This window comes from Triticum urartu, chromosome 1A (genome assembly GCF_056163025.1).
Source record: "Triticum urartu cultivar PI428250 chromosome 1A, HENAU_Tu73, whole genome shotgun sequence".
Taxonomy (NCBI): Eukaryota; Viridiplantae; Streptophyta; class Magnoliopsida; order Poales; family Poaceae; genus Triticum; species Triticum urartu.
The window spans coordinates 7,530,707-7,819,064 of NC_141873.1; the positions used below are offsets into that span (position 1 = coordinate 7,530,707).

A 288,358-nucleotide genomic window follows, 5' to 3' on the forward strand; every position below is an offset into this window, starting at 1 on the left:
ATACCATAGGTCGACGTCAATGGCTTCAAGATGCATGCGCATCTTATTCTTCCAATAGGGATATTCAGTTCCATCAACGACGGGGCACGCAGCGGAGACTTTAATTATCCATGTAGTCAACATAACTAAAAATCCAGGTGGTTAAACCGAATCACACAGAACAAGGGAGCACCTTGCTCTGATACCAATTGAAAGTGCGTTATATCGACTAGAGGGGGGTGAATAGGCGATTTTTATGAAAGTCTTCAAAACGTGGAAGTTTCGAAGACAAACGATAGAAATAAACCTATTACCATGCAGCGGAAGGTAGAGTACACTAGGCAAACCTTAGTCAAGTATTCAATGGAGTGAGAGCACAATGACTAATAGCAGCAATGTAGTAAGGATCAGGTAGGAAGATATTTTGAAGCCAAATAGAACACGCAGTCACTCAGTGAAGACAAAAGATAGTGCAAACATACAATGACTTCACAAGGAGTAACAGTAAGTAAAGGGAGGGAAGGATGAAACCAGTGACTCGTTGAAGACAATGATTTGTTGGACCAGTTCCAGTTGCTGTGACAACTATACGTCTGGTTAGGGCGGCTAGGTATTTAAACCTGAGGACACACAGTCCCGGACACCCAGTCCTGAACACGCAGCTCAGGACACCCAGTCCTCACCGTATTCCCCTTGAGCTAAGGTCACACAGACCTCGCCCAATCACTCTGGTAAGTCTTCAAGGTAGACTCCCAAACCTTCACAGACTTCGTTCACCGGCGATCCACACTGTCTCTTGAATGCTCAGAACGCGATGCCTAACCGGCTGCAGGATTCACAGTCCTCAAGTGTAATAAGTCTTCAGATCACACAGACAAGAAGACTTAAGTGATGCCTAATTCTCTTTGGCTCTGGGTGGTTAGGGCTTTATCCTTGCAAGGAATTCTCTCTCAAAGGCTTCGAGGTGGGTTGCTCTCAAACGACAAAAGCCGTACTCTGAATCTGAGCAGCCAACCATTTATGGTTGTAGGGGGTGGGCTATTTATAGCCACTAGGCAACCCGACCTGATTTGTCCGAAATGACCCTGGGTCACTAAGGAACTGACACGTGTTCCAACGGTCAGATTTCAAACTCACACGGCAACTTTACTTGGGCTACAAGCAAAGCTGACTCGTCCGACTCTGGACAAGATTCGCTCTCATAGTCTTCACTCAAAAACATAGGTTTTGTTTAAGCATCACTTCAGTCATTCTGACTAGTTCTCTTGGACCCCACTTAACAGTACGGTGGTTCCTATGACTCGACAAAGAAGAAAAAGAACTACGAAAGATCTAAGTCTTCGAGCTCCATAGGCTTCATGCGATGTCTTCTCTTGTCATAGTCTTCAATGTGAATATCTTCATATACCACCTTTGACATCAATGTGTTCATACATTTTTAAGGGTCATCTCTGGTAGGAAAACCGAATCAATGAGGGACTTCTACCTGTGTTATCCTGCAATTCTCACAAACACATTAGTCCCTCAACTAGGTTTGTCGTCAATACTCCAAAACCAACTGGGGGTGGCACTAGATGCACTTACAGTTTTGACCAGATTATTCAGCTGGTCCTCAGTCACTCGAGAAGGAACCCAGTTGCACTCATACACTTGTTTGGCCATGGCAAGATCTACAATACAATAATTGACCGGTTCAATAATACGTTGGACAGTTATACGATGATGCATATTTGCTAAACCAGGGTCAGCTATCTATAACCCGGAGTTCAACAATGTAACAGTGCCCTAGAAAAGGGTTTGGCGGTTCAAAAAGGGGACTAATGGTGTATACCGAGTTGTCGTTTTTGGCAGATAGTTAAACCGCCTAGTCTAAACATCGAAGAGTCAAGACTGCAGATGTGTAAGTGAATGAAAATAGGTTTCACAAGTTGATGTTGCAGTTTTGGATCTAAGGCATATCAGAAAAGGGAAATATATTCAAAACCTAAGAAGCAATACTGGACCAATGAGTGAAGGTTCGGATGAGATCTACTGTTTTGAGATGCATAAGTGGAAATAGAGGCTAAAGGCTACCATTATACGGAGCAGATATTCAGGAGTTTCTCAAGAACCATTGTATGAACAAAGAACGACTGATGAACACCGAAGAACGTTGAAACCCTAGAACAGATCTATGGCGGAAAGGGCAGAGAACTTACCGGAGCTAAGGAAGAAGCGGAAGGGCGCCGCGGTATTCTGGTGCGTTCAGGGTGATGCAGTGGCCAAGGTCGGAGAAGAGACGATGGTCGACGGTGGCGGCGGAGCTCCAGAGGCTGAGCGGCGCAAGGAGGACGGCGCGAAGAGGCACGAGGGGGAAAAGAAAATGACCCCTCGGTCCTATTTATAAAGGCAGGGGATAAGTGTCAGGCGCGAAAATCAAGGGGGCGCAAATATGGAAGTGAGGCAGAGCTGTCGCCTCGATTGTCGGAGACCCATTAGTGAAGAGGTGTCATACACAGTTTTTAATAAATGACGTCACGACGGTTTACCACGATCTGAGAAGATGACATCATGGCGGTTTACCAAATTATGAGAAGATGTTGAAGACAAAGTTTTTATTAAGGATTGACATGAACCTGTTCAAATAAATATGGGGCCTAATGTTGGGGATATTACTACTGGGCGTAAACCGGCCAGGACAGGCCGGGTTAACTTCATCAGTAGTTGAGTATGCTTGAAGCCCATGAAAGCAGAAGAGGATGTTATGTAAGGGCCCAAGGCCCAGAACCGGTTTAAGGCCTGTAGCCGTGAACCGGCATTAGTATGTAACTTGTATTGTAAGATAGAAAGAGTGGAGACCGAACCGGACACATTTATGAGCCGGTCTCGTGACTCTATAAACCGACGGGTGTCACCCATGTATATAAGGGGACGACCCGGCGGTAGTTCAGGACAACAGACAACAACTTGAGAATTAGGCGAAGCATATTCGCTCCCTGGTCATCGAAACCCCATCAATTCCATCACAACTAGACGTAGGCTTTTACCTTCATCGAAGGGGCCGAACTAGTATAAACTCTCTTGCGTCCCTTGTCCTCTTTAACCCCTTCAAGTTAACCCGTAGCGATGGCTCCACGACTAAGTCCTTTCAAGAGGACATCTGCCGTGACAAAACCACGACACTGACCGAAGAAAAGTTCCAAGCTCAAGTGGATTGATTTGGTAATATTCTACTTCTTCTAGCGCTTTATATACATGTGCCCATTTCATGAGTTGATTGCCCAGCACTTTGTAAATACATGTAACCAAAAAGTGTGCAAATGATTAGTATTGCTCCCATACTTTGGTAATATTCTACTTCTTCTAGCGTTTTTTGAACTCGACCTTCGATATATTAGACTGGTTGCATCTTAAACATAGCCTCTAAGGTAGACTTGTACTACCTTTGCTATTTGGCATGCTTTCCGCATCATGTCTGCAAGACTGACAAAGCTCTATATGGCCTTAAGCACTCACCCCATTGCCCGGTATTCTCTTGCCTCAGCTCCCGGTTGCAAAACCTTGGTTTTGTTCCTTCTGGATCCGTTGAATGATGGAATGTCTCTTCCCATTGTTTTGGAATAATAGCGAGTGATAATGGGCTCTGTACTCAAAACGTCTGTGGTTAGCGTTGGTACTGCATCCTATTCTTAACATGTCTGTGGTTGCACTAGCTGAGTTGAATTTTGAGGTTTAATTGATATCTACTCTTGTGAATTGGCATTGATAGCTCTCCTATAATCTCATCTCATCCTTTGTTAAGTTTACATTAGGCATGAAGAAATAAGAAAGAAGTTGTATGTTTGTTCCATGTCTTAGAACAGATGACAAATTTCCATTGTTTGGTTACCTACACAAATTTATAAATTCAGTGTTCCATGCATTAGTTTTGTAACAAAGGTCTCTGATTATCCGGACTAATATGTTTGCTGCTAAATTTCCTGCATATATATATAGGCACCACCAGAAAGAAAACACTGAATTTTTCCAAGGCTTGTGGTTTCGGGCAGGACTGCAATGCCAATGCAAGCATGTGATACTTGATGGACTGCCTACAGTACATCACCTTACCAAGTTCAGTTTGCTTTGATTCCAGTCGTTGCGGATCTCTCAACTAGTAGTGGAATAATGTGCTGCACCTTGTTGTCTGACCTGATGCTTGTTTTTTTTCTGCTTGTGCAGGAGGCTGAACTGAGACCGCCTACAGCACAGCGCCTAACACATCGATTGGTAGCTGAATCTCGACGTCGATGGTCGACGCCTTCGTTTGTACATGGACAGATTCGGTCTTCGTATATCACCTCAATTTGTTGAACGATGGAATATTAGTGAGTGATACGGAGCTGCTCTTTGTACGGCTGTTAAACATCCTGTTGTTGAATGACTACACTAGCTAAGTCGAATTATGACGAATTTTCGAGGTTGAATTGGTAGCCGCTTCTCTTCCCTAAAACCGTGTTTATATTTTGTTTCTGCCACTTGGAGCTCATTTGTAGTTGTGCTACCCATTTTATTTTATTTTGTTTTATTTACCTTCTTTTCCTCCGTTGTCGCAGTACCCCTGTCCTTGACAGCCGAGCTGGTGAGCTTGTGCCATTTCACTGCTCGGCGTCGACGAAGGAAGCACAAAATGGAGTTTCTAGATGCCGCGAGAGGAGGGCGAGGCAGCGACGAGGGTGGACAAGGGACGACGACACGCCCAACCACGGCCGGACGAATGGTCGTGTCCTTGCCGGTTCGGCAGTGGTCATGTTGGCTGTGGTGAGCCTGTGCGACAGTGCGAGGCAGGCGACAAATGGTCCATGTTGGCTGATGACTTCAAAAAATAAAATTCTGAAGAAAAAAACCCGGCTCAAGACCGGTAATGGGCCAGCCCAAGAACGCTCAACTCGCGCGAGGTGGGCGATAAACAGTCCTCGGTGGTGCTCGGCGGGAGTTGGACGCCGACTTCAGAAAAAAAAATCTGAAAAAATGGCTCAAGATGGGTAATGGGCCGGCTTAGGAACACTCATCTGTGCGTTCGGCTTGGAATAGGTAGGAGAATTCTCCATCCACCGGACCAGAAGCGCGACCAAGGGAATCCTCCTCCCTGTAGGGGATACCAAAATGGGCCGGCCCAGAAGCTAGGGAGGCCACAACCTCCTTTTATCTTTTTTTTACAAAAAATTCTATAAAAAACTTTTAAAAAATGTTGACCAAGCATTTGGAAAACAGTTAAATGCGTATCGATAAATTTTTTCACATATAAAATAATTGATCATGTATCTAAAAAATGTTAATCAAACATTTGAATTTTTTAATAGGTATTTATAAAATGTTCATCAAACATTTTTAAAATGTTAAATTTGTATAGAAAATATGTTGACCATGCACTAAAAAATGATGAATTTTTTTATCATGTATAAATATATAATTCAAGCATTTGAAAAAAAGGTTGAATAACTATTTGAAAAATGTTAATCAAGCATTGGGAAATTTTTAAATGTGCAAAGATAAAACTATTAACCGTGTCTTCAGAAAATGATAATCGAGCATTTGAAAAAATGTTGAACAAGTACGTGAAAAAAGTTAATGAAGCATTTAAAAAATGTTAAATGTGTGTAGAAAAAATTCTGACCATGTATTATAAAATAATGAAATTTTTTGGTCACGTACATAAAAATGTTAATCAAGCATTTCAGAAAATGTTAAACAAGTATTGGAGTTTCCTTAATCAAGAATTTAGAAAACGTTAAATTTGTATATAAAATGTTAACATTGTATTAAAAAAAATCATAACTTGTATTTGAAGATTGTTAAACAAGCATCTCAAAAAACTGTTAAATGTGTATAGAGAAAATCTTGACCATTTAAAAAATGTTAATGTGGTATTTAAAAAATGTTTATCAAACATTTGAAAAATCTTAAAATCTATTAGAAAAATATATATGATATATATAAAAATACGTATAGGAAAACAATGAAACCCGAGAGAAAAGAAAAAAACAACAAAGTAGGAAACAAAACCGAAGAATAACGAAGAAAACATAAAGAAACGAAAATACACAGTGAAAGCGAGAAAAATAATAATGAAGAAACCCAAATAAAAAATACGAAAAATGAAAGCAAAGAAACGAAAACAATGAAAATAGTGGGTAAAGGAGAAAATCCGGTGGAAAATAAAAGTAAAAACAAAAAACAGAAAAAAAAACAAAACAAAACACCCTGCGAAAAGCAGCTCGTTTCACCTAAAGTACGCCGCACCCAACTAACTTATCACGAAACGAACGGCAAGCCGAGTGGCTACCAGTGCTCTCGATCAGCTGGGAGACCAGGGAGTGATCCCTCGGCGCCCCCATATTTCTTCCCCATATTTTAAGTCTTGTGCGCGCTAAACGGCTAGCCCGATACTGTTGTCGCTCGATGCGAGGGAACCTCTGGTCTCGCACAATGCGAGACATAGCTCTAACGCCTACGGGCTGACCCGCAGTGGCGGATCTAGCTTTGGGTCATGGGTGTGTACATCCAAAATTCCTTGGAGCAACTAACGAAAAAGTACTTCTTCTGGAGCCCTCGCAACGTCATTTGGGGTGGACAGAGAGTGAGCTACTTGACACGCTCTTAGCCTTCGTCACGTGTCATACTTTGGACGCTCCCTTCGATTTTTTATTTGCACGCTTTTTTGACTTTTAGATGATTTTTTTTCCTGATCTTTCTTAGCTTTTGGAAAATAAAAATTTGGCCGAAAAAACACGTTTTTTTGGTTTCGCGAGAGGCACGGCCATGCCTTTCAGAAACGAAAAATATGTTTCTTTTCTACGAGAGGCATGGGCATGCCTCTTGAAAATGAAAAAGAACGTGTTTTTTTTCTTCCGCAAGATGCATGGCCTTGCCTCTTGAAAATGGAAAAAATATGTTTTTTTCTTTCATGAGAGACACGCACAGCCGTGCCTCTTGAAAACAAAAAAGGAACATGCTTTTCTTTCCTTTCGCGAGAAGCACGGTTTTTCTTCCTTGACCGTGTGCCTCTTGAAAGCGAATAACGTTTTTCTTTTCTTCCGCAAAAGGTAGGGATTTGCTTTCGGAAGCGGCACGGCCGTTTCTGGGCCGTCAGATAGACTGGCCCGTCACGGGCACCAAATCACAGGAAGCCCGGCCCACACACAGTTTGGCCGGAGTTGCCTTCCTCCAGCGCATCGTCTTCCTCTCCGGCCACCCACCCACCCCACCCCGCACCGCACCGCACGCCACCACCACCTCACCGGCCGGACTCCTTCCCGCTGCGGTTGCTTACGGTGCCGCAGCTGAGACCCATCAGTTCCCCACCTTTGCTCCCCGGTCGGCAGCCTGGCCGTCCGCCCTTCCATGGCGGCAGTGGTCGCCGGCGGTATCTGCAGGCCCAGCGCGGCGGCAGCGGCCCTGCCTCAAGTCACCATCTCCCTGTCCTGCGACATCAGCCTCCCCCTCACCTTCCTCATCCTCCAGGCCCCCATCCCAGCTCCCCCGATCTCTCTCAGAGTCTGAGTAGTGTTCTCTTCTGAACCCCCATTGTTTCCCCTGCCTCCCTCGCTTGCAGATGCTCTCGACAAGAAGGAAGGTCGAGGGCGTCCAGTTCGGGTGGTGTATTTCTTTGCTGGGGACCGTTCGGGTGGTGAACGGTGTTTTTTCTGCCATTATTAATTATAAATCCTGAATCAATACACCTTTGGATTTCCCTTCTTCTTTACAGCACGTCATTCCTGTGTAGTTTCAAAACTTCCTGGTACTGGTAGGCAAAGAACTCGCTGATTTGGAAAGCTAGCAACTTCTTGACACGGATAAGGCAGAAGCAGAATGCTCTTGTTGCTCCGGTGATTATTCTGTACTAGCATTTAATCATTCCTTTTGTGGCAGTAGTAGCCTATTGGTGCTCTCTAATCTTTGTACTCCGTATGCTTTCCCTGCAGGCATGAAAGAACACATGACATGTTGCACAACAAAACATATAATCTTGACCAAGTTGCTTTTGCATCAGAGGGAATAACTGAAGATGCTCAACAGACTGTATCTTGCCTTCTTCCTATCAAGTTCGCTACTGATTCTGGGCTCCCGCCAAACTTATGTTGAATTGTTTTTCAATTATTAACAGATGATTGCAGTTAAGGCAGCCAATAAAGAGCTGAAAGGGATGATTATGACTGCCAGGATTGAAGATATAGATGTATGCGACATCCTGTTGTGTACCAGATTCTGCACTTGCTTGCTTATTTTTCCTGTCTAATTTTGTTTCAATTCCATGTGAATCTATACTTGCTTTCATAGTCCGCAGAGCATGCAAGACGAGATGATGGATCTTATGGACGTGAGCAATGAAATACGAGAAACTCTTGGTAGAAGCTACAATGTCCCATATGACATCGATGAGGAGGAACTTATGGGCGGTATGGCTCTTATTTGTACTCCTAGTTGCCTATTCTTAGATGACTCAAACACCAGATATTATCACCTTAAAGTTACTGAATCACCTAGTTTCCCTTACAGTGGTAAACCAGCCAGGAACCACTCATCAATTTAAATTCTGTAGTTGAATTCGATCCACCAAACTCTCAGTTTTTATCAGTTCTTAGGTCCAGGATTTTACCTGAAACGTTTCTTTGGCACTTTTGTTGTAAGCCCTGTACTATTAATTTACTGACAAGACAGTTCTCTGTTTACTGTGCTCATTTTGTATGTTGAAAAAATGCAGAGTTTGATGCTTTGGAAGCTGATGGACTTTAAATCAAAATCAGTCCCATCGTACCTCTAACCAAACAAGGAGACAGATCTCGATTTTGAGCTTAACTTACCTGCTGCACCAAGTGGTCATGCAGCAGTCACTGCAAACTGGCAGCAGGTAGCTAGGTATGCCAATTGCGAGACTTACTAGTTTCTGTGATGTTGATTATGGCGTTGATTTCCTGAGAAAGAAATCGATGGTTCATGTCATTTCCCATGCAATCACTGTGCGTGAAGTTGTAAAACGGCTTCTTTATCTCGTCACATGATCTAAACGACAGGCTAGATACGTGCGATCATTATGGAAGTATTTCCTAACCTAAAAATTGTGTATTTCGGGTTTAATTTCATGTCAAGTACCTATATTGTTGGTGTGAACAACTGAACTTATCCTAGCTTGATATTACCAGCAAAAACAACTCACGGGAGGACATGCAAACCACTTTAATGCCAAACATGTACCATATGATGGATTTGATCCTAAGCTTTTGGAACAATTACCGTTGTCTCGGTCCTATCATACCACATCACATACTTCGCTTCATTTCAGTTTCAGTGAACGTCTATGCTTGTGTCCCAACTAGTAAACTAATTTGTTGTGCTTGCTTTCCTCTGCTTGTGCAGGAAGATGAACTAGGACTGCCTGCAGTGCCACACACGTCAATTCGTATCTGAAATTAACAAAAACAAGCTATGGTGTAGGTTTGATCTTGCTGGAATTTAGTCTATTTTGGGCAGCCCAATAACTATTTCAGAAATTCCTAATAAATCCTAGAGGCCCACTTAGCCCATTTGTGCAAGGCAAGTGATACTACTAAAGTTTAATTCCACATTGCTAGTTTAGTGGGAGTTGGACCTCCTTATAAGGGAGTTTTTTTCCCCACTTGTACGAGCATGAGAATAAGAGGGATATCCACGCGCGCTCCTCCGCCGCCCGCCTCGTCACGACGCGCCGCGCCGCGCCGCGCCGCGGGTTGCGGGAATGAGCCGAGCCGATATCTAAATTTTTGCCACACACTCTTTGTTTCGCCTCCCGTCGTTGCCCTCTCGCCTCCTTCTCTTGCGCCTACAAAAGGGAGGTCGCTCCTCCCAGAGAGATGCACCAGAACCTCTTCCTCCTCTCGCCACAAGTTTCTGAGCACTGCGCTGCTGCTACAATCTTCCCCATCCCGGCTTGCGGCGTGCACCGCAGGTCGGGACAACAGGCCTCCGAAACCGCACCTTTTGAGTCCTGTACGGGAGAAGGGTGATAAGGTTTTTGGGGAGCGCTCAGTGCGACTACTGGCTGCTTCATCACGGGCGATCCGGTTGCCGACGACTACTTCCCCGACGACGACTTCTTCCCCGACGTCCACGATCTCCTCGACGACATGGCAGGCGAGGACACCGACCCCAAGTCCAGCACTTCCACTGCTGCTGTCCCGTACATGTTCTTGCTCTTTCTGTTAGATGTCATGACAGAGTTCTTTGCTCTACTTTCCGTCCTACATGTGTTAGGTTCTACTTCATATATGCAACTTCATCTAGTGTCTGTTCTAGATGTGTTTAGTTCAAGTTCATATATGCAAATGCTCTTTACCTTCTCTCTGTCCAAACGCATGACTTGTTTTATCTCTACTATATTAGTCATGCTTTATCTAGTATTTCTGTTAATAAAATCATTCAGTAAATTTCTAATATTTCCAACAATCCAAAAACCTTATTATAGGCAATTTACCCCGAGTGGTTTTGCTACTTCCATGAGACCTCCTATGTTTGAGGGTATCCACTATAAGAGGTGACGCGTGAGAGCAGTCTTATGGTTTCAAACCATGAGTTGCTATGACGCCACTCTCGGCAAATCTGAAGGAGAGCTTGATGCTCAACAGGCACAAGCTTTTCAGAAAATTGATACTCTGTTTAAGGCTGCTCTCTTGAGTGTTCTTGGTGAGAACATAGTTGATGCTTATGCGTCAATTGATAATGGAAAAGATATGTGGGATGCACTCGAGGCCAAGTTTGGGGTCTTGGATGCTGGCACTAAGCTGTACATCATGGATCAATTCTATGATTACAGGATGACTGAAGAGCGCTCCGTGGTTGAGCAAGCTCATGAGATACAGTCATTTGCTAGAGAACTTGAGCACTTCAGTTGTATGCTACCGGACAAGTTTGTTGCCGGAGGTATCATCAATAAGCTTCCTCCTTCATGGAGGAACTTTGCTACCTTGCTGAAGCATAAGAGGCAGGAGTTTTCCTTCCTGGATTTCATTGGCACTCTTGATGTGGAAGAAAAGGCGAGAGCAAAGGACACACGTGCTCGAGGTATTGAGAGAGGATCTAGTGCCATTAGTATATAGTAATGGCGCACCACATGGCGCACCTCTGGGTGGTGCGCCATTGCTATCAAAAAAAAGATTACTTATGGCGCACCGCTTTGGGGTGTGCCATTGCTAATTCGACTGATCCCTTCGTCCCTCCCTCGCCAGATCCACTTCGATCCCTCCCTCGCCACACCCTCACGCGCGCCCCCCCTTCCGCCGCCCGGCCGACGCCATAGCCGCGCAACCGTGCTCGCCCTCTCCCCCGCTCGCCTTCTCCGCCAGATCCCGAGCCTCGTCGCCGTGTTAGCTGCGGCCATCGCCGTCCTCGCACCTCGGCGGCAAGTCCACGAGCTCCGCTTCGTCCTCCCCGACTCCGGCCTCGAGCTCGTCTTCGCTGCATCACCCTCGTCTTCCCCCTCGGGCACCGCCACCCTCCGCTGCTACTAAGCTCTCGCCGGCCTCCTTATGCCACTCGGTGAGCTTCCCCTCTCCCCATGCTGCTCTCCTCTTCCACCTGGTGCACCGTCGAGGTTTCCAATTGAAACATGTTCAACAATTGAAACAAGTTCAGAAATGTACAGTCTTAGCTGAAGTAATTCAGATGTTTGGGCTTGAACTTGGAGTAGAAAATCTACTGTAAATTCAGATGGTTACTGGATTCAGTTTGAGTTTGCTACTGTACATTGTTATTCACAGTAATCTTCAGTTTTTCCTCTTCAGTTTGCTACTGCATTCGAGCAAGAACTATAGGCTTCCTTGCAGATTAACTGAAGCAAGATCTATAGACTTTTCTTAAACTTGTAAATGCATGCCTTATTACTGTCCTAGTAGATTGCATTGACTGTTCCAACCAAGGTAGTATGGGTGACATCTGTACCTAAGTCTGCTTTGAAATATTCAGCTAACAACTAAGTTTGATCATTGGTGGTGTCTGGCTAGCTAGTACCCCAAATAACTATTCTGCTCTTAGTTCCATGTTACTGAAGTTGCATTGTTTATTTAAATATAAACAACAGAAACCAACAGAATTTGAAATTCAAGTGCTCCTGAAGTGTTCCAGGATTCTGGTTTTTTGACTTGGGGATCTGTTGTTTCCAAATAAACCAGCAGAAATCAAATACCATTGTTATTCATTAAAAAAACTAATTATTACTGAACAAGAGGAAACAAAATTTTATGTTATGTTTCATGAACTAAATAGTCCTACCTTTGAAAATATTCAGCTCAGCTTGGAGTATTACATTGTAAATCACAGTGCTATTTTGTTGTAAGGGAAAAGTATACTTAGATCGCATCAATTTGTAGTTTGTGTTTTTATTTGTTCCTGATTTGAGGTTGTGGCTTTGGCATTGTTCTGCTCCTTACATCTATCACTATCGTATATGTCAAACTTGAGATCAAGCAAATAACTATTCTGAATACTCCTGTTTACTTCATGCTGAGAACTTCAGCTTTTTCAAGTTGCTGGACTATATGTTCATTGGTACTACTTGTGATGCTGCTCCTGTACTACTTGGGAATTTTGTCAACTTGTGATGCTGCTGCTGTACCCCGAGAGGCCCTTGAGTTTGCCGGAATGTCGATTAACTTCCGTTCCGGCAAATTCGGGTACTCCATATGTCCTATTTTCAGCAAAGGTCATGCCGAAATTTTCCGTGAATTTTAGCATGGCTTTGCTAAAAATAGGACATATGGGGTACTTGCGACTAATGCATGGGCCGGGGTATCTTAGTACTTAGTTAAGTAGGATCAACTGCCCCGCCATTCTTGCTGCATTAAACCATAGGTGGCAATAGAGCCAAGTGATTAGGCCCAACTTAGAATTCTCGTTAGCATCGATAAACCCTAGATGATAAACCCAACATAGGTGGCAATAGAGCCAAGTGATTAGTGCCAAGTGATTAGGCCCAACCTAGGGTGCCTCGGCATCGATAAACCCTAAATGATGAAAACTTAACTTGGCTTCTATAGGGTGCCTCGGTGTCGATGAGAACCTAAATGATGTACGCTTAGGCTTTTAGGGTGCCTCGGCATCGACAAAACCTAAATGATGAAAGCTTAGGCTTTTAGGGTGCCTCGGCGTCGACAAACCCTAAATGATAAAACCTTGGCTTTTAGGGTGCCTCGGTGTCGATAAGAACCTAAATGATGAAAGCTTAGGCTTTTAGGGTGCCTCAGCGTCGACAAACCCTAAATGATAAAAGCTTAGCTTTTAGGATGCCTCGGTGTCGACAAACCCTAAATGATGTAGTTTTGAATTATGAACGTAGGATATGTCATCATCATCATCGGACGAGGAAAGTCTCCCAGGGGAGTGCGACTGGTGCCACGATGATCGAGGTCTGTGCGACATGCCTCACCTGGACGATGATCGGCGTTTCAGCATTAAGCTCGAGGAGACCTTTGAAGTTGAAACGGTACACAATGACGACAAGTGTTATTTTCATAATTAAGCATGACTTCAACTATTTCAACGTGTAATTTTCATCTTTTACAATTCGAGTATAGCTTATCCAATGCCATGCAAGACGCTATGTCTTGGAGAGGATGGATTTTGAAGACCATGAAATTTCTGAAACAAAGAAAATTCACCTAAGGACTCATCACGATGTGGACTTTGAAGTAAATCTATATAATTCTGAGAGCGTAACCCATTTTAGTTGCAAAAATTGGGAAGCATTTTGCAAGATGTATGGTTTTGATGAGGGTATGCTTATCACCATGGATCTTGATAATCCTAACATCAACCAAGACAATATGGACATTTGGGTCCTTGTTGATACGCCTCCAGTTCTACCGCTATGTGAGTTTCTCTAACATAGTTATTAGCTAATTTATATTGTTTATTTCAAAATAGTTGACAGCTTATTTCCATTGACAGCTTATTTTTATTGTTCAAAGAATGTGCGGGAGATGGTAGACAAAACCCACTACACCGATGGCTCCGAATTAACAACTTACAAGGAGAAAAATCATCCGGTTGGATTTTGTACTGACATTGAGAATTACAATATCCACAATCAAACTCCTCAACATTATGGTAAATACGTGCCACTAGTGCATGTGTTCAACTACGGTAACTACCATGGAGATACCCTGGTAAGATTTTTACTATTACGACATCCGTGCATCTTTTGAATACTTCTAAAACTAGTACATCATTGCTAACTATGAAGTTATTACTATGTTTTTCAACAGATAATCCCAGAGAATTGTGTGCCTCATATGATGTATCAGAAAGGTAGTCTTAATGTTTTGAACATACAGCCAGGTCATCCTACGAATCTCAACTGTCCATACGAGATTTCTAAAAGAAGTGGAGACATGAAAATCAAAGGATGGAAAAAATGTATGGACAGTCGTAAGGAGCTTCTTGGAAGCAAAAGGAAGCGAAGCGCAAGAATTGGAGACAGGATGTTCTCCATTCTCCATAATGGAGAGTCAGGGTCTATATTGTTTTATGCTATTTTAGCTTAAATAGGGTATTTAGGTCCTGCCTAATACTGATGACCATGTGCTAAGAACAATTAAGTAGGGTTGGTTCGATGACTATCAAGATGATGATCGTATGACTTGTTATGAATAACGAGTAGAAGTTGTATGATGATGATTAGTAGGATTTGTTAGGATTAGTATTACTTCCGACAAACTCGATACTCGCGGTCTCGAGACTTGTAATGTTTTACCTTTGTTCGGTCTTTTGAATTCGGAGACTAATATGATGAATTGTATTCGGAGACTAATCTTCTATTGTATTCGATGAATCTGCTGTTGCTGTGTGCTACTGTCTATATTGTGTCAAATAAGATATTTTGTAACCTGTGCAAAAATCAGAAAAGTAAAAAAAATAAAACCTAATATTCATACTAATGGCGCATCACTACAGAGTGCGCCATTAGTATGCCAAGTATACTAATGGCGCATCCATCCGCAGTGCGCCATTAGTGTGCCAAAGCACATGGTTAAATATGGCCCCTGGGAGGCATACTAATGGCGCATGGTGTTATATACTAATGGCGCACTGGGTGGTGCGCCATTAGTATACCAGATACTAATGGCACACCAGTGGTGCGCCATTAGTAATAAATACTAGTGGCGTGATACTAATGGCGCACCAGTGATGCGCCATTAGTAGGCAAAACTGATGCGCCATTAGTAAGCCTTTTCCTAGTAGTGCCTAATCGCTATGACAAGCGTCATCCTGGGAAAGGCGGCAAGACCGCTAATGTTGTCATTGGAGACACTGACATGAAGGATGCTGGGTATGGTATATTTCCCACTATTCTTTCAGTATGTCATTCTCCTGACTGGTTGATTGACACGGGTGCTAATGTGCATGTATGCGGTGATATTTCCATGTTTTCATCTTATCAGACCGCAGGGACTTCAACCGTGCTGATGGGCAATGGTTCAAGTGCTTCTGTTCATGGTGTTGGCACGGTCGATCTGAAGTTTACTTCGGGGAAGATCGTGCGGCTGAAGAACGTGCATTATGTCCCCTCCGTCGATAAAAATCTTGTTAGCAGATCTCTTCTGTGTAGAGATGGCTACAAGCTTGTCTTCGAGTCGAATAAATTTGTAATATCCAAGTATGGAACCTTTGTTGATAAAGGCTATGAGTCAGGAGGCTTGTTTCGTTTATCCTTATCAGACGTTTGCAATAAAGTTGTTAATCATATTTGCAACAATAGTGAATCCAATGTGTGGCATTCACGTCTTTGTCATGTTAACTTTGGTTGCATGTCGCGACTAGCGAAGTTGAACTTAATCCCTAGTTTCACCACCGTCAAGGGATCTAAGTGTCAAGTGTGTGTGCAAGCTAAGCAACCTCGTAAGTCTCACATGGCTGCGGAAATAAGAAATCTTGCACCACTAGAGCTCATACATTCGGATCTATGTAAAATGAATGGTGTGTTGACAAAAGGTGGAAAGAAATATTTCATGACGTTAATTGATGACTCCACTAGATACTGCTGTGTGTATCTTCTGAAATCTAAGGATGAGGTTTTGAACTTTTTCAAGATCTATAAAGCTGAAGTGGAAAACCAACTTGATCGAAAAATCAAGAGGCTTAGGTCCGACCGTGGTGGAGAGTATTTTTCCAATGAATTTGATGCTTTTTGTGCGGAACATGGTATAATCCATGAGAGGACGCCTCCCTATTCACCTCAGTCAAATGGGGTGGCCGAAAGAAAGAACCGTACTCTAACAGATTTGGTTAACGCCATGTTAGACACTTCGGGTCTCTCCAAGGCATGGTGGGGGAGGCGATATTGACTTCATGTCATGTCCTAAACCGAGTTCCCACAAAGAACAAAGAGATAACTCAATTCGAGGAATGGGAGAAGAAAAGGCTAAAACTCTCTTATCTACGAACATGGGGTTGTTTGGCGAAAGTCAATGTTCCAATTCCAAAGAAGCGGAAACTTGGACCAAAGACTGTGGATTGTGTTTTCTTGGGATATGCTTTTCATAGCATTGGCTATAGATTCTTGGTTGTAAAATCTGAGGTACCTGACATACATGTCGGTACGATCATGGAGTCGAATGATGCGACTTTCTTTGAAGATATCTTTCCCATGAAGGATATGGCTACCTCATCTAATCAGGAGATGCCTAGTTCATCGAATCAGGAACCAGTTACAATTACCGAACCTGCCATTTCGATGGAACACTTTGAAAGTCCTGTGGAGGAGAACAATGAAGTTCCTACTAGGAGCAAGAGACAGAGGACTGCAAAGTCTTTTGGTGATGATTTTCTTGTGTATCTCATACATGACACTCCCAGTTATATTTCAGAGGCCTATGCATCTGAAGATGCTGACTACTGGAAGGAAGCGGTTTGTAGCGAGATGGATTCCATCTTGGCGAATGAAACCTGGGAGATAACTGATCGTCCTTATGGGTGCAAACCTATAGGATGCAAATCGGTATTCAAGAAGAAGCTTAGGCCTGATGGTACTATTGAAAAGTACAAGGCTCGGCTCGTGGCTAAGGGTTATACCCAAAAGGAAGATGAAGACTTCTTTGATACTTACTCACCTGTGGCTCGACTGACCACTATTCGAGTTCTACTTTCACTAGCTGCCTCGCATGGTCTTCTCGTTCATCAAATGGATGTTAAGACTGCTTTCCTAAATGGAGAGTTGGACGAGGAAATTTATATGGAACAACCAGATGGGTTTGTACTAGATGGTCAGGAAGGGAAAGTGTGCAAGTTGCTGAAGTCTTTGTATGGACTTAAGCAAGCACCCAAACAGTGGCATGAGAAGTTTGAAAGAACTTTAACAGCTGCAGGCTTTGTTGTGAACGAAGCTGACAAATGTGTGTACTATCGCCATGGTGGGGGTGAGGGAGTTATCCTGTGCTTGTATGTTGATGACATACTGATTTTCGGAACAAATCTGAATGTTATTAAGGAGGTCAAGGATTTCCTATCTCATTGTTTTGAGATGAAGGATTTAGGAGTGGTTGATGTCATTCTGAACATCAAGTTGTTGAGAGACGATGATGGTGGGATTACATTGCTTCAATCTCACTATGTGGAAAAGATCTCGAGTCGCTTTGGTTATAGTGACTGCAAACCCTCTCCAACACCATATGATGCGAGTGTGTTACTTCGAAAGAATCGAAGAATTGCTAGAGATCAATTGAAATATTCTCAGATTATTGGCTCGCTTATGTACTTAGCAAGTGCTACAAGACCTGATATCTCTTTTGCTGTTAGCAAACTGAGTCAGTTTGTCTCAAAACCAGGAGATGTGCATTGGAAAGCTCTAGAGAGAGTTTTGCGTTATTTGAAAGGCACTGCAAATAATGGAATTCACTACACCGGGCACCCAAAGGTGCTTGAAGGGTATAGTGACTCAAACTGGAGCTCAGATGCTGATGAGATAAAGGCCACGAGCGGTTATGTATTCACTCATGGAGGTGGCGCTGTTTCTTGGAAGTCTTGCAAGCAGACCATCTTAACGAGGTCAACAATGGAAGCAGAACTCACAGCACTAGATACAGCTATGGTTGAAGCAGATTGGCTTCGCCAGCTCTTGAATGACTTGCCGGTTGTTGAGAAACCTGTACCGGGTGTCCTTATGAACTGCGACAATCAAACTGTGATCACGAAAGTGAGCAGCTCAAAGGATAACATGAAGTTATCAAGACACGTTCAGAGAAGGTTAAAGTCTGTCAGGAAAATGAAAAACTCCAGAGTTATTACGTTGGACTATATCCAAACGTCTAAAAATCTAGCAGATCCTTTTACCAAGGGTCTATCACGTAATATGATAGATAATGCATCGAGGGAGATGGGTATGAGACCCACAATATGAGTTGTTCACAGTGGTAACCTATTCTTTGTGATCGGAGATCCCGTGAATTAGATGTGGAAGACAAGCTGTTGGTCAACTAAGAGGAGAGTATCCTTACTATTCACAATACCACTCCATGGAGATGCAATACTCTCCTAATCTACATGGCAGGTTGATGTATATCTTAATGTGTTCTAAGTGACTTATTTAAGCAGAGATGTTATCCTGCAGAATATCTTTTGAAGAACACACCTATATGAGTCTGATTGTCAAACGTCGCAATCTATGAGAGTAGGGTTTTCTCTAGTAAACTCATGAAAGGTCACGGAGTATGACGCATAAGCTCCACCCGCGGGGAAGACCCACGGTAGCCACGTATCGGTCAAGGCTTTATGTGAAGCTAGATTCGCAGAAAACTTGCAGTTCAAGGCCCAGTCCACTGTTCAAGTTGCTTACTAGTGTAGCATAGAGTTCTAGGTGGAAGTTCAACTTAACAGTCTCCACTGCAGTACCGGTATATAAAACAATGTTTTGGAACCAAAAGCAAATTTTTGTGTGCCTCTGGGATCTGGTGGGGGATTGCTGGAATTTAGTCTATTTTGGGCAGCCCAATAACTATTTCAGAAATTCCTAATAAATCCTAGAGGCCCACTTAGCCCATTTGTGCAAGGCAAGGGATACTATTAAAGTTTACTCCTACATTGCTAGTTTAGTGGGAGTTGGACCTCCTTATAAGGGATGTTCTTCCCCACTTGTACGAGCATGAGAACAAGAGGGATATCCACGCGCGCTCCTCCTCCGCCGCCCGCCGCGCCGCGCCGAGCCGCGGGTTGCGGGAATGAGCCGAGCCGATATCTATATTTTTTCCACGCACTACGGGTATACGAAAGGTCACACGGAAGCTGAAAAGATTTTTGCGAAAGTGGAGTTCGAATGCGAACGGCGCAGCCCTTCGGCTGCTAGCTGTTCGCTTCGTCTCTGTCTCTTCGTTTCGCCTCCCGTCATTGCCCTCTCGCCTCCTTCTCTTGCGCCTATAAAAGGGAGGTCGCTCCTCACAGAGAGATGCACCAGAACCTCTTCTTCCTCTCGCCACAAGTTCCTTAGCACTGCGCTGCTGCTACAATACTCCCCATCCCGGCTTGCGGCGTGCACCGCAGGTCGGGACAGTAGGCCTCCGAAACCGCACCTTTTGAGTCCTGTATGGGAGAAGGGTGATAAGGTTTTTGGGGAGCGCTCAACGCGACTATTGGCTGCTTCATCACGGGCGATCCGGTCGCCGACGACTACTTCCCCGACGACGACTTCTTCCCCGACGTCCACGATCTCCTCGATGACATGGCAGACGAGGACACCGACCCCAAGTCCAGCACTTCCACTACTGCTGTCCCGTACGTGTTCTTGCTCTTTCTGTTAGATGTCATGACAGAGTTCTTTGCTCTACTTTCCGTCCTACATGTGTTAGGTTCTACTTCATATATGCAACTTCATCTAGTGTCTGTTCTAGATGTGTTTAGTTCAAGTTCATATATGCAGATGCTCTTTACCTTCTCTCTGTCCGAACGCATGACTTGTTTTATCTCTACTATATTAGTCATGCTTTATCTAGTATTTCTGTTAATAAAATCATTCGGTAAATTGCTCATATTTCCAGCAGAACTTGATGTACATGGTTGGCGCTTTGTTTGTGCATGGACAAGTTCATTGTATCTTTCCTCATATACCACTGCAAGTCGTTGAACAATCGTAAATGGAGCTATTCTCTATACGATTGTACATCTTGTTCTTAGTATGTATGTGATTCAACTAGCTGAGTTGAATTTTTAGCTTGTATTAGGCATGAAGAAAAAGAAGGTTGTATCTTTGTTCCATGTCAATTTCGCCAACTAATGCTTGAATTTAAGTGTAGTAGTAAATTATTTGTTGTTCCATCCTAGGGACAAGGATTACATACTCCTGGATACAATGCTCCATCACAAGGACTAGGACTTCATACTCCTGCCCTACAATCCTCTGTAAGTCCTTTTACATAGTACTGTGGTAATTTTCCTTTTTTACGCACCCAACTCTGCGTGTTTACATTCATTTGTTCCTGTTTACGCATCGACCACTTGATCATTGTGATTTTTCCTGCTTGGTCCAAGGTATTTTACCTTGATTCCTAGAGAACAATAAAGCGTGACCGCTGATATCACGCCAGTTAGTAGATAAATGTAGAAACATTAATACATCGTATCAAGTACCCTTGTAGAATGTAGAGAATAGCATAAACAACGTGTCGTATGTGGGTATTATGTCTAAACAAATATAACATAGACACTGCATACATTTTACAAGCACCCCACAAAACAAATTATATTTGTGCATTGTCAGAAATCAGCAAGCGAGTAAATAAAGAAATATCAAGAACAGGGGACACCAATTTTTACGTGGAAAACCCTTGCGGGAAAAAACCACGGGCACATGATGGTATCTTTTACTATATCAGGAGAGTGGCTACAAATACATGGACATACAATGAGTCATCAACTCATCCTTACTTGATGTAATGTAAGTGCGCTGAAAGGCACAGAACATGAACTGGAGGAGGGTCGCTCGATGAGCAATTGGTATGCCTCCCGCATGCTTGGCCTTGCTTGTGGAGAAGATTCCAAGCAAGAAAAGGCCAGCTTGATGAGCAGAGATAACCTATTCTCTTCTGTTGTTGGTGTTGTCAGTTGTTGGTCCTGTATATCTTTCACCAGTATGACTTGTTCTCCGTTTGACAAAGTACCGTCTAATAGATCCCTTGGATGCTTCCCCATCACTAGCTCTAGCACAACCACTCCAAAGCTATAGACATCACATTTCTCTGTCACAACAGACGTGTACGACAATTCTGCACAAAATAAAAACATTAGAATTCCTTCAGATGAGTCCTTCTGACATGAGAAGAAAGATTATAGTAGTACTAGTACATACCAGGAGCTATGTAGCCATACGTTCCTGCAAGTGCACTCCAGTTTGATGAATCAGGCTTAAGAATCCTTGTTGTGCCGAAATCCGAGACAAAAGCCTTGAAGGTTGTATCAAGTAAGATGTTGTTGCTCGTGATATCTCGATGGATTATAGGTGGACTGCATTCATGGTGCAAATAAGATATTGCTTGAGCCACATCATTTGCAAGAGCAATTCTCTTGTGCCAATCTAGTTCCGTTGCTAGTTCCTCATTTTCCAATGTCCTGTGGAGGCTTCCCTGCTGAATGTAGTCATAGACAAGAAATTTATATGCTGGATGGGAGCAGAATCCATACATTTTGACAATACTTCGTTGTCGGATCTGTGATAAGATTTCCATTTCACTGTGAAACCTTCTCTGGTCATCCAACTCTTCTTCAGTCTGATAAAGCTTCTTTACAGCAACTAGCTGCCCGTCTTGGAGTCGTGCCTTATAGACTTTGTCGTATCCTCCTGTTCCAATGATGTACTTATCATCGAAGTCCTCTGTTGCCCTTACAATGTCGTCAAATGCTAATCTTCCATCAAAATTCCAAACAGAGAATAGGTCCCTTCCTTGAGAAGTAACATTTTCTTGAGGTTTTCTCTTGTTACGATTAAGCATTATTATGACAACAACTGCAGCAACAATGCTCAAACCCACAACAAGAAGAATTGGCAAAAGCAAACCAAGTATCTTCCGTTTATGGTGACCAGCTACTGGAGTTGAATAACAAGGAGGCAAGCCAGAGAGGTTACCGCATAGACCTTTATTGTGAAGAAACCAACTTGTTGAAGCATTTTGGAGTAGCCGTGTTGTTGGTACTGGTCCTTCCAAGTCATTGTACGACACATCGAGTGTTGAAAGGCTCAACATGCTTGCGAAGGAGGATGGAATGCTGCCACCAAACTGATTATGTGATAAATTCAGAAATTCTAGGATCTCCAACTTCCCAAGTTGTTGTGGCAACACACCACTGAAATTATTGTTGCTGACATCTAACATGGTCTGCAGGCCTGCTAAATTTCCAATTGCATCTGGCAAACTCCCACTGAAGTTGTTGTTGTTGATCTTCAAGGACTGTAGTTTCATGGTCCCTAGTTCCTCAGGTATTGATCCACTCAGTTTATTCATAGATATATCAAGGTATCCTAGATTGCCAAGCTTTTCTATCTGTGTAGGTGTGGATCCATATAATTGGTTTGATGTCAAGTTCAGTCCATATAGGTTTGCTAAAGTGTAGATTTCTGGTGGAATCTCACCACTGAGATGATTAGAGTCGAGTCTTAGTTCTTCTAGTCTGGACAATTTTGAAAGGATTGGAGGTATGGAACCAGTGATGTTATTTTTTTGGAGATGTAGTACCGTTAGTTGGGTACATGCACCTAAACTTTGTGGGATCTGCCCAGAGAGTCTAGTCGATGACAAGATCATCCATATGAGTTGTGGATACACACCGAAATCGTGAGATATATCTCCTGTTAGTTGGGTTTTCTAAAGGATAATTTTAACCAAACTCGTACATGTCTTTAAACTCCTTGGAATGGGTCCACTAAACATATTATAATGAACAGTGAGATGTTGAAGTCTCCCACCTGAACATATATTTGTGGGTAAAGGTCCTGAAAGTGAGTTGTTAGACACTGCAAGTTCAACAAGGTTGGTGAGATCTCCTAATTCTTTAGGAAGAGCACCTGATAATTTGTTATCAAAGAGTTTTATTGATTGGATACTTTGCAACTTCCCAAAAGTTTTTGGTATTGAACCTATAATTTGGTTCTGAGGCAAGGATAAATATTTTAGGTTCATCAGATTGCCAATTTCCTGGGGGATGGAACCGCTTATCTGATTTGTAGCGAGGGCAAGTCGTACTAGCTTGGTTATATTTCCTAAGCTGCCAGGAATAGAGCCAGATATTTGGTTCTCATCCAATTCTAAATCCTGGAGATTCAGCAAGTGGCCCAATTCTAAAGGTATTGGGCCTGTAATTTGATTTCTATATAGAACAAGTAGATTGAGCATAGTGAGATTCCCTAGTTCTGGGGGTATTGAACCTGTTATTTGATTTGTGCAGAGAGCAAGTTGGCTTAGCATGGCGAGGTTGCCTAGTTCTGGTGGTATTAGACCTATGATTTGATTTTCATGGAGAAAAAGTCGGTTCATCTTAGTGAGATTGCTTATGGAGATTGGAATTGGACCTGAAAAATCATTTGAACTAAGATCAAGACTTCGTAGATGGACTAGCGTGCCTAGTTCTTGGGGTATAGGCCCTGAAAGTTGATTACCATACAGGTCCAAAACATTCAGTTGGGTCATATTTCCAATGATTTTTGGTATCATGCCGCTTATGGTGTTGTTGCTTAGCTGCAGAAGTTGTAGGTTGACAAGCCTTCCAATGTCCTCGGGAATGGGACCTGATATCATGTTGTGGTGAATGACAAGTTCAGTTAACATTGTTAGGTTACCCAGAGACGCAGGGATATGTCCCGTGAGTCTGTTGAATGAGAGAGCAAGCAACATGATACTTTGCAGGTCACCAATCTCATGAGGAATTTTCCCTGTGAACTGGTTCTGCTGAAGGGTAAGTTTCGAAAGTGCAGACAGGGAGCTGATACTAGCGGGTAGTGCACCATGGAGACTATTGTTATGAAGGTCAATATATGTGAGGAATGGAAGAGCTGAGAAGTTGAGCTCACCAAGCTGGCCATGGATGCCAGCATCTGGCAGGGAGATGTTGGTCACCACCCAGGGCATGCGGCGGCCATGTGGAATAGCCGTGCACATGATTCCCGTCCAGTTGCAGGGGCTGGTGTTTTCCTGCCAAGAACTCATCTGCAGCGGTGGGCTTGCAAGTGTTCCTTTCCAGTGGAGGAGGGCCATGTGTTGAGACCTCAGAGAGATCCCTCCATGGCGCACGGCATGTGCTTCTTGCAGTGGAAGGAGGCATGGCAGCATGAGCACCATCCAGAGGTAGAACAAAGGTCCCATTTTGCTGCGTAGTGTTTGCATGCTGTGTTTGGTTGGGGGATGTGATTCACTAGACGTTGCAAACACTATTCATACATAAATAGTGTTATATGAGGTCCTGAGTGAACAGAACACACCTTTGGCAGCTCCTACTGGGCAACCTGTTTTTCTTCAAGTCTTGAGTGTCGCCATCTTTGCGTGCTGGATGCCAATTAGTTCTTTGTTTGGACCGCATGTCGTGCTGGAAGTCATGTATTTGAGGAAACACGCGACAATCGCTGCAGCTTTTGCGGAAATCAAGGCCTGTACAAACCAAGCAGCATCTTCACCACACAAGTTGAAGCAAGAAAAAAAATCCAAGCTCAGGTGGGTGCCAATTAATCCCGTAGAGGAACGTAGACAGGCACCTAACCTAGCTGAAACAAGTCTTGTTGGAAGTCCGCCGGAAAATGAGGCAGTGTCTGCAACTTGTGGAACTCAAAGCAATTGTACAAGCAAGCAGCATCTTGAGTTCTTGACCACACAAACTGAAGAAAAATTTCAAACTCAAGTGGGTACTCATCCGCCGAAATTCTGACTGACTGTTGTTTGCAGGCTATTTTCCATTGTCTATTATGACTGACTATTGTCTCAGTTGCTGAATTTGCTGCAGAGACACCTAACCTGCCAGTGTCGGCTGAGACAAGTCTTGCTGGAAATCCTGTACTTGTCGGGGGGAAAATTAGGCAGTGGCTGCAATTGTGGAATTCAAATCAATAGTACAAGAAGCAAGAAGCATCTTGACCACACAAACTCTAGAAAAATTCCAAGCTCAGGTGGGTACTCGATCCACCGATTCTACTACCATCGCTTTCTGTATGCCTGCCTGCCCATGGTGGGCTCCCATTGCATGGTTGGTTGGTACTGTTATGATATCTTGCTGTTCTCGAATATTGCTTTCTGCTTTTTGTTGCTTGGGTTTTTTGTTTGTTTCACACATTATCATTCTCCTCATTCCATCCTATTGAGAAGTAAGAATGTGGCTGCATTTAATGTTCCAGTGCTTCTACTCCCTCCGTTCCTAAATATAAGTCTTTGTAGAGATTCTACTGTGGACTACATACGAAGCAAAATGAGTGAATCTATACTCTAAAATGCATCTATATACATCCGTATGTGGTTCATAGTGGAATCTCATGAAAGACTTACATTTAGGAACGGAGGAAGTACTTGTACATGCCTAACCGAAGGTGCCAATGTTTGGACATTGCCTGAAACTGTACTAGTAGTAGTAGATTATTTGCTGTTCCATGTGAATCTCTTGTGAGTAGATACATACACACATGGATTTAAGCTTGCCTGTCGACAAGACTTTGTTGTTTTGGAACTCGACGATTGTCCAGACTATTATGTTAGCTGCTGAATTTGCTGCAGAGGCAGGTAGGTATTCCTAGCTGAGGGAAGCAAGCACTGGATTCCCAAGGATGGCGATTTAGTTTCAAGCACTGCAATTCCCAGGCCTGGGTTGAGACGAGAGATGTGCAAGCCAAGCCAAGCATACACATTGGTTGAAACCCTGACATGAACTCACCTGACCAGACGACTACCTGCGAGCTGCTTGGTAGGAGACCTGGAGCTTCCACCCATTATTGTTAGCATATTAATCCACTTCCTGTTCAGTGCCTATCGCCTTCTTTCTGTATCTTGTAGTATTATTTTACTTGCATTTCTCTGTTTCGCAGGCTAAAGTCACGAACCAAACAATCATGTCTCAAGCATGGCTGTCAGGCAAAAATCGCCGGAGACTCCGGCTACTCTCAGGCTGCCATATTTTTCAGCACACTACTCAGGTCAAGCAGCTCCTCGGTTCGACTAAAAAGTGCAAACCTTTAAGGCACCTCCTACCAAATCGGGCAAGATTCATGTGTGGGATCATGCTACTTGAGGATAAATGATTGGAAGTCTTGCTTCTATTTTTCTTCCTGCTCGCATTCTGACGAGGGGAGAGGGGCAAATGTTGGAGCACAGGGATGTGCAGTGGGTGGGATAATGAGGTTGCAAAAATGTTGCTTGAGAGCACATGATCTGTATCAGTCATCTGTCTGGCTGTAATTTTCTGGGATGTAGTTTTCTCTGGTTCACACAACATGTTTGTAATTGAGTTGGAAGCTTAAATTGCTGAACTGGATAATATTACATCGTGTTCAGGAAGACATCACAGAGGGATAATTCAGTTAATCGATAATAATAATAGATATTACAATTAAAACTGCCCCTCTAGATGGACATTGCAGTAAACCGAACAACTAAGGCTATACGTCGGGATAGCCTGGATTGCTTATTTCAAAATTGTTTCCCAACCTAAAACTTCGAACTGTTGTTCTGACCATCTTCATCTTGCATCATATACTCCTCGCTCTCTTGCCAATATGATCAAAGGTACCGCTGGTTAGGGAGCCCAATGTAGCATTCACTGAACGCCTACACATTAATGTCAAGCGTCAGCTTGATGGTTTGTCTGCAGCTAGCAGGCGTGTTCGGAGTTCGGACTGAAGTATATTGCAGTCTTTTCTCGATTAACACCCTGGACCGAGGCAGCCCCATATATCTGCAGAACTACAAAGAAATGAGAAAATAAGGCAGTTTTAGCTAACATGTAGAACCAAGGGTGACAGGAAATCGTTAAGTGACACACATCACAGATGGGCAATGCTCTAGGCGACTCTGTGCTTCAGATTTGAAAGGCCGTGTTTGAGAAAGAATCTCCAAGAGTTTGTGCTAGAATTAAAAGGCCGCGTACTCTTTTGAATGTAGTTGTCTGGAGACCAAGCATCTACAAGTCGTGGCGGGGCAGTCGCCATCTCCTTATCACATTGTCTGGACCAAGCAACATGTACAAGCATGGCCAGTAGCTGTTCCTGCTAGCAGACAGACGACGATGCTAGATTTCTGCTACCAGACATAAACTTCGCTGCAGTGGGACGTGGAGTTTCTACACCTGGGCACAAATGCTCCTGGTGTGAACAGTAAAATTTAAAAAACAGAAAAAATAAATAAAAAATTCTGTTTTTTTGTGGCATACTTTATGAAATGTTTGTTGTGCGTGGAAAATTTCAGTACGAAATCACATTGGTGTAAGGCATGGTAAAAAAATAAAATTGATGTTCTTGAAATGTTATTTCCAAATGCATTTTGAAGCTTTGATTTTTTTTTTGCCATGACTTCCATCAATTTGATTTCGTGATCAAATTTTGCATGCACAATAAACATTTCTTAAAGTATTCCACACAAAAATTTCAGAATTTTTTGATTTTTTTTCTATTTTTGGATTTTACTGTTTTCACCTGTAGCATTTGAGCTCGTGTGTACTTTTGCCTGCAGTGGCCTGTTATATTTCACGTACGTGCTTGGCGAGGAGCTGTCATGGTTGATTGGCCGGTCCTTTTCCAGAAACATCAATGGCAGAAACATGTATCATGACCAGACACTAACAATAAAAAGATGAGGGGGTCAAGGACCCCGTCCCTCCCGTCCCTCGCGTTGCCCCTAGGGCGACTCAGGGGAGTCTAGGTTTTTCCCCGCCACCTCCCCCACCTCCCCCACCCCCCTCGCCGTCACCGGAGACGAACGCCGGGAAAGCCCGCGCGGGCGTCGGGGAAGGTGGCGGTGGGGTCTTCGGCGCTTCTTCGCGGAGGCCATCGGATCCAGGGGAAGCGGCCCCTGCCGGCGTGGCGTGCGGCGTGCCTGAGGGTTCGGCCGTGAGGACGGCGAGCCGCAGGCGTGCCAGATCTGGAGGTATTGCCCCCTTCCCTTCCATGCATCCCTTCCCAGTCCCCAGTTCGGTTTGGATCTTGCCGGATCCAACTCCGGTGTGTTCTGGTGGAGCAGATCGGTGTTCGGGGGAAACCTTGGCAGCCTTGGCTGGCCGGCAGCGGCGACGTCGCTATTTGGCGCCGCTTTCCTCCTTGAGGGCGCTGCTGAGGGCACCATCTCTCCACTCCGACCCATGTCCTGGTGAAAGCCCAAGATCCGATGCGGATCGGGCGTCGGCGGCGCCCCGTGCACCGTAACCTTCCTGGAGGCGACGCCAAGGACATTGGGATCGGATGGAAGGGTCTGCAGGTGAGGGGTGGGGGTGTGCTGCCTCCCTTTCGGTGGAGCGGTGTTTCGTTCTACATATTCTTGGCGGCAGCTCTTGGCGGCATGGAGCAGCGGAGGCTTGGCGTCAGATGTGTGGTGATGGGCACGCGCAGGAGGCTGACGCTGTCTGGCGTCGTGGTGGCGTTGGCGGCAGCGAGACCGGGCAAGGCCGATGCAACAATACAGCTTTGAAGATGGATATGTGGCAGGGTGGCTGTGGCGGCCTCATACCCAGCAGGCGTCCTGGTTGAGGAGCACGCCGGACTGGTGGGTGTCCATACCCGACAGGTGTCCTGGTTGGGACCTCAAGTCTTAGATGTTAGGTTTGGCTGCGAGGTCTGTTTGGTATTAGGCCCAGACCATCAGCGCCCCTTCATCAGTTAGATAGGAGTAGCGACAGAGGTTGTGAAGATGGTGGCTTTGGTCTTACTGTTGTACGACTTTGTAAGGTCTTGTGTTAATAATTAATAAATTGGCCGTATGCATCGTCCAGATGCAGAGGCCGGGGGTATTCCTTCATTTCTAAAAAAACAATAAAAAGATGCATTACAGAGAGATAATTTAGTTAATCGATTATAATAGATACTGTAATTGAAATTGCCCCTGTAGATAGACATTGTGGTAAGCTGAACAATGAATACTGCAAATAATTAATCTGGCAACTAGCTTATGGTGACTAACACATGACACCGTACAAATGCTCATATCCCAAATGTATTTTTTTTAAAAGGGGTGATTCCCCGGCCTCTTCATCAGAAAGATGCATACGGCCCTCTTATTAATCAAATAAAGTAGTGTCAACATGATTCCAAAGGTCTCCGAATAATAAAAAAGCACAGACAGCTCACACAGAGCCAAAAAGGGGCTAGAAACACCAACTAGCCGAGAAAAGACGCCACAACCGGCTGGCTAAAAATAGATAGGAAATCTAAGTGTCTATCCTATTACATGACCGCCATCCAAACCGGTTGAAAATATCCCGAGCTACCATCTCCCATCGGAAAGACCCAGTAACCAAATGCTCCCTGGCCTCCGTCTGGGTGAGTAGCGACCACGAACGGATCAGTGCCGTAGTTCGGAATATGACCTGCAAAAAATGTATACATGATATTCTGTTAAAAACCAAATCATTTTTGCAAGTCCAGATAGTCCACAGCAAAGCACAAACTCCAACCCGAATGTGTCTCGCTAAGTTAGGCTCAATCCCATGAAGCCATGTCCCGAATAACGCATAAACAGAATTCGGTGGAGTGATACTAAAAGCAATGTGGATCGTCTGCCAAAGCACCTTGGCTAACGGGCAATCAAAAAAGAGATGTTTGATAGTCTCATCCCGATCACAGAAACTACACCTAGTAGGTCCTGTCCAATTACGCTTCATGAGGTTGTCCTTAGTTAAAATAACCTGTTTATGGACAAACCACATAAACACTTTTATTTTCAAAGGAACTTTGACATCCCAAACATGCTTGGACGTAGGGATGGAGTTTGAGTTAATAACATCAATATACATTGATTTAACCGTAAATACTCCAGATTTAGTCAGTTTCCAGCGTAATTCATCGGGTTGTGGTGAAAGCTGGACTTCCATCAGTCTCCTAACTAGATGGAGCCATTGTTCCCAACGATTGCCCACTAGCGTTCTGTTGGGGAACGTAGCAGAAATTCAAAATTTTCCTACGTGTCACCAAGATCTATCTATGGAGAAACTAGCAACGAGGGGAAGGAGAGTGCATCTACATACCCTTGTAGATCGCTAAGCGGAAGCGTTCAAGTGAATGGGGTTGATGGAGTCGTACTCGTCGTGATCCAAATCACCGATGACCAAGTGCCGAACGAACGGCACCTCCGCGTTCAACACACGTACAGCCCGGTGACGTCTCCCACGCCTTGATCCAGCAAGGAGAGAGGGAGAGGTTGAGGAAGACTCCATCCAGCAGCAGCACAACGGCGTGGTGGTGATGGAGGAGCGTGGCAATCCTGCAGGGCTTCGCCAAGCATCGCAGAAGAGGAGAAGGACTTGGGAGAGAGGGAGGGGCTGCACCAAAGGCAAAAGTTGTGTCTCAAGAGGCCCTCCTACTCTCACTATATATAGGGAGCCCAAGGGGGGGTGCGCCAGCCCTAGGAGATCCAATCTCCTAGGGGGCGGTGGCCAGGGGAGGTTTCCCTCCCCCCCAAGGCACCTAGGAGGTGCCTTCCCTCCTTGGGACTCTTCCTTAGGGTTCCCCCTTCACCCTAGGCGCATGGGCCCTAGGGGAAGTGGCGCCCCAACCCACTTTGGGCTGGATCCCTTCCCACTTCAGCCCATGGGACCCTCCGGGATAGGTGGCCCCACCCGGTGGGCCCCCGGGACCCTTCCGGTGGTCCCGGTACAATACCGATGACCCCGAAACTTGTCCCGATGGCCGAAATAGGACTTCCTATATATAAATCTTTACCTCCGGACCATTCCGGAACTCCTCGTGACGTCCGGGATCTCATCCGGGACTCCGAACAACATTCGGTAACCACATACAAGCTTCCTTTATAACCCTAGCGTCATCGAACCTTAAGTGTGTAGACCCTACGGGTTCGGGAGACATGCAGACATGACCGAGACGTTCTTCGGTCAATAACCAACAGCGGGATCTGGATACCCATGTTGGCTCCCACATGTTCCACGATGAACTCATTGGATGAACCACGATGTCAAGGACTCAATCAATCCCGTATACAATTCCCTTTGTCTAGCGGTATTGTACTTGCCCGAGATTCGATCGTCGGTATCCCGATACCTTGTTCAATCTCGTTACCGGCAAGTCTCTTTACTCGTTCCGTAACACATCATCCCGTGATCAACTCCTTGATCACATTGTGCACATTATGATGATGTCCTACCGAGTGGGCCCAGAGATACCTCTCCGCTTACACGGAGTGACAAATCCCAGTCTCGATTCGTGCCAACCCAACAGACACTTTCGGAGATACCTGTAGTGCACCTTTATAGTCACCCAGTTACGTTGTGACGTTTGGTACACCCAAAGCATTCCTACGGTATCCGGGAGTTGCACAATCTCATGGTCTAAGGAAGTGATACTTGACATTAGAAAAGCTTTAGCATATGAACTACACGATCTTGTGCTAGGCTTAGGATTGGGTCTTGTCCATCACATCATTCTCCTAATGATGTGATCCCGTTATCAATGACATCCAATGTCCATGGTCAGGAAACCGTAACCATCTATTGATCAACGAGCTAGTCAACTAGAGGCTTACTAGGGACATGGTGTTGTCTATGTATCCACACATGTATCTGAGTTTCCTGTCAATACAATTATAGCATGGATAATAAATGATTATCATGAATAAGGAAATATAATAATAATCAATTTATTATTGCCTCTAGGGCATATTTCCAACAGTCTCCCACTTGCACTAGAGTCAATAATCTAGTTCACATCGCCATGTGATTAACACTCACAGGTCACATCGCCATGTGACTAACACCCAAGAGTTTCAGGTTTGATCATGTTGCTTGTGAGAGAGGTTTTAGTCAACGGGTCTGAACCTTTCGGATCCGTGTGTGCTTTACAAATCTCTATGTCATCTCCTAGATGTAGCTACCACGTTCTATTTGGAGCTATTCCAAATAACTGTTCTACTTGGAGCTATTCTAAATTGTTGCTCCATTATACGTATCTGGTATCTCCACTCAGAGCTATCCGGATAGGTGTTAAGCTTGCATCGACGTAACCCTTTACGACGAACTCTTTTACCACCTCCATAATTGAGAAAATTCCTTAGTCCACTAGTTACTAAGGATAACTTTGACCGCTGTCCTGTGATCCATTCTTGGATCACTCTTGTACCCCTTGACTGACTCATGGCAAGGCACACTTCAGGTGCGGTACACAGCATAGCATACTGTAGAGCCTATGTCTTAAGCATAGGGGACGACCTTCGTCCTTTCTCTCTATTCTGCCGCGGTCGAGCTTTAAGTCTTAACTTCATACCTTACAACTCAGGCAAGAACTCCTTATTTGACTGATCCATCTTGAACACCTTCATGATCATGTCAAGGTATGTGCTCATTTGAAAGTACCATTAAGCGTTTTGATCTATCCTTATAGATCTTGATGCTCAATGCTCAAATAGCTTAATCCAGGCTTTCCATTGAAAAACACTTTTCAAATAACCCTATATGCTTTCCAGAAATTCTACATCATTTCCGATCAACAATATGTCAACAACATATACTAATCAGAAATTCTATAGTGCTCCCACTCACTTCTTTGGAAATACAAGTTTCTCATAAACTTTGTATACACCCAAAATCTTTGATCATCTCATCAAAGCATACATTCCGACTCCGAGATGCTTACTCCAGTCCTCAGAAGGATTGCTAGAGCTTTGCATACCTATTAGCATCTTTCAGGATTGACAAAACCTTCTGGTTGTATCACATACGACCTTTCCTCAAGAAAATCGTCGAGGAAACAATGTTTTGACATCCTATCTGCAAGATTTCATAAATAATGCAGTAATCGCTAATATAATTCCAACAGACTCTTAGCATCGCTACGAGTGAAAAATTCTCATCATAGTCAACTCCTTGAACTTGTCAGAAAACATCTTAACGACAAGTCGAGCTTTCTTAATGGTGATACTTACCATCATTGTCCGTCTTCCTTTTAAAATCCATCTGTACTCAACAGCCTCACAACCATCGAGCCGTTCTGCCAAAGTCTACACTTTGTTTTCATACATGGATCCTCTCTTGGATTTTATGGCCTCGAGCCATTTATCGGAATCCGGGCCCACCACCGCTTCTCCATAGCTCGTAGGTTCATCGTTGTCTAGCAACATGACTTCCAAGACAGGACTACGTACCACTCTGAAGTAGTACGCATCCTTGTCATCCTACGAGGTTTGGTAGTGACTTGATCTGAAGTTTCATGATCACTATCATAAGCTTCCACTTCAATTGGTGTAGGTGCCACAGGAACAACTCTTTGTGCCCTGCTATACACTAGTTGAAGTAACGGTTCAATAACCTCATCAAGTCTCCACCATCCTCCCACTCAATTCTTTCGAGAGAAACTTTTCCTCGTGAAAGGACCCGATTCTAGAAACAATCCCTTATTGCTTTCGAATCTGAGACAGGAGGTATACCCAACTGTTTTAGGTGTCCTATGAAGATGCATTTATCCGCTTTGGGTTTGATCTTATCAGCCTGAAACTTTTTCACATAAGCGTCGCAGCCCCAAACTTTTAAGTAATGATAGCTTAGGTTTCTTTAAACCATAGTTCATACGGTGTCATCTCATCGGAATTACGTGGTGCCCTATTTCAAGTGAATGTGGTTGTCTCTAATGCCTAACCCATAAACTATCGTGGTAATTCGATAAGAGACATCATGGTATGCATCATATCCAATAGGGTGCAGTTATGATGTTCGGACACACCATCACACTATGGTGTTCCAGGCTGCATTAGTTGTGAAACAATTTCCACAATGTTTTAATTCTGTGCCAAACTCGTAATTCAGATATTCATCTCTATGATCATATCATAGATCTTTTATCCTCTTGTCACGACGATCTTTCAACTTCACCCTGAAATTGCTTGAACCTTTCAATAATTCAGACTCATGATTCATCAAGTAAATATACTCAACATCTACTCAAATCATCTGTGAAGTAAGAACATAACGATATCCACTACATGCCTCAGCACTCATTGGACTGCACACATCAAAATGTATTACTTCCAACAAGTTGCTTTCTAGTTCCATTTTACTGAAAACGAAGCTTTCAGTCATCTTGCCCATGTGGTATGATTTGCATGTCTCAAGTGATTCAAAATCAAGTGCGTCCAAACGGTCCATTTGCATGGAGTTTCTTCATGCATATACACCAATAGACATGGTTCGCATGTCTCAAACTTTTCAAAAATGAGTGAGTCCAAAGATCCATCAACATGGAGCTTCTTCATGCGTTTTATACCGATATGACTTACATGGCAGTGCCACAAGTAGGCGGTACTATCAATACTATCTTATATCTTTTGGCATGAACATGTGTATCACTACGATCGAGATTCAATAAACCATTCATTCTAGGTGAAAGACCATTGAAGGTATTATTCAAATAAACAGAGTAACCATTATTCTCCTTAAATGAATAACCGTATTGCAATAGACATAATCCAATCATGTCTATGCTCAACGCAAGCACCAATCTCGATGGTAGAGGGAGCGTGCGATGTTTGATCATATCAACATTGGAAACACTTCCAACACATATCGTCAGCTCACCTTTAGCTAGTCTCCGTTTATTCCGTAGCTTTTATTTCGAGTTACTAACACTTAGCAACCGAACCGGTATCTAATACCCTGGTGCTACTAGGAGTACTAGTAAAGTACACATCAACACAATGTATATCCAATATACTTCTATCGACCTTGCCAGCCTTCTCATCTACCAAGTATCTTGGGTAATTCTGCTCCAGTGGTTGTTCCCCTTATTACAGAAGCACTTAGTCTCGGGTTTGGGTTCAACCTTGGGTCTCTTCACTAGAGCAGCAGCTGAATTGCCGTTTCATGAAGTATCCCTTCTTGCCCTTGCCATTCTTGAAACTAGTGGTTTCACCAACCATCAACAATTGATGCTCCTTCTTGATTTCTACTTTGGTGTCAAACATCGCGAATATCTCAAGGATCATCATATATGTCCCTGATATATTATAGTTCATCACGAAGCTCTAGCAGCTTGGTGGTAATGACTTCGGAGAAACATCACTATCTTATCTGGAAGATCAACTCCCACTCGATTCAAATGATTGTTGTACTCAGACAATCTGAGCACAAGCTCAACAATTGAGCTTTTCTCCCTTAGTTTGCAGGCTAAGAAAATCGTCAGAGGTCTTATACCTCTTGACGTGGGCACGAGCCTGAAATTCCAATTTCAGCTCTCGAAACACCTCATATGTTTCGTGACGTTTCAAAAACGTCTTCGGTGCCTCAACTCTAAACCGTTTAACTGAACTATCATGTAGTTATCAAAACGTGTATGTCAGATATTCGCAACATCCACAGACAACGTTCGAGGTTCAGCACACTAAGCGGTGCATTAAGGACATAAGCCTTCTAAGAAGCAATGAGGACAATCCTCAGTTTACGGACCTAGTCCACATAATTGCTACTATCAACTTTCAACTAATTTTTCTCTAGGAACATATCTAAACAGTAGAACTAAAGCGCGAGCTACGACATAATTTGCAAAATCCTTTTGACTATGTTCAGGATAAACAAGTTCATCTTATGAACTCCCACTCAGATAGACATCCCTCTAGTCATCTAAGTGATTACATGATCCGAGTCAACTAGGCCGTGTCCGATCATCACGTGAGACGGACTAGTCAACGTCGGTGAACATCTTCATGTTGATCGTATCTTCTATACGACTCATGCTCGACCTTTCGGTCTTCTGTGTTCCGAGGCCATGTCTGTACATGCTAGGCTCGTCAAGTTAACCCTAAGTGTTTTTGCATGTGTAAAACTGTCTTACACCCGTTGTATGTGAACGTAAGGATCTATCACACCCGATCATCACGTGGTGCTTCGAAATGACGAACTGTAGCAACGGTGCACAGTTAGGGGAGAACACTTCTTGAAATTGTTGTAAGGGATCATCTTATTTACTACCGTCGTTCTAAGCAAATAAGATGTATAAACATGATAAACATCACATGCAATCAAATAATAGTGACATGATATGGCCAATATCATATAGCTCCTTTGATCTCCATCTTGGGGCTCCATGATCATCTTGTCACCGGCATGACAACATGATCTCCATCATCGTGTCTTCTTGAAGTTGTCACGTCATCTATTACTTCTATTACTACAGCTAACGGTTAGCAATAAAGTAAAGTAATTACATGACGTTTATGTTGACACGCAGGTCATAAATAAATTAAGACAACTCCTATGGCTCCTGCCGGTTGTCATACTCATCGACATGCAAGTCGTGATTCCTATTACAAGAACATGATCAATCTCATACATCACATATATCATTCATCACATCCTTTGGCCATATCACATCACATAGCATACCCTGCAAAAACAAGTTAGACGTCCTCTAATTGTTGTTTGCATGTTTTACGTGGCTGCTATGGGTTTCTAGCAAGAACGTTTCTTACCTACGAAAAGACCACAACGTGATCTGCCAATTGCTATTTACCCTTCATAAGGACCCTTTTCATCGAATCCGATCCGACTAAAGTGGGAGAGACAGACACCCGCCAGCCACCTTATGCAACTAGTGCATGTTTGTCGGTGGAACCGGTCTCACGTAAGAGTACGTGTAAGGTTGGTCCGGGCCGCTTCATCCCACGATGCCGCCGAATCAAGATAAGACTAGTAACGGCAAGCATATTGTACAAAATCAATGCCCACAACTACTTTGTGTTCTACTCGTGCATAGAATCTATGCAATAGACCTGGCTCATGATGCCACTGTTGGGGAACGTAGCAGAAATTCAAAATTTTCCTACGTGTCACCAAGATCTATCTATGGAGAAACTAGCAACGAGGGGAAGCAGAGTGCATCTACATACCCTTGTAGATCGCTAAGAGGAAGCGTTCAAGTGAACGGGGTTGATGGAGTCGTACTCGTCGTGATCCAAATCACCGATGACCAAGTGCCGAACGGACGGCACCTCCGCGTTCAACACATGTACAGCCCGGTGACATCTCCCACGCCTTGATCCAGCAAGGAGAGAGGGAGAGGTTGAGGAAGACTCCATCCAGCAGCAGCACAACGGCGTGGTGGTGATGGAGGAGCGTGGCAATCCTGCAGGGCTTCGCCAAGCACCGCAGAAGAGGAGAAGGACTTGGGAGAGAGGGAGGGGCTGCACCAAAGGCAAAAGTTGTGTCTCAAGAGGCCCTCCTACCCTCACAATATATAGGGAGCCCAAGGGGGGGTGCGCCAGCCCTAGGAGATCCAATCTCCTAGGGGCCGGCGGCCAGGGGAGGTTTCCCTACCCCCCAAGGCACCTAGGAGGTGCCTTCCCTCCTTGGGACTCTTCCTTAGGGTTCCCCCTTCACCCTAGGCGCATGGGCCCTAGGGGAAGTGGCGCCCCAGCCCACTTTGGGCTGGATCCCTTCCCACTTCAGCCCATGGGACCCTCCGGGATAGGTGGCCCCACCCGGTGGGCCCCCGGGACCCTTCCGGTGGTCCCGGTACAATACCGATGACCCCGAAACTTGTCCCGATGGCCGAAATAGGACTTCCTATATATAAATCTTTACCTCCGGACCATTCCGGAACTCCTCGTGACGTCCAGGATCTCATCCGGGACTCCGAACAACATTCGGTAACCACATACAAGCTTCCTTTATAACCCTAGCGTCATCGAACCTTAAGTGTGTAGACCCTACGGGTTCGGGAGACATGCAGACATGACCGAGACGTTCTCCGGTTAATAACCAACAGCGGGATCTGGATACCCATGTTGGCTCCCACATGTTCCACGATGATCTCATCGGATGAACCACGATGTCAAGGACTCAGTCAATCCCGTATACAATTCCCTTTGTCTAGCGGTATTGTACTTGCCCGAGATTCGATCGTCGGTATCCCGATACCTTGTTCAATCTCGTTACCGGCAAGTCTCTTTACTCGTTCCGTAACACATCATCCCGTGATCAACTCCTTGATCACATTGTGCACATTATGATGATGTCCTACCGAGTGGGCCCAGAGATACCTCTCCGCTTACACGGAGTGACAAATCCCAGTCTCGATTCGTGCCAACCCAACAGACACTTTCGGAGATACCTGTAGTGCACCTTTATAGTCACCCAGTTACGTTGTGACGTTTGGTACACCCAAAGCATTCCTACGGTATCCGGGAGTTGCACAATCTCATGGTCTAAGGAAGTGATACTTGACATTAGAAAAGCTTTAGCATATGAACTACACAATCTTGTGCTAGGCTTAGGATTGGGTCTTGTCCATCACATCATTCTCCTAATGATGTGATCCCGTTATCAATGATATCCAATGTCCATGGTCAGGAAACCGTAACCATCTATTGATCAACGAGCTAGTCAACTAGAGGCTTACTAGGGACATGGTGTTGTCTATGTATCCACACATGTATCTGAGTTTCCTGTCAATACAATTATAACATGGATAATAAATGATTATCATGAACAAGGAAATATAATAATAATCAATTTATTATTGCCTCTAGGGCATATTTCCAACACGTTCGTCGGAACTGAATATTAAGGGGGATCGATTGAAAGACCGATGCAACGAACACCTCACATCGTTGCGCAATACGGTATAACGACGGATATTGGATGGCCAAGGGTGTCTCGCCGAGCCAAGTATCCTCCCAGAAACGTGTACTCGTGCCGTTTCCAATAACAAACTTCGTCCTATTAAACAACGACTGTTTGACTCTCATCAAGCCTTTCCAGAAAGGCGAATCGGTCGGCCTGACAGTGACCTGAGACAAAGTTTTTGTCTGGAGGTACTTGATGCGAAGGATTTGAGCCCACATAGCGTCATTCTCCAATGAGAGCTTCCACAGCCACTTGCTAAGAAGACATTTATTCTTAACTTCTAGATTCTCAATACCTAGACCCCCTTGGTCTTTCGGTCTATAGATGATGTCCCATTTAGCAAGCCGATATTTTCTTTTAAGCTCATCACCCTGCCAAAAGAAGCGCGATCGATAGAAGTCCAGTCTCTTCCTAACCCCAACTGGGACCTCAAAGAACGATAGGAGAAACATTGGCATACTCGTGAGCACCGAGTTAATCAGGATTAATCGGCCTCCGTATGACATGAGCTTACCCTTCCAACAACTCATTTTTTTCTCAAACCGATCCTCGATGCACTTCCACTCTCTGTTAGTCAGCCTATGATGGTGGATTGGAATCCCCAGGTAAGAGAAGGGTACCTCGCCCAACTCACACCCAAACAATTGCCTATAAGCCTCCTGTTCATCTTTGGCCCTACCAAAGCAGAACAGCTCGCTCTTATGAAAGTTAATCTTTAACCCGGTCAATTGTTCAAATAGGCATAGCACCAGCTTCATATTTCTCGCCTTGGCCAAGTCATGCTCCATAAAGATGATTGTATCATCAGCGTACTGAAGGATGGATACACCTCCATCAATTAGATGAGGTACCAATCCACCTACTTGACCATTTTCCTTAGCCCTTCCTATCAAAATTGCTAACATGTCCACCACAATGTTGAACAAGATAGGGGACATCGGATCTCCTTGTCTTAGGCCTTTATGTGTCTGGAAGTAATGCCTATGTCATCATTAACTTTAATTCCCACACTACCTTTTTGCGTAAATGATTCAACCTGTCGGCGCCAGGCTTCATCAAAACCTTTCATACGCAATGACTGTTGGAGGAATGGCCATTTGACCTTATCGTACGCTTTCTCGAAATCCACCTTAAAAATTACTCCATCTAATTTTTTGGAATGGATTTCATGGAGTGTTTCATGCAGGACGACCACCCCTTCAAGGATATTTCTGTCCGGCATGAAGGCAGTTTGAGACTGCTGCACCACAGAATGCGCAATCTGTGTGAGTCTGTTTGTCCCGACCTTGGTGAAAATTTTGAAACTGACATTGAGGAGACAGATCGGCCTGAATTGCTCAATCCTCACCGCGTCCGTCTTCTTGGGAAGCAGTGTGATAGTCCCAAAATTCAAGTGAAATAATTGAAGCTGGCCACAAAACAGATCATTGAACATAGGTATTAAATCCCCCTTAATAATGTGCCAGCACTTTTTGTAGAACTCTGCCGGGAATCCATCAGGTCCGGGAGCCTTATTGTTTTTCATCTGTGCAATAGCATCAAACACCTCCTTCTCCGAGAACGGGGCAACCAGAATATCATTATCGGCAGCCGATAGCTGAGGCACATCCTCAGTCCTGGACTCATCGAGGGACACACAATTATCCTTCGGAGGTCCAAACAACTGCTTATAATATTCGATAATATATGTTTTTAGGTTGTCCTGGCCTAAAATGGTACCCTCGTCTTGCTCAAGCTGAAAGATACGCTTCTTTCTGTGCTTGCCATTGGCTATCAAATGGAAGAACTGAGTATTCGCGTCCCCTTGGACTACTTTGCAGATTTTAGCACGCAAAGCCCACTTCAATTCTTCTTCGCGGAGCAGTTCTTTCAACCTCGTCTCCGCCTCATTTTTAGCCTAAATCCCAGTTGGCGTTAGGATATTGGATTCGGCCTGTATGTCCAGGGCCTGTATAAGAGCAAGGAGTCTATCCTTTTCCATCTTATACACACCACTGAGGTTCTTAGCCCAACCCCGTAAGAAACTCCTTAAATGCCTAATTTTATTCTGCCAACGCTCTAACGCAGTCTTGCCTCCAGGACCTCTATCCCACTCCCGGGCAATCAAATCCAAGAACCCCTCACGTTCAAACCATGACATCTCGAAGGATATGGTGTTCTTGTTACCCACATGGTTCTGCTCACCTGAGTCCACGAACAATGGGGTATGATCAGATATGCCCCTTGAAAGAGCTTGCACCGTCACCAGAGGGAACTTTTGTTCCCACTCCACGCTCGCAAGCACTCGATCAAGTTTTTCATAGGTTGGGTGTGGCAGAGCATTAGCCCAGGTGAACTTTCTACCCGAAAGCTCTATCTCTCTCAGATCCAAGCTTTCAATAATGGTATTGAACATGAACGACCATCTGCCGTCAAAATTATCATTGTTCTTCTCCTCTCTCCTCCTGATGATATTGAAATCACCTCCAACTAAAATTGGAAGCTGTTCTGACCCACAAATACGAACCAGGTCCGCCAGAAACTCCGCTTTAAGATCGGGGTGTGCGGCACCATACACCGCCACCAAAGCCCAGTTAAAACCATCTATCCTAGACCTGACTCGAAACTTCACCGCGAAGTCGCCCATCACTACACTTCGGACTTCAAGCGAATCGCATCTCACACCCAGTAAGATACCACCCGACCTTCCTCGCGGAGGGAGGCAATGCCAATCAAAATCAATACCACCCACCAAAGAAGAGAGAAACTGGGGTGCAAAGTTATCTCTACCCGTCTCCGATAGAGCAACAAAATCTAACCTCTGCTCTAAAGCTGCCTCAGCAAGCAATCTTCTTTTAGCCAAGTCCTTCAGACCTCTGCTATTCCAAAATATTCCTCTCATAATTCATCATGGAATTTTTTAGTGGTACGAATCCTAGCACTCCTACGAACTGCGGAATCGGGATAGATCTTCCGATTCCACTTACACTTAGGTTTACTAGGTTCTGTCGCCCGGTCCTCATAACCGGGTTCATAAATGTTACTATCATCAATCTCTAGGGGTATATCATCTTCGTCAGAGCCATGATTGGGTGGTGCTAAATCCGCACATAGAGAATCTAGCACTCTGACCCCTAACGCATCAATCTCATCATCCTTCATTGGTTTAACGGCTGCAAGGTTACGAATAGTCTCTAAGGCACGTTCCGCCTCCAAATCTAATAAATCATTCACCGAATTGGAAACCTCACTATCCGTAGCCCCTAGTGAAACTCCTAATTGGTTTGCATTATTTATAATCTCCTCATTAGAAAAATGCAACAAGGAATTAGATAGGTTGACGAACATACCGGAAGACAAAGCAGCCTCCTGAAGCTTGGCTGCCCTCATAGCGCACCGCTGCTGCATATCATCTACCTCGGGAATGTTGAGGATGCGAGCACTCATCCGTCGCCCCTCGGTGATAGGGTCCGGGATCCCGCCAAACGCGACAACCTCCTCCCTAGTAACACCAGGCATAGAGTCCCTCAAAGGCTCTACCGGGGTTACCAGAGAAGGCGTCTGCGGGCTCCCGATCCCCTTAGACGGGAGTCCCACACTAGGGACCCTGGTCATGGGTAGGAGCGAAGAAGAGATGACGGGGGCCGCCTGCCCGCGCCCTCCTCCGACCTCAGCCACCGGCTCAGACGTATGAGCCATTGGCGAGGGAGAGACGGTCCTCCTGATCGTTGAGGGCGAAGGAGGAGCCAAGGCCTCCTGCCCCAACACCCCCCAGCGCCGCTGCTGCCGTGGTGGTTACCGCCACTATCAGGGAAGCAGGAGCTGAGGCCGCCTGCCTCGGGCTCCCGCTCCTCGTACCGGCCGACCCACACGGGGCCGGCGTGACCGACGCCGCCAGGAGCGTGGTGGGGTGGGGAGAAGGCGAGGCCACCTGCCCCGAAGCTCCTCCCCCACGACCCACCTTGCCCGTAGATGCCGACACCGGAGTCGTGTCCACATGGGGCGCCAGGACAAGAGAAGCTCCCTCCGGACTCCTCTCCGTGGCGCTGACCATTGACCTGGCCGGCCGTCCAGCAAACAAACCAGCATCCCCCTCGAACTCCAACGGGGGGAGCGTGTGCTCAAGACAATCATCAGAGTCTACCCGGTCACTCCATAGTCGGGGAGGTGCCGAGGCTGGCTCAAAGGACCCAAAACGCAGAGTATTCATGGGCACCGCGGGGGAAGGTGCAGGCTCAACCCCGGTCCCATCCCCGGGCAATTGAGAAGAACCATTAGACCCCTCATGCGTGGGCTCATCTGACGGTGCCCCCTTTGCCCCGGCATTGCCATCACTGTCCTGCATGTCAACATCGTTACCATTAACCGCATCATCAAATAAATCCGTGTCCTCAAACTCGATGTCTAGCGGGAACACCACTCCCCTGTAAGTCCAGTTGACCTTATCGGGCACGAACTCAATATCTAGAACACTCACTAATATCCGGGCCACCCCATGGGCACGTGTGAAAGCCATATCCACTTTTTCTGTCTTCCCCACCATGATACCCATACTAGCCACCACTCGAGCGTCCTACAGAGGCTTAGAAGGAGCCCCTGTAAACCGCAACCAGACCTGCGTAAGCGGCTTCCCCTTAGGCTCAACCTGCTTCCACTCATGGAACTCCAGGATACACGTAGTACCGGGAACTCGACACAAGCCAAAGCTCAACAATCTCTGCAAATCATCCACAGTTGGGAACTCAACCTTAAAAGACCTGTCCTCGATAAGCACCAAATCCCATCGAAAATCCCCGGGAGCCAACTCCTGAAGCCTCCTCACAATCTGTGCCTCAGTCATGTCGCCCTGGGTTGCTTTCACAATCCCGGAAGTCAAGCTCAGGGTATCCTCCGGGACCTCTCTCGCCGCCGGGGACTCAAAAAACATGAGCTCAGCACAATAGACTCCATAAATATTCAGCGTCGGAGGCAGGTCACGCAACAACGGGCACTCCCCCGAGTCATGTACAGGCTTGCCACACGTCTCGCATAGCTGGGCCACACATTCAGCAATGAAGTGACCCTTCTCACCACAGCGGTAACAAAGCATCCTTTCCTTCTTTCGTGCATATTTGGACACCCTTTCAGTAGCCTCGTCCACCGTCCCAGCCTCAGGAACCTCGACACTGAACACGGCGTTCATCACCTCCATCTCCTGGGACTCGGTGGGAGTATGGTCATCTTCCGTTGTGGACGCCGCGGGATCAACAGCCCTGGGCGGGGGCGGTCGGCGGAATCTCCCACGGCCCCCACCCCGACCACCACGATGGCCACGAAAGCCTCCTCTCTGACGGTGATCCGGGACGGAAGCCCCCTCAACGAAACCACCTGCCGGGCCGAGAAACGGTCTCTCAGCAGACCCGTCACTCTGCCAGGCATAACCACGGCCGCCACCCGTGGATGAAGACCCACGATGCTGTCCATCTCCATACGCGTCAGAACCATCATCCCCCCACTGACCTCGGGGCGGATCATAGGACGCTGTAGTGTTGGAACTCTGTCTCGTTTGCGCCGATCCCGAACGATCCTGAGCGGGCCGCGCGACGTAGTGCGGCGGAGGCTTGGCACGAGGCTAGTTGCCGATAGTTGGCGTAGCTCCTGTGACCGCACCACCCAGACCCGGTGCCGCCGCGCCCGGCGCCGAGGGCCGAGCCCCGCCCCGACCCGCAGCCGTCTGCACGGCGGCCATGCCTGGTGCCGGAGGTTGCGGCCCGCCCCGACCGGCCGAAGGCAGCTGCTGCATATGCCCTGACCGCTGGGTACCCAGATTGCCAGCGCCGCGACCAGGGAAGCCGGGCACCGTGCCATCACCCGCCGGCTGCCTCTGGCCAGTTGGCACCGGTGCCCCACGTCCGGCAGCCGCAGCCGTCAGCGGAGCAGCCCCATCCCGACCTGAGGGAGCCGCCGCGGTGGTTTTTTTGGCCGGCGGCGCTGCCGCCCCGCGGCCAGCCATAACCTTGAGAGGTGAGATCCTCCTCGCCCGACCCGAACCGCACGCTGGGAAGCCCGGAGTCCCGCGCCTAGGAACCCTAGCGATAGTAGCCGACGGCGCGGTAGCAGAAGAAGGATAGATCGATGCGTACGTGCATGGGGGATCGCTACGTGAGGGACTCGGGTCCGGTCCAGCCTGGGCCACATACCCAGCCATCCCAGGCCCATCTCCTCGCATCCCCGACCGACACAAAGTCGGCCCATCGCAGCCCACCAAGTAATTCAAACGAGCCAATCGCATCTCAGCGATCTGGGAGGGCACTGCGGACGCCATGGCCGCCGCCGGCGCCGGACGCACGCCCCTCCGCTTCCCGTTCTTTCTTTTCTTAACAGTAATCCACGAATCCGGCCTAATCATGTCGAACAGAGTAAGATTTGGGAGGCCAACCTTAGGTAAAGGGCCCTTCCATGGCCTGACCGCCGATGCCGCATTTCTCCGATGAACGACACGTCGCACCAATTCCTTCCTCTCGTCCGGATGAAGCCCCACCCGCGCCGGATCCTCCACCGGCACCACCGTGTCTACGGTCTTGGCCACATCATCTTCATCATAACCTGCATGAAATAGATCGCATATCAAATCCGAAGGCGTAGGCGACTGCGGCGAACCTTCTGAGTCCTTGTTGTCTCCGGCGCCATCCTCGTCGTCCGTATCCAACAGAGCCCCAAAACGGCCGCCGATGCCCGCTCGAGCAGCCGCCGCGGGAAGGCACGGCGCGGTGCCGGCCTCCGCGGTCCCCCGGGGAATCGCCCTGGGAGTCGCCCGGGGTGTCGCCCCAGTCGCCTCAGCCATCTTTGCGCCACCAAGGGTCGGTAAGTAGACTGGATTTTTCATAGTTTGTATTTTATGCCTCTTGAAGAAGACTTGATTGGCTTATATGGAGGTTTGGAGCCTTTAGGATGTTGAATGGTAAAAGCTGGACACAAATTAATTTATACGGGGCTTGATCACTCTTCTGTTCCTCAATGTGACTACACATTATTGAATGTACTCCCTCCGTTCCAAATTACTTGTCGTGGTTTTAGTTTAAATTAACTAAAACCACGACAAGTAATTTGGAACGGAGGGAGTATTAGTTTGGAGGACGAAGCATGCCTGTACAAGTTGTGGCGGGCCAGTCGCTATCTCATCACTCAACAGGAATATACGTTCTTTAGCATTTCGAGGGAATGATCAATTCGTATATGCATGTAGGAGGAACCCGAGTCGATATGCATGATGAAAGATGCAAAACTTGCGGCAAGCAGACATTTATAACCACATGAACATAGTACAAATGTATATATTTGAGTTACACGAGACATAACACATACAACACGCATGCCATTTATTTAACCACCCAACATAGGTATTTCAACACCACCACGCTCTTATCCACATCTCCTGACTGCAGGCACGAGAGCCACACATACCATAGTTCACATTCGTGTATAGTGGTAGCTTGAGAAAGAAAGCATGCGACCACGGCGTACATATATAGTCGTTCCAACATTTTAGGGTTGATGCATGCATGGGAGGGCTTCAAGCAGGAGGCGTTGGGCGCTTCCAGCAGTAGGGGTACTGGCACCTGCAACCGCTGCGAAAGCATAGACCAGAGTAGCACATCTCACCCCCGCAGGCAGGTACTGTCTCCCACCGTTGTCTTCAGGATGAGACATATGAACTCATCCCGAGGTATATATTATTGGAGCAGAGAGGGGAAGGAGAAGAATCAGTGAACACTCAGGATATTTGCGTCGTGTAAAATGTTGCAACTTTTCTGCTTTGCTTTGTTCTCCTCTTTATTTAAATAGCTCATTAGCTCAATTAACTACATAAGGATCCTATTCGTGCACCATGATCAAGCTTCATGGACGTGCCATCCTACTTCCCTTGATCATGCCTCAAGTTCTAAGCCGCTACGGCCAGTACTCGTGCCATCCCATGAGCCGGTCGTAACAACATGCAGCTATTGATCCGGCCATGTCATGAACACGCTCACGCTGCATGGACCGGTTCTTATTTTTGCTAGAAATAAAATCTAGAGATGACACGACATGATTACATACTTCAACATATATAGGTGGCATATGAGTGACTCGAGGCAAAACAGAAACCTAAATTAGCTTCCGCTACGATAGAACCTGGCTTCTCACTAAAATTCAGATCATATATCAACAGGAACCCCTTACTTGTTATAGTGTAAGTGCACTGAAAGGCACACGACATGAGCTAGAAGAGGGTCGCTTGATGAGTGTTTGGTATGCCTCCCGCATGGTTGGCCTTGCTTGTGGAGAAGATTCCAAGCAAGAAAAGGCCAGCTTAATGAGAAGAGATAAGTTATTCTCTTCTGTTATTGTTGGGGTGGTCGGTCGTTGGTCCAGAATATCTTTCACCAACATAGCTTGTTTCTCGCTTGGCAAACTAATGTCTAATTTATCCCTTGGATGCTTTCCCATCACTAGCTCTAGCATAACCACGCCAAAGCTATATACATCACATTTCTCTGTCACAACAGATGTGTATGATAGTTCTGCACAAAATCAAAACATTAGAATGAGGAACAAATGAACTGAGATGAATTTTTATGATGTAAGAAGAAAGGTTATACTTGTACATACCAGGAGCTATGTAGCCATATGTTCCTGCTAGTGCACTCCAATTTGATGAATCGGGCTTGAGAATCCTTGCTGTGCCAAAATCCGAGACAAAAGCCCTGAAGGTTATATCAAGCAAGATGTTGTTACTCGTGATATCTCGATGGATTATGGGTGGACTGCATTCATGGTGCAAATAAGATATTGCCTGAGCCACATCAGTTGCAAGAGTTATTCTCTTCTGCCAATCTAGTTCCTTTGCTAGCTCCTCATTTTCCAATGTCCCGTGGAGGCTGCCCCTCTGAATGTACTCATAGACAAGAAATTTATACACTGGATGGGAGCAGAATCCATACGTTTTGACGATGCTTCGTTGTCGGATCTGTGATAAGATTTCCATTTCACTTTGAAATCTTCTTTCGTCATCCAACTCTTCTTCAGTCTGATGAAGCTTCTTCACAGCAACTATATGCCCGTCTTGGAGTTGTGCCTTATAGACTTTGCCATATCCTCCTGTTCCAATGATGTACTTCTCGTCGAAGTCTTCGGTTGCCCTTACAATATCATCAAATGCTAATCTTCCATCAAAATTCCAAACAGAGAATAGGTCCCTTCCTTCAGCAGTAACACTTTCTTGTTGTTTTCTATTATTACGACTAAGCATTATTATGACGGCAATTGCAGCAACAATGCTGAAACCCACAACAAGAACAATTGGCAAAAGCAAAGCAAGTGTCTTCCGTTTATGGTGACCTGCTACTGGAGTTGAATAACAAGGTGGCAGGCCAGAAAGGTTACCACACAGACCTTTATTGGGAAGAAACCAACTTGTTGAAGCATTTTGAAGTAGCCGTGCTGTTGGGACTGGTCCTTCCAAGTTGTTGTAGGACACATCAAGTGTTGACAGGCTCACCATGCTTGCAAAGGAGGGTGGGATGCTTCCGCTGAACTGATTATGTGATAAATTCAGAAATTCTAGCATCTCCAACTTCCCGAGTTGCTGCGGCAACAGACCACTGAGGTTATTGTTGCTCACATCTAACATGATTTGTAGGCCTGCTAAATTTCCAATCGCACCACGCAAACTCCCACTAAAGTTGTTGTTGTTGATCTTCAAGGACAATAGTTTCATGCAGGCCCCTAGTTCCCTAGGTATTAATCCACTCATCCTGTTCCCAGATATATCAAGGTATCCTAGATTGCTTAGCTTTTCTACCTGTGTAGGTATGGATCCAGATAATTGGTTTGATGATAAGTTAAGGTTATATAGATTTGCTAAAGTGCAGATTTCTGGTGGAATCTCACCGCTGAGATGGTTAGAATCGAGTCTTAGTTGTTCTAGGTTGGACAATTTAGAAATGACTGGAGGTATGGAACCCGTGATCATATTTTGTGCTAGACGTAGCACCATTAGTTGAGTACATGCACCTATATTTGGTGAGATGTGCCCAGAGAGTCTATTCGATTGCAAGATCATCTTTATGAGTTGTGGATACACACCAAAGTGTTGAGATATATCTCCTATTAGATGGTTCGATTGAAGGTCAATTTCAACCAAACTCGTAAATGTCTTTAAACTCCTTGGAATGGGGCCATTGAACATATTAGAGAAGGCAATGAGATTTTGAAGTTTGCCACCTGAACAAATATTTGAGGGTAAAGGTCCTGAAAATGAGTTGTTAGACAACTCAAGTGTAACAAGGCTGATGAGATCTTCAAATTCTTGAGGAAGAGAACCTGATAAGTTGTTATCAAAGACTAGCAGTTCTTGCATGCTTTGCAACTTCCCAAAAGTTCTAGGCATTGAGCCCGAAATTTGATTCTGAAACAAGTATAAATATTTGAGGTTTATCAGATTGCCAATCTCTTGGGGAATAGAGCCAGATATTTGGTTATCGGACAAGTCTAATTCTCTTAGATTCAATAACATGCCCAATTCTAAAGGTATTGCGCCTGTGATTTCATTTGTATAGAGATAAAGTACATTGAGCATAGTGAGGTTTCCTAGTTCTGGGGGTATTGGACCTGTGATTTGATTTGCATAGAGAGAAAGTTCATTGAGCACAGTGAGATTCTGTAGTTCTGGGAGTATTGAACCAGTTATTTGATTACTATAGAGTTCAAGTTGGTTTAGAATAGCGAGGTTCCCTAGTTCTGGGGGTATTGAACCTGTTATTTGATTTTTGTAGAGAACAAGTTGGTTTAGCTTAGTGAGTTTGCCTAGTTCTGGGGGTATTGAACCTGTGATTTGATTTTCAAAGAGAAAAAGTTGGTTCATCTTAGTGAGATTGGTTATGGAGATTGGAATTGGACCTGAAAAATTATTTGAACTAAGCTCAAGAATTTGCAAATGGACTAGCGTGCCTAGTTCTTGTGGTATAGGCCCTGAAAGTTGATTACCATACAGGTACAAAGTATTTAGCCGGCTCAGATTTCTAAGGGTTTTTGGTATTATGCCACTTAAGATGCTATTGCTTAGCTGTAGAATTTGCAGGTTGACAAGCCTTCCAATCTCCTCAGGAATGGGACCTGATACCATGGTTTGGTGAATGGCGAGATCAGTTAACATTGTTAGGTTGCCCAGAGACGCAGGAATATGTCCTGTGAGTCTGTTAAATGAGAGCTCAAGCACCCTCAGACTTTGCAGGCCACCAATCTCATCGGGAATTTTCCATGTGAGCTGGTTGTAGGGAAGGTAGAGTTCCAAAAGTGATGACAGGCAGCTGATACTAGCGGGTAGTGCACCATGGAGACTGTTGTTGCTGAGGTCAATATATGTGAGGAATGGAAGGGCTGAGAAGTTGAGCTCACCAAGCTGGCCACGGATGACAGCATCTGGCAGGGAGATGTTGGTGACCACCCAGGGCCTGCGGCGGCCATGGCGAACAGCTGCGCACATGATGCCCGTCCAGTTGCACAAGCTTGTGTTTTCCTGCCAAGAGCTCATCTGCAGCGGTGGGCTCGCAAGTGTAGCTTTCCAGCGGAGGAGGGCTATTCGTTGAGACCTCCGTGAGATCCCTCCATGGCGTGCCGCATGTGCTTCTTGCAAGAGAAGAAGGCATGGCACCAGCAGTAGGCAAAGGTACATCAATGGTGTCAAGGGAGCTCCCATTTTGCTCCCTGGTGTTTGCATGTTGTTTTTGGTTGGGGATTTGATTCAGCGCACACTTCAACTGTATTTATACTTAACTAGTGTTTTGAGGTCCTCTGTTCTTCAGTGTCTTTCTCCATCGTATCTATGCCAGCTGCTTGCCTATTAGCTCTTCGGATGCTAGCACGCCCCTTTGGCAGCTGCTGCTGGGCAACCTGTTTTTCTTCTTCAGTGTCGGCAGCCTATTTTTCTTTTTTCTTTTTCTCATGCCTGTTGAAAAATGATACAAGCAATTGAAGGCGTACCTATGGTGTACGCCTACTCGTATCTTTCGCAATTCCGCTCTGTCTACAACTTACTTACAGACTTGAGTTAACATCATAGTAGAGTTTTCATTTGATGGCATCTCCTGTATTTCTTGTTTATTTGATCATGCAACCTGTATTCAGTTGTGATATGTCTTAAACTATTCTCTAAAATGTCTCCCTATTTGCTTTTCAGCAGGCACAGAGAACAAACGAAATTGGACTCGTAACTGGAATTGTTGAAAAGACTCCATGTAGAAATTCTATATATGGTAGAAATAAAAGTATCAACATTAAATTATGGTCAATATAAATCCTGGACCGCAAATCTTTGCTGGAAGTCATGTGTGTGAGGAAAAAAGAGGCACTGGCTGCAGCTTTTGCTGAATTCAAAGACTGTACAACCAAGCAGCATCTTGACCACACAAGCTAAAGCAAAAAAAAAAAACCAAGCTCAAGTGGGTTACTGGCGCTTTTTGTACGCGTTGAGCATCTATATGGCCAATGTTCTTTTTTACATAATGGACTTGTTTGAAACTTCTGCTCAGCACCTAACGAAGTTCCATTTGCTTTGTTTCCGGTCACTGTGAATGCCTAAAGCTTGTCTCTCAAGCAGTAGAATAATTTGCTCAGCTTGCTTTTGTCTGATTTGGTGCTTGCTTTTTTCTGCTTGTGCAGGAGGATGAATTGGGGCTGCATGCCTACAGTACAGTGGCGCGTGCAGTAATTGAAACATGAATCTCGACGTAAATAGTAGACGCCTTCATTTCTGCATGGAAAGATTTGGTGTATGTTTCCTCGTATGCCACCACAATTTGTTGAAGGATGAAATGTCTCTTCGCAAATAGGGAGCTGTTGTTAGCTTGTCTGTGATGACACTAGCCGAGTTTAATATCGAAGAATTTTCGGGGTTGAATTAGTATCCACTTCTCTTATAGTCTTCATATCAGTATATACACGTACTGAATTGGAGAAAGCAAGCACATATGGCAACTTTGTCTGATCAACCTCCAGTAGAAAGTGATAAATCTTAACTCGACAATTGTCCAAAGACTATTATCTTAGCTGCTAATTTTCCTGTATAATAAGCAGGCACCTCACCCAGGTGAATGAAGTCATTACGAGAAAGAAAAACACAAGCCTGATGGTTTAGTTTCAGGAATCACTGAAATGCAAATGCCATTTTGTTGCCTATTGTTTGCATGTTGTGTTTTGCTGGGGTATGTGATTCAATACACACTGCAATTCTAGTGTTATGAGGTCCTCAGGGAACACACACCAGTTGAGTGGAAGATGTTGTTGGATGACTATTCTTCAGTGTCTGTCGCCATCTCTGCCCCTTTTTCTCTCCCTTTGACAGCTGCTGCTGGGCAGACAGTTTTTCTTCTTCACTGTCGCCATCTTAGCCTACTGGATGATTATTACCTCTTGTTTCGATGCTAGCACACCTCTTTGGCAGCTGCTGCCGGGCAGCCTCTTTTTCTTCTACAATGTCGGCAGTCTGTTTTTCTTTTTCTCATATCGACACAGGAATTATGGAAGCAATTGAAGGCAGGGCACCCACGGCTCCCCTCCACTACAACTTATTTACTGGATGGATTCGAGTTAACATTGCAGTAGAGTTTTCATTTGATGGTATCTTCTGTGATTGGTTTGATATTATTTCTTGTTTATTTGATGATGCAACTTGTAACTGTTTCAGTTATGGAATTTCCATAAAGAAATTGAACCAGTTTGTCTTAATCTATTCTCTAAAATGTTTCCCTTTTTGCTTTTCAGCTGGTACATAGAAGAAAAGATTTAGCTCAAGAAATTATGGGAAAAATTCGGTGCTGGAATTCCATCAATGGTGGGAATGAAGGTCTCGGTGTTGAATTGTGGTCAATACAAATCCAGGACCACAGGTCTTGCTCGAAGTCATGTGTCTGAGGACAAACGAGGCAGCAGCTGCAGCTTTTGTGGAATTCAAAGCATGTACAGCCAGGCAGCATCTTCAGCACACAAGTGGGTTATTGGCACTTTCTGTGGTAATCAAAAGGGTGCCAAATCAACTCACTTGTCGACCTCGGGTCATCTGTCAAACCGTCCCAATAAAAAATCTGAGAAGGCACTTAGCGAGGCAGAAGAAGACCTGTTTTGGAATAATGGCGAGTGGTAATAGCTCAAGGACTTGTGACTGGAATCGTGGGATGCTGGAATTCCTTCGATGGTGGAATTAAAGGTCTCAGTGTTGAATTGTGGTCAATGCAAATCCTGGACCGCAGATCTTGCTGGAAGTCAGTGGCTGGAGCTTTTGTGGAATTCAAAGCTGAAGTCGGTTACTAGCGCTTTTTGTAGCGATCAAAAGGGTGTCAAACATCTCAGAAGGCACTGAGCAAGGTAGAAGAAGACTTGTTTTTTGGAATAAAGGGAGGTGCTTTCTGCCTCTCTGTACGCTTATTAGCATGCCAGTCACTCAATGCACTACCCATGCAGCTCAGCTCCTCCTGCTGACCCCGCCCTTGCATTTGCAATTGCTTCACGACATCCTGTGAAAAGGGAATTAATTAAATTGCTTTATAGTTTCAATTTTCAGCAAAACAATAATATCCGAAAACAGCAGCTGCTGGATGACTGTTCTTCAGTGTCTGCTGGGCTGCCTGTTTTTCTTCAATGCCTGTGGAATTTTTTTGAAAGAAATTGAAGGCAGGGATGGAAGGTTATCGAGGAATACGCCTACTCGATCATACTTCCCGAATTCTTCCCCATCTACAACTATACTGCAGTGGATGGACTTTATTAGTTAACAATGCAGTAGAGTTTTCATAGCATTTCTTGTTTATCTGACCATGTAACTTGCAACTGCTTCAGTTACTGTAATTTGTAGTAATGCTTTCCTTATTCGCTTTTTCAGCTGGTACATATACATAGGCCAAGGGATCTTCCTAGCGCTAGAGTTCTATTGATTCTAAACAAATAAAGGTTCCTGTGTTGAATTTTAGTCAATACAGATCTTGGACCCAAAGTCTTTTTGGATGTCAAAGCCTGTACAACCAAGCAGCATCATTACCACACTGACTGAAGGAAAGCTTCTGTCTCAAGTGGGTTGGTTCGGTAAACTTCTACTACTTCCGCTTTCTGTATGTATTGATTGCCAAGATTCCCAGGTTTCAGGTATGCCCCTTCTGATAAGTGTGCAATTTTTATTTTTTTTTGAAAATAAGAAGGTGGCTCAGTGCCAACCTTATATTTCAAAACAGGCTAAAGCCAGACCTGTAGCCTTCAGAAGAAGAAAAGAGCTATAAAAGGGGGGGGGTGTTACATCTGGCGTTATACAAAAGATTAGCTATTGATTTTTTGGCTCCAGACCTGTAGATCACTCGATAAGTGTGCAAATTATTACTATTGCTTCCATACTTCTCTAGCTCATAGAGTGCATACAGATGTGCAGTACATGAGTACAAGGTAGCAGAACGACAGTAAACACTTGTACGCATGAGATGAAGATAACACGGCAAGTTTCAGCTGGACTCGAATTACTGGTACTATGTGCTTCATTACCACACTTCCAAAAAGAGAGTCTTTTTGGAAGTCAAAGCCTACAGAACGAAGCAGCATCATTACCACACTGACTGAAGGAAAGTTCCAATCTCAAGTGGGTTGATTCGGCAAACTTCTACTACTTGTGCTTTCTGTACGTATTGATTGCCAAGATTCCCAGGTATACCCCTTCTGATAAGTGTGCAAATTATTACTATTGTTTCCATACTTCTGTAGCTCATAGAGTCAGAGTGCATAGAGATGTACAGTACAAGGTAGCAGAACGGCAGTAAACACTTGTACGCATGAGACGAAGATAAAGCACGACAAGTTTCAGCTGGTACTATATGTGCTTCATGTGTTGGTACCAAAAAAAAAAGGATGACAAGGCATTAACTTCTTGCTTTCTCTCTTTCCACCTGCTCCTCGGCTCTTTTTTAGGGAATCTGTGGTAAGAGATAGGAAAGTAAGTAGTGCGTTTCCTTAATTAGCGTTGGCCATTAATTCAAAGAGGCATGCATGCAGTAATCCATTCTTGCATGCACGGGGACCGAATATTAGCAGCGTTGATTTCGGTTCAGATTCCATGCCACAGGGAGTAAAAAGGACCGAATATTTGTGACCTTTCGTCTAGCTTATTGATCTGATCAACGATATCCCGGGGGTTCTTCTCTGTGTGAAAATGTAGGGTGACTAATGTTTGTTGTTGTATTGATCTAACCCTCGTGGGGGATTATATAGAGTACATGGTGGGGTAGAGACTTGGAGTACAAGACAAGTTACATATGTGGTTTAAACTAATTCTATCTCTATCTCCTTATCTCTATATTTAAACCCAACTTATATTCTAACATCCCCCCTCAGTCGTAGCGGGAGTGAAGCGAATGATTACGACTGGATTTGAAGTATTGTGCTTCCGTCATCTTCTCCACTGCGCCATCATCGACTGCGTCTCTAATGAGTGATGGGTCAGCACCTAGGGCGGTGACCGCGTCCCCTTCTGGTGCCTCCCTGGACTCTCCCCTATTCCCTCCCGCAGTCACAGCGAGAGTGGCGTGGACGCTAGTGACGACGCGGACGCTGTTGACTGGAGTTGTTGCCGATGTGTTGTTGTAGACCAAGCCATTAATGTCGATGTCGAGGTAGCCGATCATGGTGATGTAGCCGTGGTCGATGGTGTAGTCGTCGTGGATGATGAAGCCGCACAAAGCCGTAGGCGCAAAAAAAATGCGCTATGACGGAGCTGCAGACGTGGACGATGCACCTTGCGGATGTCAGAGGGTGCCGTCGGCGATGAGTCCGCCGGTTTTGCCAAGACCGGAGGAGGCCCATCGAGCACACATCGGTTTTGCCAGAACCGTGTGGCCGTGTAGGGTCGTCACTGTAGTGACGCCGTGTCGATGCAGTCGTGCCGTCGTGGATGACACGGTCGTTGCCGTCGTCGAGGTCGCGTCTTGCAGAAAACTCTGTCAGAGGACGCTAGGTGTCCATCTTGTGGACAAGGCGGCGGTGTGTTAAGAAAGATGTTGGTGAAGACCATGCTGATGAAGACCTTGGCGATGAAGTGTCGGCAATGGCGTTGCAGCGGCGTGTCGATGATGATGTCGCTTGAAGGCATCCCTCGCGGCGACGATGTGTCAATGTCGTGCCGGAGAAGTCCATGAAGATTGCATCTTGTTCTCATAGGTGTGCTCGATGAAGTATGTTGGCTGGCAGCCGGGCTAGTCATACAGGTTGATGGAGTCGGCTTGGTGAAAATCGCGTTCGTGCGCGTGCCTCGGAAGTCAAAAACCTATGGGCCTTCCCGGTGTCCGGCGCCGCAGTGACATGCGGCTAGGTGTTGTGGTCGTCGGCCAGATCGGATCACGATGGTGATTGTTCCCACGTGCGGATCGCAGAGACCTGCGTGTCGTTTCCTTTCGACCCTTGCAGAAGGCGCGTGGCTGAAGTCCAAGGCTCCACGCCATGCGCGTACGCATGGACATCTTTCTGAGTTCGGCCATGCACGTATGCATGCGCACATGGCCGTGTTCCTTGCTGCTCCTTGCGTGAGTGTAGTCGACGCGGCTGTTGGCGCTTGGCGATGGGTAGCTCGGTGCTGAACCGCTGATTCGAAGGAATTGCTGGTTGCGCCGTCGGGAGATCCGTGTACTCGTACGCGATGGAAATCACCGCAGGATCTACGCCCTCCTGTGAACCGAGAACGACGCGTCGTGCAACGTAGCCTCTCGCTGCAGTCGGTGCTGACTCGGACTTGCTTGCGGCTGGCTCGTCGACGGTTCGATCGGATCGTAGCTGGTTGTTGCACAGACGTGCTCGCGCCGATCGATCAAGGCTGGACGGGCTTGATGTAGATTGATGCCGCGTGCTGCAGACGGAGGAGCGCCATGGCGCCGTTCCATCGCCGTCCGGCTGCTGGGTTGGAGATCGCCGAATTTTATTTGGCTAAAAAAGAAATATGAGAAGGAAAATCAAGATATTGATCTAAACTAATCTAATGAACCGAACTCATCTTTGATGGTCGGGTGCCGCGCCCCCGGGAAGAGGAGATTGATCTCCCCGGGGGCGGCGCGCTGCGGAGATGGAGGAAGCAGGTCTTAGGATCGGCGTCGTGAGACTAACCGCTCTAATATCATGTGGAAAATGTAGGGTGACTAATGTTTGTTGTTGTATTGATCTAACCCTCGTGGGGATTATATAGAGTACATGATGGGGTAGAGACTTGGAGTACAAGACAAGTTACATGTGGTTTAAACTAATTCTATCTCCATCTCCTTATCTCTATATTTAAACCCAACTTATATTCTAACATTCTGAACGATTAAATATCCACAGATTCCCTAAAAAAATTCCACCAATTCTTGTCATCTTTCCTATCTCTAACTCTCTCTCCATACTGCGCTGCCGCCGGCCAAGCCTTCACGGCATGTCGCCATCGAAGATCCGCTCACTGCTGCCGGCTCAAAGATCATTCCCTCTATCTCTACCTCTCTCTTGGAGCCCTGCGATCCCCGCCGTCGCTGGTTATGATGGCTCAAGACGTACTCCCAGGCCTGGACAAGACGAGCTGTACATGCCGCAGCTACTCTCCTTCTCCAACATTACTTGCGCCAGAGATGGGTGCTCTCCTTCCTCTCATTCTTCTCATATATGAACGTAATATTTTAGACGCTCTGATTTGTGTGTGGTCGGAAATTTCATAGCAGGGAGCTCTTTTCCATTCCCAGCGACCTCCTCTGCGGCAACAAGTCCGGTCAGTATCTCTCCCCCAAACTCCTTTCTTACTCAACTACTGTCGACAAACATATGTCGAGATGCGATGGATCATTGATCTTCCTTTTGTGTTAGGTTCTGGAAAGAACAAACAAATGAAGAAGCTACCATGTACTATTCCCCATCTGCAACTATATCTCTCTGTCTCCCTCTCACTCATGTTAATTTAGTACGAATTATTTACTTTTGTTGCTCTTCTCTGGTTGTTTTGTAGTATCACATTATCACAACATATGGCATATTGGGGTTCATTTTCAGGTAATTTGTTCCCTGTGAGTAGACATTGTGAATTTTATGGTATATTTCTATTACCTGAGTGATACAATTGTGTCATTGGCATTGTTGTCGTTCCCGTGCTGCAAGGTTCTACTATTGTCACAACAATCATCTACCTACAGAAATGAAAAAATATGACGCGACTCTTATGAACATACTTGCATTCTCTGTCAAATTTAAGATAACTATATGTGGTGCCCATAAACTTACTATACATCATTTTTTTATAGATAGAATATCTGTAATTGATTGTTATGCTACTAATAACAGTCCTAACCTCGAAGATTTTTTTGTCACTGAGAGCATCAGGTATGGGCTGTTCTCATTCTCCTTCAATTTAATTGCTCTTTGTTTGCTGGTAGTATTTTAAATAGTACTGTATGAAGTACTGTAAAATGGAGTGCACATGCTGACAAATTAGTATCAAATGTTTCTGTTTCTTGCTCCCATGCACTTCTAATAGACAACGACTAAATGATATTATCTTGAAATATTATGAGAAAAATCTCATTACAATATATGTTACTTCTCTTAATGTTGGTGATGTATTCTTCTAATTATGCAAATATGGAGATATCCCATATATTAAATAATACCATTCAAAGGTTCAAATAGACATGTATTTATACTATTGTTTCCATAAATTCCACTACTTCCCACTCTATAAAGCCTCCTATACACTACTAAAAATTCCCGCATCAACGCGTGGGGTATCATCTAGTTATATTTATGCATGTTAGAAATCGGCAAGTAAACAAATAGAGAAATATCAAGAAGACGATACATTAATATTTACTTGGAAAACCCTTGCGAGAAAAAACCACGGGCACAAGACGGTGATCTTTCATTGTGCCAGGAGAGCATCTACAAACACATAGACCTACAATGACTCAATGAGTCATCAACTCATCCCAAGGTAGAAGAATCAATGAACATTCAGCATATTTGCGTTGCGTAAAGCGCTGCAGCTTTTCCGCTTTGTTCTCCTCTTTATTTAAACAGCCCATTAGCTCAACTAACTAACAAAAAGATCCTAATCTTGCGTAGACGTGCCATCCCACGTCCCTTGACCATGTCTCAGGTTCTAAGTTGCTACAGTCGGTACCCATTTCATCCCACGAGGAGATCGTAACAGCATGCAACTACTGATCCGACCGTGCTGTGAACAGGATCACACTGCATGGACCGGTTTTTATTTTTGCTAGAAATAAAACCTATGATATGACACAACTGGATTATAGACTTCCAACATATATAGGTGCCATATGAGTGACTCGAGGCAAGACGGAAACCTAAATCGGCTTCGGCTATGATAGACTCTGGCTTCTCAGTAGAATTTGAATCATATATCAACATGCATCCCTTACTTGTTGTAATGTAAGTGTGCTGAAAGGCACGGGGCAGGCAATAGAAGAGGGTCGCTGGATGAGTGTTTGGTATGCCTCCCGCATGGCTGGCCTTGCTTGTGGAGCAGATTCCAAGCAAGAAAAGGCCAACTTGATGAGCAGAGTTAAGCGATTCTATTCTGTTGTTGTTGGTGTTGTTGGTCGTTGGTCTAGAATATCTTTCACCAGCATAGTTTGTTCTCCGCTTGACAAACTACGGTCTAATAAATCCCTTGGATGCTTGGCCATCACTAGCTCTAGCAGAACCACCCCAAAGCTATAGACATCACATTTCTCTGTCACAACAGATGTGTATGATAGTTCTGCACAAAATGAAAATATTAGAATCAAGAACAAATGGATAAGAGATGAATACTTCTGATATGAGAAGGAAGGCTATACTAGTACATACCGGGAGCTATGTAGCCATATGTTCCCGCTAGTGCACTCCAGTTTGAAGAATCGGGCTTAAGAATCCTTGCAGTGCCAAAATCCGAGACAAAAGCCTTGAAGATTGTATCAAGTAAGATGTTGTTGCTTGTGATATCTCTATGTATTATAGGTGGACTGCATTCGTGGTGCAAATAAGATATTGCTTGAGCCACATCAGTTGCCAGAGCAATTCTCTTCTGCCAATCTAATTCCTTTGCTAGCTCTTCATTTTCCAATGTCATGTGGAGGCTTCCCTGCTTAATGTAGTCATAGATGAGAAATTTATATGCTGGGTGGGAACATAATCCATACATTCTGACAATGCTTTGTTGTCTGATCTGTGATAAGATTTCCATTTCACGACGAAATCTTCTTTCATCATCCAACTCTTCTTGGGTCTGGTGAAGCTTCTTCACAGCAACTAGTTGCCCGTCTTCGAGTTGTGCCATATAGACTTTGCCATATCCTCCTGTTCCAACAATGTATTTATCGTCGAAGTCTTCTGTCGCCCTTACAATATCATCAAATGCCAGTCTTCCATCAAAATTCCAAACAGAGAACATGTCCCTTGCTTCAGCTCTTGCACCTTCTTGTGGTTTTCACTTGTTACGTCTAGTCATTATTATGACCGTAATTGCAGCAACAATGCTGAAACCCGCCACAACAACAATTGGCAAAAGCACACCAAGTATCTTCCGTTTGTGGCGACCAACTGCTGCTGGTGTTGAAAAACAAGGTGGCAGGCTAGAGAGGTTACCACACAGACCATTATTGGGAAGAAACCAACTTGCCGAAGCATTTTGGAGTAGCTGTATTGTTGGGACTGGCCCTTCCAAGTCGTTGTAGGACACATCGAGTGTTGAAAGGCTCACCATGCTTGCAAAGGAGGATGGGATGCTGCCAGTGAATTGATTATGTGATAAATTCAGAAATTCTAGCATCTCCAACTTCCCAAGTTGTTGCGGCAACAAACCATTGAGGTTATTGTTGCTCACATCTAACATGATCTGCAGGCTTGCTAACTTCCCAATCGCATCAGGCAAACTCCCACTGAAGTTGTTGTTGTTGATCTTCAAGGATTGTAGTTTTGTGCAGGCTCCTAGTTCCTCAGGTATTGATCCACTCAGTCTGTTTCCAGACATACCAAGGTATCCTAGATTGCTAAGCTTTTCTATCTGTGTAGGTATGGGTCCGGATAATTGGTTGAATGATAAACTCAGTCTATATAGATTAGTTAAACTGCAAATTTCTGGTGGAATCTCACCGCTGAGATAATTAGAATTGAGTCTTAGTTCTTCTAGGTTGGACAATTTATAAAGGATTGGAGGTATGGAACCCGTGATCATATTTTTTGCTAGATTTAGTATTGTTAGTTGGGTACTTGCACCTAGATTTGGTGACATCTGCCCGGAGAGTCTATTCGATGATAAGCCCATCTCTATGAGTTGTGGATACACACCTAAATGCTGGGATATATCTCCTGTTAGTTGGTTCGACTCCAGGTGAAGTCGAACCAAACTCGCGCATGTCTTTAAACTTCTTGGAATGGGGCCACTAAACATATTAGGAGCGACATGGAGAAATTGATGTCTGCCACCTGAACATATATTTTTGGGTAAAGGTCCTGAAAGTGAGTTGTTAGACAATGCAAGTACAACAAGGCTTATGAGTTTTCCAAATTCTTGAGGAAGAGAGCCTGATAATTTGTTATCATAGATTCTTAGGTCTCGGAGGCTTTGCAACTTCCCAAAAGTTTTTGGTATTGATCCTGAAATTTGGTTCTGAGACAGGTCTAAATGTTCGAGGTTCACCAGATTGCCAATCTCTTGGGGGATGGAACTGGTTATCAGATTTCCATAGAGGTTTAGTTCTACTAGCTGTATTATATTTCCTAAGCTGTCAGGAATAGAGCCTGATATTTGGTTGTTGTACAAGACTAAATTCTGGAGGTTCGGCAACATGCCCAATTCTGAAGGTATTGGGCCTGTTATCTGATTTTTAAAGAGTTGTATTACTACTAGCTTGGTTATGTTTCCTATGCTGTCAGGAATAGATCCAGATATTTGATTGTCGGACAAGTCTAACTCTTGGAGATTCAACAACCTGCCAAATTCTAAAGGTATTGGACCTGTAATTTTATTTGCATACAAAAAAAGTTTGTTCATCTTAGTAAGATTGGTTATGGATATTGGTATTGGACCTGAAAAATTATTTGAATTAAGTTGGAGAATTTGCAAATAGACTAACCTGCCTAGTTCTTGGGGTATAGGCCCTGAAAGTCGATTACCAAACAGATATAAAGCATTTTGTCGCGTCAGATTTCTAAGGGTGTTTGGTATCATGCCTCTTAAGGTGCTGTTGCTTAGCTGTAGAATTTGTAGGTTGACAAGCCTTCCAATCTCTTTAGGAATGGAACCTGATAACATGGTTTGGTGAATGGCAAGATCAGTTAACATTGTTAGGTTACACAGAGACACAGGGATATGTCCTATGAGTCCGTTGAATGAGAGATCAAGCACCTTGAGACTTCGCAGGTCACCAATCTCACGAGGAATTTTCCCTGTGAGCTGGTTGTAGGGAAGGTTAAGTATCGAAAGTGCTGACAAGGAGTTAATACTAGGGGGTAGTGCACCATGGAGAGTGTTGTTCTGAAGATCAATATATGTTAGGAATGGAAGAGCTGAGAAGTTGAGCTCACCAAGCTGGCCATGGATGCCAGCATCTGGTAGGGAGATGTTGGTCACCACCCAGGGCATGCGGCGGCCATGGCGAACAGCCACACACATGATGCCTGTCCAGTTGCATGGGCTGGTGTTTTCCTGCCAGGAGCTCATCTGCAGCGGCGGGCTTGCAAGTGTAGCTTTCCATTGGAGGAGGGCCGTGTGTTGAGACCTCAGTGAGATCCCTCCATGTCGTGCCGCATGTGCTTCTTCCAAGAGAAGAAGGAATGAGACCAGCAGTAGGCAGCAGAGGTAGAACAAAGGTGTTGAGCAAGATAGCATTTTGCTGCCTAGTGTTTGCATGGTGTGTATTGGTTGGGGATGTGATTCTATGCACAATGCAACCATTGATATTTAACGACTGTCGTCCATTGTTATGAGGGGCCCCTCAGTCAAGTCAACACACAACAATTGGGTGGAAACTGATGCAAGATGACTATTCTTCAGTCTGTCGCCATCTCTGCCCCTTTTTTCTTTCCTTTGGTAGCTGCTGCTGGGCATCTCTTCTTCAGTGTCGCAATATCTTCCTCCTTTTCTTTCCTCACGACTGGAAAAATGACACAATAATTATTCCTAGAAAGCAACTGAAGACAGGGATGGAAGGGTGCCCATGGCGTACGCCTACTCGTATCTTTCCCAGTTATCCTCTGTTTACAACTTATGCACTGAATAGACTCGACTTAACCTTGCAGTAGAGTTTTTTATTTGATGTTATCTCCCGTTTGATTATATTTCTTGTTTATTTCATCATGCATCATGTAACGGCAACTCGAAATGGAAGCAGCTTGTCTCAAGCTATTCTCTATAGTACTTATGTTTCCCTTCTTTGCTTTTCAGCTGCTGCAGAAGAGGCTGGTGGTGCAACACAATGATTAAATGTGGGAAAAATTCCCAAGTCTTGTTGAAATATTTACGGTTTCCGTGTTGAATTGTGGTCAATACAAATCCTGGACCCCAGGTCTTGTTGGAAGTCATGTTTCTGAGGAAAAATGAGGCAGTGGGTGCAGCTTGTGGAATTCAAATCATGTAGAACCAAGCAGCATCATGACCACACCGACCGAAGAAAAGTTCCAAGCCCATGTGGGTTGACTTTTCTACTACTAGCGCTTTCTGTACGTGTTGATTGCCGTGTAACATCCAACACGCCAGTATTCCCAGGTAGTCAAAAGTATGCAAATTATTGTTATTGTCCATGCAAAATAATAATAATAATATTGTTACTGCTTCCATACTCTGGTACTCCCTCCGATCCAGGGTAGGAATAGATCCAAACACCTGTTTGCTGTGAATTCATTATAGCCATGATCTGCGTCAATGCTATTTTTGTGTTCCACAGTTTATCTCTGAAGAAATACAACGTGGGCCTATGTTCCTTTTCCTGAAGGGCATAGAAAAATATATATGATATAGTAGCAAGCTTAAACATTTCCCAACATATTTGTTTTTATTGTTGGTTTTTATATCCTAAACCCCTTGCTTAACTTGTCACTTGTACAGTACTAACAGGGATGCTTGTACATGCAGGCAAATGCCGGATCTCTTTTCCTTCCAATTTTCAAAGCTCCCATACGGTGAAGCAATTGTTGACCTTTCATTGTAGTGACCGGATAAATTGCACATGTAGTCCAATGCAACGTCATTGGAGGAATTCAAGGTATAACATTGCTCGTTATTAGTAGAAGAAAGAATTCATGGTAATTAATGTGCATAGTTTTATACAAAAAAGGGTTTCCCCCGCTTTAGATTATAAAGCAACAGCCGAGCATACAACCACCGAAACCACAAAAAAAAAGAAGAAGGAAAAAGAAGGCGACAGAGGATACAAGATGGAACTGAACAACTACAGTCCTGACAGCTCGAACTAGGACGCCGAGGACCCCGGCAATTCCAGGACATGCCCACGAAACGCTCACGCTAAAGGAACAGCCCGCCGTCGGAGGAAGAGCACAACCATCAACTCCCATGCCGTTGCCCGGCCATCCGAGAGCTCGCCGTGAGCCCGGATGGACTAGGAGAGGATGGCAACACACCACCACGGCGGCAAAACCACTCCAACAACGCCACCACCTCGGGTCACATCTCGAAGAGCACCGACCGTTGTCGAGCAGGAACAACTGAAGAACGCCGGCAAACCGACCACGCCAAAGCCGCGACCACCACTCACCCGTCCCAAAAAGGCGTCTTCAGGAAGAACGCGACGCCAAGGCGCCGTCGCCGCCCAATCCGAGGGGATTTGGGCTTTCACCCGGGACAAGGGGAGGGGGGCATGGGCGAGGACTCGATGCCGACTCCAAGAAGTAGAGCGGCGACGGCATCGTGGCTGTCACAACACGTACGCCAAGGGTTTCCCCCATCCGTAGCCCACCCCGACCAACCACCAAACCAGCCACACAAGGTCGCCGGTCAATTGAGTTGGCGTGGGTGACCAGAGAACGTGGAGGTCGCCGTCTTCAAGTCGAGATCCGTGCTCATCGCCGACTCGCCGCCCGCACGGCCAAGCCCAGCGCTCGGAACCATCAGGACCACCTCCCCCTGTCGCCAGGGAGGGGTGCGCTCGCCGGAGGAGGCCGCCGCCACCGCACTTGTGCCACCAGAATAGGAGGCCCCGCCACCACGCCACCAACCCTGCCAGCCGCCGGCCACGGCAGGGGAGGCCGCCCGTGGTCCAGGCCGCACGCAGCCCCCGCCACCCGCCGGGCCGCCGGCGCCAGATCTGGTCGGATCCGACGGGTGCGGCACCACTAGAGACCCGCAGCCGCCGCGCCGCCAACGGAAGCCCAGGGCGCCACCCGCCAACGCGCGCCGCCGCCCAGAGCCACCGCCGCCGCACCGCTGCGCCCCGCGCCAGCGCAGCGCCTCCACGCGCCCGGGCTGTCCCGCGCCAGCCGGGGAAGGGCGAGGGGAGGGGAACGAGGCCCCGCCGCCGCCGAAGCCAGCCGGGCTTCGCCCGCTGGCCCATGCCGGCGGCGGCGAGGGGAGGAGGAGGGGGGAAGGAGGCAGAGGGCCGGCGGCTAGGGTTTCCCCCCGTCGCTCGCGGGAGCGACGCGGGGGGAGGATCTTTTTTCTCAGGTTATGTCCTTCCCTCAATTAATGTGCATAGTTGGAGCACATTATTGGTACTAGCAAAAGTGCTTTCTGTGTTGCTACGAAAAAACCAAAGATGAAAAGAATGATGTATAGTGTGGGATAAAAGGAGATGTTCTTGTACGTCATGTTGTTAGCATGTCTGTGATTGCACTAGCCGAGTTGAATCTTTGAGGTGGTATCTACTTCTCTGACAAATACAGTAAATCTTTAGTTACTCTTATCCTCACTCTTAAGTTTGTGTTAGGCAAACACCCTCATGTTCCCAACGGTGGAAATCGTGGCCCCATTCAATTTCCACTTTGAACGCTACTTTTTGGGCTGGGTCCGCCCCTTGCAGCCAGGCGCGTCCTAGGCGGCGTCCTAAGCCGCAGCGGCCGTCCCCTCCGGCGTCCCCACCACCGAGCGCCGGGCCAAGCTCCGGGCCATAAGTGCAGCGACCATTGTGTCTGTTCGTCAGCAACGCCACCGACCATGTCCGCGAGCTCTGCTAGCACAAGGTACTATTCCCACCTGCTGCTGCATCCATCGAGGTCGCCACGCCACTGCCAACTCCCTCGACTCCCGATGCTCACCATCCGCCTCAGGTCAGTACGCACTGCGTTGTTGCCACCGCCTCGTGATCTCCCTATCTAATGAATCCTACAACGTCTGCTGATCGATGCCACAGATGAAGAGAATTTGCTGTCTGCTGCTCATTTTGGTGGTTTCAGGGTCAATTTCAGGGAGAAGAGTCACAGATTTGGAGGAGTTAAGCCATGAAGATTAGTTCCCACACAGTAACTATTCGATGAAATGTACACAACACGCCACATCGACGTCTTCTTCTCCTCTCTTTGCAAGTGCTCACGGGTCCAAGCTGCCACCCATCGATGTTGACAGGCCACCATCTCAAAGTTTATCCGACAAGGTATAAGCTGAATCCTGATTCTTAAGGTATACACCTTCAGATTTTCTTTCTTTCTCTACAACAATATGCCATTTTTTGTGTAGTTTCTAAATTTCCTTATAGGTAAAAAGGTTGGGTTCTTATCTACTTAGGTTACTTGTTATACAAACTGCTGATTTCGAACGCTGGTAAGTTCTTGACATGACATGGCACAAGTGCGAGTGCTATTGTTGCTCCATGCATCTGGCCTTAGTTAAACATGGAGCTGATTACCCTGTAGCATTTGATCATCCTTTTTGTGGCATTAGCCTATTATTGGTCAGGTGCTCTAATCTTTGTACTCCATATGCTTTCCCTACAGGTAGGTATGAAGGTCAATGTGACATGCTGTGCAACCAAACTTATGTTGAAGTGTCTTTCATTTAACAGATGAGTGCAATGAAGGCTGCCAATAGAGAGCTGAAGGGATGATGAAGACTGTGAGGATTGAAGATATAGGTGTAAGCAACGTCCTGTTGTTTACCAGATTGTTCATGTTTTCAAAATCTTCAGCTTTTTTTGTTTGAATATACATCTGAATCCATACCTGCTTTGTTAATCCACAGAGCATGCAAGACGAGATGATGGATCTTATGGATTTGAGCAATGAAATACAAGAAAAAATCTTGGTAGAAGCTGCAATGTCCCAGATGACATCGGTGAGGAGGAACTTATGGGGGGTATGGCTCTTATTCAGTAGTTGGTTATTTTCAGATAATTGAAAAGCTTACTTGGCCAACTAGTTTTCCTTCAGTGGTTACCAGCTTTATACTTATATCAGTCTTAGGTCTAGGATTTTATTTGAAACGTTTCTTTGGCACTTTGGTTGTCATCCTGTACTGGTTTTGCATCATGCATGTGTTAGTTTACAGACAATTCTGTTTTCTGTTCTCATTTTATATATTGAAAAATGCAGACTTGATGCTTTGGAAGCCGATATGGACTTTGAATCGAATTCAGTCCCATCGTACCTCCAACCAGACAAGGAGACTGATCTTGATTCTGAGCTTAACTTACCTTCTGCACCAAGTGGTCATGCAGCAGTCCCGGCGAACCGGCAGCAGGTATGTCAATTGCAAGACTGACTAGTTCAGTTTCTGTTCACATTGATTCTGATGCTGATATCCGTAGGAAGAAATCGATGGTTCATGTCATTTCCCATGCAATCAGTGTTTCCTTTGTCTTGTGAGATGATGTAATTTGACAGGCTAGATGCTTGAGATCATTATGAATGTAGTGCTGAACTCATAACTCTTGTATTTTGGGCTCAACTTTATGTTTCATGCATATGTTGTTGGTATGAACAATTTGAGCTTATATTAGCTTGATCTTAGTAGTAAAAGAAACACACAGAAGGAGAACATGCAAAACATTTTCATGCCAAACATGTGGTATGCGAAGGATTTCATGCTGAACTTTGAAGTCTCCGTTGAAAATCTCAGACACCACATACTTTAATTTGCTTGATACCCCCTGATTGCAATGTCAACACTTGTCAACCAGTAGACTAATTTACTCTGCTACCGTTTCTATGTTGATGCAGGAGGATGAACTGGGACTGCCTACCGTGCCACACGCATCAATTCGTACCTGAAAGTAACAAAAAAGTTATGGTGTAGGTTTGATCTCATTGTAAATGGTCGAGACTTTGTTTATGCATGGACAAATTCATTGCATCTTTCCTCATACCACTGCAATTCGTTGAATGATGGAATGTCGCTTCCCCATTGTGTTGGAATAATGGTGAGTGATAAAGGGAGTGTTCTCTATACGGTTGTACATCCAGTTTTTAGTATGTCTGCTGAGTTGAATTGGTATCTGCTTTTCTGATAATGAAATTATGGGACAGTGCTAGCCCACGTGTTGTCTGTCATGGCTTTTCCTATCATCTCATCTTTGTTAAGTTTGTGAATGGTCGGCACTTTGTTTATGCATGGACAAATTCATTGTATCTTGCATCATATACCACTGCAATTCGTTGAACGATGGAATGTCTCTTTCCCTTTGTGTTGGAACAATAGTGTGTGATAAAGGGATTGTTCTCTGTACGGTTGTACATCCTGTTCTTAGTATGTCTCTGCTGAGTTGAATTTTGAGGATTGGTATCTGCTTTTCTGATAATGAAATTATGGGACATTGCTAGCTCTCGTGTTGTCTGTCACGGCTTCTCTTATCATCTCATCTCATCCTTTGTTAAGTTTGTATTAGGCATCAACAAAAAGAAGGTTGTATCTTTGTTCCATGAAAATCTCGTTACCAGTGCTTGAAATTAAGTGTAGTAGTAAATTATCTATTGCTCCATCCTAAGAACAAGGAACACATATGCTCCATCATGAGGACAAGGACTACGTATGCGTGCCCTTCAACCCTCCGTAAGCCCTTTTACTTAGTACCGGTGTACTTTTTGTTGTTTTATGCACCTATATCCGTGTGTTCACATTCATTTGGTCCGTTCGAACACTTGATCATTGTGATAGTTCCTGCTTGGTCCAAGGTATTTTACTTTGATACCCAGAGAACAATGAAGTGGGATGACATGATAACGTGTCAGTTTTGGATTCCAGTTTTTTCACCTTCAGGTTCATGGGAGCAATAATAAGGAAAAAGTACTACATACTCCTCCCCTACAACCCTCTGTAAGTGCTTTTACTTAGTATATTGTGGCACTTGCTCTTTTTTTATGCAGCTATCTCCAATGTGCTTACATTCATTTCGTTCCGTTTATGCATTGTGATTGTTCCTGCTTGGTCCAAGATATTTGATCTTGATTCCCATATGGAATAAATAAAGCAGGACAACATGGTACTGCGCCAGTTTTGGATTTTATTTTTTTCAATCTTTATTAGGTTATGCGAGCAATAGTAGATAAAAAGAGACAAATATTAGGACACATTTAAGTACCCTATAGACAACAGCCGAAAGAAATTGTCACATGTGGATACTATGTCGACACTATGGTCTTTAACAAATATAAGCAACCTGCAAACCAAATTATATTTATGCATTTGTTAGAAATCAGCAAGCAAACAGAGAAATATCAAGAACACGGGACTGGACACACATTTTTACATGGAAAACCCTTGCGGGAAAAACCACGGGCACACAACGGTGATCTTTTGCTGTATCAGGAGAATCTACAAATACATAAACTTGCAATGAGTCGTCAACTCATCCTGTGTGGCATGGCATGGCATACAAGAGGTATATATAGGTGGTGTATGAGTGACTTGAGTAAAAAAAATCAGAAATCTGACTCGGCCTCTGCTTAGGTAGACCCTGGTTTCTTCTCACTAGGATTCAGACCTTATGTCAACATGCATCCCTTGCTGTAATGTAAGTGCACTGAAAGGCATAGTAGTTGAACTAGAAGATGGCTGGATGAGTGTTTGGTATGCCTCCTGCATGGTTGGCCTTGCTTGGGGAGAAGATTCCAAACAAGATAAGGCCAGCTTGATGACCAGAGCTAAGCTATTCTCTTCAGTTGATATTGGTGTTGTCGGCCGTTGGTCCAGAATATCTTTCACCATCATCGATTGTTCGCCGTTAGAAAGACTACCATCTAATAGATTCCTTGGATGCTTGCCCATCACTAGCTCTAACACAACAATCCCAAAGCTATAGACATTACATTTCTCTGTCGCAACAGATGTGTACGACAGTTCTGCACAAAAGCGTCAAAAACATTAGAATTAGGGACAAATGGATAGAGACGAATGCTTCTTATGTGAAAAACAAGGTTATACTAGTACATACCAGGAGCTATGTAGCCAAACGTTCCTACTAGTGCACTCCAGTTTGACGAATCGGGCTTAAGAATCCTTGTCGTGCCGAAATCCGAGACAAAAGCCTTGAAGGATGTATCAAGTAAGATGTTGTTGCTTGTGATATCTCGATGGATTATAGGTGGACTGCATTCATGGTGCAAATAAGATATTGCTTGAGCCACATTAGTTGCAAGAGCAATTCTCTTCTTCCAATCTAATTCCTTTGCGAGCTCCTGATTTTCCAATATTCCGTGGAGGCTTCCCTGGTGAATGTAGTCGTAGACAAGAAATTTATATGCTGGATGGGAGCAGAATCCATACATTTTGACAATATTTCGTTGTCGGATCTGTGATAAGATTTCTATTTCACTACAAAACCTTCTTTCATCATCCAACTCTTCTTCAGTCTGATAAAGCTTCTTTACAACAACTAGCTGCCTGTCTTGGAGTTGTGCCTTATAGACTTTGCCGTATCCTCCTGTTCCAACGATGTACTTATCGTCAAAGTCCTCTGTTGCCCTTACAATGTCGTCAAATGCTAATCTTCCATCAAAATTCCAAACAAAGAATAGGTCCCTTCCTTGAGAAGTAACATTTTCTTGAGATTTTCTCTTGTTACGATTAAGCATTATTATGACAACAATTGCAGCAACAATGCTGAAACCCACCACAAGAAGAATTGGCAAAAGCAAAGCAAGTATCTTCCGTTTATGGTGACCAGCTACTAGAGTTGAATAACAAGGTCGCAGGCTAGAGAGGTTACCGCACAGACCTTTATTGTGAAGAAACCAACTTGTTGAAGCATTTTGGAGTAGCCGTGTTATTGGTACTGGTCCTTCCAAGTCATTGTAGGACACATCGAGTGTTGAAAGGCTCAACATGCTTGCGAAGGAGGATGGAATTCTGCCACCAAACTGATTATGTGATAAACTCGGAAATTCTAGCATCTTCAACTTCCCAAGTTGTTGCGGCAACACACCACTGAGATTATTGTTGCTGACATCTAACATGGTCTGTAGGCCTGCTAAATTTCCAATCGCATCTGGCAAACTCCCACTCAGTTTCATGGCCCCTAGTTCCTCAGGTATTGATCCACTCAGTTTATTCACAGATATATCAAGGTATCCTAGGTTGCCTAGCTTTTCTATCTGTGTAGGTATGGATCTAGATAATTGGTTTGCCATATAGGTTTGCTAACCTTGGGGTGCTGGAAGAACCGTTCACATGGGCGGAGATTGTTAGAGCCATCAAGAAAAGTCCGAACAATAGAAGCCCGGGACCTGATGGCTTCACAAATGAATTCTACAACTGCTTCAAAGAGGTTTTGAAGGAGGATCTGATGCGCTTCTTTCAGGAATTTTATGAACTGGGCAGCAGCTTGCACGGCATCAATGTCGCAAACATTGTGCTTATACCCAAGAAAGATGCACCAACGGATATCAGAGACTTCCGCCCCATCTCCTTGGTACACAGCTTGCCCAAGCTGATAACCAAAGTGCTTGCCGCACGACTGCAACGCCTCATCCCAGCCATGATTCATCCGCTGCAGTCAGGTTTTTTACCTGGGCGATGCATTATCGAGAATTTTATATTAGCAGCTGAATTGGTACAACAAGCAGCCAAGAGAAAGAAGCCTATGATTGTTCTGAAACTAGACTTTCGGAAGGCTTTTGACAGTGTCAGCTGGGATGCCCTTTTCCAAATTTTTCAAGCAAGGGGTTTTGGAAGCCGTTGGAAACACTGGATCTCTAACATCTTCAAGTCAAGCTCCTCTCAAGTCCTTCTTAATGGCCAGATTGGGGAGAAGATACAATCCAAATGTGGCCTCAGGCAGGGGGATGCACTGTCACCGTACCTTTTTATATTAATTGCTGATGTTCTACAAAGGTGTTGTGACAGAGAGTATCAAGCTGGTCTGCTCAAACATCCGCTAGGGGGGGAGGGACCTTTCCCTGTCCTACAGTACGCGGACGACACCCTCCTTTTGATACAAGGGGATCCACAGCAAGTTGGCATCATCAAGAGGGTCCTTGAATCTTTTTCAAGCTTCACTGGCCTATCAATTAATTTCTAGAAGAGCTCCTTCGTCCCTATTTGCGTTGATCCAGCAGTTTGTCAACAGATTGCTCAAATTCTGCAGTGTCAACCGTCTGCTTTCCCATGCACCTATCTTGGGCTGCCCCTCTCAACGCACAAGATCACTCACGGGCTGCTAATGCCTGTTATTCACAAAGTGGACAAACGACTCTCGGGTTGGCTGGCTGCTTTCCTTTCTTGGGGAGGAAGGCTAACATTGATTAATGCTGTTCTGGCAGCGATCCCCAGCTACTTCATGGGCTGCTTCGTCTGGCCGAAGCAATCCTTACAGCAGCTAGAGCAGATTATGAGGGGTTTTCTGTGGCAAGGAAAGAACCACGCTCAAGGTGGGCAGTGCCTGGTGGCATGGGATTATGTTACCTTGCCGCAGCAGAATGGAGGTTTGGGCGTACGAGACCTTGATGCACATAACTTGGCAATGATAAGCAAGATCATGACAAGGATCCTACAACCCAGTGATGTGCCATGTTACCAATGGTTTGCATCAACATATTGTCATAAAGAGATACCATTTACGGTGCGCACTACGGACACTGCCATCTGGCGCTGCATCAAATCTTCTATGCAGTTTGTCATATAGTCCACAAGGTGTGAACTTGGAGATGGCACCACTATATCATTCTGGTATGATCTTTGGACTGCGAGTGGCCGGCTATCCAACTCCTTTCCAACCCTTTTCACCTTTGCCCGATGCAAGTCTTGCACAGTTACCTCGCAGTACGTCTCTGGACACTGGATGATACAGCTTCATCCCAATTTATCCTACACAGCGATGCGGGAGCTTGAGAGACTAACTCAGGTACTAAGTTGCAACCCACCAACAACTGCTAGAGCAGACGTCAGGAGACCAATAGCGTTTGACAGCAAGATTTCTACGGCTTTTTTCTACAAGATGCTTACGTTCAGGGGCAGGGACTGCCCGCTGGCTCGTTATAATTGGGACCGAATCATACCCAAATGGCATCGCGTCTTTCTATGGCTGGCCCTCAAGGACAGGCACAACACCCGGAATAACATGATAAGGAAGCACTGGACGAGGCTAGTAACACATAACGGATGTGACTTATGCCCAGCAGCCGAGACTATGCATCATATTCTACTTAGATGCAAACTTGCACAAACTGTTTGGGCAAAGGCCGGCCTTCTGGACTTGGCAGTTTCATGTGAGTCTATAGCAGATTTCTTGGGCTCTGACATACCAAAGGAGGCATATGGCGCTCTCTGGAATGTTTTCTTTGCAGCTTCTGCTGTTGCGCTTTGGCATGCTCGGAATGAGCAAGTTTTCCACAACAAGTGCTGGACATCTGGAAGGGTCCTTTTTGAGGTGGCCGACCTGATCAAGTTATGGACTCTGCGAGCACCCACGGGAAATGTAAGGGAACGTTTATCTTCTTGGGCTGATGTAATGGTGCGAGAATAGCTGCAAAGCTTTTTCTGTGCACCCTATTCCTTTTTCTTCCCTTCCTTCCCACTTTCCCTTGTTCCTCTTCCCAGGCTTGGCGTTGGCCTGCTGCATGTTCTGTGCGGCGCTCATAACGCCTTCATGTAAAACGACTTTGGTCGCTCAGGCTACAGCCTGTTTTGAATGCATAAGGTAGAACATGCTCTACCTTTTCTTTCAAAAAAAATATAGGTTTGCTAAAGTGCAGATTTCTGGTGGAATCTCACCAGTGAGATGATTAGAGTCGAGTCTTAGTTCTTCTAGCCTGGACAGTTTTGAAAGGATTGGAGGTATGGAACCGGTGATCATATTTTTTTGGAGATGTAGTACTGTTAGCTGGGTACATGCACCTAGACTTTGTGAGATCTGCCCAGAGAGTCTATTCGGTGACAGGATCATCCATATGAGTTTTGGATACACACCAAAATCCTGAGAGATATCTCCTGTTAGTTGGTTTTTCTGAAGGACAATTTCAACCAAACTCGTACATGTCTTTAAACTCCTTGGAATGGGGCCATTGAATATAGTAGAAACGACACTGAGATATTGAAGCCTGCCACCTGAACATATATTTATGGGTAAAGGTCCTGAAAGTGAGTTGTGAGACAACTCAAGTTCAACAAGGTTTATGAGATCTCCAAATTCTTGAGGAAGAGAACCTGATAACTTGTTATCATAGATTTGCAGTGTTTGGATGCTGCACAACTTCCCAAAAGATTTTGGTATTGATCCTGAAATTTGGTTCTCAGACAAGTCTAAATATTCGAGGTTAATTAGATGCCAATCTCTTGGGGAATGGAACCGGTTATTTGGTTGTAGGACAAGTCTAAAGATTGGAGATTCAACAAGGTGCCCAATTCTAAAGGTATTGGACCTGTGATTTGATTTGTATAGAGAAAAAGTTCATTGAGCATAGTGACATTCCCTAGTTCTGCTGGTATCGAACCTGTTATTCGATTTTTGTGGAGATGAAGTTGGTTTAGCATAGTGAGCTTCCCTAGTTCTGGGGGTATCGAACCTGTGATTTGATTCTTAGTGAGAAAAAGTGTGTTCATCTTAGTGAGATTGGTTATGGAGATTGGAATTGGACCTAAAAAATCATTTGAACTAAGAGCAAGATCTTGCAAATGGACCAGCCTGCCTATCTCTTGGGGTATAGGGCCTGAAAGTTGATTACCAAACAGATACAAAGTATTTAGTTGGGTTAGATTTCCAAGGTTTTTTGGTATTATGCCGCTTAAGGTGCTGTTGCTTAGCTGTAGTAGTTGTAGGTTGACAAGCCTTCCAATCTCCTCGGGAATGATACCTGATACCATGTTTTGGTGAATGGCTAAATCAGTTAACATTGTTAGGTTTCCTAAAGACGCAGGGATATGTCCTGTGAGTCTGTTAAATGAGAGACCAAGCTGCCTGAGACTTTGCAGGTCACCAATCTCATTAGGAATTTTCCCTGAGAGCTGGTTCTGCTGAAGGTAAAGTTCCGAAAGTGCTGACAGGGAGTTGATACTAGCGGGCAGTGGACCATGGAGACTATTGTTGCTGAGGTCAATATATGCGAGGAATGAAAGAGCCGAGAAGTTGAGCTCACCAAGCTGGCCATGGATGCCAGCATCTGGCAGAGAGATGTTGGTCACCACCCAGTGCATGCGGCGGCCATGGCGAACAACAGTGCACATGATGCCTGTCCAGTTGCACGGGCTGGTCTTTTCTTGCGAAGAGCTCATGCGCAGCGGTGGGTTTGCAAGTGTAGCTTTCCAGTGGAGGAGGGCCATGCGTTGAGACCTCAGTGAGATCCCTCCATGGCGCGCTGCATGCGCTTCTTGCAAGAGAAGAAGGCACGACAGCAGCAGTAGGCGGAGGTACAGTAAAGGTCGCATTTTCCTTGCTAGTTTTTGCATCTGGAATTTTGGAAATGTGTTTGGTTGGGGGATGTGATTCAATACACAATGCAGCTCTATTGATGAGTATTTAACAGTGTGCCGGCCATTGTTATGGGGTCCTCATTCAACACACAACAGTTGAGTGGAAGCTTTTTTTCTTTTCAAAAAGGATTTGAGTGGAAGCTGCTGCTGGATGACTGTTCTTCAGTGCATGTCGCCATTTTTTTGTAGGTGCTGCTGGGCTGCCTTTTTTTCTTCTTCGGTGTCGCTATCTCTTCCTCCTCTTTTTCATGCCTGTGGAAAAAAAATGAAAGCAATTGACGGTAGGGATTTAAGGGTACCCATGGCACCTACTGATCACCATGCATGGCGCCTACTGATCATATCTTTCCAAGTTCTTCTCCGTCTACAACTTACGCGGGGATTCGTGCCAGAACGTCCACTCTCTGGACATGAGTTAACATTGCAGTAGAGTTTTCTCCTGTGATTGGTTTGACACTATTTCCTGTTCATTTGATCATGTAACTTGTAACTGCTTCCGTAAAGAAATTGAAGCAACTTGTCTTAAGCTATTCTTTAAAATGTTTCCCTTAAAGTCTTTTAGCTGGTACATAGAACAAAAGATTTAGCTCAAGTACTCAGTGACTGGTGCAGCACAACGATGGTAAAAATAAAGGCTTCTGTGCTGAATTTGGGTTAATATGAATCCTGGACCGCAAATCTTGTTGCAGGTCATGTGTCTCTGGGAAAACGAGACAGTGGCTGCAACTTGTGGAATTCAACGCATGTACTGCCAAGCAGCATCTTCACCACACAATCTCAAGAAAAGGTCCAAGCTCAAGTGGGTTGATTCGGTGAACTTCTACTATTAGCACTTTCTGTACGTCTTGGTGTAACATCCAACACGCCAATATTCCCAGCGGCTACACCATGGAAGAAATCGGCATAGTTGGAGCACATTATTGTGTTGAGTGGACGTTGCTGCTGGATGACTGTTCTTTAGTGTATGTCACCATCTCTTTATAGGTGCTGCTGCTGGGTTGCTTGTTTTTCTTCTCCAGTGTCTGTAGCCATCTATTTATAGATGCTGCTGGGCTGCCTGTTTTCCTTCTTGGGTGTCACCATCTTTTCTTCTCGGCAAACAAGACAAATTCGGGGTCTGTAAAAATGTTTATTGTTGACGCATTGTTCTGACCCGATTTGTCTTTTTCGCTGAGAGCTGCTCAGATGTCCAAATGATCTAGAAATTGGAGTGAACATCACGCATCAAATTATCTACCAAACAAATTTTTTTTTGGAATTTTTCTAGTATTTGTTTTGATTTTTTTTGACCGGGTGCAGATGAGCCTGGGCACCGAAATGCCGCACTCTGTAGATCATGCATGTTCTTCGCATGTCCATGGCTGCGTCGCTAGGAGGATATTTTTTTATCTGAACGCTCTTGTATTTCTTTATTTGTATTGTGTACGTACGTAGGAGTATTAGGTATGAAGAAACAAGAAGATTGTTGCATGCCAATCTCGCCAACCAATGCTGAAGGGAACTAAGTATGCCACCAGGAATGCCCCACTTATGCCTGCACCAACCCTGCACTGCACCCACATCTGTCACTGAGTATTTGAGAGATGCGCTAGGCTTTCAATGGATGGAGGCTTAGGCCACAAGAGCAGGTGTTCACATAAACTTCCTCCGTCCCACAGTATAACTCTTTGCTTGCAAAAGCGTCTTATATTGTTGGACGGAGACTTGCGCGAGCACACGCATACACTGCAAGCCAAGCATTCGGTTCAACTAAAAGTCTCAACAAACCCCTGTCCAGTAGTGGGATTATTCACATAAATTTATCTATTTTCTCCATTATTCTTGTCATGCTATATAAGCTATGGGGAAATCCATGGTGATCGACGGACCACCCTGTCCACTCCCTAGCTACGCCACCTGCTCACCTCCTGTCAAATCGGTCTCGATTCATGTCTGGAAGGTACCCGCACAACCAGCCTGCCCAGAGTTTTCTTTTCAACTCGCTGTTCGTTTTAAGCGAGCGAATTCTACCATTGATCGGATTTAGCCGTCTTTTTTACCGGCGTTTTATAGCAACGAGTGGCTGACCTTGCTTTCAAAAAAAAAACCGAGTGGCTGACCTTTGGGCCTAGCGGGTGTATGGCCTTTTACCGGCGTTTTATAGCAACGAACCGGCAACAAGCTCTGGTGCATTTTTACATGATGAACCCGACGACAAAACGCACAATGCACGCCTCCCCTGGCAAACCCCGACTCCATAACCCTAACTCGAAGCCCTAAGAGCAACTCTAATCGAAGCCCCAAAACGCGTCCAATCCAAAAAAAATCTGCTTTTTTGGGTTGTAACCTTGGGAATTCCCTATTTGCCGCTCGCGGCGTCGAACTGTCGACGCAACGCGCAGAGCTGGCGATCGAACCGCTGACCTGGGCCGGCCCGTTAACGTGTTGGAGCATTTTTCAGTTTTGGGAACCTTCTAGAGTTTTAAAAATTGTACATAAAGTCAAATAATGTTCGCATTTTCAAAAAATTGTTCGGCCATTTCAAAAAAATGTTCTCATTTTTCAGAAATTGTTCGGAATGTTTTTGTTCAAAATTTTCAGAACTTTTCAAATAATGACCGGGGTTTCAAAAAATGTTCTTGTTTTCAAAAATTGTTCACAAATTTCAAAAAATGTCCTCGTTTTCCAATTTTTGTTCACATATTAAAAAATTGTTCATGTTTCAAATTTGTTTGGGAGCTTTTCTCCATATCAAACTTTGGTCTAAAAATACAAAATATGTTCATGATTTTAAAAATTATTCCCATTTTGAATTTTTGTTCCCAAATTCTAAAAATGTTCATATTTACGAAAAAAGTTTGGACATTCAAAATGTGTTCGCCATTTAATAAAATTGATCGTCAGTTCACAAAATGACTCAAATTTTGGAATATTGTTCCACATTATTTCAGTTAAGTCTGCTACCGCTATTAGTTTTTAAATCTTTGCAATGCATATCTTGTTGAGTTGTAACATGACCAGTGATGTACATGTACATGTGTTGCCGTTGTACAGGGCCGGGTCCTTACTTAGGTTATTTAAAAAAACGAAATGCCTTTGTAACAGATGAGTTTTTGTCTGAAACTCCGATACTTCGAAAGAAATTGTCCAGTTTGCCATAACCCTCTCAATTTTTTTGCACATACTATGTGGGTGAAGCGATGATACCATGCCAACTTTCAACCTTTTCAGAGTTCATTTGTACTGCATTTCAATTTCAGGACCATTTAGCTAAAAAATCAGAAAATGCATGAAAAATAGCAAATGAAGTCAGAAAGGGTTGAAAGTTGATGATGTGGCTTTGAATGTTGCATACTGAACGCACAAAAATTCTGGAGTTGTAATAAGTTAAAAAATTAAATGTCTTTGTAACATATGAGTTTTCATCGGAAACGCTGATACTTTGAAACAGATTGTCCCTTTGTACACAAAGTGCATCCAATTTTTGTCGTAAATCTCTCAACTTTATTGCACATGCTATGTGGGTGAAATGATGATACCATACCAACTTTCAACCTTTTCAGAGTTCAGTTGAAGTGTTTTTTCAATTTCAGGGTCATTTAGCTAAAAAAATCAGTAAATTGATGAAAAATAGCAAATGGAGTCAGAAAACATTGAAAATTGATGACGTGGCTTTCAATGGTGCATACTGAATGCACAAAAAGTCTGGAGTTAAAATAAGTTTAAAAAATTGAAATGTCTTTGTAACAGATGAGTTTTCGTCTGAAACCCTGATAATTCGAAAGATATTGTCCATTTTGTACACGAAATGCATCTAATTTTTGCCGCAACACACTCAACTTTCTAGCACATGCTATGTGGGTGAAATTATGATACCATGCCAAGTTTCAATCTTTTCAGAGTTCATTTGTACTACTTTTTAATATCATGGTCATTTAGCTCAAAAAATCAGTATATGCATGAAAAATAGCAAATTAAGTCAGAAATAGTTGAAAATTGATGACGTGACTTTCAATGGTGCATACTGAACGTACAAAAAGTCTGGAGTTGAAATAAGTTTTAAAAAATGAATTGCCTTTGTAACAAATGAGTTTTCGTCTGAAACCCTAACACTTCGAAAGAGATTGTGCATTTTGTACACGAAATGCATATAGTTTTTGTTGTAACCCTCTTAAATTTTTAGCACATTCTTCTTGCAGCTTTTGTGTCAATAAAGTACCAAGTATAACCTTTGGGATAGTGTGGATGATAGTTGACTTGATTATGTGGAAAAACAGAAATTTTCGCTTGTAGTAAAAGAATTGTTAAAATTCACTGGAATGCGATAAAATTCTGATTTTTTACAGACGATTGACATACAAACTTTTTCTTCGCGTGTGCCCTTTGCGCCGTAACCATGGACAATCTTCATCATTTAACTAGATGCTCGGGTCAATATTCACTGTGAATGGAGCAATTTCATCAAACTTTTCATAATCTTCTGACATGTATGTCTTGTCATCCACTCCCACGATGTTTCTTTTGCCTGATAGAACTATGTGGTGCTTTGGCTGATCGTATGATGTATTCGCTTCCTTATCTTTTTTTTCTCGGCTTGGTAGACATGTCCTTCACATAGAAAACCCGCGCCACATCATTGGCTAGGATGAATGGTTAGTCTGCATACGCAAGATTGTTGAGATTCACTGCTGTCATTCCATACCGCGGGTCTTCCGTTACCCCGCCTCGTGTCATATTGACCCATTTGCACCGACACAAAGAGACATTCAAACCACGTCCATAGTCAAGTTCCCATATGTCCTCTATGTAACCATAATATGTATCCTTTCCCCCTCTTGGTTGCTGCATCAAAGCGGACACCGCTGTTTTGGTTAGTGCTCTTCTTATCTTGGGTGATCGTGTAAAATGTATTCTCATTTATCTCATACCCTTTGAAAGTCATTATACTCGAAGATGGTAACTGGGACAACAAGTACATGTCATCTTCAACAGCGGCATCATGCATGGCACGTGTCTGCAACCAACCGGCAAAAGTCCCTGTTTGTTCACGTGTAATCCAATCGTCGAACTGCTCCGGGTGTTTGGAGCGTAGAAAATTCTTGTGTTCCTCCATATACGAAGCCACCAAGGTGGAATTTTGTAGAACTGTGTAGTGTGCTTGAGTGAGAGAATGCCCGTCCATACATATTATTTGATCCGGTCCTAGCATGCCATTTCCACCCAGTCTGCCCTTATGCCGCGATTCAGGAACACCAATCGGCTTAAGGTCAGGAATAAAGTCAGTACAAAACTCAATGACCTCCTCATTTTCATGGCTGTTGGAGATGCTTCCTTCTGGCCTAGCATGATTATAAACATATTTCTTTAAAACTCAATGAGTGTTACTGTCTTGTGCATATTCGGTTTCCCTTATTACTCGAGGTTATAGTAATGTAATTGATGAGTTATGCATGCGTGCGCATCTTCCACTATATTCTTCTGGAGATTAAGCTTGAGCAGGGACTAGTAACCGTCTTAGACTCGAGACGAAACGATCCCGAGACCTATGCGGACATGACTAAAATGCTCGAGAAGTAAGTTCAATCGATCATTATCGCACCATATCGGCAACTTTTTGTTCATTTCCTGATATCAAGTAATTATTTTCTTTGTCTCGCAGGGTTTGGAAAGTATTCACCGCACAAGCTCCGGGACTGCCGTGGGAGCTGCGATGGACATACCCGAAAGTAAGTAGTACTAGCTAGCTAGTTCCGTGCATCTCGATCTCGTTGATTCTAGCTACTTTCATCAATACCATTTATAATGCTACATTATCAGTTTGATTGACCTCTATTTCTCGTAAAGTGCTTAATTGTGGCAGGAACCCGGGAATGATTACTGTGGATACTACGTTTGTGAGTTCATCTACAACGCGACTTGCAAAAAAAACCCGGGGCTACTATAAAAGACAATTTGATGTGCGTAAGCAATAATATTCACAATTTTATTATATTACCATCATTTGTGTTAAGTTTCATTCATATATATGTATTGACCCCCTTTTTTAAATTAGATGTGGCAGATGCGGGATGAACTCCTACCACAAGATCGCATCAAAGCAATTCAAGAAGAATTGGCGGGATTCTTTCTTGACCACGTCATCAATAAACCCGAAGAATACCATCTGGAAGCTGAGTTCATATATAATTAGGGGATTATATTGTAAGAGATCTTAATATTATATATATATGTAGCCAGTAGCGCTGGATAGATATACGAGAACTTATTGTTCGACCAATCTCTCGGAGAAGGAGAGGTCCATATCACTTCTCTCTGTATGCATATATTCATGACAAACTTTTGTACTTAATGGTTTCCTTCATTTGCTTACTAGCTAGCGTGTCGAGGGCCTCTCTATACATATAGTACGTAGCGTCGACTAAGTACGGAGATAAGAGAGGACACTTCTCTCTATTAATTAATTAGCTACCTAACACAATATATGAAACGCCCCAAAATTAACCATACAAAACCCCCCAAAACCACCAAACCCCTCCCCCTTTTAGAAAAAAAACAAAAACCCTAGCCCGTGAAATGCTGACGCGTGGTAGCTTATTAGTCCCGGTTGGTGCTACCAACCGGGACAAAAGGCCCCCCTGCCAGGGCAAGCCGCAGCGGCCACGTGGAGCCCCATCTGTCCCGATTGGTGTAAGAACCGGGACTAAAGGTGTAGGGTTTTAGTACCGACCCTTTAGTCCCGGTTCCCCAACCGGGACAAATGGGCCTTACGAACCGGGACAAATGGCTCTTTTTCTACTAGTGCACGGGGAGCAACGGCGCCGACGGGCAAGTAGCGACGGCAGGGAGTAGCGGCAGCGATGGGCAACAACAGCCGTAGTGGCGGCGGGGAGCAACGGCCGCGAGCAGCACATAGCGGCAGGGAGAAGCGGCGGGGAGCAGTGGCCCCGACGAGCAAGCAGAGCCGCAACCGCGGGGGCAGCGGCGGCGGCAGGTAGCAGCAGCCGCAACAGCCGCGAGCAGCAGCGGCAGGGAGAAGCTGGGGAAGTAACGGTGGCGGCGGCGGGGGAGCAGCACTGAGCTTCCGGCCATGGCGACGTGTGACGGGAGCGAGAAAGAGCACAGGGACCCTATTGCTTTTTTCCAAAATTAACAGGGATCCGATTGCCTTTTTTACAAAACTTACATGGACTATTTTGCACTTTTTCGTAGGAACTGACATGTGGGCTCCACATGTCATAACGGTCAACTAACGGTCCAATATAACAATGACCTGACGACTGGACCCCCTTTGTCATAAACGCGGTTAAAACTTAACGCTTCAGCAACTAGGGTTTTTTGGAACAACCCATCAATTTTGTGGTAGCTTTTTGAAAAATTAAAAAAATGATGGTTTTTCCGACAAAAGGCTGTAATGTGGTAGTTTTTTTGGCCATTTACTCGCTCCAAGCCTTGATCTACCGATGCCAAATCTGACCCACCAATCACCATTAGCATTGCTGCACAGATGACTGTACGGTAGGGTTCAAGAGTACATGTGTGATAAAAAAGGCTTTAAAAGCGTACTCCCTCCATCTGGTGAAGAATGTATACTTGGCTTTAAAATTTGTCCACAAAAGAGTGTATTTATATCTTCTCAATGCACTTTAAAGTAGAAAAAAATACTTCTCTCTCATCACACGGTAATCAAGACCAATAACAATCTATACATGCCGTTCTTTATTTCTACATGCACTTAGCTCATTGGGGGTTGGGTAATTAAAGAGGACAGAGATGGTGGCTTGCACCTTTCCAATTCATTTTTTAGTTCACTCCATAATTTGTCCTAAAAACTCTAGATGTACACTCTTCACCGGACGGAGGGAGTAGTTGTGAAGCAGAAGTCTTGGAAGAATGCAAAATCACTCTATAAAGAAAGGAGGCAATGCAACAAGTAGGAGTAATGAACTGCAACAGCACAAGAGGTTCATAATTTGTAAATTCCAGTTGCCGGGCGCAGACAAAATGAGAATGCAACTTTGCGAAGGGGATCTCAAATCAATCGATGCCATTTGAGGTGCAAGCCTTGATCCACTTTGTGTCTGTTTGCGCGCGCGCCTATACTTTACCTGTGCAAGCAATAGATTACTACTTTTTCCAGTGCCATCCACGTTGAACAGCCAACAAGAATTGACTGGACTCCACAGATGTCTTCTTATAGAAAGTTCAGACAACAAGAGCACACGGCATCCCAACTACTCTTGTGCTGTTGCTAGTGCTCTTTCTGCAAAACAAAGTTTGAATTAGTTTGGCCGGCAGATCTTGGCGTCAGTGAGACCTCCAAGCCAATTGTGTGCTGAGAATTTTGTATGTGCCCAAACTGCTTGAGTGCTAGTGCCAACCATGGCGGATATTCCAAGATGTGCATGCTCACAAGAAATTCTATCCAATCAATACACTATAAATTGAGGACAATCCTCCTCTTGGTTACAGGAGGATTAAGCTTGTCATCATAAGAATGTGGAAAACTACATCTCCCCATACCTTGAGGCAACCTTCCCTTGTCTGCAGGCCTGCTTCTCTCAGTCCAAGAGCTTCGTCGTCGTCGTCATCGTTTGGAACCTCAAATGCAAAGGTCTTTCCTTTCCCTCCTGTTTTGAAAATTTCCGGCCTCTGTGGGTGAAGTAATTGAACTGTTTCTTGCAAAAGAAATTAAGTTCCAGACAGGATGTATACTTAGTTTTATAACCCCCACCCCGTAATAAAAGAGCGCACATTAGTAGTTTTTTTCTTTTATACTTCGCATATTATAATGCGTATTGCAGTGAGCCGATGCATGCATAATCATCTATGACTAACAGCTCCATGACTCAATGCTAAACAACCCATTTAAACTTCTCTGTTGTATGCGAGCTCAAGCTTATATTCACTTCATGGTCACCCAAACCCAAAATTTGATTGGTGCTCTTAGAATAAATGCCTTAAAAACTACGACATCTTTTATCTAACCAGCACGGTGGTACACGCGTAAATGCACGTAGAATATCTTTATTTGCCTTTTAGTTCAACATAATAACAACATAGTTAATACGTTAATGTATAATTAATTTGATGTTAGCAATATATAACATTGTGGTGTAAAAACAATAGAACTATTTGCCAATGAAATTTCTGATCACATTATATCGTAATATGTATGGAAAGATAGATGTATATACTTCTTATATTAGATGGTAGTAAAATCGATACTGTTTTATTATCGTGATTACTTTGAACTAATAACTATCCACATTTAGTACAATGATTTTGGTAGCATGCACACCATCGAGATTTTCTATATTCGCTCGCCTTTTCATCTAGCTAGTACCTTTCATCTTCTCGTTCATTACTTGCTCTCTTCAATCATTGTGCACTCCATAAAAAAAAGTCATGATGTACTCTCCCTCGCCTTGTTGAGATGTTCTCCAAGACTATCTTGAGACCAAATCATATTGTGCAAACATTTGATTATGGATGAACAAAAAATGATGGTAGTTGGCAAGAGATCCTTTCAATGGTTTAATTATCTAACCCTCATTGCCTTTTGAAAGGGCCAACAGACCACAAACGTCTAGCATGTGTTTCTTTTCTGTAGTTAACCCATCATGTACTTCTAGTATATCTATACTTTTTTTTAGACTGAGTAGGCAGCCTACTCAAAAGGGGCAATACATTCAGAGAGTATAATGGGACGAAGGCTAATCGGTACGTCGGCGATCAGCACTTGCTCTCCTGAACTCCTGGTCAATGCAGCTAGGCCATGGGCCAAGAAATTCCTGTTTCTTTGTGCATACTGAATGCTGCAACCAGAGAACGAAGTCATAGCCCGTTTTATGTCCATGATTAGGCCATACTGAGGAGATCGCGTGGGATTTTGATCCATCAGTTCTTTGGTTAATCCTTGGTTATCTGTCTCAAGGATCACTTGACCATTAAACAGACCGGATATGGCATGCAAGCCGACCAGAATGGCTCGGGCTTCAGCCTCTTCCGCAGTGTGGCATTGAGGCAGCCGTTTGCAGACAGACATGAGGACAGAGCCTCGGTAGTCTCGGCCAACAGCTCCAGCAACGCTTTCCCCGGTATCGGCTCGAAAGGCAGCGTCGGTGTTCACTTTTACCACCCCTCTAATTGGTGGGATCATTTTCCATCGGCGCCTGCCGCAGCACTTCCAGGGAGTGCATCAACCCAGGTGCTAGTACCCTGAACTGATGCTGCATCTTTCCCACCTGTCCAAACAGCATTCATCTCTGCATTTTTCAATTCCTCCTCATACTGCTTCAGGAACTGTACTGAGCCACAGATTGATTCCCTGCCATTATTTCGGATACAGTCTTCTCTCATATGCCAGCACCTCCAAAATAACAGCAGGATTTTGGCGCGCATTTCCTCATTTTCTGTATCTAGTACAGTTTGTAGCCAATTCTCACCTGTGTACCAAAATCTGTTTTCATTAGGCAGGTTCCATACCTTTCTCATGGCTTCTCTCAATGCTCTGCTTTTTGTGCACATGACCACCGCGTGATGTTCAGTTTCAGTCCCATTTCCACAAATGTTGCAGGTAGCGTCTAGTTCAAGTGTTCTTTTCCACTTGTTTTCCTTAGTAGCAAGGGTCTTTGTAGCCACCCTCCACCCGAATATACGTACTTTACCTGGCACTTTTGCTTTCCAAATGAGATCCCATATGCTACGGTCGTTCGGGTCTGAGGATGAGCTTGAAGGGTTCTGAGCTAGTTGGGGAAGGCTCGCCGCTGCAAGTTTATAGGCACTTCTTACTGAAAATTCACCACTTTTCTCATAGTGCCAAGCAATCCGATCTTCCATGTCCGAGGACGGAATTCGGATTTGACAAATCTCATCTGCATCAAAAGGGTAGAAGATTTGTCTAACTAGCTCCTCGTTCCATTCCTTCCTGTCAGAGTGCATTAGTTGGTCAACCCATCGCATCCGAGACCTCCTAATGAAAGATGTTGTCATGAGGCCCTCCCTCCTTGGGATCCATTGGTCCCGTTGGATTTGGATGTTCTTTCCATTTCCACCCTCCAGATTACGCCCTTTTTGAGCAGCTCGAGCCCAAACTCTATTGCTCTCCAAACAGGAGACGCATCCTTCGCAAAGACCGTGTCTAGGAGCTTCCCTTGTGGGTAATATTTGCTTTTAAGAACTCTTGCACATAGGCTATCCGGATTTTGAATTAGTCGCCATCCCTGTTTGGCCAACAGTGCTTGATTAAATAGGTGCATATCTCTGAATCCGATGCCTCCTGCTCTTTTTGGCTTTGTCATCCGTTCCCATGACATCGAGTGGACCTTCCTGTGTCCCTCATCCTCTCCCCACCAGAACTTTCTGATCATTCTTTCATATTTTTCACAGAAGCCTTTTGAGAGCATAAAAACACTCATGGTGAATGTTGGAAGGGCCTGGACAACCGACTTAACATGAACCTCCTTGGCTGCATAGGACATAAATTTCTCACTCCAATCACTGCATCTTTTCCGAAATCTATCCATGATCGGTTGGAATTGTTCTTCCTTCATTCTTCCTTCCGGGGTGGGCAGACCCAGATACTTACTTTCGAAAGTTTCCGATTGCACTCTGAGGATGGTTTTTATTTCCTCTCTTGTTTGGGCCGGACATGCTTCACTAAATAGAATCGAGCACTTGCTAGCACTTAGAAGCTGCCCCGTACACTTTTGGAAGGAGGCAAGAACTCTCTTGATAGCTTCGGCTTGCTCCGGGATGGCCTTAAAGAAAATTAAACTGTCGTCAGTGAACAGGAGATTTGATATCCCCGGGCTATTTCTTGCAACCTTAATGGGCGTAATCTTGTTCTCTACCATTTCCTTTTTCAGCAAATGCACCAAGCCATCAGCCACAAAAAGGAAAATGTATGGACTTAGTGGATCCCCTTGCCTCAGGCCCCTAGATGGGCAGAATGGTTCTAGGAGCTCACCATTGCATCTCACCGAATATCTAACAGATCGAACATATTGCATCACCCAGTCAGTCCATATTTTGCAAAAACCTGATTTCCGCAGAACACCTTCCATAAAACTCCAGTCAACTCTGTCGTACGCCTTTGCAAGATCAAGTTTATATGCACAGTAATTGTCTCTCTCATTCCGACAGTGTTGGATCTTGTGGAAACACTCGAACGCAATGATGGCATTATCTGTTATTAGTCTGCCCGGAATGAAAGCGCTCTGGGTCTCTGAAATGATCTCATCCAAGATGGGCCGTAACCTGTTTACAAGGCACTTCGACACAACTTTATATATGACGTTACATAGGCTGATCGGTCTGTAGTTCTTCAAGGATTGTGGGTCATTACCTTTTGGTATTAATACTATCACTGTGTCGTTTATTCCTTTCGGGAGAATACTCTTCTCAAAGAAATCCAATACTCCTTTCACAACTTCCTCCTTAAGTTCCCCCCAATTTCTTTGGAAGAACCGCGCCAGAAAGCCATCCGGTCCGGGAGATTTTAAGGGACCAATTTGGAATAGGGCATCACTTATTTCTTCAGCAGAAAAAGGTTTAGTTAGTGCATCATTCATCTCCCTGCTAACTCGTTCAGGCACTAGCTCAAGAACCTCTGTTGGATCCACTCCTTCCTCCTTCTCATAAAGCTTTTTAAAGAAATCATTTGTCATCTCATGAATGCTTTTCACGTCCTCTACCCAGACTCCATTTTTATCCTTCAGTTTCACAATGGAGTTCTTATTTTTCCTCCAAGTTGCCTTTTGCTGAAACCATTTTGTATTTTTGTCACCTTCTCTAAGATAAGTGGCCCGCGATCTCTGTCTCCACATCACTTCCTCTCTCAGCAGCATTTCATCGAGCTCCTTTGTCAATTTGTTCTCTTGTAGTTGTCCAGCGGTAGTGCGTGGGGAACTCCAGATTCTGCTCAGTTTTTTCCTGATCTCCATTGTTCTCTTAATAACTGAACCAAAGTCCCGTTCTGCCCAGGCCCTTAACTGATTCTGCATTTGCTGAAGCTTCGCGCCCACCATCTGAAGGTTTTCTGCTAGCCCATCCTGTTTCCAAGTCGTCCCAATGGTGGTCTGCAATGACTCAACTCTTTCCCACATTTGCTCATATCTAAATATACTTTTCTTCCTCTCCTCCACCGGTCTCCATACAGTTTTATTCCTGACTCGGAGTAGGATCGGCAAGTGATCCGATCTTGACGAGCATATGTGCTCTACCGTGGCATTCTTGAAAAGTTCGGACCAATCCGGGGACGCCACACATCTGTCCAACCTGGCCCGTACATTATCCCGTCCCCTCTGCTTATTATCATACGTCCATCCCGGACCCTTGAAGCCCAGGTCGAAGAGGTTACAGTCTGAAAGAGCATCACGGAAATTTTCCATATACCTTTCAGACCTTTTTGACGCTGAGTAATGTTCTGACTGCCACATAGTTTCGTTAAAATCCCCCATAACCATCCATGGGAGGTTACTTGTATTCTTGATTCTTCTCAACAAGGTCCATATAAGATGGCGCTCATGAGCTTTTGGTTCCCCATAGACAAAGGTGCCACGCCATTGGAGGCCATTAGGACTGAGACGAATCAACACATCAATGTATCTCGCCCCAACGGCAATCTTCTTTATTTCAACATTCTCGTCATAAAAAAGCGCAATGCCAGCGAAAGTGTTATTGTGATCCCGAGCAGCAGTGATCTCGTTATCAGTACCGCCAAGTTCGCTCGTGATGCGCACCTCCGGTCGTATAGGCCCAGCTGAAATTTACGTATCTCTTATTTTATTATGGCCCGTGGCCCACAAGTCAGATGCAGCTCCCGCTACGTCGTCAGGCATCCCCGATGCGGATCAGAAGGAGTCAAACGATATAGGCCGTCTCGACGCAGATTCTGTACTAACGCCGGCGCCGATCTCATTTAATGTGTCCTGCCGTTGGAGCTATTAATCTTCTCCAACACGCTCAGTCGTCTTCATAATCCAGTGGATCCACTCGAACCCCGCACAGATTTGCCGTTGCTTTCTATGCCACCGGAGCCACTGCCATCAGCCCCATCCCTTCTCCACCATGTTTGCTTCATCCTCCACCGCCGGCCAGGAGGAGATTTTGCTGCTCATTCCATATCCGACTGTGGTGTGTTGATCAACACTTGGATTGTTCGCGGTGGAGTGAACGCTGAACCGCCGCACCGAGATGATTGCTGATCTGAGACCGGTTCAGCGGTTGCTAGCTGCCACCTCCTCCAGGCATGTATCTGAACATCTCATCAGGCACCACCTCCAGGCATCAAATCTAGGCATGTATATTTAGATTCATGCAGACAGATAATTCACAGAAAGTTCTTAATCAGTCAAGCAGGAAACATACGTAAACAACACATACTATGTGCCAAACAGTTCAGTAAGGAACCACGATCAAATAATATCAGCAACACAGGAAGATCAAATAATAATATAATATCAGTAAGGAACACAAAGCACAGCCATTTTACAATGCAGACTTTGTACAGACAAGTTCTAATTATTCAGAAAGAACACAACTTAGTACTCAGGTACAAGGCAGCTTAAAATTTGGCAAGCAAAGTGCTGCAGCTAAACAAAACAAGATCAGATCAGCTCTTCAGCCTGAGCTCAGCCACTTTAGGTAGTTGTATCGACGATGGCCTTCAACGCCACAATTCTTGCATCTTCCTGGCTTCCAAGGCTGTTTTTGTACATCCCCACGATCAGGGCAGGGTATCCGTTTGTGTGCTTGTCGCTGAAAATCATGCATAATCTTGTCATCTTACTCAGTCCATCATACAGTGCTTTCTCTCTGCTTGTCGTAGGCTTTCCCACATCCTTCCTCTTAGCTGGAGGCAATAAGCCTGTCAGCATATCACCCGACTGATTGGCTGAAGTGTTATCATCGGTCCTCATTTCCTCATAACAGTAGGCATTCTGCCTCCCTGTCCCATCTCAGCGCCTTCTGGGTGAACCTGGTTCACAACATCCCCATTCTCGCTAAGTTGTCATTGTTTTGCCACAGCTGCTTCACGAGACCTCTGATGTACACGTCGATATGCTTGTGTGATGGCCAGTGTATTGTTTGTCCGTACGTGGGAGACAATGAATGTATGTGCTCATATCGATGCTCCCGTTGTCCTTTAACCGCAACAATCTTATGAGAGTAGGGCATTAACAGCGGCAAGACCGAGTATTTTCAACTATTTGCTTCCCCTGTTAAAATTTTGATAAGTCAAATTCAGTTAACTTCATCACAACTTCCACATGGTGAACTAGAAAATTATAGAACATTGCAAACACAATGGCATACCGCGCAACCATAGACTATCTCTTTCATGCATTTGTCCAGTTTACGTTTACCCTGCTCTTTTCGTATCTAATGCCGAATCCTTTCTCCCACGAACATAAATTGTAAAAATCATAGGCCTCACCAAGTGTGTCAAAACGTGTTCCTATCTTCGGCACAATCACCTGGTTCTTCTGCAAATTGCCGGATTGATTTCCCCAGTGCTGTAATCCTATCAGGGCATGGAGCTCTGCCTAGCGTGGCAGCACCAACCCGCACTCTGGAAGCCCAAGCAAATATGTAAACATATTCAGTAACCTTTCACAGTTAAATCAATTAAATTAATGTAGCTCACACCCAGCTCTAGGTATAGCTCCATATGACATAACTACCCTCCAGTAAATCTCTATTACGCATCATGTTTGCAATAGAATTCAGTCAAGTCTATCATTCTCACTAGTCATGGCACAAATAATATTGTACATACTTAATTCTTTCTACACAAGCTCAATTCTGGACATACATCTGCTTGTGGAACAATAACAAAAAATCCGTGCAGACTTAATTCTGTTTACACAATCTCTATTCTGGACGTACACCATCTGCTTGTGAACCGATAACAATCCAGCGTAAATGAATCTAATAACTACTGTTTTATACTGCAGCTTAAATCGTAGGGACACCTCAGTGCTTAAATGCAAATGAAGTTTCTTCCAATCATAATCTGCATACCTTTGCTTCCACCCTGGAGTTTTCGGATCCACCTGCTCCATGGAGTGCTCTGAACCTTGAGCCTTGTCTGCACTGCCTGCCTCTGGAGCAGCACCCTCAGCAGTCAGCACAGATTTGGCCGTCTGCACTTGAGGTCGTCGTGGCCAGCAGCTCAACCACCGGGGGTGTCCTCACAGGGTAGTGAACAGGCTCCATGGCGATGTTGTTTAGCTCCTCTAGCAGTATTCTGCTGCTTACACAAATAGCCGGCAGAGAAATCAAATCATCCTGAAAACCTAAATAAAAACGGTGGCGAATGGAGCAAGAGCGAGCAGATCAGTACCTATTTATTGGCTGCATCAAGAACTCCATGCTCAACGAAGCACCCAGTCCCCCGCAGGAGGTTCCTCTACGGCTTCGCCATCTTCAAGAATGATAGATCCAACTTCGCGAGGTAGGAGACAGCTGCTCTCAGCGCCCAACTTCCGCATTTACTGTGTGCACTATCGCCGCTACGGGAAAGCACTGGATCTAATGCCGAATCCTTTCTCCCATGAATACAGATTGTAAAAATCGTAGGCTTCTTCAAGCGTATCGAAGTTGATGCCTAACTTTGGCATAATCACATTGTCACTGGGGGACTCGGCAAACACGCACACTGATTTCTCCAATGTTGCCATCCTACCCGGGCAGGGGGCACGGCCTGGTGCTGCAGTACCAACCCTGACCCTGATTTTTTATCAAAAAAATGTGCATGCACAATTAGTTACTCAAAATAAAAAACAGAGCATTCCAGATTACAACATGCCTGCAATGAATTTGCATGCATTTTTCAAATGATGTCCCAGAACACAATATGTCACCTTTTATCCATTATGTGTTTTCAGCGACTGATTTTCTACCATGCCTACTTGTAATGTCAAATACATCTCCCATCCCCATTCCCATTAATCTATAATCAATTTCCCTGTAATGCATTCTGCATGGATTCCACGGACATTAAACTATTCTGTACCAGAACCACCGGTATCCGCCTGCTGAATGGACTCCCAAATCTTAGTAGTACTCGAACAACTTAGCCAGAATTTTGTACCAACGGGGTGTGCCAGGGAAGCATACCTCCGTGTCCAGCCGGGCGTCTGTGGATCAATTTGCTCTATCGAGTGTTCAGATACTTGCGAGTTGCGACCTATCTGCACTCCCTCCTGGTGCTACAGCCGCCGCCGCAGAGATCCGCGCCTCCACACTGGAAGCACTCGTCGCCGGCAGCTCGCCAGCCGCCGCTGACAAAACAGGATAATGCAAAGGCTCCAGGGGTAGTTGGGTACGTCGCTGTCATCCACTTCCTCTATGAGGGTTCTACTGCAGAAACACATCGAAGGTAAGAAAAAGTTAGATCTTGCAGAAGCTCCAAACTCAAATCCAAATCGCGTCCGACCAAGCACACAAACGAGCAGATTCGCACCTGTTGCACGGCTGCATCAAGAACTCCATGAGCGCTGGAGCAGAGACACCGTAACCTAAGGAGATGGTGGTTGCGCCGCCGAGCCACTCTCAGTTCACCCAGACCGGCATCCGCAGGAGGTAGGAGGCAGCTCGCCCCACCTACCCATATCTCCATTTACTCCACAGCAATGACGTCGTTACTGGAAACTGATCCACGGATCAGCAATTCACTGACGTCTCTCGAGCCACGGCTCTGAGGCGAACTCGCGACGGCGTCCACAAATCTCGCCGTCCTGGCCCACCATCCAGGAAGATATTACCTTTAAAATTCTTTTTCCACGTTGGCCAGTGGGGCATGCAGCAGTCACGTGCGCTCAGGAAAACGAATCACGACGGGCATAGCGTACGGGAGAGATTCCGAGACCCTGTGTGCTCGTGATCACATACTCCGCGTCCCAATGCCAACACTTTTTCCGATGCCAGGTTGCGTGATACAATGACGGAGGCCTAGTCTCCACTTGAGGTTACTGACGTACTTATTGTTTTGCCGTGTTTCAGTGAGGAAGACGAGCTTGGGCTTATAGGTATACACAAGGCACACGAGTTCTTGAACTGTACGAGGCTGCCCGAGACCTCGACAGTTCCAGCTCAGGATCGTCATGGCTCCTGGCGGGCGCCCTCCTCGGCACCCGCCAGTTTACCGGTAGCCCCAGAACTGGTTGCTTCCTTTCCATCCTCATCGCCCGGCTCCTTCCTTTCCTCATCATCATCAGTGCCCTTTATCTTTTTTTTTGTTCCTTTCCTTCTTCCTTACTATCGGTTTCTGCCGGATCAATCTCCTCCTACTCTCTGCCTTCCCTCTTGCCTACCACAGAGATTGTTTTTTCACTACTACCGGTCCCCTTCCCACTGCCCTTCACAGCTCTGTTGTTGGCTACAGCAGCTTTGGACCCGCCCTTCTGCAGTGGTTGCGGGTGAGCGACAGCCCCACCTTTGACAAATTGTGGTACCGGTCCAAAGCATGGAGGGAAAGGGAGTTCCACCTCGCCTGCGTCTCTTTCATCATGTCCCTCTGCATTCACCTTCATCGAGAGCGAAGGAGCACTCTCCCTCATTGATGCCCTGTCCGTCAAACCAATTGCAGTGTCTGGCAGCAGCTTGTGCTGCTCTTCCACTGCTTCTTCAAGACCTTGCTGGGTTCCAACAGAGGGTGCCACCTGCGCCGGGGTCTGGGAGCCACTCTCTGAAACTTTGATCGCACTTACAGCAGAAATGGCAGCCTGTACTAGTGGGTTGGCAAGGACCCCCTCCGAGAACCTCTCCTGTATCGGACCTGTCAGCGGTGATCTATCCTCTCCAAACACCTCCTTCCCAAAGCTAAGGAACCGCCTAGCGCTGCTCGCCACCGGAGCCACATACCCTCCCTTACTATTGCTCTTTTTATATGGAGAGGCACGCATTGTTGCCGTGTACCTCATCTCTTGGAGGTCCACCGGCAACTTACAATCGCGTTGGCCATGCCCAAGAAACCCACAGAATCCACAAAACCTAGGCACTCTCTCATACTTCACTTCTAGGAAAAACAACTCATTACTAGGCCTATCATGGGAAGTGATATTGTTGCGGAGAGGTTCATCTACATCATGATTAACCCTGACCCTAATGAAGTCACCCCATATCTTACCACTCCTATTTGTATCCACTTCTAGGACCTCACCAAGCATGGCCCCAAGTTTCCATGCCACCCCTTCATCCAACATGACCGGGGGGACATCATGAATGCGTACCCATATAGGCATGTGGGCGACCTCCACGTCGCCCGGCGGGATGCTGCCGTCATCCGCCACCATCAGGAAGGCGTCCCCGTTGTATGTCCAAGGGCCGTTGTCGAGGATGAACCGCCTGTCCCCCTCGCGCTCAAACTCGAGGAGGAAACGGTTGTTCTTCAGTGGCTTGTAGTCCATGTGGCCGCGAAGCCCCCACTTGTTCTTCAGTTTGCCGAAGAGGCCCACATTGCTATAGGGCAGGGGCGAGAAGTAGAGCCCTATAGCAATCCAGCGTGTTTTCATAGCCACCCTCTCTTTGGTGAGGTCGAGTTCTACCACGCCGTCCCGCCTCGTCCCCAAGTCCACATGGAACCTAGGGACGACGGTGCCGCCGCCGTCGCCAAGCCTCCTAAGAGAGGCTCTTCCCCCTTGGGAGCGGGAGGAGTCGCCCCGGAGGAGCACCCGCGCGGTGTTACTGCCGTCTCCGACACGCCTCACCTCTCCCTCACACTCCATGGTGGCCTTGTTCTTTTGGTTGTCCTGACCAGCCATTGCCAGAGGTAGCAGGCAAGCAATCAGGGGCGAGGTGTTCTGTGAGCTTGCAAACTCACGATCTAACCCTTTTATGCACTCATGGTCATGAGCAGATCCTTGTTGTGTCGTATTAACCAAGGAGAGTCTTGATTCTTTCCATCCTGGATGATCACCTTCCCCGATCTCTGATCTTGCAATCCTATCGCCCTTGTCTGGGGGATCCTTCGACGTCAGTCTCGCAGTAGCTTTTTGATTTTGTGGCCGTTCGAGATCTCCTAGACCAAACCTCAGATTTTCTCTCATCACTTGCATTCTTTCCCTGATCCTCCTAATCGCTTCATCATCTTTTGCCGAGATCTGACTCCCCGGCCTCCTCTCATCTCCCATACGGTGTATCCTTTTTTCCGCGATCTGCTTGATCCCCTTCCTGGTTTTGAGCCATGCCTCGCGTAAACCGAGCGGATCCCTCTCCTTTTCCGCTGTCGATCCACCATCTCTTGGTGGATTTCTCTCACTCTGTCCTTGGGATCTCGCCGGCGGCGAGATCGTCTCCCGCTCGCTCGGGAATCGCCACCCAGTCGCCCCGACAGGGGGTCCGTAATTTCCGCTAGCCATTAGTTTCTAGTATATCTATACTACTATATAGTGTATCAGTTTTGAATTGGACCTAGAGAATCAATCATAACCGTCGGCCTCCGAAATCCAACGGCTAAGGTAAACATGATTGCCATGAACAGTAGACTGCTGCTGGTTCCACTATGTTCCAGAACAATCACATGGCTCATTCAAAAAAAAGAAGCCCTATCTTGTGCCTAATGGGCCATGTTTCCACTTGCGCATGACGAATTGAGCCCAGACCAGGTTGATTGGGAGGAGAACGGAGAGAAAGAGAAAGTAGCGTACAGTTAACGAATGCTACATGTTTTTTTTTTGAAACACTACAGATTTTTGGTCTGAATACCAATTCCCACCTTTACAATATTAACTAATATATCCATTTGTACATCACTATACTTTCTTTTTTCCCCTCGAGTCTATTAGCAGTTCGATGATTTACTTCCTTTTACGAAAACCACTTTGTTATGACGTGCATTGCACGTGTATACATACTAGTAATAATGGTGGATGTTTACTTCTTCTTGCTTCAGAAATCTTTGATCCAGCAACTCCAAAGTCAGCTATCTATCAGAATCGAAGAAGCATCAAAGGAACTGAAGAATGTCCCACGGATACTTTTGGATGCAATAGTTGACTCAACCTTCAAATTTACTCATCAAGCCCTGCTCTCGTCTGAGGTACTTCAATTGACAAAACTCATTGCTCCATTGTAAATTTCACATGGGTAAATTATAACAATGATAACCCAAAAACTCATCTATGCTTCATTTTTCGGAAAATTAACACTACCCGTTACAACTTTGCAGAGCAACTTTGCACCAGTAGATGAGATCGGTGGATCCATAGAAATATTCCAGCTTGAAGGAAACATACCTGAAGATTTCCCAGAGGGCGTATACATCAGAAATGGTGATCTTCTAGATATTTTGTAATTATCGTAGTAGTATTAAATAAGTGTAGCGGGAGTGAGGATCACAGACAGTAAGCTAAGTGTCAGATAACTACAACAGGTTCCAATCCCCTCTTTGGCGCTCTTCAATCGACTGCCTCAATCTTTGGAGAGTCAAATGACATATGGGTTGAGGGCGAGGGCATGCTCCATGCTTTGTACTTCACCAAGAACCCTTCAGCTTCTTGGTCAGTCTCCTATGCCAATGGCTATGTGCAATCCGAAACATTGAAGATTGAACGAGACCGTCAGAAACCATGCTTTCTCCCGGCCGCCCAGGGGGATTCTGCAGCTGTCATCTCTGCCTACATTCTCAACTATGTAAGTAACAGTTTGCAAACCCACATTATATGAGGTGTTTATTAGATGAACCCCTAACCCGAAGTGAATAATCATCCAATGCAGCTAAGGTTTGGCAAGGTGAACAAGAACACCAGCAACACCAATGTGTTTGAGCATGCGGGCAAGGTGTACGCTGTTGCTGAGAGTCATCAGCCCCAGGAAATCTGCATACAAAATCTAGAGACAGGCAATACATGGGCTATCCATGAGGAATGGGATCGACCATGCACATCTCACCCAAAGGTATTGACGACCAGTAGCTGTATCCATTCTCACGTAAGCTGCATGGTGAACAAGAACACTAGGGGCCGGTTCTTTTCGGCGGCTTAAAGAATAAGTTGCCTCTCCCTAGTTTTAAAAATAATGCACCCCTAAATTTGTTGAATGATTAAGAGAGGCGGCTTATGATAAAAGTTGGGGTGGAGGTGGGTTTTTTTAAGCTGCAAAAAGAACTGGCCCTGCCCCTAATTTAAACATGTAAGTAAATGCCACAAGATTAGAACTGCTAAAAAAGGTACAAGTAGTGTAGCCACGTAATAATTTGATCCTGCAACTTGAGAAGAACAACATATTGGAGTGTCTTTCATTCCAGGAAAGACATGTTGATACAAATCATATACAACTAAATAAGTGTTTCCATCGCAAAGAAAAACTAAATAAATGTTTCACACTTAATTTTCTCTCTCAACATGCAAACATGCCATCTCAACATGCAACCATGCATGCATAGGAAAAAAAGTTGAGCCATTCCGATTCTATTATGCTACTTATATTTAAAAAAATATTTTACAACTATACAATAAATCATATGCATTTTAGCTTTATTTATAGTTTCAGTTCTCATATTATTAAGCCAAATATTCATGTTTCATACAACCAAATCTCATTTAGATGTATTGTAACCAATTCGCGTAGCAGTGTGCGGGGTATCACTTAGCTTATTCGAAAACATGTGTCATATGTACAAATTAAATGAAGTTCCAAAAATAATCAGTATAATGTTTCATTTACATTTGTGTTTTGCATATATCAGTAAGTATCTTAGTTCAAGTAGTAAATCAATAATTGAGCCAAGGTATGACATGGAATGGGATGCAATACATACCATGAAAGCTTACGACCAATGTGACATTTAGCTATCATGTTCGTTTCATTTCTTGCTGGTGCAACCATTTCTGCATGATGACCCATCAGTGCAAATACATTTTCCCACTTCAATGAGAAGTATGCACAACGTTTATCCAAGCCCTGTAAATATATGTTTTAGGCAATGAGAATGGATATGTTTCGAGTGACCTGCAAGTTTGTATGTATGTAGATCACTTTGCTCCATATTTCCACACACCACCACCACCACCACCACCACTTTGCATGTATGTATGATCACTTTGTTCCATATTTCCAAACACACGCACATCATGTTGTCCTTGTTCAGTCCATCTAATTGCTTTGAGGCACTTTGTTCAAATGGCCGTAGATAGCTCCAGGGTCAGGGGAGCTTGTCATCTTTGGTTCAGATGCAAAGAAGCCTTTCCTAGTTGTTGGGGTTATCTCAGGTAATTCATTCTACTTCTTTACAATTTTTACCATCTTCGGTGTGCCATGATAGAAAAAAAAGGCTCAAGTTCTATTTGATTGCAGATGATGGAACCAAACTAAAACATAAAGTTGACCTCGAGCTAGACAGACCTACACTTTGTCATGACATAGGAGTCACTAGAAGGTATGTGAATTCAAGAAATGTCATTCGCATTGCTCCCTGCAATTTATTGAATTTAGTGCATACTATTGGTTAAATTTTAACGTGTCAATGAGCGACACTAGAATATTCCCAGACTAGTGTATTCAGTTAATCAATGAAAGCAACTCACGTTTATTGTTCTCTTGATATAGGTGCAACATAATCATGGATTTACCACTTACTGTCGACATCAGCAGACTCACTACAGGTGGTCAGTAAGTATTCCAATTAAACTTATCCCAATAAAGAAGCTCTGTCTTAATTTGTGCTACAAAGCTAAATAGTACTCCTCGCATAGGCTAATCGAATTTGAGAAGGAAGGTTATGCAAGAATTGGGGTTATGCCCCGCTATGGCGACGCAGAGTCAGTTGAGTGGTTCGATGTTGAACCATGTTGCATGTTTCATCTTATCAACTGCTTTGAGGAGGGTGATGAGGTACATATATAGTATTCTTTGGGTTGGTAACTTTTTCAATTAAACTTGTATTTGTATTGAATTTGATTAAACAAAATATGTTTTTAACAACTATCCGCGCTAAAAATTTCATCCTTTCCTGCCGACTTAGGTTGTTGTCCAGGGACTCTGTTCGGCCGATTCGGTCATACCAGGCCCCAGACTAAACAAGCTCGGCGTACTTCCTGAAAGATCTCAACTTACAGGAGATGGAAAGAAAATGAAGCAGGGAATTAGTGAGAAATTATTCTCTCGCTTATATGAATGGAGATTAAACCGAGAAAAAAAGACTGTTTCAGGAGAATATTTGACCGGAAGGGAGTGCTCCTTGGAATTCCCAATGATCAACAACAACTACACAGGCGTGCGTCATAGTTATGCCTATGCACAAATAGTGGATTCTATAACAAGATCTGGAGAAGGATGTGGAAAAGGTATTGCTTAAATGAAACCACATTTTCTAATTTTGTGTGTTTACACAATATTGTGCATACCAACTTGATTGATTTCCTCTTATCATATATCGCAGTACTCCCAAAATATGGAGGGTTTGCAAAATTATGCCTCAACGAGAGAGGCAAAATAACAGAGGTAAGTACAATTCTTCTTTGTACACCATTTCAGCTACTATTTAATCTATATTCTGTAACTCAAATTGAAGATGTAAACCAGACCTCAGCCAAAGATCTGATAAAAACGGAAATCCATCGACTGGGTGAAGATCAGTTCTGCTCTGGATCATCATTTGTTCCAAGAGTTCGTGGCTTGCATGAAGATGATGGGTGGATAATTTCTTTTGTACATGACGAAGTAACAAATACATCACAGGCAAGTTTTCGTGGAAACACAATATATATACACCCTAGTTTCCATATCAAAGACATGTGAGTTAAATTGTGAAGCTTTATGCCCTATATCGCAGGTGCACATTATTGACACCGAAAGATTTGAAGGTGCTCCTGTTGCCAAAATAACAATGCCACACAGAGTTCCCTATGGCTTTCATGGAACTTTCATCCATAGCAACACAGCTAAGAAAGAGAATAATGAACAAGCTAGAAACTCGACATCTTAGAGCCTATATATATTGAATTGGGTCTTTGCAAGTACTTGTTAGGCACACCCGTATTTCTTCATCATCAATTCGACCAAGGGCATGTAAGATATGTGCCACAAAAAATTATATCATTAGAAACTTATTCTCCTTGTTGAAGGAGTGGTCTTGCAATTCGAGAGGTGATCTCTAGGATGAAAACATGTGTGCTGGCCTTCACTAGTTGTTTTCAACAATATTGTCGTATGAGTGTTTCATACTTCTCGAAGGCATTGTCTTGGTGCTCCAACTGACACATGGACCATTTGATGGTTGTGGGTATGTGTCCTTTTGTAGGTGGGATTCGCCAATGTTATCCACCGCATGTCATATTCTTACCTTTTGTAAGTAGTTTGGCTACGAAGTGTTAGACGCCATTTGAATAAAATTTCGTCATGTGTATAGCTTTGCCTACTCGGTTTCCAGCTGGGCTTGATGTCTGGATACACTATGCTCTACATCTGGATTCTGCATGTATCTTGGGGACAATCTTATCTCACGGTCAGCATGACGACGTACGACTATCTCCTGCTCCAATGTGGAGGCAGAATATAGCGGTTGTCTCCGATTCATGTTGGTCACGATAGATTTTGCAGGAGCTTCAACAACCAATATCGACTGACACTATTGTCTATTGTGACAACGTCTGTGTCGTTTACTTGTCCGCTAACCATGTTCAGCATTGACGTACCAAACATGTCGACCTAGATATTCACTTCGTTCGGGAGAAGGTCGCAATTGGCGACGTTCACGTCTTACATGTGCCCTCCTCCTTTCAGTTCACATACATCTTCATGAAGGGCTTACCTATTGCTCTCTTTCAAGAATTTTGATCCAGTCTTCAGGTTGAGTCCTCACCCGGTTCACACTGCGCGGGCGTGTTAGAGTCCAGTACACTGACGGCACCCCATCTTGGAGCCCACGCAAAGCTATCTCCACATGGATAGCTTCCATGTATATTTACGTACTTGTGTTGTAATCAAACTCTATAACCATCTGATGCTATGAATACATGAGGCTAGCCGAGGCCGGCGTTTTCCCTGTTACAAATCTAAACAAACTAGGGACAGTTTAGCTTTATCTCAGCCAACCAAATGCAACCAAGTCCATCTAGATACAAGTCTATTCTTACACTCCTGCCAAGAGCTCATCTGCAACGGTGGACTTACAAGTGTAGCTTTCCAATTCAGGAGGGCTGTGTGTTGAAACCTCAGTGAGATCCCTCCGTGGCGTGGCGCATGTTCTTTCTGCGAGAGGAGAAGGCACAGGCCGAGAAGCAGGAAGAGATTGAACAAAGCTCGTATTTTGCAGCGAAAAGACGAGTTTGCATGTTGTGTTTTCGTTTAGGGATGTGATTTTGCCGAACACGGTAACTATTTATATTTAACCAGTGTGTGTGTTGTCGTCGGCCAGTAAGTCAGTCGAAACACAGCAGTTGAGTCGACGCTGCTGCTATAAACATTCATGTGCGCGTCAGCTCTGCAGGAAGTCAGTGGCTGCAGCTTTTGTGGAATTCAAAGCCTGTACAGCCAAGCAGCATCTTCACCACACAAGCTGAAGAAAAAGGAAAACCAAGCTCAAGTGGGTTACTGATGTTTTCTGTAGTCTTTACCTACTAATAAAACGACTATCGCTTCTGGTCGTCCGTCATTAAAAGTACCCTTCAAGTTGATAAAAATTACCCACCAATGCCACCCGTAAGTAGAAAACGATTGAATTTTTCATACCAAAAATCGCCGCCTCCTTCATTGTTTTATATGGGAGCGACGAGTAGACTACACAGAAAAACGAGTGGCAGAGTGGTTGACCGATCGATCTTCTGGCGATGAGACTAGAGTTTGATCCCCAGCTCTCACACTTTTTATCTTTCTTTTCTCACGCATGTCCTATCCATGTATGCGTTCATGGGCCGGCCCATTTGTGGGGCTTTACTTGCTTGTTTTTTTATTTTACTTTTTTGTCTTTTCTTTTCTCATTATGTTTTCTTTCTTATTTCTTCTTTAAATTAATTCGTGATTTTAATATTCTAAAAGTTGCGAGTTTTTAAAAATAATATGTTTCAGAAATCATAAAATATATGTGAATTCAAAAATGTTTAGAAAATCATAAAAAAATTGCAGATTCAAAATTTTTTGGTGGTTTTGCTTTTTTGTCTTTTCTTTTCTCATTGTGTTTTCTTTCTTCTTTCTTCTTTAAATTAATTCATGATTTTAATATTCTAATAGTTGCGAGTTTTCAAAAATAAAATGTTTGATAAATCATAAAATATATGTGAATTCAAAAATGTTTAGAAAATCATAAAAAATTGCAGATTCAAAAAATGTTGGTGGTTTTGCTTTTTTGTATTTTCTTTTCTCATTATGTTTTCTTTCTTCTTTCTTCTTTAAATTAATTCGTGATTTTAATATTCTAAAAGTTGCGAGTTTTCAAAAATAAAATGTTTGAGAAATCATAAAATATATGTGAATTCAAAAATGTTTAGAAAATCATAAAAAAATTGCAGATTCAAAAAATGTTGGTGGTTTTGCTTTTTTGTCTTTTCTTTTCTCATTATGTTTTCTTTCTTCTTTCTTCTTTAAATTAATTCGTGGTTTTAATATTCTAAAAGTTGTGAATTTTCAAAAATAAAATTTTTGAGAAATCATAAAATATATGTGAATTCATAAATGTTTAGAAAATCATAAAAAAATTGCAGATTCAAGAAATGTTGGTGGTTTTGCAAAACTGTTCGCAAAATTAAAAAGAATCACAATTTTGAAAAAATGGTCGGGTAATAAAATCATGTTCATGATTTTGAAAAAATGATCGTGTATTCAAAACATATTCCGGAATATTAAAAAAATGTACAATACATTTTAGAAAATGTTCACAAAAATAAAAATAAATATTTTGTTTTTTTAATTTGTTTCCCAATTTTAAAGAAAAGTTCATCGATTCAAAAAATGTTTGGTGAGTAAAAAAATGTTAATGAATTTGAAACCGGTTCATACATTTAAATAGTTTTGTAAACAAAAGTAATGTTCATGATTATTTTGAGAAAATCATAAATTTCAAAAAAAAAGTTTGTCGGTTCGAAAAACTGTCACTGATTCAAAAGTATTTTATGTCTAGGATTTGATTAGTTTTTCGAAAGTCTTTATATGTCTTGGCGTTGGGAATAGTTCGTAGTCAATGAGATTTGTTTTTAAAGTTTTAAATGTTCCCTTGCGCAACATAATGACAAATGTGGCATACACTGACAAACTCATAGCCTTGGAATTTACCGCATCGAATATATTGTGATCACGTGGACATCACGATCATCATCGGCTAGGGTGAGAAAAAAAATGGCAACATGATGAGCCACTGTGTTAAAATAGAGTACACTCATATACCAGGATATTGGGTCATACTTATTTGGTTAGCCATAATTTTTTGTCTCCCGTTGCAATGCACGGGCATATTTGCTAGTAATAATCAAAAGGGTGCCAAATCCTGCATAGAATAGATACTAAACTTGCTACACAGAGAAGTAAGTAGGTAGGCACTGTAAGTACGTGTCAGCTGAAACAAGCCTTGTTGGAAGTCATGTACGTGTCCGAGGGAAAATGAGGCAGTCGCTGCAACTTGTGGAATTCAAAGCCATAGTACAAGCAAGCAGCATCCTGACCACACAAACTGAAGAAAAATTCCGCTACTATCGCTTTCTTTACGTCTGCGCATGTACCAACATGCCAATATTCCTGTTAGAAGGGATAGAGAGAGATTGGTGGAATCGTTGATTATATTGCTTGAGCCTCCTGGGCATATATATAGGAGTACATTGTTAACTTGAAGTACAAGACAAGCCGGAACATATCCTAGTCTATCTCATATTTCCTAACTAAACATAATACTCAACAATTCCCAAGTATGCCCCATTGTAATTTACATGTAGTTGAAAGTGTGCGAATTATTACTGCTTCCATACATTTTGTAGCTCATAGCAGTCCATAGTGCATACAGATGCATCCTGTTGTATTAACAAAAATACAACATGGGGCTACAATCCTTTTTTTCTGAGGGACATAGAAAAGGGATATACGTGGTGTGCGAATAGAAAGCTCGAACAAGGGCTTCCATACATCATGTTGTTTTTATTGTTGATTTTCATATCCAGCCTCATAGTCAAAGGAGAAGCAAGAATTTATAAAGTCGCCCCGCAAGCAAAAGCCAGATTTCTTTTCTTTTCAGAGTTCACATACAGCCAAGCAATTGTTTCTTAACCAAGAATTGCAGGGACAGAATAAACTGCCCTTGTAGTCTGATGCAACGTCATTAATTAGAATATTTCAAGATAAAACGTTGTTTGTTGCCAGTAGAAAAAAGCAAGATAGTCACTGTGGGAATTGAAGATCAATGTTACAGATTAGTAAGAAGCTTGGCGTTACTAATGCACATCCAATTTCTATGGTTACTGGTGTTAGAACTCGCGAGGCTTGGAATGGAGCAGCGACGAATGTGCCTTGTTGAGGAGGTCGATGACGGTCTGTAAATCCTGGGCATCGAGCCAAGCCTGACCGCGACCGTCTTGCCTTATCATGCAGCAGGTAAGCCATGAGGCGGCAGCCGCTTGGCTGCCACCCCTCTTCCAACAAACGGTCGCCAGTTATGATTACCGTTTGTTATATGCATGCATGAGCTGTGCGTCTACAAACAATTGTATCTAATAACATCCAAATACTCCTTTTTGACAATATGTGTTATGTTGTTGGAAGGCAAACCACGCCAGGCTCTTCCTTGCCTTCCGAGAGAGAATCGCCAAATGTGCCACATGCTTCTTGAAATGTATCAGAATTGCAGTTTGTATGTACCATTTTGTTGTATTAACGTACATGTGATCTCACTTTTAGAATCGTCCGTGGAATAATCCTTCGGTCACTTAGTCCAACCCCAACTAGCGATGCATTCGTCCGATTTTCTCCATTTGGGTATGTGCGGACAAAAACCGTGGCCCAATAGAAAGACCCATTTCCATTTTTGTTGAGTCCTTCCGGACCAATTTTCGTCCCAAATTTTCTCGTCATTTGGGTTCAAAGCGGACCCAAACCGAACGTTCTCTATGTCCTCCGCGTCCGGATGTGTCCGCTGCTTCCAGGCCCTGGCCCGTCTGTCATCGAAACAAGGGGGACCCACCCCACCCATCTATCCTCCCTCTCTCTCTCTCTCCCCAACGACGCGATGGGCGTGGCGGCTCCAATGGCGACTCGTCGGCGCAAGGTAAGGCGGGGCGGAGACACGACGGCGCAGAAAGGCAAGGCTGGTTGGCGGCGTGGGCGCTCGGGGCCACTCCGTCGCCCAGCTCCATGGCACTGCCAGCGCACACGTGCAACGAGCGGGCAGTCGGCGACAGACGCAGCTGAAGTGAGGGAGATGAGCTCTGCGCCCTTGGCACGAGCGCGAGCAGCTTGTCGGAGGCAGCATACTTGGAGAGTAGCACAAGGGCAGCGAGCCAGCGACTGCTTGAGGCCAGGATCCGGTCCAGCGTGGGGTGATCTGAACGGTGGTGCGGTTGAGGAGGCCGGCGTCAACAGCGATGGTTTCAGCCGTTGGCGGCGTACTACGGTGGCGGCGGTGCTCCTTCCTTCTCGAGAAGAGAAGAGAGAGGGAGGTGAGATGAGGAAGAGAAAGAGGGAAGCAAGCAGAGCAGAAGAGAGCAGGCGGCTGCAACCTGGTGCTGTTGTGGGTCACCGGAGGAGCCAAAGGCGACCGTGCCGAGTGGCTCGGGCTGTTCTCGGGCGCGTGGAGGTGGTTTGCCGGCACGGCCGCGGTGCTCCTCTCGGAAAGTGATACCGAGGCTTCAACAAAACCGTGTCTGTTTCAATTGGGTCTTCCGCGTTTGGTACATCGGTGGTGTCCGGCTGTCCGGCCGCATCCGTTCTCCGTTTTAGCGACCCAAAATCCGTGTTTGTTTGGGTCGCTGCATTGAAGTTGGCCTTATGCTATTCGACAATATACTCAGCGCACTCTATAACTCACATAGCATGCTATTACATGTGTCATTGTATTTGGTACACCGTGTGCAATATGTTTTTTCTGGTGACTATATATCTACTATCTAACCAAGTATAAAGTTTCTTCAAAAGGTTTAATCATGTGCATGGTGTTCCCGTGGAAATGGATGGGAATCATCTTAGTGTCTATTAACAACTCATACGATATTACTAACATTTACAAGAAAAAACATAATTGATGAGTCATGTATGCTTGTTCATCTTACCATCATATTACACAAAACTACGAAGTTAGTTTAGAAAGAAGCAGTCTAGAACAATCTTCACATTAATAGCATGATCTGTCTTAACAACGCCAAGCAAGACTACAAACTTAGTTCCCCACAAGCTATGCCAACCTGGATGTGCCTAACAACTTGTAGAACATTACGAACTTAGTTTTAGAAAGGGGATGTAATCTAGATAAGTGTTTTGCATGTAAAATGAATATGATGAGTCATTTGGATTATAAAGCTTTCCTGACACTCCATGGATGTGTGCTACCAGAAAGCAACTTTGGCGATCAATCCAAAAATTACACTTGTAAGTAGCGCCACCGAACAAAACATACCAAAGAATCAGTTTGATACGAGTAGAGGAACTTTACAAGAAAGCAAATGTGAAGACGAAAAGAAATCATTTCATGGCAGCTATAAATAGCCATACACCATGAAGACCCCCTTCCATCCTCCATCCTTCACACATTTGGAGCACAAACATTCATACTAAACAATCAAGAGTAACCAAAAATCCACCATGAAGATCTTCTTGGTCTTTGCCCTCCTCGTTGTATCAACGATCATCACCACCGCGACCGCGCAGCTCGACCCTAGCATCCATGTACAAGAAAGGCCACAACAATCATTTCCGCAGCAGCAACCACTTACTCAACAACAACCATTCCCGCTGCAAGAGCCACAACAACCACTATTCCAGCAACAACAACCGTATCCACAACAGTCACTTCCCCAACAACAACTTCCCCAGCAACATTTATTTCCGCAGCAACCGCCGCAACAACAATTTCCACAGCAGATGCCACTTCCGCATCAACAACAAATATTCCCGCAACAACAACAACCCCCACAACAACAACCATTTTACCAATATCAACAACCATTAACACAACAACCATACCCGCAAGAGCAACCATTGCCACAACAACAACCTTCTGTGGAGGAAAACCAACAATTGAACTTGTGCAAGGAGTTCCTGCTGCAGCAGTGCAACCCGGAGGAGAAACTGTCATTACTGCAGTCAGTGATCCCGTTCCTCCGACCAAAGACCTCGCAACAGAACAACTGCCAGTTGAAGCGGCAACAATGTTGTCGACAACTTGCACATATCAGCGAGCCGTCCCGATGCCCGGCCATCCACAACATTGTGCACGCCATCATCATGCAACAACAACAACAACAACAACAACAACAACAACAACAACAACAACAACAACAACAACAACATGTGGATAGAGGTTTCGTCCAGCCTCAACCACAACAGTTGGGCCAGGGAATGCCCATGCAGCCTCAACATCAATTGGGCCAGGGCTTAAGCCTACCTCAACAACTAGCCCAGTTCAAGTTGGTTAGGTTACTTGTGATTCAGACCTTGCCTATGTTATGCAATGTGCATGTCCCATCTGATTGCTACACCATTAGTGCACCATTTGGTGGCATCACTGCCTACAACGGTGGACAATGAAATCACAAGAGTTGTACTACTATATAGATGGAACTTCATTGTTTACTCGATTGGACGATCGATGTAGCAATGGAAAAATAAAATGTCGCGCACCATCATATGCGTGACTGACACCAATACAAGTTCAAATTTGGGAATAAAGGCAAACAAAATATTGCACGTCATGCCCATCTAATTCAATAGGAACTGCAATCCATCAATTCCATATCAATATTTCACAAGTATATCAACTGAGGCTCATCGTGCAATGTGAAAAAAGGAGCCTCTTGATCCGGAAAATTTAGTTCAGGGATCTCGCGTCCCTAATCACCCCCAGCCACCAAAGTCCATCGACGGCTGCCAGGAGGTATGATCTCAGGGTCATGTCCTGGGTCGATGAGTTGTACCAGCATGTGTCGCCGTGTGACCTTTTCCAAAAAATGTGTCCGTGTGTGGGTTCATTGTATAGGAATGGGTCCCAGAGGGCGGTGTGTGTGCGAATGGCTTTAAAGGCCAGGACCATGTGCTTCGAGAGGCATGTCAATGAATGAATGTTCTGAATCCCATCTGTGTTCTTTTGGTCCTCACCTCCTTTCTCTGATTCCTCACTCCAATTCTCTCAAAATATCCCAAATCTATCCAAATACCGAGCTCATTTGTGCGATCTCGATCAACGACCGGGTCGTGACACTCAGCGATGGAGCGGAGGGAGACGTCCGAGGGAGGAGGCGTTGCTCAGAGGGTGGCATGAGGCTCACACTGGCTCGATCGCGGATTTGTGGTGGAGGGCGTGGTCATGGCCACGGCGTCATCATGTGCGTCCATGTATGGGCACGAGGCTGAGCCGTTCCTCCTCAGTACTGGCTGTTGCGCTAGCCTGGGCACCTCCTCGTTCCCAACCCATCCTCACCCATGCAGCCATCGGCATGGCCGCCCGTAATTGCAGTGGTGAGCGGCGCCGGGAGTAGGGGTCATGTCGTAGGGCGTCTTGTTGGGACCTACCCGGACGAACCTCTCTCTCTCTCTCTCTCTCTCTCTCTCTCTCGGACGGAGATGGAAGATGAAGAGGACACTGGATTTTTCTCCGGCGACCAACGCCATGCCGCACGAACGGGCCCAATCGGCTTACTGCTGGCCGATAGGCGCCATTTTTCTTTTTCTGTTTTTGCTTTTAGTTGTTGTTTTCTATTTATTCTAGCTATCAAATGAATTTGGTTTGTGTTGAAACTTTTTACATAAATTACAAGCAATATTAACAAGCCACATGTAAATTTTCATAATTTTTAGAACATCATATATTTACAATTGTATTTGATAGCTTCCGGTGAATATAGATAGGGTTTAAATTTATTTATCCTAATTGATTTTTTTATTTTTATAAAGTTAAAATATCGAGGAGAATGGTTTACACATTTTTGTGAAACAATTTGAGAAAACTTTTTTGGCTTTTGCATTTGAACTTGAAAAGTTTTCTCAAAGTTCAAATGCAAAAGCCAAAAAAGTTTTCTCAAATTGTTTCACAAAAATGTGTAAACCATTCTCCTCAATATTTTAACTTTATAAAAATAAAAAAATCAATTAGGATAAATAAATTTAAATCCTATCTATATTCACCAGGAGCTATCAAATAAAATTGTAAATATGTGATGTTCCAAAAATTAGGAAAATTTATATTTGGCTTGTTAATATTGCTAGTAATTTATGCAAAAAGTTTCAACACAAACCAAATTCATTTGATAGCTAGAATAAATTGAATACAACAACTAAAACCAAAAACAATAAAAAAAATGGGCACATGCACCTATCGGCCAGCAGTAAGCCGACTGGGACTCTGGCTGACTAGATCTTGTCGGTCCCAAATCGGCCATCTGGTAGCCGACAGGGCACTTATCGGCTTCCTCCTGGCCGATTGGACCCGGTTGGCTACCAGATGGCCGACTATGTATTATTTTTTAAAAAATAATTTTAGAGTAATATTTCTTAAAATTAATTAAAAATGTATTATTTTTAAAAAATAGCTCTTTCTTAGAGCTCAAACTCTGGCACACATACATGGAGACCGCCATATGGTGAGCACACATACGCTCCCAGGGGCGACATCTCTCTCCCTGGCTCCTATACCCTCTACACAACAATACATGGGTTATATAGCCGGACTCGCACCAGGCGTTAGAGCATCTTCAGCCGTTCGGCGCCCCAGGACGTCGAAAAAACGTCGTCTAGGGCCGAACCGACGTATCTTTTAGGTGTGGGGGGGATTGTGTTTCCAGTCGACGCCCCCCAAGTCGCCCCCCAAATCGGCGCAAACAGGGCGCAAAGTCGGCGATTTGATACAAATTTACACAAACACAGCATAAACTCGGCGATTTTCATTCAGATTTGTACAAAAAAACAGAGAACAACTACACCTAGCCTAGCCTAGCCTACTACACCGCTGCTGCCTTCTACATCCCGACTTGTAGAAACGGGTGTAGTCGTCGTCATCGTCGTCGTCATCATCATCGTCGTCGCGCGCCCCGCTGGACGGCCCTGCTGCACCCCTGGCCAGGGTCGCCGACGCGCGGTGGGGCGCTGGACGGCCCGGCCTCGTCCTCCTCGTCGCTGTCGAGGACGATGACGCCGCCCTCCTCGCGCTCACGGCGCCGGGCCTGGAGCTCCTTGTATGCTCGGCGCTGGCGGCACACCAGCTCGCGGAGGTAGTCCTCCTTTGCCTATTTTAGAGCGGCCTCGTCGTTGCGGGCTCCCACGCCGACGTGCTCCGGCTGCAGGCCCGGTGTCGATGTCAAAACCGGCGGATCTCGGGTAGGGGGTCCCGAACTGTGCGTCTAAGGTGGATGGTAACAGGAGGCAGGGGACACGATGTTTTACCCAGGTTCGGGCCCTCTTGATGGAGGTAAAACCTACGTCCTGCTTGATTTATTCTTGATGATATGAGTATTACAAGAGTTGATCTACCACGAGATTGAAGAGGCTAAACCCTAGAAGCTAGCCTATGGTATGATTGTATGTTGTCCTACGGACTAAAACCCTCCGATTTATATAGACACCGGAGGGGGCTAGGGTTACACAAAGTCGGTTACAAGGGAGAAGATATACATATCCGTATTGCCTAAGCTTGCCTTCCACGCCAAGTAGAGTCCCATCCGGACACGAGACGAAGTCTTCAATCTTGTATCTTCATAGTCCAACAGTCCGGCCAAAGGATATAATCCGGCTGTCCGGAGACCCCCTAATCCAAGACTCCCTCAGTAGCCCCCGAACCAGACTTCAATGACGATGAGTCCGGCGCGCAGTGTTGTCTTCGGCATTGCAAGGCGGGTTCTTATCCAATTTTCAAGTGTTCGTAAGCAGTGTCTGGCTCCATAAATGTTGAACCTCTTGGCTTCTGTGCCCAACAAGGGCTTTCTCCCATGCGTCGAATGAATACGAGGCACCAGGGCATTTTTACATTCGCCCCCCTAGCCAGATAAATAAATTGTCTATTAAAGGGATGGGGATTCATAGATCCGATCCATACCATCCTCCCCCAGCAAGAATCCATCAGAGCGCGTTTCGGAAAGATCCATTCCAGCATGGCCGACCTCCGCAGCTCCTCCTCCCGCCCCCGTAGCCCTAAGCCCGGTGATTGGGAGAGGTGTTCAGTCCCGCACAGTCGATTAGTCGAACTGCAGACTAAGGGATTTCTCCCTCCGGTGTATATGGTGCCCGTTTGAGCCGGGCTTGCCACCTACAATGGCGGGGAGCAAGCGGAGAGCTTTTCCTGTCTCTTCATGGGGAAACGGGTTTGCCTTGTTCCTTATTTACTAAGGGGACTCGGATTTCCAATTCATCCGTTTCTCCGCTGGCTCCTGGAGTTCTACGGACTCCAATTACACAATCTCACCCCTGCCTCCATTCTACATGTCGTCGGCTATGTTGCTCTCTGCGAGTTGTTCCTGGGCTGCGAGGCTCACTTCGAGCTGTGGAAAAGGCTATTTTGCCTCGTCCCTCGCATACAGAGGAGATCACTTTATCAAGTGGGCGGAGCCGAAATATGGCGCATCACCGATACCGGATACCTGTCCAATACCCCGAAGAAGTCTCCGAAGACTGGCCTTTAGAATGGTTTTATATGGAGGACGTTCCCGTTTCGGACCCTGTTCGGCGGGATCTTCCTGAGTTCAACAATGCTCCTCTGAAGAAGCGCCGAAGTTGGCGCCCACGGAGCCCCCAGGCGGAAGACAACGGAGAAGTCCTCTATCTGATGAACCGAATCAAAGCACTGGCTCAATCAGGATTGACAATAATCGAAGTTATGTCGATTTGCATAATGCGGGGAGTGCAGCCGCTTCAATATCATGGGCACCCCTTGTGGTGTTATAACAGGGCGGATGACGCCACCCGCTGCGGGAGTAAGGGTCCGGACAATGCTGCCGCTCTAGCGAAAATTCTGTCCGAACTGTTCAAGGGTGAGGAAGAGGAGTTCACCCGCATCAAGCCACGAGATGGATTCTCCATGTACAATCCTCCAAGCTAGGTAAGTTATATCTCCCTGCTCCCATTTTTCCCGCATTCTTTGTCGTAAGTATTCACCTTGCCACTTTCCGGCACGAACTGCGAAAAGCCATAAAGGAGGTCAGCAGCCCTTCTCCACAACCAGAGGACCCTGACTGGGCCCTCGACTCCAGACTTGAAGAAGATTCGGTTATATTCGTGGAGTTGATAGACCGGCAGTTCTATCAGTTAAGCTGCGACGATGCCATGGTGGCCATTACGGCCGACTATCCCGGACTGCTCCCTGCATCACAAGTAAGAAAAACCAAAAATCCCAACTCCAAAACTAGGATCCCCGTTTAGACACTTCACCCATCATATACACATGGCATTTTACAGGGAAGGCATTCGGGACGCCCTGCCGAACCCACGTCAACGCGCCAACAGGAGGCACTGAGGCCGGGTAGGCCAAAAAGGAAGGCGGTCAGGACGGAGACGCCGGCGCAAAGGTATAACAAACCCCGCTCCGTGGTTGTCGTCTTTCTCGAAATGTAATGACGCCCGTGTTTCTTTAACAGAAAAAACGCTCGCCGGAATATGTCCGGCGATGTTGCCAATCACGCTTCCACCAGTCGGGCGCCAGGACCGGACATTGAGGCAGAAGCCGATATGGGGCAGGCGCCGGATAATCCCCCTACAGAGGATGCGGATAGATTATCCGCTACAAACTCAGAAGTGGAAAGCGCCATGAATCATAGGCGCCGCCGGGCCGTACTCCGTGACGCTTGTTTCTTACCAGAAGCGTTTGACGCCTTCAATTCTGGAGAGGCGTACCTCCGTGCTGCTCAAGATGGTCTAGCCAGAGACACGGATCAGTATGTAAAGGATGTACGGGTGAGTAAATCTGACGATTTATATATATCAGTAGCCCCTAAGATTTGAAACAGATAGCAGAACTGATTTAAGGATCATCTTTATTGTGCAGGTTCTTACAGAGAAGAATACTAGGCTGTCACAGGAGCTGGAGGAATGCAAGACCCAACTGCGGGCTGCTGTGGCCGCATTGCAGGAACCGAAAAAGTCACCTGCTGGTAACATTTCCTTTAAAGAATGATGGTTACCATATAACGTGCGGCATGACTGTAGATCTAACAACAGATGTTGCAGATGAATCCGGAGAGAATCCGGCGGACCAGCATGTTATGCGGCAGCTAGAGGCTGGCAAACGCGTGCTGACTGAGGTTAGGCGGGAGAAAAACAATCTCCAAGATGCCAATATTAAGCTGAGCGAGGAACTAAAAGACGTTCGGGGCCAGCTTGCAGACTCCGAGAAAGAGAATAAGCGGCTTCGGCGCGGCATTTTCAGTAAGTGCTTGAACAAATCCTTTTAAAGGAGTTCGGCGAAGAAGCCGACTAACAGCGTTATGTCTGTAGGTATGCTGACGGGTCGTCCCGCAGAGGAAATGCCCGGGTCTGCGGGTGATCTTCTGTCCGAGCTGTCACATCTGCACGAACAAGTTCGGCAGGTGATGCAGGGTGTTGCCCAGGCCTTGTGGCCGTCCGTCTCCCTGCCAGAGGGTGTTGTCGAGCTTGCGGAGAAGCTCAAGGGAGCACGGTGGTGCTTCTGATTATGGAAGATATCAGCCTGCCGACAGGGTGCCAGAGAAGCCTGGGCCATGGTGAAGACGCAGTATACCAAGGCAGACCCAAATCACATGGCCGAGGTCGGACCTGTGGGGCCCGACGGAAAAGAGATCCCCGTTAGCTTAGTTTATGGGCAAGTAGAATTAGCCGCAAAGTATTCTCAACAGGATTGTAAGCTAGACCGCTTGTTGGATGGTATAGAAGAGGAATTCAGTCAGTCTGCATGACTATGTAATTAAAGTGACATGTATAATGCCTTCTAGCCGGACTGTAGATCATTTGTCATTGTGGACCTTTTCGCTTCAACCTCCGGGCCCAATAGTCCGGAGTGTATCCGAATACCCGCTCAGTTATATAAGAACCGAGGTATGCGTGGAGACCAGGCGTAGGGGTCATTAGCGCTTTATCAGACAAGTGCCCAACTAGTTATGTTATATTACATGGGTAGTAAGAAACATCTTCCAGGGAGAATAGTTCCGTTAAGGGTTCCTTTCCCTGGGTAAGCATGCCCTAAAGTGCATGTCCGGACTGCGATAGGAAACGCAGGAAAAACATCTGGGGGTAGATATGGATAATAAATAAAAATCATCTTTTGTTCACCGACCAAATATTCCCTTAAGAACGCTAGATTTCGGCTTCACCCAGTCTGAGGTACACATCCGGCTGACCTGGCAGTAACAATCGCAGAGGTGCTCCCCTTATGCCCTAGCCGAATTAACGGGAACGTAGGGCATAAATACAAGAGCCAGGCAACCCAGCTTGGCCAAAACTTAAGTCATATCGATGCATATAATGGTGAAAAAAGGTACATGCGGAAGTATAACACATGTGTGGGGCATGAGGCCCAGATAAATAATTTAAACTTCTGTGAAAGAAGCCCCCAGGTATGAAGAGTGCGGCTAGCGCATCTGTAATGTGCCAGCGAGGCACAAGGTGACCCTTGAAGGCCTAGAGAAATAATAAAAGAAAGAAAGAAAGAAAGAAGGAGAAACAAGACAGATAATGTATATGTGAAAAATGGACAAAGGGAGGGGACTAACATAGAGTCCGGTGCTAGGCGTAGAATCTTCGGAGCCTGGCCGCGTTCCATGGGTTCGGCTCGAGTCGACTAGTCGATGCATCCCGCAGTCGGTATGCTCCACCGGTCAGAACTTGGTCAATAATGAAGGGACCTTCCCATTTGGGCTTGAGCTTGTTCTTTTTCTTATCCGGCAGGCGTAGAACTACTTCACCAACGTTATAAGTTTTGGCCCGTACTTCTCTGCTTTGGTATCTGCGAGCCTGTTGTTGATAAAATGCGGAACGGGCTTTGGCTACATCGCGCTCCTCCTCCAGGGTGTCCAAACTGTCCTGCCGATCGAGCTCGGCTTCTCTTTCTTCGTACATGCGCACTCGAGGTGAGTCATGAATTATGTCACAGGGCAAGACTGCCTCTGCGCCGTACACCATAAAGAAGGGTGTATGTCCGGTACTACGATTCGGCGTGGTCTGCAGCCCCCAGAGTACGGAGTCGAGCTCCTCTACCCAGTGCGTGTTAGACTCCATTAAGGAGCGCACTAATCTGGGTTTAATGCCGCTCATTATAAGAACGTTTGCTCGCTCGACTTGACCGTTGGTTTGTGGGTGATAGACTGAGGCATAATCGAGCTTGATGCCTATTTTGCTACACCAGAGTTTTACCTCGTCGGCCATGAAGTTCGTGCCATTATCAGTGATGATGCTGTGGGGGACGCCATAACGGTGTACAACCCCGGATATGAAGTCTATCACCGGTCCAGATTCGGCTGTTTTAACAGGCTTGGCCTCTATCCATTTGGTGAATTTATCCACCATGACCAATAAGTATTTTTTCTTGTGGGTTCCCCATTTAAGGGGTCCAACCATGTCAAGCCCCCAGACCGCAAAGGGCCATGTAATGGGGATTGTTTGGAGGGCGGTAGGTGGCATGTGACTTTGATTTGCAAAGAGCTGGCAACCGGCGCAGCGTTGGACCAAGTCCTGTGCATCTGCTCAGGCCGTTGGCCAATAAAATCATGTACGAAAGGCCTTGCTTACAAGAGCCCGGGCTGCGGCGTGATGACCGCCGAGTCCGGCATGAATTTCTGCCAAAAGATTCCGCCCTTCCTCTTCGGAGATGCACCTTTGAAGGACTCCGGTAGTGCTTTTTTTATACAATTCTCCCTCATGGACCCTGTAGGCCTTGGATCGCCGCACTATGCAGCGTGCCTCATTTTGGTCCTCCGGAAGTTCCTGTCTAGTTAGGTACGCCAGGAATGGTTCTGTCCACGGGGAAATAATGGCCATTATTTCATGGGCTGAAGGTGTTATTTCGGTGGCGGAACCTCCGATTGTGTCAGAGAGTTCGGTATCGGGTATTTTGGCCGGGTCCGGACTGTTGTTACCGGTGTCCCCTTCCCATACTACAGATGGCTTGAAAAACCTTTCCAAAAATATGTTGGGGGGACCACATCACGCTTTGCACCGATGCGGGCGAGGATATCCGCCGCCTGATTGTTTTCCCGAGCCACATGGTGAAATTCGAGCCCCTCGAACTGAGCTGACATTTTTAGGACGGCGTTTTGATAGGCCGCCATTTTCGTATCCTTGGCGTCAAAGTCTCCATTTATTTGGGATATTGCGAGGTTTGAATCCCCACGCACCTCCAGGCGTTGAATGCCCATGGAGACTGCCATCCGAAGACCATGCAACAGAGCTTTGTATTCCGCTGCATTGTTGGAGTCTGTATACAATATTTGCAATACGTACTGAACGGTATCTTTGGTTGGGGACGTCAGGACGACGCCAGCCCCTAGACCAGTCAGCATTTTAGAACCGTCGAAGTGCATGATCCAATTGGAGTATGCACCGTACTCTTTAGGGAGTTCGGCCTCCGTCCATTCGGCAACGAAGTCGGCCAATACCTGCGACTTAATGGCTCGTCGAGGTTTCTATGTTATGTCAAACGGGAGGAGCTCAATGGCCCATTTGGCAATCCGGCCCGTAGCGTCGCGGTTGTTTATAATATCATTAAGTGGCACTTCCGAGACTACTGTAATTGAACACTCTTGAAAGTAGTGTCGCAGCTTCCGTGATGCCATGAATACCGCATATGCTATCTTTTGGTAGTGTGGGTACCATGATTTGCATGGAGTGAGGACAGTGGATACATAGTATACCGGCTTTTGAAGAGAGAATTTATGTCCGTCCGCTTCCCGTTCGAAAACGAGCACCGCGCTTACAACTTGATGAGTTGTCGCAATATACAATATCATTGGTTCGCTGATGTTTGGCGCGGCCAGGATTGGGTTGGTTGCTAAGATGGCCTTTATTTCTTCCAATCCAGCTGTGGCCGCGTCCGTCCACTTGAAGTGTTCGGTGCGCCGAAGGAGGCGATAAAGGGGTAAAGCCTTTTCTCCTAAGCGGGAGATAAAGCGGCTTAGAGCTGCCACACATCCAGTTAACTTCTGGATTTGTTTGAGGTCTGTTGGGGTAGCCAACTATGACAAAGCTCGGATTTTGGCTGGATTAGCTTCAATACCTCTACTGGAGAAATGAAACCCAGGAGCTTTCCGACTGGTACGCCGAAAACGCATTTTTCCGGATTGAGCTTGATGTCGTATGTTCGGAGGTTGTCGAATGTGAGCCTCAAGTCGTCTATCAAAGAGTCGACGTGTTTGGTTTTGACGACCACATCGTCTACGTATGCCTCTACTGTTTTGCCGATTTGTTTCTCCAGACATGTCTGAATCATGTGCTGATATGTTGTGTCGGCGTTTTTGAGCTCAAAAGGCATTGTGTTAAACCAGAAGGGACCGTATGGTGTGATGAATGCCGTTGCGGCTTGGTCGGACTCCGCCATCTTGATTTGGTGGTAACCGGAGTATGTGTCGAGGAAACACAATGACTCGTCTCCTGCGGTAGCATCAATGATTTGATTGATGCGTGGGAGGGGGAAGGGATCTTTTGGGCAAGCTTTATTGAGGTCTTTGAAATTGACACAAAGGCGCCAGGATTTGTTCTTCTTTGATACCATCACCAGGTTTGCTAGCCAGTCTGGGTGTTTTATTTCTCTGATGAATCTGGCCTCCAATAACTTGGCTAGTTCCTCTCCCATGGCCTGTCTCTTAAGTTCGGAGAACACTGAAGAGCTTGCTTGACCGGCTTAAATCCCTTTAGGATATTGAGGCTATGCTCGGCCAGCCTACGTGGGATTCCTGTCATGTCTGAGGGATGTCAGGCAAATATGTCCCAGTTCTCGGGCAGGAACTCTCATAATGCGGTGTCCACAGCGGAGTTTAACTGTGCCCCGATGGAGGCTGTTTTTGTATGGTCCGTTGGGTGGACTTGGAATTTGACTATTTCATCTGCTGGTTTAAAAGAGGTGGACTTCGATCTCTTGTCGAGTATCACGTCGTCCCTGTCCACCATGGAGCGTAGCGTGGTTAATTCCTTGGCCGAGAGAGCTTCGGATAATGCCTCGAGGGCCAATGCGGCTGTTTTGTTTTCGGCGTGGAGCGTTGTGTCCGGATCACTGGCGAGAGTGATGATTCCGTTGGGCCCGGGCATTTTAAGCTTCATGTACCCGTAATGGGGTACGGCTTGGAAGATTGTAAACGCCTCCTGTCCTAAAAGAGCGTGATAGCCACTTCTGAACGGGGCCACTTGGAATGTTATTTCTTCGGACCTGTAGTTATCCGGTGTGCCGAATACCACGTCTAGTGTGATTTGCCCAGCACAACGTGCTTCTCAACTGGGGATAATTCCTCTAAAAGTTGTGCTACTTTGCTCGATGCGGTTCCAGTCTATTTCCATCTTTTGAAGAGTTTCCTCATAGATGAGGTTTAGTTCGCTGCCGCCGTCCATGAGTACTTTGGTGAGTCGAAAGCCGTACACGATTGGACTGAGGACCAGTGCGCCTGGTGCTCGGGCTATTCGGAATTTAGGTTCGTCACTGGCATTGAAGGTAATAGCCGTGTCACTCAATGGATTTATTGCTGCTACGTGGCAGATTTCGGCCATGCCGCGGAGTGTTCGCTTGCGCCTATTATTTGACGCGAAGGTCTCAAACATTGTTAACACCGTATTTTTATCCACGGGATGGTGGTCTGTGGTATTTGGGATAAGAAGATCCTCACCACTTTTTGCCACCTGCCGGAGTATCCAACATGCTCTGAGGCTATGCTTGGTATTATATCCGCTGTACTATGAATTTTGCAGGGTTCGTTGAGCCATCCCTCTAGTACGGTTCCATGCCCTGTAGAGGGTTTTTGTTTCTTTACAACTGGCTCGGGGTGTCTTATGATAGTGCACCCTTTTACTTCAGACTGGGTGTATATTCAGAGCCGGATTATCCCAAAATTTCGTTTCGGTTTTCCAGGCGCTTTCCATCTCACAGTACTTTCGTACTATGGACGCCAAGTCAGCGAAGCGTGATATGTCACGGCGACTTGGGCGTTAAGGATTCCCTTGTCCATGCAATTATTGCAGAAAAGTGAGACTGCATCTTCCAGGTGACAGTCCTTAACCTTGTTCAATACAACGAGGAATCTGGCCCAGTAATGATGTACTGTTTCATGGGGCTCTTGCCTGATGTGGGAAAGATCGTTTATGCTTGGGTGGGTGGGTGGAATTGAATTTGAACCCTTACCCGATCTGGGATCCAGGGGCTGAGGAGTTCCCAATTTTGGAAGTTCCGGTTCTGGGGTGCTACCCGATAATCCTGGCCCGCTGCCTGACTCTAGTTCAGGGATTGGATGTTGTCCTCCCGCGAACGGGCGTCCGGCTCGGAGAGCTCGGGAATCCGGACATAGTTGGTCCTCAAGATAGAGGAAAGGTCGCCGCATTGTTCCTCCACCACTGCAATATGATGGGTGACCGTTGGAGAGTTAATCTCCCTTTGATCGGGTTTAAGCCCAATCCGATCATAGTCCGTAGCGACTCCCAAGGCGGCGATGCGATCCAAGAGCTCGTTTAAGGAGGCGAGCTCCATTGGATCCATCTGTTCGGCGAGTGCCGATTTGACGTGGAGGCTGTTTTCGATGACCCGAGAAGCCATCGTCGGCGCGGCGGCCGAACAGGCGGTCATGATGAAACCGCCTAGCCGGAGAGTTTGGCCGACAACCAAAGCTCCCCTAACAGTAGTACCGTCTTTAAATACGAGACCAGACATCCTTCCTTCTGGCGACGGCACAGAGGAACTCTCAATGAAAGCACCAATGTCGGTGTCAAAACCGGCGGATCTCGGGTAGGGGGTCCCGAACTGTGCGTCTAAAGCGGATGGTAACAGGAGGCAGGGGACACGATGTTTTACCCAGATTCGGGCCCTCTTGATGGAGGTAAAACCCTACGTCCTGCTTGATTTATTCTTGATGATATGAGTATTACAAGAGTTGATCTACCACGAGATCGAAGAGGCTAAACCCTAGAAGCTAGCCTATGGTATGATTGTATGTTGTCCTACGGACTAAAACCCTCCGGTTTATAGACACCGGAGGGGGATAGGGTTACACAAGGTCTGTTTTAAGGGAGAAAATATACATATCCGTATTGCCTAAGCTTGCCTTCCACGCCAAGTTGAGTCCCATCCGGACACGAGACGAAGTCTTCAATCTTGTATCTTCATAGTCCAACAGTCCGGCCAAAGAATATAATCCAGCTGTCCGGAGACCCCCTAATCCAGGACTCCCTCACCCGGCTCGGGGTTCGGCCGGACCAGGCAGAGGGAGCGTGGGGAGGGGCGGGAACCCTCGTTGATGACAAGGGCGCCGCTGCGGGTGCGGCGCCGGAGCAGCGTCTTCTCCGGCTCCGGCTTGACGGGGCGGAGCGCCGGTTAGCCGGAGCAGACGGAGCCGGAGCTCGACGACAAGGACGCCCTTGGCTCCATTCGCCGTGGCGTCCAGGAGCTCCCACGGCGGCGAGAGAAGGACGGGCGAGGCGGGTACTCGAGGCGTGGCAGTTGGCGGTCTCGATGTAGTCGAGGACGGCCTCGAGCGTGCGGCCTAGCACGCCCCACCACTCGCGCTGCCCGTCGGCGTTGACGTGACCGCGGGGGATGACGCCGTTGGTGGAGGCGATCTGTTCTTCACGGTGGCGCGTGAAGTACATGGTCCACATCGTGTGGTTGTCTGCGGCGTACCTCGACTTGTTCCGCTGCTCCGGCGGCAGGGACGAGCGGATGCGGGCGATCTCGGCCCGCCGTGCCGCCCTTCGGGCACCGGTGGCGCTCAGCCTCCACGTACCCGGCACACGCATGTTCGGGGGCGCCGGATACTCGGCCTCATAGAGGAGGCACGCCTCTGGCTCTTGGAGATGGCGGCGGCCGAAGCCGTTCGTCGCCGCGCCGTCGCTAGGGAACCTCTCAACCATGTGCTCGTCGCTACGATTGCGTGAGGACATATTTCCCTTCTTGAAAACGCTGCTGCCGAAGAAGTCGACTTAGTTTTATTACATATCTTCTAATGGTTTGACCATGGTTGCCTTTGTTTTATATTCTACTGAATAATTAATAAATATGGTTTTGTGCATCACAATGATGCAGAGGTTAACCTACGTTTAAATAAAATCAACCTAGTGTCTAGCAGTATTCTCCAACAGAAACTACAATCCATCATTTTTCTTTTGCACATCTTCCCCATCTAATTTCCGTGTTGATGATTGTACTAGTTGATTTTACTCTACACTTGTCAGCCTGTATAACTAGTTGATTTTATTGCACGCAATAGGAAGGAATGTAGTGCATATAGGTAAGTCTGTAGCAATCCTTTTTTTATAAATATTGTACTACTAAAGTAAGTTGTGAAGACTAATTGCTATTCAACACTTTGATGGCAATGCTAAGGAGTTGTGTGAAAATCTTGAATGATCTGCTTCTTGTATCTGATTCTAAATAAATAGTATACGTTAGATTTTATTGTAAAGATCAGCTGCTTCTATCCTTATACTCCAGCATCTTCCTTTCTGAAAGTGTGTTCAATAAATATTTCTCCACGAAAATGAACTTAAGTGGACAGAAAATATTGTGCAGCTGTTCACTACAAAGGATATTGTGCAACTATCCATTCAGAAGAAAAAATATGTTCTACAAAACATAACTCTGTCTAAATTTAGCCAGTTAAGATCCCATCTGAGATGGTTAAGTACAACAGCCAAAATTGCGTTGCTTGTACGATCCTGGTTACTTTAGCCATTATTAGGGTACATGGAGTATAACTAGACAGTTTCAGCGCCTCTTCTTGTCTGCTTTTGCATCACCAGATTTCGATGGGCAACAGGTAGATAAACACGCCAACAAAGGAAACAACAGATGCCAACGTCCCATATTTCCCAACAATGCTCTGCAGATGAATGGTTGATCCGTCAGTCGCTAAATGACGGTTGATTCAGGCTTCCTATTTGGATGTAATACTAGATAAGTTGGTCCAAGAACAGAGTATAGTGAAACTACCTTAGCCTGAAAAGTTCCATGTGCCAAATTAAGGTGGATACCAATGAGTGAAGTGTCAGCACCAAAGATATAGCATATCCAAATATTAGAATCATGAAAGGTTTCGTTTTGAACTGAATGCAGCGATATGATAACTAACCAATTCAAATTTCTGCTGCGGAGGTTTCTCAGCAAGAATATCAAATGGAAGGACGGGCGTAGAATATGCCTCCTTCAATAAAGAAAAAGAAGCTATTAAGTTCAGGGAACATAATATTAGAAAATAGCACAGCACATAATGAGAATGAGCAGAAAATATTCAGCTTCTCACCAGTCACATGTTCTACTAACATATAAAACAATCAGAATCCTGATTGATTTTTGGTACAGTGTGACCAATTATCTGAACATGCCAGTTGAGTTTTCTAGTCAGACATAAAGCTTTCACCGCATGAGTCGCATAAACTGGAACAAAGCTAGATTGCAGCCTTCATGACTCAAGATGGCAACGGAGACGAAACCCATCGGGTTTTGCCTTCCCAAACCCATCCCCACGAAAAAATCATAAACCTGTCCCCGTCCCCATCACCGTGTGCGGGGCTAGTTTTATGCCCGTCCCCTAAACCATCGGGTTTCGGGGAACCCACGGGGAACCCACGATAAAATCAAAATATTTAAACAAACATAGTGGCGACAAAGAATAACACTTTAGCAGCAAAACAGGCACATTTCAACAGCATAAATTAAGTAAATTTCAACAAAAAACAATAGTAGATGGTTCAACAGCTATATAAGTTCTGAAATAGAACTTATAGTTCACAAATCACTTTAAAGTTGGAATCATCATGGCATCTTTCACATCTCCAAGCCTCCAAACGCCCATCTTCAAATCTTCCAATGCCAAATCAAAGTGCCAAGTACTAGGGAAGATCAAAACTCGCTCAAGCTAAAGTTAAACATGAGAAAAATATGCAGATTAGTATATGAAATTTGCAAGTACTTGTACTTCACCTGCATTCCCTCTTGAATGTCTTGAAGACAACTTCAAAAGCTTTGTCCTTATTCATTGTCAGCATCTATGAGAATCAAATAAGTAGTAATGAACATCTTATGAAACATTGCAGCAAGATAATGATAAACTTTATGATGATATGTAAAGAAAGACACACCTTTATATTTGTTTCTTATCCAATCTTGTGAACACATCAAGGCCTCTTAGATTTCGGGGGTAAGATGACTACGGTGATAATAAAAATAATGTAATTTCGCGGGTATTGCCGGGTTTCGGCTTCGGGGACTACCGAAACGGGTGTAAACCCACGAAACGTGTCGGGTTGTATAATGTGCCCAACAACAGCCCCGCGGGGATGAAAAGATGCCCATCCCCGTCCCCTAATAAGGTAAAAAAAAATGGGGACGCGGGTTTCGGGGCCCCATTGCCATCTTGAACCACCTCCGTCGAGAGCCGCGTGACGGCCACCTCCGAAGCGCGGCTGCAGCCCATCCATGGTGTCCGTCTAGAGCCTTACGATGGCCACCGTCAAGCCGGGAGCACGGGATCCACACCTCCGACGGGCAACGAGCAGTGCCAACCCTCCTCGTAGTCTGATGAGCCACCGTGGGTTCACCGGCCACAGTCCTGTGGCTCCCGCTTGATCGGGGGATGAGCCAGCTAGCCCGAGGTGAACTGGACGATGCGTGCACGCCAAGTGACCACGGCACCGGCTGGTCTCTTAGGCCAACTACCACGCGTGCAGGCAGTGCCGTTTCACCATGTGTCCGCTGCGGCTGTTGATGACCTCCCGCATCAATCTGCCGGTCGGCTGGATACGGCGACCCTGCGATGCACACATTGGGAGGAGGTGAGCGGGCCGTGGTGGGGAGCAGGAGCAGCTGTGGTGTGAAAGGATTGCCGCTTCCAACGCAAATCACACCAAAATCCCTCATATGGGCTTACTGCAGTTCACTTCGCCATTCTTTTGCAATGTTTTTTGATGATTCTGTGATCCTGACCAACCACTTCTGTTTAATTCGATACAGTCCTACAAGACTCAAGATGACAACGGGGACCAAGGTTTTGGTTACCGAATGAGGTAATTTTACCGAGGGGGACTGATAAATGTGGTTACCATGGTTACCGAGAAATACCGACAAATACCGAGAATATTTCGAGCGAATTTTATAGTTGAATTTTGAATTCAAATAAGAAAATGAACGAATATTCAAACCAGAGACCTCTCAAAACAGGAACTAGGTTGCTACCAACATGCCATAACCAACTTTCATTGCATTAATTAGACCCTACATACCTTACTGTAAATCGAGTGTTTAAATTCAAAAATTTCAAAAAAATGGTATTTTTTGCTCGGTATGACGATTTACCGAGGGGCACGGAAATACGTGGTAACCATGGAAAATCTTGAAATTTCGACTGGTAACCAAAACCTTGACGGGGACGAAACCCATCGGATTTTGCCTTCTCAAATCCATCCCCACGAGAAAATCGTAAACCCGTCCCCGTCCCCATCACCGTGTGCGGGGATAGTTTCCCGCCCGTCCCCTAAACCCATCAGGTTTCAGGGAACCCACGAGGAACCCACGAGAAAATCAAAATATTTAAACAAACATAGTAGCGACAAAGAATAACATTTAAGCAGCAAAACAAGTATATTTCAGCAGCATAACTTGAGGAAATTTCAACAAAAAACAATAGTAGATGGTTCAACAGCTATATAGAGTGTATTTCAGCAGCATGATACCACATTTCAGCAACAAAGATGATTAGATTACAGCAACAAGGATGATCGTATTTCAGCCATACATGGTTCAGCAACATGTGCAATTACACAAGTTCTAAAATAGAATTCTTGGTTCACAAATCACGATCACAAACGAGACGGAGCAAGCGATACTGGCCACCCAGCGAGGGGTTGGTTTGGCCTTCGATGTTGGGGTGGGGGGCTCGGTAGCTTTGGGTTGGGCCGCGTAGGATCAGATATTGGTAAAAAAAATGTATTTTGTCGGGTTTGCCGGGTTTCGGGTTCGGAGACTACCGAAACGGATGCAAACCCACGAAACGTGTCGGGTTGTATAATATACCCAACAACAGCCCCGCGGGAATGAAAAGACGCCCATCCCCGTCCCCTAATAGGGTAAAAACCCGCGGGGAAGCGGGTTTCGGGGCCCCATTGCCATCTTGATTCATGACAACGCGGCATTTGATAACTGCGGGAGAACCCTGAAACTTGCCCTGCGCTTTGGTCTCCACTCTCCAAGACAGTTGTGGGATGTCGTTGAACCGCTGGCCATACAAACAGAAGGTACATACCAAAGCGACTTTGCCGCTCAATCCAAAATTACACTTGCAAGTAACTCCACCAAACAAAACATACCAAGGGATTAGTTTCATAAGAGTAGTAGAACTTTAGAAGAAAGCAAATGCAAAGATGAAAATATATCATTTCATGTCAGCTATAAATAGACATACATCATGAAGACCCCCTTCCATCATCCATCCTTCACATATTTAGAGTGCAAGCATCCAAACTAAACAGTCAAGCGTAACCACAAATCCACCATGAAGATCTTCTTGGTCTTTGCCCTCCTGGTTGCCACAACGATCAGCACCACCGGCACTGCGCAGCTTGACCCTAGCGTCCATGACTTAGAAAGGCCACACCAATCATTTCCACAACAGCAGCCACTTCCCCCGCTACAACCATTCCCGCCGCAAGAGCCATAACAACCATTTCCGTTGCAGCAACCACAACACCTGCAACAACAACCACTTCCCCAACAACATCTATTTCCGCAGCAACCGCCACAACAACAATTTCCACAGCAACAACAAACATTCCCGCAACCTCATCAACAACCACAATTCCCGAAACAACAACCATTTACACAACAACCATAACCGTAAGAGCAACCATTGGCACAGCAACAACCTTGTGTAGAGGAAAGACAACGACTGAACTTGTGCAAGGAATTCCTCTTGCAGCAGTGCAACCCAGAGGAGAAGGTGTCGTCACTCCATTCGGTGATCCCGTTCCTCTGACCAAAGACCTCGCAACAGAATAGCTGCCAGTTGAAGCGACAAGAATGTTGTCGCCAACTTGCACATATCCGTGAGCAGTCTTGATGCCCGGCCATCCAAAGCCCTGTGCATGCCATCATTGTGCAACAACAACAACGACGACAACAACAACAGGTTGATAGAGGTTTCGGCCAGCCTCAACCCACCACAGTTGGGCCAGGGAATGCCCATGCAACCTCAATAGCCACTGGGCCAGGGCTTTATCCTACCTCAGCAACTAGCCCAGCTTAAGTTGGTTAGGTCACTTGCGATTCAGACCCTACCTATGTTATGCAACGTGCATGTCCCGTCTGATTGCTACACCATTACTGCATATTTTGGTAGCATGACTGCCTGCAGCTGTGGACAATGAAATGACAAGAGTTGTACTACCACACAGGTGGACCTTCATTGTTTACTCGATTGGACAATCGGTGTAGCAATGAAAAAAAATGTTGTGCACCATCATATGTGCGACTCCAACCAGTACAAGTTCAAACTTTGGAATAAAGGCAAACAAAATTATTGTTTGCACAACATTGCTTGTTCATTGTGACTTTCATGGGATGTTTAGCTGTTCAATCCTAACCACAACCTCAATCATCTACATTAACTACTTGTTCATGTAGAATTAACAAGTGTGAAACTTGAGTTCAACTGAAGTACCAGTAAAGTGAGGCTTAAGGAGTTATGGCTAATTGCACCATGTGTGGTTAACCTTGGCATGGATGTTCACTTTAGTAGCTACAATTGCAAACAGATAAGCAGTTCCAAAACTTGGCACCAAGCTTGCAAATATGGTGCTAGCCACGACGGAACGGGATGGCTTGCATAGATGTGGCCAGTGGGTCACACCCAGGCCCGGCCCTGAGGGGGGGCAGGGGGCGGCCACCCCGGGCCCCCAACATCCAGGGGCCCCTCCCCAAGTGTGCTGCCTACAGGTTAGTAAGAAACTATGGGCCGTGGCCCAGTCAATGGCAAACATAGCGATTCTTCCTATTCCTTGACGAAGCAATCCCAGATCCTACGCCGTTCTTTTCGCGATAATAAATACGGCAACAGCATCATGTTCCTTTTCTCGTAATGTCATTCCTAATTCTGATCCCTAGCTCGCCGTCTCGTCGATGCCGATTTCTGTTCCTGGGGCCGGTTCAGTACTCGGTACGCGAAGCCGCTTTGCTCTCTCGCCTTCAAGCACTGAGCATGCAGACACACACATCGCTGATTCGCCGATTGCTACAGCCAGATGCGAGTCCACATCGCGTCATCGGCTCATCGCTGAAGGCCCTACAACCAAAGCTGATTGGATCCATCCAAGGTAGTACGCTATATTATTACTGTTCCCCAATCTCTGCTCCCTGTATGTTTAGTACTCTCTCCGTAAAGAAATATAGGAGCGTTTAGATCACTAAAATAGTGATCTAAACACTTTTATATTTGTTTACAGAGGGAGTACTTACTATTACGTAATTTATTCTTCGGATATATGATGCATAGTTGGCACCGATCAACCTTTCATTCCATTAGTGTGTGGATGACTTGATACAGTCAGAGATGTTCTCTTGATAAAATTTTCAAGAGTAATACTAGTGCTTCATTGAACTCAGATGGTGAATTACAATAGTTGTTGTGGAGTAAGAGGAACAAATTGATGGGAATTCTGAATCAGAACAGGAGGAAATGTTGACATCAATACCGGTGATAAAAATGTAAGTTCTCCTGGGATTACAGTTATTTCAACAGGTGCACATATATACACAATCTGCTAGTGTTGATGCACATCCAGTTTTGCTTTTTTAACTAAAGATTATGAAAATCGCTTTCTCAGATGGTGCAATGTATACTATTGTGTTTTTCTAGCACACGAGGGAAGTCAATTTTTATCCTAATGCTTCTATAATCTAAAGCTTATCATCTTATTTACAATAAAGTTAAAATTATTGAAGAACTATTTGAGATAAACGATGACTCAAGAGATTTTAAATAGTTTGCTAACACTATGCATCAGCACGAATTTACTGGAAGAGATTGACGTCGACCCCTTCATAAGTGACTTTGCATTGAAGACTGTCATAATTTTTAAAAGGCAACATGTATAATTATTTGATATATTAGAAAAAAAATGTATTTTTTATATGTATATTGTTTGGATGCATTTAAGCGTTTATTCATAAAATTTCATATACATACATAGTCATTATTATTACAATATTGTTTATACTAAGGGCCCCAAGTTTTGGTTTCGCCCTGGGCCCCCAATATCTCAAGACTGGCCCTGGTCACACCTGTTAGTAGAAAGGTAAAATTGACAAAACAAAAGTGGTACTGGAACAGGAGACCCCAATATAGCCAACACGACAAGGAAGCCATTGCCCCAATTCACGTTTTGATGTATATAAAGTAATGATAAAAGGGTAAATTGTGACATAAAGGAACATGCCCGCGGGGTTTAAATGGCACATAGTAAGTGCGGCCCATTTTACACATGTTATTGTTTTTTTGTAAAAAGTACGTAAAATATAATGACAATAATACAAACAAAGTTCAAATATTTGTGTGCTACAAATATTATACAAAGACATAAGATAACTTATTTAGAAAATATTGGGGTAACTTTTAAAATGTTCATCTATTATTTAAATATCATATAATTAATATAATATTGACAAAATATGAAAATGTTTGTATAATTTAGAATAAAAATAAATTTAATATTTAATATTAATGAATGTTATTTTTATTATACAAACATTTGAATAATTATATACACTTATAAATTATAGTTATGTTACCAAGAAAATGTTTGTATAATTATAATTTTTTATAATTATTCAGAATTTTTATTCTTATTTTTTTTATAATATTCACTCGTGGCTTATATTTAGATTACATAAACACTGTGAATATCTTGTATAATTTAAATACAAGCATGAACGGTTAAAATTATTAATATTGAATAAATTGAATATAACCCACAAGTGTATAAAATGTCTAAAAAAATGTAAATTCTTGTATTCACTGAAAATTTTAAAAGCTTGTATTTAGTAGACGTTTCTTAATATAATTGATATGTGAATAATGAATGTTTTTAAAAATTACATGATTTTAAAAAATATTTTATTTTCTTGGATGATATTTATAACACATGAATATTTGAACTTTATTTTTTATTGTTGTCATTATAATTAACGTACTTTTTACAAATTTCAAAAAACAATCAAGAAACTAAGATGTGCAAAAGGGCTGGGATGACTGCAGCTCATTTAAACTCCACGAGAATGGAGAGCAGCGATTCAGTGCCCAGGCTCATCTGCACCCTCGATAAAGAAAAAAAATTCAAAACAAATAGTAGAAAATTTTAAATTTTCTGTTTTTTGCATGGTAGATAATTTGGTGCGTGAGATGCGCTCCAAATTTTAGATCATTTGGACATCTGAGTTGCTCTCAGAAAAAATATAAATTTGGGATATGTATTTTTTTTACTATTGATGCATTGTTCTGACTCAATTTGTCGTTTTTGCTAAGAGCTACTAATATGTCCAAATGATCTAAAATTCGGAGCGCACCTCACGCACCAAATTATCTAACGTGCATAATTTTTGTATTTTCTTGAATTATTTATGAAATGTTTTGTTGACCGGGTGTAGATGAGCCTTGGCTCAGGAATGGATTTTTTTTCCGAAAAGGGGGTATCGCCCCAGCCTCTGCATCGGAACGATGCATACGGCCAATATTATTAATAAGCAAAAGGTTCAACAAAAGTCTCCAAGTCTCGAACAAAGAAATACAAAAAAAGGCTCACGAAGAGCAAAGCAGAAAAAAGAAAGGCCACAACCGGCTGGCAAAAGGTAGGAGCACTACATGCCTATCCTATTACACGACCGTCATCCAAACCGGTTGAAAATGTCCCGTGCTACCATCTCCCATCGGGTAGACCCAGTAACCAAACGCTCCATGGCCACCATCGTTGTGAGTAGCGACCACATACGGATCAACGCAGTAGTTCTGAAGATAACCTGCAAAAAATGAATGTTTGTTGTTCTGTTAAAGACCAAATCATTTCTGCAGTTCCAAACTGCCCACAATAAAGCACATACTCCCACACGAATGTGTCTCGCTGTAGCAGTATCTATCCCATCAAGCCACGTCCCAATAACGTGTTGATAGAAGTCAGTGGAGTAATGTTGAAAGTTATGTGAACCGACCGCCACCTAATTTTTGCCAGAGGACAGTCAAGAAAGAGGTGTTTGACTGATTCATGTTGGTCACACAAACTACATCTTGTAGATCCTGTCCAATTGCATTTTACCAAATTATCCTTTGTTAAAATAACTTGTTTATGCACAAACCACATAAACACTTTGATTTTCAAAGGTACTTTAACTTTCCAAACATGTTTCGATCTAGGAATCATGCTAGAGTTAATCACATCCAAATACATGGATTTAACCGAGAACTCTCCATTCTTAGTTAGTTTCCAGTATAATTTATCGGGTTGTTGAGACAACTGGATGTCCATCAATCTTCTCACAAGATTAAGCCAGGCTTCCCACCGGTTACCCACTAGCGTCCTCCGGAATTGAATATTGAGTGGAGTGGATTGAAGTAATGTTGCGACGTAAGCGTCTTTATGCTGAACAATGTTATACAAAGAAGGATATTGGAGTGCTAGGGGCGTCTCCCCCAGCCACGTATCCTCCCAGAACCTCGTAGCAGTACCGCTTCCAACGATGAACCTTGTCCTATTGAAAAAGAGTGACTTAACTCTCATCAGTCCTTTTCAAAAAGGCGAATCAGTCGGCCTCACTGTCACTTGGGCCAAGGTTCTAGAGTGGAGGTATTTGTTTCACAAAATCTGAGCCCATGTGGCCTCCGTCTCGACAGAAAGCTTAAACAGCCACTTGCTAAGGAGACATATGTTCTTCACTTCCAGGTTCTCAATACCTAGACCCCCTTGGTCTTTCGGCCTACAAATGATATCCCATTTAGCATGTCTGTATTTTTGCTTCAGTTCATCACTCTGCCAGAAGAAGCGTGATCGATAAAAGTCTAACCTCTTCCGGATTCCAACCGGTACCTCGAAAAAAGAGAGAAGAAACATGGGCATACTCGTGAGGACCGAATTAATAAGAATTAGGTGTCCTCCGTATGACATCAGCTTGCCTTTCCAGCAACTCAATTTCTTCTCAAAACGGTCCTTAATGCACTTCCATTCTCTGTTGGTCAACTTACGATGGTGAATTGGTATACCTATATACGTGAAAGGTAAAGCCCCCAATTCACAGCCAAACAATTGTTTGTATGCATCTTGGTCATCATTAGCTCTCCTGAAACAGAACAATTCGCTCTTATGGAAATTAATCTTTAACCATGTCAATTGTTTGAATAAGCATAACAGTAGCTTCATGTTTCACGCTTTTGCTAAATCGTGCTCCATGAAGATGATAGTATCATCGGCATACTGTAGAATGGATACACCTCCGTCAACTAAGTGCGGGATGAGGCCACCTACCTGACCCGCATCCCTAGCCCTTCCTATGAGAATTGTCAACATATCGACCACTATGTTGAATAGGATAGGTGACATCACATCTTCTTGCCTCAGCCCTTTGTGTGTTTGGAAATAGTGACCTATATCATCATTCACTTTAATCCCAACACTCCCTTTTTGCGTAAAAGAGTCTACCTGGTGTCTCTAGGCCTGATCAAAACCTTTCATATGCAAAGCCTGTTGAAGGAAGGGCCATTTGACCTTATCGTATGCTTTCTCAAAGTCCACTTTGAAAACAACTCCGTCCAGTTTTTTCGTGTGGATTTCATGGAGCGTTTCCTGCAGGACAACAACCCCTTCTAGGATGTTTCTGTCTGGCATGAAAGCGGTTTGGGACGGCTGCACTACAGAGTGCGCAATTTGCGTAAGCCTATTCGTCCCAACCTTGGTGAAAATTTGAAACTGACATTAAGAAGACATATAGGCCTGCACTGCTCAATACGAACGTCCTCTGTTTTCTTAGCGAGTAGATTTATCGTTCCAAAATTAAGTTGAAACAACTGAAGTTGTCCAGAGAATAGATCATGGAACATCAGAAGCAAATCCCCTTTGATAATATGCCAACATTTTTTGTAAAACTCCGCCGGAAAACCATCCGGCCCTGGAGCCTTATTGTTTTTCATTTGTGAAATGGCCTCAAACACCTCTTTCTCCATAAATGGGGTAGACAAAATCTCATTCTCGTCTGACGCAAAGTTGAGGGACATCCTCAACCCTGGACTCATCTAAGGACACAAAGTTATCCTCCGAAGGCCCAAACAAGTGCTTATAGTAATTGGTGATATACACTTTCAGATTCTCTTGTCCTAAAATTGTCCCTTCGTCCTGCTCTAGCTGAAATATCCTCTTCTTGCGGTGTTTTCCATTTGTAATCATATGGAAGAACTAAGTGTTATCATCCCCTTGGACGATTTTGCAAACCTTAGCTCGCAGCGCCCACTTCAATTCCTCCTCCCGAAGTTCTTTCAGTCTCAACTCCGCCTCCACCTTAGTGTCCAGCTCTCTGGTATCTAAGATAGTGAACTCGGCTTTTAAATCTAGGGATTGAATAAGAAAAAGGAGCCTTTCCTTCTCAGCCTTATAAATGCCATGCGTATGTTTAGCCCATCCACGAAGGAATCTTCACAGGTGCCTAATCTTATTCTGCCACCTTTCAACAGGCGACCTTCCTCCTGAATTTTTTTGCCCATTCTCTAGCAATCAAATCAAGGAACCCTTCTCTATCAAACCACGATAATTCGAAAGAAAAGGTGTCCTTATTTCCCACATGGGTCGGATCGCCAGAGTCAACAAGCAACGGGGTGTGGTCCGAAATTGCGCGTGATAACGCCTGGACTGTTATGAGTGGGAACTTCTGTTCCCATTCGATGCTAGCTAGGACACGGTCCAACTTCTCAAAAGTCGGATTAGTTAACGAATTGGCCCAAGTGAATTTCCTACCAGACAGCTAGATCTCTCTAAGATCCAAGCTTTCGATTATAGTATTGAACATAAATGGCCATCTGCCGTCAAAATTCTCATTATTCTTCTCCACCTTCCTTCGAATAATGTTGAAATCGCCCCCAACGAGGATAGGGAGCTGTTCGCTACCACAGATGCGGACAAGATCGGCCAAACAATCTGGCTTAAGTTCGGGCTGCGCGACACCATATACCGCCACTAAAGCCCGGTTAAACCCATCTGCCTTTGATTTGACCCAAAACTTAAGCGCAAACTCTCCCATGACCACACTCCAAACTTCCAACGAGTCACACTTAACCCTGAGTAGAACCCCTCCTGACCTTCCTCTCGGAGGTAAGCAGTGCCAGTCGAAGTCAACACCCCCCGATAACGTGCTAAGAAATGGGGGGGGGGGGGGTGAAATTATCCCTTCTAGTCTCGGACAGGGCAATAAAATGCAGTTGATATTCAATAGATGCTTCCGCGAGAAACCTTCTTTTAGCCAAGTCTTTAAGACCTCCACTATTCCAAAAAATTCCTCTCATATTTCATCATGAAATTTTTTAGAGGTACGGATCCTAGAACTTCTACGCACAGCCGAAACTGGATAAACCTTCCGTTTCCATTTCCGCTTAGGCTTATTCTGATCCTCCCGCCGCTCCTCAGAACCGGGCTCTGGGGAGGTAACCTCCGGAATATCAACATGGCTCGAGGCCGTAGGGGACCTGACTCCCTCTAATTCTTCTGTCTCAGGAAGTGAAGGGGCAAGTGCTACCTCTTAAGCACTGCGTTGGTTTTCTCTTGAAGAGGAAAGGGTGATGGAGTAAAGCAGTGTACACTACTAGGAAAACCCTTATAGATAGACATTTAGTAGTAGCGTGAGTTATTTGACCCGCACTATTGCTACTTAGTAGTAGCGCGGGCAAAAAAACGCGCTACTGGTATGGCATAGTAGTAGCGCGGGCACAAAAAACCTACGCTGCTACTAAATGATTTCCACCCTGACTCCTCAACAAACAATAGTCATAGCGTGGGGTATAAAACCTACGCTACTACTAGATGAATAGTTGTAGCGCAGGTGGGACACACCGCGCTATTGCTATGCCACAAACCGTCCACTCCCACGCCACCCACCCGGATCCAGATCTAGATCGAGACCCCCTCCACCGGCAGCCTCCCGTCCCCCCTTGCTCAACCTCATCTCCTCTGTCAGAGCAACTGTTCCACTCTTTGAGATCTCAGCTCCCCATCCCCCTCCTCCTCCACCCCCGTCTTGCCGCTGCTAATCCTCCTCCTGCTGCTGCTGCTCGTGCAGGGGATAGGAGGCCACGGCGCCATCACCATCGCCACCCTGGACATGGACGTAGACATGGGGGTGGAGGCGGCGCAGATGGGCGCGGAATCGGTGGCGCACAGGCGGCTGCTGTCGGCGACCGGAGGGGTGCCCTACTACAACTGCCGCATCAGCACGACCGCCAACCCCTACACCCACGGCTGCGAGTCCATCACCCACTGCCGCGATGACGACCCTTCCTAGGTAACTACAATAGTAACTGATTGCCAAAGCTGCTGGATCCAGCGGGCGTCCGCTGCTCGTTTCGTGTGTGTTTTGCTTGCTGGGTCAGTATAGGATTGGTGCTCTTGGGTTTGTGTTTCACACCATTGTGTCGGTCTTTGGCCTATTGTAATTTACAAAGATGTTTGCTGTCTGCTGACGCATATGTTCATTTTCTTGATGCCTGAAAATTCACTAATTTTTTCTGGCACGCATCATGCTGGAAATTCACTAGTTTCGTTTTGATGAACAGTCAATAGTCTGGTCTCCTAATTCATGAGCAACCATTTTCAGGTTGTAAACAGAATCCAGAAATTACGGAAGACTGCTCAGCTTGAACCTACAGACTTAATTGATGTTTACTACGAGTCTGTAGACAACAGCAGCAATACACTTGAAGAAATTTTGCAGTCATAGGTCTATCGAATTGTTTCAGATAAAGTTTCCTGTTTCAGAGTCTGGAAGTTTTTTTTTACGAAAGCTATTATTATTGTGTGCAGGATCAGTGTATTAGGGACGTGCTTGGCAATTCACTAGTTCCAAAGGCAGCGGCAACATCAGATATGGTGAGCTTGGATTTTCAACCTTTAAAACCTATATCAGTCATCATCAAATCAATTTAAATTGCACATCCTACTAAACCACTTTAAATCGTTAATACGTTTTTTTGTTGAAGTATCTCAATAGTTTACTGTACACTGAAGTTATATAATTTCTTCTTTGGCAGACTCTGGTAATTGGCCTAATTAAATATTAAGTTTCACATCATAATAAACACCAAAGTTGGCCAGAGGTTGTATTGTTGGCCAACCTGAGAGCATAAGGAGCTGGGGCAGTGTTTGTGCTGTTACGTTTTGATCCTATCCTGTCACTACTAGAAAATAGCTTATAGATAGACGCTTACTAGTAGCGCGTTATATTAACCCACGCTACTGCTAATTACTAGTAGCGCGCTGTATTGTCCCCTCGCTACTAGTAAATATTACTGGTAGTATATGGCAAAAAATACACGCTATTAGTAATATCTCTCATGGGCAAGACGTACTAGTAGCGCATGTAGTAAAACCTGCGCTATTACTAGATGAAAAGCTATAACACAGGTGATACATCCCACACAACTGCTACCCCGATCCACTCCCACCCCACCGAACTCTCTTGTGAATATATATTACTTATAAAAGAGCAAACATTATCTTCTCTAAGTGCATCCCACAAAACGTACACGGATACATTACCACCGCATGATTAGTCTCACTAAACTCAATCTAACGGCTAGCCTTAACTGAATCTGTTCTCTGTGTGCACTTAGCAATTTACATTGACTGACCGTACTCCACCGTGGAGGAAAATATGAAAGTTCATGCCTGGTCAATTAGGAAACTATAATCACGAACACATCCTATTAAGAAACTAATCACGGGCACATCTAATTATTAGGAAACTAATCACAAACCCATCCTATTATTAGGAAAAAAATCACGCGCTCATCCTATTATTAGGAAAATAATTACGAGCCATCCTATTAGGAAATTACTTACGGACGCATCTAATTATTGGGAAACTAATCATGGATGCATCCTATTAGCTAACTAATCACGAAGGCATCTAATTATTAGGAAACTAATCGCCATCGCATCCTATCGTCTCCTATTAGGGAATCGTGATCGCGAGTCGCTAGCCGTCACCAGCCCACCACCCATGCGAGCCACAATGGGAGACACGCGAGAAGGAGGTGCGGCTTCCTCCGAACACACTTCTACTGACTGCAATGACTTCGTCCACATCCTGGGCATGCTCTCCGGGAACCACCGGCATCCGCGTCGACTTCAGCTCCATCCACAACACCCACGCTGACAACCACCCACCGCCGAGGTCCTTCAAATGGGGGCAACGCTAAGTATCTTGGATCAGTATAAGCGGGCCAAAAAAATCTGCCCCCACAGCCATGCATGTAGATTCGCCTGGTTGCCAACCATCATCGTCCCCAGGGCGGTGCAGGTCTCGGCCACTGTGTAGCAGGTGAAGCTAATCACGGCCCCATCTCACTCGCCCGAAGCCACCGCCGACTGCCTCAGCTCTGACGCGTGCTGCTCCGTTGGACATGCTTGTCCGGTACTCGCGCGTGGACGCCGTCGTCCAGAGCTAATCCCGGTGCGTGGAGGCCGCCGCCTCAAAGCTGGACGATTGACTCACCTGCGTCAACAATGCCGCCCAGCTGGTGAGAGGACAAGGTCGCCGCGGCCGCTCGTAGGCCTGAATGACGGAGACGCTTGCCTTCACGCGAACGCACCACACGCACGCATTAATCAAGTAAGTATCGAGTGCTGTTTTTTTACTGTCATCGCTACCTCGCCGGTGGTGACACATCTAGAAGTACATGAACTAGAGATGAGGCAATGAGAAACAGAGGAGCGTTGGAGCACACACAGAGATGTTCGCCTTCTTTCTTTCTTTATTTTTTCACTGATTTTCGCGTACCTGCAACAGACATCCCTGTTTTTTTAAGTACTGACTACCGGTTATTACATGGCCAACTCACAACTATATAGTGAACTCACAGACAAATTCACCGAACCAAGACCTTACTTGCAGTCATGAAATTACGTTTCACTGAAAAAACCCAGAAGTTTGCATAAGTTTTAATGAAAAAAACTAAAGTTCGCATAAGTTTTACTAAAAAAACTGAAGTTTGCATAAATGTATTTGTTTGTCCAACAGATACATGGCAATTGTAATTTTACATGAGCATTTTCATACCGTCCTTATCTACAGTTGAGTTAACATATTTTCCTGATAGAAAACTTGGACTACATACAAGAAAAGCAAAAACTGCATGTTGATTATGATGATGATGAAAGTAGGATATTTTGTGGTCATGGTAAATTTCATATCATTTAGTACATAAACAATATTCACAATTTTATTTAATTACCATCAATTGTGTTGAGTTTCTTTCATATATATGTATTGACCCTATTCTTTAAATTAGATGTGACAGATGCGGAATGAACTCATACCACATGAATGCATACGAGCAATTCAAGAGGAATTGGCGGGATTCTTTCTTGACCATGTCATACATAAAGACGGAGAATGCCATCTGGAAGTTGAAATTGATTTTAGATGTTAGGGATTATACACTGGTAGAAAAAGGGCCTTTAGTCCCGGTTGGTAACACCAACCGGTACTAAAGGAAATTTCCTGATTTTTTTTTGATTTTTTTTTTTGAATTTTTTTGAATTTTTTTTATTTTCAAATTTCTGAATTATTTTAACCTCTAATCTCTAATCACCCCTCATCACTGCTCAATTTAATCTCATTTAGTACATAAACAATATTCACAATTTTATTTAATTACCATCAATTGTGTTGAGTTTCTTTCATATATATGTATTGACCCTATTCTTTAAATTAGATGTGACAGATGCGGAATGAACTCATAAACAATATTCACAATTTTATTTAATTACCATCAATTGTGTTGAGTTTCTTTCATATATATGTATTGACCCTATTCTTTAAATTAGATGTGACAGATGCGGAATGAACTCATACCACATGAATGCATACGAGCAATTCAAGAGGAATTGGCGGGATTCTTTCTTGACCATGTCATACATAAAGACGGAGAATGCCATCTGGAAGTTGAAATTGATTTTAGATGTTAGGGATTATACACTGGTAGAAAAAGGGCCTTTGGTACTAAAGGAAATTTCCTGATTTTTTTTTTGAATTTTTTTTATTTTCAAATTTCTGAATTATTTTAACCTCTAATCTCTAATCACCCCTCATCACTGCTCAATTTAATCTCTAATCACCCCTCATCATTCCAAATCATCTCACTTCCCGAACGGTCACCCATCCTCTCACTACTCCAGCCTGAGCACGCTTAACTTCCGGGTTCTATTCTCCCTCGTTTCCAAGTCTACACTTGTTGTTTTCCTGACAATAGTAAGATGTCAATCCTATTAACCCTCAGGAATTTAGCTTGAGCATGAAGTCACATATTTCACTGTTTGAGTTTAAAACTATTGTTCTAAAAAACAATAATTTTTTAGTAACACTAATATTTTTGAATAAGTAGTTTGACCATTGTTTGACCACAGTTTGACCATAGTTTGACCAGATTTGACCAAAATTCAAAAAAGGTGAAATAATTATTTAATAACACTAATATTCTTGAATAACTATTTAGTAACACTAATACTCCTTGAATAAGTAGTTTGACCATAGTTTGACCAGATTTACTGAAAATTTAAAAAAACTGAAATTTGACCATAACTTTTTTTCCTTTTGGAATTTGAGGATTCTAGAAATTTGCAAACAGGCCATAGGCCGTCTCCATTGGATGTAACTTTTCAAGTAGATGATTTTTCATATAAAAAACTTTTTCATCCGAGTTCGTATGCAAAAGTTATGCCCATTTTACAAATTCCAGAGAGATTTTGCAAATAAAGTCGAATTCTTATTTGTAAATTTTCCCAACAACTAGACCACATATCACATGTGAAACTTATTTTCTTTTATTTTTTTAACATTTCCATCATTTTCTTTTATTTTTTTTAAAACTGAAAAGGCGATCCACAGGGGGGGCGGTATAGTTTGAAAATGGGACCTTTAGTACCGGTTCGTGGCACGAACCGGGACTAAAGGTCTCATCCCCATTAGTCCCGGTTCGTGCCTCAAACCGGGACTAAAGGTCTAATGTTTAGTCCCGGTTTGTGGCACGAACCGGGACCAATGGTTGTGGGCCAGGAGCGAGGCCCATTGGTCTCGGTTCATCCCACCAACCGGGACCAAAAGGTCTAGATGAACCGGGACTAATGCCTTAGCCGCACGAACCGGGACCAATGCTCACATTAGTCCCGGTTCTAGACTGAACCGGGACTAATGGGCTGAGCCGGCCTGGACCATAGCCCTGTTTTCTACTAGTGATAAGAGATGGTATATTGTATATATATAGTAGTGTCGGATAGATATATACAAAAACTTGTTGTTCGATCAATCTCGGAGAAAGAGAGGTCACTTCTCTCTGTATATGTTCATGACGATCTTGTGTAATTCTTGACTGGAATTTGTTGGCACTGAAACGGTTCCTTAGCTTGTCCTAAGTGACATTTTCATGTGTGACTATACTTGCATAAATGTGTGCATATGAAGAATCATGATGAATCTTCTAAATAATTTTGAATTTTATACATTGAGAAAAGTGGGGGTGGTCTTTTAATACAGGAGACATGTTGATTAAGGAGAAATGATATTTCAAATTATTTGTACGAGTTGGAAATAAGAGATCGTGTACTTTATAGGGAAATTTCAAATTTATGAATAAATTGTCTTGTATTAAGTTTAGTATAATATGTTAATCCAAATAGATGCGTATTGTGTGTGGACATTTATTAGTTCAAATAGACGTGCATTGCGCGTGCACACTTACTAGTCCTAAAAAAACTCTCGCGAACCTCACCCCCACCCCTTGGTCGACCTCTCCTCTCCCGCACGATCTCTTCCCCACCGCCGCCACCCACGCCGGCCGGTTCCAGCGAGCTCCGGCCGCGCGCAACACGCCCCCAAGCTCCACCCCTCCCTCCCCCTCGTCCAGATCCGTGCCTCAAGGCCTGCATCCTTGCCTGCGGCTAGGGTTTCAGGCGCCTCCTGTGTTCTTGCCGGAATCCACCACAATCGGCGATGGCGAGGCCGGCGCTTGCGGGATCCGTCACCGGCGTTGCCCAGGTAGGCCATTCCCCTCCTTCCTTGGTCCGATCCGCCTCTCCTCAAGGATGTACTGTAGCTTGCAAGTCGAGCCAGCATCCCTGTTTCCATGCACGCCCCAAGGATGTACTGTAGCTTACAAGTCAGTAACTCTAGAGACAAACCCAGTCACCATTGCCAAGTGATACAATTGGATGACAAAGGCTCGAGGCATTGGTTATGTAGACAAAGGCTCGAGACATTGGTTATGCAGTAAAATCTTGAATATATTTTACTTTCTGTTGTTTGATTTTGCCTGCCAGGTGCAGTGGGCGTGGTAAGATTCGCACCACCACGGAAGGAGACGAAAACTCAAGGTTCTTCCACGCCTCCGCCTCCGCCTGTTGGCGAAAAAACAAAATCAATGTGCTCGCGGTAAATGGCTCCGAATTCTTTGCACACAACGACAAGTCCGACATCCTCTCGGATTACTACGCGTCCCTCCTCGGAACCACCTTCCAGCCCACTTGGTCCTTCTCTCTTTTGGATCTCTACCCCTCTCCCATCCCTCAGCTAAGATCTCTTGACGCCCCCTTCACCGACGATGAGATTGCCACCGCGTTCCTCTCTATGAATCAAAACGCTAGCCCTGGACCGGATGGCTTTGGACCTGGGTTCTATCGGAAATTCTGGCCCATCGTCAAAGGCAAGATAAAAGACTTCTTCCTCGACTTCCATTCTCACCAAGCTGATATTTCCTGCCTTAATGGAGCTCATATAATTCTTCTCCCTAAGCACAACGAAGCTCGCTCCCCCTCTGACTTCCGACCCATTTCCCTCCAAAACTGCCTGGTAAAAGGGGTGGCCAAGCTGCTGACCAATAGGCTAAAACCCCTCATTCCCCTCCTGGTCCATGCTGATCAAACTGGCTTCCTCGCCAGGCGAAACATCTCGGAAAACTTTCTTTACGCAGCGGACATCCTTCACTGTTGTGCTAAAAGAAAAGCTCCCACTCTCGTTGTTAAGCTTGATTTCCGGAAGGCCTTTGACTCGGTCTGCTGGACCTTCCTCCTTTCTACCATGCGGACTCGCATTTTCCCCGACCGCTGGAGCGAATGGGTCAGTTCCCTCCTCTCCTCTGGACTCACGGCGGTCATGCTAAATGGTGTGCCGGGCCGTTGGATCCAATGCAAAAATGGACTCCGTCAAGGCGACCCCCTTTCCCCTTACCTCTTCATCATCTTGGCCGACATCCTCCAGCGGATGATTATCAAGGCCAATATTGACAGTCTCCTTCTCCAATACGCGGTTCTCCAATACGCGGATGACACGCTTATTATCGCGAAGGCCACTCCCACGGCAGCAAAGCACCTAAAAAATATTTTGGATCAGTTCGCTGACGCAAAATGGTCTTACGATCAATTTCACCAAAACCACTTTCATCCCCCTCAACGTTGATCCCTCAGATGCTAATGCTATGGCCACTGATCTTGCAACCAACATCTCATCCTTCCCCCAAACCTACCTCGGGCTCCCCCTCTCTCCTCACAAACTACCACCCTCCGCCTTCCAACCAGTTATTGATCGCTGTGACATGTACCTTGCTGGTTGGTGTGCGCTTCTCCTTTCCCGTGGTGGCAAACTTGTCCTACTCTCGGCGGTACTCGACAGCCTCCCCACCTACTTCATGTTGTGTTTCTCCCTCCCTATCCAGGTTCTCGAAGCTATAGACAAGCGTAGACGTACCTTTTTTTGGTCCAAAGATGATACCTGCTCGGGAGCTAAATGCCTGGTTGCTTGGGATAAAGTCTGTACCCCAAAGGAAGCCGGCGGTCTAGGTGTGAAAAACCTTCGCGCGCAAAATTTTTGTCTACTGCTGAAATTTGCCTATAAATTTTTACACTCCACCTCCCTTCCTTGGAAAGACTGGGTTCTCCACCACTCCCCTCTCCACATTGGGTTTGGAAAGAACAGCTCTTTCCTCGCCAAGACCATTTTTAAACACCTACAGAGCCTAAGAGAGATTTCCCAGTGCGCCATCGGTGATGGTCACTCCACCTTCTTTTGGTTAGATAGTTGGCAAACGCCAGAACCCCTGGCCTTAGTTTACCCAGCTCTTTTTTCCCACCACACCAACCAAAATGCCATGGTTCATACAATTTTGCAGGATGGGATCGAACTTGCTCTTCGTAATCGGCTAACCTCTACTGCGACTGCAGAACTTGTCTCTCTTAACTCTCGGTTGCAGGTTGTTACTCTCTCCCAGGTGCCTGACTCGCGGACGCTACTCAATGGTGCGGCCTTCTCCGCACGTGGGGCTTATGCGGCTCTTACCACCCAACTCTCCGACCCTGTGCTCACCGTCGTTTGGGATTCCAGGGTCCCAAAGAAGGTGATGATCTTCGGCTGGCTGCTTTACCTCGATAGACTCAACACGCGGAAGAACTTGCACAAGAAAAAAGTTCTGGACACAGATATTTGCCCTCGTTGTAATAATGCTGTTGAGGACAGCGCCCACCTTTTCTTTACCTGCCCCGCGGCGCGCAGGATCTGGCAGGCCATTGGCATCAGGCCAATTTCCACCTCGCTTGGGGATGTTTTTCACACTCAGCTCCCAGGCTCACTCTCATCCTCTGTTAGTCCCTTCATGTTTCTCCTCTTCCTATGGAAAATCTGGGATGCGAGGAACAAGAAGGTCTTCCAAAATCTGGAGGTAGATGCTAGCTTTACTATTAAGTGTATTCTAGATGACCTAGTTGTTTGGACTCATCGGCTAAAGACCGCTGCTCTAAAAGAGGACGCCGGCTTGTGGCGCGACTTCCTCTCATCCCGTAACCTGTAACCCTTACTCTTCGTTCCATTTGAAATATATTCAGGTGGGGAGCCTTTCCCCCCTGGTGACCATTTCAAAAAAAAAAAGATGAAGAGGATGAAGCGGGCGACTATGAAGAGGTATTGTGGTGGAGGCAAGATGCAAGGATATGTATGTTCTTCTGAACTTTCTTTGGTACCAGAATTTCATAACGTTGTTGTTACCATGTCCATGGTGAATTGTGTTTTCTGTTTTCTTTCACAAGAATTGAGATTTTAGTTGGTTATAAGGGCCAAAAAGGATAGAAATAGGGCATGATGAATCTGAACTGTCCATCAGAGAGCTTTGCAACCAAAGTGACACTCTTACATATGCAGTTAGAATCCAGAAAATGTATTTGAACAATCCATGGTTCCATGTTTGGCATTTATTGGATAATGGACGAACAGTTCTGAATTCTGAAGCTGCTTTATTATTCAGCTAGACTGAAAAAACATTCAACTATTAATTAATTAAGCACAGCAAAGATGGTATTTTACATGTAATTAAGCTAAGTCTGGCATCAGGTGCTAGACGGAGGAGAGATTCAGTGACCCCAAGGATGGACCAAACAGCAGCAGCAGCATCACAGTAGAACAGTAGAAGCAGCAGCCGCCGCGTTGCTACCACCGCCGCCACTGCTTGGATTCCGTCGAGGCCATCTGGACTCGCCTCGCTGCCGCTGCCTGTTGGCCGTCACCAGCAAGGTATCCCCCCGGCCCTTCCCAATCTCTGCTCTCTTCTCTGTTCCGGTGGTGTCTGGTCCTCCCGCTCTTGCTGGCTTGCTGCGTGCTGATTATGGGTGTGCTTGCTACGGCGTGCGTGCGTTCGTGCTCGGTGTGTCCGTCTGCATACTTGTTCTGTAATTGTGTGCGTGCGTGCTAGCTACTGCTGGGCACTGGGTATTGGCCTCTGTTGTATCAACTATGATTTGCTGCTGACCTGCTGAGGTTGCGGCTAGTGCTAGGGAGTGAAATACTGACAATGTCATCTGCAGGCCAATCTTCAGTTGAGATTGGAAGCAATAATCATGTATTATTGGGTAAGCAAGCTACAAGCCAACGTCTTTACTGTTATAGGCTTTTAATGCACAAGTGTTATGTTTAGTTCAAGTTCTAATATTAGCATATGATGTATTTTGCAAGCAGTATGAGGATTCAGTAAATTGATGATCATTCAGTCATGGAGACGACTTGATGAAAAGAGGCATGAATGCAACTTATGGGGCAGTATTTTGATCTCATCTCATGCATTTAATTATTCTTTGTATTTATAACATGCAATTTTACTAATTATTCATATATACTTGCCGTATCGCCGCATTGCTGTTTCTGGAAATTGCCGTATCCCGTATCGCCGTATCCGTGTCGCCGGTGCTACGTAGGTTGATAGCTTAGTCTTTTTGGATGGTCCTCTATCTGTATAGCATTACAAGCAACAACCACTGAGCCATGACAGTCTTTCTAGATGGTATTCTATCTACATACTCTTACAAGAAACATGCCACGAGTTATGACCCACGCACGCACGCACGCACGCACGCACCGTACTGATATTTATATTTTTGATATAATATAAGTGCACCTGCTCATACTTTTCAATAAAATCACTACGTTGATTTGAAAGTAGAAACTCCTCATTTCTTTCCAATTTAAGACCGCATTAGATAATATACATAACACATCTATTTGATTGGTGTTACAAATTTGCAAGTGCAGCAGCTTAACTGTCACTAATATATGAAATGTTGCTCTAAGTCTCTTATGTCACATGAATGAATGTTATTACAAAATTTGCTTATAGATATAGTAATAAACGGGAAGTTGTCATGTCGACTATAATGAACAATGATACTTATAATGACCAATTGTTGTTACTGCTGATGATTACTAGTAATACAACAATAATACATCTGCAACCAAGGGTTAAATTGAAATGACCTGACAGTAAAGGGTACAATGTTGGTAATAATATGCTGTTGCTGATGCCTTCTTGATTGCTTGCTTGCGAATGACCTGGGAATTACTCCTACTTGGTGCACAGACTTTGCTTGTTGCAATTTGCCACTACAAACAAACTGTCACTAGTTTCCAGTTTGATGCTGAATTATAAATGAATGCCTACATAAAGTTGGATTTCGTGTTGCTTACCGACTGCTTCTTGGGCCCTTCACGTGGCGTCGTCTCTTCCTTTCACGAAGTTTGTTGTTTACGTATTCTACTAGTGGTTTACTATCTCTCTAGATAGTTTCTTAGATGAAAACCTCACAGAGTAGTTAGTGTGCAGCCAGAGTCCAGTATGATATCTCAATGTTGAATAAAGCATTTGAATTTAAGCTAGTAGATATTGAGCTCTGTGATTGAAGTGTTTGTTGAATACATCTAATCTGAACAATTTCACATTTGCTTCTTTTATAAGTAAGGTCTGTTTTCATTTACAGTCCTCCGTCTCCGCAACAAAGCTGTTGGGTGCATCCGTCCATCATCTTTAGATCTGAGTGAAGAGGGCATCCGTCCATCTCAAAAGGTATAATTTTTGTACCAGCTAATTAACTTGTCTTTTCATCAGTTCCTCGAGTAATTGGAAAGGGAATTATATTAGACTGCTAGCTGATTCTTGGTGAAAATTGATTTGCCTGTATGTATGTAGAGAGTCTTGTAGCAATTATTCTTAGAGTAAACCAGAGCAGTATTTGATGATATATTGTGAGTCACTGAAAATGTATACTGTTTTTCTTCAGGATATGGATGACCATCTGAAGGTATGCAGGTTTCTTCCCAAATGTATTCTGAGTGAAGAATGCGAACTAACATGTTTTCACTTTCCCGACGTGGGCACAGAGGTGATCGACGCAGACTACCGCGACCCGGTGGGCGTCGTGCTCTTCAACAACTCGGAGGCGGACTTTGCTGTGAAGCCCGGCGACCGCGTCACACAGATGATTGTCCAGGTGATTGTGATGCCGGAGCTCGCCGAGGTGGAGGACCTCGACGTCACTGTCTGGAGGTCGTCGAGGTGGAGGACCTCGACGCCACCGTCTCGAGGTTGCCGAGGTGGAGGACCTCGACGCCACCGTCTCGAGGTTGCCAAGGTGAAGGACCTCGACGCCTTGGTAGATACATCTAGAGTAGTGGTCATGTTAGGTTGGTGGTGGAACGCTAGGGAAGGTACCCACCTTTCGGTGACGATTGTGTGCGTCTGATGTATAAATGGTATCTCGTGGTCTCTTTGAGTTGAGATGTTCAATGTTGTATCCATGAATGTTGCAAGTGCTAAGATGGTTCTGTGACCTTTTATTTTGCCTTGGATGTGTCTTGTTTTCCATCCATGAATATTGCATGTAATTTAAAAAAAATCTAATTACTTAGCAGTAGCGTGGGGTAAGAATGGCATGCTTCTAGTACTTAGAATAGTAGTAGCGTGGGGGAAGAATGGCACGCTACTAGTACTTAGAATAGTAGTAGCATGGGGGAAGAATGACACGCTACTAGTAGTTAGGAGTAGCTGTAGCGCGGGGTAAAAATGCGCTACTGCTAAAATTTAGCTGTAGTGTCGTAGCAGTAGCGCGGGCACCAGCGCTACTGATAGTCAAAACAAATAAGAAGGCCACACGCGAGTCACCTCGTACCTACACAAACAAATAAGAACCTCGCAACCAACGCGATAAAGGGGTTGTCAATCCCTTCACGGCCACTTGCAAGAGTGAGATCTGATAGAGATAATAATAATAAGATATATTTTTGGTATTTTTATGATATAGATTGAAAGTAAAGATTGCAAAATAAAGTAGATGGAAACTTGTATGATGGAGAATAGACCCGGGGGCCATAGGTTTCACTAGTGGCTTCTCTCAAGATAGCATAAGTATTACGGTGGGTGAACAAATTACTGTCGAGCAATTGATAGAAAAGCGAATAATTATGATGATATCTAGGCATGATCATGTATATAGCCATCACGTCCGAGACAAGTAGACCGAAACGATTCTGCATCTACTACTACTATTACTCCATACATCGACCGCTATCCAGCATGCATCTAGAGTATTAAGTTCATAAGAACAGAGTAACGCCTTAAGCAAGATGACATGATGTAGAGGGATAAACTCATGCAATATGATCTAAACCTCATCTTTTTATCCTCGATGGCAACAATACAATACGTGTCGTTTACCTTTCTATCACTGGGATCAAGCACCGCAAGATTGAACCCAAAGCTAAGCACTTCCCCCATTGCAAAAAAGATCAATCTAGTAGGCCAAACCAAAATGATAATTCAAAGAGACTTGCAAAGATAAATCAATCATACATAAAAGAATTCAGAGAAGATTCAAATATTGTTCATAGATAAACTTGATCATAAACTCACAATTCACCGGATCTCGACAAACACATCGCAAAAGAAGATTACATTGAATAGATCTCCAAGAAAAAGGAGGAGAACTTTGTATTGAGATCCAAAGAGAGAGAAGAAGCCATCTAGCTACTAGTTATGGACCCGAAGGTCTGAAGTAAACTACTCACACATCATCGGAGGGGCCATAGAGTTGATGTAGAGGCCCTCCGTGATTAATGCCCCCTCCAGCGTAGCTCTGAAAAAGGCCCCAAGATGGGATCTCTTGGCTACAGAAGGTTGCGGCGGTGGAAATAGGGTTTCGTGGTGCTCCTGGATGTTGTCGGGGTATATGGATATATATATAGGAGGAAGAAGTATGTCGGTGGAGCTATGAGGGGCCCACGAGGGTGGAGGGCGCAACCAGGGGGTGGGCGCGCCCCCTGCCTCGTGGCCTCCTCGATTATTTCTTGACGTCTACTCCAAGTCTCCTGGATCACGTGTGTTCCAAAAATAACGCTCCCGAAGGTTTTATTCCATTTGAACTCCGTTTGATATTCCTTTTCGGTGAAACACTAAAATAGGCAAAAAAACAGCAATTTGGGCTGGGCCTCCGGTTAATAGGTTAGTCCCAAAAATAATATAAAAGTGTAAAAACAAGCCCATTAACATCCAAAATAGATAATATAATAGCATGGAGCAATCAAAAATTATAGATACATTGGAGACGTATCAGCAAGATCCGCACAAAAACTATCAAGAGCCCTGACCCCAACGCATCAGTCTCAGCATCATTCATGGGTTTAACAGCTGCTATGTTGCCAATCATTTCCAAAGTGCGCTCCGCTTCGAGATCAAGAATATCATTAACTAATTTAGTGATTTCACTACCATTATTACCTACCGAAACCCCTAATTGATTTGCATTGTGAATAATCTCATCATTGGAAAATGCAGAATGGAATTTGATGTATTGACTGACATACCAGTAGTGACCTCAATGTACGGAGCTTGGCTGCCCGCATAGCGCACCTTACCTGCATGTCATCCACATCCGGCTGCTCCTGGAGATGACTACTTACCCGCCGCCCCTCAGAAATAGGATCCGGTATCCCTCCATAAGCAATGACCTCCTCCCTCGTAGCCCTATTTGGGGTAGGGCCTCCTGCCCGACCCCCAATCGAGCTCAACTGAACTGGAGCAACCGACGAGTCACCAAGAGGCCTCGAAGCCTCCCGCGGCATCGGCCGATGCCCAGATCCCGGGGCTGCCACAGGAACCCCACCAACCACGGGCGCAACCGAAGCGGCTGAAACGTAGGGCGAGCAGGGCCCCTGGCTGGCAACCCCAGGAAACCCTCCTGCCAGGGCTGCCGTCACCGGTACCGGCGCCACTAGCAGCGTCAGCGGGCGCATCGCCTGAGGGGTAGAAAGGGGTGCGCAGGCCTCCTGCCCGCATGCCCCTCCGAGGTCCTCCGGTCCCCCGCGGGAACCCATGGTCGCCGATCCTTCCTTGGGCCCCTTCAGCGGAGATGAAGAAGTTTAGGAAGAGGGCCGGGCCATCTGCCCACCTCCTCCCGCCACGGCGTCCAAAGCAGCCGCGACCTCCATCGTACACAACGGTGAAGAGGGGGCAATGGCGTCCTCCTGTCCACCGACTACAGCATGTCCATCCATCACAAACAAAGACTCAGACCCCACAATCACCGGTGTAAGATGTTCCGCCGGATCGTCCAAATCAACTCGATCACTCCAAAGACGAGGAGGCGCTGAGAACTCCCCCAAGGATCCTAGCTACAACATGTTGGTCAGAGCAGAAACCAGAGACTTGTCATTAGCCAACTCTCTTGCTTTAGACGAAGTGGAAGGCCCTCTGGCCTTGTCAACATTGTTCTGTGCATTATCCTCCTGGTTCCCGGAGTCATCTCCACCCCCAGAAGTATCCATTTGTTGAACCTCTTCAAAGTCCTGAAACAAATTCGGATCCTCATACTCAACATCCAACAAGTGCACCATGCCCTCATGAGTCCATCTTACCACATTTGGCAAGAACCCAATGTTAGCCACACTAACAAGCAAACATGCCACCCCATGAGCGCGCGTGAAGGGCATATCCACCTGTTCCATCTTGCCAAGCAGGGATCCCAGGCTCCATGTGACAAAGAAATTATCCAGTGGTTCCGATGGCGCCCCCGAGAAACGAACCCAAATCCGAGTCAACGGCGTACCCTGAGGCTCCTTCTTTTTCCACTCATCAAATTGCAACACAAAACTAGTTCAAGTGACTTTAAACATGCCAAATTTGAGGATTCTCAACTAATCCTCTTTAGAAGGAAACTCCACTTTGTAAGTCTGATCTGATAACTGCAGCACAGACCACTAAAAATTACCCGGTGCCAACTCCCGTAGCTGCTGGATAATCTGAGCTTCCGTCAGAGGGCATGAACCACTTTCACCACACCTGGGAAGGAGGTTTCAATCACGGGCGTGACAGGAGCCACATTAGGTGACTCGAAGAACATCAACTTTGAGCAACAAACCCCATAGATAGTAACCGAGGGCTTGGGCCCTAAAAGAAGCGGACACTCAACCACTGTATGCTTCGGTTTCCGGCATAAGCCACATAACTCAGCAGAGCATTCATCCATAATGCGTCCCGGTTCACCGCAACGAAAAAAAGTTAACTTTTTCTTCTTAACCGCCCACTTGGACGGTTTGTCACCATCGGATTTTTCCGTACATTTGTCAGACGCAGTATCACCATGCTGAATGGGCTTCGGCACCATCACGTCGACCAAGGCCCGAACAGTCTCCACTGCAACCGTGAGTAATACCGCACCATTAGCACGTTTCTCCTCTAGGCTCATCTCTGAACCTGTAGCAACGGGCGGAAGACGCGGAGGAGGCCGGCGCAGGTAGCCGCCACGACGTCCGCGGAAGCGGCCCCGGAAACAGTTATTGGGGCCAACCGCTCCCTCCACAAAGTTTCCCGGCGGTCCTTGAAAATCTCTACCGGCAGCCCCGCGATCTGTCCAAGCATAGCCGCGCCCACCACCGGTAGACGACGAACCTCGATGAAGGCCTTCTCCATAGGCATTAAAACCATCGTCACCCCACTGACCACGAGGAGTATTGAGGCCGTCTCCCGCAAAAGCTCCCGTACCTCGGCCACCCGCGCCATGATTAGAACCACCCCACCCACCGGCCATCTGCCTAGACCAAGTGCGTTGTGGAGGGGGGTGCAACCCTGGGCGGTGGCGGCGGCACAGCCCTGGCAGTAGGTGCCATGGCAGTAGGCACCGCAGCCCGCGCTTGCGCCGGCGCGGCCGGAGCCGAAGCATGCACCGGAGCAGCCGCCACAACCCTGGCAGCAGGCACCGCGGCCCACACGGGCACCGGCGCGGCCGGGCCATGCATGGGAGCAGCTCCAGCAGCCCCCGAGGCCGTCTTCGTCACAGGCGCAGTCTTCGCCGGTGGCGCAGCTTTTGACGGCATCACGACCCCGCCGACCGGCAACACCGCAGACTCGCCGGACGGGCCAGGAATCTTCCTCACGCGCCCAACGGCAATGGCAGGTAAGCCTTGTCTCCCGCGGCGGCGAACCCTAGAAACAGCACCACAACAGGATAGAGGAGGCGCTCGTGCATGCGACTGGATTCGATCCGATACCTCGTCATGCACGTTGGTCTCCTCAGGCAGATCGCAGGGAGCTGGTTTTGCCTGGGCCACATGCCCCGCTAATCCCAGCCTCCCGCCAACAACTCTGCCAGGCCCGACGGCCCAAGCGCAGGCACAACCACGCTGCGGCCCGCCGCTTCCAGCCCATTAGAGCCCAGCAGCATATTCAAACGCGTGATCCGCTCCGCTCGAATCACGCCTGATCGGTCTATCGCCGGCGCCGGCGCCTGCAGCGCCGACGGCCGCCGTTGCTTTTTCCTCTTCACTATTTTCCACGACCCTTCCGTAATGAAATCTAATAAAATCGGTTTGGTAGACTCACCTTGGGAAGAGGCCCCTTCCACGGCTGGATCGCCGTCGCCGCCGTCTGTCGATGAACCACGCGTCTGACGATTTCGATCTTGTCCTCTGCCCGCAAGCCACTACTCGCCGGATCGTCGGACGGAATCGCCATGTCCACCAACAGAGCCACCTCTTCCTCAGGATATCCCACCGCAGGTCTTCGAAAATCGCATCAGATGGGGTGGGGGACGAAGGCGCCCTAAGGCCCGCCATCCGAATCGCCATCGTCGTCGTCGGAGTCGCCGGTGCCAGCCTCAGCCAGCGCCCAAAACCGGCCCCCACGTGCCTCTCGCTGGCGGAGTTAGCAGCGGCGATCCCCCGAGTCAGCCCCGAGGTCACCCCTCGAGTGCCCGCCGAGTCGCCATATGTTCAACAAAAAGGAGGCTTATTGGGCCGTCGGGGGAGAGGGGCGGTTCCCCCAAGGCTAAAAACCTCCATTGTTGTCTGCCATGCATCCTCTCTAACGCTAGCGTCCCCGCCTCTCCACCTGATACATCAACATCTCCGTCATCATCTTGACTATTAGTCCGACCTGTCTAATACAAACATTGTAGTAATTTGTTGGAAAATATGACATTCTGTGCTATGAGTTGTTTCTACATGATTCGTTGCATCTGCACATCTGTGTTGAGTAGTTATTTGGTTTATGGCATTAATTAGTGAAATAGTATAAAGATTGGTTGTAATATCTGTGTTAAATTTTGTGCTACCATTTGTGGCATTTGTACGATTGCACACATTAAGGTAACACATAGGACTTGCAATTACAAAACAATAAAATGCAGCTAGCTAGGAGCCTCCACACTGATTTGAAGTCCTCAACTGTCAGATCACTTTTGATAGACGTCTAGGATTTTCGCTCGGTCATCCCCTAGCTTCTTTATGCTAATTAATCCTTTCACATGGTACACGGGCCGCTGCTCCGCCGAGCGAGCGGCCAGTCACATGGTTAATCGGGCCATGAAGAGGTCCGGTCAATTGGAAAACCTTTCTAGCCTGATTCCTTCGCTCCCGCGTGGCAGTTCGTCTCGAATTTTAATCTCCAGCCCTATCGCGGGTTGCTCCCTGTTACTCGATGCTGCGCCATTGCCGTCGTGCGTCACGTCGGTGAGATTACACTACACGCGTGCCTCGTCATTTGTCCTCTACTGTTCATCCACGGCCCCCCACGACAGATCCCTTCTTTCCTTTACATTTCCCTTTTGCGTTCTTCCATGGGGGCTGCGGTGGCCGCACGAGTCATCGGTGTTAGAGTTGTGTCGAATATTATTGTACGAGGTAGGTTACAGTTGGACTTGGTTTTGGATTGTGTGTAGATAGATTAGGATTTGTGTTCTAATAGGACACTTGTATCTTAGGCCTCTCATATATATCGGGGATAGACAGATGATGTAACCTATGCCAACATAATAGCACGGGCATGCGGGGGAGCCGGCGGCGTGTGCCAGCGCCCGGGCGGCCGGGGTGTGCGGTATTGTGACGGTGTCACGAGGAGGAGCGCCCGTAGTCATGCCCCCGGGATGTAACCATGATGGTGAACCTCGTTAACAAATCTCGGTGTCGTGCTTGTGTGCTTGCTTGGTTCTTGGTAGATTGATGGAGCGCCTCGGATTTATTCTAACAAGTGGTATCATAAGAAAGGTTCAAGAAGGTCGCCGATTGTTGATCTGGAGGATGGATCGTCGTCATGTTTCGGGACAAAGACGATGTGCGGAAGTGATGTTCCGCGGAGGTCGTCTGGTGCGCTCTCGACGAGATCGGAAAAAGCAACCCGCGTGCGGCGGCAGGAGTCTTACGTCTCGGAGCGGCTGTACTAGGGCAGGCGCGTGGCTCTGGCCGAGGCGGACCGAACAAAGGCTAGGCCAAGGCGTGGTTGCCTAAGTGTGCACTGGGTTCCAGGACCAGCGTGACGCGAAGACGGACAGGGCTGCCAAGGATAACGCGAGATTTTGTTGCTGGAAAAAAGAGTAGCCTGCAGCCCTGCACACGGTGATGGAGTTTACGTGGCATGGATAGCAGCATGAAAGATAATGACATTGGGAGTTGTGGCACATGCTTGGTGCACCACGGAGGCTAACTGAAAGTTATTTTTTCTTTTGGATGTGTTGCTAATTACAACGTGTTTCTATCATGTTGATGGCAGGACTAGGACATGCGCATAAGGCTTGGAGAAGTCTAGAGTGTGTTATGCAGATCATGCAAACACATGGTGTCAAGCAATGCATGGAGAAGTGCTGGGCGGACACGACGTAGGGTGGAGCATGATTGCAGTCGGATAATTTCGTCTGGGTCGGACTGGATAGTCTGATGGATCGACGGGGATGTTGGTCAAAGTAGAAGACGGCGGTGATTTCAGCGACGACGACATAGGAGCGTGATGCTGATGGTGTCCAACTTCTGGGGCGTGGAAACACATGGTGCAGGCCTGAGGGCATGTGCGGCTTCGACAGACTATGGCGCGTGATTGATTCAAGACGGTGCACATGATAACTTGAAGTCGCAGGGCGCGGGAGGGTGGCACGTACAACCACCATGAAGTCATATTGAAGGTGGAGCTGGGGTCTTATGGACGACTTCACTCTGTGCCGATGGAGGGGCTACGGCGTAAATGCATGGAGAGTCGAAGCCTATTTCAGCGGGATAGCGAGAGACACGTGGATCGGACTGGGCCCAATGGTCTGATGGAGACGTGATACTCGGCATCGGTCGGTGATGATCGATGGTTCTCTGCAGTGGGGGGGGGGGGGGGGAGGTTGAGGCAGTGTGGGCTAGCTACCCGGGAGACTCGACTAGGACAGCAGAGACTCGACGCGGTGATAGCGGCGAGGCGTGCGGTAAGCACGGGACACAGCGACAGGCCAAGGCATTGGTCATCAGACATGTGGTCAGATAAAGTATGCAGAGGGTGCTGAAGCAGTGTTGACGAGTACCGGATTTAAGTTGGTGACTAGGTCTATCGGTGCCGGTTGATGGACAGGAGTTGACCATGGAGAATCTGATAAAGTGGCGGAAAGTCTGAAATTGTCAAAACAGAGAGAGTACATGGCCGTATATTCTGTGGTGCTCGGTGCACATGGCAAGGTGCGGATGACAAGACAGAAGGAGGTGGAGTGCTATAGCTGTGGGACATGCCAGAGACTATCCGGGAAAAAAAGGATGAGACAACTGCGAATTTGACTCAGGATGACACAGGGTGACGGTGAAATTCCTTCAAGTTTCAGACAGACGGTTAAGAAAGAGCAGTGATGTTGAGTTCGGGTAACTCTTATATGTGGCATCCAATATGTGAGTTGTTCATTTTCACGCAGACAGTGATCGGTGTGTGATGTCGTTGAACGGATACTCTGAAAGTTGGAAGCACAAGGTAGAGTAATGAGGAACTTAATTTTGCTCAAGTGTTGACTGTGAAGAAGACGAGAAGGGACTACAGTTGCAGGTGGAGTCACGTGGAGTCTGCGAGTAGCAGCGATGCTCATGACGTATCTCAAGTCCAATGTACGTGGAGGTTTGACGCACGGACGAATTCAAGGTGGTGGAGAATATTCGTCAAGGTGGAGTTTGTTAGAGTTGTGGCGAATATTATTGTACGAGGTAGGTGACAGTTGGACTTGGTTTTGGATTGTGTGTAGACAGGGTAGGAGTTGTGTCCTAATAGGACACTTGTATCCTAGGCCTCTCATATATATCAGGGGTAGACACACGATGTAACCTATGCCAACATAATAGCACGGGCACGCGAGGGAGCCGGCGGCGTGTGCCGGCGCCCGGGTGGCCGTGGTGTGCGGTATTGTGACGGTGTCACGGGGAGGAGCGCCCGTAATCATGCCCCGGGGATGTAGTCATGATGATGAACCTCGTTAACAAATTTTGGTGTCATGTTTGTGTAGTTGCTTAGTCCTTGATAGATGGACAGAGCGCCTCAGATTTATTCTAACAGTCGGCATCCATCCCAGGCTATCCTTCGTGGGCGTTCGTCTCCGTGCTCTTAGCAGCTGTAACACCACGCCCATGTCCGCGTGCTTTCCTATACGCCAGGTCTGCCATCCACGTTGCTTAGTTTCGATCTTGCCGACCTTCTATCTCCATGCAATTGGTGTGATGCTGAGCTGGGGAAAGAAATTCGCTACCCTGTGCCACGGTTACCACACGGAAGCTGGTAGATCTCATATCTGTTTTGTGCTCGTGCTTCAAAAATTTTATTCGAGGTAAGATTTACTAGATGAGGTTCTGTTTGTGCGCGCATTTTATTCAGCGTCTGGTCATTCTGTTTGATGCTTAGATCCAAATGCCATATAGGGTTTGAGGAATGGTGTGCCTCTCCTCTCAGATTGCAATTATTTATGAATTGTTTTGTTGACCAGGTGCAGATAAGCCTTGGCTCATGAATGGATATTCGACGAGGATGTTTCTTTACAACACATTAAACATTGTTATGTGTGTTAGATATTAAAAAGTGGAGGGTGTATTGAATAGCGCGGCATGTTGCCTAGCTCGAGGTCACTTGTTCGAGTCCCATTTTCCCTTTGTACTGATAGGTGGGACCAACCGGTCATAGACTACAACATTAGAAGAAGTCCTAATAAGAAAGGAGGGCGAGAGGGGCGGTTCCCCCAAGGCTAAAAACCTCCATTGCTGTCTGCCATGCATCCTCTCTAATGCTAACGTCCCCGCCTCTCCACCGGATACATCAGCATCTCCGTCATCATATTGACTATTAGTTCGACCTGTCTAATACAAAAATTGTAGTAATTTGTTGGCAAATATGACACTCTGTGCTATGAGTTGTTTCTACATGACTCGTTGCATCTTCACATCTGTGTTGAGTAGTTATTTGGTTTATGGCATTAATTAGTGAAATAGTATAAAGATTGGTTGTACATATCTGTGTTAAATTTTGTCCTACCATTTGTGGCATTTGTACGATTGCACACATTAAGGTAACACATAGGACTTGCAATTACAAAACAGTAAAATGCAGCTAGCTAGGAGCCTCCACGCTGATTTAAAGTCCTCCACCTGTCAGATCACGTTGATAGACGTCTAGGATTTTCGCTCGGTCACCCCCCAGCTTCTTTACGCTAATTAATCCTTTCACATGGTACACGGGCCGCTACTCCGCCGAGCGAGCTGCCAGTCACATGGTTAATCAGGCCGTGAAGAGGTCCGGTCAATTGGAAAACCTTTCTAGCCCGATTCCTTCGCTCCCGTGTGGCAGTTCGTCTCGAATTTTAATCTCCAGCCGTATCGCGGGTTGCTCCCTGTTACTCGATGCTGCGCCGCCACCGTCGTGCGTCACGTCGGTGAGATTACACTACACGTGTGCCTCGTCATTTGTCCTCTACTGTTCATCCGCGGCCCCCCACGACGGATCCCTTCTTTCCTTTACATTTCCTTGTTGCGTTCTTCCATGGGGGCTGCGGTGGCCGCACGCGTCGTTGGCATCCATCCCAGGCTATCCTCCGTGGGCGTTCGTCTCCGTGCTCTTAGCAGCTGTAACGCCACGCCCATGTCCGCGTGCTTTCCTATACGCCAGGTCTGCCATCCATGTTGCTTAGTTTCGATCTTGCCGACCTTCTATCTCCATGTAATTGGTGTGATGCTGAGCTGGGGAAAGAAACTCACTACCCTGTGCCACGGTTACCACAGGGAAGCTGGTAGATCTCATGTCTGTTTTGTGCTCGTGCTTCAAAGTTTTCATTCGAGGTAAGATTTACTAGATGAGGTTCTGTTTGTGCGCGCATTTTATTAAGCGTCTGGTCATTCTGTTTGATGCTTAGATCCAAATGCCCTATTGGGTTTGAGGAATGGTGTGCCTCCTCTCAGATTGCAATTTACAAACCTGGCTAATTCTATATAAAATTTAATGTTCCGAAATTTTTACAGGCCAGGACTGAACAATTCAAGATGTTTTGATTGCAGGCCTATCCTGTGACACAACACCACCAATGAAAGTGCTCTATCAGACATTGTTATCTAAGGTACTATTTGTTTAGACAAAGTCGGTGTTGGATCCATGAACTTTGTTGATTAATTATAGATTGTTCTCTAACTGATGGATGTGATGTAATATGCCATCCTTTGTATAAGAAAATCAAATGATATGGTTTATTCAAATTCTAGAAGCATCAATAATATTCTGAAAGATGAGGATGACGCACATGAGGGAGTACAAGCCAAGTCCTTGCAGGATAATATGCAGCCATCAGTGCGATTCGTTTCCTTATGCTAACACAATTTGTGCACATATAATTGTTTCAACTGCTTGATGGAACGAATTAACATGTGGTGCACTATGCAAACAACTGACAATCTGAGAACGCCCCTTAATATCACTAAGGTGCTTATTATTATTTTTTTGAAAGAAAGGGGTTGCCCCCCCTGCCCCAATATTATATATCGAAGCAGAACAAACAACATCCAGTTTTGGACCGAAACTAAAAGTTACTACCAATGGGGGAACTACGCCACCCAACTCGACTGAGAGCAGAAGTTCTCTCACAGCTCACGGAAGCAGTACCATAAGAAACTCTATTCAGCAACTACTCTTTATTACAGGACCCATGAAAAACAACAGAAAGAGTGAAATCGAAGCCAGCCAACAGCTCCTTCCTCTCTCTCCTTCCTCCTGTTTTATCACGCGTCCCTCCCCTGCTTCAGCTCCAGGCAATTCGCATCAGCTCCCCACGCCGCTTGTCCAGCAACAGGATACATCTTTGGAGTAGAGTAGCTTGGGCATCGTCGCAGAGAACTTTCCATTGGTGCAAATAACAGCTTAGTTTTGCAAGAATGCAGTTCATATTTTTCCACTTTTGTCCCTGAAAACAGAAATTGTTTCTCAGTCTCCATAGACTCCACAAGGAAGCAGCAATTACCATATTCAGAATAGGTTTTTTCTTATGCATGTGCCAGAAGGCAAAGATATTTTCAAAATTGACTATTCTTTCTATCTCAAAAAACTCAGATACAAATTTCCAAACATGGCGAGCAACCACACAATCAAAAAGCAAGTGTTGCACAGATTCAGGTTCGGTACAGAAGAGACTGGAAGGATCTTCCACATTTCTTCGTTTGGCAAGATTGTCTCTAGTCAGAATTTTGTTGTGCACACACAACCATAGGAACACATGAATCTTTTGAGGACAGAGGACCTTCCATAAATCATCTCTGATAGCAGAAGCTACCCCCCCAAAGTTAATATGATGGTAAAAGGATTTAACTGAATAAATGCCATTTGGTTCTAATGTCCAGATTGACATATCAGATTCAGTTGACAAAGTAAAATGTCTTACAGTACCCAGCAATAGGTTCCAGCGGGCTAAACCCTCTTGATCAACACATCTCCTGAATGTTAGTTTAAGGTTCACACCATCCCACACCTGAGCAACAGTGCATTCAGTTTGATTACATATGCAGAAAAGGTCCCAGAATTGTGTCTTCAAGGAACATTCCCCTACCCAGATATCATGCCAAAAGTTAATTAATTCACCATTGCCCAGTCTCCATTTGTAAAAGTTTTTGGTAGCAGACAAGGCCCAGGTGATGGTCTTCCAGAAGGTAGAGCCCCCATCACCTTTTGTCCAGAGAAGATTAGGAGAGTTCACCCTATATTTATGCAACAAATTTTTTTTCCAATCTGAATCTGTGTCATCAAAGAACCTCTTACCCCAGGAAGCAAGTAGGGCCATGTTAAATTCTTTGATATTGGGTATCCCCAATCCCCCAAACTCTTTTTTCCTAGTAACAAGTCCCCAGTTAGCTAAATGGTACTTGTGATGGTCTCCCTCATCCCCCCAAAAGAAATGTGCCATCTGAGAGTTGATGGCATTGGTAGCCCACTTAGGAAACTTGATAACAGACATAAGATAAGCAGGAATGCTAATCAAACATGCACACAATAAGACAATCTTCCCTCTATATGTAAGATATCTCCCAAGCCACCCAGAGACGCCTTTAATAATCCTGTCAATAATGGGTTGGATATCTTCTCTCCTCAAATTATCATAGTGCAGAGGAACTCCTAAATACTTAATTGGAAAAGATCCTTTCTTACAACAGAAAATCTGGGCAAATTCATTAGCAGCTGAATCTTCCATATTAATAGTCATCAGCTCACTTTTATGAAAATTAATTTTCATTCTTGATAAAGCTTCAAAGCAGGAAAAATACCATTTAAAATTTCTGGCTTTATGGACAGAGTTTTCCAAGAAGAGGATAGTGTCGTCTGCATATTGCAGACTCACCACCCCCCTTGGAATTATATTGGGCAGAAGCCCAGCAATCAAATCTTGTGAAGCAGCTTTTTTAAGCATTTTAGTAAAAACGTCGGCTACCAAGTTAAACAATAATGGTGAGTGTGGGTCCCCCTGTTTAAGCCCTTTCCCTCCAACGAAATAGTTCCCATTAGTGTCATTAATCCGTACCGCAAACGTACTATCAATTAAAGTACTTTTTATCCATGAAATCCACTTGGGGCAGAAACCACTAGATTGCAGCATTTCAAATAAAAAAATCCCAGTTGGCTCGATCGTAAGCCTTTTCATAATCCAGTTTAAGGACTAAACCTTGAGATCCAGATTTCTTAACCTCATGGATCACTTCATGAGCCATAACCCCGCTCTCCAAAATATATCTCCCCTTAATAAACGTTGTTTGGTTGGAGGAAATTAATCTACGACCCACAGGAGAGACCCTGTTAGTCATAGCTTTGGAGAAAATCTTTCACACCGCAATTACTAAGACTAATTGGCCTAAATTTCTTCATTTCCCTGGCATCAGCCTCTTTAGGAATAAGAACAATCAAAGCAAAGTTTAATCTCCGCATGTCTAGTTTCCCATCTTCAAAGTCCCTGACTAGCGCCATAAAATCATTTTTGATCACATCACAAAAGGTTTGGTAGAAGAGAAAGGACAAACCATCCGGACCAGGAGCCCCATGTGCATAGGACCCAAAAATAGCTTCCTTAATTTCTTCTTCAGAAAAATTCCTTTGAAGAAGATCGTTCTCTTCATTAGTAACTAAATCGTCCTCCTCCTAGAAGGAAGGGCCAAGGTGCACATTAAGTTTATCCTCTGTACCAAATAGGTTCTTATAAAAGGAAGTAGCTACATCTAACATCTCCTTGGTAGTGTAAACAGGACCATTGTCTCCAATTAATTCAGCCAAATGATTTTTCCTATGCCTATGATTAGCCAACGCCTGAAAATATGCGTTGTTCTTGTCACCATCCACAATTCTACGATCTCTGGAACGCTGCCAAAAGGCAGTCTCTTCTTTGTTCCAGATATCCGTGAGTTCTTTCTTAATCTCGTCCATTCTGGATCTGTCTACATCACTAATTTGATTCCTCTCGGAGAAGACATCAAGGATATCAAATTCGAGCAGAAGCTCTCTTTTCTTCTTTTTCATCCCAGCCTCTACATTGATACTCCAACCTCTCGCTTTTTTCCAAAATAATCTACACTTGTTCATCCAAATGTCAATGGCTGACTTGCCAGGAGCTGAACAGCTCCACGTTTTGATCACCATGGTTTTAAAATCCGGGTGGTCAAGCCACCATTTTTCAAATCGAAACAATTTTGGGGAGGTAACCCTCCGAGCTCCCGTGTCCAAAATCAGAGGCGTATGATCACTTCCAATGTGTGGAAGTGCAGTTACCACCGAAAGAGGGAATTTAGTATCCCAGGTACCAGAAGTAAAAATTCTATCAATCGCAGCAAAGATAGGGTTGTTTTGATTATTAATCCAAGTAAACTTCCTATTAGCAATCTTGATCTCCATAAGGGACCACTTATTTATCCACTCATTAAAAAGGTAAGAAAATTGACTATTGATAATGCCATTGTTCTTATCATCAATTGATCTAACCAGGTTAAAATCTCCTCCCATCAAAACTGGGTATGTGAGATTATCCATAATATCATGCAATTCAGCAATGAACTCTAACTTATCTTCATTATAAGAAGTGCCATACACGGCCACTAGATGCCAAATGAACCCATCGCTCTTATTTTTAACAGTGGCAATAATGCAAAATTTTCTATTTATGAATCCTATGATTTCAAACAAATCATTCTTCAGACCCATAAGGATCCCCCCAGCAGTCTTCTCCGTAGGTAAGAGCTGCCAAACAAAATCCTCTCTACCAGAAATGTATTTGAGAATATGACTATCAATTTTCTCTTTTTTGGTTTCAAAGAAACACACAAAATCCACATGGTTGTTATTAATAAAATCACCAAGGCACTAATTTTTCCCTGTTTGACCCATACCCCTAATATTCCAAAAGGCTCCGATCATTTGATCTTAAAAGGGTGTGATAAGCCACATGGCTTCTTCTTGGTGTTCAGAACAGGGTTTTTCATCAATGGTCCTGCAGTGCCCCCAGCACCATTGATGGCCGAGTTGTCGTTTACACCCTGGGTACTCTTATCATCTATATTTTCCAAATCTAAACTATCAGCGAGAACAATCTCCGGGTTATCATCCGCAAACTTGAGACCACAAGCTTTCTCAACATCAACCATATGCATAATAATATCTTTTTGCTCTTGAGCATCCATACCAATGCATAAATCAACTTTACTAGTATTTAAAGCCAGAACTTCAGGATCAAAGTGCTTACTTGGTATATCATTTCTTCTATTCTGAATAAGTGATGTTTAATGGAGCCCTTGACATCTACCATGGATTTCAGACATTTGCGTTGCCACTATATTATAAGTTAAGCAAGGTTTTAGTTACCGGACAAAATTTCGAGATTTCCCATAGTTACTACGTATTTCCATGCCCCTCGGTAAATCCCCGTACCAACCAAAAAATACCATTTTTTGAATTTTTTGAATTTAAACACTCCATTTATAGTAAAGTACGTTAGGATCTAATTAATTCCATGAGAGTGGGATTTAGCGTGTTGGTAGCAATCTAGTTTCTGTCTTGAGAGGTCTCTGGTTTAAATATTCGTTCATTCACTTATTTGAATTCAAAATTCAACTATAAAATTCGTTCGAAATATTCTCGGTATTTTTTGGTAACTGTGGTAACCACATTTACCGGTCGCCCTTGGTAAAAATGCCTGATGAGCCACAACCGCGGGCGCAGTGACGGGTCCCCGCAGCCGCATGCTGGACGCCGCCGGGTTTGCGTGTGCAGGAGGGCGAACTGCCAGGCGAGCCGCCATGTGTGCCTGCTGGCCGCAACCGAGGGCGTGCTGACGGGCCGCCGCAGCAGTGTGCTCGACGCCGGCGGGCGTGCGTGCGCAGGAGGGCGGACCGCCAGCCGAGCCGCCGCAGCCGTCGCATGCGGGAGCGCCGGAGGGTGCTGCCGGCAGGCGCAGGAGAGCAGGCAAGCTGCGTGCGGGTAGGCGAGCTCGCGTACAGCCGTGCTGGACACCTCTGTAGCTCCTGGCGGCCGTGCCGCAGCAGCATGCGTGCACGCGCAGCAGCCGTAGCTGGCGCCGGGAGCCAGGTACCGTTGCCGCTTCCCTCGGGGCGTGGTGGTTATGGAATGCCAGAGCTCATGCGCGCCAGGGCTGTTGCGCTCAAGCCGGGCCGCGCGCGTGCCGGAGCACGGCATGTCCTGCATGCTAGCATAGGCTGCCGCGCTCGCGTGCTCACCTAGCTGTGCGTGCGGCCGCGCTCGAGCTGGCCGCCGTGCTCCGTAGCCATGCTAGCGTTAGCTAGCTTGCTTCTGGCCGCCGCAGCTGCTGGCCACAGCCACTTGCTGGCACAGCCGCGGGCTTGCTAGCTCATTGGCCTCGTACGTGCCCTGAATGTTGGCCCAAATTTGAGGGGTGTGGTTATTTGGCAGCAAATATGAGTCAAAACGGACACGCCCGATCACTGTTTGGGCGTGCCCGCGGGCGTTCGAGGGGTCAAATTAGCAATCTTTGACTGAAGCTGCTCTTAAGATATCATTCTATGAAATAAAAAATAATGGAGTTTATTTTGGTGGCCCAAAATGAAATGAATTTCACAAGAAAATATTACTCCATTAAATTTAGGAGATCGGTTAGGTGCGGCCAAAACTTAGTGGAGTAAATTTACTCCACTAATATTTTACTTGGCCGATTAAACCTCTATTTTTTAGGGATCGATTAGAGATGCACTTTACGTGAACAAATTTGGACCGGAGAATATACTTGGTACACCCTTCGTTCCAAAATCTAGGAGGTTTTGGCAGTTCAATTTAAACCGCCAAACATCTTATATTTATAAACATAGATAGTAGAACATAGACCATTTGAGTTTTAGTTTCAACTATCATTAATTGTTGGAACATAGATCATTTAGGTCTAATAGGGTTAATACTTCTTTCAGTTTTCAGTATCATTAATTTTTGGATGGGCTCAGGAATCTGTGGCATATTTGTTTGAATTTGTATTTGTTCTGGGCTACAGATTTGTCAAAAAAATATCATATTTTTATCATTGTTACAGTTCGTATAAGGTACAATACATTCTTTTGCTTAGTTTTAGTAGTTTGCTGGGTTATTTGGTCAACAATTGATCAAACATTCTACTCAAATATATATCCTACTATTTGTTTCCCACACTTGTATTTCAAACTTTCCACTGGTTATGCTGATTTTCAGCTTTAAGTATGCAAGACATGAGTACAATATTAAATTTGTTTTGGTCAAAACTATTATATCCTATTGAGTTATATATATATATATATATATATATATATATATATATATATATATATATCTGTGTGTGTGTGTGTGTGTGTGTGTGTGTGTGAACATGCAACCGTTGGGGGGCTAAGATGTAAAAGACCATATCCATGTAGAATACAGAGAGAGGAGGCTGGATAAGGCGCTCCAGTTTCCCCCTATTCCAGCTCTTCCTTCTACTATATTCGAATCTAGATTTGTTCAATATTTCCTTGATTCAGAACATATCCTACTAAGGAACTTCTACACAGACTGATTTCTCATCTGTTTGGAGTCCAGAGCTGTAAAAGTAATATTTGCTTTGTGTTCGTAGTTTGAGACAAGTCAATACACAATGCATGTTTAAAGAGATAACAACTGAGGAATTCTATAGGTAAAAGAAATTTGTACAATCAATTAGAACTTATGATACTTAAGCTTTGCTTGTCATGTGTAAATTGTTTCCATCTCTGAAACCATATCAAGAGTCCAATTGCATGTTCGGCGCTTTCTATTGTGCTCAATATTCCCTCTTGCTCATGGCATGCTTTATCTTTTACCATGTGGCAACTTTAATTTCATTTTCACCTCTTTGGAGTCCCCTCAAGAATTGCTTTTGAAAAATGCTTTGATGCCACCAAACTCAAAATTGCACCAATGCAAAATTATCCATATTAACATTTAGAGTGATGGATGGTTTCTAATCAGGAGCTTGTTTTGGTGCTAAAATGGCCCATTTACTTGTAGACATTGAAATATGTGAATTATTATTGCGTAAAATATTTAGGAAATCGGTAACTGATAGCTACTCGGTCGGCTTGGGAGCAGTAATTAATATATCAATTGTCCTGTTAACTAGATTAATAGGTCGACCATTAATTGATAGATTAAATAGCAACCTGCCATCACAAGCTGCTAGCTATTGATGTTTAAGGCTAGTATTGCGGTTAGGGACGAACATTGAAAAAAAAAGTGAATGGAACAGTTACAAGCAATGCTAGCAAACAAGAACTTTGTTTGTCTTTTATTCCCAAGCTTGAACTAGCACTAGTCGGGGTCACACATGATGGTGCACACCACTTTATTTTTCATCGTTACAACGATTGGTGCATCAGCTAAGCAACGATGATCCATCTACCTATTAGCATAACGCTTGCATTTTTCATTGGCCACCAATGTCGGCAACTATGCTGGCAAATGGTGCCTTGGTGGTGGAGCACTCAGGTGGAACAAACACGTTGCACATGGTTGGAAGAGTTCCCAATACCAATGACCTGATCACCTCCAATTGAGCTGGTTGTTGAGGTTGGATGATGCCCTGACCCTGGACGAGCTGAAATAGTGGCCGCATGATCTGTATGCCTTGTTGTTGTTGTTGTTGTTGTTGTTGTTGTTGTTGTTGTTGTTCTTGCTGCATGATGATGGAATGCACGACGCCATGGATGGCTGCGCACTGGAGCTGCTGAGGAATCTGTGCTAGTTGTTGGCAACATTGTTGCCGCATCACCTGGCAATCACTTCGTGGCAAGATCATTGACACGAGGGATGACACCAATGACACAGGGTTGCATTGCTGCAAGAGGTAATTCTTGCAGGGGTTCATCTGTTGTTGTAGGTATGGCTGAATCAATGGTTGTTGTTGCTGGGGGAATGGTTGTTGCGGTTGTTGGGGCTGGGGTAAAGGTTGTTGTGGTTGCTGTAACTGGGGAAATGGTTGTTGGGGTTGTTGAGGCTGGGGGAATGGTTGTTGTGGTTGTTGCGGAAATGGTAGTTGGGGTTGTTGGGGCTGGGGAAATGGTTGTTGTGGTTGTTGGGGCTGGGGAAATTGTTGTTGTGGTTGCTGGGGAAATGGTTGTTGTGGTTGTTGGGGCTGGGGAAATTGTTGTTGTGGTTGCTGGGGAAATGGTTGTTGTGGTTGTTGGGGCTGGGGAAATTGTTGTTGTGGTTGATGGGGGAATGTTTGTTGGGGTTGGGGAAATGCTTGTTGTGGTTGATGGGGGAATGTTTGTTGGGGTTGGGGAAAAATTTGTTGTGGTTGTTGGGAGAATGGTTGTTGGGGCTGGGGGAATGGTTGTTGTTGTTGTGGCCATTGTACTTGGCCACTAGGGTCGACCTGTATATTGGCGGTGGTGGTAGTTAGTGCCACCGCAATGATTGTCAGGATGAGTAAGGTCTTCATGGTGGATTTATGTTAACTATTACTTACTTGGATTTGATGATTGTGCTCGAGTTGTGTGAAGGATGGATGATGGTATGGAGTCTACATTTTGTGGGCTCTTTTATAGCTACCATGATTAGGTTTCTTTTCATTATTGCTTTCCATTTTAAAAGTGATTCGATGCTTATCGAATTGATTATTTGGTTTTTTGTGTTTGGTGGCACTACATACAAACATACTTTTGGAGTGATCATCAAAGTTGCCTTTTTATTGTACATGTCATCTAAGAGTGAGGAAAACTTGATAATTGGAAATGACTCATCTTACTCACTTTACATGTCAAACAATTATCTGGATTGCATTCCTTTTGGATCTAAGTTTTTCATGTTGTACAAGTTGTTAGACATAAACCAAATCTCCATAGCAGGGGACTAAATTTGTATCCTTGTGCATGTTGTTAATATAGATCGGGCTAGAATTCTTATGTTCGTTCTAGACTCTTCTTCTTTCTTCAACTAACTTGTAGTGTTGTATAGTAGGATGGTAAGATGAACAAGCTGATAGTAATGTTGTACACGTCATCAATACATGACTCATCAAATTCTCCTTTTATGTCAAGGGTAGTAATGGTGTACACGTTATCAATACATGACTCATCATATTCCCTTTGAATATCAAGAGTTGTAATTCTATGCAAGTTATTAATAAATATTAGATTAGTACTGGCTTTACACGTCCTAATTGATTCAAGTGTATTTGATGGTTTGTTCTGGCTTCAATTGATTAATTTATTGAACTAAGTTTGTATGTACTAACATTTGCTGCATTTAGTCGAGAAAGCAAGCAAGAAGAGGTGGTAAAATTGTCATTAAGTCAATCTTCTTGTTTGTTTAATTACCTAGTAACCACAGTTGACTCCTGAACTTGTGAGCATATTTTTCCAAAATAAAAACTGCACTCAAGTTTTAACATGTACCCGGGTCTTGGTGTGTGCTCAGTTGTTTTTCTCGCCTATTCCCCGCCGAGGACGTCCCCGTCACGGGAGCACGCGATAGGAACACATAGCTGCTAGCGTCAGCATGGTGTCGCCCTTGCTGTTGGATTCCGCACCAGTGCTCAGTCCGCTATGGCTGACGACATCGACATCACCCCTGCCACCCTTTCCAACGGCCTTGGAAGATGCCCCCCTCGCGTGTTTGACACGGGGGTGGCTTGGGCTCTATCCTCGGACAACATCCAGGCTATCTCAGTCGTCCGCTCGTCCTTGACTAGGCGCACCATTCCTAGATCAACGTTGGAGAAAATTGGATGAGATAAAACACTTCGTGCCGACCAATGGAAAAAGAATACGCGAAGATACCAGAGGTGCCGATTTGGCCACGCCGCACCTGACGCCAGCCTTGTTATTTTGAAAGTTGGCGGCTTTCCCTTTAAATGTAATGAGGGAGTTCAGCTAATGGATTTGCCATCAAAAACTTTGCCCCGGATATCGGATGCGCCCGGGGTTGGCAAGCGCTGGATGCCACGGCGGAGAGCCACGTGCATAACTTGGTCCAAGGTCAACTTGTTCATGACCTAGAGAGTCACCTTCTCGCTTAAATTGACCACCTCCTCTAAATCTTCCGAGTTGTTACCAGTACTCACGAAATGGAGAAAGTGTCCTCCGGGAACGCAATCTATTACATTAGTTGATGTAGCCAAAGAAGAGGATATCCCCTTTTTTGACCCATTGGTCTTCAGACCAGACCCTACAGTGCCGCTCCTTGGTGTCAAGCGGTCGTCCATGGAGGCGGCGCTGCGGCAGGATGTTTTATGAACCCTAAACCCTAAATAACTACATGAACTCATCATTTCTATCTATCATGCTAGGTTTAGATGGTAAACCTTGGGCCGCGGTGTAGACATCGCCGGCGTAGGACGACGGGCCTTCAGGCAAGGGTCTATGACTTGATTCTAGCCGGCGGCGACGTGCAAGAAGAGGAAGCCGCGAGATTTTTGGCCATTTCCACGGCGGGGGATGACGGCGCGGTCAGTCTTGGCGGAGGCGACGTCGGACATCGGGCTATTCACATCCACGGCTCGGACAAGGATGGTGAGATGCGGCGTCGAACGGGGTTGGGACGGCGGCGATCGGCCAGTTGGAGAAATGGAACGGGAGGAGCATGATCGCCGGGCAGGAGACAAGATCACGCAACAGCCTTTTTTTACTGTACACGTGCGGCGGCCTTTTTATCTACATCAGCTGAAATGCACGTATATGAACGCGTAGCCTCGATGGTACGACAATCACCAAAACTTGAGTGCTGGAATTTGATCTACTTTTGGTGCAGCCCAATAACCATTTCAGAATTCCTAATTAATGCTAGATGCCCACTTAGCTCGTTCATACAAGGCAAGCAGTAGGATTAAAGTTTAGTCCTACATTGCTAGTTTAGTAGGAGTTGAACCTCTTTAATTAAGGGAGGTTGTTCTCTCCATGTGTATGAGCATGAGAAGAAGAGAGACGTATCGCGTGCTCCTCCCCTGCTGCCCACCTCGCCTGGTCCTGATGCGCGCACCTCCCGCCTCTTCGTTCATATTCTCTACATCATATGCTATTTGCATACTCTCTGTTAGATTGTATGGCTTGTCTTATCTCTGTTATTATAGTCACGTTTTATCTACTGCTTCTGTTAATAAAATTTATAGTAAATTGCTCATATTTCCAACAAACTTAACCATTCATAGGAGTTATTTGCATGCAGTTTGTCAACTACATGCGATAAAAGATTCAAAGTTTACTTATTATGCGCAGTGTGCATAGTGCAAACTAATAAAAACTCAGAAAAATAATAACTACATACCATTATATCTTACACGACCCGGCACAATGATAAAGCTAAGATTTTTCAACAGATGTGTATCCCAAAGCTAATTAATATTCATACAAATCAGGCATGGATCCCTCAGCCCATCCACAATGCTAGCTGAAGCACACAGAAGTATTAGGTGGAGCCGCCATTTTGTTAACTACTTCCTCTGTTCCTAAATACTTGTCTTTCTAAGCATTTTAACAAGTGACTACATACGGAGCAAAATAAATGAATCTACACTCTAAAATATGTCTACATACATCCGTATGTAGTAGTCATTTGAAATGTCTAGAAAGACAAATATTTAGGAACGGAGGGAGTAGATGATACCCCACATGCTGTTGTGGGAATATTTTATAACAAATTTCAGTGTGATTCGTTGTATGAAACATGAATATTTGAAGTAATAATATAAGAAGCTAAAACTAAAAATATATAAAATTTATTATGTTTGATTACTATGTAGTTGTAATTTTTTTATTAAATATATATAGCATAATAGAATGAGACTTCTCATTTCTATTTGCATGTTGAGATGGGTCTTTTTTTCATGTATGCCATGATGAAGTGGCATGCTTTCATGTGCATATGGTAGTTGAGGTGGGCCTTTTCTCATGTATGTTGTGCGATGATGTGGCATGCTTGCATGTTAAGAAAAGTTAGTAGGGGCTAACTATTTAGATATAGAAGATTCACCAAAGCTCCGTTCCAGCCGACCTTCTAGCGTGAATGAACCGCCGCTCGGAGAAGTCTCACGGGCATCACCTAGTTTATGGCAATGCCAGGCCCATATTGTTAATTTTGTACTTCCTCAATCCATATAGAGTGTCGCTATTATAGTACCACATTAGTATAACTTTGTACTAAACCAACAACAATTAATATGATTGAGGGACTATCAAATTTTCACAAATTCATCAGAAATACGTCATGACCATTTAATTCGACAGAAACTGCAATTCATCAATTTCATATCAATTTTTCACAAGTCTATCAACCGGGCTCGTGGTGTGATGTGAAAAAAGGAATCTCCTTATCTGTAAAAATCAGTTTGGGGATCTCACACTCCAGCCACGAAAGCCAGTCGACGGCCTCCATGAGGCAGGATCTCATCGATGGATATTCCTAGAGTAGCGGGAGAGGTCCGAGGCAGTACTGGTGATCGTAGGGTTGCATGAGGTTCAAGAAGACTCGCACACTTCTGGCGGAGGGTGTGGTCTTGGCCAGGACATCATCGCGTGCGTCCATGCGTGTGAAGGAAATATGCCCTAGAGGCAATAATAAATTTGTTATTTTATATTTTCTTATATCATGATAACTGTTTATTATTCATGCTAGAATTGTAGTAACTGGAAACTTGATATATGTGTAGATACATAGACAGAACATCGTGTCCATAGTAAAGCCTTTACTAGACTATCTCGTTAATCAAAGATGGTTAAGTTTCCTAACCATAGACATGTGTTGTCATTTCATGAACGGGATCAAATCATTAGGAGAATGGCCAAGTCTAGCGAGCGGCCGGCTGCTCGCTTAGCCTATGCGAGCGGCCGGCCTAAACTGGAAATTTTGTGTCCTCTTCTTAAGTAATCATCATAATTTAAGAAACCTTTAAACCTGGTCCTTAAATGTCTGCACAGTCATCCCTTCGATGCATGCGTTTTATTCTTTGGTGTATTTAATTTGCGGTTTCAAAATCTAAAAAAGCATAACTTTTAATCCGCGTGTCGGAATTAAGATCCGTTTTCATCGCTGGAATCCTCGCGACGTTCTCTTCGAAACTAGATCCCGCATGGGGATGTTTCGACGAACTAGTCTTTCTGCCAACTAAACATCAATGTGTGTGCAACTAGACTAGATTGCCGCGCCAACTGAGCATATGTGTGTGTGCCAAAAAAGTCCTGCCAACTAAACATCAATGTGTATACAACTAGACTAGATTGCCGCGCCAACTGAGCATATGTGTGTGTGCCAAAAAATTCCTGCCAATTAAACATCAATATGTGTGCAACTAAACTAGATTGCTGCGCCAACTGAGCATATGTGTGTGCAACTAGTGTCCTGCCAACTAAACATCAATGTGTGTGCAACTAGACTAAACTACAAGCCAACTGAGCATATGTGTGTGTAACTAGTCTTCCTGCCAACTAAATATCAATGTGTGTACAACTAGACTACATTACAAGCCAACTAAACATCAATGTGTGTGCAATTAGACTACATTACAAGAGGAGGTTACACATCGACTTTCGTCGAGGCAATAGACTAGTTGCACATCAAAGTTTTCGTGGTTGCTAGGTTGCAATCTCATACGAAGGTGCAGCTCCAAACATTAGTTTTGGAAAAAAGTTGCACGATGTAGTAATAAAGTTGCACAATACAGTAATAGAGTTGCACTATATAGCTTCAAAGTTGGCATCGAAAAAAATTCGTCAAAATATACCCATGCGGGATCTAGTTTCAAAGATCTCGTCGCGAGGATTCCAATGGTGAAAACGGATTTGAATTCTGACGCGCGGTTTGAAAGATATTGCTTTTTGAATTTTTGAAAACCCAAAATAAATGCAGATGGATCTGTCTTTCTCAAACTATAGGAGCAGTGTGAATGCATTTAATGCCACACCTACATGCACTAGCAGACAAATAAATTAACACATGCATGCGCTGTGAGAGCGAGGCCGCTCGTTTTGTCTAAAAAGTGCGCGTGCACTTTGAAGAATTTAGGTAGGAGAATTATGTGATGGACAAGACCCATCCGTTAGCTTAGCATATTGATCGTTCAGTTTTATTGCTATTGTTTCCTTCATGTCATATACATATTCCATTGACTATGAGATTATGCAACTCCTGAATACCGGAGGAATACCTTGTGTGCTATCAAATGTCACAACTTAACTAGGTGATTATAAAAATGCTCTACAGGTATCTCCGTAGGTGTTTGTTGTGTTGGCATAGAACGAGATTAGGATTTTTCACTCCGAGTATCAGAGAGGTATCTCTAGGCCCTCTCAGTAATACACATCAAAAGAAGCCTTGCAAGCAATGTGACTAATGAGTTAGTTGCGGGATGATGTATTACGGAATGAGTAAGGAGACTTGCCGGTAACGAGATTGAACTAGGTATGAAGATACCGACGATCGAATCTCGGGCAAGTAAGATACCAATGATAAAGGGAATAACGTATGTTGTCATTACGGTACGACCGATGAAGATCTTCGTAGAATATGTGGGAACCAATATGAGAATCCAGGTTCCGCTGTTGGTTATTCACCAGAGAGGTGTCTCGGTCATGTCTACATTATTCTCGAACTCGTAGGGTCCGCATGCTTATCGTTCGATGATGATTTTGTATTATACGAGTTATGTGATTTGGTGACCGATGTTGTTCGGAGTCCCGGATAAGATCACGGACATGACGAGGAGTCTCAAAATGGTCGAGATGTAAAGATTGATATATAGAACGATGGTATTCGGACAGCGGAAGTGTTCCGGGGGTACCGGGTACATATCGGGTTACCAGAAAGGGGTTCCGGGCACCCCCGACAAAGAAATGGGTCTAATGGGCCTAGAGGGAAACGCAGCAGCCAGCATGGGTTGCTGCGCCCCCCCATATAGGCCGAACCAGGAGGGGAAGGAAAGAGAGGAAGAGAGAAAGGAAGGGGAGGGATTCGGCCTCCCCCTTCCTTCCCTCCTCCCTCCTCCTTCCTTCCCCCTCCGGAAATTATGGTAGGTGGGGGGATAGGACTAGGGCCCCAAGTAGGATTCCTCCTACTTGGGAGCCCCCTTGGCTGCTCCCTCTCCCTCCCACCAATATATATGAGGGACGGGGGAGGCACCTAGAAGACACAACAACATCTGTTAGCTATTTGCGGTACCTTCCTTTATAGATTACACCTCCGGTCATATCTTCGTAGTGCTTAGGCGAAGCCCTGCGCGGATCACTTCACCATCACCGTCACCACACCGTCGTGCTGATAGAACTCTCCCTTGACACTTTGCTGGATCAAGAGTTCGAGGGACGTCATCGAGCTGAACATGTGCAGAACTCGGACGTGCAGTATGTTTGGCGCGCGGTCGGTACAAGAAGAAGTTCGACTACATCAACCGCGTTGTCAAACTCTTCTGCTTTCGGTCCCTTGTAGGAGTTAGGTTCACGGCGGGAACATGCAACTCCATGTAGATGAGAATGAATGCAGGATGCAGTTCTATCTATATGTGCTACCTCTTGAGCACCGCGTTGGTTTTCCCTTGAAGAGGAAAGGGTGATGCAGCAAAGTAGCATAAGTATTTCCCTTAGTTTTTGAGAACCAAGGTATCAATCCAGTAGGAGACTACACGCAAGTCCCTCGTACCTACACAAACAAATAAGAACCTCGCAACCAACACGATAAAGGGGTTGTCAATCCCTTCACGGTCACTTACGAGAGTGAGATATGATAGAGATAATAATAATAAGATAAATATTTTTGGTATTTTTATGATATAGGTTGAAAGTAAAGATTGCAAAAGAAAATAGATTGGAAACTTTTATGATAAAAGATAGACACAGGGCCCATAGGTTTCACTAGTGGCTTCTCTCAAGATAGCATAAGTATTACGGTGGGTGAACAAATTACTGTCGAGCAATTTATAGAAAAGTGAATAATTATGAGAATATCTAGGAATGATCATGTATATAGGAATCACGTCCGCGACAAGTAGACCGAAACGATTCTGCATCTACTACTATTACTCCACACATCGACCGCTATCCAGCATGCATCTAGAGTATTAAGTTCATAAGAACAGAGTAATGCATTAGGCAAGATAACATGATGTAGATGGATAAACTCAAGTAATATGATATAAACCCCATCTTTTTATCCTCGATGGCAACAATACCATACATGCCTTGCTGCCCCTGCTGTCACTGGGAAAGGACACCGCAAGATTGAACCCAAAGCTAAGCACTTCTTCCATTGCAAGTAAGATCAATCTAGTAGGCCAAACCAAACTGATAATTCGAAGAGACTTGCAAAGATAATCAATCATTCATAAAAGATTTAAGAGAAGAATCAAACATTCTTCATAGATAAACTTGATCATAAACCCACAATTCATCGGATCTCGTCAAACACACCGCAAAAAGAGTTACATCAAATAGATCTCCAAGAAGATCGAGCAGAACATTGTATTGAGATTTAAAGAGAGAGAAGAAGCCATCTAGCTAATAACTATGGACCCGAAGGTCTGTGGTAAACTACTCACACATTCTCGGAGAGGCTATGGTGTTGATGTAGAAGCCCTCCGTGATCGACCCCCCCTCCGGCGGAGCTCTGGAAAAGGCCCCAAGATGGGATCTCTTGGGTACAGAAGGTTGCGGCGGTGGAAATAGGGTTTCGTGGTGCTCCTGGATGTTTTCAGGGTATATGGACATATATAGGAGGAAGAAGTAGGTCGGTGGAGCTACGAGGGGCCCACGAGGGTGGGGGCACGCCCAGGGGGGCAGGCGCGCCTCCCTGCCTCGTGGCCTCCTCATTGATTTCTTGACGTCTACTCCAAGTCTCCTGGATCACGTTTGTTCCAAAAATAACTCACCCAAAGGTTTCATTCCATTTGATATTCCTTTTCTATGGAACACTGAAGTAGGCAAAAAAACAGCAATTTGCACTGGGCCTTGGGTTAGTAGGTTAGTCCCAAAAATAATATAAAAGTGTATAAATAAGCCATTTAACATCCAAAACAGATAATATAATAGCATGGAACAATCAAAAATTATAGATACGTTGGAGATGTATCAAGCATCCCCAAGCTTAATTCCCGCTCGTCCTCGAGTAGGTAAATGATAAAAACAGAATTTTTGATGTGGAATGCTACCTAGCATAATTCTCAATGTAATTTTCTTTATTGTGGCATCAATGTTCAGATCCGAAAGATTGAAGACAAAAGTTTAATATTGAGATGAAAATAATAATACTTCAAGCATACTAACAAAGTAATCACATCTTCTCAAAATAACAAGGCCAAACAGAGCTATCCCTACAAAATCATATAGTCTGGCTATGCTCTATCTTCATCACACAAAATATTAAAATCATGCACAACCCCGATGACAAGCCAAGCAATTGTTTCATACTTTTGATATTCTCAAACTTTTTCAATCTTCACGCAATATATGAGCGTGAGCCATGGACATAGCACTATATGTGGAATAGATCGGTGGTTGTGGACAAGACAAAAGGAGAAGATAGTCTCACATCAACTAGGCGTATCAACGGGCTATGGAGATGCCCATCAATAGATATCATTGTGAGTGAGTAGGGATTGCCATGCAACGGATGCACTAGAGCTATAAGTATATGAAAGCTTAAAAAGAAACTAAGTGGGTGTGCATCCAACTCGCTTGCTCACGAAGACCTAGGGCATTTTGAGGAAGCCCATCATTGGAATATACAAGTCAAGTTCTATAATGTAAAATTCCCACTAGCATATGAAAGTGACAACATAGGAGACTCTCTATCATGAAGATCATGGTGCTACTTTGAAGCACAAGTTTGGTAAAAGGATAATAGCATTGTCCCTTTTCTCTTTTTTCTCTCATTTCTCTTTTTTTATTTGGGCCTTCTCTTTTTTATGGCCTCTTTTTTATTTTTTTATTTTTCGTCCGGAATCTCATCCCGACTTGTGGGGGAATCATAGTCTCCATCATCCTTTCCTCACTTGGGACAATGCTCTAATAATGATGATCATCACACTTTTATTTAATTACAACTCAAAAATTACAACTTGATACTAAAACAAAATATGACTCTATATGAATGCCTCCGGCGGTGTACCGGGATGTGCAATGAATCAAGAGTGACATGTATGAAATTATTTTGAATGGTGGCTTGTCACAAATACGATGTCAACTACATGATCATGCAAAGCAATATGACCACTACAAGAAATATGTCAACTTGTGACCATCACTATTGGTCGTGAAAGGTCGTTGTTTTTCATTTGCGACCTTTTTGTGACCAAAAACAGATGGTCAAAAGCTGACGGTCGTTAATGGAAATTAACGACCTTCTTTGTGATATGTAAAAGGTCGTTGGTTCCATGACCAAATTTTTGGTCACTGGCAGCCTCCCCAGGACATGTAGGATCCAGCCTGGCAAGCTGACGTGGATAAGAATCAGCCCGGTCCAATTCGGTGTTTTACATGGGCCAAGCCCTACAAATTCAACTTATTTATATTTTTATTCTATCAATATTAGTCGGCTACATGGGCCAAGCCCAACATTGGAGCCTTTTTATTTTTGGGTTGGGGTTTTTTTCTCAATAGTTTTTATTTTTTTCTTTTATATAAAAAGGGATCCACTTGTGACATGGGTCCAAGCTGTCAGGGTCACATATTATTCATATTTCAATTTAACAGTAAATAAATAATTGTTATTTAAATTGGAGGTATTCAAATTGCACTGGCAGAAAACACATGTAATTCTCAGGTGTCTTATGTCAGCGATAGGCAGAAAGCTGATCATTGGACCATGCTGCAGGAAAATTTCACCTTCCCGCTAGAGGAGGATCCGGAGAATCCAGTTAAAAATCCAATGATCAAGGCTTATGCTCTTAAGAAGATGGCTGAGCTATTCAGGAGGTGGAAGAATGAGCTGAAATCATCGTTTGTCGACGAAGACAAGACTCCATAATTCATAGGCCAATTTGAGAAGATCAAAGATCAGTGGCCCGCATTTGTCACCAAAATGAAATTTGAGAGAGCAACGAAGATGTCAGTGACAAACAAGAAAAATGCTGCAAAGAAGAAGCATCAGCATCGCATGGGGTCAGGTGGCTACCTGAAAGCCCAACCGTTGTGGGACAAGGCTGAGAATGACCTCATTGATAAAGGGATCGAACCAGAGACGCGACGCTGGCCAGATCGTTGCAGGACTTGGTTCTTCGGGGTTGGGGGAAAATTGGACCCTGTAACAGGGAAGTGCGTTTGGACCAATGAGCAGCTGAACACACCCATCGAGAAGCTTCAGGAGTATATCAAATAGGCGCAGCAAGGGACGTTCGTTCCGGACAGAGAGAATGACGAGCTCATAGAGGCCCTCAGGAATCCTGAGCACCCCGGACGGACCTGAGGCACGCTAGGCTCCCTTTCATGGAAGGCTGGATTTCCCGACGCAGACGATTACAAACGCCGGGAGAGGAAGAAGAAAAAGGAGTTGACCCAACTACAGGCGCTGCACGCAAGGGTACAAGCACTAGAGGAACGAGACGAGGCCTGCAGCACGCGACCTGCCGAAGCTGCTACACCCGAAGCTACCCCGCCATCTCAGCGGAGAAGTAGCGTGGCTTCGACGGAGCTTCTTCAGGAGCCTGTCTTCACGGCTCCTGCTAGCTACCCCATGGATGCTATCACGGAGTCTCAGAATTGCCACCTTATGACGCAATGGATGCTATTTAAAGTCCAGGTGGCTGTTGGCTCTGTTACACCTCCTGAACATGGCGCAACTTTTCACTGTCGGCCGATTCCAGAAGGATATGCTAGGGTGATGGTAGATGAAATCACATAAGGATTTGAGGACCTCCAGCTTGACCACCCTACGGGTGACGGGGAGACTCGGCTGGGTTCTTGTCTGAAGACTCCATGCCTATGGCGGAAGGATCTCATCAACCTTCCGAACTGGACGCCTCCGCCTCCTCCTCCTCCTCCGGCGAGTCAGGGGACTCCGCATCCTCCTCCTCCTCCTCCTCCGGCGAGTCAGGGCACTCTGCCTCCTCCACCGCCTCCTCCTCCGGCGAGTGATCAGGGCACTCAGCCTCCTTCTCCGCCTGCGCCGGCGCGCCCGAGCAGCCACCAGCCTCCTCCTTCTTCGCCTCGACCGCAAGGGCGGAAGAGACCCGCCGCCGCTCCGGCTGCTCTGGCGCGTCGTAGTCCTCCTCCTCGTAAGCAAGGAAAGAAGACATCCGCAGCCGCTCCGTCTGCTCCGGCGTCTAGCAGTACATCCAGAGGCGGGAGGCAATACAGATTCGGTCCTTCTCTGAAGACTCCAGAGAAGTTACCGTACGAGATGACCCCGGAGGAAAATGAGAAGATCGTGTGACACGAAGTGAGGAACTTCTTTGAAGGGGTGAAAGCAAAGAAACATCCACCTCCAGAGGAGAAGGTAGATCCGGTGAAAGCGAAGCGCACTCTGGAAGCCCTGAAGAAACCACCAAAGTCTCCGCCGAAAGGTAAGTATGAGCACATTATTGAAAGGTCATTTATCAAAGTGGAGCGGTCGGGAAGTACTGTCAGTGATCAAAGGTTAGCGGAACGACGAGCTGGGAAAAAAATTGCCCAGCTAGGCGAACAAGCAAACCAATCGTTCCCCCCGCTCAAGGTGTCTAGTTATATCGTCACTAACGATTCGAGGATGGTGCCCGGTTATAACAATCTTGATGATTACCTTCCCGACGATTTACATTATGAATTCTTGGAGGTGGAAGAACACATATATGAGTACGGGAAGCCTCTCGTCAAAGATGAAAGGTCTCTAACAACGATGATGCAAAGATTCCATGATTGGTACATGAAAACCTACAGACAGTCTGGGGGGAGGAATACTTTGACGCTGAGAGTTAAAGAGGAGCATGACCTCGTTGGAACTGATCTGTTGAATGTTCCATTTGAGGAGTTCTTCCAGTTTTTCAATTAGAGGGCCCTCAATAAATTAACGGTCACTTGCTAATGTCTGTAAGTACTACTTTTGTCATTAAGTCTCTATATATAGGTCAGCTCTTTCATTGCATGTATTTATAATTATCCTCACTATATTATGCAAATTGAAGATCGCCGAATTGAAGAAAAGACAAATCGGTGATATTGGGTTCATTAACACAAATATCATGGATGCATTTTCGGTTGAATTTAAGAAAAAAGAAACCAAGGCCAACTTGCTACAATCGTTGGTATTAAATAAAAACAAAGCTATAATACTCTTTCCTTACAACTTCAAGTGAGTGTTACTTTCTTGTGCATATTCGGTTTCCCTTATTAGTGGAGGTTATAGTAATGTAATTGATGAGTTATGCATGCATGCGCAGGTTCCACTATATTCTCCTAGAGATTAAGCTCGAGTAGGGACTAGTAACCGTCTTAGACTCGAGACGAAAAGATCCCAAGGAGTATGTGGACATGACTGAAATTCTTGAGAAGTAAGTTAAGTCGATCATTATTGCACCATATCGGCAACTTTGTTCACTTACTAATATCAAGTAATTGTTTTCTTTGTCTGGCAGGGTTTGGAAAAAAGTCACCTCAAAAGCTCCGGGACTGTTGAAGAAGCTGGAATTTAAACACCCGAAAGTAAGTACTACTAGCATGTTCCGTGCATCTCCTAGTGATTCAAGTGCCAGTTTCATCAATACCATTTTAGCATGCTTGATTCTCAGTTTGATTGACCTCTAGTTCTTGTAAAGTGGTTGTGGCAGGAAGCCGGGAATAATTACTATGGATAATATGTTTGCGAGTCCATCCGCCACACGACCTGTGAGCGGGGCTACACTAAAAAACAATATGAAGTGCGTAAGCAATAATATTCAGAATTTAACTTTATTTACCATCTTTTGTGTTGAGTTTCATTCATTCATATATATGTATTGAACACCTTCTTCAAATTAGGTGTTTCGGATGCGGGGTGAACTCCTAGCACCAGATTGCATGCGAGGAATTCAAGAGGAATTGGCGGCATTCTTTCTTGACCACGTGATCGATAAAGACGGAGAATACTATGTGGACCATGTGTTCATATATAATTAGGGGATTATATTGGAAGAGATCTTATATTGTATATATGTAGCCAGTATCGTCGGATAGATATACGAGAACTTGTTGTTCGACCAATCTCTCGGAGAAGGAGAGGTCGATATCACTTCTCTCTGTATGCATTTGTTCATGACGATCTTCTGTTTCCTTCATTTTTGCTTACTAGCTAGCGTGTCGAGTGCTCTCTATACGTATAGTACGTAGCGTCGACCAAGCATGGAGATAAGAGAGGACACTTCTCTATTAATTAATTAGCTACCTAATAGTTACTTTAGAATAAGCAATATAAGGTCTGAACTTATCACAAGCAAATACAACTGCTAAGAATTCCTTTTCAGTAGTAGCATAATTTCTTTGAGCATTGTCTAGGGTTTTACTAGCATATTGAATAACGTTTAATTTCTTATCAACTCTTTGCCCTAGAACAGCACCTACAGCATAATCACTAGCATCACACATAATTTCAAAGGGTAAATTCCAATCAGGTGGCTGAACAATAGGTGCAGAGATCAATGCTTTCTTAAGTATTTCAAATGCTTCTACACAATCATCATCAAAGACAAATGGTATATCTTTTTGTAACAAATTAGTCAGAGGCCGATAAATTTTTGAGAAGTCCTTGATAAACCTCCTGTAAAATCCGGCGTGACCAAGGAAACTTCTTATACCTTTGATGTCCTTGGGACATGGCATCTTTTCAATAGCATCAACCTTGGCTTTATCAACCTCAATACCTCTTTCAGAAACTTTATGCCCCAAGACAATACCTTCATTAACGATAAAGTGGCACTTTTCCCAATTCAAGACAAGATTAGTTTCTTCACATCTCTGCAAAACTCAATCAAGGTTGCTCAAGCAATCATCAAAGGAAGATCCATAGACGGAGAAATCGTCCATGAAAACTTCGCAAATCTTTTAACAAAAGTCAGAGAATATAGCCATCATGCATCTTTGAAAGGTAGCAAGTGCATTACATAAACCAAAAGGCATACTATAAGCAAAAGTACCAAATGGGCAAGTAAAAGTAGTCTTTGATTGATCCTTGGCTGTCACAGGTATTTCAGAGAAACCAGAATAACCATCTAGAAAGAAAAAATGAGTATGTTTGGATAATCTTTCTAGCATTTGATCGATAAAAGGTAAGGGGTAATGATCTTTTTAGTAGCTTTATTTAATTTGCAGAAATCAATTACCATCCTATAACCTGTACTAATTCTTTGCGGGATCAACTCATCTTTATCATTAGGAACGACAGTAATAACTTGTGACGCCCCAAGAGCGGAGCTTCAGACGCCTTCCATGTTTTCCGAGTTTCGTCGTGTGAGTTGTTGGTTTGATTGCATTCATCATTGCATCACTTGCATTGCATCATGTCATCATGTCATTTCTTTTTCTTAACTCACTAAATAAATTGCATGGATCTTCGGTCCATTTAAACCGAGGGAATTCACGTGGTGATTCTCTTTATAACATATCCTCCCAATATTAGGGGGCTATAATAAATATTCCATGCTTTTCTTACTATATTCCTCGTCTCTAAACTTTGCCCTAAATCCTTTCGTCATTTTCCGGAGCTCCACCTAAAATTTCAACATTTTTGGTCACTCCAAAAACCTCGTCCTAGTTCAAACCCATTTGAATTAAATTCCAAATGAGTTTGAATTCTTTTCGTTCGATCTTGGCTATTCCATTTTTCTTGGAACCAACGCATTCTTGTGAGTCCGGGAATTTAACTTCCATGCCCAAATTCCATCCATACCCTCTCTTTCTATTTTTCCCCTCTATCTATTTTTATTTTTTTCTTTTGGTTAAGAGAGAAGAGTAGGAGAGGCAGTCCAGCAGGCCCTGGTCGTTCTCCTTTCCATTGGGCCGGCCTCCCAAGGACCAGCCGCCCTTTTCCAACCCTAGCGCTATCCATCTGCCCGATCCTCCCGCGCCCTCTCCCTCTCGATCCCTCCCTCAGCGCCGCCAAGAGAGGAGGAACCGCACTCTACCCTCCTCTGCCTGATGCCATCTCCCCGATCCCCTCACTCATCTCCCTCGACAGCGCCCGACCTCGCTCCCCATATTCCCCGCAACCCCGAGCCCCATGGCACCCGCGGCCGCCTGCTCCGGTGAGCCCTTCCTCCGCCGCCATTGGAGGTTGACCCGACGCCCGATCTCCTCAGCGTCCTTCCTCATCGATCCGTAGAGCCGCCGAAGGTCCACCCCGCAGCCGTGCCATCTCCATCTCGCCGGCGCCCCAAGCTTTCCTCTCCGTCGTGCCTCATCCCCTCTGCAGGCCCCATCCATGGTGCCTCTTCTCTTCCTCCGCCTAGTGTCTGCGAAGCCGCATGCCCCTCGCCCTCCGTCATCTGCTTCCGGCACCTCCGACCCTCCTCTGCATCGTCTCCCCATCACCATGGCCTGGTTCGCCTCATCGCTGCTGCTCTGCTTCGCTCTGCCTCCCTGCATAGAAGCACCCAGCGCCGCCACTCATCGACCTCCACTGCTCCAGTCATGGACAGCCCCTGCCTCGTTCGACTACCACCACCGTGCCCTGCTGCCGTTGCTCTTCTCGCGTGCCGCCTGACCTGCACTGCTGCAGCTTCGCGCTTGTTGCCGTGCCTTGCTGCTACTTCGTCTGACCACGGACGACCTCCGTCGAGCTCGCCCGGCCACCTTCGACCTCGGCGTGGCCCTGCCTCCACTAGCATCCGCCTCCTGCCGGCCGTTTTCATGGGTTCGGGGAGCCCCAAGTCATGTTCGTGGCCTCGTTGGCTGTTGATGCTATGTTGGTGACTTTCTCCATCGTCTAGCGGGGCTCGTCAAACCTTGTACCCGGAGCCCAAGTCGGAAGACTCCGTGGACGTGCTTCTCACTTGTGCCATTTTGGATCATCAAGAACGTTTCGGGATTCGGCAAGTACCCTTATGCCCGGAGGCCACGGATCCACCACTACCGTCGCCGTGTATCCGACAAGTTCGCGAGTACGACTACTTCCCACGACGACCTTGTACCACTACCGTCGCAAGAACCAAGACCGGCAAGTCCGAAGACCCAAGTACCATGACGCTAAGTACCTCTTCGTATCGCGAAGGTGGATCTCGACCGTTGACGAGGTTTTGATAAGACCATCGATGTGTACAGCCACAATGTGAATGTGTACCCGATGACCCCGGAGTCCTATGTTGCGCCAAGTACCCGCTCGTTGACCCGGACATCTACAGGAAAAAGTGCCCCACTACCGCCGATCGAACGTCTACGAAACATGTACCACTACCGCTCCGATGATCGCCAATGAACAATAGGACGACTACTTCGACTACCGTCGCGTGAACCACTACTTCCCTCAACGTCCCGAGAACGTCTACTTCCCCAACACTGCATCGTACTCGAACCCCTCCGATAACACACGCTTCCAAGGTATAACCCCGAGACGACGTCCGTGGACGTATGCTTGTGATGTGTTGTATGTCATGCCCGTGTGTTGCTCCGTGTCCGAGTTGTTCGTGGCACGAAGCCCCTCTTTTGCCTTGCCACCGTCATGTGGGAACCCGGAATCCGGGAGCACCCCACCATCCTTGCATGACACGCTCCCGTCGCTTTTCCTTTTGCACCGGTATCTCCATGAGCTACCGAAACCGATATGTTGTCGTGGCATCATTTTCGGATTCGTTGCCATGGCACCCCTTTTCTTTCCACCTCGGTGACAAATGCTTCATAATGCTCTTATCAACTTTTAGTAAAAATTGCATAAAACTTGCACATGTCATCCGCATCATGATAACAACAATTAAACTGTTTAAAATTGTTGTTTGATTTAAATTGCTAATGCACATGAGGATATACCGGAATTGTTGTTGTTGTTGTTGTTTCCAGCCTCATTTAAAATGCCTATCTATGTATTTTCACTCATGTTTCACCTCTTGCCATGTTAACCAACCTTTAATATTGTTGAGTACCTAACTGGGAGAGAACTAAATAATTGATGTGGTGTTCCGTCAATATGCATCCCGATGCATATTGAGCTCCACTTAATTTGTAGAATTGCTTGTGCACTTGGCCATGCCATGCTTCATTAAACCGGACATGCATCATACTTGTTGTGCATCATGCCATGTTGTTGTAGTGGTTGTTTACTATGTTGTGTGCTTCTTTCCGGTGTTGCTTCTTCAGGTTGGTTCGACTACGTCCGTTTATCTTCTTCATGGACTCGTTCTTCTTCCATGCGGGATCTCAGGCAAGATGACCATACCCTTGAAGTCACTTCTATCTTTGCTTGCTAGTTGCTCCCTCTTTCGCTATGCCTATGCCGCGATACCTACAACTTGCTTATCATGCCTCCCATATTGTTGAGTCAAGCCTCTAACCCACCTTGTCATAGCAAACCGTTGTTTGGCTATGTTACCGATTTGCTCAGCCCCTCTTATAGCGTTGCTAGTTGCAGGTGAAGATTGGAGTTTGTTCCTTGTTGGAGCATGGATATTTTGTTGGGATATCACAATATCTCTTATTTAATTAATGCATCTATATACTTGGTAAAGGGTGGAAGGCTCGGCCTTATGCCTGGTGTTTTGTTCCACTCTTGCCGCCCTAGTTTCCGTCATATCGGTGTTATGTTCCCGGATTTTGCGTTCCTTACACGGTTGGGTTATAATGGGAACCCCTTGATAGTTCGCCTTGAATAAAACTCCTCCAGCAAAGCCCAACCTTGGTTTTACCATTTGTACTAACAACCTACCACCTTCCCTTGGGTTCTGCAGACTCAAGGGTCATCTTTATTAACCCCCCCGGGCCAGTGCTTCTCTAAGTGTTGGTCCGAACCGACTAGACTGCGGGGCCACCTCGGGGCAACTTGAGGGTTGGTTTTACTCGTAGGATGTCTCATCTAAGTGTGCCCTGAGAACGAGATATGTGCAGCTCCTATCGGGATTTGTCGGCACATTCGGGCGGCTTTGCTGGACTTGTTTTACCATTGTCGAGGATGTCTTGTAACCGAGATGCCGAGTCTGATCGGATTGTCTTGGGAGAAGGAATATCCTTCGTTGACCGTGAGAGCTTGTGATGGGCTAAGTTGGGACACCCCTGCAGGGATTTGAACTTTCGAAAGCCGTACCCGCGGTTATGGGAAGATGGGAATTTGTTAATGTCTGGTTGTAGAAAACCTGAAGTTGATCTTAATTAAAACACATCAATCGCGTGTGTAACCGTGATGGTCTCTTTCCGGTGGAGTCCGGTAAGTGAACACGATGTTGGATTTATGCTTGAGGTAGGTTGTTCTAGGATCACTTCTTGATCATAGTTGCTTTGCCTTCTCTTCTCGCTCTCATTTGTGTAAGGTTAGCCACCATATATTCTAGTCGCTTGCTGCAGCTCCACCTCATACCATTACCTTACCCATAAGCTTAAATAGTCTTCATCGCGAGGGTGTGAGATTGCTGAGTCCCCGTGACTCACAGATTACTTCCAAAACCAGCTTGCAGGTGCCGATGATACCATGTAGGTGACGCAACCGAGCTCAAGGCGGAGCTCGATGAAGACCGTATTCTTTATTTTGCTCCGTTTCCAGTTGATCAGTAGTGGAACCCAGTTGGGGACGATCGGGGATCTGTGTAGCATTTGGGGTAGTCTTCTTTTATTTTGGTTCCGTAGTCGGACCTTGTGTGTATCTGGATGATGTAATGTTATATTCATGCATTGTGTGAAGTGGCAATTGTAATCCAACTATGTATCTCTTTCCCTTAGGTATTACATGGGTTGTGTGAAGATTACCTCACTTGCGACATTGCTTTCAATGCGGTTATGCCTCTAAGTCGTGCTTCGACACGTGGGAGATATAGCCGCATCGAGGGCGTTACATACCTCCCTTATTAGGGACACAATGGACAGGACTTACCCACTGACTATCACCAACTAGATAAATTATACCTTCCTCAAGAAGCTTTACTATTTCCTTTCTTACCACCTCTTTCATTTTAGGATTCAGCCGTCGTTGATGATCGCGAACTAGTTTAGCATCTTCTTCCAAATTTATTTTATGTTGACATAGAGTGGGACTAATGCCCTTAAGATCATCAAGAGTATACCCAATAGCAGCACGGTGCTTCTTCAGAGTTTTCTATAAACTCTCTTCCTCATGCTCTGAAAGGTTAGCACTAATAAATAACAGGATATATCTTTTTCTCATCAAGATAAGCATATTTAAGAGTATCAGGCAACGGTTTAAGCTCAAACACGGGGTCACCCTTGGGTGGAGGAGGATCCCCTAGGATTTCAACAGGCAAATTATGTTTCAGAATAGGTTCCTGTTTAAAGAATACTTCATCTATTTCCCTTCTTTCATTCATAAACATATCATTTTCATGGTCTAGCAAATATTGTTCTAAAGGATCACTAGGAGGTACGGCAATAGAAGCAAGACCAATAATTTCATCCTTAGTAGGTAATTCTTCTTCACGGTGTTGTCTAATAAATTTAGAGAAATTAAATTCATGAGACATATCATCTAAACCGATAGTAACAACATCCTTTTTGCAATCTATCTTAGCATTAGTAGTGTTTAATAAGGGTCTACCAAATATGATGGGACAAAAGCTATCTTGTGGGGAACCAAGAACAAGAAAATCAGTGGGATATTTAGTTTTCCCACACAAGACTTCAACATCTCTAACAATCCCCATTAGTGAAATAGTATCTCTATTGGCAAGTTTAATTGTGACATCAATATCTTCTAACTCAACAGGTGCAATATCATGCATAATTTCTCTATATAGGCCAATAGGTATTGCACTAGCACTGGCACCCATATCACATAAGCCATGATAACAATGATCTCCTATTTTAACAGAAATAATAGGCATGCCTACCACATGTGTAGGTTTATCTTTAGCACAAGGTTTAGCAATTCTAGCAGTTTCATCATAGAAATAAATAACATGCCCATCAATATTATCAGACAAGATATCTTTAACAATAACAATATTAGGTTCAACTTTAACTTTCTCAGGAGGTGTATAAGTTTTAATATTGCTTTTACGAACCACAGTTGAAGGTTTACCATGATCCTTTATCCTAACAGGGAAAGGTGGTTTCTCAACATAAGAAGTAGGAACAATAGGATCATTATAAGTGATAGTCTTTTCTTCAACTTTAATAGGTGTAACTACTTTTACTTCTATGTGAGGACGATATTTAAACCACTTCTCCTTGGGGAGATCAACATAAGTAGCAAAAGATTCACAGAAAGAAGCTACCATCTCAGAATCAAGTCCATATTTAGTGCTAAATTTACGGAAAACATCGGTATCCATAAAAGATTTAACACAATCAAACTTAGGTGTCATACCTGACTGCTTACCTTCGTCGAGGTCCCAATCTTCAGAGTTGCGTTTAATTCTTTCTAATAATTCCCATTTGAATTCAATAGTCTTCATCATAAAAGAGCCAGCACAAGAAGTATCGAGCATGATGCGATTGTTATCAGAAAGCCGAGCATATAAATTTTGAATAATCATTTCTCTTGAGAGCTCATGATTGGGGCATGAATATAACATTGATGTAAGCCTCCCCCAAGCTTGAGCGATGCTTTATCCTTTGCGAGGCCAAAAATTATATATATAATTGCGATCACGATGAACAAGATGCATAGGATAAAACTTCTGATGAAATTCCAATTTCAATCATTTGTAGTTCAATGACCCCATATCATCACATAGCCTATACCATGTCAATACATCTTCCCTCAAAGATAAATGGAAGACCTTCTTATTAACAACATCTCTGGGTACACCTGCAAGCTTAAATAATCCACAAACTTCATCAACATATATTAGGTGCTCATCAGGATGCATTGTTCCATCTCCTGGAAAGGATTAGCTAGCAGTTTTACTAACATACTCGAAGGAAATTCAAAGCAGACATTTTCATTTTCATTTTCATTTTCAGTACGTTCAGTTGGTTGAGGAGCAACTCCTTGCTCTACTGGTCGGGGTGAAGATACCCCAAACAAGCCCCTCAGACAATTACTTTCCATAGTAACAAGTGACAGTAAATTTCAGCACACTATATAAATTTTTCCTTACCAAATTCCACCTACCAAAGGCGCTTCACTCCCCGGCAACGGCGCCAGAAAAGAGTCTTGATGACCCACAAGTATAGGGGATCTATCGTAGTCCTTTCAATAAGAGTGTCGAACCCAACGAGGAGCAGAAGGAAATGATAAGCGGTTTCTAGCAACGTATTCTCTGCATGTACTGAAATAAGTGGTAACAGATAGTTTTGTGATAGGATAATTTGTAACGAGCAAGAAGTAACAAAAGTAAATAAAGTGCAGCAATGTTATTGTGTTTTATCATTATATTAAATTTGGTAATTTTTAGGTAATTTTAAATCTCTGTTTTAATCAAGAACAGATTTTGTTATTTTAGTTTTCTATTAAAGTTTTTAACAAAAATAATTCTTTATGAAAATTCTTTTTGCCATTAATGTTTTGAACAGAAAATACTTTGATAATTTTAGTTCCGTAAATTTTATATAATTTTAGTTTAAAAAATACTAGAGGTTTATAAAAACTTTTTAGTTGATTTCTTTTGCTATTAGAGTTTTATAAAAACTTTTTAGTTTATTGTTTTTTCTATTGAAGAATATTATAGTTTTGTTTTAGTTGATTATAACAAAATATTATAATTGATTATTTTAAGTTCATTATTTTTGCTATCAGTTCATTCTTTTTGCACTAAATGACCCTAAAATTCAAAAGCACTACAAATGAACTCTGAAAATGTTGAAAGTTGGCATGGTATCATCATTTCACCCACATAGCATGTGCATAAAAGTTGAGAGGGTTACGGCAAAAACTAGATGAACTTCGTGTACAAAACAGACAATCTTTTTCGAATTATAAGGGTTTCATAGGAAACTCATCTGTTACAAACGGATTTCATTTTCTTGAAATTATTTGAACTCCAGACCTTTTGTGTGTTCAAAATGAACCATTCAAAGCCACATCATCAATTTTCAACCCTTTCTGACTTCATTTGTTATTTTTCATGCATTTATTGATTTTTTTGAGCTGAATGACCTTGAAATTGAAAAGCAGTACAAATGAACTCTAAAAAGGTTGAAAGTTGGCATGGTATCACTACTAGGGAAAACCTTATACACAGAATGTTACCAGTAGCGCTTCTTAAAATGAGGCGCTACTGCTACTTAGCAGTAGCGCGTCTGCTAGAACGACGCTACTGTTACCCGCTTAGTAGTAGCGCGGCAGGAACAGAACGCGCTACTACTATAATTGCCACACCGTTCCCGACGTGCTAGGTATAGTAGTAGCGCCCTTCTACGAACAGCGCTACTACTATGGATTTTAGCAGCAACGCGTTTTGCCTCCCCACGCTACTGTTAAAACTATTTTCACCTAACCCCCTGTGCGGCCTGATTCCCTCTCCTCTGCTTCCTCCCCCAATTGTCCTCTACTATTCCTCATCGCCTCCGCCTCACCGCCGTCTCCCCCGACCCCGCCTCGCCGCCGTCTCCCCCGACCCCGCCTCGCCTCCGCCTCGCCGCCGTCTCCCCCGACCCTGCCTCGCCGCCATCTCCCCCGACCCCGCCTCGCCGCGCCTCGGTGCCACCGTCTCCCCTGACCCCATCTCTCTCCCCGCCCTCTGTAAGCACTCTCCCCTTCCGATCCCTCTTCTCTGCTTAGTATGAACCCTAGCTATTTAGTGCTAGTTAGTATGAACCCTAGGCTATTTTTAGTGCTAGTTAGTTAATTACTTATATGGTAATTAGGGCAGTAGTTCCTAGGTATTAATTAGTTAGTAAGAACTAGGTACTAATTAGGTATTAGTTTATTTTTATTTATAGTAAGTTTATTTTGGTAAGAACTAATTGAATTAATAAAACTCGTTAGTAAGAACTTGTTGCTATTTTTTTAGTTAAAGCAATTTTTCCCGCATCGACGTCGACGATACCTATCCCGCATCCTCGTCGTCGAGTCGGCGGAGGACGACACCTGCTTGACCAGACGGGCCATGTCCGGGACTGGGCTCCGCCAGGGTGGTACTGGGAGGCGCTACCTACGGGGAGGCGCAGGTTGGTGAGGAGCCAGCCTGTCGTTGACCCGAACCTTCTTTGGTGGCGGTCGCGTGGGCCAGTGACGGTCCAGAGGCTCGAGGACCCCGCGGAGGTGGTGCGTCACCGTGTCAGTGAGGAGGACGCGCACGTCCGTCGCTACTTGTTTGCATTGGAGCACAGGTTCTCTAATACCTGGCAGGTTCTCCAGGGATCTCACTAGAGCTATGATCCCGTGATGGTTCCTTCTCTGTGGGTGTCCACCGCCCGCACCGATACCCGTCGTGTGCTAGGGTTTTAGTTGTATTAGTGATGCTATATGTATGACACTATTTGGGATGTATTAGTGATAATATTCGACGATGTACGGATGCATGAGATGATTTACTTTTGCTTATTGAATGCATGCTAATTTGAGTCCTATAAGATATTTTGAAATGTATATCTTGAGTTGCTTGATACGTCTCCAACGTATCTATAATTTTTGATTGCTCCATGCTATATTATCTACTGTTTTGGACTATATTGGGCTTTATTTTCCACTTTTATATTATTTTTGGGACTAACCTATTAACCGGAGGCCTAACCCAGAATTGTTGTTTTTTGCCTATTTCAGTATTTCGGAGAAACAGAATATCAAACGGAGTCCAAACGGAATAAAACCTTTGGGAACATGATTTTCTCACCGAACGTGATCCAGGAGACTTGGACCCTACTCCAAGGAGTCAAAGAGGCGGTCACGAGGGTGGAGGGCGCGCCCACCCCCCTAGGGCACGCCCCCCTACCTCGTGGGCCCCTCGGTGCTCCACCGACGTAATCCTTCCTCCTATATATACCTACGTACCCCCAAACGACCAGAACAGGAGCCAAAAACCTAATTCCACTGCCGCAACTTTCTGTATCCACGAGATCCCATCTTGGGGCCTGTTCTGGAGCTCCGCCGGAGAAGGCCGTCATCATGGAGGGCTTCTACATCATCATAGCCCCTCCGATGAAGTGTGAGTAGTTTACCTCAGACCTTCGGGTCCATAGTTAGTAGCTAGATGGCTTCTTCTCTCTTTTTGGATCTCAATACAAAGTTCTCCCCCTCTCTTGTGGAGATCTATTCGATGTAATCTTCTTCTTTTTGCGGTGTGTTTGTTGAGACCGATGAATTGTGGGTTTATGATCAAGTCTATCTATGAATAATATTTGAATCTTCTCTGAATTCTTTTATGTATGATTGGTTATCTTTGCAAGTCTCTTCGAATTATCCGTTTGGTTTGGCCAACTAGATTGGTAGTTCTTGCCATGGGAGAAGTGCTTTGCTTTGGGTTCGATCTTGTGGTGTCCTTTCCCAGTGACAGAAGGGGCAGCAAGGCACGTATTGCATTGTTGCCATCGAGGATAACAAGATGTGGTTTATTTCATATTGCTTGAATTTATCTCTCTACATCATGTCATCTCACTGAAAGTGTTACTCTGTTTTTAACTTAATACTCTAGATGCATGCTGGATAGCGGTCGATGAGTGGAGTAATATTAGTAGATGCAGAATCGTTTCGGTCTACTTGTCACGGATGTGATGCCAATATACATGATGATGCCTAGATATTCTCATAACTATGCTCAATTCTGTCAATTGCTCAACAGTAATTTGTTCACCCACCGTAGAATACTTATGCTCTTGAGAGAAGCCACTAGTGAAACCTATGGCCCCCGGGTCTATTCTCATCATATCAATCCCCATCACTTTAATCTTGCTTTGCTTTTTTACTTTGCCTTTTACTTTTCACTTTGCATCTCTATACCAAAAATATTATATCTATCAGATCTCACTCTCATAAGTGACTGTGAAGGGATTGACAACCCCTAATCGCGTTGGTTGCAAGTAGCTATCATTTTGTGCAGGTACGAGGGACTTGAGCGTGGCCTCCTACTGGATTGATACCTTGGTTCTCAAAAACTGAGGGAAATACTTACGCTACTCTACTGCATCATCCTTTCCTCTTCGGGGAAATCCAACGCAAGCTCAAAAGGTAGCAAGAAGAATTTCTGGCGCCATTGCCGGGGAGTCCACGCAGAAAGTCAACATACCAAGTACCCATCACAATCCCTATCTCTCGCATTACATTATTTGCCATTTGCCTCTAGTTTTCCTCTCCCCCACTTCACCCTTGCCGTTTTATTCACCATCTCTTTCCCAATCTCCTTCTCCTCCTCCCTCTCTATTTGCATCTTTTTTCCCGCTTGCCTTTTGTTTGCTCGTGTGTTGGATTGCTTGTTTGTATCCATGGCTCAACCGAGATTTGGTGATCTTCACCTTAAAAGGTTAGAGGAGATCGAAAACAACGTTAGGAAGTTTATGGTTTTGCAATTTGAGCATAATAATTTCTTTAGAAACGAGCTTAAGGAACAAAAAGGTTTTATGATTATATGAATAAAGAGCTTGATGATATGTCTAAAGAATTTGATGGTATAAGATCCCAAATTGCTCGTCTAGAAAAGATGACTGCTGAAATTTCGGATATGCAAGCCACCTTAGTCAATAAGATGGCCGCTAAACCGAATTCCTATAAAAATCAAGATGAAGATCTAAAAGTTATTGATGTGTCTCCTATTAAATCTTTGTTTTGCAATATGAATCTTGATGAAACTAAATATGATCTTCTTTACCTAGAAGGCATTCTAAAAATTCGGAGTATTTAGATCTTTATGATGAAATTGATGAAAGTGGGATTAAAAAAATAAAAATCTAGATGTTGCTAAACCCACTATATTGGATTTCAAGGAATTTAATTATGAAAGTTGCTCTTTAATTGATTGTATTTCCTTGTTGCAATCCGTGCTAAATTCTCCACATGTTTATAGTCAAAAGAAAGCCTTCACCGAACATTTTGTTGATGCCTTGATGCAATCTTATGAAGAAAAACTTGAGTTGAAAGTTTATATCCCTAGAAAACTCTATGATGAGCGGGAACCAACTATTAAAATTAAAATTAAAGATCATAAGTTTTATGCTTGTATGATTTGGGTGTTAGTGTCTCCACTATCCCCAAAACTTTGTGTGATTTGCTAGATTTCCGTGATTTTGATGATTGCTCTCTAAACTTGCATCTTGCGGATTCTACTATTAAGAAACCTATGGGAAGGATTAATGATGTTCTTATTGTTGCAAATAGAAATTTTGTGCCCGTAGATTTCATTGTTCTTGATATAGATTGCAATCCTTCTTGCCCTATTATTCTTGGTAGACCTTTCCTTAGAACGGTTGGTGCGATTATTGATATGAAGGAAGGGAATATTAGATTTCAATTTCCATTAAAAAAGGTCATGGAACACTTTCCAAGAAATAAAATAAAGTTGCCATATGAAACTATCATGAGAGCCACTTATCGATTGCCTACCAAAGATGGCAATACCTAGATCTATCTTCGCTTTTATGCCTAGCTAGGGGCGTTAAACGATAGCGCTTGTTGGGAGGCAACCCAATTTAATTTTTATTCCTTGCTTTTTGCTCCTATTTAGTAATAAATAAATTATTTAGCCTCTGTTTTGATTGTGTTTTTTTTGTTTAATTAGTGTTTGTGCCAAGTAGAACCGTTGGGAAGACTTGGGGAAAGTCTTGTTAACTTGCTGTAAAAAACAGAAACTTTAGTGCTCACGAGAACTGCTTTAATTTTTATTTGGAGAGTGATATTTAGTTAATTCTTTTTGAAGATGATTAATAGATAAATTCCTCACGTCCAGAAATTTATTTTAGAATTTTTGGGGTTCCAGATATTGCGGTAGATACAGATTACTACAGACTGTTCTGTTTTTGACAGATTCTGTTTTTCGTGTGTTGTTTGCATATTTTGATGAATCTATGGTTAGTAAAATAGTTTATAATCCATAGAGAATTTGGAATACAGTAGGTTTAACACCAATATAAATAAAGAATGAGTTCATTACAGTAACTTGAAGTGGTTTTTTGTTTTCTTTCGCTAACGGAGCTCACAAGTTTTCTACTTTAAGTTTTGGGTTGTGAAGTTTTCAAGTTTTGGATGAATTCTTGTGATGGATTATGGAACAAGGAGTGGCAAGAGCCTAAGCTTGTGTATGCCCATGGCACCCCCAAGATAATCCAAGGACACCAAAAAGTCAAAGCTTGGGGATGCCCCGGAAGGCATCCCCTCTTTCGTCCACTTCCATCGGTAATTTACTTGGAGCTATATTTTTATTCACCAACGTGATATGTGTTTTGCTTGGAGCGTCTTGTATTATTTGTGTCTTTGGTTGTTAGTGTGCCACAATCATCCTTGCTGTACACACCTTTTGAGAGAGCCATACATGAATTAGAATTTGATAGAATACTCTTTGTGCTTCACCTATATCTTCTTGAGCTAAGTAGTTTTGCTGTATGTGCTTCACTTATATCTTTTGAGTGCTATAATTTTGCTCTATGTGCTTCACTCAGATTTTTTTAGCACGGTGGTGGATTTGTTTTAAAGAAACTATTGATCTCTCATACTTCACTTAAATTATTTTGAGAGTCTTAATAGCATGGTAATTTGCTTAATAATAACATGCTTGGTATTCAAGATTTGTGAAACTTTCTTTTGAGTGTGTTGAATATTAAGAAAAGTTGGATGCTTGATAATTGTTTTGAGATATGGAGGTAGTAATATCAAGGTCATGCTAGTAGAGTAATTGTGAATTTGAGAAGTGCTTGAGTTAAAGTTTGCAAGTCCCGTAGCATGCACATATGGTAAACGTTATGCAACAAATTTGAAACATGAGGTGTTATTTGATTGTCCTCCTTATGAGTGGCGGTCGGGGACGAGCGATGGTCTTTTCCTACCAATCTATCCCCCTAGGAGCATGCGCGTAATACTTTGGTTTTTGATGCCTTTTAGATTTTTTTCAATAAGTATATGAGTTCTTTATGACTAATGTTGAGTCCATGGATTATACGCACCTCACCCATCCATCATTGCTAGCCTCTACGGTACCGTGCATTGCCCTTTCTCACATCGAGAGTTGGTGCAAACTTCGCCGGTGCATCCAAACCCCGTGATATGATACGCTCTTTCACACATAAACCTCCTTATATCTTCCTCAAAACAACCACCATACCTACCTATTATGGCATTTCCATAGCCATTCCGAGATATATTGCCATGCAATTTTCCACCATCCAGTTTATCATGACACATTCATCATTGTCATATTGCTTAGCATGATCATGTAGTTGACATAGTATTTGTGGCAAAGCCACCATTCATAATTTTTTCATACTTGTCACTCTTGATTCATTGCATATCCCTGTACACCGCCAGAGGCATCCATATAGAGTCATACCTTGTTCTAGTGTCGAGTTGTAATCATTGAGTTGTAAATAAATAGAAGTGTCATGATCATCATTCAATAGAGCATTGTCCCCAAAAAAAGGGCCAAAGAAAAAAAAGGAAGGCCCAAAAAAAGAAAATAAATAAAAAGGGGCAATGCTACTATTCCTTTTTCGACACTTGTGCTTCAAAGTAGCATTGCTCAAATAGGATATGCGCTTGCCCAAGTGGCCGGTCATGTTTGCAGGTTACACCTCCGAGCGGCCTATATTTTGCCGGAGTGTTGATTCATTTCCGTTCCGGCAAATTTCAAGCGCTCGATATGTCCTATTTTAGCAAAGGTCATGCCAGATTTTTCTGTGAATTTTGGCATGACTTGTGCTAGAATATGTAGGAAATATCGAGTGCCCCGGATTTGTGTGTTGAGTATCCTGGTAGTTGTCTTCGATCGATTTTCAATTAATGTTTTAACTATGAACATAGGAAATGTCTGACGACGAAAAGGATTTCAGTATTTGCAAATACTGCGAAGACGAGCGCGGCCTATGCGACGGAATCTTCCTAGATGATGATAGGCGCTTCAGCATCAAGCTGGACGTGAACTTCGAAGTGGATACAGTAAGTCACAACGATAAGTCTTTTTTCGTAATTAAGCATGACGTTTGCTTCAACTTATAATTTAAGCATGACATGTCTTTTTTTACTATTCTACTAGCGTATCCCCTGCCATGCAAGAGTTTTTGTATTGGATAATATAGGTTTCAGTCGTACTATGGAGGAAAAGAAATTTTACTTGAAGACTGAGCATGGTTATATTTTCAACATAAAATTATACAATTCAGACGACTACACCTATTTTGGATGCAAAACATGGCGATCACTATGCAAGACTTATGCATTTGAGCCTGATATGGTTATCACCTTTGATATTCCTCCGGAAGATGATATTGAAGGTAATACCGACATCAGGGTCGATGTGCAGACGCCTCCAGTTATGCCATTATGTAAGTTTCTCAACCATATTTATGTCTTTGATATTGTTTATTCAAAAATAGTTGACAACTAATTTGTATTGTCAGCTTATTTCGGTGCAAGCAAACATGTCCAACGCTTGGTAGACAGGACCTACTACCGTCCCGGGGTTGAACTAAACCGCGAGAAGCTAAGTCATTATGTTTCATGGCTTGAGGATCTTGATACTGTCAAGACAAATTTTCTTCCTGCACTTAGAAATGTTAGTACTGAAAAAGTGCGACCAATAGTGTTCGTAATGAACTACGGTCACATCTATTTAGGAAGGATGGTATGATTTTTACTATTTGTCCTCAGTGCATCTTTTCCATACATTATTTTTGAAGCTAAACTTCATTGCTAAGTATGTTACCATACGATGTTCTTCAACAGGGACTCCTGATGAATATTGTGCCTTATGGGAACGAGACTAAAGGTACCATGAGTATTATTAGCTTACGGCCAAGATATCCAACAGATTACTTTAATGCATTCAAGATTAGCGACGGATGCTTAATAGTGCAAGACTGGACCAAGTATGTGATGGGGGAGCGCAGAGAAGTACTAGGGGGCAGCAAACAGATGCGCTACCCATGATTAGGAGACAGGTTCATCTGCATGCTCCAACTTGATCAAGGAGGAGAGCTACACATGTTTTATGTTATTTTACCTAAGAGAGAGCAACAGGAGTGATTAGCTAGCTAGAAATGAGTTTGAGGATGATGATGTGCTACACTATTACTATGATGATAAAATAGCTAGTGTTGGTGGTAATGACTATGATGATTATTATTAGCTAGTGTTAGTGGTGATTAAATAAATATTGTTGGTGGTAATGACTATGATGATGATTAAATAGCTTGTGCTGGCGGATTAGATTCAAGTGGAGGCAACGTGTGGTGCACATCGAAAGTACTACTAGTCCAAACTAGATCAAGTTTGGATTAGTAGTATACTTTTGACATGCACCACATATTGCCTCCACTTGAACCTAATCCACCTTCATTTGCCATACTGTTATGGACATAATGATGTAAACCTCATAACTGGTATTGTACCAATATTTGTACGATGGCGCATAAATACATTAAAAATAAAATAATAATAAAAGAATACTAGTAGCGATGGAGAGAAAACACGCTGCCAGTAGTTACATTAGTAGTAGCGTGGGAGTGAACAAACGCTGCAGCTATTTGTCCTAGCAGTAGCGCGTGCGGGCACGCGTTACTACTAAGCAATAGCTGTAGTGCCTTATTAGTAGCGCGCCTACCCGCGCTACTAGTGAGCACAAAACCAGCGCTACTGCTAGGGTTTTTCCTAGTAGTGTATCATCATTTCACCCACATAGCATGTGCTAAAAAGTTGAGAGGGTTACGACAAAAACTGGATGCACTTCGTGTACAAAATGGACAATCTCTTTCGAAATATCAGGGTTTCGGACGAAATCTCATCTATTACAAAGGAATTTCATTTTTTTGAACTTATTTAAACTCCAGACTTTTTTGTGTTCAAAATGCACCATTCAAAGCCACATCATCAATTTTCAACCCTTTCTGACTTCATTTGTTATTTTTCATGCATTTATTGATTTTTTTGAGCTATAAGACCCTAAAATTCGAAAGCATTTCAAATGAACATTGAAAATGTTGAAAGTTGGCATGGTATCATCATTTCACCCACATAGCATGTGCATAAAAGTTGAGAGGGTTATGGCAAAAACTAGATGCACTTCGTGTACAAAACAGACAATCTCTTTCGAAGTATAAGGGTTTCATACGTAAACTCATCTGTTACAAAGGGATTTCATTTTGTTGAACTTATTTGAACGCTAGACTTTTTGTGTGTTCAAAATGCACCATTAAAAGTCACATCATCAATTTTCAACCCTTTCTGACTTCATTTGTTATTTTTCATGCATTTACTGATTTTTTTAGCTGAATGACCTTGAAATTGAAAAGCACTACAAATGAACTCTAAAATGGTTGAAAGTTGGCATGGTATCATCATTTCACCCACATAGTATGTACTAGAAAGTTGAGAGGGTTACGACAAAAACTGGATGCACTTCGTGTACAAAATGGACAATCTCTTTCGAAGTATCACGGTTTCGGACGAAAACTCATCCGTTACGAAGGGATTTCATTTTTTAACTTATTTCAACTCCAGACTTTTTGTGTGTTCAAAATGAACCATTCAAAGCCACATGGATAGATAAGTGACCAAAATAATAGAAGTTCATCATCACATTATGTGTGTCAAAAACCATTATAGATTCACATGGATAGATAAGTGACCAAATTAATAGAAGTTCATCATCACATTAAAAACAAAGTACATACATAGTTCTCATTGAACAACATATAGCTCTCCAGAGCATCTAGTTAAACCATACATTGAAACTATGTGAAACCTTTCAATGCAGCAATAAATGCGATCATAATCACAACTAAGGTAAAAATTGATCCAGCGGCATAATGATAACAAGCCTCGGTATGAATGGCATATTTTCTAATCTTTGTCATCATCAACCGCATTGCATCCATCTTGATCTTGTGATCATCGACGACATCCGCAACATGCAACTCCAATATCATCTTCTCCTCCTCAATTTTTTTATTTTTTCCTTCAAGTAATTGTTTTCTTCTTCAACTAAATTTAACCTCTCGACAATAGGGTCGGTTGGAATTTCCGGTTCAACTACCTCCTACATAAATAAAATCTATGTCAACTTGATGGGCATAATTGTCATAAATAATAAATGAACCGAATAGTTATAAAAGATAATATATACCACATCCGAATCATAGCCAGGACGAGGGCGGATACCAAAACCATCACACTATATAATAACAAGTAATAATAAAAGTAGGAAAATTAGACAAGTATCTATCTAAAGTAAGATTTTTTTTCTTTAAGAAGAAGATAAGAGGCTCACCACAGTGGTGCAGGCGACGAGATCAGCACGGGCAATCGACGGCGGTGAAGATGGGGACGGGACGTGACAGACCGCTAAACCTAGACAAATCTCGAGGAAAATGGAGCTTGGAGGTCGAGCTTCTAGAGGAGAAAGCTTAACTAGCGTGGCTCGGGCATTTCATCGAACACCTCGTGTGCATAGGAGGTGAGCTAGAGCACCTAAATGCCCTCTCCTCGCTGTCCAGAAAAAACAGAGCACTGTGGAGTGCTCTGCTGCGGCAACGGGGTATATATAGGCAACTCATTTGTCCTAGTTCTTGGCTGGAACCGGGACTAAAGCCCAGCCTTCTGTGCCGGTTCGAGCCAAGAACCGAGACCAATGGTTGTGGGCCAGGAGTGAGGCCCATTAGTCCCGGTTCGTGCCTAGAACCGGGACAAATGGGTCCATACGAGTCGGGACCAATGCCCACGAGGCCCCGGCCGGCCCCCTGGGCTCACGAACTAGGACAAATGCATCCATTGGTCCCGATTCGTTGAAGAACCAGGACTAATGGGCTGGCCAGGCCCGAACGAAAGCCCATTTTTCTACTAGTGGCGCCCACCCCCTGGTCGCATGATACGTCTCCATCGTATCTATAATTTTTGATTGTTCCATGCCAATATTATTCAACTTTCATATACTTTTGGCAACTTTTTATACTATTTTTGGGACTAACATATTGATCCAGTGCCCAGTGCTAGTTCCTGTTTGTTGCATGTTTTATGTTTCACAGAATATCGATATCAAATGGAGTCCAAACTGGATAAAAATGAACGGAGAATATTTTTGGAATATTTGGAGAATTCCGGAAGAAAAATCCATGCGAGACGGTGCCCGAGGGAGGCACGAGGCAGGGGGGCGCGCCCCTGGCCCTCGTGGCCACCCCATAAGGCGGTTGATGCCCTTTTTCCCAGCAAGAAAGCTAATATCCGAATAGAGATCGTGTTAAAATTTCAGCCCAATTGGAGTTATGGATCTCCGGGAATATAAGAAACGGTGAAAGGGTGGAATCTGAGAACGCAGAAACAGAGAGAGACAGAGAGACAGATCAATCTTGGAGGGGCTCCCGCCCCTCCCATGCCATGGAGACCAAGGACCAGAGGGGAAACCCTTCTCCCATCTAGGGAGGAGGTCAAGGAAGAACGAGAAGGAGGGGGGCCTCTCCCCCTTGCTTCCGGTGGCACCGACTGCCACCGGGGGCCATCATCATCACCGCAATCTTCACCAACAACTTCACTGCCATCATCACCAACTCTTCCCCCCTCTATGCAGTGGTGTAACCTCTCTCTTACCCACTGTAATCTCTACTTAAACATGGTGCTCAACGCTATATATTATTTCCCAATGATGTATGGCTATCCTATGATGTTTGAGTAGATCCGTTTTGTCCTATGGGTTATTTGATGATCGTGATTGGTTTGAGTTGCATGTTTTATTATTGGTGCTGTCCTATGGTGCTCTCCGTGTCGCGCAAGCGTGAGGGATTCCCGCTGTAGGGTTTGCAATATGTTCATGATTTGCTTATGGTTGGTGGCGTGAGTGACAGAAGCACAAACCCGAGTAAGTAGGTTGTTTGCGTATGGGATAAAGAGGACTTGATACTTTAATGCTATGGTTGGGTTTTACCTTAATGATCTTTAGTAATTGTGGATGCTTGCTAGAGTTCCAATCATAAGTGCATATGATCCAAGTAGATAAAGTATGTTAGCTTATGCCTCTCCCTCATATAAAATTGCAATAATGATTACCGGTCTAGTTATCGATTGCCTAGGGACAAATAACTTTCTCCTAACAAAAAGTTCTTTACTACAACTACTTAGTTGTGTCTTTATCTAAACAGCCCCTACATTTTATTTACGTAATATTTATTATCTTTAAAACCTATCCAAAAACACCTACAAAGTACTTCTAGTTTCATACTTGTTCTAGGTAAAGCGAACATCAAGCGTGCGTAGAGTTGTATCGGTGGTCGATAGAACTTGAGGGAATATTTGTTCTGCCTTTAGCTCCTCGTTGGGTTCGACACTCTTACTTATCGAAAACTGTTGCGATCCCCTATACTTGTGGGTTATCAAGACCTTTTTCTGGCGCCGTTGCAGGGAGCAATAGCGTGGGATGAATATTCTTGTGTGTGCTTGTTTGCTTTATCACTAAGTAATTTTTATTGGCTGTTCTTAGTTGTTCTTTATCTTTAATTATGGATATGGAACACGAAATACCAAAAAATTTAGGTCTACTTGCTGCTCATGGAGATGAGGAACCTCCAAAAACCCTCGATGCTCGTTATGTGACAGATATTATGTACTACTTTGATAATCCAGAGAAAACCCCATTCAATTTGGTAATGGGAGACACGTTGGATCAACATGAATACTTCAAGGATTATCGCTTGACTAAAAAAGGGAAACTATTATGGGATCAAATTTATATGTTGAAATGGTATGCTAGGCAACTATGCTTGAGATATGATTATACTTGTTGCTCTAGGATGAAGGCCCCACACCTTCCCTTTTTATGAAAATTTAATGATAATGAAACTTTGGATTGTTATGCTAGAGGTATATATGACTATTATGATGTGGAACAAATAGAAGAATTTGTTGCTTTTATGGGTGCTTATGAAATTGAATCTATATTCAAAGAATATGAAAAAATTTATGATGCTGTCTACAGACCTGAAAATTTAGCTATCCTTAAATATTGTTATGAGAATTATGAATACAATTCCGATATTGATGCTTTTATTGAGAAAGTCTCCGCTGTCCCAGAAGAGGCTAATATTTTGCAGGAATCTATGGAAGAAGAAATAGATGAAACTGTGATCTCATTGGATGAAAAAGATGAGGAGGAGAGTGAAGAACAAAAGGAGGAAGAGAGGATTGATCACCTGTGCCCACCTTCTAATGAGAGTAACTCTTCAACTCATACATTGTTTAATTTCCCTTCATGCTTACCGAAGGATGAATGCTATGATAATTGCTATGATCCCGTTGATTTTTTTGAAATATCCCTTTTTGATGATGCTTGCTATGCTTGTGGCCAAGATGCCAATATGAATTATGCTAATGGAGATGAACTTGCTATAGTTCCTTATGTTAAACATGAAATTGTTGCTATTGCACCCGCACATGATAGTCCTATTATCTTTTTTAATTCTCCAAACTACACTATATCGGAGAAGTTTGTGCTTATTAAGGATTATATTGATGGGTTGCCTTTTATTACTACACATGATGATTTTGATAGATATAATATTCATGTGCTTGATGCTCCTACTTGCAATTATTATGAGAGAGGAACTATATCTCCACCTCTCTATGTTTCCAATACGATAAAATTGCAAGAAACTGTTTATACTATGCATTGGCCTTTACTATGTGTGCATGAATTGTTCTTTTATGATATGCCGATGCATAGGAAGAGAGTTAGACTTCGTTGTTACATGATATATGTTACTTTGTGCTCACTACTAAATTACAAATCATTGCTAATTAAAATTGGCTTTGATATACCTTGGGATCTGAGTGGATTGACTACCTGAGCACTATATGCCTAGCTTACTGGCTTTAAAGAAAGCGCTGCCAGGGAGACAACCCGGAAGTTTTAGAGAGTCATTCATTTCTGTTGAGTTCTTTTATATAGTTTAAAAACAACAGAAATAAAGAGGGGAACCCCAAAATTTTCAAAAAGAGAAGCGAAAGTGAGAAAGATAAGCATTGTTGAAGTGGGAGCTAGCCTTGAACTTTGTTCATGCTCACAGATACTTTGTGAATCTTGATTACAGAAACTTTTCAACAAAAATAATTATCCCCTTGTACAATTCCATTGTATTATAAAAATAATGTGCCAAGGTTTGCCTTTAGGATGTTTACAATGCTTGTTCGTTTGTGCGGTGCAGGACAGAAATTTGGCTATAGTGCGCGATTTTACATTTTTTACTGGTACGTAAAATGGTTCTGATTCTTTTTGAACTGTTTTTATATACAAATTGTTTATGTTTACTAATTTTGTCAGAAATTTTCAAGTATCAGAAGTATGGTGAATGTTCAGATTATTACAGACTGTTCTGTTTTAGGAAGATTCTGTTTTTGATGCATAGTTTGCTTGTTTTGATGAAACTATCGATTTATATCAGTGGATTAAGCCATGAAAAAGTTATATTACAGTAGCTACAATGCCAAAACAAAATTTGAATTGGTTTGAAACAATACTTAGAGTAGTGATTTGCTTTATTATACTAACGGATCTTACCGAGTTTTCTGTTGAAGTTTTGTGTGGATGAAGTGTATGATGATCGAGAAGGTCTCGATGTGAGAAGAAGGAAGAGAGGAAAGAGCTCAAGCTTGGGGATGCCCGAGGCACCCCAAGTAAATATTCAAGGAGACTCAAGCATCTAAGCTTGGGGATGCCCCAGAAGGCATCCCCTCTTCCTTCAACAAGTATAGGTATGTTTTCGGATTCGTTTCGTTCATGTGATATGTGCAAATCTTGGAGTGTCTTTTGCTTTAGTTTTCATTTTTCTTTTATGCACGATGCTGCTATGAGATAGTCCTTGGTTTATTTATAGAATGCTCTATGCACTTCACTTATATCTTTTGAGTATGGCTTTATAGAATGCTTCATGTGCTTCACTTATATCATTTGAAGTTTGGATTGCCTGTTTCCCTTTACATAGAAAACCGCCATTTGTAGAATGCTCTTTTGCTTCCCTTATATTTGTTAGAGCATGGGAATATCTTTTGTAGAAAGAATTAATCTCTCTTGCTTCACTTATATCTATTTAGAGAGATGGCAGGAATTGGTCACTCACATGGTTAGTCATAAAATCCTACATAAAACTTGTAGATCGCTAAATATGATATGTTTGATTCCTTGCAATAGTTTTGCGATATAAAGATGGTGATATTAGAGTCATGCTAGTGGGTAGTTGTGGATTAGTAGAAATACTTGTGTGGAGGTTTGTGATTCTCGTACGATGCACGTATGGTGAACCGTTATGTAACGAAGTCGGAGCATGAGGTATTTATCGATTGTCTTCCTTATGAGTGGCGGTCGGGGACGAGCGATGGTCTTTTCCTACCAATCTATCCCCCTAGGGGCATGTGTAGTAGTACTTTGCTTCGAGGGCTGATAAACTTTTGCAATAAGTATGTGAGTTCTTTATGACTAATGTTGAGTCCATGGATTATACGCACTCTCACCCTTCCATCATTGCTAGCCTCTTCGGTACCGTGCATTGCCCTTTCTCACCTCGAGAGTTGGTGCAAACTTCGCCGGTGCATCCAAACCCCGTGATATGATACGCTCTGTCACACATAAGCCTCCTTATATCTTCCTCAAAACAGCCACCATACCTACCTATTATGGCATTTCCATAGCCATTCCGAGATATATTGCCATGCAACTTCCATCATCATCATATACATGACTTGAGCATTCATTGTCATACTGCTTTGCATGATCGTAAGATAGCTAGCATGATGTTTTCATGGCTTGTCCGTTTTTTGATGTCATTGCTACGCTAGATCATTGCACATCCCGGTACACCGCCGGAGGCATTCATATAGAGTCATATCTTTGTTCTAGTATCGAGTTGTAATATTGAGTTGTAAGTAAATAAAAGCGTGATGATCATCATTATTAGAGCATTGCCCCATCAAAAAAGAGAGGCCAAAGAAGCCTAAATAAAAAAAGGGGGCCAAAGAAGCCCGCAAAAAAAGAGAAAAGAAAAAGGGGCAATGTTACTATCCTTTTACCACACTTGTGCTTCAAAGTAGCACCATGTTCTTCATGTAGAGAGTCTCTTGAGTTATCACTTTCATATACCAGTGGGAATTTTCATTATAGAACTTGGCTTATATATCCCAATGATGGGCTTCCTCAAATGCCCGAGGTCTTCATGAGCAAGCAAGTTGGATGCACACCCACTTAGTTTCAGTTTGAGCTTTCATACACTTATAGCTTTAGTGCATCCGTTGCACAGCAATCCCTACTCCTCACATTGACATCAATTGATGGGCATCTCCATAGCCTATTGATTAGTTGCATTGATGTGAGACTTTCTCCCTTTTTGTCTTCTCCACACAACCTCCACCATCATATTCTATTCCACCTATAGTGTTATGTCCATGGCTCACGCTCATGTATTGCGTGAGGGTTGAAAAAGCTGAAGCGCGTTAAGAAGTATGAACCAATTGCTCGGCTTGTCATTGGGGTTGTGCATGATGTGAATATTTTGTGTGGTGAAGATGGAGCATAGCCAGACTATATGATTTTGTAGGGATAACTTTGTTTGGCCATGTTATTTTGAGAAGACATGATTGCTTTATTAGTGGGCTTGAAGTATTATTGTTTTTATGTCAATCACTCGAGTCTTAATATTCATGCAATGATTAGATTACATCATCAATATTATGCTAGGTTGCATTCCACATCAAAAATTATCTTTCTTATCATTTACCTACTCGAGGACGAGCAGGAATTAAGCTTGGGGATGCTGATACGTCTCCGTCGTATCTATAATTTTTTATTGTTCCATGCCAATATTATTCAACTTTCATATACTTTTGGTAACTTTTTATACTATTTTTAAGACTAACATATTGATCCAGTGCCCAGTGCCAGATCCTGTTTGTTGCATGTTTTATGTTTCGCAGAATACCATATCAAACAGAGTCCAAATGGGATAAAAACGGACGGAGAATATTTTTGGAATGTTTGGAGAATTCCGGAAGAAAAATCCACGCGAGGCGGTGCCCGAGGGAGGCACGAGGCAGGCGGCATGCCCCACCCCCTGGGCGCGCCCCTGACCCTCGTGGCCACCCCGTTAGGCGGTTGATGCCATTCTTCCGCTGCAAGATAGCTAATATCCAGATAGAGATCATGTTAAAAATTCAGCCCAATCGGAGTTACGGATCTCCGGGAATATAAGAAACGGTGAAAGGGTAGAATCTGAGAACGCAAAAATAGAGAGAGACAGAGAGAGAGATCCAATCTCGGAGGGGCTCTCGCCCCTCCCATGCCATGGAGACCAAGGAACAGAGGGGAAACCCTTCTCCCATCTAGGGAGGAGGTCAAGGAAGAAGAATAAGGAGGGGGGCCCTCTCCCCCTCGCTTCTGGTGGCACCGGAGTGCCATCAGGGGCCATCATCATCATCATCATCACCGCAATCTTCACCAACAACTTCATCGCCATCATCACCAACTCTTCCCCCCCTCTATGCAGCGGTGTAACCTCTCTCTTACCCGCTGTAATCTCTACTTAAACATGGTGCTCAACTCTATATATTATTTCCCAATGATGTATGGCTATCCTATGATGTTTGAGTAGATTCGTTTTGTCCTATGGGTTATTTGATGATCATGATTGGTTTGAGTTGCATGTTTTATTATTGGTGCAGTCCTATGGTGCTCTTCGTGTCGCGCAAGTGTGAGGGATTACCGCTGTAGGGTTTGCAATATGTTCATGATTTGCTTATGGTGGGTGGCGTGAGAGACAGAAGCACAAACCCGAGTAAGTAGGTTGTTTGCATATGGGATAAAGAGGACTTGATACTTTAATGCTATGGTTGGGTTTTACCTTAATGATCATTAGTAGTTGCGGATGCTTGCTAGAGTTCCAATCATAAGTTCATATGATCCAAGTAGAGAAAGTATGTTAGCTTATGCATCTCCCTCATATAAAATTGCAATAATGATTACCGGTCTAATTATTGGTTGCCTAGGGACAAATAACTTTGTCGGAACAAAAAGCTCTTTACTAAAAGTAACTTAGTTGTGTATTTATCCAAACAGCCCCTACTTTCTATTTACGTAATATTTATTATCTTGCAAACCTATCCAAAAACACCTATAAAGTACTTATAGTTTCATACTTGTTCTAGGTAAAGCAAACATCAAGCGTGCGCAGAGTTGTATCGGTGGTCGATAGAACTTGAGGGAATATTTGTTCTGCCTTTAGCTCCTCATTGGGTTCGACACTCTTACTTATCGAAAACTGTTGCGATCCCCTATACTTGTGGGTTATCATCGCGCCCTCCACCATCGTGGGCCCCTCGTTACTCCACCGACCTACTTCTTCCTCCTATATATATCCATATACCCCGAAAACATCCAAGAGCACCACGAAAACCTAATTCCACCGCCGCAACCTTCTGTACCCAAGAGATCCCATCTTGAGGCCTTTTCCGGAGCTCCATTGGAGGGGGCATTGATCACGGAGGGCCTCTACATCAACTCCATGGCCCCTCCGATGATGTGTGAGTAGTTTACTTCAGACCTTCGGGTCCATAGCTAGTAGCTAGATGGCTTCTTCTCTCTCTTTGGATCTCAATAAAAAGTTCTCCTCGATTCTCTTGGAGATCTATTCGATGTAATCTTCTTTTGCGGTGTGTTTGTCGAGGTCCGATGAATTGTGGGTTTATGATCAAGTTTATCTACGAACAATATTTGAATCTTCTATGAATTCTTTTATGTATGATTGGTTTATCTTTGCAAGTCTCTTTGAATTATCAGTTTGGTTTAGCCTACTAGATTGATCTTTCTTGCTATGGGAGAAGTGCTTAGCTTTGGGTTCAATCGTGCGGTGCTCGATCCTAATGAAACCTATGGCCCCCGGGTCTATTCTCCATTATACAAGTTTCCCATCTACTTTATTTTGCTATCTTTTACTTTCAATCTATATCATAAAAATACCAAAAATATTTATCTTATTATCATCTCTATCAGATCTCACTCTTGCAAGTGGCCGTGAAGAGATTGACAACCCCTTTATCGGGTTGGTTGCAAGGTTCTTATTTGTTTGTGCAGGTACGAGGTGACTCGCACGTGGTCTCCTACTGGATTGATACCTTGGTTCTCAAAAACTGAGGGAGATACTTACGCTGCTCTACTAAACCACCCTTTCCTCTTCAAGGGAAACCAACGCAGTGCTCAAGAGGTAGCAGCATTCCACATCAAAATTTTTGTTTTTATCATTACCTACTCGGGGACGAGTAGGAATTAAGCTTGGGGTTGCTAGATACGTCTCCAACGTATCTATAATTTTTTATTGTTCCATGCTATTATATTATCTATTTTGGATGTTTAATGGGCCTTAATATCCTCTTTTATATTATTTTTGGGACTAACCTATTAACCTAAGGCCCAGTGCCAGTTTCTGTGTTTTTGCCTATTTCAGTATTTCAATAAAAAGGAATATCAAACGGAATCCAAACGGAATGAAACCTTTGCAATGATCTTTCTTGGAACAAACGCAATCCAGGAGACTTGGAGTGGAAGTCTGGAACTCCGTGAGGCGTCCATGAGGCAGGAGGGCGCGCCCCACCCTCGTGGGCCCAACGGAGCTCCACCGACGTACTTCTTTTGCCTATGTATACTCTTATACCCTAAACACATCAGGGGTAGCCACTAAACCACTTTTCCACTACCGCAACCTTCTGTACCCATGAGATCTCATCTTGGGGACTTTTCCGGCGATCTGCCGGAGGGGGAATCGATCACGGAGGGCTTCTACATCAACACCATAGCCTTTCCGATGATGTGTGAGTAGTTTACGACAGACCTTCGGGTCCATAGTTATTAGCTAGATGGATTCTTCTCTCTCTTTGATCCTCAATACAAAGTTCTCCTCGATGTTCTTGGAGATCTATTCGATGTAATACTCTTTTGCGGTGTGTTTGTCGAGCTCCGATGAATTGTAGATTTATGATCAAGTTTATCTATGAATAATATTTGGTTATTCTCTGAATTCTTATATGCATGATTTGCTATCTTTGCAAGTCTCTTCGAATTATCGGTTTAGTTTGGCCTACTAGATTGATCTTTCTTGCAATGGGAGAAGTGCTTAGCTTTGGGTTCAATCTTGCGGTGTCCTTTCCCAGTGACAGTAGGGGCAGCAAGGCACGTATTGTGTTGTTGCCATCGAGGATAAAAAGATGGGGTTTATATCATATTGCTTGAGTTTATCCCTCTACATCATGTCATCTTTCTTAATGCATTACTCTGTTCTTATGAAATTAATACTCTAGATGCATGCTAGATAGCGTTCGATGTGTGGAGTAATAGTAGTAGATGCAGAATTGTTTCGGTCTACTTTACACGGACGTGATGCCTATATTCATGATCATTGCCTAGATATTCTCATAACTATGCGCACTTCTATCAATTGCTCGGCAGTAATTTGTTCACCCACCGTAATATATGCTATCTTGAGAGAAGCCACTAGTGAAACCTATGGCCCTCGGGTCTATTTTCCATCATATTAGTTTTCGATTTACAATTCTAGTTTCATATTATTTTATTTTGCAATCTTTACTTTCCGATCTATATACAACAAAAATATCAAAAATATTTATCTTATTATCTTTATTAGATCTCACTTTTGCGAGTGGCCATGAAGGGATTGACAACCCATTTATCGCGTTGGTTGCAAGGTTCTTGATTGTTTGTGCATGTACTAGGTGACTTGCGTGTTATCTCCTACTGGATTGATACCTTGGTTTCTCAAAAACTGAGGGAAATACTTGCGCTACTTTGCTGCATCACCCTTTCCTCTTCAAGGGAAAAACCAACGAATGCTCAAGAGGTAGCATGCCTCTACTTGACTAGCTCGTTAATCAAAGATGGTTAAGTTTCCTAACCATAGACATGTGTTTTCATTTGATGAACAAGATCACATTATTAGAGAATGAGGTGATGGACAAGACCCATCCATTAGCTTAGCTTAATGATCGTTTAGTTTTATTGCTATTGCTTTCTTCATGACTTATACATATTCCTCTGACTATGAGATTATGCAACTCCCGAATACCGGAGGAACACCTTGTGTGCTATCAAACGTCACAACGTAACTGGGTGACTATAAAGATGCTCTACAGGTGTCTCCGAAGGTGTTTGTTGGCTTGGCATGGATCAAGATTAGGATTTTTCACTCCGAATATCCACTACAACAAAAACAACCATGTAAGGTCGTTTTTCTGGGACGCTATTTATATTCGTATCTATGTCCAGGACACTAGCATGCTAAAGACACTTCCTGAGACGTTTACATAAGCATCCCAATCTTATTTTTAGAATGATGGATTTATAATATTTTTAATTAACTTAGAGGCGATTTCTGAGACGATTAGTTAGGCTCGCGTGATATTTGACGCTCGCAAATTCATTATTTTACCGCTTAAAGACTTCCCGTGGCTTTTCTGATTTTATTTTGCTAGTAAGATACTCCGTGTAATCCTCCCACACCCCGTCTTTCCAGTTTCCACCCCCCACAGAAATCCCAGTCTGCGCCGCCACCAAAGCCTATCCCCCGCGGCAGTTCTCTGCCCGGCTCTGCCCTCCGACGCCAACTCCACCCTCGGCCGGCGACTTCCCATTCTCCTATGTCGGCATCCTCGCTTGTCGGAGCCCTGCCGGCCGTCGGCGTACTCCCCGTTGCCACGCCGCACCCCTCCCAACTCTCATCGCCACACCGTCCCGCAAGATGGGATCCGCCATGTCAAGAAGGTGCTCCCTCGAATCCCATCTCCTCTACAGTTTTTAAATTAAATCAATCAACGCAGCTTCTTAGTTGAGACATCCCACGCCTCTATCTCAATTGGTTGGTTCTCAACTGAATTTCAAAATTTGGACCGACCAGTATCAATCACAGATGTGATCCTGATGCATCAGATCTCATGAAGCAAATCTCGATGGTGGGGTGGCCTGTAGGTTGACAATTTTTTGTATTTTGCATCTCCCTCTAAAGCTTACTAATTTCGTTTGTTCCTTTTTAGGGGGAGAAGGAGCGAATACATTAATCAGGTGCAGGATCGAATGACTAGCCATTAAGTAGACTACATTTACTCTCTGTGGGAGAGTTCCAGTTTAATTTGCAACTCCAACATGATTCGTACGTTCATTGTTTGGTGATGTATAGTTTTAGCTTCCAGAAACTAGCATCACTTTTGCCTAGTACTTCCGAAGCAAAATGACATATCTATGTGGGTTTTTACTTTATTGGTTCTGACTTCACATGACTTCGTGCGACTGACAGGGCATATTTTTTGGTCCACCACTAATGGCTAGTGCGATTATTTTCATGGATTTTTGCTTACTTTAGCTCGGTAGATGCTTAGTATTTGTCTTAATTGTACCATTTTGGGAAGTGTTTATGCATCTTAATTAAGCATGAGTAAGATCAGAACAAGCCAAGTTATGTACATTTTGAAAAAGATTCAAACTAGATATAGTTTTCCACTCAGTTTGATCCAGTACACCTGGTCAGGCAAATTGTGGTTCGCCAAGCTATCTGATATAACCTTGAAACATTCTGATTTTACACAAGTCAGCTAGGGCATAGGGAAATGCACGTTAGTATCTGACAATGGAGGATGCGAGTCACTGTTGAATCAACAAATTGACCAGATCAACACCCTGTTCCACACAACTGCCCTATACCAAACCCCTCAAAGAAACAAAAAAAAAGTTGTATCTCTCTCCCCAGATACGGCGCATCCATGGCTCCTGACGGGGATAACTTCCGACATTGATACATCCCAGACATTTGGGTGATGCCGCTCGCTACCAACCAAAGTCCCCCCCTGCCCCCATCGGACGATGCAGCCGATACCACTACCTTGCAGCCATAGATTGATTCCTTCCTGCGCTGGCAGGCTAGATGTTCAAGGAGTAGCGGAGGTGCAGCCATGTGTCCATCGTCTCCCATGGAAGGCACCTGGTACAGTGGTACCCCATGATCCTCCTTCCAATTGATTTTTTTATTGTCAATTTGTGTTTGCCCCCAAACATGTTTTTCCTTCTTCAATAAGTACAACTCCTATGAGTGATTGATCAGAGCTCTAATTTCGGGTGATGGTTGAGTTCACCTTGTTATGTATTAGAATGAATGATGGGATTCATGTTTTTGTACATATCACAGAGGATCTAGTATGATAATATTAATACTTCTACATAGTATTACCTCACCTTCCATACCATTGTCCACTTGTTTTGTGCTACTATCCAATGGGGGCACGTTTATTTTGTTGCCATGTGACGTAAGAGTATAATATACTTCTGATATCTCTGAGAGTGTATATAAAGACTATAGATTTTGTAGTATGTTAAGGTGATCAAAGTTTCTCTGTGTTACCTTTATACATGACAACAGATTATAATTCTTTGAAATTTATGTGGGTTATGACCAAACAAAACATTGTAATTTCTTTCTGACAGTAGTTTAGCTGGTCAATTTTATACAGATTGTAATAATATCAAACTGATGTGGGCTTTAACCAAACAACATACAGTATTTTTTTCTGTCCGCACATTAACTGGTCATTTTTATACAGATTATAATATTGTCAAATCGACATGGGCTATAACCAAACATCACTGTGATTTCTTTCTGTCAGCAAACAGCTAGTAAGTTTTTTATTGCATTGACACTATCATATGAGACAATGTTTTCTTACTGTTTTGCAGATATCCGAGGATTTAACATTATGGAAATGTTCAGCAGATGATCTTTTGCAAGTGAAAAGAATACATTTTTATAAGGAGCAATCAATGTGGGACCAATACAAGGTGTGTCATTTATCCATGTTCCAATCTTTTCTGCTGACAAAGATGATTCAGAATAATGCAGTCGTCATCTGTTTGACAGATAAGCTGCATTATCCCTAGATCAGCTGGCTCAAACTTCTTTGTTGTGTCATCCCCACTAGTGTAGAGTTTCTATTGGTCGGAAGATTACTAGTGTCAACAGGCATAACCAGTCAATCCTAAGAAATCTTAGTTCAATAGAGAAGAAACACATAAATTATAACTATTCTTTGTGAAATCAATGTATATTTCTTATTTAAATTATCTAGCTCTGCTTCTCTATATTTCCCTGCACCTTTTCTGATGCTAATGTGCTCTTATTGCAGGATTTAGAGGACAAAACTAATTATATGGACAGATTATAACAAGTTTTATATCGGAAATAATCTTGAAACGTGCAAGGGAAATCTTCACATTTTTCCAGAAGCCATATCCATAAAAGCGGCGAAGGCCGTCAAGCTGATGTACCAAGCTAGCTATAGAATTTTTAGATAGATTTCCACTAAGAATTTCCATTTTTTCTCAAATTGGTTTCAACTTTCAGATAGTTAGAATTAGAATTAGAACTTTATTTTCTAGTGAAATACACATTATTGTATGAACGTACAGTTCACTTGTAAAGTATCAATACCCTTTGTAATAAAAATAGTTGTAATGGCCTGCACATTGCTACTTGTTTCGCGGTTGTGATTATGAGAAACTTTTTCAGTTATGAGAATGTGATGATTGCAATGCAACAGTGATGTTCAATAATGCCTAGACAACTACATTATTTGATGATCTGCATGTGCAGCAGGGCATGGTAAAGCAATCCAATTCAAAATAATGAAATACAACAATGTACGACATCATACAGGCATGTCTAGCAGAACGTATGTATTTGTTTAGAAACGTTTTTGAGCATGCCTATAAAGCATCTCAAGTCATGTAGACATGCTTTTGAACGTCCTTAGATAGCATCTCATGTCATGTAGACACGCTCTTGAGCGTCCTTATATAACGTCTCATGTCATGTAGACACGCCTATCAAGTGTGTCTAAATGTGAGACGGTTCATGTGGAGACGCTCGAAGGACGCTTTACTAAAACGACTCTACAATTGGCTAGAGATGAAATACCAAGTCACTAGCTATGTAATTGACGTCTCTACTGGCAGCTTTTGTTGTATTGATCGGAGAGGTATCTCTGGGCCCTCTCGGTAATGCACATCACTATAAGCCTTGCAAGCAATGTGACTAATGAGTTAGTTACGGGATGATACATTACGGAACGAGTAAAGAGACTTGCCGGTAATGAGATTGAACTAGGTATGATAATACCGACGATCAAATCTCGGTCAAGTAACATACCGATGATAAAGGGAATAACGTATGTTGTTATTGCTTTTAACTGATAAAAGATCTTCGTAGAATATGTAGGAACCAATATGAGAATCCAGGTTCCGCAGTTGGTTAGTGACCGGAGATGTGTCTCGGTCATGTCTACATAGTTCTCGAACTCATAGGGTCCGCACGCTTAACGTTCGATGATGATTTGTATTATGAGTTATGTGTTTTGGTGACCGAAGTTTGTTTGGAGTCCCGGATGAGATCACGGACATGATGAGGAGTCTTGAAATGGTCGAGAGGTAAAGATTCATATATTGGAAGATAGTATTCGGACATCAGAATGGTTTCGAGTGGTTCGGGTATTTTTCCGGAGTACCGAGGGGTTACCGGACCACCCCCCCCCCCCCCCCCCGGGGGGGGGAATATTGGGCCTACATGGGACTTAGTGAAGATAGAGGAGGGCCGCAAGGGGTGGCCGCACCCCCCTCCCCATGGCAGTCCGAATTGGACTACGGAGGGGGCGGCGCCCCCCCTTTCCCTCTCCCTCTCCCACTCCTTCCTTTTCCCCTCCGATGAAGAAAGGAAAAGGGGGGGGGGGGCGAATCCTACTAGGAGTAGAGTCCTAATAGGACTCCCCCCCCCCCATGGCGCGCCCTTCCTGGCCGGCCGCCTCCTCCTCCCCTCCTTTATATCCGGTGGCAGGGGGCACCCCATAGCACATCAGTTGTTCTCTTAGCCGTGTGCAGTGCCGCCCTCCACAGTTTACTCCTTCAGTCATAGCGTCGTAGTGCTTAGGCGAAGCCCTGCACGGATCACATCACCATCACTGTCACCGCACTGTCGTGCTGACAGAACTCTCCCTCGACCCTCTGCTGGATCAAGAGTTCGAGGGACGTCATCGAGCTGAACGTGTGCTGAACTCGGAGGTGTCGTACGTTCGGTACTTGATCGGTTGGATCGCGAAGACGTTCGAATACATCAACCGCGTTAACCTAACGCTTCCGCTTTTGGTCTATGAGGGTACGTAGACACACTCTCCCCCTCTCGTTGCTATGCATCTCCTAGATAGATCTTGCGTGATCATAGTAAATTTTTTGAAATTACATGCTACGTTCCCCAACACTATCACCCTCTTGTTGCTATGCATCTCATAGATAGATCTTGCATGAGCATAGGAAATTTTTTGAAATTGCATGCTATGTTTCCCAACACTTGGACCAAGTTATGCACGTGGCTCTCAGCCGTGGCATCCAACGATTGGAAAGCCCGTATGCTTCCGATATCCTGGGCAAAGTTTTTGATGGCAAATCCCTTAGGGGGACTCCCTCATTACTTCTCATAGGTAAAGCCACCAACTTTCGAAATCACAAGGCCGGTGTCAGGTACGGCGTGGCCAAACTGGCACCTCTTGTATCTTTCGCATATTCTTTTGCCATTGGTCATTCCAAAGTGTTTGATCTCATCGAATTTTCTCCAATCTTGATGTAGGAATGGTGCGCCTAGCCCAGGACGAGCGGATGGTTGAGATGGCCTGGATGTTGTCCGAGCATAGGGCCCAGGCCACACCCCATAGCAAACGCGTGAGGGGGGCATCTTCTTGGCCGTTGGACAAGGTGGCAGGGGTGATGTCGATGCCGTCAGACATAGTGGACTGAGTGCTAGTGCCGAATCCAACAGCAAGGGCCACACCATGCTCACGCTAGTAGCTACGTGTTCATATCGCGTGCTCCCGTGGAGGGAACGTCCTTTGTGGGGGGCAAGCGAGAAAAATGACTAAGGTCACACCAAGACCCGGCAACATGTAGGTTCCTATTTCACCCCCCCCCCCCCCCCCCCCCCCACACACACACACACACACGCACACCCTCAAATAAAAATGTGAATCATTTGAAACATGTTAAAACTTGAGTGTAGTTTTTGATTTTGGAAAAATATGCTCACAAGCTCAGGAGTCAACTGTCGATACTACGTAATTAAACAAACAAGAAGATTGACTTGATGAGCAATTTTACCACCTCTTCTTGCTTGCTTTTTTTACTAAATGCATCAAATGTTACAAAATAGTAGATAAAAACTTAGTTCAATAAATTAATCAGTTGAAGCCAGAACAAACCTTCAAATGTACTTGAATCAATTAAGAAGTGTAAAGCCAGTACTAATCTAATATTTATTAATAACTTGCACGAAATTACAACCCTTGACATTGAAAGGGAATATGATGAGTCATGTGTTGATAACGTGTACACCATTACTACACTTGACATAAAAGGAGAATTTGATGAGTCATGTATTGAGAACGTGTACAACATTACTATCAGCTTGTTGATCTTACCATCCTACTATACAACACTACAAGTTAGTTTAAAAAAGAACAAGAGTCCAGAACGAACATAAGAGTACTAGCTTGATCTATCTGAACAACATGTCGCGCTATGAAGATTTGGTTTATTTCTAATAACTTGTACAACATGACAAACTTAGATCCAAAAGGAATGCAATCCAGATAATTGTTTGACAAGTAAAGTGAGTAGGATGAGTCATTGCTAATTATCATGTTTTCCTCACTCTTAGATGATATGTACAATAAAAAGGCAACTTTGATGATCACTCCAAAATTGTGTTTGTATGTAGTGCCACCAAACACAACAAACCAGATAATCAGTTCGATAAGCATTGAATCACTTTTAAAAAGGAAAGCAATAATGAAAAGAAACCTAACCATGGTAGCTATAAAAGAGCCTGCAATATGTAGGCTCCATACCATCATCCATCCTTCACACAACTAGAGCACAATCATCAAATCCAAGTAAGTAATAGTTGACACAAATTCACCATGAAGACCTTACTCATCCTCACAATCTTTGCAGCGGCTCTAACCATCGCCACCGCCAATATACAGGTCGACCCTAGCGGCCAAGTACAATGGCCACAACAACAACCATTCCCCCAGCCCCAACCATTCTCCCAGCAACCACAACAAGCGTTTCCCCAACCCCAACAAACATTCCCCCTTCAACCACAACAAGTATTTCCCCAACCACAACAACCACAACAACAATTTCCCCAGCCCCAGCAACCACAACAACCATTTCCCCAGCCCCAACAACCCCAACTACCATTTCCCCAACAACCATTCCCCCAGCCTCAACAACCCCAACAACCATTTCCCCAGTCACAGCAACCACAACAACCTTTTCCCCAGCCCCAACAACAATTCCCGCAGCCCCAACAACCGCAACAATCATTCCCCCAGCAGCAACAACCGTTGATTCAGCCATATCTACAACAACAGATGAACCCCTGCAAGAATTACCTCTTGCAGCAATGCAACCCCGTGTCATTAGTGTCGTCCCTCGTGTCAATGATCTTGCCACGAAGTGATTGCCAGGTGATGCAGCAACAATGTTGCCAACAACTAGCACAGATTCCTCGTCAGCTCCAGTGCACAGCCATCCATAGCGTGGTGCATGCCATCATCATGCAGCAAGAACAACAAGGCATACAGATCCTGCGACCACTGTTTCAGCTTGTCCAGGGACAGGGCATCATCCAACCTCAACAACCAGCTCAATATGAGGTGATCAGGTCATTGGTATTGAGAACCCTTCCAAACATGTGCAACGTGTATGTCCGACCTGACTGCTCCACCATCAACGCACCATTTGCCAGCATAGTTGCCGGCATTGGTGGCCAATGAAAATTGCTAATAGGTAGATGGATCATCGTTGCTTAGCTGATGCACCAATGGTTGTAACGATGACAAATAAAATGGCATGCACCGTCATGTGTGACCCCGACCGGTGCTAGTTCAAGCTTGGGAATAAAAGACAAACAAAGTTCTTGTTTGCTAGCATTGCTTGTCACTATTTCATTCACTTTTTTAATTATTTCGATGTTCGTCCCTAACCGCAACCCTAGCCTTACACATCAATAGCTAGCTGCTTGTGCTGGCAGGTTACTATTTAATCTATCGATTAATGGTCGACCTATTAATCCAGTTAACAGGTCGATTGACATATTAGTTACTGCTCCCAGGCTGACTGAGTAACTATCAGTTTCCGAGTTCCTGGATATCGCACACAATAATAATTCAACGTATTTCAATGTCTAGAAGTAAATGTGCCATTTTAGCACCAAAACAAGCGCTTGAATAGAAACACTCCATCACTCTAAATGTTAATATGGCTAATTTTGCATTGGTGCAATTTTGAGTTCGGTGGCATCAAAGCATTTTTCAAAAGCAATTCTTTAGGGGACTCCAAAGAGGTGAAAATCAAACTAAAGTTGCCACATGGTAAAAGATAAACCATGTTATGAGCAAGAGCAAATATTGAGTCACAATAGCAAGCGCCAAACATGCAATTAGACTCTTGATATGGTTTCCGAGATGGAAACAATTTACAGATGACAAACAAAGCTTAAGTATCATTTGTTCTAACTAGCACAGTGGCCCGCTCGATGCGCGGGCTAGAAATTTATATTATTTTGCGCATGAAAAATCTCATTTGAAACCCAGAAATCTCACATGAGTTATAATATTTTGACGGAAAAAATCGGTTGTAAAAAATCTATAATGTCATTAGTCATACGAATACCGATTATAAATTTTGACAATATCATTTAGTTGCTGAGAACAAACATTCTCATATTATATTTCTCTAATTAAAAATAAATTTCATTTTTTTGTGCAGACTAATAATCTTGTTCAATTCATTTGAACTGTTTTCGAAAGAGGAACATCCATAAAATGTGCTTGTGAATATTTAGTCAACCATGTGGAGGAGTTATATTAATTGTCACTGAAGACTTGGGGAATTTGATGAATCAAGTATCTACCTGAGTTGCAGGTGCACTGAGTTCATAGTTGGCAGCCCTGCACCGGGAGGCACAACCATGGTCTTGTCCTACGTGGTTTCCTGACTGTGGCATAGACATATAGAGACCAAGCGTTTTATGACTGTATAAAAGAAATAGAGACTCCAATCGAAAGAAAGTCATCTGCTAGCTATTATAGGGGTAGGTACGAACGGAACTAGCTCGATCAGCTGGTCGTGTGCATGCTGCAAGTCATCTTGTCCGACGAGGCGGATGTGCATGCATCAAATATTTGTTTACCTGAAAATTACTATATGCATGACGCTGAAACTTCCTATGTGCAGAAAGGATTAGCCCATAAATCAGAAACTTCCAGTGTGCATGAGGATTAGCCCATCAATTAATTTATGTAATCTGCTGACCTGCTGATGTTAAGTTGTGGTGCGGCTGTTTCCGTCTAGCCGCAGGAATCAAGCAAGGAAGGAACGTATACTTGCGCGTACAACTCGACAGATGTCTAGATTGATCAGCTGGCCGTGTGCATGCTGCAAGTCATCTTGTCCGATGAGGCTGATGTGCATGCATCAAATATTTGTTTACCTGAAAATTACTACGTGCTTGAAGCTGAAACTTCCATGTGCAGGAAGGATTAGCCCATAAATCTGAAACCTCCAGTGTGCATGAGGATTATGTCATCAATTAATTTATGTAATCTGTTGGCACGCTGATGTTAAGCTGTGGTGCGTCTGTTTCCTTCCGGCTGCAAGAATCAAGTAAGCAAGGTACGTATACTTGCGCATACAACTCGTCGGATGCCTCCGGCCATGGCCAAAAGCATTGGTGAGTATTTTCCGAGACATAGAGCCTCGCTATCACGAACAGTCATGGGACCACGGCAGCAATATGAGAGGATGGGTAGGGTTTCTTCTTTGTAAGTCTTTTTACCGTGTTCTTTTCGTTGGTATGGTGCGGGAGCGCCCGTGGGAATAAATGAAAATTGATGGTCCAGATCTAATTACAGTGATGACCTATAAAATTGAATGATCGAATGTTTATATTTTCAGTTTTTTTTCTTCCACCCGCAAAAAAAAGAATGTTTATATTTTTTGTGTAATTTTGTAACATAATTCTCTTTTTTTAGTTAACCCATAATTTACTTTTAGTGTATAAAAAGATAGATTTAGGTGTGATATATGACCCTCCGGAACGGCTAGTTCTATATCTGGTCCTTTTATTATCTATTTAATGATAGTGGTCCACCAAATCAACGGTTAGATGTTTCTAATTATTGTGGGATTTTCTAGCATATTCTCTGTTTTTTGGTAACCCGTTAATTCGTTTTTATATATAATATATTGATTGTAGAAATTTCTTTTACTTGTAGAATAACTCAGTTGTTATCTCTTTAAGCCTGCATTGTGATATTGACTTCTCAATCTACGAACACAAAGCAAATATTACATTTACAGTTATGGACTCCAAACATATCTGAAATCATTCCGTGTAGAAGTTCCTTAGAAGGATATGTTCTGAATCAAGGAAATATTGAACAAATCTAGATTCGAAGATTGCAGAAGGAACAACTGAAATGGGGGAAAACTGGAGCGCCTTATCCAGCCTCCTCTCTATGTATTCTACATAGACATGGTCTTTTACATCTTAGGCCCCCAACTGTTACATGTTCACACATTTATATAACTCAATAGGATATAATAGTTTTGAGCTAAACAAATTTACTATTGTGCTCGTGTCTTGCATAGTTAAAGCTGAAAATCAACATAACTACTGGAAAGTTTGAAAGACAAGTATGGGAAACAAATAGTAGGATATATATTTGACTAGAATGTTGACCAAATAACCCAGAGCAAACTACTAAAACTAAGCAAAAGAATATATTCTACCTTATACGAACTGTAATAATGATAAAACTATGATTTTTTTTGACAAATCTGTAGCACAGAACAAATACAAATTCAAACAAATCAGCCACAGATCCCTGAGCCCATCCAAAAATTAATGTTAGTGAAAACTGAAAGAAGTCTTAACCCGATTAGACCCAAATGATCTATGTTCCAACAACTAATGCTAGTTGAAACTACAACACAAATGGTGTATGTTCTACTATCTATGTTTATAAATATAAGACATTTGGCGGCTTAAATTGAACTGCCAAAACGACCTATATTATGGAACGGAGGGCGTACCAAGTATATTCTCCAGTCCAAATTTGTTCACGTAAAGTGCATCTCTAACCGATCCCCTAAAAAAATAGAGGTGTAATCGGCCGAGTAAAACATTAGTGGAGTAAACTAGGATCCACTAAGTTTTGGCCGCACCTAACAACTCTCCTAAATTTAGCGGAGTAATATTTTCTTGTGAAATTTATTTCATTTTCAGCCACCGAAATAAACTCCATTATTTTTTTATTTCATAGAATGATATCTTAAGAGCAACTTCAGTCGGAGATTACTAATTTGACCCCTCTAACGTCCGCGGTGAGCGGGCGTGTCCGTTTTGACTCCTCATATTTGCTGCCAAATAACCACACCCCTCTAATTTTCCTCTTATTTTCAGTCATTTTGTCGAGAACATTGTGTGCGAGTAGGCGGGGCACGTACGAGGCCAGCGGCTGGCAAGCCCGCGGCTGTGTCAGGCAGACCTCGACGGCTCTAGCTTCGGCGATCACCGGAGATTAACACGAGAGTGGGTGCGAGAGAGGGAGAGAGTCTTTGCGCTGCGAACTGCTTGCAGCTTTTCTGTTTCTGCTCTTTATTCAGAGTTTGCAACTGAATTACAAGAAAACGCGGAGCTAGTGCGAGTAGTGGACGTCGCCATCCCAGCGCCCCCCGCACTTTGCCCACCATGGAGCCTTGACCATGCACTCGTGCCATCCCACGATCGGGTCAGGGCGCCGCTAAAGACTCTAACCAAAACCGAGTCGTAGCTCGGGCTTATCTGACGAAACTGAAACTATTGACGAAACTGAAACTATCGACACCTAAAACCCTAAACCTGAACATTGAAGTTTACCCAACAATCACCCCCTAAACTGAACGTTCAGGGCATTGCCTCGATCATGCCGATGCTTGAGCGTAGCTGCTGCAGTCGAACGCGACCAAGGGGCTTGGTGAGCATGTCTGCAAGCTGAAACTCTGTTGCCACATACTCGAGTTCAATCTTCTTTGTCTCCACGCAATCTCTAATGAAATGATACCTGAGCTCGATGTGCTTCGATCTATCGTGCATCAGAGGATTCTTTGCAAGGGAGATTGCGGATTTGTTGTCGACCTTGAGCCTCACTGTCTTCTCTTCCTCTTCTCTGAACTCGCCGAGCAGGTGCGTGAGCCAGATTCCCTGACAGGCTGCTGTGGTTGCTGCGACGTACTCTGAGTCGTAGCTGGAGAGTGCCACAATCTTCTGCTTCTGCGACTGCCAGGTTATCACTCCTCCTCCGAGCAAGAACAGGGTGCCGGAGGTGCTCTTGCGTGTGTCCACATCGCCGCCAAGGTCACTGTCGTTGTACCTAGTGAGTTCAGGCTCACCATCTCCTTTGTCGTACTTGCAGCCCAGGTGCAGAGTGCCGGTGATGTACCTAAAGATGTGCTTGACGGCGGTGCGGTGTTCTTCAGTTGGCGCCTCCATGAAGCGCGAAACGTACCCAACCGAGAAGGTCAGGTCAGGGTGCGTGTGCACCAGATAGCGCAGGCTGCCGACGACGCTGCGGTACTCCGTCGCATCCACTGGCGGCGTCGTGCTCTCCTTTGATAGCTTGAAGCGGGGCTCCATGGGGATGTGACAGGGCTTGCAGCCAGCCATGCCACTCTTCTCTAGGAGCTTCCGTGCGTACGCGCTCTGAGTAATGACGATGCCATCCTCTGTCTGCTTCACTTCAATTCGGAGATAGAAACTTAGCAGACCCAGATCAGACATCTTCAACAGCTTCTGCATCTCTCCTTTGAACTTGATGATCTCTTCTGTGTCGGATCCGGTGATCACCAGGTCGTCCACGTACACGCCCACGATGAGGCGTGTGGTCGCCGTGCCCCGCGCGTACACCGTGTGCTCTGACGGACAGCGCGTGAACCCCAGCTTGCTTAAACAAGTGTCCAGCTTGGTGTTCCACGCTCTGGGATCCTGCTTCAGACCGTACAAGGCCTTGTTCAGGCGCAGGACGAGATGCTCCTTGCCGGCGACGCAAATCCCGGCGGCTGCTGCACATAGACTTTCTCCTGGAGTTCGCCGTTCAGGAACGCCGATTTGACGTCCATGTGATGAAGGGCCTAGCCCGCGTTCGCCGCGAGTGCCAGCAACACCCACACTGACTCGTGACGCACTACTGGAGCGAACACCTCCTCGCAGTCGATGCCGTACTGCTGTACATAGCCCTTCGCCACGAGCCGAGCTTTGTGCTTGAGTACCTCCCCGCGCGCGTCCTTCTTGATCTTGTAGACCCACTTCAAGCCAATGACGCGGTGCCCTGGAGGGAGAGATGTGAGCTGCCATGTTTGATTGTCCTCGATCGAGCTCAACTCTTCGATCATGGCGCCCCGCCTACTTGCTTCTTGGTCTGCCTCAGTAAACGAGCTCGGCTCCTCAGCAGCCAGCAGGTGGAGCTCTTCGTCTGGGTCGTCTGCCGGGCCGAAATCCAGCACGTTCTGCAAGGTGCGGAAACGGTGCTCACGCTCTCGTCTACCGCGTCGAGCATGTTGTCGCTGAACGACGTCGGTGGCGACACCAGCTCCACCCCTCCCGGGCTGACAGATGCTAGAGTGGACGGTGCTGGAGTTGACGATGCTGCAGTTGACGGCGCTGGAGACGCTGGTGGTGTGGTCGAAGGCGAGGTGGCTGCACCCCCCCCCCCCTCATCTGTCGCCCCTGGAGGCTTTCTCACCAGGTGTTCGACCACGAACGTGTCGGCGCCGCTGAACGTGTTCACGGCGCTTTCCTCCTTTGCCCAGTCCCAGCGCACCCCCTCGTCGAACACGGCGTCGCGCGTGATGTGCACGCGCCCAGTTGTTGGGTCATAGGCTATGTAGCCCTTTGTGTCGTGCTTGTAGCTGACGAAGATCATCAGCCGACTGCGATCGTCGAGTTTCTTCAGTCCAGGGCGCGTGTCCTTCACATGCACTACACACCCAAAAGTGCACAGGTAATGCATGTTCGGCTTGCGTCCATGCCATGCCTCAAATGGCATCACGCTGTCCAGGCTTTTGGTGGGCGCGCGGTTCAGCACGAACCCCGCCGTCGTGACCGCTTCGCCCCATAACTTGCCGGGGACGTGCTTGGCCTTCAGCAGACTCTGGGCCATGCCCACCATCGTGTCGTTTCGGCGCTCCACCACACCGTTCTGCTGTGGTGAGTATGGGGCGGTGAGGTGGCGGCTGACGCCCAGCTCGGTGCAGTACGTCGTGAAAGAGCCGGACGTGAACTCTCCGCCGCGGTCCGTTTGCAGCGTCCGCAGCTTGCGCCCTGATTCAGACTCCGCGTGAGCTTGCGTGCGCTTGATCGCCGCTGCGGCCTCGTCCTTTGTTGCGAGCAGTACGAGCCACATGAACCTTGTGGCATCGTCCACCAGCAGGAGGAAGTATTTCTTCTCGCTCGGTGTTGTCGGCGAGATCGGCCCGCAGAGGTCGTTGTGCACGAGCTCCAGCCGCTCCTATGCGCGGTGCTTGGCCTGGTGTGCGAACGCGGAGCGCTGCTGCTTGCCCGCCAGACACGCGTCGCAGAGTTGGTCCACATGCTCGACCACGGGCATGCCGTGCACCATGTCCTGGCGTGCTAGCTTGCACAGGGCATCGAAGTTGAGATGCTCGTAGCGCGCGTGCCAGGTCCACGCCGTGTCGCCGCCGCTATGCACTGCAAGACACACGAGCTGCGTGATCCGTAACGCAACAGAGTACAAATGATTTGGTGCTCTCTGTACGTTGGCGAGGAGGCAACCCTCCCGGTCGCGCACGCGTAGGACGCCGTCCTGGATCAGCACCTGGCAGCCGCTCTCGTCAAGCTGGTCTAGGCTGATTATCTGGGAGCGCAGCCGCGGGATGTAATACACCCAGTGATCGGGCGGTGCTCGCCGGTCTTGCACGCCAGCAGGATGGTTCCCCGACCGAGATGTTGACGGCAGAGCCGTCGCCAAACTTGACGATGCCGGTGATGGCCGTGTCGAGCTCGGCGAAGACGGCGCGATCGCCGGTCACGAGGTGGACCGGCGTGGCTTCCGTGCCGATGGAGTTGTGGTCGGAGAGCCTGCAGCTTTGGGCCATCAGCAGGCTCTGCTCCTCGTCCTCGCCACCAGCCTGGACGAGATTTGCCTGCTCCTTGAGCCGGGCCTTGCACTCACGCGCCCAGTGCCCCACCTGCTTGCAGTAGCGGCAGATGTCTTTGGACTTGTCCCCGCTGTTGGTGCTGCGGCCGCCGTTCTAGCCACGACCGCCGCGTCCGCGGCCACGCCCTCTGCCGCGCCCACGGCCACGGTCGTTGCTGCCGGATGATCCGTCCCCTTCTCGCAGCTTCAGGCACGCGAACCACTCCTCCTTCGTGAAGAGCAGTTTGCCACCACCGCCATCACCCTCGGAGGGAGTGCCGTACAGATCGTACCTCTCCTCGGCGACCTTCAGCCGCCCGATGAGCTCCTCAAGCACCAGAGTGTTGAGGTCGACCAGCGTCTGGATCGCACACGCCATCTGCGAGTAGGCCTTGGGAACGACCGAGAGGAACTTGCGGACGACGGCGGGCTCGCCAATCTTGTCACCAAGCAGCTCAAGCTGAGTTACCAGAGAAGATAGGCGCCTACCGAAGTCGTCGATGCTCTCGCCATCGTTGAACTTGATCGCCTCGTCCTGGCAGCGCAGAGACGTCGCCTTGGTCTCATGAACGCGCGCCACACCCAGCCGCATTGTCTTGATCGTGCCCCAGGCGTCCTTCACCGTGGGCTTGACGGTGAGCGTGGACACCATCTCTGGCGGCACCCATCGTAGCAGGCACTCCATTGCCGTGTGATTTGTTTCTCGCTCCGGAGTCCCATCATTGACGGCGACCCAGAGCTGGCGCGCCTCCAGCATCACTTGCATCAGGAGGGCCCAGTCCGCGTAGTTAGTGCGCGTCAGCATGGACCAGGCCCCGCCGGTGTCGCAGACGACGCGCTGGTGTACAACCACGGCGGCGCGGCCGCCACTATTGCCCGAGTCCACCACGGTCTTGCTCGGGCTGTCAGGTCCTGCCATCTCCACAGGTGATCGAGCAACGGGGCTCTGATACCAATTGTCAGGCAGACCTCGACGGCTCTGGCTCCAGCGATCACCGGAGATTAACACGAGAGTGGGTGCGAGAGAGGGAGAGAGTCTTTGCGCTGCGAACTGCTTGCAGCTTTTCTGTTTCTGCTCTTTATTCAGAGTTTGCAATTGAATTACAAGAAAGCGCAGAGCTAGTGCGAGTAGTGGACGCCGCCATTCGAGTGGCCCTCGCGCTTCGCCGCCATGGCGCCTTGACCATGCACTCGTGCCATCCCACGATCGGGTCAGGGCGCCGCTAAAAACTCTAACCAAAACCAAGTCGCAGCTTGGGCTTATCTGACGAAACTGAAACTATCGACACCTAAAACCCTAAACCTGAACATTGAAGTTTACCCAACAGGCTGCGCCAGCAAGTGGCTATGACCAGCGGATGCGGCGGCTAGAAGTTAACTTGCTAGCACGCTAGCACGGCGGCCATCTCGAGCGCGGCCGCACGCACAGCTAGGTGAGCACGCGAGCGCAGCAGCCTGTGCTAGCACGACCGACATGCCGTGCTCCCGCACGCGCGCGGCCCGGCTTGAGCGCAACAGCCTTGGCGCGCATGAGCTCTGGCATTCCATGACCACCACGCCCCGAGGGAAGCAGCAACGATCCCCGGCTCCCGGCGCCGGCGACGGCTGCTGCGCGTGCACGCACGCTGTCGCGGCACGGCGGCCAGGAGCTACAGAGGCTTCCAGCACACTCGCACGCGAGCTCGCCTATGTCTCATGCGGCTGCCCGCAGCACCCTCCTGTGCTCCTGCACGCGACGGCTGCGCCGGCTCGCCTGACGGTCCCGCACAAAGTGAGGTGTCCGGTTGGGTCACATTTTTTTATCGGACACTGACCGAGCGGACCTTTCAAACGTTTAGGGAGAAAATAGGGGCTCTGGCTGTAGATTCTCTAATATATCGGAGTACACAATTCACAAATTCTTCACTGAAAAAACAAAACCGAAAAAAAAAGTAAAACCACAATTAAACACTTTGATGGAAATCCAACTTCCATAACTTCTCCGGAAGATGGCTCAATATTTTCTCCATGTCTTCGCTTTGAACATTGTTAATTTCTCAATTGGCTTGTGGTGCTTGCACACTTTTTCTCATCTCTTGTCTGTACTTTAGCAAGGAGTGCATGAACATCTAGGAAATTCCTCGCTATCAATAGATCGACGTACTCTTCTTAGTAATACCAAAACTTGCTTTCTTCCTACACATAATTTTGAGCAAACAATAAGCTAAAAATTGTGACAAAACCGAGGAACAACAATACGAACAAGCACTAATGGCATCCTTTTCGCACATGAAGAACACCCATCTAGGATGCTTCGGCGTGCTCACAACTCAACGCAACACTCCATGGGAAGTAGTCACACTTGATGAACAGTAGTGTGCAGCCGACAAGCTGTTGAGCTAGTGCCGAGCCCAGACAACGGCCACCAGGGGTGGCTACGGTGCCGGTCCATCGACAAGTGAAATTTGAGCGCCTAAAGGAGAAGGCCATACTGAGATGCGGAGCAGAGTCGTTGTCGGGGCTGCGTGATTCAGTAGCCATCGAATCTAGGCGGCCAGATGCCTCGAATCCAGCGCCAACGACGAGGCATCTAGATCTGCCGAATTGGGCGCGTCGACGACAAGAGATGCCCAAATCCGATTCGACGCGACAGGCGGCGTGTCGTATGGAGCTTCGAAAATGCCAGGTAGGGGCCGGCAACAACAGGAAGGAGCCGAAGTAGATGATGCGTGGGGATGGTGGGAGCGGCCAAGGAGGGCAAAGACTTTTTTCCTCCAGTGTTTGGTTTTTTAGAAAAGGAGGATGACCCCCGGCCTCTGAATCTGGGAGATGCATATGGCCACTTTATTGATTATTCTCGAGGACCTTACAAAGTGTTACAACAATAAGCCTGAATCCACCATCTAGGCAACGTATGCCGCTACTCCTATCCATATGATGAAGGGGTGCTAGCTGGGTCACTACCCAGACCACTCACCTAATCCTAACATCAAAAGCTGGAATCCCCAGCCTAGCCACATACCGGGTCTGGGGCATAAACCGCTCTGACGCACTCATAGGTGTCGTCTCCACCATCTTCCACTGGTCCATCTCTTGAGGTGCCAACCTTGGCAGGCTCCTCCGCCATCAACGCCACCACGACGCCAAATGACGACCACCACCTATGCTAGAACATCGCCAAGCAAATGGAGCGCTACCACAAGATGAAGATCAGCGGTAGAATAGATAAAACGCCGCACACATTGCCGCCGCCAAACACCTCACATGCACCACAAAGCGCCCACCATGCTTCCGGGAACCCCAGGCGACGCCTTCAAGAAGGAACGCGATGATGGTACGACGTTGTTGCCCGCAAGGGGAACTAGAGCTTTCGCCCAAATGAAGAGCACGGTGAGAAACGGGATAGGACCTCGACAAGGCCTCCAAGAAGGGAACCGACGCCCACAAGGCGCCGCCATTGTCGTGGCCTCCGCCGATGGCCAAGGGTTTCCCCCGATCCCGCCCCCGTCCCATCCACCCGGCCAAAGACCTGGCCAGGGGAGCACACGCAACCGAAGAAGGCGTTGGACTTCATCGAAGCAGGCACACCGGGTGACGGGGCACCCCGACCCACCGTAGTAGACGTCCACCAAGACCTCACCACCCGCACAGCCGAAGTCGCGGACCACCAGCTCCCACGGCCGTCGCCCGTCGAGAGGCCACGCCGTCCACACCGCCCGAGGCCGCCGCCCCGGCATCCACCCACCGCGCACATCCCGTAAAAACACGGAGAACAACCCACACCGCCGCCACCAGGGAGACCACGCCGCGAGCACCCAAGTCGGGCGACGAGGCAGGGCCGCGTCGGCCAGATACGGGCGGATCCGGCGATCCCTGGCCCACCAGCCGCCAGAGAGGAGCTGGCCCCAACCCAGGGCCGAGCCGGCCTGATCTGGCAGCCGGACCTTCCAAGGGGACCCCCATACTGGATCGGGTGGAGGGCTAGCGACAGCTCCGACGACTGACGGCCGCCACAGAGGGCCTGTGTCGGCGGCCACCAGGAGCTAGGGAGGCGGGCGGCGGCATCTAATGCGGGGTGGGGGCGCCTCCAACGTCGAGGCGGGTGCGCGGGGAAACCCCGCCGCCGCATCCGCCGCGTGGGCGGCTGCCGGCGGCGACGGGGGAGGAGGAGGGGAGGCGGGGGGAAACCGGCGGCCGGCTAGGGTTTCGCCCCCGAGTCACCCGGAGCGGACGGCGCGGGGGAAGGAGGAGGGGAGGCGGTGCACTCTGACGCGGATGAGAATGGATGTTTGGTGGCCGAGTAAATATAGGCGGGGAGGCGGAGGAGTAAAGTATTTACTTCTATTATGAGTTTAGGAGTTCGGCTAGGTGCCGGTTAAAGAAGTAAAACCGAAATTGTACTCCTCTATCCTTTTAGTGGATCGGCATGCCCTAAGACCCCATCCGAGATAGTAAGTACAAATAGCCAAAATTGCGTTGCAGGTATGATCCTGGTTAGTTTAGCCACTAGAGTACACTGAGCATAACTAGACAGTTTCAGCGCCTCTTCTTGCCTGCTTTTGCAGCACCAATTTCGATTGCCTTGCGACGAGGTAGATAATTAAGCACACCAACAAAGGAAAGACCAGATGCCAACGGCCACTGTTTGCCAACAATTCTCTGCAGATGAATGGTTGATCTGTTAGTCGTTAACCGATGATTAAATATGGTTTCCTATTTTGGATGTAATAGATAAGTTAGTCCAAGAAGAGATTCGAATGAAATTACCTTTGCCTGGAAAGTTCCATGTGCCAAAGGTGGATACACAGAAGTGAAATGTCAGCAGCCAGCACCAAAGATATTGCATTCAAACATTACAATCATGAAGTGATATATGATAGCTAACCGATTCAAACTAGCGATGTGAAGGTCTGTCAGCGAGAATATCAAATGGAAGGATGGGAGTTGAATAGGCCTCCTTCAGAAAAGGAAAGAAGCTATTTAAGCTCAGGGAACAGAACATTATAAAGCAACACAAATCACAATATTATTCAGCGCAACAACCAGTAGCTAGCTATAAGTTACTGAGATTCAGGATCCGGCTATGTATCCATGGAATGCCAATCATATCGGTGTCCTTAAGCGAAAGCCCTGTAAAGCTCATCCAATGATGACTACCAATCACCGGTCGGTACAAGGGTTTCTCATGACGTATTATGTTAACATAAAACAATCACAATTCCAGTTGATGTTTTCAAAAGTTAATCCTGTTCTCTTAACATGCCACTCGGGTTCTGCAGTAAAACATAAAGCAATCACTAAATAAAGCATGTAACCCCAACAAATCTGGAGTGCAGCCTTTGAGGGAACACGGTAATTTATAATCGTGGGAGAACCCTGAAACTTGCCCTGCGCTTTGGTCTCCAAGACAAAGTTATGGGATGTCGTTGAACCGCTGGCCATACAAACAAAAGGTACATACTTGCATACATTGTCAAGGGAAAATGCCAGCATGGTAACAACAGGACAATGGATTAGGGAGCATGCTCACGGATCGAGCTTCTCCACTATCTTTGATGTGCTCCCGGAGACGAGCTCAAACGCTTCCTGTGGCCAAGAGTCGTCGTTCAGGCTAACATCATAGGCAATCCGGTAAATTAAAAACTGTCCGGTAAAGATCTATGGAGACAGGACACTTCAATATACTTAAAAATGGATTCTAACATTGATAAAATGTAAAAACACCATGGACATTCCATCAGACCTGAAAATTATCTAACCTAATAGCGAATCAATTTATCTGGTGAGATTTCAGTTCCAATCTTCATTTCACTCAAGTTTCTAATTACAAGTATAGAAGGACATGGCAATTTATCCAAGATATAGTAACATTCGCCATGATTGCTCATGGCGTGCTCCAGCAGATAGGCCCACATTTAGTTAAAAAGTATCCACCAACAATTAATCACCAGTTAGACCTTACAGTAGATAATAAGATAAATTTAGCCGAAGTATGAAACTGTTGAGCTAAGAAGTGAGATCTGGTAGGCGCTGGTGCAGATCGAGGCGGCAGGGGCTGATGTCGACACCATTAGCCATAGCGGACTGACCGTTGGCGCGGAATCCAGCAGCAAGGGCCATCTTGCTGACGCGAGCAGATAAGTGCTGCTACTGCGTGCCCCCGTAACCCTTCCGTGGCAAGACCTGCCCAAGGAGGACAGGCAAGAGAAACGACTGAAGACACACCAAGACCCGGCAACGTGTAGGTTCATATTTCACCCCCACCCACGGATAAAAATGTGAACCATTTGAAGCATATTAAAACTTGAGTGGATTTTTTTATTCTAGAAAAATATGTATGCTCACTAGAGATCAGGAGTCAACCGTCGGTTCTAGGGTATTAATAAACGAAGAGTAAAATGTATCCGCGGTCATTGTACTTATGTCGAAAACTCACTTTGGTCACTGTACATAAAAATACGATCAATACGGTCACTGAATATGATTTGAGGTGATTATACGGTCACTGACTCACCATATAGCTTCTTATTTTGTCTACTTTGACCAGTCAAATTGCCTACCCTCTGTACCTTTATATGGGTCCCACCTGTCAAATACGCATGCACACAGTCGCACACAACACGCATGCACAGTTGCATACACTCACACACAACACGCACGCAGGCACACAGCTAGCAGCCTAGCACATACTGTAGCATGCATACATGACACATCGGAGGCCACCGGGTCGTGCTCCGGCAGCCGCGCTACCGTGGTGTGGACGCATTATGAGAACGACCGATGTGGCCATCTCATGCAAATAGAGAGTTGGCATGCGTTGCGTCGCCTCGTCTCGCAGTTCGTGTACATCCGCCGGCATCCGCTCGTGAGACCCAGTACCGGATGACCGGCAACACGACGTGCACCCCGGCACCGTTCAATCCCACTAAGTCATGTCAGGCGGCTGCTGCTTGCTGTGCGCGCGTACTAAGCTTGCTTTGTGCTTGCTTGTGTGTGTACGTGTAACTTGAGAATAGTGAGAGGCTGTACAGGTGCGCCAAGCTGCCGCAGGCTGCGTGTGAACCAGACGCTGAAGGCCCGGAAATACATGGCCGCGGTGAGCACGTGGAAGACATGGCGTGAGGGCTCGGACCTGAGAGACAGCAGACGCGTTGGCGAGGCAGGACTCTACGGGTTGCATGGCAAGGTACCGGAGAGATTTGGGCGTGTAGATGGCTGCAATGCGTGTGTGCTGCGTGCACCCGTGCTGCTGCATGCTGCGTGTTGCGTGCTTCTGTATAAAAAAACATTACTATGCAAATGAACACTAAAATGTTTTGGTTAAGATTGCTTAAGCGTGCGGGTTCCCACCCTGAGATCTCAGGTTCGATCCGGTGCATTTTAATTTACTTTGTTTATTTCTACCTACTGATAGGTTGGACCCACATAAAGGTCGAGACAGATCGTTGGCTGATTAGACTGCATTATGTGCCATAAAGGTAGTTTGACTGGTCAAAGTAGGCAAAATACACAGCTATACAGTGACCAGTATAATCACCTCGAGTCGTATTCAGTGATCGTATTGATCGTATTTTTATATACAGTGACTAAAGTGAGCATTTGACACAAGTACAATGACCGCTGATGCATTTTACTCATAAACGAACAAGAAGATTGACTCGTTGAGCAATTTTAGGGCATGTACAATGGTGTTATCTTAGGAATGCCATGTAGGATAAATGATGAGGTGGAGGAGAGAGAACTCATAAGAAAAGGCTTCTCTTCTTTTATTTAAGAGAAGACAAAAGATGCTATCATATCATAATATGTCTCACCACGTTTTGAGGAATAACTAGTTACACTGGTAGAAAAAGGGTCAGTTGTCCCGGTTCGTAAGAGCCTTTTATCCCGGTTTTGGAACCGGGACTAAAGGGTCGGTACTAATGCCCTGTCCCTTTAATCCCGGTTCAATCCAGAACCGGGACAGATGGGCCTGCACGTGGCCTGTGCGCGGAGCCCAGGCAGGAGATCCTTTGGTCCCGGTTGGTGGCACCAACCGGGACCAATAGGCATCCACGCGTCAGCATTTCTGTGGCTGGGATTTTTGTTTTTTTTTGAAAGGGGGGGAGGGTTTGAGGGTTTTGGGGGGTTAATTTAGGTGTTTCATATATTGTGTTAGCTAGCTATAACTAATAGAGAGAAGTGTCCTCTCTTATGTCCGTGCTTGGTCGACGCTACGTACTATACATACGTATAGAGAGGACTAGACACGCTAGCTAGCTAGTAAGCAAACGAAGGAAACAGAAGATCGTCATGAACATATATGCATACAGAGAGAAATGATATCGACCACCTCTCCTTCTCTGAGAGATTGGTCGAACAAGAAGTTCTCGTATATCTATCCGACACTACCGGCTACATATATACAATAATTATCTCTTACAAATATAATCATACGGACTCAGGGTGCACATAGAATTCTCCGTCTTCAGGGATCACGTGGTCAAGAAAGAATGCCGCCAATTCCTCTTGAATTGCTCGCATGCGAGCTGGTGCTAGGAGTTCATCCTGCTTCCGAAACATCTAATTTAAAGAAGGGGGTCAATACATATATATATGAATGAATGAAACTCAACACAAATGATGGTAATAAAATAAAATTGTGAATGTTGTTATTTACGTACTTCATATTGTTCGTCAGTGTAGCCCCGCTCACAGGTCGTGTGGCGGATGGACTCGCAAACGTAGTATCCACAGAAATCATTTCCTTTTTCCTGCCACAACAACTTTACAAGAAATAGAGGTCAATCAAACTGATAAGAAAGAATGCCAAATGGTATTGATGAAACTAGCGCTTGAATGACTAGTAGATGCGCGGAACATGCTACTATAGTACTTACTTTCGGGTGTCTAAATTGCAGCTCCTTCGGCAGTCCCAGAGCTTTTCTGGTGAATTTTCTCCAAACCCTGCCGGACAAAGAAAACAATTACTTGATATATCAGGAAATGAACAAAGTTGCTGATATGATGGATAATGATCGATTTAACTTACTTCCCGAGTATTTGAGTCATGTCTGCATAGTCCTGGGGATCTTTTCGTCTTGAGTCTAAGACGGTTACTAGTCCCTGCTCAAGCTTAATCTCTAGGAGAATATAGTGGAAACTGCACACGCATGCATAACTTATCAATTACATTACTATAACCTTGACTAATATATAAGGGAAACCGAATACGCACAAGACAGTAACACTCACTTGAAGTTGTAAGGAAAGAGTATTATATCTTTGTTTTTATTTATTATGAACGATCGTAGCAAGTTGGCCTCGGTAGCTGCGGCATGAAATCTAACCTGAGTTGCATCTATGAGATATGTGTTAATGAACCCAATATCACCGACTTGTCTTTTCTTCAATTCGGCGATCTTTAATCTGCATAATATAGTGAGGATGATTATAAATACATGCAATGAAAGAGCTGAGCTATATAGAGAGACTTAATGGCAGAAGTAGTACTACTTACAAACAGTAGCAGGCGACCGTTGTTTTATCGAGGGCCAATTGATTAAAAAACTGATAGAACTCCTCAAATGGAACAGGCAACAGTTCAATTCCAACGAGGTCATGCTCCTTTTTAACTTTCACATACAAAGTACTCCTCCCCCCAGAGTCTCTGCAGATTTTCAAGTACCAATCATGCAATCTTCGCATCATCGTTGATAGAGATCTTTCATCTTTGACGAGAGGCTTCCCGTACTCGTATCTTTGTATCTGCACGTCCATTGGTTCATAATGTACATCGTTGGGCAGGTAATCTGCAAGATTGCTATAACCGGGCACCATCCTCGGATCATTAGCGACGTTGTGGCTAGGCACCTTGAGCGGGGGGCACGATTGCTTCGCTTGTTCGCCGAGCTGGGCAATTTGTTTCCCAGCTCGTCGTTCTTTCAGCCTTTGATCACTGACAGTACTTCCTGACCGCTCCGCTTCGGCAAATTCCTTTCCAATAATGCGCTCATAGTTTCCTTTCGGCGGAGACTTCGGTGGTTTTGTCAGGGCAGCCAGAGTGCGCTTCGCTTTCACCGGATCTACCTTCTCCTCCGGAAGTGGATGTCTCTTTGCTTTCAACCCTTGAGACCAGTCATCCACTTCGGTTCATGCGATCTCGGCGTTCTCCTCCGGGGTCCTCTCGTATGGTAACTTCTCTGGAGTCTTCAGAGAAGGACCGAATCTGTATGTCCTCCAGCCTCTGATTGTACTGCTAGACGCCTAACGAGCAGACGGAGCGGTTGTCTTCTTTACTTGCTTACGAGGCGGAGGAGAAGGACTACGACGCGCCGGAGCAGCCGGAGCGGCGGCAGGTCTCTTCCGCCCTTGCTGACGAGGCAGAGAAGGAGGAGGCTGGCTGCTCGGGCGCGTCGGCGCAGGCGGAGAAGGAGGCGGAGTGCCGCCACGCGCTGGAGAAGGAGCCGGTCGAGTGCCTTGATCGTCACTCGCTGGAGGAGGAGGCGGTGGAGGAGGCGGAGTGCCCTGACTCGCTGGAGGAGGAGGTGGTGGAGGAGGCGGAGTGCCCTGACTTGCCGGAGGAGGAGGAGGAGGCGGAGGCGTCCAGTTCGGAAGGTTGATGAGCTCCTTCCGCCATAGGCATGGAGTCTTCAGAGCAGACCCCAGCCTAGCTCCCCTTCACCGGTAGGGTGGTCAAGCTGGAGGTCCTCAAATCCCTCCGTTATTTCATCCACCATCACCCTAGCATATCCTTCTGGAATCGTCCGGCAGTGAAAAGTTGCGCCGGGTTCAGTAGGATAAACAGAGCCAACAGCCGCCTTGACCTTCAAATTCGTCCATTGCGTCATAAGGTGGCAATTTTGAGACTCCGTGATAGCATCCACGGGATAGCTGGCAGGAGCCGTCAAGGCATGCTCCGGCTGAAGCAGCTCGGTGGCAGCCACGCTGCTTCTGCGCTGAGATGGCGGGGTAGCTTCGGGGGAAGCTTCGGCAGTACGTTTGCTGCGATTTGCTTCTCGTTCCTCTATCGCGTCTACCCTTGCTTGCAGCGCCTGCATTTGGGTCTGCTGCACTTTTTTCCTCCTCTCATGGTATTTGTAACCGCCTGCGTTCGGAAACCCAACCTTCCACGGAATGGAGCCTGGTGTGCCTCTTGTCTGTCCAGGGTGCTCAGGATTCCCGAGGGCCATTGTGTTCTCGTCGTTCTCTCTGTCTGGAAAGAACGTCCCTTGCTGCGCTGCTTCAATATACTGCTTAAGCTTCCTGACTGGTATGTCCATTTGATCGTTCGTCCAAATGCACTTCCCTGTTACAGGGTCCAAGGTTCCGCCAGCCCCGAAGAACCAAGTCCGGCAACGGTCTGGCCAGTTAATTGTCTCTGTTTCGATCCCTTTATCAACCAGATCATTCTCAGTCTTGGCCCACTTAGGCCGGGCTACGAGGTAGCCACCTGACCCCGTGCGATGGTGATGCTTCTTCTTCGCAGCATTTTGCTTGTTTGTCGCCGACATCTTCTTACTCTTTTTTGATGTCTTGTGGGCCACAAATGCGGGCCAGTAATCTCTGATCTTCTCATATCTGCCCTTGAATTCTGGTGTCTCATCATTTTCGACAAACTTATTCAGCTCTTTCTTCCACCTCCTAAATAGTTCTGCCATCCTCTTAAGAGCAAAAGACTTGATTAATTGCTCTTTAACTGGGTTCTCTGGATTATCCTCTGGCGGTAGGGTGAAATTTGACTTCAGCTCAGTCCAAAGATCATTTTTCTGCATATCATTGACATAAGACACCTCAGGGTCTTCTGTAGCCGGCTTAAACCATTGCTGGATGCTGATCGGGATCTTGTCCCTAACCAGAACCCCGCACTGAGCAACAAATGCGTTCTTTGTTCGGATGGGTTCAATCGGTTGGCCATCGAGCGCGATTGCTATGATCTCAAACCTTTCATCCGAGCTCAACTTTTTCTTCGGGCCTCGTCTCTTTACCGAAGTTGTGCTCGATCAGGAGGGCTAGAAAAAAGAACAAAGACTTAATTAATATGTGTACATACCAAAACAATGAATGCATCAATTAGCTAGTCAGCACAGGCTTAACTAATATATATACGTGGCCGGACTTGGTTCGATCACCGGAGCCGTTATCACGGTCTCCTTGCACCGGCATTGGGTCACCGGAGCCGTCCTCATGTTCTTCTTCTTGCACCGGCATTAGGTCACCATAGCCAGCTTCTTCACCCTCTCCTTCCAGACCATCGGTGTCGTTGAGAAACAACGGGACGGCATCACTTCCTTCTGCGATTATGTCCCTCAACAACGCTTCTTTTGCTTCGTCTCGGGCGGTGTCCATAGTTTCTACAAATATTTACAACATGGCAATTATTATTCAAACATGACAGATGGATATATTAGTGGCAAACGTAGAACTAGCTACCTAATCATAGTAAGGAATCATATATATTAATTAGTGGCCTCGACGCTGCTTCTCTAGGGTTTGGGTTGGCCTCGACAACGCTTCAAGGGTTTGGGGTGCCTGGAGAACGCTTCAAGGAGGGGGAAATATCGACCCCCCCCCATCTGTTGAAGCTATCGGGAGGGGGTATATATCGACAACGACGACACTACATCTATGTCCCTCGACGACCCTCGTTCCCGATAAAAAAAAGAGGAAGAAGAAGAAAAAAAAGAGGAGAAGAAAGAATAGAGGAGAAGAAAGAATAGAGGAGTTTTGGAGAGCTTCGTACCATCATGCACCTGTTACTTTCACCTAATGATGAAGACATGGTTTTGTTGAATCCTTTGACACTAGGCAACCTCCCGACCCCTCGGCGATCCTCTCAAACATGAGAGGAAGAAGAGCATAAAAAAAGAAGAGGAAGAAGAAAAAAAAAGAAGTAACAGGTGCATGATGGTACGAAGCTCTCCAAAGTTATTTTGGAACGGAGTCCTAGATAGGATAATTCGCTTTTTGGTACAAAGTTCAGCAAGAACCTTCCAAATATCGTTATTTGGAAGGCCTTTGCTGAAATTCATACAAAAAGGCAAATTATCCTATCCGGGACACCATTCTAAAATAACTTTGGAGGACTTCGTCATGCCCTGGTTACTTCTGGCTAATGATGAAGCCATGGATTTCTTCAATACTTTGACACTAGGAAACCTCTCTCTCGACCCCTCGGCGATCCTCGACCCCTCGAACCCTCGACGACCCTGGAACCCTTGACCCCTCGACGATCCTCTTCTTCCTCTCATGTTCGAGAGGATCGCCGAGGGGTCGGGAGGTTGCCTAGTGTTAAAGGATTCAACAAAACCATGTCTTCATCATTAGGCGAAAGTAACAGGTGCATGCTGGTACGAAGCTCTCCAAAGTTATTTTGGAACGGAGTCCTAGATAGGATAATTCGCTTTTTGGTACAAAGTTCAACAAGAACCTTCCAAATATCGTTATTTGGAACGCCTTTGCTGAAATTCATACAAAAAGGCAAATTATCCTATCCGGGGCACCATTCCAAAATAACTTTGGAGGACTTCGTCATGCCCTGGTTACTTCCGGCTAATGATGAAGCCATGGATTTCTTCAATACTTTGACACTAGGAAACCTCACTCTCGACCGCTCGGCGATCCTCGACCCCTCGAACCCTCGACGACCCTGGAACCCTCGACCCCTCGGCGATCCTCTTCTTCCTCTCATGTTCGAGAGGATCGCCGAGGGGTCGGGAGGTTGCCTAGTGTCAAAGGATTCAACAAAACCATGTCTTCATCATTAGGCGAAAGTAACAGGTGCATGATGGTACGAAGCTCTCCAAAGTTATTTTGGAACGGAGTCCTAGATAGGATAATTCGCTTTTTGGTACAAAGTTCAGCAAGAACCTTCCAAATATCGTTATTTGGAAGGCCTTTGCTGAAATTCATACAAAAAGGAAAATTATCCTATCCGGGACACCATTCCAAAATAACTTTGGAGGACTTCGTCATGCCCTGGTTACTTCCGGCTAATGATGAAGCCATGGATTTCTTCAATACTTTGACACTAGGAAACCTCTCTCTCGACTCCTCGGCGATCCTCGACCCCTCGAACCCTCGACGACCCTGGAACCCTCGACCCCTCGGCGATCCTCTTCTTCCTCTCATGTTCGAGAGGATCGCCGAGGGGTCGGGAGGTTGCCTAGTGTCAAAGGATTCAACAAAACCATGTCTTCATCATTAGGCGAAAGTAACAGGTGCATGATGGTACGAAGCTCTCCAAAGTTATTTTGGAACGGAGTCCTAGATAGGATAATTCGCTTTTTGGTACAAAGTTCAGCAAGAACCTTCCAAATATCGTTATTTGGAAGGCCTTTGCTGAAATTCATACAAAAAGGCAAATTATCCTATCCGGGACACCGTTCCAAAATAACTTTGGAGGACTTCGTCATGCCCTGGTTATTTCCGGCTAATGATGAAGTCATGGATTTCTTCAATACTTTGACACTAGGAAACCTCTCATATATATCCATCTATAGCCACATACATATATAAATGGAAAAAATGCTATGAACAAAAATACATATATATCAATGCATACATCCATGGATCATCATTGCTGATATATCCATAGTCATATATAAAAACTTTCTGCCTATGAACAAAAAACTTTGTATGAACAAAAAAACATTTTTGACATATTTAGCACATTCTAAATTTTCCTAACTCTTTTACAACCACAAAAATTACTCCAACTTCATGACAGTACCCACACTCCATTTCACCAAAAACCTTCTGATCCATAGTTTAAATTTTTTAAATTTCATTCAAATGAAATTTGAACCAGATTCAAATTCCTTGCTGAAAACCTATTCTAAACCAATCAAAAAATTCTGAAATTTTGCCATATACACAGAGAACATACATACATATATACATTTTTATAAAAATGCAAACAACAAAAAATCTAAAAAAGGACATATACACGCTCCTTCTTTTCCTTCTTCTTCCTTCTTCCTCTTTTCTTCTCCAACACAACACTTTTTTTCTTAAATGTTACATATGAACATATAAAGAGCATTATACAGAATATACAGAGCATTATATATACAGTGAATATACATACATACATACATCTTAACAAAAAAATGAAAAATAGGTGGCGGTGGTCGGCGACGGCGACGATGGTTGGCGGTGGAGCTTACGGATGGCATGCGGGGACAGCAATGAGAAGGAAAGGGGAGGAGGCAGGGGCTCACAGCGCGGGGAGAGGTCGAGGTCGCCGGCCGGAATCGGTGTGGCGGTGGACGAACGGCCTCGGGGATGAACGGGTCGCGTGAGCCGGCGTGGTGCTTCCCCGGAGCGACGGCGACAACGGGCACCGGGAGGGGTCGGGGCCGGCCTGAGGCAGAGGCGGTGGCGCGTGGGGCGGGGACGGCGTCAGGGCGACGCGGGGCAGCGGTGGCGTCGAGGCGGCGAGGTCGGGGCAACGATGGAGCGGGGCGGCGACGGCGTCGGGGCGGCGCGGTGAGGCGGACGGCGACGGCGCGGGGTGGCGCGCGGCGACGGGGGCGGCGACAATGGGCACGGGCGACGACGGCGGCGGCGACGGGCACGGGCAACGGGGCAGAGGGCGGCAGGGCTGCGGGAGAATGAGGAACTGAATGAAAATTTCACAAGTGTTTTCTTATATACTGACCAACCGTGACCAATGGTCCCCTTTAGTCCCCTTTAGTCCCGGTTGGTGGCACCAACTGGGACCAAAGGTCTCTTTTCAGCAGCCCAAAGGGCGGGAAGCGGAGGCCTTTGGTCCCGGTTGGTGGCACCAACCGGGACTAAAGGGGGGCATTGGTCACGGTTGGTGCCACGAACCGTGACCAATGCCCCCTTTAGTCCCGGTTGGTGCCACTAATCCGGAACAATGGCCTTGTGCTGCCCCGCGTCAAAAGTTTAGTACCACCTCGCTAGCTGGGAGAGCTCGAGAGTGATTTATAAGCGCTGCTGCGCCCACCCTCCCGAACTCCTCTCAACTGCAGGCTTTCGGGCCTAATCTGTCACTGCAATGCTTGTGGGCCTACTGGGCCTGCTGCAGGCCTGAATCCTGGCCCATGGTAGGGTTTCTAGTCGTATTCAGGCCGTGGTGGCCCAGTAGGTGGCATTTTTTTGTTTTTTGTTGCTTTATTTATTTTCTTTTGTTTTTTGCTTTATTTTTTAATTCTTTATGCTTTTAGTTTTAGAAAAATTATAAACTTTTTGTTAATGCCATTAGTTTTCAAATTTGAAAACACTTTTTTAGTTTTTTTGTTTTCTTTGTTGCTTTATTTATTTTATTTTGTGATTAACTTTACTATAAAAATAGTTTTTTCCTGTTTTTTTGATTTGTTTTTTGCATTATTTATTTTCTTTTGTTTTTTGCTTTAATTTTAAATTCTGTTTGCTTTTAGGTTAGCAAAATTATAAACTTTCTGTTAGTGCCATTAGTTTTAGAAAAATTATAAACTTTCTGTTAGTGCCATTAGTTTTCAAATTTGAAAACACTTTTTTAGTTTTTTTGTTTTCTTTGTTTCTTTATTTATTTTATTTTGTGATTAACTTTACTATAAAAATAGTTTTTTCCTGTTTTTTGATTTGTTTTTTGCATTATTTATTTTCTTTTGTTTTTTGCTTTAATTTTTAATTCTGTTTGCTTTTAGGTTAGCAAAATTATAAACTTTCTGTTAGTGCCATTAGTTTTAGAAAAATTATAAACTTTCTGTTAGTGCCATTAGTTTTCAAATTTGAATAGTTAAAATTTGAATTCTTTGAAAATTGTTTGAATCACAAGTTTGTGATTAACTTACTAAAAAAATGAGAATAGATGCGCTTATAGAGAAAATTCAACCTAAATTCCTAGTAAATTTCTATGAATTTCAGAGAAGTTCACTATGAATTTAGGTTATACTTTTCTCTATTAGGGCATCTATTTTCACTTCAAGAGGAGCTCAACAAGGCAGAGAGGGAAGGGATTATAAACCGGTGTGAGCCCCCTTCGGTTGGCGAGGTAGGACTAAACTCTGCCCGCAACGAGGACCAACCCTTTAGTCCCGGTTTGTGGTACAAACCGGGACTAATGGTCATGGGCCAGGGGCGAGGAGCAAAATTATAAACTTTCTGTTAGTGCCATTAGTTTTAGAAAGTTGAAAGTTGAAAGTTGGCATGGGCCAGGGACTAATGGTCATGGTATTACGAGGGCCGAACCATAAGACATGAAAGCATTTCAAATGAACTCTGAAAAAGTTGAAAGTTGGGATGGTATCATAATTTCACCCACATAGCATGTGCATGTACAAAACAGACAATGGTAGCATGTTCGTGTGTTACAAAGTTGGCATGGTATCATCATAATAGTTGCGGGAGAAAGTCTTCACTTTTTCTTCGCTTGTGTCATTTGCTTATTGCGCCGTAACCATGGATAATCTTCATTTTTATCAGGATGCTTGGGTCAGCCTTGACATTGAAGGGAGGAATTTCATGAAACTTTTCATAATCTTCAGACATGTCTGTCTTGCCGTCCACTCCCAGGATGTTCCTTTTTCCTGAAAGAACTATGTGGCGCTTTGGCTCATCGTATGATGTATTCGCTTCCTTATCTTTTCTTTTTCTCGGTTTGGTAGACATGTACTTCACATAGATAACCTGTGCCACATCATTGGCTAGGACGAACGGTTCGTCAGTGTACCCAAGATTTTTCAGATCCACTATTGTCATTCCGTACTGTGGGTCTACCTGTACCCCGCCGCCTAACAGATTGACCCATTTGCACTTAAACAAAGGGACCTTAAAATCAGGTCCGTAGTCAAGTTCCCATATGTCCACTATGTAACCATAATATGTGTCCTTTCCGCTCTCGGTTGCTGCATCAAAGCGGACACCGCTGTTTTGGTTGGTGCTCTTTTGATCATGGGCGATCGTGTAAAATGTATTCCCATTTATCTTGTATCCTTTGTAAGTCAATACAGTCAAAGATGGTCCCCTGGACAACAAGTACAACTCATCACAAATAGTGTTGTCACCTATGAGACGTGTTTCCAACCAACTGCTGAAAGTCCTGATGTGTTCACATGTAATCCAGTCGTCGCACTGCTCCGGGTGTTTGGAGCGCAGACTGTTCTTGTGTTCATCGACACACGGGGTCACCAAGGTAGAGTTCTGTAGAACTGCGTAGTTTGCTTGAGACCAAGAATATCCGTCCCTGCATATTATTGAGTCTCTTCCAAGAGTGCCTTTTCCAGTCAGTCTCCCCTCATACCGCGATTTAGGGAGACCTATCTTCTTAAGGCCAGGAATGAAGTCAACACAAAACCCGATAACATCCTCTGTTTGATGGCCCATGGAGATGCTTCCTTATGGCCTAGCGCGGTTATGGACATATTTCTTTAGGACTCCCATGAACCTCTCAAACGGGAACATATTGTGTAGAAATACGGGCCCCGGGATGACAATCTCGTCGACTAGATGAACTAGGACATGCGTCATGATATTGAAGAAGGATGGTGGGAACACCAGCTCGAAACTGACAAGACATTGCGCCACATCACTCCTTAGCCTTGGTATGATTTCTGGATCGATCACCTTCTGAGAGATTGCATTGAGGAATGCACATAGCTTCACAATGGCTAATCAGACGTTTTCCGGTAGAAGCCCCCTCAATGCAACCGGAAGCAGTTGCGTCATAATCACGTGGCAGTCATGAGACTTTAGGTTCTGAAACTTTTTGTCTGGCATATTTATTATTCCCTTTATATTCGACGAGAAGCCAGTCGTGACCTTCATACTGAGCAGGCATTCAAAGAAGATTTCTTTCTCTTCTTTCGTAAGAGCGTAGCTGGCAGCACCTTTATACTGCTTCGGAGGCATGCCGTCTTTTTCATGCAAACGTTGCAGGTCCTCCCATGCCTCAGGTGTATCTTTTGTCTTCCCATACACGCCCAAGAAGCCTAGCAGGTTCACGCAAAGGTTCTTCTTCACGTGCATCACGTCGATTGAGGAGCGGACCTCTAGGTCTTTCCAGTAGGGTAGGTCCCAAAATATAGATTTCTTCTTCCACATGGGTGCGTGTCCCTCAGCGTCATTCGGAACAGCTAGTCCACCGGGACCCTTTTCAAAGATTACGTAGTGTAAATCATTAACCATAGCAAGCACGTGATCACCGGTGCGCGTGGAGGGCTTCTTCTGGTGATCTGCCTCGCCTTTGAAATGCTTTCCTTTCTTTCGACATTGATGGTTGGTCGGAAGAAATCGACGATGGCCCAGGTACACATTCTTCCTGCATTTGTCCAGGTATATACTTTCAGTGTCATCTAAACAGTGCGTGCATGCATGGTATCCTTTGTTTGTCTGTCCTGAAAGGTTACTGAGAGCGGGCCAATCATTGATGGTCACGAACAACAACGCCTTAAGGTTAAATTCCTCCTGTCTGTGCTCATCCCACGTACGTACACCGTTTCCATTCCACAGCTGTAAAAGTTCTTCAACTAATGGCCTTAGGTACACATCAATTTCGTTGCCGGGTTGCTTAGGGCCTTGGATGAGAACTGGCATCATAATGAACTTCCGCTTCATGCACATCCAAGGAGGAAGGTTATACATACATAGAGTCACGGGCCAGGTGCTGTGATTGCTGCTCTGCTCCCCGAAAGGATTAATGCCATCCGCGCTTAAAGCAAACCATACATTCCTTGGCTCCTTTGCAAACTCATCCCAGTACTTTCTCTCGATTTTTCTCCACTTCGACCCGTCAGCGGGTGCTCTCAACTTCCCATCTTTCTTTCGGTTCTCACTGTGCCATCGCATCAACTTGGCATGCTCTTCGTTTCTGAACAGACGTTTCAACCGTGGTATTATAGGATCATACCACATCACCTTCGCAGGAACCCTCTTCTTGAGGGGCTCGCCGTCAACATCACCAGGGTCATCTCGTCTGATCTTATACCGCAATGCACCGCATACCGGGCATGCGTTCAGATCCTTGTATGCACCGCGGTAGAGGATGCAGTCATTAGGGCATGCATGTATCTTCTCCACCTCCAATCCTAGAGGGCATACGAGCTTCTTTGCTGCATATGTACTGTCGGGCAATTCGTTATCCTTTGGAAGCTTCTTCTTCAATATTTTCAGTAGCTTCTCAAATCCTTTGTCAGCCACAACATTCTCTACCTTCCACTGCAGCAATTCCAGTATGGTACCAAGCTTTGTGTTGCCATCTTCGCAATTGGGGTATAACCCTTTTTTGTGATCCTCTAACATGCGATCGAACTTCAGTTTCTCCTTTTGACTTTCGCATTGCGTCCTTGCATCGACAATGACCCGGCAGAGATCATCATCATCGGGCACATCGTCTGGTTCCTCTTGATCTTCAGCAGCTTCACCCGTTGCAGCATCATTGGGCACATCGTCTGGTTCCTCTTGATCTTCACCAGCTCCCCCTGTTGCAGCATCACCGTATTCAGGGGGCACATAGTTGTCATCGTACTCTTCTTCTTCGCCGTCTTCCATCATAACCCCTATTTCTCCATGCCTCGTCCAAACATTATAGTGTGGCATGAAACCCTTGTAAAGCAGGTGGGAGTGAAGGATTTTCCGGTTAGAGTAAGACCTCGTATTCCCACATTGAGTGCATGGACAACACATAAAACCATTCTGCTTGTTTGCCTCAACCGCATCGAGAAACTCATGCACGCCCTTAATGTACTCGCGGGTGTGTCTATCACCGTACATCCATTGCCGGTTCATCTGCGTGCATTATATATAATTAAGTGTCCAAATTAATAGAAGTTCATCATCACATTAAAACCAAAGTGCATACATAGTTCTCATCTAACAACATATAGCTCTCCAGAGCATCTAATTAATTAAACCATACATTGAAACTATGTAAAACATTTCAATGCGAAAACAAATGCGATCATAATCGCAACCAAGGTAACAATTGATCCAACGGCATAATGATACCAAGCCTCGGTATGAATGGCATATTTTCTAATCTTTCTAATCTTCAAGCGCATTGCATCCATCTTGATCTTGTGATCATCGACGACATCCGCAACATGCAACTCCAATATCATCTTCTCCTCCTCAATTTTTTTTATTTTTTCCTTCAACAAATTGTTTTCTTCTTCAACTAAATTTAACCTCTCGACAATAGGGTCGGTTGGCATTTCCGATTCACATACATCCTACATAAATAAAATCTATGTCACGTTGGTCGGCATAATTTTCATAAACAATAAATGAACCAATAGTTATAAAGATAATATATATACCACATCCGAATCATAGACAGGACGAGGGCCGACGGGGGCGGATACCAAAACCATCGCACTATATAAGATGCAATAATAAAAGTAACAAAATAATACAAGTATCTATGTAAACATACAAGTAAGAATATTTTTCCTTTCAGAAAGAAGATAAGAACAAGAGGCTCACCACGGTGGTGCCGGCGATGAGCTCGGCGCGGGTGATCGACGGCGGTGAAGACGGGGACGGGGCGTGACGGACCGCTAAACCTAGACAAATATTATGGAAAATGGAGTTTGGAAGTCGAGCTTGGAGAGGAGAAAGCTTAAGTAGTGTGGCTCGGGCATTCCATCGAACACCTTGTGTGCATAGGAGGTGAGCTAGAGCACCACCAAGCCCTCTCCCCCTCGGCCAGAGAAAAACAGAGCACTGGGGTGCTCTGCTCGCGAGCGAGGGGTATATGTGGGCACCTCATTGGTCCCGGTTGGTGACATGAGCCGGGACTAAAGGGGAGCCTTTGGTCCCGGTTCAAGCCACCAACCGAGACCAATGGTGGTGGGCCAGGAGCGAGGCCCATTGGTCCCGGTTTATCTCACTAACCGGGACCAAAAGGTCCAGATGAACCGGGACCAATGGCCCACGTGGCACAGCCGGCCCCCTGGGCTCACGAACCGGGACCAATGCCCACATTGGTCCCGGTTCTGGACTGAACCGGGACTAATGGGCTGACCCAGCCTGGACCAAAGCCCTGTTTTCTACTAGTGTTATGAAGATAAGGCTAAAAAATGACCCATTATAGACATTTTTTTGTCATCTCTTAATTATATGCAAGACCTAAGATAGCACTATCTCATCAACCATTGTACATGCCCTTACCACCTCTTCTTGCTTCCTTTTACAACACTAGTACTTGACGGGTTTCCGTTCAGGTGGATAAACACGCCAATAAAGGACTTCTTGACAAGTCTTTAGATTATAGGTATGTTAGTAGATGGTGTAATAAATAGATGCTTTTAGCCATCTAAGGGCATTTCTAATCAATCTATATCTATATCTATACCTAATAATAAAGGATAGAGGCTTTCATAGTTCTCCATATGTCATCTCTTTATATCCATTAATTTTGTGTTAACCAAAAAGATTGACGACTGAGGTTTAGAAGGACCCTTTGTAAGAAAAAAATAATGTTTTTTATGAGATCGTCCAGCCCACTCAGGGACATGTACACCTAACTGATTAATCTACATTAAAAAAAGAAAAAGTTCTATGACTGGAGCAAACAAGGAGTCCATCGATGTCTTCCATCCAAACAGGCGGCGTCTCAATTCTCCAAGAGATAACCGTAGAAGCTGCTCATGTGGCATCTCTACCGGCTCGCCCAGCTCTTGATTGCCTCGGCTCGCAGGGATGGATCACAACACGATTGTCGTCCTCTCGCACAACGCCCACGACAACGACGCCGTGGACGGCTTGGCGCGTGATGACGGGGAGCCCTCCCATATGGCGACCTGGAGGAGCGCCCTAAGGCCGAGATCCTCCTCCCTGCCGCGCCTCCGCGGCCGTGTCTCTGTCGCCGCCTTGCCCCCTCCATGAACCAATCATGTGCCATCAATTACTATTGTCTCGCGTTGTCCGCGTCTCGGGCGATTTAGGCGGCAGCACGATCCACTTTTCTCGGCCCGTACCCCACTCGCCCTCCCCACACCGTAGTGGCGGTCTTCCATGGACAAGGCACTCGTGGCTGCAGTCTCGCTCAAACAGCCGGAGGTGCAGAGAAGCATGGCGTCGAGGAGGTGTGATGGCGGGCAAGGTGGCCGCCCGCGTCCACATGGGAAAGAGCAAGGAGGAGGTCAGGCGAACGGAGCACCCTGGAGCCGTGGTGCGACGGCTGTAGCCCGCCAGAGCTGCAGAGGCGGCTGGAGCCTGGAGACGGCTTGGTGGTGCCCTGTGTTGCGCGTTCTGGAGATGGCTTGAAGGGAGGGCAGAAAATGGGGAGGCGGCTGCCCGATGATGGAGCGGGAGGAGTGCGGGCGAACTCTGTGTTCAGCGCCATGGTTGCGGCTCGGGCGAGCTCGGGACTCACGAGAAGGCAGGGGGACGAGGTTGGCGTCCATGGGCGGACAAAGGATACCAGTGGAGTTGAGGCTGAGAGTGAGAGGGCTGCGGCGGGTCGCTGGACAAGGCGTCGGACGGCGGCTCGAGGTTGCTCCATGGTGCAGCCAATGGTGTCCTCCTGTGACAAGGGCGGGTCTGTGTTGGGTTTTTTTGTTTTTGTTTTTGAGAATCGGGTCTGCGTTGCGTGAGAAGAAGGGATCTCGCCCTCGGGATCACCACTAATAGCCGGGTGGGCTTGTGTGTAGGCCAAATGGGCCTTTGGCCTGATGGGAAGGACGTGGTTCATCTGTTGCTCACGGAATAAAAGGAAAAGAAGCTTTTGGAGCCGTGGTGAAATTCTATGATAGTTTTGAGCTGCAATATTAGTTAGGTGAGAAGCCGCGGTAAAATTCTATGATAGTTTCGTTTGTTTGTTCATATATATATATATATATATATATATATATATATATATATATTACTATATTTTGTATATATATAGTAACGATAAATTAAGCATGAGTGTAGAATAGCTTATTCTACACCCCAGTAACGGTACATACAAAATATAGTAACACTATGTAAAATATAGTAATTTTCGTAAAAATATAGTAAATTACAAACATAGATGATAAAAATAATAATTTCCAAATTACTATATTTTGTACACCATTTTACTAGATTTTGTACATAGCGTTACTAGGGGGTGCATACAAAATATAGTAACACACTATGTAAATATATATATTGATGATCAAGCCTATTCCACTTATTAATATTTGTTCGATAAATGTAACTTCAGCATATAAATCACAATGGATTATACTGTATTGTATAAACTCAGATTTTGTCATGTCTGTTGTACAATACATTGCTAATTTAACCCGATTTAATTTCTAACCATGGCAACAGTGCTCAATTGTTTAATTTAAATGGCTCTGAAGCTTTTTTTTTTTGTGGGTAAATGGCTCTGAAGCTGAGAAGCAGAAGTAGGTTGGAAGCATGTTCTGAATTTTTGTACCGAGATTCAGACAATACCACAATTGAGATTGCAAACCGTGATATTCATGTGTAATCTTTCCGGAAATATATAGGAGGCTACGAAGAAATTAAGGTCAAGGACGGGAATACATACCCTCTTCCCAAACTAGCGTCTCGAAGTACCTTTGATCTATAGTTTTTTTCACCAGAGACATTTTTCCCATGCTGATCGTGACTAAAGTAGATTTATGTTACTTCGGTGAAAAGAGAGTTCAAGGTTGTCAAGGTGCCTACGTTTAATTGGGAAAAGAGAAAATTGCAATCAGCTGATTTTTTTTCTCTCCATACCAATGCATGGGCATTCAACTACGTATCTCCTTATGTAGACACATGCATGTATTGTGCATGTATTATACACAAATGGATAATTATGTTTTTTTGGTTAACAGGAATCTTGATAGCATCACATACGTGAGTGTTCTTCCATGGTAACACACGGACCCACGAGCTAAACATGGAAGAATTTATTTCTCTTGCTGCAATGCACGGATCCACTTTTCTTATCCATATTCTTTATACGCCAACACTGCACATACAAAGAATTGTATACTGGAATGTCCTACAATATCAGAATTTAGTACAACTAATAGAACTAAGTGTCGTAACATTGTTTTATGTTCCTGTTGAACCAACATAGCAATTAGAGATGGGCTAAAAAAAAGGAGAACTGAATATACCCGCTGGTTGCTGCTGTAGGTGTTTTTTGTGTGGCCGTACGCAGTTGTTTGATGTGCCTACGCCTTGCATTTTCTATTCCATGTAAGGGAGCCGAAGCTACTGTCTGCAGCCGCCCCCAAAGCCACTATCTTCTGATGCTTCTTCAACTGAATCCATTGCAGATCAGTTGATTTGGTCACAGGCTTCAGCGTGCAGTGTGGGCCTTATCTCGTGCAAATGTGAGACGGTGTGGTATCGCTGTGTACATTGTGAGGCAGGTGACTGTATGTGTTTGGCATGGAACCACTTCAACACCACTCGCATGGGTCGGTGCAGGACGCGGGCGCCATTGCCATGTACGGAGAAAGAGGAGACACCATCTCTGTGGTCAACAATCTGAGGAGAGGGTGAGACGGGCTGGCGGTGTGGCGGACAGGAGAGAAGGGGTCGAGCCGAGGAGAACGTGCGTGCATAGGTTTCAACTGAACGTTTTCCCCATGGTTTCTTTTTTTGCGCTTGTGCTGTTCGAGTCGAGGTGGACCTATGGACAGAAAAACCCCATGAAAAGCCCACACACACGCGATTAAGGTTTGGGTGGTCCTTTTTAATCTCAACTGTCAATCTTTATGATTTACGTAAAATCAACGGATACTAAGAGATGACGTATAAAGAACTATGAAAAGTTTCTTCTTTTAATATTAAGTATAGATATTATTTGATTTTAGTAAGGTAGAAACATGGAAAGAATTATTTTTCTCTTGTTGCAACGTACATAAAATGCTTATGCTGTAAAGGTATTTGAGCATAGGTACTAGCAGTTGGATGCTCCATGCCGCCACTTTGGTTAATTGCTTGCTGTTGGAGGGGATACTGTGAGAGTGAGAGAATTACAGTGAAAGATGAAGATATGGGCCCTTTTGCTAGGTGGGTAATAACTATACAAGGAATATCACCATTATTTTTCATATTTCTAAGCACATATTTATTTAATTTATCTCCATTGCCACGTATGAACTCTTTTGACAGTGCATATACTAAGTGTAGAAGAGACGGAGGTGGCGTTCACCATCATCGCAAGTCCGTGAAATTAAGTCTGTGCAGGAGCAGGACCGCGAAGTCGAATGCTAGAGGGTGATGACCATGCTCATCACCTTCAGAATGATCATGTTCTCCGTCTCCGTGAATAGGCGGCTCGCTGATCAACGGTAACGAAGAGGGCAAGTGGCCACATGGATGGCTCACTAGCGGCGTCGATTTGTTTCTCCCATTGCAGTGCATGGGCCCTTTTACTAGTCCACTATAACCGGTTGAAGAAGTAAAAACCAAGTTTTACTTCTCTAACCGGGACCTAACCGATCCCCAATCGGCGCTAGTGAAGTAAAAAATATCCTCAGCCGCGCCTCACCTTCCTATTTTTAATCCACCACTCGATGGCCGAGTAAACCTTCCCCGCCTCTCTAGCTGCCTCCTCTGCCTCTCCTCCTCCCCCATCCTGCCGCCGACCCCCCTCCTCCCAATGGCTGGACCGCATGGCCGATGCTCCCCGCCGCCGATCTATAGCACGGATCCATGCCACCACGCGAAACGCGCTTCTTTGAGTCGCCGACACCTAGCCGATGCGGCCCCCACCCACATCTCCAATTTCCCAGACCTCCCACCGCCGCAACAGTCGGAGAGGAAATACCTCGGCGCTCCCCAATGAGCGTGGGGGACGTCGGTGGTCGAGATCACCGGCCAGGAGACCCAAAAGAAGAAGTGGATTAGGTCGTTCCACATGACGGAGCTTGACACCCTAGAATATGACCAGTGGCATGCCCGGTTCCATGTCACAGATGTACCGCTCAATTTCCCGTGGGGGACGGCGTCCGAACACCTCGCCCCGCCGCCACCGGGGGTGCAGGACGTGCCGTTCAACTTCCCGTGGGGACGGCGCCTGCTGATACGTCTCCAACGTATCTATAATTTTTTATTGTTCAATGCTATTATATTATCTGTTTTGGATGTTTTATATGCATTAATATGTCATTTTATATGATTTTTGGGACCAACCTATTAACCTAGAGCCTAGTGCCAGTTTCTGTTTTTTCCTTGTTTTATAGTTTCGCAGAAAAGGAATACCAAATGGAGTCCAAACGGAATGAAACTTCCGCAATGATTTTTCTTGGACCAGAAGACACCCAGGAGACTTGGAGTGCAAGTCAGAAGTGCCACGAGGCAGCCACAAGGGTGGAGGGCAGGCCCCTCGACCTTGTGGGCCCCTCGGTGACTCCCTGACCTAGATCTTCCTCCTATATATTGTCAAATATCCCAAAAACTTCCAGGGGAGCCACGAAACCACTTTTCCACCGCTGCAACCTTCTGTACCCGTGAGATCCTGTCTAGGGGCCTTTTCCAGTATCCTGCCGGAGGGGGATTCGATCACGGAGGGCTTCTACATCAACACCATTGCCTCTCCGATGAACCGTGAGTAGTTTACCACAGACCTACGGGTCCATAGCTAGTAGCTAGATGGCTTCTTCTCTCTCTTTGATTCTCAATACCATGTTCTCCTCGATGTTCTTGGAGATCTATTCGATGTAATACTCTTTTGCGGTGTGTTGGCCAAGATCCGATGAATTGTGGATTTATGATCAGTTTATCTATGAATATTATTTGAATCTCCCATGAATTCTTATATGTATGATTTGATATATTTCCAAGTCTCTTCGAACTATCGATTTGGTTTGGCCAACTAGATTGGTTTTTCTTGCAATGGGAGAAGTACTTAGCTTTGGGTTCAATCTTGCGGTGCTCGATCCTAGTGACAGAAGGGGAACCAACACGTATTGTATTGTCGTGATCGAGGATAACAAGATGCGATTTCCATCATATTGCTTGAGTTAATACCGCTACATCATGTGATCTTACTTAATGTGTTACTTTGTTCTTATGAACTTAATACTCTAGATGCAGGCAGGAGTCGGTCGATGTGTCGAGTAATAGTAGTAGATGCAGAATCGTTTCGGTTTACTTAACACGGGCGTGATGGCTATATTCATGATCATTGCCTTAGATATTGTCATAACTTTGCGTTTTTCTATCAATTGCTCAGCAATAATTTGTTCACCCACCATATTAGTTTCTATCTTGAGATAAGCCTCTAGTGAAACCTATGGCCCCCGGGTCTATTTTCCATCATATAATCTTCTATTTTCTATCATATAAGTTTCCGATCTGTAATTCTAGTTTCCTATTTACTTCCTTTGCAATCTTCTAATTTTCGTTCCATAAAACAAAAACACCAAAAATATTACTTTACTGTTTATCCATCTATATCAGATCTCACTTTGCAAATAACTGTGAAGGGATTGACAACCCCTTTGTCGCATTGGGTGCAAGTTGGTGTTACTTTGTGCAGGTATTCGGTGGCTTGTTGCGTTGTCTCCTACTGGATTGATACCTTGGTTCTCAAAAACTGAGGGAAATACTTACTCTACTTTGCTACATCACACTTTCCTCTTCAAGGGAAAAACCAGCGCAAGTTCAACAGGTAGCATGAAGAATTTCTGGCGTTGGGTTATAACCCACAAGTATAGGGGATCAATTGTAGCCTCTTTCGATAAGTAAGAGTGTCGTACCCAATGAGGAGGTAAAGCTAGAACAAATATTCCCTCAAGTTCTATCGACCACCGATACAACTCTACGCACGCTTAACGTTCGCTTTACCTAGAACAAGTATGAAACTAGAAGTACTTTGTAGGTGTATTTGGATAGGTTTGCAAGAATATAAAGTGCACATAAATAAAAAGTAGGGGCAGTTTAGGTAAAGAAGCAATAAAGTTTTATCTGCGAGTGTGGAAAAGTGGTGGTAGGAGTTGCGAAATTGTCCCTAAGCAATTGACTGCTTTACTAGACCGATAGCAAGTTTTATCTGGTAGAGGCCACTTCTAGCATGCCATCCCTGACTTGGAATTCTATGCACTTATGATTGGAACTATTAGCAAGCATCCGCAACTACTAACGTTCATTAAGGTAAAATCCAACCATAGCATTAAGATATATTGGTCCCCCTTCAATCCCGTATGCATCAATTTCTATGCTAGGTTGAAGCTTCTGTCACTCTTGCCCTCCAATACATAGTCCTATCAACATACAACTAACCCTATGGAGTGATCCACGCGCACGCTCATACGATGGGCACCAAAGGACAACAACATAACCACAAGCAAATTAAACCAATCATAGCAATTCACCAATCACCGATAGGACAAAGAAAATGTACTCAGACATCATAGGATGGCAAGCACATCATTGGATAATAATATGAAGCATAAAGCACCATGTTCAAGTAGAGGGTACAGCGGGTTGCGGGAGAGTGGACCGCTATAGACAGAGGGGGGAAGGTGATGGAGATGTTGGTGGAGATGGCGGAGGTGTTGGTGAAGATCACGGTGATGATGATGGCCCCGGCGGCGTTCCGGCGCCACCGGAAGAGAGGGGGAGAGGGCCCCCCTTCTTTTCCTCCTCCTTGACCTTCTCCCTAGATGGGAGAAGAGTTTCCCCTCTGGTCCTTAGCCTCCATGGCATGGGAGGGGCGAGATCCCCTCCGAGATTGGATCTGTCTCTTTGTCTCTCTCTGTTTCTGCCTTCTCGGATTCTGCCCCTTCACCGTTTCTTATATATTCGGAGATCCGTAACTCCGATTGGATTGAAACCTTCGCCCAGATTTTTCTCCGAAAATTAGCTTTCTTTCGGTCAAAGAAGAGCAACAACCGCCTTACGGGGGGCCCATGAGGGTCAGGGGCGCGCCCCCTGCCTCGTGGCCCCATCGGGCACCTTCTCGCGTTGATTCTTCTTCCCATATTTCACAAATATTCCAAAAATATTCTTCGTCCGTTTTTATTCCGTTTGGACTCCGTTTGATATGGATTTTCTGCTAAACAAAAAAATGCAACAAACAGGAACTGGCACTGGGCACTGGATAAATATGCTAGTCCCAAAAATAGTATAAATAGTTGCCAAAAGTATATGAAAGTTGTAGAATATTGGCATGGAACAATCAAAAATTATAGGTACGATGGAGACGTATCAGCATCCCCAAGCTTAATTCCTGCTCGTCCTCGAGTAGGTAAATGATAAAAAAGATAATTTTTGATGTGGAATGCTACCTAGCATAATCTTGATCATGTAATATAATCATGGCATGAATATTAAGACACGAGTGATTCAAAGCAATAGTCTATCATTTGACATTAAGACAATAATACTTCAAGCATACAATTAAAGCAATCATGTCTTTTCAAAATAACATGGCCAAAGAAAGTTATCCCTATAAAATCATATGGTCTGGCTATGCTTCATCTTCACCACACAAAATATACAAATCATGCACAACCCCGATGACAAGCCAATCAATTGTTTCATACTTTTGATGTTCTCAAACCTTTTGAACTTTCACACAATACATGAGCGTGAGCCATGGATATAGCACTATAGGTGGAATAGAATATGATGATGGAGGTTGTGTGGAGAAGACAAAAAGGAGAAAGTCTCACATTGACGCGGCTAATCAACGGGCTATGTAGATTCCCATCAATTGATGTCAATGTGAGGAGTAGGGATTGCCATGCAACGGATGCAATAGAGCTATAAGTATATGAAAGCTCAAACTGAAACTAAGTTGGTGTGCATCCAACTTGCTTGCTCATGAAGACCTCGAGCATTTGAGGGAGCCCATCATCCCAATATACAAGCCAAGTTCTATAATGAAAATTCCCACTAGTATATGAAAGTGATAACTCAATGAGACTCTCTATATGAAGAACATGGTTCTACTTTGAAGCACAAGTGTGGTAAAAGGATAGTAACATTGTACCTTCTCTCTTTTTCTCTCATTTTTTTGTTTTTTTGTTTTTTCATTTTTTAGGCTTCTTTGGCCTCTCTCTTTTTTGGGGGGCTTCTTTGGCCACTTTTATTTTGATAACCTGACATGAGACAATGTTCTAATAATGATCATCACACTTTTATTTACTTACAACTCAATATTAAAAGTCGATACTAGAACAAAATATGAATCTATATGAATGCCTCCGGTGGTGTACCGGGATGTGCAATGATCTAGCATAGCAATGACATCAAAAAACGGACAAGTCATGAAAACATCATGGTAGCTATATTACGATCATGCAAAGCAATATGACAATAAATGCTCAAGTCATGTATATGATGACGATGGAAGTTGCATGGCAATATATTTCGGAATGGCTACGGAAATGCCATGATAGGTAGGTATGGTGGCTGTTTTGAGGAAGATATAAGGAGGATTATGTGCGATAGAGCGTATCGTATCATGGGGCTTGGATGCACCGGCGATGTTTGGACCAACTCTCGAGGTGAGAAAGGGCAATGCACGGTACCGAAGAGGCTAGCAATGATGGAAGGATGAGAGTGCGTATGATCCATGGACTCAACATTAGTCATAAAGAACTCACATACTTATTGCAAAAATCTATTAGTCATCAAAACAAAGTACTACACGCATGCTCCTAGGGGGGTAGATTGGTAGGAAAAGACCATCGCTCGTCCCCGACCACCACTCATAAGGAAGACAATCAATAAATACCTCATGCTCCGACTTTATCACATAACGGTTCACCATACATGCATGCTACGTGAATCACAAACTTCAACACAATTATTTCTACAATCCACAACTACACACTAGCATGAGTCTAATATCACTATCTTTATATCGCAAAACTATTGCAAGGAATCAAACATATCATATTCAGTGATCTACAAGTTTTATGTAGGATTTTATGACTAACCATGTGAATGCCCAGTTCTTGTCATCTCTCTAAATAGATATAAGTGAAGCAAGAGAGTTTAATTCTTTCTACAAAAGATATGCCCACGCTCTAACAAATATAAGTGAAGCAAAAGAGCATTCTAAAAATGGCGGTTTTCTATGTGTAGGGAAACATGCAATCCAAACTTCAAATGATATAAGTGAAGCACATGAAGCATTCTATAAAGCCATACTCAAAAGATGTAAGTGAAGTGCAAAGAGCATTCTATAAATCAACCAAGGACTATCTCATACCATCATGGTGCATAAAATAAAAATGAAAACTAAATGCAAAAGACGCTCCAAGATTTACGCATCTCATGTGACGAATAAAAATATAGCTCCAAGTAAAATTACCGATGATTGTTAGAAGAAAGAGGGGATGCCTTCTGGGGCATCCCCAAGCTTGGTTGCTTGGGAGTTATTGAATATTTCCTTGGGGTGCCGCGGGCATTCCCAAGCTTAGGCTGTTGCCACTCCTTATTCCTTCATCCATCATGATCTCTCCCAAAACTTGAAAACTTCAATCACACAAAACACAACAGAAAACTCGCTAAGATACGTTAGTATAATAAAGCAAATCACTACTCTAAGTAACCAATTCATATTTTGTTTTTTCATTGTAGCTACTGTAATATACCTTTTTCATGGCTTAATCCACTGATATAAATCGACAGTTTCATCAAAACAAACATACTATGCATCAAAAACAGAATCTGTCTAAAACAGAACAGTCTGTAATAATCTGAACATTCACCATACCTCTTGTACTCCAAAAATTCTATAAAAATTAGGAAAAATAAAAAATTTGTATAGAAATACAGTACAAAAGTTTCAGAACCATTTGACGTTCCAGTAAAAAATGTAAAATCGCGCACTACAGCCAAAGTTTCTGTCCTGTACCATACAAGCCAACAAGCATTGTAAACATCCTAAAGGCAAACCTTGGCACATTATTTTTATAATAGAATGGAATTGTACAAGGGGATAATGAAAAGTTTATGTAATCAAGATTCACAAAGTTTCCGTGAGCATGAACAAAGTTCAAGGAGCTCCCCCACTTCAACAATGCTTGTCTCTCTCACTTTCACTTTCCTTTTTGAAAAAGTTTTGGGTTCCCCTCTTTATTTATTTATTTTGTTTTTAAACTATATGAAAGCACTCAACAGAAATAAAATGACTCTCTAAAACTTTCGGGTTGTCTCCCTGGCAGCGCTTTCTTTAAATCCATTAAGCTAGGCATATAGTGCTCAAGTAATGGATCCACCCAGATCCCAAGGTATATCAAAGCCAATTTGAATTAGCAATGATTTGGCATTTAGTAGTGAGCACAAAGCAACATATATCAAGTAATGACGAAGTCTAACTCTCTTCCTATGCATCAGCATGTCATACAAGAACAATTCATGCACACAAAGTAAAGGCCAATGCATAGTATAAACAGTTTCTTGCAATTTTTTCGTGTTGGAAACATAAAGAGGTGGAGATATAGTTCCTCTCTCATAATAATTGCAAGTAGGAGCAGCAAGCACATGCATATTATATCTATCAAAATCATCATGTGTAGTAGTAAAATGCAACCCATCAATATAATCCTTAATAAGGGTAAACTTCTTCGGTATAGTGTGGTTGGGAGAATTCAAAAAGATAATAGGACTATCATGCGTGGGTGCAGTAGCAACAATTTCATGTTTAACATAAGGAACTATAGCAAGTTCATCTCCATAAGCATAATTCATATTGGCATGTTGGCCACAAGCATAGCAAGCATCATCAAAAAGGGATATTTCAAAAGAATCAACAGGATCATAACAATAATCATAGCATTCATCCTTTGGTAAGCACGAAGGGAAATTAAACATTGTATGGGATAAAGAGTTACTCTCATTAGAAGATGGGCACGGGTGATCAATCCACTCTTCCTCCTTTTGTTCTTCACTCTCCTCCTCATCTTTTTCATCCAATGAGCTCACAATGTCATTAATTTCTTCTTCCGTAGACTCCTGCAAAATATTAGTCCCTTCTTGGATAGGGGAGGCTCTCTCAATAAAATCATCAATATCGGAATTGAATTCATAATTCTCATAGCAATATTTAAGTATAGCAAAATTTTCAGGTCTGTAAACAGCATTATCAAGATTTTCACACTCTTTAAACAAAGATTCAATTTCATAAGCACCCATAAAAGCAACAAATTCTTCTATTTGTTCCACATCATAGTAATCATATATACCATTAGCATAAGATGCCAAGGTTTTATCATCATTAAATTTGCATGAAAAGGGAAGGTGTGGAGCCTTCATCCTAGAGCAACAAGTATAGTCATATCTCAAGCATAGTTCCCGAGCATACCAATGCAACATATGAATTTGATCCCATAATAGTTTCCCTTTTTGAGTCAAGCGATAATCCCTAAAGTATTCTCGTTGATCCAACGTGTCTCCCATTACATAATTGAATGGGGCTTTCTTAGGATTATCAAAATAGTACATAATATTTTTCACATAACCAACATCGAGGGTTTTAGGAGGTTCCCCATCTGCGAGTAGCAGGTACACCTATTTTTTTTGTATTTCGTGTTCCATATCCATAACTAAAGATAGAGAACAACTTAGAACAGCAAATAAGAATTACTTAGTGATGAAGCAAACAAGCACACACGGGAATATTCACCCCACGCTATAACTCCCCGGCAACGGCGCCAGAGAAAGGTCTTGATAACCCACAAGTATAGGGGATCAATTGTAGCCTCTTTCGATAAGTAAGGGTGTCGAACCCAACGAGGAGCTAAAGTTAGAACAAATATTCCCTCAAGTTCTTCCGACCACCGATACAACTCTACGCACACTTAACGTTCGCTTTACCTATAACAAGTATGAAACTAGAAGTACTTTGTAGGTGTATTTGGATAGGTTTGCAAGAATATAAAGTTTACATAAATAAAAAGTAGGGGCTGTTTAGGTAAATAAGCAATAAAGTTAGTATAGCGAGTGTGGAAAAGTGGAGGTAGGAGTTGCAGAATTGTCCCTAAGCAATTGACTACTTTACTAGACCGATAGCAAGTTTTATGTGGGAGAGGCCACTGCTAGCATGTCATCCCTGACTTGAAATTCTATGCACTTATGATTGGAACTATTAGCAAGCATCCGCAACTACTAACATTCATTAAGGTAAAACCCAACCATAGCATTAAGATATATCGGTCCCCCTTCAATCCCATATGCATCAATTTCTATGCTAGGTTGAAGCTTCTGTCACTCTTGCCCTCCAATACATAGTCCTATCAACATACAACTAACCCTATGGTGTGATCCACGCGCACGCTCATATGATCGGCACCAAAGGACAACAACATAACCACAAGAAAATTAATCCAATCATAGCAATTCACCAATCACCGATAGGACAACGAAAATGTACTCAGACATCATAGGATGGCAAGCACATCATTGGATAATAATATGAAGCATAAAGCACCATGTTCAAGTAGAGGGTACAACGGGTTGCGGGAGAGTGGACCGCTGTAGATAGAGGGGGGAAGGTGATGGAGATGTTGGTGGAGATGGCGGAGGTGTTGGTGAAGATCACGGTGATGATGATGGCCCCGGCGGCGTTCCGACACCACTGGAAGAGAGGGGGACAGGGCCCCCATTCTTCTTCTTCTTCTTCTTTCTTGACCTTATCCATAGATGGGAGAAGGGTTTCCCCTCTGGTCCTTGGCCTCCATGGCATGGGAGGGGCGAGAGCCCCTCCGAGATTGGATCCGTCTCTCTGTCTCTCTGTGTTTCTGCCTTCTCGGATTCTGCCCTTTCACCGTTTCTTATATATTCGGAGATCCGTAACTCCGATTGGATTGAAACCCTTCTTCAGGATTCGGAGGGGGGCCCACGATGGTCAGGGGCGCGCCCAGGGGGGTAGGCGCGCCCCCTACCTCGTGGCCCCCTCGGGCACCTTCTCGCCTTGATTCTTCTTCCCATATTTCACAAATATTCCAAAAATATTCTCCGTCCGTTTTTATTCCGTTTGGACTCCGTTTGATATGGATTTTCTGCGAAACAAAAAACATGCAACAAACAGGAACTGGCACTGGGCACTGGATCAATATGTTAGTCCCGGAAATAGTATAAAAAGTTGCCAAAAGTATATGAAAGTTGTAGAATATTGGCATGGAATAATCAAAAATTATAGATATGAGGGAGACGTATCAGTTGCCGGGAGATCAATGCCAAGCCGAGACATACCAAGTACCCATCATAAACTCTCATCCCGCGCATTACATTATGCGCCATTCGCCTCTCGTTTTCGTCTCCCCCACTTCCAAAACGATTTTCGAAAAGATTCGCCTTTTCTTCACTCCTCTTTCGTTCGTCTTCTTCATTTGCTTTTTGTGCCTATGTGTTTAGACGCCGTTTAGCTCCCATGGCTAGCCCTTTTTCTCTTCCTTTGTCTCCTGATTTTGAAGTTCTTCACTTCAAACAAAGACAAGGAGAAAATTTAAAAGATGCTTGGTATAGGATAGTAGAATCCTATTGTAATTGCATTGTAGAAGGAGATTTCAAGATTGTACTTCATAATTTTTATTTCGGGTTAAACATGTCCCATAAACAACTCTTGGATTTTGCCGCTAAAGGGAATTTTATTGAAATTTATCCCAGTATTGTGTATGAGATTATATAGGGAATGGTAGGAATACTACCCCCACAAAAGGGTCTTCATCATACTCAAGAAGGGACCCATGTTTTTGAGAAACTATGCGAAGTAATAAATATTTTGCAAAAATCTCTTGAACCTCTCAAAAGTGTTAGCGGGAACCTTCACCGCATGAATATGTTGATCAGTCTTTGCAATAAGCAGTTGGATGCTCTAGATCTAAAAATTTCCGAGTATGAAGGGAAATTCAAGGAACCTCCAGGATTCGAGCATAAATCCATTAAAAAGATAAAAGCCAAAGATGACAATATCTAGATCTATTCGTGTTTTATGCCTAGCTAAGGGCGTTAAACAATAGCGCTTGTTGGGAGGCAACCCAATTTATTTATTTTTGTTTTTTAGGTTCTTTTTGGCAATAAATAATTCATCTAGCCTCTGGTTAGATGTGGTTTTAAGTTTTAATTCGTGTTTGTGCCAAGTAAGACCTTTAGGATAGCTTACGCTGATAGTTGATTTGATCCTGCTGAAAATCAGAAACTTTTGCACCCAGGAGATTAGTTTTCATTTTTAAGAGAAGCGTGATAAAATACTTATTATTTTAGCAGAGGATTAATAAACAAATTTCCAAGGACTTCCTAATTTCTCAGGATTTTTGGACTTACAGAAGTACTCGAAATATCTAGATTGCTACAGACTGTTCTGTTTTTGACAGATTCTGTTTTTTGCGTGTTGTTTGCTTATTTTGATGAAGCTATGGCTAGTACCGGGGGTTATGAACCATGGAAAAGTTGGAATACAGTAGATATTACACAAATATAAATAAATAATGAGTTCACAATAGTACCAAAAGTGGTGATTTATTTTCTTATACTAACGAAGCTTACGAGATTTTCTGTTGAAGTTTTGTGTTGTGAAGTTTTCAAGTTTTGGGTAAGGTTTTGATGGACTATGAAATAAGGAGTGGCAAGAGCCTAAGCTTGGGGATGCCCAAGGCACCCCAAGGTAATATTCAAGGACAACTAAGATCCTTAGCTTGGGGATGCCCCGGGAAGGCATCCCCTCTTTCATCTTCGTCTATCGGTAACTTTACTTGAGGCTATATTTTTATTCACCATATGATATGTGTTTTGCTTGGAGCGTCTTGTATGATTTGAGTCTTCACTTTCTAGTTTGCCACAATCATCCCTGCTCTACACACCTTTTTGTAGAGGCACACATTAATCGTGATTTATTAGAATACTCTATGTGCTTCACTTATATCTTTTGAGCTAGACAATTTTGCTCTAGTGCTTCGCTTATATCCTTTTAGAGCACGACGGTGGTTTTATTTTATAGAAATTGATGAACTCTTGTACCTCACTTATATTATTTTGAGGGTCTTTAAGACATCATGACAATTTGCTTTGGTTATAAAATTAGTCCTAATATGATAGGCATCCAAGAGGGATATAATAAAAACTTTCATATAAAGTGTATTGAATACTATGAGAAGTTTAATTCCTTATGATTGTTTTGAGATATGAAGATGGTAATATTAGAGTCATGCTAGTAAGGAGTTGTGAATTTGAGAAATACTTGTGTTAAGGTATGTGAGTCCCTAAGTTGGAGCATGAGATATTTTTTGATTGTCTTCCTTATGAGTGGCAGTCGAGGACGAGTGAGGGTGTTTTCCTACAAATCTATCCCCCTAGGAGCATGCATGTAGTACTTTTTTTGATAACTAATAGATTTTTGCAATAAGCATGTGAGTTCTTTATGACTAATGTTGAGTCATGGATTATACACACTCTCACCTTTCCGCCATTGCTAGCCTCTCTTGTACTGCGCAACTTTCGCCAGTACCATAAACCCACCATATACCTTCCACAAAACAGCCACCATACCTACCTATTATGGCATTTCCATAGCCATTCCGAGATATATTGCCATGCAACTTTCCACCATTCCGTTTATTATGACACGCATCATCATTGTCATATTGCTATGCATGATCATGTAGTTGACATCATATTTGTGGCAAAGCCACCGTTCATCATATTTTTTATACATGTCGCTCTTGATTCATTGCACATCCTGGTACACTGCCGGAGGCATTCATGTAGAGTCATAGTTTTGTTCTAGTATCGAGTTGTAATATTTGAGTTGTAAGTAAATAGAAGTGTGATGATCGTCATTATTAGAGCATTGTTCCATGTGAGGAAATAAAAAAAGGAGAGGAATGGGAAAAAAGAGAAGGCCCAAAAAAGAGAAAAAAAGAAAAATAGAAAATAAGAGAAAAAGAGAGAAGGGACAATGTTACTATCATTTTTGTCACACTTGTGCTTCAAAGTAGCACCATGATCTTCATGATAGAGAGTCTCCTATATTGTCATTTTCTTATACTAGTGGGAATTTTTCATTATAGAACTTGGCTTGTATATTCCAACAATGGGCTACCTCAAAATGCCCTAGGTCTTCATGAGTAAGCAAGTTGGATGCACACCCACTTAGTTTTGTTTTTGAGCTTTCATAAACTTATAGCTCTAGTGCATCTGTTGCATGGCAATCCCTACTCACTCACATTGATATCTATTGATGGGCGTCTCCGTAGCCCGTTGATATGCCTAGTTGATGTGAGACTATCTCCTTCTTTTTGTCTTCTCCACAACCACCGTCTATTTCACCTATAGTGCTATGTCCATGGCTCACGCTCATGTATTGCGTGAAAGTTGAAAAGGTTTGAGAACATCAAAAGTATGAAACAATTGCTTGGCTTGTCATCGGGGCTGTGCATGATTTGAATATTTTGTGTGATGGAGATGGAGCATAGCCAGACTATATGATTTTTTAGGGATAAGATTTCTTTGGCCATGTTATTTTGAGAAGACATAATTATTTTGTTAGTATGCTTGAAGTATTACTGATTTTATGTCAATATTAAACTTTTTTTTGAATCATACGGATCTGAACATTCATGCCACAATAAAAAGAATTACATGGATAAATATGTTAGGTAGCATTCCACATCAAAAATTCTATTTTTTATCATTTACCTACTCGAGGACGAGCAGGAATTAATCTTGGGGATGCCCGATACGTCTCCAACGTATCTATAATTTTTTATTGTTCCATGCTATTATATTATCTGTTTTGGATGTTTTATATGCATTAATATGCTATTTTATATGATTTTTGGGACTAACCTATTAACCTAGAGCCCAGTGCCAATTTCTGTTTTTTCCTTGTTTTAGAGTTTTGCAAAAAAGGACTACCAAACGGTGTCCAAATGAAATGAAACTTTCGCGATGATTTTTCTTGTACCAGAAGACACCCATGAGACTTGGAGTGCAAGTTAGAAGAGCCACGAGGCCGCCACAAGGGTGGAGGGCATGCCCAGGGGGTAGGGCGCGCCCCCCGACCTTGTGGGCCCCTCGGTGACCCCTTGACCTAGATCTTCCTCCTATATATTCTCAAATATCCCAAAAACTTCCAAGGGAGCCACGAAACCACTTTTCCACCGCCGTAACCTTCTGTACCTGTGATATCCCATCTAGGGGCCTTTTTCGGCATCCTGCCAGAGGGGGATTCGATCACGGAGGGCTTCTACATCAACACCATTGCCTCTCCGATGAAGCGTGAGTAGTTTACCACAGACCTATGGGTCCATAGCTAGTAGCTAGATGGCTTCTTCTCTCTCTTTGATTCCCAATACCATGTTCTCCATGTTCTCCTCGATGTTCTTGGAGATCTATTCGATTTAATTCTCTTTTGCGGTGTGTTTGCCTAGATCCGATGAATTGTGGGTTTATGATCAATTTATCTATGAATATTATTTGAATCTCCTCTGAATTCTTATATGCATGATTTGATATCTTTGCAAGTCTCTTCGAACTATCGATTTGGTTTGGCCAACTAGATTGGTTTTTCTTGCTATGGGAGAAGTGCTTAGCTTTGGGTTCAATCTTGCGGTGCTCGATCCTAGTGACAGAAGGGGAACCAACACGTATGGTATTGTTGCCATCGAGGATAAAAAGATGGGGTTTTCATCATATTGCTTGAGTTAATTCCACTACATCATGACATCTTACTTAATACGTTACTCTGTTCTTATGAACTTAATACTCTAGATGCAGGCAGGAGTCGGTCGATGTGTGGAGTAATAGTAGTAGATGCAGAATCGTTTCGGTCTACTTAACACGGACATGATGGCTATATTCATGATCATTGCCTTAGATATCGTCATAACTTTGCGCTTTTCTATCAATTGTTCGGCAATAATTTGTTCACCCACCATATTATTTTCTACCTTGAGAGAATCCTCTAGTGAAACCTATGGCCCCCGGGTCTATTTTCCATCATATAATCTTCTATTTTCCATCATATAAGTTTCCGATCTATAATTCTAGTTTCCTATTTACTTCCTTTGCAATCTTTTACTTTCCGTTCCATAAACCAAAAATACCAAAAATATTACTTTACCGTTTATCCATCTATATCAGATCTCACTTTGCAAATAACTGTGAAGGGATTGACAACCCCTTTGTCGCGTTGGGTGCAAGTTGGTGTTTCTTTGTGCAGGTATTCGGTGTCTTGTTGCATTATCTCCTACTGGATTGATACTTTGGTTCTCAAAAACTAAGGGAAATACTTACTCTACTTTGTTGCATCACCCTTTCATCTTCAAGGAAAAAACCAAAGCAAGCTCAAGAGGTAGCACCTGCTCACCTCGCCCGCTACCACCGGCGGTGTTGGATGCAGCAATTTCTTAGAGGACCGGGAGGCGAGGGAGCACAACGTGGTGGAGGCCATTGACGAGGAGTACATGGTGGACCTCGACCGCTACCACCCTGGCCTGTGCAGGCTGAGCGGGCGAACTTCGTGGAGCAGGCAGTCGATGGGGAGGGCATCGTCTTCTCTGATGACGAGGTGCAAGGCGGTGACGAAGGCGGCAACGAGAATAAGGAATTCGGCGTCGAGGAGTGGTGGCGGATCTTACCCAACTCTGATGATGGCATTCGCTCGAATTCAATGAGCGGTGGAATGTCGAGGCAAGATTTTGATGATGATGATGATGATGAGTAGTTTAGATTACTTTTAAGTTTAAGTTTAGGTTTAGGTTATTTAAATAGAATTTTGGTTGTCCCATGGGATGCCAAGACAAATCTGTTGAATTTCAGTTGTTTCAATCGAATCTAGTTTTGACTTATGGAAATTTGGTTTTTAGTCTGTTAAATTTCAGAGTTCGGCTAGGTCCAATCAAAACTTAAGGGAGTAAAATACTCCAGTAAGGGTTTACTTCGCCGGATCATGCGTTATTTTTAAACTATCAGTTAGAAATGCCCTAAGGATACAAATATCCCACTATTTATTTATACTAGTCGTGAACCCGTGCAAATGCACGGGCTAGTACGATAACGCATTTACATTTTTTTAAAATGTAGGTAGTAAGACATTATGATTTAAAAACATTTACAAAAAATGTGAAGTTTAACCTAAGAGGTTGTTCTTAACGGATTGAACCTTTGCATTATAAGGCAAACTTACTATAGCGAGATTCACCGATTAGGTTCTCATTACGATTTAGAATCCATATCAAATATTTGAATTGCTTAAGTCTTATTGAAACCATAGATTTCCCTACTCACAAATGTGAACCCATCATAATGAATTAATTATCACATACCTGAAACAACAGGTTGATGGCATTTAGAACCCAAAGGCTATCCTTATGGTTTAATATTCATACCTAATATCTCAAACTTCCTTGATTGTTCTGGAAAGTGTGGCTTAGGTGTCAATTAAATATAAATCAATGATTACAAAAGGAACTGATCATATATTAGCTTATGATCCATGGGTGCTCCTGTTGCCAGAAAACATGAAGTGCTCGAACTCAAAGCTGAAAACCCCATTCATTTGAGAACTCAACTAAAAGCAAAGGTGCATGGAGAGCAAGGGGGTTCAGAGATATCCAGGCATAGTATGGTGGGGATAGATGAACCAACAGTGTGACAAAAAACACATTGTAAATTATAAATTTTAATTGGGTGCCCAAAGAATTAGTACCAAAATCCCGTAAGGTCGTGGATGCTAGGAATGAGCCTCCTATAAGTAAGGACAGAAGGTTTAGACCTGAACAATATCTTTCCATAGAAAAATGATATGAAGCACAAAAAGGACAATTATGTGAATGAGATGACATATTATCTGTTATGAGCCTACTAATATCATAGTTCAGCAGCAAAAAAAAGGAGATTTGCTCTTTTATATTAAGTTAAATAGTGAAATTTCTTTGCATCATTATGCGTTACTATGTAAAAAGTAGAAAAAATGAGATTAAGAGTCAATGTATATACCTGAATTGAATAGAAACTATCATGATCACTTACCCTATCGAATTGTGAACAAACTGCTGGATTTATTTACCAACAACAGCAAGTAAAATGAGCACTATTCTGGTGGAGCAACTCTAAGAAAATATCTAAATAAATCTCAGCAATCGAAAATATTTAGCATGCATGATCGTTCAAAGCCTATCTGCAAGCAATGCACTCAAACTCAAAATTAACAAAAGCTATTGTAAATTTTACATATAAGTTATAGGATTGTAGGCAACAAATACTAACCCACATGTACTATGAATCTTCCCTCAACATTTCAGGTCTGGCCAGTAAAACCAAGAACGAATTATACACTCTATTTCATATTGTTCTGAAAAGTATAGGAAGTCGTTGTACGCTACATGACATAAGCATATTATTTTATTCAGAGTCTAGGCATCATATATTCATTTAATTGTGAGACAATGATAAGATATCCATTGTAGATAATCCGAGTTTAAGAATGTATCTGGGATAAATAGCATACATGATTAAAATCCTTTACATCAAAAACATAACTAATCCTGTTAACTGACATGGTGGGACATGGAAAAGGATATATAGCTTGAGCCTCAAATATGCATCAAAGAAGCTGGCCTGTGTTTCATTGTTGAAGTTCCTAACACAACTCTATTGTAGAGATTCAGCACTGTGTGGATTGCTGATATAGAGCATCAAGCTGATTCTTAGTACAAATTATGATGACATTGGAATGACCTGTAACACTTGATAACCATATATAGAAGAAAAAACATCAGTTGGGCTAATTGAAACAAAAGGCTTGCCTGGAAAATTTATGACTTCTTGTTAACACTTGTTAACCTGATAAAAAATGCACCATTGAAAGTCATAATCAAACTTCATTATGTTACCAAGATAACAATTCTTTTTGGATGCCGATAAGAAATGCAGTGTTTTTCCTGCGAACAGTTGGCTCTTATGCAGGAAACGAATTACTGAACTAACAAAAAGTAGATTGTAGATCATCCAGAGTTCAGTGGCCCAACAGATAGAGGATGACTTTCGTTGGCAATTGTTTGGGTGGTGGAAAAACGAATTTTTGTTAATCTAACCTCCCATTCATCCGGATAGATTATAGATTTGTTAGAGTCTCTATTCTACACGCATAAATGAGATCAATGGCCGGCAACTGGATTTTCTATTTTCTTTAAACCACAGTTTGTTAGTTGTTGCCTGCTTCAGTGCTTTGCCACATACTACAATGTTTTAGACTCCATCACCTTTACTAATTAAGTAATATCATATAGTGTGGGCAGTAGATGCAACATGACAGTAAAGAATTTGTGCATGGAATGCACTAATTTTGAGTAGCCACACTTATACATCAGCTCACCAAATATCAGCATATTTATTATCGCCATAGTGAACTCTAAAGCTATTTCCTGTAGTCTTCAAAAGGAGAAGTTGTTTTTTGCTTGAGGTCAGATGATTAATTTCAGGATAAACTGCTATTTCTTTTTTTTAGAAAAGGAGGATGCACCCCCGGCCTCTGCATCTCGATGATGCATACGGCCACTTTATTAATTATTAAGCACAAAAGACCTTACAAAGTAGTACATCAGTGAGCCTGAAGCCACCATCTAGGCAACATCTGTCGCTACTCCTATCCCCTTGATGCAGTGGTGCCGAATGTCCGAGCCTAATACCAAACAGACATCGCACCAAATCCTAACATCTAATGCCGGATGCCCCATCCTAGCAACATACCGGGACTGGGTCACACACCGGTCCGGCGCACTCACCGAGGCTGCCACCGCCTTCTTCCATCGATCCATCTCCAGACCAGGCACTGACGCACAGACCTTGCCAGGCCTGCCGTCGACGCCACCATGGCGCCAGACAGCTCGACCACCCTGCGCTCGTCCATCCAGCCGCATCCGTCATTGAAATGCAGCTGCACCATGCCGCCAACACTCGTTGCCAATGACGCGGTAGATACAACGCCGCACCACCTAGCAACCTCCGCACCATCGCCACTGCTGGAGCTACTCGGAGCCCACCATCCACAACATCTCTCTCCCGAACAGCTCCTCCCAAGATGGCGCCTCCATGGAGGATACGACGCGCGGGACGCCGCCGCCGCCCAATCCAGACTGAATTTTGGACTTTCGTCCAGGAGGGGTTCAGGAGTGGATAGGGGGGACCTCGGCTTCGCCTCCAGGAAGGGTAATGGCGTCAAGTGACGTCGCTGATGCCGGGCCCAACACGCCGACCAAAGTTTCCTCCGGTCCCCATCCTATGCCACCAAAGCTCCGTGTACTCCGGATCCGGCAAGCCACGATCCGAAACCCGCGAAGATGAAAGAGCCATGGGGCTCAACCCACCAGAAAGGAGGATCGAGAAGAACTCCTCGTAGATCTCCAAACGCCGAATCCAACGATCCGACGTGGCTAGCAACGATCATCACCACCCCGCGGCGGCCGACGGAGTCCAAAGATAGGATCCAGATGGATCCGATCTGGATCCGGCGGCACCCGCGACCACCGGTCAGGACAACGCAGCCACCACCTCACGACACGCAGGTCGCCACCGCCGCGCTGCGCACGACGCCGATGGGAGACCCGCCCACCGCGCCGCCGGACCCCACGTTCGCCCGGCGTTCCTCTGGATCCCACTATCCCGCGCCAGCCAAGATGGAGAGGATGCGGAGAAGCCCCGCCGCCGCCCAGCCGGCCAGGCTTCGCCCGGCGGCGCTGTGGACGGCGGCGAGGAGGGAGAGAGGAGGAGGAGACTCGAGGGGCGGCGGCTAGGGTTTTCCCCCGGGTCGCCCGCGGGGGCAATGCGAGGGGCGAGGGGCTGAATCTGGTGGCTCACCAACTGCTATTTCTTGCTGCCAAAAAATTCAACTCAATGCGGTAGTTTGCCATATGAAGCAATAGGAGACATACCATGGAAACTCAACATGCAGCAAAGGCAGCATCTTTGGCGAGGTGGTCAAACCGTCAAACCCTGCGAGCTGCAGCAATGTGGAGCATCCTAACTGCCGCCACAATTTGAGTAAAACGGTCAATCTGCTTGTTGCTATACATAGGTCGTAACTTCGGCAAGCATGCCTGATGGCTAGATCCTGCAGCTGCCGCGTCAACATATGACCAACATCGGGGACACCACTACATGAATAGAGATCATTGAGCTGATCTTCATCATGGCCGTTTGCACATGATGCATGTGGGTCCGAGTGCAGAGAGCTAATCAACCTTGTTTGGACCAGAAGTGCTCGGAAATTAACTGAAGATGTCCCAGAGGATGGGATACAGCTTGTTCAAAAATAGGGTGCAGCCCTGCGGATGCTCCTTTAGAAATTATGAAGACTTCTTCATGCCTCCCTATGACAAACTGCGTGTGTATATGTTATCTTCTCCCAACATGCTATGTGTCCATCGGGAGAAGCGTCACCTTGCTGAGAGTTCACCTCCTTCCTTCGCCTCAAATCCAACTGGGCTGAAATTCCATCTGAATATATGAAAACTCCTCATCATATTTTCTGCCAGTGTCAGCTATAAGAATCTGAATATCTGAACTGAAGATGTCCCAGAGGATGGGATACAGCTTGTTCAAAAATAGGGTGCAGCCCTGCGGATGCTCCTTTAGAAATTATGAAGACTTCTTCATGCCTCCCTATGACAAACTGCGTGTGTATATGTTATCTTCTCCCAACATGCTATGTGTCCATCGGGAGAAGCGTCACCTTGCTGAGAGTTCACCTCCTTCCTTCGCCTCAAATCCAACTGGGCTGAAATTCCATCTGAATATATGAAAACTCCTCATCATATTTTCTGCCAGTGTCAGCTATAAGAATCTGAATATCTGAACTGCGATGGATAGATAACATGTATTACTAAAAACAAAGTAGGACATCATGGATTCAATGATTACAATTGCAGTAAATTTTATTATGGACATTTTGTATAAAAGATCATATATCCATGTCTGTTGCCAAATACAACAAATGAACCTTTTAAACAGTGACATGTATAACTCGATATGCCATCATCTATCTAAATTTTTGCAGATGCAACAGTACTAAAATCTCACAAATCCACAAAAACATATATTATACACTATTAGACATGATTTGAGAAATCCAGGATGTTCCTAATATGTTAAGTGTCAAAAGTACATGAAAATATTTTATGCCCGGGCAACATACTTTTGTCTTAATCTTGGACATAACAAATTATTTGTTAAACATGCAGATAATCTGAGATTTATCACATATTAGAATAAAATATATACAACGTCTAAATCACTTATGAAAAATAAACAGGCTGACAGTGGTCAATTTTCTAGATGTAGAGAACGCTACTTACCTAGCTTGCTATAGGTGGCTAAAAATGTGATTCAGATCCCCTCAGCTGGTCGGTTCTCATTCTCTTTCACTCCCTAGAATGCATAACCTGGTCACGACTTATGCACTGCATGTACAAAATCAAAAAAGAAAATCTCGATGAGACGTCATGGACCTACCAAATTTACTGCACGCGCATGGAAAAATTCATCAGGGTGGAGAACAGAGGGGAGAATTAACGATGCAAGGTTACTTGCCTGCGGTACATGAATTGATGCATGAACTCAAATAGGGTGTGGGATGTGATCCGCCGTCTTGCCGGTTCATTGCCAAAATATACCGATCTGTTTCTTCCGTCGCCAAGTTACCTAGAAGTTCCAACAACGGCGCTGGAGTAAGTCAATCCGGTCTGTCGAGATAGAGTCGTTCAGATCCCATCGAAATATTATTTTTTTTGAATTTTCAACGCGGGGGGGGAGGGGAGAGAGAAAAGCCTCCCCCACCTGAATCATATATTGCCACGGATCAGCAGATACAGGGCGGTGCGGTCAGATCAACACGCGGGGGGGGGGGGGGGGGGGGGAGCAGCCAGGGCCTGGAGCCAAACATCAATGTGTCCTCGGTCCTCCTCACAAAACCTGCCCCGCCAAAGCACCGTGTCATCCCTAGAGCATTTGAGGTAGCCCCCAGAGAGGGGTTCTCCCCTCGGAACACCACCGCATTCCTCCGCTTCCAGTGATCCGAGAGGCAGAGGAGGAAGAAGGCAGTCGGGGATGCCTCCCCAACGGCCGCCTGGACGTCGAAGAGATGGAGGTCGCGGACCCTCCCGGCACACGGGTTGATGCTGATGCAGTGCCAGAAACGCATGGCTACCCCGCACTCGAAGAAGAGATGGTCGGTCGTTTCCCGGGCGACCGGGCAGCACGGGCAGCCAGCCCCTTGGACGGCGACGATAGTTTTCAGAAGAAGGACGTCCCGGGTGTGGATCCTGGCTAGAGAGAGCAGCCAGGTGAAGAACTTCACACGGGACGGGGCAGCCGAACACCACAGAAATCCAGTGGCCGGCGGTGAGACGCCACCGTAGTGCAGCAGGGCGTACGCCGATCGCAAGGAGAAGGCACCATGGGGGCGCCACAGAGGACGGCTCGACCCCCATCCGGAGCGGGCGTCGCAGGGCAGTCACGCAGCAACATCAACACATCGTCCAGCTCACGGGCCGTGACGCGGGTCAGATGCGGGACCAGATGAGCCGGCAGTCCCCTCCGCCGCACTTGGGCGGCCGTGGCCTCGGGCAGGGAGGCGTGAGAGAATAAGGCCGGGTAGGCACGGCACAGGGGTCCGTGTCGGCAGCCAGTCGTCGTGCTAGAAGGAGGTATTGCCCCCCGCCCCCACGGAAAACCTGGTGAGCCCCCGATAGAGGGGAAGGAGCGCCAGCAATTCCACCCAATGCGGTCCTCTGGCCGTGGCCGCTCTGGCATCGAGCAACGAGCTCCCATGGTGATCCGCCTAGAGCCACCGCGCCCACCGAGCGGGGGCCATAGCATGGACACGATGCGGCAGCTTGAGCAGCAAGGAGTCGTTTTGAGTTGAGATATCTCGCACCCCCAGCCCGCCCTCCGCCTTCGCCCGGCAAACTCGAGTACAAGCAACCAAGCAATGCGCACCCGAGGCATGGTCCGCCATGTTCCAGAGGAAGGAGCGGCGGAGAGAGTCGAGCACATCCATGACCTTGGGCAGGAGACGCAGGGCGGACATGGAGTAGGACGGGATGGCGTCGAGGACAACGTTGATCAGCACGAGCCTCCCCAAGGGAGAGAGCAGGCGGGAACGCCACCCATCTAGGTAGTGGTCCACCTTAGCGATCATGGGGGCGAAGTCAGAGAGCTTGAGCTTGTCGACGGACAGCGGAAGCCTGAGTTAGGTCTGGGGGAAACCTCCAACCGCGCATTGGATGGTGTCCATCGCCCCTGCGAGCGTCGCGGAGTCCATGTGGATGGGGACGAGAGTGCTCTTGTGGTAGTTGAAGGAGAGGCCGCAGCAGCGAACAGGTCGAGGATGGTCCGAAGACGGGCTGCCCCCCCCCCCAAGGTCGGCACACATGATGATGAGGGTGTCGTCGGCGTACTGAAGCCCTAGTGGGGGCTCGCTGTCCACCAGTGGGTGCATGAGGACGTCATCTTGTCGGATCATGCGTTGGACGATGTCGGCCACAAGGAGGAAGAGGTAGGGGAGATCGGGTCCCCCTGGCGCAGCCTGCACAGGACCGCAAACCACCGCCCCGGCACGTCGTTGAGGTGGACGGCCGAATGAGAGGACTGGAAGATGGCGTCTATCGAGTCGCACCACAGCTCGGGGAAGCCACGAGCCCACATGATCCGATGGAGGCTCCCCCAGTCAATGGAGTTGAAGGCCTTTGCAAAGTCGAGCTTGAGGACGAGGGTTGGGGAAGATTGCCAGTGGCAGCATTGTACAAGCTCAGCGGCGTACGCAAAGTTTTCCGTGATGCTGTGACCGGCCAGGTAGCCGGACTGGTCCTCGTCGATGAGGCCCCCGATCTGGCGCTGCAGGCGAGTCGTGAGACCAGGCAGAGAATTTTCACATTGCCGTTCTGTAAGCAGACGGGACGGAAATCGCCGGGGCTGGGCACCCCCTCCTTCTTGGGCAGGAGGGCAATGTAGGCCCTGTTGATCCCGTCGAGGCAGACCGTCCGAGCGTGCATCCCGTCGAACAGGGCCTGTAGGTCGCCCTCGACAGCCGGCCAGGATGCCTGGTAGAAGGCAGGGCCGAACCTGCCGGGGCCCGGCGCACTGCCCTCGTCCAGCTTCGACACCGCAGCTTTGATCTCAGCACGGTCGAACCAGACGATGAGCGTGCCCCCGTCCACCTGGGGGAGTTGGCATATAGCAGGTCGAGGTCGAACCCCTAGGAATCGGAGTTGTGCCAACCCAGCAGCGTGGCGTAGAAGCAGCACAGCGCCTCCCCTATGCCACTGTGCGACACGACGTCATCGCCGTCGACCGAGAGTGCGCGCATTGCGTTCCCGCGCCTACGCTGAGACGCCAGGGTGTGGAAATACCGGGTATTCTCGTCGATGAACCGCACCGCCTTGCACTTCCCGCGTTGCCTCCAGAAGACGCATTGGCGACGAATCGAGGCCGCTAGGCAGATACAAGCATCCCCACGCAGCAGATCTTCATCTGGGGACAGAGAATGAAACTCCTCCAAGAAATCAAACAGGTCAATAACAAATTTGCAGTCGTTGTCGGCTGCGGGAATGAATTTGTGCTGCCGTTTCCAGACCTTGGCTGCAGCCCTAGCCGCTTTTTTCTTGGACGCTAAGCTACCCGTCACGCCGCATTGTCCTCCAGCGCGAGCCCAGGAGGGAAGGATCAAAGGAAGGAAGAGTGGGCCGACGAGCCAAGCGCGCTCGAAGAAGAACCTGGAGGAGGCCGGGATGCGAGTAGAGGCCACGACCACTAGGGGGAAGTGGTTAGAGGTGGTGCGGGGACGGGAGCACAACGAGGAGTCGGGGAAGGCCACGTCCCATTCATCGTTAAAGAAAACCCGATCGAGCCGAGCCAAGGTAGGGGGGAGCGTTTGTTCGACCACGTAAATAGACGGTCCGAAAGAGGGAGTTCGAACCACGAGAGTGAATTGATCAAGCCATTGAAGACGGCCGCTCGAGGGGCGTTGAAGTTGGAGTTGTTCTTCTCATGGGGGAAGCGGATTAGGTTGAAATCCCCCAAGATTAGCCGAGGACCGGTGATGGATGCGGCGACCGTAGAGAGGTCGGCGACAAGATCAGCAGTCCGCGCGTGATCGCAAGGGGCGTTGATAACCCACAAGTATAGGGGATCACAACAGTTTTTGATAAGTAAGAGTGTCGAACCCAACGAGGAGCTAAAGGTAGAACGAATATTCCCTCAAGTTCTATCGACCACCGATACAACTCTACGCATGCTTGACGTTCGCTTTACCTAGAACAAGTATGAAGCTAGAAGTACTTTGTAGGTGTTGTTGGATAGGTTTGCAAGATAATAAAGAATACGTAAATAAAAAGTAGGGGCTGTTTAAGTAAAGACACAATAAAGTAAATATAGCGACTGTGGAAAAGTGGTGGTAGGAGTTGCGAAATTGCCCCTAAGCAATTAACTACTTTACTAGACCGATAGCAAGTATTATGTGGGAGAGGCCACTGCTAGCATGTCATCCCTGACTTGGAATTCTATGCACTTATGATTGGAACTATTAGCAAGCGTCCACAACTACTAACGTTCATTAAGGTAAAACTCAACCATAGCCTTCAGATATATTGGTCCCCCTTCAATCCCGTATGCATCAATTTCTATGCTAGGTTGAAGCTACTGTCACTCTAGCCCTCCAATACATAGTCCTATCAACATACAACTAACCCTAGGGTGTGATCCATGCGCGCGCTCATATGATGGGCACCAAAGGACAGCAACATAACCACAAGCAAATTAAATCAATCATAGCAATTCATCAACCACCGATAGAACAACGAAAATCTACTCAGACATCATAGGAGGGCAACACATCATTGGATAATAATATGAAGCATAAAGCACCATGTCCAAGTAGAGGGTACAGCGGGTTGCGGTAGAGTGGACCGCTGTAGATAGAGGGGGGGAGGTGATGGAGATGTTGGTGAAGAGGGCGGAGGTGTTGGTGAAGATCGTCGTGATGATGATGGCCCCCGGCGGCATTCCGGCGCCACCGGAAGCGAGGGGGAGAGAACCCCCCCCCCCTCCTTCTTCTTCTTCTTCCTTGACCTTCTCCCTAGTTAGGAGAAGGGTTTCCCCTCTGGTCCATGGTCTCCATGGTGTGGGAGGGGCGAGAGCCCCTCCGAGATTGGATATGTCTCTCTGTCTCTCTCTGTTTCTGCGTTCTGTGCTGCTGCCCTTTCACCGTTTCGTATATATATGGAGATCCGTAACTTCGATTGGACCCCCTACCTCGTGCCACTAGTGCAGAACCGGGCAATAGCACCGGTTTGTAAGGCCCTTTAGTGCCGGTTTAGGAACCGGCACTAACGTTTCGGCACTAAAGGCCCCCCCCCCTTTAGTACCGGTTCAGAACGAACCGGTGCTAAAGGGCAACCACGTGGCACGAGCCAGCTCCGGGGGCCGGGAGCCCTTTAGTACCGGTTGGTAACACCAACCGGTACTAAAATGTTTGGGGGGTTTTTGGTTTTATGATTTCTTTTTCATTTAATTTTGTGTTTTCCATTTTAATTCTTTTTCGTTTGCTTGTATTTTACGGTACTACACATTGTACATGTTATGCATATATATATATATATATATATATAGAATTTCTAGTAGAACCAATCATATATATATCATCAATGTCTCACAAACCATATTAATTCACACATACACACATGTATAGCTATATACAATTTCTCCTACATATGCATGTTGCCTTCGGAGCCAGTGGCATTAGCCTAATTGGTGCCTTCGGAGCACGATGACAATGGGAAGTGGTTCATGGGGGCGGTAGCGGGTAATAGTATTCTCCCTTCGGATTTATGACCTGGTCGAGCAAAAATCCCGCTATTTCCTCTTGAAGTGCTTCTACGCGCTCCGTTTCTAGGAGCTTGTCCCGCACCTCTTTGAACTGTTAAGAAAGAGATCAATATGCATGTGTATTAGTTGTGTGACTAGATATCGATAATGGTGTAAAAATTGTGAATAGTGTTCTAACAAGCGTACCCATTCCTGTCTTTGAGATCTGCTCCTTTCGGACGTCATCATGTGAATGTTCTCGCAAACGCAGAATGCACACAAATCAGTCCCCTGCGCCTGCTTCAGGGCCTTTATTACGAGAATGGAATTTAATTTGATCAGATAATAATTAATCAAGCATGACAATTAAAGAGATGGCAGCTAGCTAGCTAGTACTACTTAATTACTTACCTTGGATCGAGACCATTTCAGCTTTGGTTTCCATTCGCCTTCCGTGACGCTGATGAACCTTGCCCAAGCCCTGCCCGCCGACAAAGAAAATGAATAAAGGGGTTATTAAATAGTTCATATCATGAAATGACGAATTACTAAATAGGCCGAGATATATAGTTAATAATGATTGAAATTACCTGTTGACTATCCCAAACAAGATGTTATAGTCACTTTGTTTTTTAAGTAGCGAGTCCAGTATTTCAACTGTTCCGGCGTCAACTTTAATGATACACAAGATCCAGTGAAATCTGCATACACACACGTTTGCATGTCTTAATTAAGCGGGCATATGTAAGCAAAAACATGTAGCTAGCTAGCTAGTAGGCAAAAACAGAGAATTTGTAGTACAAGAAAGTGTGACTCACTGGAAGTTGTAAGGAAGTAGTATATCTTCATTGTATTTGAGGCGCTTCAAGAACTCTAGCATGCTGTCCTCTACCTCTTTTTCTTGATGCTTGTTTATTTTCCATGTGTATTCATTAACGGTGTTTGGGTCAATGAACCCAATGCCATAGCGTCCACCTTTTCTCATTTCATACATCTTCATCCTGCATAATACCACAGAAAAGAATATAGTGAGGATAATTACAGGTAATGATTGATCAAAAGGATCACTACAGCTAGCTTGAGACTTAAATTACAGAAAGAAATCACTTACAGACAATAGCAACTGATGATAGATTTGTCGAGTGCGTCTTGATTGTATAACTGAAACAGTTCAGGATACTCAACGGCCACAGCTTTCTCATGGTAGTAATCATCCTTCTTGACATACACCATGAGGGACTCTCGATCGGATCTCTTGGTAATGTCCATGTACCATTGATGCAATTAATACATTCTCGTTGGGAGCTTGTTGACATCTTCTGGCTCGACCAAAGGTTGGCCCCGGACATATTTCCGTTTTATTTCCTCCTCTGTAATCCCAGGCATGTCCTCGATCTCGAGGAGTTGTCCAACAGTGATCTTGAGTTCTTCAACCTGCATTATATGCTCCTGGGTTATTACCACATCGCCCACCTCGGGAACGTAAACTGTTTGGCCACAATAATATTGGGCGCGCGTACTGTCATGTGTTGTTGGCGGCACAACAAGCGGGGGGATCGATTGCGCCGCCTGTTTTCCCAGCTGGGCAACGGTTTTCCCGCATTTTTTGACAGCTGCTTGTTGTTTGCTCGAGCTCGAGCTCGCCTCCTTCTGTAGACGTCGTCGATGTAACTTCCTGATGTGGCGCTCATAGTCTGTGTCAACAGGCTTAGGAGCTGGTGGTTGAGCCATATGAATGAAGTGGTCAAGTACTTCCACAGGCACTTTCTCCCTTGGCGGCGGTGGCGGTTTCAGTGCAAAATGGGCGTCGAGTTCTGCCTGCACTATGGCATTGGTTTGCTCCTCGGTCCTGTCGTAAGCCCTCACAGGAAGAGGAGTAGTGAGGTTTGGACCATATTTATATCGTTTGCCTCCGCCTGTACTTCCTGTACTATGACCTCGACTCGTACCGCTGCGCACCATAGCTGCAGGGTGTCTCTTCTGCGATTGCTGAGGCGGCGAAGACGGCTGACGGGGCTGAGTTGGACGAGGAGGAGTGGCCTGAAGCTGTGCCGGACTTGCAGTGGCCTGAGGTTGTGCCGGACTTGGAGGAGGAGTGGACGTCTGACGCTGTGTCGGACTTGGAGGAGGAGTGGCCTGACACTTTGCCGGACTTGGAGGACGAGGAGTGGCCTCACGCGTTGGTGGACTTGGAGGAGCGGGAGTCTGCTGACTCGGTGGCGGACTTCGAAAGATGATGCAATCCTTTCTCCATAGGATGACACGATGTATGGCCTCTCCCAATGTGTGCTCGTCGTCACCTCCAGGAATGTCAAGTTGTAGCTCCGAATATGGGTCCACCACCTCATCAACCAAGACACGAGCATAGCCCGCTGGAATCGGGTTGCAATGGAAGGTTGCCTCGGGGGAATTTGAAAAAGCAACGGCGTCCGCCACCTTCATGGATATGTTCTTCATTTTGAAGTGTAGCTCGCAGTTAGTGTTCTCCGTGATGTCATCCACGGGGTATCTATCCAGCACTACTGCGTCGCCCGGGGCGGAACCCACGCTGCTTCTCGACATGGATGGGGCGGTGGTATCCAATGATGGATCATCCGCTAGCTGCTGCAGCTGCTGAGACCCCCTTTGCTGGCTAAGTGAGTCGATCTGCTCCTGCTGCCGCTGGAATTTAGCTGCCAATTCCGCTTGACTTGCTTCTAGGCCTTGAAGGCGTTCATAGTCCCGCTTCCTCTGCTCCTCCTCCATCTTCCTCTTCTTCTCCTCCGCAATCTTCTTTCTCGCACGGGTTCTGTAGTCGGCGTTCCAGTCCGAAAACCCCTCATACCACGGAATAGCGCCCTTGCCTCATGTTCTTCCCGGGTGTTCAGGATTTCCCAGGGCACGCGTAAGCTCGTCGTTCTCTCTGTTGGGCTGGAACACCCCCGATCGAGCCTCTTCTATTGCAACAAGTAGCGCATCGTCGGCTCCGTTCAGACATGCCTTCGTCGAAACATTGCCTGTCTTCGGGTCCAACTCCCCCCCATGCGCATAGAACCAAGTCCTGCACCTGGGGGGGCAGCTCTTAGTAACCGGAGTGACACTTGCATCCTCCATCTCTTTCTCAGACTTTTCCCACTTAGGCATTGCCACCGCGTAGCCACCTGGCCCCAACTTATGGAACTTATCCTTTTTTTCGGCATTCTTCTTGTTTATTCTCGACCATTCCTTAGCTAATTCTGAATCCTTGAATTTCACGAAATCGTCCCAATGAGCACTTTGATTCTCTAGTATCCCCTCGAATACTGGAGTCTTCCTTCCTCCCCTGACGTACTTCTCCCACATCGTTCTCTTGTGGTTCTTGAATGCAACCGCCATCTTCCTAAAAGCAGCGTCCTTGACTTTCCGCATATCTGCTTCTGTGAAATTATCTGGTAGGGTGAAATGTTCCATGAGAGTATCCCAAAGCAGTTTTTTTGATTCTCGTCGACAAAAGTAACATTTGGACGTGGCTTTGCTGGCTTTCTCCATTCTTGAAGGGAGATCGGGACTTGGTCCTTCACAAGAACTCCGCACTGACGAACGAACTTGTCTGCAATCTTCTTAGGCGCTAATGGTTCGCCATTAGGTTTGAATGCCTCGATATTGTACTTTACGCCCTCCTTCAACTTTTTGTTCGGGCCTCGTTTCGTCCTTTTTCCTGAAGATTTGCTCGATCCGGATGGCTGAAAGAAGAAAGATCGATTCGTTAATATATCTTGAACTCATTTAAAACATGCGATGATCACCAGATTCCTGCTTATATAAATATATATACCTCGCCGGTGTTTGTTGTTTCAGGATCAACATGTTCTTCGTTGTAGTTCATGACTTCATCTTCTCGGTCGTCGCGATCGAATATCATATCACCCTCTCCGGTGTTGTTTAGAAATTTGGAGCCGTCAAAATCTTCTTCATTCTGATCATCATCTGGCCCGCGTATGATATCGAACATGGTCTGTTCTCTCTCTCTGTCGGTATTGTCTGCCATAGCTTTTATTTAACTATGCCAAAAGAAATATAAAACAATTTAGTATAATCTCGAATAATAGATATAATCTCGAATACATCGTCTTGAATAATAGATATAATCTCGAATACATCGTCTCGAATAATAGATTTAATCTCGAATACGTCGTCTCAAATAATAGATATAATCTCGAATACATCGTCTCAAATAATATATATAATCTCGAATAAATCATCTAGAGAGTAATCTAGGCGGTGGACAACCAAAGTGAAGGAACCATCACTGGATCATAGCTCGGGTGATCTCCCCAAAGAACCTGCCAGGTATTGGAGAACCTGACGTCCATAGCAACCATGTAGTGATGGACGTGCTCGTCCTCCTCCCTGACACGGTGACGTACCACCTCCGGCGGGGCGGGCTCCCTCCGCACCGAAAGTGGCCCACGCGAATGCCACCAAAGGAGATGAGGGTCGACGACGGGACCCGGGGCCGGGTTCCTCACCAAGCGTCACGCCCCTGAAGGTAGCACCTCCCAGTGCCAGCCCGGCGAAGCCTAGTCCCGGACATGGGTCCTCTGAAGCAGGACGTCATCGTGAACGGGTCGACGGCGAGGATGCGGGCCGGGCATCGTCGACAACAAATACTATATGCAAATGTAACACTAATTATGCTATCATTGCATATGTCAAAATTCTGTATGCTATTTCATACTAATTAAGCATCTAACACTAAAAACAGAAAAAACAACTTCTATACATCCATTAAAAACAGAAAAACAACATTATATAAAAAAATTCCATACTAATTAAACACTAATTATATCCATCTAACATGCATTCATACATATATACTAGTGAAAAAATAATAATCTGAAAAATCTAAACTAATTAAACATACAAAATACGTATATACTAATTAAGTTAAGGAAATGTGCGTGTGTGTGTTCATCATGCTTGTGTGTGTGTATGGGCTCGGGGAGGGGCGGCGCCCATGGTGGCCACCGGGGGCGAGGGAGAGGGGTTAGAGGGGGAGAGCTCACGGCGGGGCGACGGCGACGGCGAGGCAACGGCCCGGGGCGGCGACGGGCCGGGGCGTGACGGGGCGGCGATGCGGGGACGGCGCGACGGGGACGGGCCCGGGGCGGCGATGGAGACGAGGGCGGCGACGGCGACGGGGGCGGCGATGGGGACAGGGGCGGCGACGGGGATGAGGGCGGCGACGAGGATGGGGGCGGCGACGGCAACGGCACGCGACGGGGGCGGCGTAGGACGGGGGCGGCGACGACGTCAATCGATCAGGAAGAAACAGAGGGAGAATGAAATTTTTCGAAGTGATGTATATATAGAAGGCACCTTTAGTACCGGTTGGAGCCACCAACCGGTACTAAAGGCCTGTTTTGGCCAGGCCAAGCGGCGGGAAGCACCCCCCTTTAGTACCGGTTCGTGGAACCAAACGGTACTAAAGGCCCCCCCTTTAGTACCGGTTGGTGCCACGACCCGGTACTAAAGGGTGTGCGCTGCCAGGCGAGGGGCACAAAAGTTTAGTCCCACCTCGCTAGCCGAGGGGCACTCGCACCTGCTTATAAGCCCCGCCGTCGCTGCTGTCTCGAGCTCCTCTCTTAAGCAGGCCTTCTGGGCCTACCTCTTCTGCGATGCCCTGTTGGGCCTACTGGGCTAGCGGGCCTGCATCCTGGCCCAACTTGAATTTGGGTTTCTATTCGTATGCAGGCCGCTGTGGCCCAGTAGGTGGGCTTTTTTTTCTTATTTTTTTGCTTTATTTATTTTTTGTGAATAACTTAACTTTGAAAATAGATTTTTCAGTGATTCTTTTTTCTTATGTTTAATATTAGTGTGTTTTATCATTATATTCAATTTGGTAATGCTTAGGTTATTTAAAAAATGAAATGCCTTTGTAACGGATGAGTTTTCGTCCGAAACCCTGATACTTCGAAACAGATTGTCCATTTTGTACACGAAGTGCATCCAGTTTTTGCGGTAACCCTCTCTACTTTTTTGCACATGCTATGTGGGTGAAATTATGATACCATGCCAACTCTCATCCTTTTCTGAGTTCATTTGAAATGCTTTTCAATTTCAGGGTCATTTAGCTGAAAAAATCAGTAATGCATGAAAGAATTTGCTTGCACATAAAATTTCTTCGCGTTTCAAATGCCAAAACACATAACTAGCTACCCTAACTATTACAGAGATTCCCTCCTGGGTGTGAAACACAGAAGAAAGTGATGATAGTTAAGCCGATCACATCCGAGATCTTTGGGTGTGAAACTTTTTCTTCGCGTGTGTCCTTTTGCGTCGTAGCCATGGAAAATCTTCATCATTTAACGGGATGCTCGGGTCAATATTCACTGTGAATGGAGCAATTTCATCAAACTTTTCATAATCTTCTGACTTGTCTGTCTTGTCATCCACTCCCATGATGTTTCTCTTCCCAGAAAGAACTATGTGCCGCTTTGGCTCATCGTATGATGCATTCGCTTCCTTATCTTTTCTTTTTCTTGGCTTGGTAGACATGTCCTTCACATAGAAAACCTGTGCCACATCATTGGCTAGGACGAATGGTTCGTCTGCATACACAAGATTGTTGAGATCCACTGTTGTCATTCCGTACTGCGGGTCTTCCGTTACCCCGCCTCGTGTCATATTGACCCATTTGCACCGAAACAAAGGGACCTTCAAACCACGTCGATAGTCAAGTTCCCATATGTCCTGTATATAACCATAATATGTTTCCTTTCCCGTCTTGGTTTCTGCATCAAAGCGGACACCACTGTTTTGGTTGGTGCTCTTCTTATCTTGGGCGATCATGTAAAATGTATTACCATTTATCTCGTACCCTTTGAAAGTCATTATATTCGAAGATGGTAACTGGGACAGCAAGTACATGTCATCTTCAATAGAGGTGTCATGCATGGTACGTGCTTGCAACCAGCTGGCGAAACTCCTGGTTTGTTCACGTGTAATCCAGTCATCAGACCGCTCCGGGTGTTTGGAGCGTAGCAAATTCTTGTGTTCATCCATATACGGAGCCACCAAGGCGGAATTCTGTAGAACTGTGTAGTGTGCTTCAGTGAGAGAATGTCCGTCCATACATATTATTTGTTCCCCTCCTAGCGTGCCTTTTCCATCCAGTCTGCCCTTATGCCGCGATTCAGGAACACCAATCGGCTTAAGGTCAGGAATAAAGTCAATACAAAACTCAATGACCTCCTCATTTTGACTGCCCTTGGAGATGCTTCCTTCTGGCCTAGCAGGGTTATGAGCATATTTCTTTAAGACTCCCATGAACCTCTCAAAGGGGAACATATTGTGTAGAAATACAGGACCCAAAACGTTAATCTCTTCGCATAGGTGAACTAGGACGTGCGTCATGATGTTGAAGAAGGATGGTGGGAACACCAACTCGAAACTGACAAGACATTGCACCAAATCATTCTGTAACCTTGGTATGATTTCTGGATCGATTACCTTCTGAGAGATTGCATTGAGAAATGCACATAGCTTCACAATGGCTAATCGAACGTTTTCCGGTAGAAGCCCCCTCAATGCAACCGGAAGCAGTTGCGTCATAATCACGTGGCAGTCATGAGACTTTAGGTTCTGGAACTTTTTCTCTGCCATGTTTATTATTCCCTTTATATTCGACGAGAAGCCAGACGGTACCTTAATACTGAGCAGGCATTCAAAGAAGATTTCCTTCTCTTCTTTGGTAAGAGCGTAGCTTGCATGACCCTGATGTATGCCGTCTTTTCTGTGCATACGTTGCTGGTCCTCCCGTGCCTCAGGTGTATCTTTTGTCTTCCCATACACGCCCAAGAAGCCAAGCAGGGTCACACAAAGATTCTTCGTCACGTGCATCACGTCGATTGCGGAGCGGACCTCAAGGTCTTTCCAGTAGGGCAGGTCCCAAAATATAGATTTCTTCTTCCACATGGGTGCGCGTCCGTCAACGTCATTCGGAACAGGTTGTCCACCAGGACCCTTTCCAAAGACCACCTTCAAATCCTTGACCATATCATGTACATCAGCACTAGTACAGTGGCGAGGCTTCGTCCAGTGATCCGCCTCACCTTTGAAATGCTTGCCTTTCTTTCTTACGGGATGCCTGCTCGGAAGAAATCAACAATGTCCCAGGTACACATTCTTATTAGCCAAATATATACTGTCGGTATCGTCCAAACAGTGCGTGCATGCGCGGTATCCCTTGTTTGTCTGTCCTGAAAGGTTACTGAGAGCAGGCCAATCATTGATGGTCACGAACAGCAACGCCTTTAGGTCAAATTCTTCCCCCATGTGCTCATCCCACGCACGTACACCTGTTCCATTCCACAGTTGTAAGAGTTCTTCAACTAATGGCCTTAGGTACACATCAATGTTGTTGCCGGGTTGCTTAGGGCCTTGGATGAGCACTGGCATCATAATGAACTTCCGCTTCATGCACAACCAAGGAGGAAGGTTATACAAACATAGAGTCACAGGCCAGGTGCTATGGTTGCTGCTCTGCTCCCCAAAAGGATTAATGCCATCTGCACTTAGACCAAACCATACGCTCCTTGCGTCATCTGCAAACTCCTTCTCGTACTTTCTTTCGATTTTTCTCCACTGCGACCCGTCAGCGGGTACTCTCAACTTTCCGTCTTTCTTACGGTCTTCTCTGTGCCATCGCATCGCCTTGGCATGCTCTTTATTTTGGAACAAACGTTTCAACCGTGGTATTATAGGAGCATACCACATCACCTTGGCAGGAATCTTCTTCCTGGGGCGCCGGCCCTCGACATCACCAGGGTCATCGCGGCTGATCTTATAGCACAATGCACCACATACCGGGCAAGCGTTCAAATCCTCGTACTCACCGCGGTAGAGGATGCAATCATTAGGGCATGCATGTATCTTCTGCACCTCTAACCCTAGAGGGCAGACAACCTTCTTTGCTTCGTACGTACTCTCGGGCAATTCGTTGTCCTTTGGAAGCATATCCTTTATCATTACCAGCAACTTTGCAAATCCCTTGTCAGATACACCATTCTCTGCCTTCCATTGTAGCAATTCCAGTGTGGTGCCCAGCTTTTTATTGTCACCTACGCAATTCGGGTACAACAATTTTTTGTGATCCTCTAACATGCGCTGCAACTTCTTCTTCTCCAAATCACTTGCGCAGTTTCTCTTTGCATCGGCAATGGCCAGAGCTAGATCATCAACGGGCTCATCTGATGCCTCTTCTTCAGCTTCTTCCCGCATTGCCGGCTCGGCTTCTTCCCGCATTACCGGCTCAGCTTCTTCCCCCATTGTTGTATCATCGTATTCAGGGAACCCATGGCCAGGATAGCTGTCGTCGTCCTCTTCTTCTTCATTGTCTTCCATCATAACCCCTCTTTCTCCGTGCTTGGTCCAAACATTATAATGGGGCATGAAACCGGTCTTAAACAGGTGGACGTGAATGGTTCTTGATGTAGAGTAATTGTGACCATTCTTACAGCGAGCACATGGACAAGGCATAAAACCATCCGCTCGCTTGTTTGCCTCAGCCGCAAGCAGAAAATTACGCACGCCCTCAACGAACTGGGGAGAGCATCGGTCATCATACATCCATTGCCGGCTCATCTTCATTACACAACACCGAATAGACCAAATTAATACAAGTTCATACATAAAGTTCATA

At 44.8% G+C, this 288,358-nt stretch overlaps 11 protein-coding genes, 2 long non-coding RNA genes and 5 pseudogenes across 15 annotated transcripts; 7 read left to right on the forward strand and 11 right to left on the reverse strand.

Annotated features, from left to right (window-relative positions):
- The first annotated feature begins 7,212 nt into the window (after positions 1-7,212).
- LOC147988229 (uncharacterized) lies at positions 7,213-9,092 on the forward strand. Its single transcript, XR_015616039.1, has 4 exons — positions 7,213-7,826; positions 7,923-8,176; positions 8,278-8,396; positions 8,702-9,092. It is a non-coding gene; the product is annotated as an uncharacterized LOC147988229 (long non-coding RNA).
- An 11,770-nt stretch (positions 9,093-20,862) lies between these two features.
- LOC125541556 (MDIS1-interacting receptor like kinase 2 pseudogene) lies at positions 20,863-22,285 on the reverse strand (annotated as a pseudogene).
- A 20,115-nt stretch (positions 22,286-42,400) lies between these two features.
- LOC147988230 (uncharacterized) lies at positions 42,401-45,541 on the reverse strand (annotated as a pseudogene).
- A 1,303-nt stretch (positions 45,542-46,844) lies between these two features.
- LOC125541567 (uncharacterized) lies at positions 46,845-50,462 on the reverse strand. The gene is made up of 2 exons (XM_087543565.1): positions 47,350-50,462; positions 46,845-47,261 (listed from the first exon to the last, which is right to left on the reverse strand). Exons 1-2 carry the CDS (start codon positions 50,456-50,458, stop codon positions 46,924-46,926), a joined length of 3,447 nt encoding a protein of 1,148 aa, XP_087399691.1. The 5' UTR covers positions 50,459-50,462; the 3' UTR covers positions 46,845-46,923.
- Positions 50,463-58,791: 8,329 nt separating this feature from the next.
- LOC125541578 (uncharacterized) lies at positions 58,792-62,621 on the reverse strand. Its single transcript, XM_087522624.1, is given in 2 exon segments — positions 58,792-59,497; positions 59,587-62,621. Coding segments are annotated over 2 exon segments (3,381 nt in total). The 5' UTR covers positions 62,609-62,621; the 3' UTR covers positions 58,792-59,138.
- A 3,263-nt stretch (positions 62,622-65,884) lies between these two features.
- LOC147988231 (vacuolar protein sorting-associated protein 60.1-like) lies at positions 65,885-68,037 on the forward strand (annotated as a pseudogene).
- A 1,318-nt stretch (positions 68,038-69,355) lies between these two features.
- Positions 69,356-71,279, reverse strand: LOC147988232 (MDIS1-interacting receptor like kinase 2-like). Its single transcript, XM_087543582.1, has 2 exons — positions 70,092-71,279; positions 69,356-69,999 (listed from the first exon to the last, which is right to left on the reverse strand). Exons 1-2 carry the CDS (start codon positions 71,167-71,169, stop codon positions 69,629-69,631), a joined length of 1,449 nt encoding a protein of 482 aa, XP_087399708.1. The 5' UTR covers positions 71,170-71,279; the 3' UTR covers positions 69,356-69,628.
- Positions 71,280-71,292: 13 nt separating this feature from the next.
- LOC147988233 (uncharacterized) lies at positions 71,293-74,283 on the reverse strand. The gene has a single exon (XM_087543571.1). The coding sequence runs from the start codon at positions 74,037-74,039 to the stop codon at positions 73,818-73,820; it is 222 nt and encodes a 73-aa protein (XP_087399697.1). The 5' UTR covers positions 74,040-74,283; the 3' UTR covers positions 71,293-73,817.
- Positions 74,284-74,413: 130 nt separating this feature from the next.
- LOC147988234 (uncharacterized) lies at positions 74,414-75,538 on the reverse strand. Its single transcript, XM_087543577.1, has one exon. It carries the CDS (start codon positions 75,536-75,538, stop codon positions 74,414-74,416), a length of 1,125 nt encoding a protein of 374 aa, XP_087399703.1.
- Positions 75,539-89,963: 14,425 nt separating this feature from the next.
- Positions 89,964-93,235, reverse strand: LOC147988235 (uncharacterized). Of its 3 annotated transcripts, none has more exons than XR_015616063.1 (6): positions 93,012-93,235; positions 92,666-92,908; positions 91,890-92,275; positions 91,568-91,796; positions 90,860-91,115; positions 89,964-90,762 (listed from the first exon to the last, which is right to left on the reverse strand). It is a non-coding gene; the product is annotated as an uncharacterized LOC147988235 (long non-coding RNA). The 3 variants fall into 3 exon arrangements; XR_015616071.1 differs by having other exon boundaries at positions 90,981-91,115; positions 93,012-93,234; XR_015616062.1 differs by having other exon boundaries at positions 89,964-91,115; positions 93,012-93,233.
- Positions 93,236-93,834: 599 nt separating this feature from the next.
- LOC147988236 (uncharacterized) lies at positions 93,835-95,310 on the reverse strand. The gene has a single exon (XM_087534314.1). The coding sequence runs from the start codon at positions 95,308-95,310 to the stop codon at positions 93,835-93,837; it is 1,476 nt and encodes a 491-aa protein (XP_087390440.1).
- A 1,100-nt stretch (positions 95,311-96,410) lies between these two features.
- Positions 96,411-100,472, forward strand: LOC125529106 (carotenoid 9,10(9',10')-cleavage dioxygenase 1-like). Its single transcript, XM_087534318.1, has 12 exons — positions 96,411-96,587; positions 96,717-96,819; positions 96,921-97,180; positions 97,265-97,444; positions 98,679-98,757; positions 98,843-98,924; positions 99,095-99,157; positions 99,241-99,379; positions 99,510-99,831; positions 99,927-99,988; positions 100,070-100,225; positions 100,320-100,472. The coding sequence occupies exons 1-12, from the start codon at positions 96,411-96,413 to the stop codon at positions 100,470-100,472; spliced, it is 1,776 nt and encodes a 591-aa protein (XP_087390444.1).
- A 6,697-nt stretch (positions 100,473-107,169) lies between these two features.
- Positions 107,170-108,361, forward strand: LOC147988237 (gamma-hordein-3-like). Its single transcript, XM_087543590.1, has one exon. It carries the CDS (start codon positions 107,258-107,260, stop codon positions 108,200-108,202), a length of 945 nt encoding a protein of 314 aa, XP_087399716.1. The 5' UTR covers positions 107,170-107,257; the 3' UTR covers positions 108,203-108,361.
- A 14,155-nt stretch (positions 108,362-122,516) lies between these two features.
- On the reverse strand, positions 122,517-233,269 carry LOC147988238 (uncharacterized; annotated as a pseudogene).
- Positions 126,298-127,168, forward strand: LOC125512596 (gamma-hordein-3 pseudogene; annotated as a pseudogene).
- LOC125513450 (uncharacterized) lies at positions 135,021-135,971 on the forward strand (the record flags this gene model as incomplete). The annotated part of the gene is made up of 3 exons (XM_087523506.1): positions 135,021-135,323; positions 135,636-135,758; positions 135,842-135,971. A coding segment is annotated over one exon (303 nt), but the record flags the coding sequence as incomplete, so codon positions are not given.
- LOC125541715 (gamma-gliadin) lies at positions 165,885-167,156 on the reverse strand. Its single transcript, XM_048705062.2, has one exon. It carries the CDS (start codon positions 167,063-167,065, stop codon positions 166,049-166,051), a length of 1,017 nt encoding a protein of 338 aa, XP_048561019.2. The 5' UTR covers positions 167,066-167,156; the 3' UTR covers positions 165,885-166,048.
- LOC125543790 (gamma-gliadin-like) lies at positions 217,661-218,766 on the forward strand. The gene has a single exon (XM_087543606.1). It carries the CDS (start codon positions 217,750-217,752, stop codon positions 218,611-218,613), a length of 864 nt encoding a protein of 287 aa, XP_087399732.1. The 5' UTR covers positions 217,661-217,749; the 3' UTR covers positions 218,614-218,766.
- Positions 233,270-288,358: the final 55,089 nt, after the last annotated feature.

Bases quoted from the DNA above. Each gene is read 5' to 3' on its own strand.
- LOC147988233 (XM_087543571.1), bottom strand. From the start codon at position 74,039: ATGATCCTGTCACCGAATAGACTCTCTGGGCAGATCTCACAAAGTCTA.
- LOC125541567 (XM_087543565.1), bottom strand. From the start codon at position 50,458: ATGCAAACACCAGGGAGCAAAATGGGAGCTCCCTTGACACCATTGATG. The intron at 47,262-47,349 runs GTATGTACAAGT...GATTTTGTGCAG, and splicing joins ATATGGCTACATAGCTCCTG to AACTATCATACACATCTGTT.
- LOC125529106 (XM_087534318.1), top strand. From the start codon at position 96,411: ATGGTGGATGTTTACTTCTTCTTGCTTCAGAAATCTTTGATCCAGCAA. The intron at 99,158-99,240 runs GTAAGTATTCCA...CTCCTCGCATAG, and splicing joins AGACTCACTACAGGTGGTCA to GCTAATCGAATTTGAGAAGG. The intron at 99,380-99,509 runs GTACATATATAG...CTGCCGACTTAG, and splicing joins GCTTTGAGGAGGGTGATGAG to GTTGTTGTCCAGGGACTCTG.
- LOC125541715 (XM_048705062.2), bottom strand. From the start codon at position 167,065: ATGAAGACCTTACTCATCCTGACAATCATTGCGGTGGCACTAACTACC.
- LOC147988232 (XM_087543582.1), bottom strand. From the start codon at position 71,169: ATGAAACTGAGTGGGAGTTTGCCAGATGCGATTGGAAATTTAGCAGGC. The intron at 70,000-70,091 runs GTATGTACTAGT...GCTTTTGTGCAG, and splicing joins GTTTGGCTACATAGCTCCTG to AACTGTCGTACACATCTGTT.
- LOC147988237 (XM_087543590.1), top strand. From the start codon at position 107,258: ATGAAGATCTTCTTGGTCTTTGCCCTCCTCGTTGTATCAACGATCATC.
- LOC147988234 (XM_087543577.1), bottom strand. From the start codon at position 75,538: ATGCAAAAACTAGCAAGGAAAATGCGACCTTTACTGTACCTCCGCCTA.
- LOC147988236 (XM_087534314.1), bottom strand. From the start codon at position 95,310: ATGGCTGGTCAGGACAACCAAAAGAACAAGGCCACCATGGAGTGTGAG.
- LOC125543790 (XM_087543606.1), top strand. From the start codon at position 217,750: ATGAAGACCTTACTCATCCTCACAATCTTTGCAGCGGCTCTAACCATC.